Source organism: Macaca thibetana, chromosome 15 (genome assembly GCF_024542745.1).
Source record: "Macaca thibetana thibetana isolate TM-01 chromosome 15, ASM2454274v1, whole genome shotgun sequence".
NCBI lineage: Eukaryota > Metazoa > Chordata > Mammalia > Primates > Cercopithecidae > Macaca > Macaca thibetana.
The window spans coordinates 75,581,081-75,869,438 of NC_065592.1; the positions used below are offsets into that span (position 1 = coordinate 75,581,081).

At 38.2% G+C, this 288,358-nt stretch overlaps 2 protein-coding genes and 5 pseudogenes across 5 annotated transcripts; 4 read left to right on the forward strand and 3 right to left on the reverse strand.

Annotated features, from left to right (window-relative positions):
- Nucleotides 1–8,289: 8,289 nt before the first annotated feature.
- Nucleotides 8,290–34,432, forward strand: INSL6 (insulin like 6). Its single transcript, XM_050760676.1, has 2 exons — nt 8,290–8,650; nt 34,024–34,432. The coding sequence occupies exons 1-2, from the start codon at nt 8,362–8,364 to the stop codon at nt 34,380–34,382; spliced, it is 648 nt and encodes a 215-aa protein (XP_050616633.1). The 5' UTR covers nt 8,290–8,361; the 3' UTR covers nt 34,383–34,432.
- Nucleotides 34,433–77,710: 43,278 nt separating this feature from the next.
- Nucleotides 77,711–238,502, reverse strand: JAK2 (Janus kinase 2). 3 transcript variants are annotated; one of them, XM_050761094.1, is made up of 25 exons: nt 237,820–238,502; nt 237,422–237,504; nt 198,643–198,893; nt 181,720–181,843; nt 173,202–173,319; nt 166,417–166,562; nt 162,353–162,674; nt 161,439–161,558; nt 151,617–151,774; nt 149,883–149,994; nt 147,489–147,675; nt 146,640–146,767; nt 144,124–144,258; nt 142,968–143,055; nt 139,124–139,251; nt 138,247–138,385; nt 136,391–136,542; nt 136,088–136,238; nt 135,218–135,354; nt 127,236–127,425; nt 126,511–126,635; nt 126,170–126,342; nt 94,072–94,189; nt 84,383–84,496; nt 77,711–84,142 (listed from the first exon to the last, which is right to left on the reverse strand). In XM_050761094.1, the coding sequence occupies exons 3-25, from the start codon at nt 198,866–198,868 to the stop codon at nt 84,035–84,037; spliced, it is 3,399 nt and encodes a 1,132-aa protein (XP_050617051.1). In that variant the 5' UTR covers nt 198,869–198,893; nt 237,422–237,504; nt 237,820–238,502; the 3' UTR covers nt 77,711–84,034. The 3 variants fall into 3 exon arrangements, with proteins under 3 accessions (XP_050617051.1, XP_050617053.1, XP_050617052.1); XM_050761096.1 differs by lacking the exon at nt 237,820–238,502 and having other exon boundaries at nt 237,327–237,423; XM_050761095.1 differs by lacking the exons at nt 237,422–237,504; nt 237,820–238,502 and adding an exon at nt 237,297–237,401.
- LOC126937559 (transcription factor E2-alpha-like) lies at nt 99,632–106,357 on the reverse strand (annotated as a pseudogene).
- LOC126937566 (all trans-polyprenyl-diphosphate synthase PDSS1-like) lies at nt 130,996–132,209 on the forward strand (annotated as a pseudogene).
- LOC126937570 (uncharacterized) lies at nt 133,150–135,223 on the forward strand (annotated as a pseudogene).
- On the reverse strand, nt 173,334–180,068 carry LOC126937562 (casein kinase I-like; annotated as a pseudogene). Its single transcript, XR_007719776.1, has one exon. The product of XR_007719776.1 is annotated as a casein kinase I-like (transcript).
- A 41,838-nt stretch (nt 238,503–280,340) lies between the features above and the next one.
- Nucleotides 280,341–281,642, forward strand: LOC126937568 (heterogeneous nuclear ribonucleoprotein A1-like; annotated as a pseudogene).
- Nucleotides 281,643–288,358: the final 6,716 nt, after the last annotated feature.

Genomic DNA, 288,358 nt, shown 5'->3' on the forward strand with positions numbered 1-288,358 from the left:
TAAATATATATGCACCCAATACAGGAGCACCCAGATTCATAAAGCAAGTCCTTAGAGACTTACAAAGAGACTTAGACTCCCATACAATAATAATGGGAGACTTCAACACTCCACTGTCAACATTAGACAGATCAACGAGACAGAAAGTTAACAAGGATATCCAGGAATTGAACTCATCTCTGCAGCAAGCAGACCTAATAGACATCTATAGAACTCTCCACCCCAAATCAACAGAATATACATTCTTCTCAGCACCACATCATACTTACTCCAAAATTGACCACATAATTGGAAGTAAAGCACTCCTCAGCAAATGTACAAGAACAGAAATTATAACAAACTGTCTCTCAGACCACAGTGCAATCAAACTAGAACTCAGGACTAAGAAACTCACTCAAAACCGCTCAACTACATGGAAACTGAACAACCTGCTCCTGAATGACTACTGGGTACATAACGAAATGAAGGCAGAAATAAAGATGTTCTTTGAAACCAATGAGAACAAAGATACAACATACCAGAATCTCTGGTACACATTTAAAGCAGTGTGTAGAGGGAAATTTATAGCACTAAATGCCCACAAGAGAAAGCAGGAAAGATGTAAAATTGACACTCTAACATCGCAATTAAAAGAACTAGAGAAGCAAGAGCAAACACATTCGAAAGCTAGCAGAAGGCAAGAAATAACTAAGATCAGAGCAGAACTGAAAGAGATAGAGACACAAAAAACCCTCCAAAAAATCAATGAATCCAGGAGTTGGTTTTTTGAAAAGATCAACAAAATTGACAGACCACTAGCCAGACTAATAAAGAAGAAAAGAGAGAAGAATCAAATCGACGCAATTAAAAATGATCAAGGGGATATCACCACCAACCCCACAGAAATACAAACTACCATCAGAGAATACTATAAACACCTCTACGCAAATAAACTGGAAAATCTAGAAGAAATGGATAATTTCCTGGACACTTACACTCTTCCAAGACTAAACCAGGAAGAAGTTGAATCCCTGAATAGACCAATAGCAGGCTCTGAAATTGAGGCAACAATTAATAGCCTACCAACCAAAAAAAGTCCAGGACCAGATGGATTCACAGCTGAATTCTACCAGAGGTACAAAGAGGAGTTGGTACCATTCCTTCTGAAACTATTCCAATCAATAGAAAAAGAGGGAATCCTCCCTAACTCATTTTATGAGGCCAACATCATCCTGATACCAAAGCCTGGCAGAGACACAACAAAAAAAGAGAATTTTAGACCAATATCCCTGATGAACATCGATGCAAAAATCCTCAATAAAATACTGGCAAACCGGATTCAGCAACACATCAAAAAGCTTATCCACCATGATCAAGTGGGCTTCATCCCTGGGATGCAAGGCTGGTTCAACATTCGCAAATCAATAAACATAATCCAGCATATAAACAGAACCAAAGACAAGAACCACATGATTATCTCAATTGATGCAGAAAAGGCTTTTGACAAAATTCAACAGCCCTTCATGCTAAAAACGCTCAATAAATTCGGTATTGATGGAACGTACCTCAAAATAATAAGAGCTATTTATGACAAACCCACAGCCAATATCATACTGAATGGGCAACAACTGGAAAAATTCCCTTTGAAAACTGGCACAAGACAGGGATGCCCTCTCTCACCACTCCTATTCAACATAGTGTTGGAAGTTCTGGCTAGGGCAATCAGGCAAGAGAAAGAAATCAAGGGTATTCAGTTAGGAAAAGAAGAAGTCAAATTGTCCCTGTTTGCAGATGACATGATTGTATATTTAGAAAACCCCATTGTCTCAGCCCAAAATCTCCTTAAGCTGATAAGCAACTTCAGCAAAGTCTCAGGATACAAAATTAATGTGCAAAAATCACAAGCATTCTTATACACCAGTAACAGACAAACAGAGAGCCAAATCATGAATGAACTTCCATTCACAATTGCTTCAAAGAGAATAAAATACCTAGGAATCCAACTTACAAGGGATGTAAAGGACCTCTTCAAGGAGAACTACAAACCACTGCTCAGTGAAATAAAAGAGGACACAAACAAATGGAAGAACATACCATGCTCATGGATAGGAAGAATCAATATTGTGAAAATGGCCATACTGCCCAAGGTAATTTATAGATTCAATGCCATCCCCATCAAGCTACCAATGAGTTTCTTCACAGAATTGGAAAAAACTGCTTTAAAGTTCATATGGAACCAAAAAAGAGCCCGCATCTCCAAGACAATCCTAAGTCAAAAGAACAAAGCTGGAGGCATCACGCTACCTGACTTCAAACTATACTACAAGGCTACAGTAACCAAAACAGCATGGTACTGGTACCAAAACAGAGATATAGACCAATGGAACAGAACAGAGTCCTCAGAAATAATACCACACATCTACAGCCATCTGATCTTTGACAAACCTGAGAGAAACAAGAAATGGGGAAAGGATTCCCTATTTAATAAATGGTGCTGGAAAAATTGGCTAGCCATAAGTAGAAAGCTGAAACTGGATCCTTTCCTTACTCCTTATACGAAAATTAATTCAAGATGGATTAGAGACTTAAATGTTAGACCTAATACCATAAAAATCCTAGAGGAAAACCTAGGTAGTACCATTCAGGACATAGGCATGGGCAAAGATTTCATGTCTAAAACACCAAAAGCAACGGCAGCAAAAGCCAAAATTGACAAATGGGATCTCATTAAACTAAAGAGCTTCTGCACAGCAAAAGACACTACCATCAGAGTGAACAGGCAACCTACAGAATGGGAGAAAATTTTTGCAATCTACTCATCTGACAAAGGGCTAATATCCAGAACCTACAAAGAACTCAAACAAATTTACAAGAAAAAAACAAACAACCCCATCAAAAAGTGGGCAAAGGACATGAACAGACATTTCTCAAAAGAAGACATTCATACAGCCAACAGACACATGAAAAAATGCTCATCATCACTGGCCATCAGAGAAATGCAAATCAAAACCACAATGAGATACCATCTCACACCAGTTAGAATGGCAATCATTAAAAAGTCAGGAAACAACAGGTGCTGGAGAGGATGTGGAGAAATAGGAACACTTTTATACTGTTGGTGGGATTGTAAACCAGTTCAACCATTATGGAAAACAGTATGGCGATTCCTCAAGGATCTAGAACTAGATGTACCATATGACCCAGCCATCCCATTACTGGGTATATACCCAAAGGATTATAAATTATGCTGCTATAAAGACACATGCACACGTATGTTTATTGCAGCACTATTCACAATAGCAAAGACTTGGAATCAACCCAAATGTCCATCAGTGACAGATTGGATTAAGAAAATGTGGCACATATACACCATGGAATACTATGCAGCCATCAAAAAGGATGAGTTTGAGTCCTTTGTAGGGACTTGGATGCAGCTGGAATCCATCATTCTTAGCAAACTATCACAAGAACAGAAAACCAAACACCGCATGTTCTCACTCATAGGTGGGAACTGAACAATGAGATCACTCGGACTCAGGAAGGGGAACATCACACACCGGGGCCTATCATGGGGAGGGGGGGGGGGGGGGGAGGGATTGCATTGGGAGTTATACCTGATGTAAATGACGAGTTGATGGGTGCAGCACAGCAACGTGGCACAAGTATACATATGTAACAAACCTGCACGTTATGCACATGTACCCTACAACTTAAAGTATAATAATAATAAATCAATTAAAAAAAAAAAAAAACAATAAAAACAGCCAACTAGTGACAAATGCAATAAGCCACATGACTATCCAGAGAATCAGGCTGAGTTTTTTCAATAACTCCAGAAAGTTACATGCTGTATGATTTCATTTATAAAACATTCACAAAGTGACAAAATTTAAAAATGGAAAATCTCTTTTTCAAAATTTAAGGACTGGGTTAGGGAGCAGGTTGGAAGTTGGTATGACTTTAAGGAATCCTTATGGTGGTGGAACAGATTTATATCATGACTATTCAACTGTCAATATCCTCATTTTGATATATGCTGTAGTTTCATAGCTGTTACCTTTTGGCAAAACTGGAAAGGGTCTAGTAATTATTTATTATATTGGCATGTGTCAATCTGTAATTATCAAAAAATTTAAAATTTAATTTGTTAAAAATCAGAAACTTCAGTTTTAGAAGTTGTTAGGGATTGAATGTAAATTGTTTGCTGTTGTCAAGTCAGGCAAAACAGTGAGGAATTCACAGAAAATATGAAGTTGTTACTAAGAAATTAAAAGAGTGGCAGATATGATCTCAAATCAAAATGAGTTTATCTAAGAACCTCTGACTGGATGAAATGGAGACTGGAAGATGGTACAGATAGAAGGCTATGAGCAACAGAATACAAAAAAGAGCTTCAGAACCTCAGAGACCATCAGCTACCTGGGATAAAGCCAGTGAGAGTGCTGTCTGAAATACTGATTCTAATCCAAAAGGATGAGAACAATGCCCAGCAAAGTTAATGCTAGAACAAGACAAACATGCTGCCCTAGAAATAAAAGGCAGCTTCCTAGATCGAGCCTGTCCCTGGCCCATATCCCTCATCTCTTCCTCTGCAAAGTTATAATTCAAGATGATATTTGGGTGGGGACACAGAACCAAACCATATCAGCAGTATTAAGTAAGTGCACCTTAAGTAGGTAGAAAGAGAACAAGCCAGAAGAAGGAAGAAAAAAAAATGAAGATTACAATGGAGCTAAATAAAACAGAAGATAGGCAAATTCCTTGAATCCCGGAGCAGCCAAGATGGCGGAACAGAAACGGCTCCATTCTGCAGCTCTTACCTAGAAGGATGAAAATAGAGAGTGAATTCTGCATTGTCAATTGAGGTACCAAGGTTCTCTCACTGGGACTGGCTAGGTAGTTGGTGCGACCCACAGAGGGTGAGAAAAAGCAGGGTAGAGTGAGGGCCCACCTAGGAGCTGCATGGGGCGAAGGGAACTCCCTCCCCCAGCCATCTGGGGCAGTGATGGATTGTGCTACCCTACCCTGAAAACCACACTTTTCCCATGGATCAATGCAACCTGCAGATCAGGAGGTCCCCTTGTGAGTCCATGCCACGAGGGCTTTGGGTCACAAGCACAAAGCTGTACACACTCATGATGGTGGCTGGGGTGGGTGGCCAGTAGAGCAGGCACTGAGACACAGGAATATGTGCATACTTCAGCTTTGGAAACTCCCGTGATGCAGGAGATCCATCCACTCCCATTGGAAGGGAGCGGAAGCCAGGGAGCCAAAAGGTCTTGCTCCCACAGAACCCCACAAGCTAAAACCTGCTGGCTTGGAATCCTCTCTGGCCAGCATGGCAGGCTAGAGACTGCCTAAAAAGACTGAGTTCTTGGGGGTGCTGCCATCACTGTGGCTCCAGTCCACAGTTTTCCCATGCCACTGGTGCCAACGAGACTCAGCAGTCTGAATTGGGAGGGAATCCCCAGAGCACAGCACAGCAGCTGGGTCAGTTTGTAGCCAGACTGCTTCTTTAAGTAGGATCCTGATCCACTCCTCCTCACCAGGCAGGGACCCCCTGTGGGAATCTCAGCATCCCAGTCAGTGGTTCGTGGACAGAACTCTGATATCCCCGAGAGGAGCCCCTGGGAGGAGAAGTGGCTGTGGTATTGTGGATCAGCGATCTTAGTCTTTTCTGCCTGCTGGCTCTGAAGAGTAAGGGCAGCCCAGACGAGGGGGATTCCCACCAGTGCAGCACACCCACCCTGCCAAGGGGCAGTTAGATTGCTTATTTAAGTGGGTCCCTAATCCTGGTCATCTTTTCAAAGAACCAACTTTAGTTTTGTGAAACTTTTCTATTGTTTTGCTAGCCTCTATTTTTAAATTTTTTTGTCTGACTTTTGTTATTTCCTTCTTTCTGCTAAATTTGGGCTTACTTTGTTTTTCTAGTTCCTTGAAATACAATGTTAAGTTGTTGATTTGAGATCTTTTATGACATAGGTGCTTATTACTATAAACTTCTCTCTCAGCACTGTGTTTGCTGCATACCATAAATTTTGGTATGTTGTGTTTCCATTTTGGAGTTTTTGAGATGGAGTCTCACTCTGTCACCCAGGCTGGAGTGCAGTGATGCAATCTCAGCTCACTGCAACCTCCGCTTCCCAGGTTCAAGCGATTCTTCTGCCTCAACCTCCTGAGCTGCAGAGATTACAGGTGCCTGCCACCACACCTGACTAATTTTTTTGTATTTTTAGTAGAGACAGGGTTTCACCATGTTGGCCAGGCTGGTCTTGAGCTCTTGGCCTCAAGTGATCCACTCGCCTCAGCCTCCCAAAATGCTGGAATTACAGGCATGAGCCACTGAGCAGCCTGTCTCAAGATATTTTTTAAATTCCCTTTACATTTCTTCTTTGACCTATTGGTAGTTAGGAACATGTTCTTTAATTTCCACATATTTGTGAGTTTTCAAAAATTCCTTTTATTGATTTCTACTTTCATCCCATTGTGGTCAGAAAAGATATTTGATATTATTTTATTATCCTAAATTTATTAGGACTTGCTTTGTAGCATAACATATGATCTATTCTGGTGAATGTTCTGTGTGCATTTTAGAAGAATGTGTATTCTGTTGCTGTTGGATGGAATGTCCCATAAATATCTGTTAGCTCCACTTGTTCTAAAGTATAGTTCAGGTCCCTTGATGAGTCTCTTGTAGGCAGTATATAGTTGAGTCTTGTTTTTTAAATCCATTCAGCCCTGTTTTTTTAATCAAATAACATAATCCATTTACATTCAAAGTAGTTATTGATGGGTTAGAATTTACTACTGCCATTTTGCTAATTGTTTAGTGGTTATTTTGTAGATTCTTTGTTCTTTTCTTTTTCTCTTGCTCTCTTTGTGGTTAGATGATTTCCTGTAGTGGTATGCTTTGATTTCTTTTTTTTAAATCTTTTATATATCTACTATAGGTTTTGCCTTGTGTGCTTACATTTTTTACGTTTTGCCACTATAGTGGGCTTACATTCATCTCAGTATGATTAATATTTTCCTTTCTCAAAAACTTTACCTGATAAAGTTCTGACTAGGACTCATGGCCCACTATAGTTCGGACGTAAGTTGTTTTTCAAGGAAGGTGATTAAATTTTACTAATCTATATTATATCAACCATTTAAAAAATCCAATGGGCAGTTAATATAACAGCATTCATAGATGCCACTGGGAAGCAAGGAAAAGATGGGGAAATGGAAAATGAAGAAAAAGACAGAGTCAGAAGACAGAAAAGAAAGGGAGAAAAAAATAAAATTGTGTAGGGAAACGGTAAGATCACTGATAAGCTGGCACCTGTAGCTTCAGCATCCTGAAGCTTATTCCTGAGACAGCCCCCGAATGCCCTCTTGTGGCCGATAGTACATCCTTCCACGCCAACACACTAATAACGCAGAACTTCATTTAAAATGATAAAGCTACCTATGCCGATTGTGCTTCGCTTCCATGCCCCTTCCCTACTGAGCAAAATTATCTCACCTAAATGAGCATTTCATGCCGCATGCTGTTATTCTTACAAGGCAAATCCTCTAGGGGTACCTGTCACAAGTTAATTTGGTAACAGACAATCCTCTACGTTCTCTAACCGAAAGAACCACATTTCTATCCCAGGTACCTCAAGACAGCATCCCTACTTCTTTTTTCCGGAGATTGAGGCTAAGGCCTATGCCTCCCTGTGAACCAGTAGGATTTTTCTGAAGAAGCTTTGAACCTGACTAAATGCACATGCCCATATGCAACACACAAACGTTTCACCACATATTTGATTGCCAGCTAAATGCTAGCCCCCGGGGTACAGTGGAAAGCAAGAACAGACGCAGGCCCTGCCTTCATGAAGCGGGGGTCTCAGGAAAGAGGTCACACGCCCACAAATGGAAACAGGTCGATTAACACCGTGAAAGAGATGAGAGGGGGTTTCTGTGAGGGAGACGAAGCTTCATTAACAACCCGGCAAACAAGAACGGGAAACGCAATCCAGGTGGAGGGAGCAACACCTTTCAACCTACGTTATCAGGTCACAGGGGTCCTATGCTCTCTCGCTTGGTGAGGAATCTCCCATTGGGGAACGAAAGAAAAATGAATCAAACCGGAGGGCAGCGGGGTAGTGAGGGGATTTTGGCTTTCATTTTAGGAGCCAGGGCCTGCTACCTTCGACCACCTGAGACCCCTGGGAAGGCGGGAAAGCCTCGGCGCCGCCAGCGCGCGCCTTCCCTTGACGTTCTCGCGAGGCCCCCACGCGCTCGGAATTCCGCAGGGTTTGTGCGCGCGGCTCGGCCTGGCGCAGGCGCAGAGAGGGAGCAGGGTCAGGCTGACCGCCATTGCACAACGCGGAGGACTCGCCTGCGGTCACAGGAATGCTGAGGCGCTTCTGCTTGTGCATGCTGTGGCTTGGACTCTTGCTGGTTCGGTTTTCCCGTGAACTGAGCGACATCAGCAGTGCCAGGAAGCTGTGCGGCAGGTACTTGGTGAAAGAAATAGAAAAACTCTGCGGCCATGCCAACTGGAGCCAGTTCCATTTCGAGGAGGAAACCCCTTTCCCACGGTTGATTGCACAGGCCTCGGAAAAGGTCGAAGCCTTCAGCCCCTACCGGTTCGAAAGCCCGCAAACCGCTTTCCCGGCCCGGGGAAGAGGCACAAACCCAGGTAAAAATCTAAACCGAAGGCATGTTTGTTCACCTCTGTACATTTCTTATTCCTGTATTTGCTTTGCCAGAAGGTAAGCTTCCCCAGGAAGTGGAATTTGTGCCTAGTATACAGCTTTTTTTAAAAAATGTAAAAAACAGTGTATTGAAAATATACAAGACTTCAGCGAAGCGCTTTTTTTTGTTTTTTTAAACTTAGAGGAAATAAGTGTACACTTGTAAGTCTACAATTTATGTAAGAATGTTGTTCCTTTCAGGAGTGCCTGTCATCTGGCAAACTCCTTTTTGTCCTTCAAAGCCCAACTTAAGTATCATTTTCCCTGTGAAGTCATCATTGACCTTTTCATATCCAATAGCTCCATTGTCCTTTCTACCAAAGTATCTAGCACATAGTTCTATTTGACTGTCGTCACTGGCTACAGAATGAGCCAACCTTGTAGAAGATAAAAATGCAGATACCTTGTTCAAAAAAGCAGGAAAGGGCCATTAAAATAAAGGTGGTAAAATATAAAACTGTTTTGTTTACTTGTTCATATCCCCTGGTCACGCACCAGGAGATAGGCCTGGTTCATTCTATCAGGCTTCATTTAAAAGTTTACGTACTTGTATTTCATTCACTTACAGTTTCAAAGGTAAATTTATTGAGAATTTCTACTACAACAATGGAACATTTAAACCAAATGCAAGGCCTGTGTGACTACACAGGTTTCAGTCCCATGAAGTCAGCCTTATATTCCATACTATATTATAGAGACTATTTCATGCATATTTTTGTCTGAAATGCCTGGCAGATGGCCTAGCACGTAGCATGTGTTTAATATGTGTTGAATTTATACTTAATGCTTTCAAGCAGTCTGCAGGAAGAATATTCTTGTTTCAGATTCATTGGTATCATCTTACTATGTTTTTACATTTGTGACTTAACATATTTTAGTCCCAATATGATTTGCCATTTTAAAAGAAATTGCACTTTGTTTATAGTCTATCCATAGGAAGAAAATTACTGCCTTTTACAGTAATTCAGTTTATTTGATTCAGACAAAGGTTGCAAAAGTGAATATTTCTGAAATTTAGGAAACGAGTAAACTATCATGCCAAAGAGACCCTAATGTAGAGTACTGAAAAAAGTCAAACAGTGCACATTGTAGGCACTCATTAACTTTTCTGAAATAAATGAATACAATTTATAAAATCACTGTTGCTGAGAGAATGAAAACTTTTAAAGACAGAAACCATGAGACTGATTCTTGATCATTTTCAAACTGACCGTCAAACCCACATACAAACCTCACCTTGTCCTTCTGTTAGAATGAAGGAAGTGTCTCTCCCCAGTCTTCTACTTTTACTTTAGTTCAGTGACTCTCACGCTTTAATGTGCGTATGAATCATTTGGGAATCCTGTTAATTTACAGCCTCTGAGTTGGTAGGCCTGGGGTGGGGCCTGAGATTTTTCATTTTTAACTAGCTCCCAGGTGCTGCTTGTTGGTGGCCCACACTTTTGAGTAACAAGGTCCAGCTTACTCTCTCTCTCTCTTTTTTTTTTTTTTTAACTCCTCTTTCTTATTCTTTTCTCCCAGGAGTGCAAGAAGAGCCTTCCCTTTCTGCTTTATGTTGGGTGGGCATTTCTCTTACATCAAATACTGTGCTCTCGCTACCTGTGCTATAATACTGTAGTCAAAATTTTATTTTTAGACCTCCAAGCTTGAGGCTGTTATTTAAATAGAGGTTGGAATGCCTTTTCTCAACAAAGTGCTCTAAAGACAATTTTCTTAATAAAAATGTTCAACTTTAAAACTCAGCTTGTTAATGATCCCTTTGTTTTAGGTATTATTCACACTCCCCTGGAAGAATAAATGTCATTAACAATGAGCAGGGAGCTGCAATGAAACAAGACTTGTAGAAAATAAAAATGTGTCCGACAATATTTGAAAATTGTTATACACACAAAACCTGCTACTGTGGAAACTATGTAAAAGACAATTTGCTGAAGTGGAAATACGGTGTAGCAGTAAAACCACAGTTGTATTGAAATATGTAGAGGAAGGAAAAATGAGTTAGGTTATCAATATGAATTGTATTATTTTAAAAATTGTTAATCCATAAGGGAAGATGACATTTATTCTGTCCTGTTAATTTCTAGGAAATAATTTAGAAGTTGCAGAGATGTATGTGTTTCTAATATAGAATACATAATTATGCCGTCATTTTTATATATGAATGTGGCTGGAAAGTTGGTTACTTTTTATTTCGCTTTTACCAGCAGGACAAGTTGTGTTAAATCAAGTCAGTTGTCTGAAATTTTAATATTCTGATGATCTATTTGAGTCTGACACAGAAAAATATAATTTGCTACGCCGCTATTAAAAAATGCTTTTTTTCAAAGCTACTCATACATAACTTGAATCTGTAATTGTGTGCTTCTTGTTAATGAACCCTGAAGGTGGAGGCAGTATCTCCAAGACCTACCCATAATGTGGCACCATGAAGTTGACAACATATTTCTAAATTACGACTGAGTATTGTGCTTCCCAGATATTAGTGCCAGGTGAAATCATTAATGTTTCAAAATCAGCTTTTCATAATCTGTAACCTCTATTCCAGTTAGATTAATCATATTCTCATATTCTTGGTCTTCATGTCACATATTCTTGTTTTTTTTGTTTCTTTATGTTTCAGATATCACAACTAATCTGTAAATGGCCTTTCCCTTTATATATTAGTTTAACAAAATTTGAGTGCCTATTATGTGTTAGGCATTTTTCTTGGTGCTTGGGATGTTAAACAATGAAGGCTCCTACCCTCATGAAGCCTACAGAATAGTAAAGATAGACAATAAACATAAGTAAATTATAATTTACAGAAGATGATTGTCCTCTCTTAGCCCCTTTCTGCACTTCCATTCTCCTCCTGTCATTGACAGTTGTAATGTGTTCATTATATATTTTTTGTCTGTATAAGTTTTTGCAAATTATGCTTCTTTCCTGTGCGTATGTTTTTAAGATATATCTAAATGGCATTTAAGATCTACATCTTATTGTTGCCATGTGAACATTTAGTCCATTGCTTCTAACTACTGCGTAGTACTCATGTGCATTCCTCACATTTTACTGATTTATTCAATTATGAACACCTAATCTATATAGCCTTGAACTCCCTACCACTATAAATAACACTGCCATGAACATCATTGTATGTGTCCCCTTATGAACCTAGAAGTGTTTCTAGGATACACATCTAGAGTGGAATTACGGTGTCATGAAGTATGTGTATGTTTAATTTGCTTGAAGAGTGTCAGATTGCTCTTCAGAATGACTACATCAACGTATAGTTGTACCACTAATCCTATGTCCTCGTATCTATGTCAACAATGAGCATTATACAGTTATTAACTTTTACCAGTGTAATAGACATAAAATGACATTATATATCTATTTTAACTTGCTCTGGGTCTGAACATCTTTTCATATATATGTTAGCCTTTTGGATTTTCTCTTAAAATTTCCTGTTTATATATTTTGCCCAATTCTTGTTGGAATTGTTATCATTTTCCAGTTGATTTGTAGGAGTTAATCAAATCTAGATACAATAATAACTAGTTGTTGGTTTTAGATGTCACAAATGTGTTCTCCCATTTTGACATCTGTCTATTGCTTGACTGAAAGCCTTAACTTTTATATAATTAGGCAGTGTTTTGCCTTATGTATTAGAGGTCCTTTTCTGTCCTTCTGTTAACTTTTCAGTTTTACTTTTCACATTAAGTCCTTAATTATTAGGCCAGTTTTTAGTTCTGGTGTAGGTAGGAATATTACCTCAGTTTCTCAATAAGTCTTATTTTTCTCTACATAGGGAGCTAGTTTTCTGAACACTTTCTACTAATCAACTATTTTTCTCACTAATTTGTGGGATTACCATTATTGATAAGTTTGAGCTTCCTATTTTAATTGGTTATTTATTTGACCTTGTATCATTACTATTTTTGATACTGTGACTCTATAGGATGTGATTTATCTGGCAGGACAAGTCTTCAATGTTTATTTTTTCCCTTAGGATTGACTAAGCTAAATCTTCAACCTTTATTCTTTCATATATATTTAAAAGTATGCTTATTGAATTTCTTTTTAAAAAATCCACATGGTATTTTATTTGGGATGCATGGAATATTATCGGGGGAAACTGCCCCCAATATTTCAATGTAGGTTCTGTTTTCCGTAAGTGTTGGCCAGCTGAGAAATAAAGAGAGAGAGTACAAAAAGAGGAATTTTACAGCTGGGCCGCCAGGTGTGACATCACATATTGGTAGGACTGTGATGCCCGTCTGAGCCTCAAACCAGCAAGTGTTTTATTAAGGGTTTCAAAAGGGGAGGGGGTATAAGAACAGGGAGTAGATCACATGCTTCAAAGGGCAAAAAGCAGAACTACTAATAAGGGTCTAACAAAGATCACATGCTTCTGAGGGAACAGGACAAATGGCAAAAGCAGAACTACTGATAAGGGTCTATGTTCAGTGGTGCACGTATTGTCTTGATAAACATCTTAGATAACAGAAAGCAGGATTCGAGAGCAGAGAACCGGTCTGACCATAGATTTACCAGGGTGGAGTTTTTCCCCACCCTGGTAAGCCTGAGGGTACTGCAGGAGACCAGGGTGTGTCTCAGTCCTTATCTCAGCTACGTAAGACAGACATTCCCAGAGCAACCGTTTATAGACCTACCCCCAGGAATGCATTCCTTTCCCAGGGTATTAATATTAATATTCCTTGCTAGGAAAAGAATTGAACGATATCTTCCCTACTCGCACGTCCGTTTATAGGCTCTCTGCAAGAAGAAAAATATGGCTCTTTTTGCCTGACCCCGCAGGCAGTCAGACTTTATGGTTGCCTTCCCTTATTCCCTAAAAATTGTTTTATTCTGTTCTTTTTCAAGGCGACTGATTTCATATTTTCAAACACACATGTTTTACAATCAATTTGTACAGTTAACACAGTTATCACAGTGGTCCCGAGGTGACGTACATCCTCAGCTTATGAAGATAACAGGATTAAGAGATTAAAGACAGGCATAAGAAATTATAAAAGTATTATTTGGGAACTGATAAATGTCCGTATTAAAATGAAATCTTCACAATTTATGTTCCTCTGCCGTGGCTCCAGCCGGGGTCCCTGACTTCCCACGACATCTCTCCCTTTTTATATAAATGTGTCATGGTGATGAAGGCTTGTTCGTTCTCTCGGTTTTGACGCAGGATTCTTTGACTGATCCAGCACACTAAAAACAAGCTGATTAAACAGAGAAACATGATTCCAAAATTTACTATGATGGAGCCCCCAGTAGACTTAATCCAAGTTGTGGGGTTTAGTCCAGAAAGACTTTCTGCCACCCTATCTTAACGCCTCAGCTCCAGGCACAATGGATAAATGAGCTGAGAGGCTTCAAAAATTTGTTTCTTTAATTTAGTTAGTCCAAAGATAAATTATCTTCCCTACCTAGAAGGTGTCCTTTGACCATTTCCCATGAATGGTCAGTCTCATTGTAGGAATATGGTGTGATACAGAAATCAAAAGTATTCCAATTGCACTGCATTTGCTTGCAATGTTCGAGACTCATTAGCCAGTCTCCAAGCCAAATAACAGACTGTCTTAAATCATTAATTTGATTCGCTAATATTTGATCGATGCCCTGCTGAGAATTCCACATTTGGGTGGAATTGCCTTGCCATTCCTTAACAAAGTGAGCCATTTGAATAGATTGGTGTAATGCCACTCCGGCAGTGGTGGCCAGCGCAGTCACTAGGCCCATGATCACAGCAATTAAAGTGAAAACAAATCTCTTGATCTTTTGAGAATTTGTTGTAACACGTCATTAATTAAATTACTGAGGGGGAATATTCCTAAGGTCTGGGTAAAGTTACCAGTATCCAAATTCCTTCTTAAGCTTGAACCAACATTACAGTTTTCCTGAAGTCAAAATGGGAGTTAACACAAGTGTATGAATGACAATTAACGTATTGGACAGTTTGATTTTTCGTCCAAATTTTGATATTTCCCACTAACAGCATGTAAGGAGGCTTAACACAACTCTGTATAGGAGTGGTCAGGCTGGAGGTAAACAAAGCAGAATGTTTGAATCTACATTGATACTGAGGGAGAGGAGCGGCGGTGGCAACACCCAATGTTCTCCACCGTAAAGAAGCAATCCGAGGTGCCCGGGGATGCCAAAGAGGTAGAGGGGCATACCTGGGTCGAAAAGAATTATAAGGCCAATTGGAGTCCCATAAAGGAGGATCGGCATCAAAAAGAGGGTAAGAGTTCAAAGGGGATTTATCATGGGGTTCAGAATCACGTATGTGAGGGGCGATAGTTGGGACAACAGACAGAAAAGCTTCCAATTCCCATACTCGCAGTCCGGACATGGCAATAGCCAATTTCCACAGTTCTGGATGTTCTGGACTCAGAATGGGGAATATCATATGAGGCCTTGGCGGGGGTGGGGAGTGTGTGGGTAATGCCATTATCTTCCCGTTTTAAGGGAAAGAACGAGCTGAACCTTCTATGCAAAGTAGGATGATGATCCTTGTCCTCCCAATAAGAAATAAAATAAGTAGCCTCTAGGCATTCCTTTCAGCCAGAGGAGCAACTGTTTTTAAATAGCCCTTTAGTGCCCAGTCTATTACTAAACCATATGAATCATTTTTTAAATACTACTGCGTGTGAACTAACAGTCTTCACAAATTAAAGTTTTAGATAGGCTTTCAAAATTTTTAGAACATGGTTTTCCTACAGGTTTATATTGAAAATATGGGGATCTCCTATTACTCCCCTTTTCATTTGTCTTAAAGGAGAAAGGGAGAGGCCGGGGACCAAATGTCCCCATTCTCCTGTGGCTAATCTCTCTGGAAGGTAAGCAGCCCAGACTTGAGTTTCTAGATGGATACAACCAGGTGCATGTCTGAGGCACAGATGAGGGTATTTATAACCCACAGTAACATTAAATGCAGTGCCTTCTTCTCCTCGTTGAGCAGGGCAACGGTCATCTGTAGCTCCAGGCATCCACACACTATTGTTAGTATACCTTTCTGCAGGAGCATCCATCCAGGTGAGAGGTTGGATAAGTGGAGGAAAAGGCACATAAGCCCAATAAGAATAATTTTGTGTAGCAGGTAAATCAGTTTGAGGGAAAACTGGTGAGACAAAGTATAAGGAAGAGAATTATTAAGTAAAACCTATTGTAAGCGAGATCTAGTGCTGAAGGAGGAACAGAAGAACAGGGGGATATTATTTTCAGGCTAGTAGAAATGGTGAGATTTTTTAGGTTCGTAAGGAGAAAAAGGGAATTAGGAGAAGTGGGATTAGTTAGAGGGGTCTCTGTTGCCATTAGGGAGGATTGAACCAGACCCATTTTGATTTGGTGTGCCAGTTTATGAGGAGTTGGCACAGATCTCACCAGGTATGAGGGTGGTCTCTGATGCAGACGTCTCTTCCCTGTGGTTTTCATTGTCAGTATTCACACGAAGTTTAAGTCTTTTAGTGGGCACCCAGACAGGGGATTGATGATCTCCTGGTGAAACATAAGCATACCCTCTTCCCCACATTTTAATTGTTCCAGGTTCCCAGGTATTGGTTTGGGAGTTTTTCCATAACACTGGCTTGCCTTCATTTAGGGAGAATATTTTTGCCTGTATAATGGTGTTCAGCTGCAGTCAGAGTATTGTATCCAGGAACATTTAGAAAGTTTAAACAATGCTAAATGTAATTGAGGTAAATTTTGTCATTGGAAGCAACACATGGCCATTTTACACTCACAGTTCGCAATCTCAAAAGCTAAAATATGAAGGAGAAAACCTTGAGCGTGCTCATCAGAGACAGATTTTTCAACAGCATCTTGTAATTTAGCCAAAAAATCAGGGTATAATTCATTGTGACCCTATTTAACAGTGGTGAAAACAGGAGCTTGGCCGGAGGTGTGTAATTTATCCCAAGCTCTCATACACACCTTTGTTACTTGTTCTGTGGTGAGAGCATCAAAGCCTAATTGGGCAGTAGTGTCAGAGTAATAGCCAAGCCTGTGAGCTGAGCCTGAGTCATTGGAATGCCATCAGCCCGATTTAGCTGAGCCTGCAGATGGGCCTCCTCTGACCACCAGGTACAGAATTGTAAATGCTGAGATGAAGTTAGAACAGCTTTTGCCAAAAGGTCCTAGTCTAAAGGAAGCAAAGTGACCTCAGTACAAAGAGTCTGTAATACCATTTTAGCATATGGAGAAGTAGGACCATACTGAGTACAAGCATCCTTGAATTCTTTTAAAAAGGTAAGATTGGCACATATCAACACACTTGTGCTCCTTGAGCATTGGGAGGTTCCAGTGCGACGGGATAAGCCCATGCCTCTAATCCACTTGTTTCTTTGTTCTGGTGTAATAAGTGTTGCATGGTAGTTTCAAGAACAGGCACATGAGACAGAGTCGGCATAGAAGTGACAGGAAAAGTATATGTAGATAAGGGAAACTGAGGTTGAGGAGGTCAGACCGGTATGAGAGTGTGAGAAAGGGGCATTGGGGGAGAAGAGGCAGATGCATACTGATGATTATTGTCCCAATCCTGTGCAACCAGAATGGCAGGGGCATCCATGTGTGAAGAAGGGTAGAGGAGCAGGTTGAGTGGATGGCAAAGTGACCGGTTGAGGGACTGAAATGACAGGAGGGTGAGGGGCTGTGGACGATGGGGGAGGGCCTGCAGAATTACAGATAAATTGTAGTTTGGTCCCGGAGCCATTAGATGGCTCTGGAGGCAAAGGCTGCAAAGGTTTGAAGAGGGAAGAGTTAGCATAGTTATGGTCCCGGGCTGTCCAAGTCAGGGCCATGGGAGCCCTTATTTCTTTCTGAAAAGAAATAAGGTCATCAGGGGGTGACGTTAAGCCAAAGTCACCAGAGTTAGATATTGAATCCTCAATATCGTCAGGTCAGGGAGGAGTAGGTGAAGGGAGAGGCTGAGCACATAACGAAGGCCGAACGGGAGAGGAAACCTGAGAAAGAGGTAGAGGGTCACCAGATTCAGAAAATTGTAACTGCAGGGGATCATGGGATTGGTATGTCATTAGGATGGCACGTACCAAGGCCCAATCACTCCAAACAGTGACGGGAACATAATTCCCTGTTGGGACCAGTTCCCGGAATTTTGTACCAACACGATCCCATAGTTCCACATCTAATGTTCCCTTTTCAGGAAACCAAGGACAGTGTTCCTCCACCGCCCTGAATAGGGTGACCATATTTTCCATGGGCTCTTGAACTCCTGCCTGTTTTAACAGGAGGTTAATATAGCAGAGATAAGCTTAATGTTTAGACTCTTCATGACCCATAGTTACCCCGGACAATACACAGACAGCTCACCAATTGTCAGGGATCCAAACAAGCATTTCTGTGGACTGGACTGATGAATGTTTCTAGGCTCTCTGCAAGAAGAAAAATATGGCTCTTTTTGCCCAACCCCGCGGGCAGTCAGACCTTATGGTTGCCTTCCCTTGTTCCCTAAAAATCGCTATTTTTCTGTTCTTTTTCAAGGTGCACTGATTTCATATTGTTCAAACACATATGTCTTACAATCAATTTGTACAGTTAACACAATTATCACAGTGGTCCTGAGGTGACGTACATCCTCAGCTTACGAAGATAACAGGAAGATAAGAGATTAAAGACAGGCATAAGAAATTATAAAAGTATTATTTGGAAACTGATAAATGTCCACATTAAAATGAAATCTTCACAATTTATGTTCCTCTGCTGCGGCTCCAGCCAGTCCCTCTGTTCAGGGTCCCTGACTTCTGGCAACATAATGTATACACTAATTTGAAGAGGATTGACTTCTTTTTTTCCTTCACCTTTTAAGTTCAGGGGTACATGTGCAGGATGTGCAGGTTTGTTACATAGGTAAATGTGTACCATGGTGGTTTGCTGCACAGATCATCCTATCACCTAGGTATTAAGCCCAGCCTCTATTAGCTATTCCTCCTGATACTCTCCATTCCCCCAGGCCCCCTGTCAGGCAGGCCCCATTGTGTTGTTCCCCCGCATGTGTCCATGTGTTCTCATCATTCAGCTCACACTTACAAGTGAGAACATGTGGTGTTTGGTTTCCGTTTCTGCATTAGTTTGCTGAGGATGATGGTTTCCAACTCCATCCATGTCCCTGCAAAGGACATGATCTCATTCTTTTTTTATAGCTGCATAGTACTCCATGGTATATATGTATTGAGTTTTCTATATTCAGTCTATCATTGGTGGGCATTTAGGTTGATTCCATGTGTTTGCTGTTGTGAATAGTGCTGCAGTGAACATATGCTTGCATGTATCTTTATAATAGAATGATTTATATTCCTACACCCAATAATGGATTGCTGGGTCAAATGGTATTTCTGCCTCTAGGTCTTTGAGAAATCACCACACTGTCTTCCACAATGGTTGAACCCCACCAACAGTGTAAAAGTGTTCCTTTTTCTCCACAACCTTGCCAGCATCTGTTGTTTTTTAACTTTAATAATAGCCATTCTGACTGGCATGAGATGGTATCTCATTGTAATTTTGATTTGCATTTCTGTAATGATCAGTGATGTTGAGCTATTTTTCATGTTTGTTGGTCACGTATATGTCTTCTTTTGAGAACTCTCTGTTCATGTTGTTTGCCCACTTTTTAGTGGGGTGGTTTTTTTTCTTGTAAATTTGTTTAAGTTACTTATAGATGCTGGATATTAGAGCTTTGTCAGATGGATAGACTGCAGAAATTTTCTCCCATTCTATAGGTTGTCTGTTCACTCTCATGATAGTTTTTTTTTTTTTGCTGTGCAGAAGCTCTTCAGTTTAATTAAATCCCTTTGTCAATTTTTGCTTTTGTTGCAATTGCTTTTGGTGTTTTTGTCTTGAAATCTTTGCCTGTGCCTATGTCTTGAATGGTATTGCCTAGATTTTCTTCTAAGGTTTTTATGGTTTTGGATTTTACATAAGTCTTTAATCCATCTTGAGTTAATTTTTTTGTAGGGTGTAAGAAAGGGATCCAGTTTCAATTTTGAGCCTACAGCTAGCCAGTTCTTCCAGCACCATTTAATAAATAGGGAATTCTTCCTTCATTGCTTGTTTTTGTCAGGTTTGTCCAAGAGCCTATGGTTGTAGGTGTGCGGTGTGTGGTTTTGAGTTCTCTATTCTGTTCCATTGGTCTATGTGTCTGTTCTTGTACCAGTACCAAGCTGTTGTGGTTATTGTAGCATTGTGGTATAGTTTGAAGTTGGGTAGTGTGATGCAGAAAACCACAGAGATGGTGGCTGCCTCTCCCCACAGGAGCTTTGTCCCAGAGTGAGATCAGAGCTCTGTCTGTATAACCCTGGCCGGAGTGGCTGAAGCCTCCACATGGAGGTCCTGCCCAGTGAGGAGTAATGGATCGGTGTCCTGCTTAAAGAAGCAGTCTGGTCACAATCTGCCAAAGCAGCTGTACTGCCTTCTGGGGAACCCTTTCTCATGCCAACTGGCAGGCTGGAACAGCTGAGTAAAGGGAACTGCAGAGATGGTGGCAGCCCCTCCTCCCCAGGAGCTCAGTCCTAGGGAGAGATCACGTCTCTGTCCCTGTGCCCCTGGCTGGAGTGGCTGAAGCCCCCACAAAGAGGTCCCACCCAGGGAGGAGGAATGGATTGGGGTCTCACTTAAAGCAGCAATCTGAGCGTGGTGGCTCACGCCTGTAATCATGGCACTTTGGGAGGCCAAGGAGGGCAGATCACTTGACATCAGGAGTTCGAGACCAGCCTGGCCAACATGGCAAACTCTGTCTCTACTAAAAATACAAAAATTAGCTAGGCATGGTGTCACGTGCCTGTAATCCCAGCTACTCGGGAGGCTGAGGCAGGAGAACCGCTTGAACCTGGGAGGTAAAGGTTACAGTGAGCTGAGATCACACCACTGTACTCCAGCCTGGATGACAGAGTGAGACTCCATCTCAAAAAAGAAAAAAAAACCATTCTGGCCACAATCTGACACAGCAGCTGTGCTGAACTGTGAGGTACCTTCCTACTCTGGACTGTTTGGATTCTCCAAAGTCGGGAGGCTGAAAAGGCTGAGTTGACCTTTCCCAGAGATGGCGGCTGCCCCTCCTCCCAGGAACTCTGTCCCGTTTCAGCTTTTGCCTTGGCTGGCTGGAATTCCAAATCAGGTCTTAACTTGTGAGGTACTGTGGAAGTGGGACGTGCAGAACAATGGCTTGGCTCCCTGGATTCAGCCCCCTTCCTTGGGATATGCACTGTTGTATCTCCCGCCTTGCCGGGATGCCGGGGCCAGAGTCTGTAAAACTCCTGGGCCTCGGTGTGTGCCTGAGCGTCTGCTCTGCTGAGACTCCACACAGCTCTGTGTATCGAACCCAAGGCCCTAGTGGCATGGGCTCATGATGGGATCTCCTGATCTGCAAAGATCAGGGATCAAAGATGGGATTTCCTGATCTGGGTTTCAGAGATCTCTGGGAGAAACGTGGTTTCCCGGGCGGGGTGACGCAATCACTCACCACTTTCCTTGGCTGAGGGTGGGGTTTGGCTCCCTGCTGTTCCCTGGTGGGCCATTCATTGCTCCACCCTGTATTTCTTCATTCTTTTTGGGTCAAGTCATTTGCCTAGTCAGTCCCAGTGTGAGAACCTGGATCTTTCGGTTGAAGGTGCTGAATTCACTCTTTTATTCCGCTCCCTGAGTGCCACGGATCACAGCTGCATCTAATTGGTCATCTTGTTCCCCTCCCCGCTATTGATATCTTTATTACATAAAGTCATCCTAATCAAAGTCATGAAATTACTTATATTCTATTATTAGGATTTTAAAGTTTTCTTTATGGAAACTTTTATGGTATTGGGCAAGTTCATGCTTAATAATTTTTTTTTTTCAGCTATTGTAAATACCTGTGAATTATATTTGCTAGTTAGTGACTTGGCTAGAGAAATGCAATTTACTTTTATAGGTTGATCTTTATCCAGCAACCATGCTGAACTATCTTCATAGTTCTAATAGTTTGTTGATTCTGTAGTTTTTTTTTTATCATTTGAAAATGATAGTTATATCACTTTCTTTCTGAACTTATACCATTTTTTTGCTTCGATTTCTTGTGTTATTCCCAGGCTTAAAGGGCGTACATTAAAATATCTCCATTAGGTATGATGTTTGTAGGTTTATGCTATATAATCTTCACTAAGGTAAGGAAGCTTGCTAAGAGATTTTTTTTTAATCATTGTAAATAGGGCTGTACTTTATTAAGGTCTTCTTTTGGCATACTTTTGCATAGTCTTACGATTTTTTCTTTCATTAATTAAGCAAATACTCATTGGGTACCTACTAAGCACCCAGGCACAATTTTAGATTCTTGGGAATATATCAGTGGACAAAACAGACAAAGATCAAAGGCTTTATGGAGCGCTCTGAAGTAATAAACATAATAAGTAAATATTAGAATGTAGTAAGAGCTACAGAAAAATGAAAAAACAGTATAAGGGAGATAAACAGAGCAAGGAGTTGAAAAGTGGGGTATAGTATTAAACAGTATGGTAAGGGTAGACCAATTATTGAAAAGGTGAGATATGAGAAAAGAAGTGGTAAGGGAATTAGCCAAGCGGATATCTGAAGAAAGGACATTCACGCAGAGGAAACAGTGGAGCAGATACCGTTCTGCTTGATGTATACAGGGAATACCTAAGAGGCCAAGTGTGGTTGGAGCAGAGAAAGTGAGGAAAGTAGTAAAAGATAAGGTACAAGAGGTAATAGGCAGACATGATAAAATAGAGTATTTTAGGCCAGTAGTCCCCAACCTTTTTGGTACCGGGAACCAGTTTCATGGAAGACAGATTTTCCTTGGACCAGGAAGGGAATGATTTTCAGATGATCCAAGTGCATTACATTTATTGTGTACTTCTATTACTATTACATGATAATGTATAATGAAATAATTATACAACTTACCATAATGTAGAATCAGTGGGAGCCCTGAACTCGTTTTCCTGAAACTAGATGATCCCATCTGGGGGTGATGGGAGACAGTGATAGATAATCAGGCGTTAGATTCTCATAAGGAGCATGCAACCTAGATTCCTGGCATGCGCAGTTCACAATAGGGTTCACGCTCCTATAAGAATCTGATGCTGTCCCTTGTCTGACAGGAGGTGGAGCTCAGGTGATAATGCGAGCAATGGGGAGCAGCTGTAAATACAGATGAAGCTTTGCTCGCTCCCCTGCCCACTGTTCACCTCCTGCCATGTGGCCTGGTTCCTAACAGGCCATAGACCAGTTAAGTCCCCAGGGGTTGGGGACCCCTGTTTTAGATCATTTTAAAGACTTTGTTTTGGGGTGATGCAAGGAGTCATTAAGATTTTTTAGCAGAGAAGTGACATAATTGACATCTTAAATGGATCACTCTGGCTACTGTGTTGAGAATAGACTGTAGAAAGGCAAGAGTAGAAACAGACTTGTTAGGGAGGGTCTTAGATAAGCATGATAGAAGTGGAGGTAGTGAAAACTTAAATTCTGGTTATACATGGGCCATACTTGATGTGAGATATGAGGAAGATAAATCAAGAATGACTCCAAAACATTGTTGATTCTAAAATTTTGTATATGGAACACCTAGAAGGATAGGATTGTCATAAATGAGATAGGAAAGGCCTCAAAGTGGAACAGGTTTGGAAGACAGTATCAGTAGTTCAGTTTTGGACATGTTGAATTTCATGGCGTTTTTTAACAATGTTGAGTTTGAAACATTAATGTGGAGATGTTGAGTAGGAAGTAAGGTATATAAATCTGGAGTTTGAAAGAGTAGTCTTGTTTGCAGGTAGAAGTTCAGGAGTCATAGGTAGATACGTAATTTTTTGAGCCGTAAGACTAGAGGAGATCACCAGAAGAGTAAGTGTACATAGAAAATAGTACTAAGAACTGAGTCCTCAGAAACACCAACATTAAAAAGTTGGGGAGTGAGAATTGTAAAGGAGACAGAAAAGGGACAGCTACTTAGGTTGGAAGAAAAGAGAGTGTGGTGCTGTGGAAACCAAATGATGAAAGTATATCGGGAAGAGGTGTATTTGATAAATCAATTAAGATGTGAATGGCTGTTGAATTTAGCAATATGTTTGTGACCTTCATAAGAGAAGTTTCGGTAGAGTGATGAAACAAAAGCCTGATTAGAGTGGGTTTAAGACAGTGAGAGAAGAGGAACAAGTTAGTAAATGTAGAAAACTCTTATCAAGGAGTTTTGTCACAGAAAAGAGAAAATAAATACAATGGTAGCCGGCAGGGTAAGTGGGGCCAAGAGAAATATGTATGGGTTTGTGTGTGTGTGTTTTTGTAAGTGGGAGAAATAACAGGTTTTCTGATAAGAGTGATTCAATAGAAGTTAAAAACTGATGAAGAATACAGAGAAGGATTGCTGGAGTAGTGTCCTAGAGTGGGCAAGAGGAGATGAGATGTAATATGTAAGTGCAGAAATTGGCTTTAGAGTGTATAGTTCATCTGTAGAAATAGGTAGAAAGGGAGAGTATATGGGTGTACATGTTAAGAGATGAATTTAAAAATTTGGCAAAGGGAGTTGATGCAAGTTCTTTTTCAGATTGCTTCAATTTTCTCCTGAAGTAGAAAGCAAATCCAGCTGTGAGTGAGGATGGGAGTCTATTAACATGGTAAACTACATTGATAGATTTTGTGATCTTGACCTATCCTTGCATTTCTGGGATGAACCCTTTCATTCTTTTTTTTTTATTTTAATTTTATTTTTAAGTTCAGCGATACATGAGCGAGATATGCAGGTTCATTACATAGGTAAACGTGTGCCATGGTGGTTTGCTATGCCTATCAACCCATCACCTAGGCATTAAGCCTAGCATGCATTAGCTATTTTTCGTAAATGCTAGCCCTCCAACCCCACCCTCTGACAGGCCCCATTGTGTATTATTCCCCTCCCCATGTTCATGTGAGCTCATTGTTCACCTTCCACTTATAAGTGAGAACTTGCGGTATTTGGTTTTCTCTTACTGCCTTAGTTTGCTGAGGATGATGACTTCCGGTTCCATCCATTTCCCTGCAAAGGACATGATCTCATACCTTTTTATGGCTACATAGTATTCCATGGTGTATATGTACCACATTTTCTATATCCAGTCTATTATTGATGGGCATTTGGGTTGAATTCATGTCTTTGCTATTGTGAATAGTGTTGCAATGAACATACGCATCTTTGTAATATAATGATTTATATTCCTTTGGGTATATACCCAATAATGGTATTTCTGGGTCAAATGGTATTGCTGGTCAAATGGTATTTCTGGTTCTAGATCTTTGAGGAGTCACCACACTGTTTTCCACAATGATTGAACTAATTTACATTCCCACCAACAGTGGCAATTAGTTCCTATTTCTCTGCAACCTCAAAAGCATCTGTTGTTTCTTGACTTTGTAATAATCGCTATTCTGACTGTTGTGAGTTAGTATCTCATTGTAATTTTGATTTGCATTTCTCTAATGATCAGTGATGTTGAGCTTTTTTTCAAATGTCTGTTGGGCGCACGAATGCCTTCTTTTAAGAAATGTCATTTCATGTCCTTTGCCTGCTCTTTTTTTTCTATCTTTTGAGATGGAGTCTTGCTTTGTCGCCCAGGCTGGAGTGCAATGGCATGATCTCAGCTCACTGCAACCTCTGCCTCCTGGGTTCAAGCAGTTCTCCTGCCTCAGCCTCTCCAGTAGCTGGGACTACAGGCACACGCTACCATGCCTGGCTAATTTTTGTACTTTTAGAAGAGATGGGGTTTCACTACATTGGCTAGACTGGTCTCGAACTCCTGACCTCAGGTATCTGCCCACCTCGGCCTCCCAAAGTGCTGGGATTACAGGCGTGAGCCACTCACTGCACCCGGCCTGCCCACTCTTTAATGGAGTTGTTTGTTTTTTCTTGTAAATTTGTTTAAGTTCCTATGGATTCTGGATATTAGACCTTTGTTAAATGGATAGATTGCAAAATTTTTCTCCCACTCTGTAGGTTATCTGTTGACTCTGATGATAGTTTCTTTTGCTATGCAGAAGTTCTTTAGTTTAATTAGATCTCATTTGTCAATTTGGGCTTTTGTTGCAATTGCTTTTGGTGATTTTGTCATGAAATCTTTGCCCATGCCTATGTTGTGAATGGCATTGCCTAGATTTTCTTCTAGGGTTTTTATAGTTTTGGTTTTACATTTAAGTCTTTAATTCAGCTTGAGTTAATTTTTCTATAAAGTGTATGGAAGTGGTCCAGTTTCAGTGTTCAGCATATGGCTAGCCAGTTCTCCCAGCACCATTTATTAAATAGGGGATCCTTTGCCCATTGCTTGTTTTTGTCAGGTTTGTCCAAGATCAGATGGTCATAGATGTGCAGCCTTATTTCTGAATTCTGGAACAGAAATTCTATTGGTTTATGCTGTTTTGGTTACTGTACCCTTGTAGTGTAGTTAGAAGTCCAGTAGTGTGATGCCTCCCTTCAGCTTTGTTCTTTCTGCTTAGGATTGTCTTGGCTATTTGAGCTGTTTTGGTTCCATATGACTTTTTAAATAGTTTATTCTAATTCTGTGAAGAATGTCAATGGTAGTTTGATGGGAATAGCATTGAATCTATAAATTACTTTGGGCAGGATGGCCATTTTCACGATATTGATTCTTCCTATCTGTGAACATGGAATTTTTTTTGTTTGTGTCCTCTCTGATTTCCTTGAGCAGTGGTTTGTAGTTCTCGTTGAAGAGCTCCTTCACTTTCCTTGCTAACTGTAATCATAGGTGTATTCTCTTTGTAGCAATTGTGAATGGGAGTTCGTTCATAATTCAGCTCTCTGCTTTCTTGTTCTTGGTATGTAGAAATGCTGGTGACCTTTGCACATCGATTTTGTATCTTGAGACTTTGCTGAATTTGCTTATCAGCTTAAGAAGCTTTTGGGCTGAGACGATGGTGTGTTCTAGATGGGGTGTCTATGTTTGCATGTCATTTGCAAACAAAGACAATTTGGCTTCCTCTCTTCCTATTTGAATACCTTTCTTTCTTTCTCTTGCCTGATTGCCTTGGCCAGGACTTCAAATACTATGTTGAATAGGAGTGATGAGAGAAGGCCTCCTTATCTTGTGCCAGTTTTCAAGGGGAATATTTCCAGCTTTTGCCCATTCAGTATGATATTTCACTGTGGGTTTGTCATAAATGGCTATTATTTTGAGGTATGCTCCATCAACACCTGATTTATTGCCAGTTTTTAACATGAAGGGATGTTGAATTTTTTGGGAAACCTTTTCTGCATCTATTAAGATAATCACGTGGTTTTTGTCTTTAGATATGTTTATGTGATTAATTACATTTATTGATTTTGTGTATTATGAACCACCCTTGCACCCTGGAGATGAAGCCAACCTGATCATGGTAGATAAGCTTTTTGATGTGCTGCTGTATTTGGTTTGCCAGTATTTTATTGAGGATTTTTACATTGATATTATTCAAGAATATTGGCCTGAAGTTCTTTTTGTTGTTATATCTCTGTCAGGTTTTGGTATCAGGATGATGCTGGCCTCATAGAATGAGTTAGGGAGGAGTTCCTCCTTTTTGATTGTTTGAAATAGTTTCAAAAGAAAGAATATCAGCTCCTCTTTATACTTTTGGTAGAATTCAGCTGTGAATCCATCTGGTCCTGGGCTTTTCTTTGGTTTGTAGACTATTTATTACTGCCTCAATTTCAGAACTTTTTATTAGTCTATTCAGGAATTCAACTTCTTCCTGGTTTAGTCTTGCAGGGGTGCACGTGTTCAGGAATTTATCCATTTCTTTTAGATTTTCCAGTTTATTGGCATAGAGGTGTTTATAGTATTATCTGATGGTTATTTGTATTTCTGTGGAGTCAATGGTGATACCCCCTTTATCATTTTTATTGTGTCTATTTGATTCTTCTTTCATTTCTTTATTAGCCTAGCTAGTGGTCTATTTGATTAATTTTTCCAAAAAAAAAAAAAAAACCAGCTCCTGGACTCATTGATTGTTTGAAGGGTTTTTTGTGTCTCTGTCTCCTTCAGTTCTGCTCTGAGCTTGGTTTTTTCTTCTCTAGTTTTGGGGTTTGATTGCTCTTGGTTCTCTAGTTCCTTTAGTTGTGATGTTAGGGTGTCGATTTGAGATCTACCTTTTTGATGTGGGCAGTTAGTGCTATAAAGTTTCCTGTTAAGACTGCTTTAGCTATGTCCCAGAGATTCTGATATGTTGTCTCTTTGTTCTTTGGTTTCAAAGAACTTCTTGATTTCTGCCTTAATTTACTGTTTACCGAGGAGTCAATCAGGAGCAGGTTGTTGAATTTCCACGTACTTGTGTGGTTTTGAGTGAGTTTCTTAATCTTGAGTTCTAATTTGTTTGTGCTGTGGTCTTAGAGTCTGGTTGTTATGATTTCAGTTCTTTTGCATTTGCTGAAGAGTGTTTTACTTCCAATTATGTGATGTGCCATGTGGTGCCAAGAAGAATTTATATTCTCGTTTGGGGTTGGAGAGTTCTGTAGATATCTATCAGGTCCATTTGATCCAGAGTTGAATTCAAGTCTAAATATCTTTGTTAATTTTCTGTCTCAATGGTCAGTCTCGTGTTGACAGTGGAGTGTTAAAGTCTTCCACTATTATTATGCAGGAGTCTAAGTCTCTTCGTAGGTCTCTAAGAACTTGTTTTATGAATCTGGGTGCTCCTGCATGTTTGCATATATATTTAGGATAGTTAGCTCTTCTTATTGAATTGACCTGTTTACCATTATGTAATGCTCTTCTTTGTCTTTTTTGTCTTCGTTGGTTTAAAGTCTGTTTTGTCAGAAACTAAGATTGCAACCTGTGCTGTTTTCTGTTTTCCATTTGCTTGGTAAATTTTCCTTCATACTTTATTTTGAGTCTATGTGTGTCTTTGCATGTGAGATGAGTCTCTTGAATTCAGCACACCAATGGATCATGACTCTTTTTCCAGCTTGCCCTCTGTGTCTTTTAATTGGGGAAGTTAGCCCATTTACATTTAAGGTTATTATTGTTATGTGTGAATTTGATCCTGTCATCATGATGCTGGCTGGTTGTTTTGCAGTCTTGTTTATGTAGTTGCTTCATAGTGTCACTGGTCTGTGTACTTCAGTGTGTTTTTGTAGTGGCCGATAATAGTTTTTCCTTTCCATATTTACTGCTTCCTTCAGGAGCTCTTGCAAGGCAGGTCTGGTGGTGATTAATTCCCTCAGAATTTGCTTGTCTGAAAAATGTTTTATTTCTTCTTTGCTTATGAAGCTTAGTTTGACCAGATACAATATTCTAGGTTAGAAATTCTTTAAGAATATCAGCTTGGTGCAGTGGCTCATGCCTGTAATCCCAGCACTTTGGGAGGCCAAGGCAAGTGGATCACCTGAGGTCAGGAGTTTGAGATCAGCCTGGCCAACTTGGTGAAACCCTGTCTCTACTAAAAATACAAAATTAGCTGGGCATGGTGGCACATGCCTGTAATCCCATGGACTTGGGAGGGTGAGGCAGGAGAACTGCTTGAACCCTGGAGGCTGAGGTTGCAGTGAGCTGAGATGATGCCATTGTACTACAGCCTGGGTGACAAGAGTGAAACTCCATCTCAGAAAAAAAAAAAAAAAAGAAAAAATATCAAATAAATATTGGCCCCTAGTCTCTTCTGGCTTGTAGGGTTTCCACTGAGAGGCCTGCTGTTAGTGTGATGGGCTTCCCTTTATAGGTGACTCGACCTTTCTCTCCAGCTGCCCTTAATTTTTTTCCTTCATTTAGACCTTGGAGGACTGATAATTATATGTCATTGGGCTGATCCTCTCATGGAGTATCTTACTGGGGTTCTCTGGATTTCCTGAATTTGAATGTTGGCCTGTCTTGCTAGTTTGGGGAAATTCTCCTGCATGGTATCTTGTAGTGTGTTTTCCAACTTGTTTCTGTTCTCCCCATCTCTTTCAGGTACCCCTATCAGTTGTAGATTGTCTTTTAACATAATCCCATAGTTCTCAGAGGTTTTATTCATTCCTTTTCATTCTTTTTTCTCTAATCTTGCCTGCCTGCCTTATTTCAGCAAGATAGTCTTCAAGCTCTGATATTTTTTCTTCCACTTGGTTTGTTCAGTTGCAGACTTCAAACTTGCATTTGCATCATGAAGTTCACAGGTTGTATTTTTCAGCTCCTTCAGGTTATTTGTCTTCCTCTCTAAACTGGTCATTCTTGTTAAACAGCTCCTGTAATGTTTTATCATGGTTCTTAGCTTCTTTGCAGCAAGTTAGAACATATTCCTTTAGCTCAGGGATGTTTGTTATTATCCATCTTTTGAAGCCTACTTCTGTCAATTCACCTATCTCTGACTCAGCCCAGTTCTGTGCCCTTGCTGGAGTCATGTTACAGTCATTTGGAGAAGATTGAGTTTCCAGCATTTTTGCATTGATTATTTCTCATCTTCATGGGTTTATCTACCTTTGATCTTTGAGGCCAATGACTTTTGGATGGGGTTTTTGTGAGGTCTTTCTTGTTTATGTTGTTGTTGTTGCTCCCTGTTTGTTTTTCTTTTAGCAGTAGGGCCACTCTTCCATAGGGTTGCTGCAGTTTGCTGGGAGTCCATTCCAGACTTTATTCACCTTGGTTTCTTCTGTCCCTGGAGGTATCACCGTGGAGGCTGCAGACCAGCAAAGATGGCAGACTGCTCCTTCCTCTGAGAACTTTGTCCCAGAGGGGCACTGATCTGATGCCAGTGGAACACTCCTGTTGGGAGGTCTCACCCAGTTTGGAGGAATAGGATCAGGGACCCACTTAAATATAGCAGTTGGCTGCCCCTTGGTGGAGCGAGTGTGCTGTGCTGGGAGAAATCTCCCTCTCCAGAGCCAGTAGGCAGAAAAGACTAAGATGGCTGATCCATGATAGCACAGCCAACCCCCCTCCTAGACCCTCTTCTCAGGGATATCAGAGTTCTATCCATAAACCCTCCACTGGGGATGCCAAAATTCCCACAGGGAGGCCCTGCTCTGTGAGGGGGAATGGATTGGAGTCCCACCTAAAGAAGCAGTCTGGCCACAAACTGTCCCAGCTACTGTGTTGTGCTGGGGAACTGCACCCCATCCAAACTGCGCTGGCATCATGGTAAGGGAAAACAGTGAACTGGAGTGGAGACACAGTAATGGCAGCCGCCTCTTCCCCCCACCAGGAACTCGTGATCTCAGTGCCTGCCCACCCGAGCAGCCATTACCAGTCTGCACAGCTTAATGCTTGGAACCCAAAGCCCTGGTTCATGAGGGGAGCTCCTCATCCCCAGGTTGCAAGAATTCGTGGGAAAAGCATGGTTTTCAGGGAAGGGTAGCACAATCCCTCTCTGCCTCCCTTGGCTGGGGAGGGGAGCTCCCTTTGCCCAATGTGGCTCCCAAGTGGGCCCTTGCTCCACTCTGCTTTTCCTTGCTCTCTGTGAGTCACACCAACCTCCTAGTCAGTCCCAATGAAAGAACATTGGTAACTCAATTGAAGATGCAGAATCCACTTGCCATTTTCGTCCTTTTCAGTGGAAACTGCAGAGCAAAGGTGTTTCTATTCAGCCATCTTGGCTGCTCCCCCGAACCCTTTCTTAATATATTTGTAAAACATGTTTATGGATTCAGTTAACTAATATTTAGGAGTCTGAAATCAACATTTGAAAGTGAAATGAGTTTTTAAATATTTTAAAATCTCATATTGTTCTTATCTAGTTTTGGAATAAAGATTATGCCAACTTCATAAAATGAGCTGGGCAGCTTTTGCTCTTTTTCTGGAACAACTTGTATATGATTAGTATTTCCTATTTTTAAAAAATAGGTGGAACCATCCATATATGTGATTTTTTGAAGGTGATAACTGACTAACCCTTTTCATTTATTTGAATGTTGTTGGTACATTTAGGTTTTCTGTGTCATTGTGTACCAATTAAGGCATCTTGTATTTTTCTAGGAATTCATCCATTTAATCTTTATTTTTAAATGTATAAGCATTCATAATATTTATTTTAAAACTTTATTATGTTTTAAATTAAAACAATGTTTGTTTTAAAAATTTAAAAAACATTTGTTAAGATATTTGCTTTAAAACTGTATCTACTTATTTCTTTTTTTCTGCTGTATTTTGTTCATTTCCATCTTTTTTGTTCCTGATTAGTCTGGATAGAGTTCTTATTCTTTTAAACAAGCAACTTTTTAATTAAATAAAAAGTTATTAAAGAGTGCTCTAATAGGCCTCTAACTGCAAAGGACATAGATTCACCTAAATAACCTCAAGATAAAAGGGGATAGTAGTTATTACAAAAAAAAAAAAAAAAAAAAAAAAAAAAAAAAAAAAAAAAAAAAAAAAAAGGTATAGAAGTGAACCTAGAAAGACTTGGTAAAGCCTGGGGAATCATATTAGCTCTAAAAAACAAAAGCAAAAAACTTCTGCCTTCGTCTCTCTCTCTCTCTGAATCTTTTCTTTTCTATGTTCCTTTATGATTTTAGCTTGTCATGACAAACCTCGTAGAATCCTTTTAGCTTTGGTTCTCACTAACTCATTTTTTTATTGTTACTTATTCTAGTTTCAAACTGAGGAAATTTAATTGGGTCGATTCATGTTTTTCACATGACATGGCTTGCTAGCCATTGTGACAGATTGGTTTCTTTGGGGTCAGGTGCCAACCTCTAGTTGGTCAACTGTGGCTAGAGAATAGAGTCACATGGTTCAGAACATGGCTGCCTAAGAGCTGGCAGTACAGTAGAGGCTATTGGCAAATATATTCTCCTAGAAGGTACTGTATATGAGCAAGGGCCATAATGGAAGCACAGTAAGTCTTCAAATAATTACCTTCTGGAGTTATTTTGGTTTCCAGTATCCAGTATTGCTAAGGGAGTTAAGAGCAGCATAACAGTGACAATCAGTTCATTGTACCTAGAGCATATTACCACTTCTGTATTTCTTTATTAAAATAAAGAACAAAATGGTTTCTACTGCTCAGTTATAAGATGTGCATAAGAAGACAAATGATAAAATTTGAAAATGGGCAAAGGATTTGAACAGACATTTCTTCAAAGAGGATATATAATAAGCATATGAAAAGATGCTTAACATCATTAGCCATGAGGTAAATGCAAATCAAAACTACAGTGAGATACCACTGTGCATCCGTGGGGATAATTATAATCAAAAAATGGAAAATGTCAAGTTTTGATGGGGATGTGGAAAAATTGGAACTCTACTATATTGATGCTGGGATTGAAAACTTGTGCAGCTGCTGTGGAAAAGTTTGGCAGTTCCTCAAAACGTTAAACAAAATTATATCATGCAGTGCTCCTTCCATCCCTAGGTTACACCCCAAAGAATTCAAAACATTTGTTCACACAAAAACTTGTATGTGAAAGCTCATAGCAGCACTATTCTTTTTTTTTATTTTTTGAGACAGTCTTGCTCTGTCATCTAGACTGGAGTGCAGTGGCGCTATCTCAGCTCACTGCAACTTCTGCCTCCCGCGTTCAAGTGTTCCTCATGCCTCAGCCTCCCAAGTACCTGGGATTACAGGAGTGCACCACCACGCCTGGCTAATTTTTTGTGTGCTTGTAGTAGAGACAGTTTCACCATGTTGGTGAAGCTGGTAGTGAACTCCTGACCTCAAGTGATCCTGCTGCCTCGGCCTCCCAAATTGCTGGGATTACAGGCATGAGCCACCATGCTGGGCCATCAGCACTATTCATAATGACCAAAAGTGGAAACCACTCAAATGTCCATTGATAAATGAATAAATAACCAAAATGTGGAATATCCACACAATGGAAAATTATTCAGCCATAAAAAGATACATGCTACAATGTAGGTGAGCCTTGAAAATACTATGCTAAGTGAAAGAGACCAAGCACAAAAGGTCATGTATTGTATGCTTTCATTTATATGAAATATACGGAATAGGCAAATCCATAGAAACAGAAAGTAGATTGGTGATTGCCACGGAATAGTGGGAGAGTGAAATGGAAATGACTGCTAATGGGCATAGGGTTTCTTTTTGGATACAGATGTTCTGGAATTAGATATATAGTTTCACAACCCTGTGAATACACTAAAACCCACTGAATTGTATACTTTAAAATGACTAATTCTATGGCATGTGAATGATATCTCAACTTCATTTGTTAATACAAAATGTACAAACGCGTACAGCCTTTTTATAGGAAAACACTACACCTGCTTTAGTTAAAAATAAATATTGCTTTTGAATAACCATACTTTCCATTCTTTATTTAAAATGTGATTGTTTTTTAATAATTAGCTGATTTTACTGATCCAATATTAAATTTTCATCTAAAGGAAGATTTTAATAAAGGAGCATTTCTTTTCTTCTCTCTCAACAGTGTCTACTTCTGCCTCTTGGGAAGAAGCAGTAAACAATTGGGAAATGCAGTCACTACCTGAGTATCAGGATAAAAAGGCATATTCACCCCTTGATAAGGAAAGAGAATTTTCTTCATCACATAATATCAATCTATATATTCATGAGAATGCAAAATTTCAGAAGAAAAGTAGAAACAAAATTAAAACCTTAAGCAATTTGTTTTGGGGGAATCATCCGCAAAGAAAACGCAGAGGATATTCAGAAAAGTGTTGTCTTACAGGATGTACAAAAGAAGAACTTAGCATTGCATGTCTTCCATATATTGATTTTAAAAGGTTAAAGGAAAAAAGATCATCACTTGTAACTAAGATACACTAACCATTATAGAAATTTTTCTAACCTAATAAAAGCTTAATACATTAATTTTACTCTTTTTATTTTTTTGTAATTGTGCTTATAAGTGATATGCTGTGAACAGTGTCTGAATGCACTTGCAAGCACTTGACCATACCTTACAGTGGTAATAGGAATCTTAGTATTTTATTTGGTGACCCTGTTGTTTTCCTTAGTTTTCATATGCTTTTTGAAGATGTTTCTGGAGGTGGTTTGACCCATGCAGACATCTAAGACTTACCTGTTCACTTGTCATTATCATTGAAACTCTCTTAAACCGTATTTTAAGAAGGATTATGGAACCTTCTGCTTTCCATCTGTATGACATGCAAACTGATGCCCATGACAGTTAGGCCTACCCCAAAATGCTGACCCATCTGTCCCACCAACTTAAAAATAACGAATCAACTACCATTCCTGGTAGAAGCCCTCGTACTGTAATAGTAGTTACACTTCTGATTCCTTGAGTTTTATTATAGTAATTTCTCTTCACAATTTCTACTGAAGACTTAAAAGAGAGTTTTGTGAATCTAAACTAAAATCTCTCCAACATACCCTGTCTTTGCTTTGAATCAACGTATAAATCTCAATATTTGATTGAGAAATCTGTAGAAAAGGTTCTTAAAGTGTGGTCCCTGACCAAACTGGCAGCATCAGCATCACATGGGAACTTGTTAGAAATGCAGTTCTAAAGTCTCATCTCAAACCTACTGAATCAGAAACTCTAGTTATGGGGGCCAGCAATCTGTGTTTAATAAGCCTTCTAGGCTATTCTGAAGTAGGTTAAAGATCAAAAACCACTGGTAATAGAGTTAATGTATGCATATTGTTGAAGTCCTACTATTCAAGTGCTTGCATATCTCAAGTCAGTATACAAGTTATAATACTAAATTTTTGGTGTTTTTTTTTTCCTGTCCACACATGTAATAATTTTAGTACTGCAAATTAGAGCAAAACAGAGCCCAGTGAACCCAAAATGGAATTCCTACTTCATACCCATTAATTAGTTGATAAGCAGCATTTGAGATTGTTCTCTAGTTTCTTTCCCAAATATGTGCAATAATGTTCTTAAATTTTTTATTTCTATTTGGCTTTGTTAATTATTAGGACAAAGGTTCCACTTATATCTATGTCATACATACTTTGAATGCAATAATAAATATTTTTGGGAGGGAGCGCCCAAAATTGCCAAATAGGAACAGCTCCAGCCTCCAGCTCCCAGCATGAGCAACACAGAAGACGGGTGATCTCTGCATTTTCAACTGAGGTACCGGCTTTATCTCACTGGGCCATGTGAGACAGTTGGTGCTGGTCAGTGGGTACAGCCCAACCAGCAAGTGCTGAAGCAGGGCGAGGCATCACCTCCCTTGGGAAGTGCAAGAGGGAAGGGAATTCCTTTTCCTAGCCAAAGGAAACCGAGACACACAACACCTGGAAAATCGGGTAACTCCCACCCTAATACTGTGCTTTACCAAGGGTCTTAGCAAATGGCACACCAGGAGATTATATCCCACGCCCGGCCCGAAGGGTCCCACACCCACGGAACCTCCCTCATTGCTAGCACAGCAGTCTGAGATCTAACTGCAAGGTGACAGCGAGGCTGGAGGAGGGGTGCCTGCTATTGCAGAGGCTTAGTAGGTAAACAAAGCCACCGGGAAGCTTGAACTAAGTGGAGCACACCACAGCTCAAGGAGGCCTGCCTGCCTCTGTAAACTCCACCTCTGGGGACAGGGCATAGCTAAACAAAAAACAGCAGACCTCTGCAGATGTAAATGTCCCTGTCTGACAGCTTTGAAGAGAGCAATGGATCTTCCAGCATGGAGGTTGAGATCTGAGAATGGACAGACTGCTTGCTCAAGTGGGACCCTGACCCCTGAGTAGCCTAACTGGGAGACATCCCCCACTAGGTGCAGACTGACACCTCACACCTCACACGGCAGGGTACGCCTCTGAGATGAAGCTTCCAGAGCAAGAATCAGACAGCAACACTTGCTGTTCAGTAATACTCTATTTTCTGCAGCCTCCGCTGCTGATACCCAAGCAAACAGCATCTGGAGTGGACCTCAAGCAAACTCCAACAGACCTGCAGCTGAGGGTCTTGGCTGTTAGAAGGAAAACTAACAAACAGAAAGGACACGCACACCAAAACCCAATTGGTATGTTACCATCATCAAAGACCAAAGGCAGATAAAACCACAAAGGTGGGGAAAAAGCAGTGCAGAAAAGCTGGAAATTCAAAAAATCAGAGTGCATCTCCCCCTCCAAAGGAACGCAGCTCATCGCCAGCAACGGAAAAAAACTGGATGGAGAATGACTTTCACGAGTTGAGAGAAGAAAGTTTCACTTGATCAAGCTTCTCAGAGCTAAAGGAGGAACTATGTACCCAGCACAAAGAAACTAAAAACCTTGAAAAAAGAATGGAAGAATGCATAACTAGAATAATCAATGCACAGAAGGCCATAAACGAACTGATAGACATGAAAACCATGACACAAGAACTACGTGACAAATGTACAATCTTCTGTAACCAACTCAATCAACTGGAAGAAAGAGTATCAGTGATTGAAGATCAAATGAATGAAATGAAGCAAGAAGAGAAGTTTAGAGAAAAAAGAGTAAAAAAAATGAACAAAGCCTCGAAGCAATATGGGATTATGTGAAAAGACCAAATCTGTGTCTGATTGGTGTGCCTGAAAGTGACAGGGAGAATGGAACCAAGTTGGAAAGCACTCTGAAGGATATTATCCAGGAGAACTTCCCCAACCTAGCAAGGCAGGCCAGCATTCAAATTCAGGAAATACAGAGAACACCACAAAGATACTCCTCAAAAGAGCAATTCCAAGACATGTAATTGTCAGATTCACCAAAGTTGAAATGAAGGAAAAAATGTTAAGGGCAGCCAGAGAGAAAGGTCAGGTTACCCATAAAGGGAAGCCCATCAAACAGCAGATCTCTTGGCAGAAACTCTACAAGCCGGAAGAGAGTGGGGGCCAATATTCAACATTCTTAAAGAAAAGAATTTTAAACCCAGAATTTCATATCCAGCCAAACTAAGTTTCATAAGTGAAGAAGAAATAAAATCCTTTACAGACAAGCAAATGCTTAGAGATTTTGTCACCACCAGGCCTGCCCTACAAGGGATCCTGAACGAAGCACTAACACGGAAAGGAACAACAGGTACCAGCCATTGCAAAAACATGTCAAAATGTAAAGATCATGGATGCTAGGAAGAAACTGCATCAACTAACGAGCAAAATAACCAGCTAATATTATAATGACAGGATCAAGTTCACACATAATAATATTAACCTTAAATGTAAATGGACTAAATAGTCCTATTAAAAGACACAGACTGGCAAATTGGATGAAGAATCAAGACTGATCAGTTTGCTGTATTCAGGAGACCCATCTCACATGCTGAGACACAAATAGACTCAAATTTAAAGGATGGAGGAAGGTCTACCAAGCAAATGGAAAACAAAAAAAGGCAGGGGTTGCAATCCTAGTCTCTGATAAAACAGACTTTAAACCAACAAAGATCAAAAGAGACAAAAGAAGGCCATTACATAATGGTAAAGGGATCAATTCAACAAGAAGAGCTAACTATCCTAAATATATGAACCCAATACAGGAGCCCCCAGATTCATAAAGCAACTCCTTAGAGACTTACAAAGACACTTAGACTCCCATACAATAATAATTGGAGACTTGAACACCCCACTGTCAACATTAGACAGATCAACAAGACAGAAAGTTAACAAGGATATCCAGGAATTGAACGCAGCTCTGTACCAAGCAGATCTAATAGACATCTACAGAACTCTCCACCCCAAATCAACAGAATATGCATTCTTCTCAGCACCACATCACACTTATTCCAAAATTGACCACATAGTTGGAAGTAAAGCACTCCTCAGCAAATGTAAATGAACACAAATTATAACACACTGTCTCTCAGACCACAGCACAATCAAACTAGAACTCAGGACTAAGAAACTCAATCAAAACCGCTCAACTACATGGAAACTGAACAACCTGCTCCTGAATGACTACTGGGTACATAATGAAATGAAGGCAGAAATAAAGATGTTCTTTGAAACCAATGAGAACAAAGATACAACATACCAGAATCTCTGGTACACATTTAAAGCAGTGTGTAGAGGGAAATTTATAGCACTACATGCCCACAAGAGAAAGCAGGAAAGATCTAAAATTGCCACCCTAGCATCACAATTAAAAGAACTAGAGAAGCAAGAACAAACACATTCAAAAGCTAGCAGAAGGCAAGAAATAACTAAGATCAGAGCAGAACTGAAGGAGACAGAGACATATTCAAAAAATCAGTGAATCCAGCAGCTGGTTTTTTGAGAATATCAACAAAATTGATAGGCCACCTGCAAGACTAATAAAGAAGAAAAGACAGAAGAATCAAATAGACACAATAAAAAATGATAAAGGGGATATAACTACCAACCCCACAGAAATACAAACTACCATCAGAGAATACTATAAACACCTCTACACAAATAAATTAGAAAACCTAGAAGAAATGGATAATTTCCTGGACACTTACACTCTCCCAAGACTTATCCAAGAAGAAGTTGAATCCCTGAATAGACCAATAGCAGGCTGTGAAATTGAGACAATAATTAATGGCCTACGAACCAAAATAAGTCCAGGACCACACGGATTCACAGCCAAATTCTACCAGAGGTACAAGGAGGAGCTGGTGCCATTCCTTCTGAAACTATTCCAATCAATAGAAAAAGAGGGAATCCTCCCTAACTCATTTTACGAGGCCAACATCATCCTGATACCAAAGCCTGACAGAGACACAACAAAAAAGGAGAATTTTAGACCAATATCCCAGATGAACATCGATGCAAAAATCCTCAGTAAAATACTGGCAAACTGAATCCAACAGCACATCAAAAAGCTTGTCCACCATGATCAAGTGGGCTTCATCCCTGGGATGCAAGGCTGGCTCAACAAACACAAATCAATAAATGTAATCTAGCATATAAACAGAACCAAAGACAAAAACCACATAATTTCAATAGATGCAGAAAAGGTCTTTGACAAAACTCAACAGCCCTTCATGCTAAAAACTCTCAATAAAATTCGGTATTGATGGAACGTATCTCAAAATAATAAGAGCTATTTATGACAGACCCACAGCCAATATCATACTGAATGGGCAAACACTGGAAGCATTCCCTTTGAAAACGGGCACAAGACAGGGATGCCCTCTCTCACCACTCCTATTCAACATAGTGCTGGAAGTTCTGACCAGGGCAATCAGGAAGAGAAAGAAATAAAGAGTATTCAGTTAGGAAAAGAAGAAGTCAAATTGTCCCTGTTTGCAGATGACATAATTGTATATTTAGAAAACCCCATCGTCTCAGCCCAAAATCTCCTTAAGCTGGTAAGCAACTTCAGCAAAGTCTCAGGATACAAAATCAATGTGCAAAAATCACAAGCATTCTCATACACCAGTAACAGACAAACAGAGAGCCAAATCATGAATGACCTACCAATCACAGTAGCTTCAAAGAGAATATAATACCTAGGAATCCAACTTACAAGGGACGTAAAGGACCTCTTCAAGGAGAACTACAAACCACTGCTCAGTGAAATAAAAGAGGACACAAACAAATGGAAGAACATACCATGCTCATGGATAGGAAGAATCAATATAGTGAAAATGGCCATACTGCCCAAGGTAATTTATAGATTCAATGCCATCGCCATTAAGCTACCAATGACTTTCTTCACAGAATTGGAAAAAGCTGCTTTAAAGTTCATATGGAACCAAAAAAGACCCTACATTGCCAAGACAATCCTAAGCCAAAAGAACAAAGCTGGAGACATCACACTACCTGACTTCAAACTATACAACAAGGCTACAGTAACCAAAACAGCACGGTACTGGTACCAAAACAGAGATATAGACCAATGAAACAGAACAGAGCCCTCAGAAATAGTACCACACATCTACAGCCACCTGATGTTTGACAAACCTGACAAAAACAAGAAATGGGGAAAGGATTTCCTATTTAATAAATGGTGCTGGGAAAATGGGCTAGCCAGAAGTAGAAAGCTGAAACTGGATCCTTTCCTTACTCCTTATGTGAAAATTAATTCAAGATGGATTCGAGACTTAAATGTTAGACCTAAAACCATAAAAACCCTAGAAGAAAACCTAGGTAATACCATTCAGGATATAGGCATGGGCAAGGACTTCATGTCTAAAACACCAAAAGCAATGGCAACAAAAGCCAAAATTGACAAATGCGATCTAATTAAACTAAAGAGTTTCTGCACAGCAAAAGAAAGTACCATCAGAGTGAACAGGCCAAACACTGCACGTTCTCACTCATAGGTGGGAACTGAACAATGGAATCATTGGACACAGGAAGGGGAACATCACACACTGGGGCTAATGTGGGGAGGGGGGAGGGGGAAAGGATAGCGTTAGGAGATATACCTAATGTAAATGACGAGTTAATGCGTGCAGCACACCAACATGGCACATGTATACATATGTAACAAACCTGCACATTGTGCACATGTACCCTAGAACTTAAAGTATAATAAAAAAAATTTAAAAAATTTTTGAATGTTTTTAATCAGTTCCAGGGTACAGTCTGCATTCCGTTATCTGTAAATATAGGGAGCTCCCCATGTAGATATGAAAACAGATAATATTATGGTTCAGTGGTAGAGTAGGTCTGCTAAGCGTTAGATGAAAATGCTGCATGTTATCTATGTTTTGGCTAAAATACAGCCATGTACATGATTCAGTTTGAAATTGTGTGGTTCTGTACTTGTAGTTGAAGAATAAAGTTAGCTTACTTATATACACACATCAGAAGTCCCAACTAGAAAATTATATTAACCAAGTGTGTTATTTGCATAGCTATATACTTCCCTACACACTAATAATTTGTATTTTGGGTTCTATTTAATTTGCTTTTTGGTTTGACATCTGCCTTTTAATATTTAAAATTGCACTAATGATGTGGTACATTTTGATAGAATACTTACATTTATAGACTCCTTAGAGCAATCCCAAATTGAAAAAAAGAAATCTGAGATACCTTGATATTAAGCAACTTATTGAGGCTCCATGTTAAGTTACTTGTTAGTGGTAGAAGTGGATCAAGATTTTAATCCTAACAGGACTACTGCTCAGGACTACTGATGTCAATAAAATCTTAAGTAGAAATTATCCTTTTTTTTTTTTTTGATGCAGGATCTGTTGCGTAGGCTAGAATGCAGTAGTGTGATCACAGCTCACTACAGCCTCAACCTCCTGGGCTCAAGCGATCCTCCCACCTCAGCCTCCTGAGTAGCTAGGACTACAGGTTCATACCACTCCAATACCTGGCTAATTTTTTACATTTTTTTGTAGAGACAGAGTCTTGTTGTGTTGCCCAGGCTGGTCTGTGGGCTCCTGGCCTCCCACCTTTGCCTCCCAAAGTGCTGGGTTTACCTTCATAATTTCTTTTTCATATTGTTTGCTCTTGATATATAGAAATGGTAGTTATTTTTGTCTGTTGATTTTGTATCCTGCAAATTTACCGAATTTGTTTATGAGTTCTAATAGTTTTGTGTGTGTGTGTGTGTGTGTGTGTGTGTGTGTGTGTGTGTGTGTGGAGTCTTTAAGTTTTTCCCAATATAAAATCATGGCACCTGTAAATAAGGATGGTTTTACTCACTTCTTTCCAATTTGGATGTCCTTTGTTTCTTTCTCTTGTCTGATTGCTCTAGCTTGGACTTCCAGTACTATGTTGAATAACAGTGGTGAAAGTGGACAACCTTGTCAGGTTCCAGATATTCAAGGTTTTCAGTTTTTCCCTATTTCCTATTTCCTATTCAGTGCGATACTAGCTGTGGGTCTGTCATATATGGCTTTCATTATGTTGAGGTATGTTCTTTCTATACTCAATTTTTTGAGGGATTTTAGCATGAGAGGTTTTTATTTTTATCAAATGCTCTTTGTGCATCAGTTGAAATGGTCATATGGTTTTTGTCCTTCATTCTGTTGATATATCACGATGATTGATTTGCAGATGTTGAACCGTTCTTGCATTCCTGGAATAAATACTCCTTGGTCATGATGAATGATTTTTGAATGTGTTGTTGCATTTGGTTTACTAGTATTTTGTTGAGGATTTTTGCATCAGTGTTCATCAGAGATAATGGCCTATAGTTTACCTTTTTTAAATGTGCCTTTATTTGGTTTTGGTATCAGAGTAACATCGGTCTCATAGAATGAGTTTGAAAGTATTCCCTCCATGTCTACTTTTTGGATTAGTTTGAGTAGAGTTGGTATTAATTTTTCTTTAAATGTTAAAATTAGCAGTGAAACTATTGGTCCTGAGCTTTTCTTTGCTTGGAAAGTTTTTATAGTAGCTTCGATCTTATTACGTGTTACTGGTCTGTTCACAGATTTTGGATTTCTTCATGTTTTAATCTTGGTAAGTTGTATGTGTATAGGAATTTATCCATTTCTTGTAGGTCTTCCAGTTTGTTGGCATATAGTTGCTCATTGTGGCCTCTAATGATCCTTTTAATTTCTGCAGTATCAGTTGTAATTTCTCCTTTTTTATCTCTAATTTTATTTATTTGTGTCTTGTCACTTTTTATCTAAGTTAGTCTGGCTAAAGGTTTGTCAGTTTTGTTTGACTTTTAAAAACCAACTTTTTGTTTCATTGATCTTTTGTATTCATTTCAATTCCACTTATTTATGCTATTATGTTTATTATTTATTTATTTTCTTCTATTTAGGTTTGGCTTGCTGTTGCTTTTCTATTTGTTTAAGATGTATCATTAGGTTGTTTAAGTTTTGCCTTTTTGATGTAGGCACTTCACTTTTAGCTGTATTCTTCTCTCTTAGTACTGCTTTCACTATATAACATAGGTTTGGTATATTGGGTTTACATTATTTTTGTTTCTGGAAATTTTAAAATTTTGTTTTTAATCTCTTCGTTGACCCACTGGTCATTCAGGAGCATGTTGTTTATTTTCCATGTGTTTGTATAGTTTCCAAATTTCCTTTTGCTTTTGCTTTCTAGTTTTATTTTATTGTGGTCAGGGAAGATACATGATATAATTTCAGTTTTTTGGAATGTTTTAAGATTTGTTTTGTGGCCTAATTTTTTTTTTTTTTTTTTTTTTTTTGAGACAGAGTTTTACTCTTGCTGCCCAGGCTGGAGTGCCGTGGAGCGATCTCAGCTTACTGCAACCTCCACCCCCTGGGTTCAAGTGATTCTCCTGCCTCAGCCTCCTGAGTAGCTGGGATTACAGGCACCCACCACCACACCTAGCTAATTTTTGTATTTTTTGTAGAGACAGGGTTTCACCATGTTGACCAGGTTGGTCTCAAACTCCTGACCTCAGGTGATCCACCCGCCCTGGCCTCCCAAAGTGCTGGGATTACAGGCGTGAGCTACCACACCTGGCCACATGTGGTCTGTTCTTGAGGATGATCCACGTGCTGAGGAGAGGAATGTATTCTGTAGCTGTTGGATGAAGTGTTCTGTAAGTACCTATTAGGTCCATTTGTTCTATAGTGCAGATAAAGTCCAATGTTTCTTTGTTGATTTTCTGTCTGGATAATCTGTCCTGTTGATCTTCTGTCGGATGATCTGTCTAGTGCTGAAAGTGGGGTGTTGAAGTCTTGAAATTTTAATGTATTTGGGGGTCTCTCATTACCTCCAACAATGTTTGCTTTATACATCTGGGTGCTCCAGCGTTGGATGCATATGTGTTTACAATTGTTATATTTTCTTACTGAATTGACCCCTTTAATATTATATAATGATCTTCTCTCTTTTTATAGTTTTTATTTTGAAACCTAATTTGTCTGCTGTAAATATAGTCACTCCTGCTTGTTTTTGGTTTCCATTGGCATGGAAGATCTTTTTCTATCCCTTTATTTTGAGTCTATGTATGTCTGTGTACATGAAAGTGTGTTTCTAGTAGGCAAAAGATTTTTATATCCTTTAAAAAAAAATCCATTCTGACACTCCATGTCTTTTAAATGGGGAGTTTAGATTCACATTCTTTTTGTTTTTGTTATTGTTATCACATAATTTTGTTATTGATAAGTAGGGACTTACTCCTACCATTTTGTTGTATATTTTCTGGTTGTTTTGTGATCTTCTCTGCCTTTTCTTTCTTCCTATCTTCCTTTTAGTGAAGGAGATTTTCTTGGTTGGTATATTTTAATTTCTTGCATTTTAATTTTTTGTGTATCTGTTGTATGTTTTTAGATTTTAGGTTACCATGAGGCTTGCAAATAATATAATCCATTACTTTAAAGTCATGACAATGTAATACTGATGCATAAACAAACAAGCAAAAGGAAAACTAATAATTCTGCACTTTAACTTTGTGTACTCACTCATTTTTTGTTGTTTCTATTTATATCTTATCATACTGTCTGTGTCTTGAAAAGTTCTTGTCATTATTTTGATCATTTTATCTTTCATCTTTCTACATATGAGTAGTTTGTACACCATAGTAACAGTTATAATATTCTATTTTTTTCTGTGTACCTACTATTACCAATTAGTTTTGCATGTTCTTCTTGGTCATTAACATCCTTTTAGGTTGAAGAATTTTCTTATTTTTTGTGGGACAGATCTTGTACTGATGCAGCTCCTCAGCATTTTTTTTCTTCTTGTATTTTTTTTGGCTGGGAAAGTATTTCTCCTTCATGTTTCTAGACTATTTTGGCAGATATACTCTTATAGGGCAAAAGGTTTTCTTTCCTTCGACACTTTAAATATGTCATGCCACTCTCTCCTGGCCTGTAAGGTTTTCACTGAAAAGTCTGTTACCAGACATGTTGAAGTTCCATTGTATTAATATCTTGTTTGTTTCTTTTCTCTTGCTGCTTTTGAGACAGCGTGCTGGCAGCCCTCGCCAGCCCTCACCCGCTCTTGGTGCCTCCTCAGCCTCAGCGTCCACTCTGGCTGTGCTTTAGGAGCCCTTCAGCCTGGTGCTGCACTATGGGAGCCCCTCTCTGGGCTGGCCAAGGCTGGAGCCAGCTCCCTCTGCTTGTGGGGAGGTGTGGAGGGAGAGGCGCAAGTGGGAACCAGGGCTGGTGGGCCAGCGTGAGTTCCGGGTGGGCATGGGCTCGGCAGGCCCCCGCACTCGGAGCCACTGGCTGGCACTGCCAGCCCTGGGCAGTGAGGGGCTTAGCACCGGGACCAGCAGCTGCAGAGGGTGCACCGGGTCCCTCAGCAGTGCTGGCCTGCCAGCACTGTGCTCAAATTTTCCCTGGGCCTCAGCTGCCTCCCCACGGGGCAGGGCTCAGGACCTGCAGCTTGCCATGCCCGAGCCTCCCCCTCCCTCTGCTGTGGGCTCCTGGGCAGCCCGAGCCTCCCCGACAAGCACCGCCCCCTGCTTCACGACGCCTGATCCCATCAACTGCCCAAGGGCTGAGGAGTGCATGTGCACAGTGCAGGACTGGCGGGCAGCTCCACCTGTGGCCCTGGTGCGGGATCCACTAGGTGAAGCCAGCTGGGCTCCTGAGTCTAGTGGGAACTTGGAGAACCTTTATGTCTAGCTAAGGAATTGTAAATACACCAATCAGCACTCTGTGTCTAGCTCAAGATTTGTAAATACACCAGTCAGTACTCTGTATCTAGCTAGTCTAGTGAAGACTTGGAGAAGTTTTCTGTCTAGCACTCTGTGTCTAGCTAAAGGATTGTAAACACACCAGTCAGCCCTCTGTGCCTAGCTTAGGGATTATAAATGCACAAATCAGCACTCTGTCAAAACGGACCAATCAGCTCTCTGTAAAACAGACCTATCAGCTCTCTGTAAAATGGACCAATCAGCAGGATGCGGGTGCAGTCATACAAGGGAATAAAAGCAGGCTGCCCCAGCCAGCAGTGGCAACCTGCTCAGGTCCCCTTCCGTGCTGTGGAAGCTTTGTTCTTTCACTCTTTGTAATAAATCTTGCTGCTGCTCACTCTTTGGGTCTGCACTGCTTTTATGAGCTGTGACACTCACTGCAGAGGTCTGTAGCTTCACTCCTGAGGCCAGCAAGACCACGAACCCACCAGGAGGAATGAACAACTCCAGACGCACTGCCTTAAGAGCTGTAACACTCACCGCGAAGGTCTGCTGCTTCACTCCTGAAGCCAGTGAGACCACGAACCCACCAGAAGGAAGAAACTCTGAACCTGTCTGAACATCAGAAGAAACAAATTCCAGACACACTATCTTTAAGAAGTGTAACACTCACCGCGAGGGTATGCGGCTTCATTCTTGAAGTCAGTGAGACCAATAACTCACCAATTTTGGACACACTTTTAGGACCCTTTATCCTTGACCTTTGGGAGTTTGATTATTAAATACCTTGAGGCAATCTTCTTTGGTTTTAATATACTTAGTGTTCTGTAACCTTCTTGTACTTGAATACTGACCTCTTTCTATAGGTGTGGGAAGTTATCTGTTATCTCTTTGAAAAACATTCTACACTCCGCCCCCTCCTTTTAAGGCCAAGAACTTTTAGATTTGCCCTTTTCGGGCTATTTTCTAGAGCCTGTAGGCATGATTTATTTTTTTAAATTCATTTTTCTTTTGTCTTCTCTGACTCTGTATTTTCAGATAGCCTGTCTTCAATCACACTAATTCTTCTGCTTGATCAAGTCTGCTATTAAGAGACTGGCGCAATCTTCAGTATGTCAACTGCATTTTTCTACTCCAGAATTTCTGCTTTATTCTTTTTATTTCAATTTCTTTGTTAAATTTATCTGTTAGAATTCTGAATTTCTTTTCTGTTTTATTTTTAATTTACTTGAGTTTCCTCAAAACAGCTCTTTTGAATTCTCTATCTGAAAGGTCACATACTTCTGTCCCTCTGGGATTGGCCCCTGGTGCCTTATTTAGTTCCTTTGGTGAGCTCACGTGTTCCTGGGTAGTCTTGATGCTTGTGGATGTTCATTAGTATCTGAGCACTCAAGAGTTAGGTATTGTAGTCTTCGCAGTCTGGGTTTATTTGTACTAGTCCTTGGGAAGTCTTTCCAGTTATTTGAAGGAACTTGGGTGTTTCACTTTAAATTTTAGCTTATTACAAATTTCTTAAGATTTTCTCCCACATTTTTTTCTGGAAGTTTTATAATTTTAGCTTTTATGTTAGGTCTGTGATACATTTGAGTTCATTTTTCTGTATGGTGAAAATGGAAATCAGGGTCTTTTTTGTTTGTTTGTTTCCTACAAATTCTTAACCAGTAGTTCCAGTAAATTTATTATAAAGGCTATGCCTTACAAAAGTCGGTTGACAATATATGTGAGTGGGTTTATTTCTGACATTCTTTTGTTCATTAATCTTTACATTAATATTTATGCCAATACCACACGTTCTTGATTACTGTAGATTTATATTACATCTTTAAATAGTGTAAGTTCTCCAACCCTTTTCTTCTTTTCCAAAGTTGAATTGGCTATTCTTGGGCCTTTGTATTTTCATATAAATTTTAGAAACAGTTTGCTATTTTTTACAACACTTTTTGGGGATTTTGATAGGGATAGCATTGAATCTACAGATCAATTTGAGGAGAATTGAGCCTTGAGATCCATGAACATGGTATTATATATTTTCCATTTTTGCAGGTCTTTTTTTGGTTATTTCATATTTCCATGTTCTTCTCTATTTCTTTTATTTATATATATATTCATGTATTTATTTTATTATACTTTAAGTTCTAGGGTACATGTGCACAACGTGCAGGTTTGTTACCTATGTATACGTGAGCCATGTTGGTGTGCTGCACCCATTAACTCATAATTTACATTAGATATATCTCCTAATGCTATCCCTCCCCCCAACCCCCTCCCCACAATAGGACCTGGTGTGTGATGTTCCCCTTCCTGTGTCCAGGTGTTCAGTTCCCACCTATGAGTGAGAACATGTGGTATTTGGTTTTCTGTTCTTGCGAAAGTTTGCTGAGAATGATGGTTTCCAGTGTCATCCATGTCCCTACAAAGGACACGAACTCATCCTTTTTTATGGCTGCATAGTAGTCCATGGTGTATATGGGCCACATTCTCTTAATCCAGTCTGTCACTGATGGACATTTCGGTTGATTCCAAGTCTTTGCTATTGTGAATAGTGCCGCAATAAACATATGTGTGCATGTGTCTTTATAGCAGCATGACTTATAATCGTTTCGGTATATCCCCAGTAATGGGATGGCTGGGTCATATGGTATTTCTAGTTCTAGATCCTTGAGGAATCGCCATACTGTTTTCCACAATGGTTTACAATCCCACCAACAGCACCTGTAGTTTCCTGATTTTTTAATGATTGCCATTCTAACTGGTGTGAGATGGTATCTCATTGTGGTTTTGATTTGCATTTCTTTGATGGCAAGTGATGATAAGCATTTTTTCATGTGTTGTTGACTGTATGAATGTCTTCTTTTGAGAAATGTCTGTTCATATCCTTTGCCCACTTTTTGATGGTTTTTTTTTTTCTTGTAAATTTGATTGAGTTATTTACAGGTTCTGGATATTAGCTCTTTGTCAGATGAGTAGATTGCAAAAATGTTCTCCCATTCTGTAGGTTGCCTGTTCACTCTGATGGTAGTTTCTTTTGCTGTGCAGAAGCTCTTTAGTTTAATTAGATCTCATTTGTCAATTTTGGCTTTGTTGCCATTGCTTTTGGTGTTTTAGACATGAAGTCCTTGCCCATGCCTGTGTCCTGAATGGTATTACCTAGGTTTTCTTCTAGGGTTTTTATGGTTTTAGGTCTAACATTTAAGTCTCGAATCCATCTTGAATTAATTTTCACATAAGGAGTAAGGAAAGGATCCAGTTTCAGCTTTCTACTTCTGGCTAGCCCATTTTCCCAGCACCATTTATTAAATAGGAAATCCTTTCCCCATTTCTTGTTTTTGTCAGGTTTGTCAAACATCAGGTGGCTGTAGATGTGTGGTATTATTTCTGAGAGTTCTGTTTTGTTCCATTGGTGTGTCTCTCTGTTTTGGTACCAGTACCATGCTGTTTTGGTTACTGTAGCCTTGTTGTATAGTTTGAAGTCAGGTAGCTTGATGTCTCCAGCTTTGTTCTTTTGGCTTAGGATTGTCTTGGCAATGTAGGGTCTTTTTTGGTTCCATATGAACTTTAAAGCAGCTTTTTCCAATTCTGTGAAGAAAGTCATTGGTAGCTTAATGGTGATGGCATTGAATCTATAAATTACTTTGGGTAGTATGGCCATTTTCACAATATTGATTCTTCCTATCCATGAGCATGGTATGTTCTTCCATTTGTTTGTGTCCTCTTTTATTTCACTGAGCAGTGGTTTGTAGTTCTCCTTGAAGAGGTCCTTTACGTCCCTTGTAAGTTGGATTCCTAGGTATTATATTCTCTTTGAAGCTATTGTGATTGGTAGGTCATTCATGATTTGGCTCTCTGTTTGTCTGTTACTGGTGTATAAGAATGCTTGTGATTTTTGCACATTGAATTTGTATCCTGAGACTTTGCTGAAATTGCTTGTCAGCTTAAGGAGATTTTAGGGTGAGACGATGGAGTTTTCTAAATATACAATCATATCATCTGCAAAGAGGGACAATTTGACTTCTTCTTTTCCTAACTGAATACCCTTGATTTCTTTCTCTTGTCTGATTGCCCTAGTCAGAACTTCCAACACTATGTTGAATAGGAGTGGTGAGAGAGGGCATCCCTGTCTTGTGCCAGTTTTCAAAGGGAATGCTTCCAGTGTTTGCCCACTCAGTATGATATTGGCTGTGGGTTTGTCATAAATCATTCTTATTATTTTGAGATAGGTTCCATCAATACCAAATTTATTGAGAGTTTTTAGCATGAAGGGCTGTTGAATTTTGTTGAAGGTCTTTTCTGCATCGATTGAGATAATCATGTCTTTAGTTCTGTTTATATGCTGGATTACATTTATTTATTTGTGTATGTTGAACCAGCCTTGCATCCCAGGGATGAAGCCCACTTGATCATGGTGGATAAGCTTTTTGATGGGCTGCTGAATTCATTTTGCCAGTATTTTATTGAGGATTTTTGCATCGATTTTCATCAGGGATATTGGTCTAAAATTCTCTTTTTTTTGTTGTATCTCGCTTTGGTATCAGGATGATGTTGGCCTTGTAAAATGAGTTAGAGAGGATTCCCTCTTTTTCTATTGATTGGAATAGTTTCAGAAGGAATGGTACCAACGCCTCCTTGTACCTCTGGTAGAATTCGGCTGTGAATCCGTGTGGTCCTGGAGTTTTTTTGGTTGGTAGGCTATTAATTATTGCCTCAATTTCAGAGCCTGGTAATGGTCTACTCAGGGATTCAACTTCTTCCTGGATTAGTCTTGGGAGAGTGTAAGTGTCCACGAAATTATCCATTTCTTCTAGGTTTTCTAGTTTATTTGCATGGAGGTGTTTATAGTATTCTCTGATGGTAGTTTGTATTTCTGTGGGGTCGGTGGTGATATCCCCTCTATCATTTTTTATTGCATCTATTTGATTCTTCTGTCTTTCTTCTTTATTAGTCTTGCAGGTGGTCTATCAATTTTGTTGATCTTTTCCAAAATCCAGCTCCTCCTGGATTCATTGATTTTTTGGAGAGTTTTTTGTGTCTGTCTCCTTCAGTCCTGCTCTGATCTTAGTTATTTCTTGCCTTCTGCTAGCTTTTGAATGTGTTTGCTCTTGCTTCTCTAGTTCTTTTAATTGTGATGCTAGGGTGGCAATTTTAGATCTTTCCAGCTTTCTCTTGTGGGCATGTAGTGCTATAAATTTCCCTCTACACACTGCTTTAAATGTGTACCAGAGATTCTGGTATGTTGTATCTTTGTTCTCATTGGTTTCAAAGAACATCTTTATTTCTGCCTTCATTTCATTATGTACCCAGTAGTCTTTTAGGAGCAGGTTATTCAGTTTCCATGTAGTTGAGTGGTTTTGATTGAGTTTCTTAGTCCTGAGTTCTAGTTTGATTGCACTGTGGTCTGAGAGACAGTTTGTTATAATTTGTGTTCATTTACATTTGCTGAGGAGTGCTTTGCTTCCAAATATGTGGTCAATTTTGGAATAAGTGCGATGTGGTGCTGAGAAGAATGTATATTCTGTTGATTTGGGGTGGAGAGTTCTGTAGATGTCTATTAGGTCTGCTTGGTGCAGAGCTGCGTTCAATTCCTGGATATCCTTGTTAACTTTCTGTCTTGTTGATCTGTCTGATGTTGACAGTGGGGTGTTCAAGTCTCCCATTGTTATTGTATGGGAGTCTAAGTCTTTTTGTAAGTCTCTAAGGACTTGCTTTATGAATCTGGGTGCTCCTGTATTGGGTGCATATATGTTTAGGATAGTTAGCTCTTCCTGATGAATTGATCCCTTTCCCATTATGTAGTGGCCTTCTTTGTCTCTTTTGATCTTTGATGGTTTAAAGTCTGTTTTATCAGAGACTAGGATTGCAACCCCTGCCTTTTTTTTTTGTTCTCCATTTGCTTGGTAGATCTTCCTCCATCCCTTTATGTTGAGCCTATGTGTGTCTCTGCATGTGAGTCTCCTGAATACAGCAAACTGATGGGTCTTGACTCTTTATCCAATTTGCCCGTCTGTGTCTTTTAATTGGACCATTTATTCCATTTACATTGAAGGTTAATATTGTTTTGTGTGAATTTGATCCTAATTAGCTGGTTATTTTGCTCGCTAGTCGATGCAGTTTCTTCCTAGCATCGATCGACTTTACATTTTGACATGTTTTTGAAATGGTTCGTACCTGTTGTTCCTTTCCATGTTAGTGCTTCATTCAGGATCTCTTGTAGGGCAGGCCTGGTGGTGACAAAATCTCTAAGCATTTGCTTGTCTGTAAAGGATTTTATTTCTCTTTCACTTATGAACCTGATTTTAGGTGGATATGAAATTCTGGGTTTATAATTCTTTTCTTTAAGAATGTTGAATATTGGCTCCCACTCTCTTCTGGCTTGTGGAGTTTCTGTGGAGAGATCTGCTGTTAGTCTGATGGGCTTCCCTTTGTGTGTAACCCGACCTTTCTCTCTGGCTGCCCTTAACAAATTTTTCTTCATTTCATCTTTAGTGTATCTGAAAATTATGTATCTTGGAGTTGCTCTTCTCAAGGAGTATCTTTGTGGCATTCTCTGTATTTCCTGAATTTGAATGTTATCCTGCCTTACTAGGTTGGGGAAGTTCTCCTGGATGATATCCTGAAGAGTGTTTTTCAACTTGGTTCCATTTTCCCCGTCACTTTCAGACACATGAATCAGACGTAGATTTGGTCTTTTCACATAATCCCCTATTTCTTGGAGGCTTTGTTCATTTCTTTTTACTCTTTTTTCTCTAAACTTCTAGCTTCATTTCATTCATTTGATCTTCATTTGCTGATACTCTCTCTTCCAGATGATCGAGTTGGTTACTGAAGCTTGTATATTTGTCATGTAGTTCTCGTGTTATGGTTTTCATCTCTATCAGTTCTTTTAAGGACCTCTCTACATTGGTTATTCTAGTTAGCCATTCATCAAATCTTCTTTCAAGGTTTTTAGTTTCTTTGTGGTTATGTAGTTCTTCCTTTAGCTCTGAGAAGTCTGATCGACTGAAGCCTTCTTCTCTCGACTCGTCAAAGTCATTCTCCCTCCAGCTTTGTTCCATTGCTGGCGATGAGCTGCATTCCTTTTGAGGGGGAGATGCGCTCTGATTTTTTGATTTTCCAGCTTTTCTGCACTGCTTTTTCCCCATCTTTGTGGTTTTCTCTGCCTTTAGTCTCTGATGATGGTGATGTACTGATGGGGTTTTGTTGTGGGTGACCTTTTGGCTTGTTAGTTTTCCTTCTAACAATCAGGACCCTCAGCTGTACGTCTGTTGGAGTTTGCTTGAGGTTCACTCCAGACGCTCTTTGCCTGGGTATCAGCAGTGGAGGCTGCGGAAGATAGAATATTGCTGAACAGCGAGTGTTGCTGTCTGATTCTTGCTCTGGAAGCTTCGTCTCAGGGGTGTACCCAGTTGTGTGAGGTGTGAGGTTTCGGTCTGCACCTAGTGGGGGATGTCTCCCAGTTAGGCTACTCAGGGGTCAGGGACCCACTTGAGCAAGCAGTCTGTCCGTTCTCAGATCTCAACCTCCATGCTGGGAGATCCACTGCTCTCTTCAAAGGTGACAGACGGGCGCATTTATCTCTGCCAAGGTTTCCGCTGCTTTTTGTTTAGCTATGCCCTGTCCCCAGAGGAGGAGTCTACAGAGGCAGGCCAGCCCCTTGAGCTTTGGTGGGCTCCACCCAATTCGAGCTTCTGGGTGGCTTTGTTTACCTACTTAAGCCTCAGCAATGATGGGCGCCCCTCCGCCAGCCTCCCTGCCGCCTTGCAGTTAGATCTCAGACTGCTGTGCTAGCAATGAGGGAGGCTCCGTGGGCGTGGGACCCTCTGGTCCAGGTGTGGGATATCATCTCCTGGTGTGCCATTTGGTGAGACCCTTGGTAAAGTGCAGTATTAGCGTGGGAGTTACACCATTTTCCAGGTGTTGTATGTCTCAATTTCCTTTGGCTAGGAAAAGGAATTTCCTTCCCCCTTGCACTTCCCAGATGCAGAGGTGCCTTGCCCTGCTTCAGCTCTTGCTGAACGGGCTGCACCGGCGGACCAGCGCCAACTGTCCAACACGACCCAGTGAGATGAACCCGGTACCTCAGTTGAAAATGCAGAAATCACCTGTCTTCTCTGTTGCTCATGCTGGGAGCTGGAGGCTGGAGCTGTTCCTATTTGGCCATCTTGGGCACGCCTCTCTTGCAGGTCTTCTTTAATTTCAGCAATATTTTGTAGTTTAATGTACAATTTAATACATATGTTGTTAAATGTACCTCTAAGTATTTTATTATTTTACTTTATTTTTTCATTTTTTGAAACAGTCTTGTTCTGTCACCCAGGCTGGAGTGCAGTGTCGCAATCTCAATTCACTGCACCTTCTGCCTCTCAGGTGCCAGCAGTTCTCCTACCTTTAGGTATTTTATTTTTAATGCTACTATAAATGGTATTTTTAAAATGTAATGGTCTCATTGTTGCTGTTAGTACTTCTCTCCTGCAACATTGTAAATTCACTTATTCTTGTAACTTGTTAATATTTGATTAGATTGCTTGGGATTTTCTTTACAAACAGTCCTGTTATTGTAAGTAGATACTTTTATTTTTTCTTTTCCAATATAATGTCTTTAATCTCTTTTTATTACCTCATTGCATTGCCTACGACTTCCAGTGCAACATTGACTAGAGAATGCAATATTAACCAGGGAAAGTTTTGGGGTTTTTGTAGATACAGTTTCTCTGACTGAAAACATTTCCTTTTATTTTCTGTTTGCTAAGAATTTGTTTTTAACCATGAGTAGGTGTTGAGTGTTGTCCAATACTTTTTCTGCATATATGGAAATCTTTATATGGGCTTTCTTCTTTATTCTGATCATTTGAGGAATCCAGATATGTTTGCTAATAGGCATGGGGTTTTGCGTCAATATCCACCGAGATATTCATTTATAGTTTTATGTCTTTATCTGGTTCTGATATCAGAGTAATGGGGGACTCCTAATGTGAGTTGTGAAGTGTTGCCTGCTTTGTTTTCATAAATAATCTGTTTAGGATTATATGATTTCTTCCTTGTTTGCTAGAATTCACCAATAAAGTTATTTTGGCTTGCAGGTTTTAATTACAAATTCAATTTTTGAAAAGTTATAGGTCTGTTTAGATTTTCTGTATCTTAAGTTCATTTGGCCTTTTTTTCCTTTTAAGAAATTTGTCAATTGAATGAAAGTTCTTAGTCATATTTGTTGGCATAAAGTTTTTCATCATATTCCCTGACCATCCTTTAAATGTCTGTAGAATCTGTATAAATGCTAATGCTTCTTTTATTACTGATTTTGATAACATGTGGTTTTTCTTTTTCTCTTGATTATTCTAGCTGAAGTTTACAAATGTATTGGTCTTTTTTTTCTTTTTTTAAATTTACTTTAAGTTCTGGGGTACATGTGCAGAACACGCAGGCTTGTTCCATTGGTATACAGGTGCCATGGTGGTTTGCTGCACCCGTAAACCCATCATCTACATTAGGTATTTTTCCTAATGCAATCCCTCCCCTAGTCCCCCACCCCACAACAGGCCCCAGTGTATGATGTCCCACTCCCTGTGTCCATGTGTTCTCATTGTTCAACTCCCACTTATGAGTGAGAACACCCAGTGTTTGGTTTTTTGTTCTTGTGTTAGTTTGCTGAGAATGATGGTTTCCAGTGTCATCCATGTCCCTGCAAAGGACATGAAATCATCCTTTTTTATGGCTGCATAGTATTCCATGGTGTATATGTGCCACATTTTCTTTATCCAGTCTATCATTGGTAGGCATTTGGGTTGGATCCAAGTCTTTGTTATTGTGAACAGTGCTGCAATAAACATTCGTGTGCATGTGTCTTTATAAGAGAATGATTTACAATCCTTTGGGTATATACCCAGTAATGGGATTGCTAGTTCAAATGGTATTTCTAGTTCTAGATCCCTGAGGAATCACCAGTTGTCTTCTACAATGGTTGAACTAATTTACACTCCCACCAACAGTGTAAAAGCATTCCTATTTCTCTACATTCTTTCCATCATCTGTTGTTTCCTGACATTTTAATGATCGCCATTCTAACTGGCCTGAGGTGGTATCTCATGGTGGTTTTCATTTGGATTTCTCTAATGACCAGTAATGATATGCATTTTTTCATATATTTGTTGGCTGCATAAATGTCTTCTTTTGAGAAGTGTCTGTTCATATCCTTTGCCCACTTTTTGATGGGGTGGTTTTATCTTGTAAATCTGTTTACGTTCTTTGTAGATTCTGGATATTACCCCTTTGTCAAGTGGATAGATTGCAAAAACTTTTTCCCTTTATGTAGGTTGCCTGTTCACTCTGATGATAGTTTCTTTTGCTGTACAGAAGCTCTTTAATCAGATGCTATTTGTCAATTTTGGCTTTTGTTGCCATTGCTTTTGGTGTTTTAGTCATGAAGTCTTTGCCCATGCCTATGACCTGAATGGTATTGCCTAGGCTTTCTTCTAGAGTTTTTATGGTTTTAGATTTATGTTTAAGTCTTTCATCCATCTTGAGTTAATTTTTGTATAAGGTGTAAGGAAGGGATCCATTTTCAGCTTTCTGCATATGACTAGCCAGTTTTCCTAACACCATTTATTAAATAGGGAATCCTTTCCCCATTGCTTGTTTTTGTCAGGTTTGTCAAAGATCAGATGGTTGTAGATGTGTGGTGTTATTTCTGAGGCCTCTGTTCTGTTCCATTGGTCTATCTCTCCATTTTGGTAGCAGTACCATGCTGTTTCGGTTACTGTAAACTTGTAGTATAGTTTGAAGTTAGGTAGTGTGATGCCTCCAGCTTTGTTCTTTTTGCTTAGGATTGTCTTGGCTATGCAGGCTCTTTTTTGGTTCCACATGAAATTTAAAGTAGTTTTTTCCAATGCTCTGAAGAAAGTCAAAGGTAGCTTGATGGCAGTAGCATTGAATGTATAAATTACTTTGGGCAGTATGGCCATTTTGACGATATTGATTCTTTCTGTCCATGAGCATGGAATGTTTTTCCATTTGTTTGTGTCCTCTTATATTTCACTGAGCAGTGGTTTGTAGTTCTCCTTGAAGAGGTCCTCCACATCCCTCATACGTTGTATTCCTAGGTATTTTATTCTCTTTGTAGCAGTTGTGAATGGGAGTTCACTCATGATTTGGCTCTCTGTTTGTCTGTTATTGGTATATAGGAATGCTTGTGATTTTTGCACATTGATTTTGTATCCTGAGACTTTGCTGAAGTTGCTCATCAGCTTAAGGAAATTTGGGGCTGAGACAATGTGGTTTTCTAAATATACAATCATGTCATCTGCAAACAGAGACAATTTGACTTCCTCTTTTCCTGATTGAATACCTTTTATTTCTTTCTCTTGCCTGAGGCAGTCGGGCCACAGTGACCTTGCTGAGTTGGGTTGGCTCAACCCTGTTCAAACTTGCCCAGTGGCTTTGTTTACACTGCAAGGGTGAAACCACCTTCTCAAGCCTCAGCAATGGCAGATGATCCTCCCCCCACAAGGTTCAAGTGTCTCAGGTGGGGTTTAGACTGCTGTGCTGGTGCAATAATTTCAAGCCAGTGGATCTTAGCTTGTTGGGTTCTGTTGGGGTGGGACCCAGCAAGCCAGACTACTTGGCTCCCTGGTTTTAGCCCCCTTTTTGGGGCAGTGAACAGTTCTGTCTTGCTGACTTTCCAGGCGCCACTGGGGTATGAAAGGAAAAAACTCCTGCAGCTAGCTCAGTGTCTGCTCAAACAGCCACCCAGTTTTGTGCTGGAATCCCAGGGCCCTGGTGGTGTAGGCACTGGGAGGTATCTCCTGGTCTGTGGGTTGTGAGGACTGTGGGAAAAGCGCAGTATCTGGACTAAAGTGTATGCTACAGTTCCTAAGGGCTTCCCGTGGCTTGCAGAAGTTGTTTCCTGACCCCTTGCGCTTCCCAGGTGAGGCGACGCCCCACTCTGCTTCAGCTTGCCCTCCTTGGGCTTCACCCACTGTCCAGCCAGTCACAATGAGGTGAATATGGTACTTTAGTTGGAAATGCAGAAATCACCCACCTTCTGTGTCAATCTTGCTGGGAGTTGCTGACCGGAGCTGTTCCTATTTGGCCACCTCACCAGCAACTCTTGGTCTTTTCAAATCATCACCTTTTGCCTTTACTGATATTCTCCATTTTCTTTTTCTCATTTGCTGATTTATGCTTCTAGCTTTATTATTTCCTCCTGATTACCTCCGTAATAGTCTTATTAAGACCATTTTCTAGTTTCTTAAGGTATTGGTTTTATATCCTTTTTAAATAGAAGCATCTAAAGCTATAAATTTCACTACTCACAGCTTTAAGTTTAATGTTGTTTTTATTTTCATTCTTTTTTTTGTGATTTTTCTTGACTCATGGGTTATATAGGTTTGTTTTAAAATTGCTGTTTCAGTATTTACTAGATACCTTTCTTATGTTAATTTCTAATTTAATATTTTGACAGTGAATATTAATATTTTAAAATTTCTTGAGAATTGTTTTATAGTCCATAAATAATAATTTGTGGTAATTATTCCATGTGTGCATGAAACAAATGTGTATTCTGCTATTTTTTGATGGAATATTCTATAGATGTTAGGTCAAGTTGGTTGACAGTGTTATTCATTGTTCTGTGTCTTTACTGATCTTGCTTTCTTGTTCTCTCAGTGAGTGAGATATAAGTATTGAAATCTCTGTAATAATGGATTTGCCTATTTGCCTTCTCAGGTCATTTATATTTTTTTCATGCATTCATTCATAATGTATTTCAAAATTATTTTGCTAGCTACATATCTTTTTTTGGTAAGTTGATTCTTGTGTCATATCTCCTTTTATCACTGCTAATATTCAAGCTTTGTTATGATTAATGTTTCCATCATATATCATTTTCCCACTATTTATTTTTAACCTATATGTATCTTCATGTTTAAAATTAGTTTCTTGTAAACAACATGTCATTGGTTCTTGCTTTTTCATCAAGTTCACAGTATTTTTTTTATTGGAGTGTTTAATATTGTATTGATGTAATTATCAATATGATTTGTGTTTAAATATACAGTCTTGCTTTTTATGTGCTCCATCTGATCTGTTGCTTTTTGTCCTTTTTTGCATTCTATTGGGTTGAATTTTTTTTATAATTTCATTTCATTTTTTCTATTGGTTATTTATCTTAACTTTAAACTTTAGTTTTTAGTGATTGCTTCAGGGTTTACAATATACATCTTTATATCACAGACTACCTTCAAATAATGAGATATCACTTCACAGGCAGTTTAAGACTTTTACAATAGTATACTTCAATTTTCTTTCCGTCCCCACCCCCTGCTCATTTTTTTCTGGTGTTTGTGCCATACATTTTACTGCTGCATACATTATAAACCACATGAACATTTTTATTACTTTGTTTAAACCAGTTATCTTTTTATTTATATACTTTTAATGAGATTATTGCCATTGCACACATTTTCTTATTTTTCATTCTTCCAAATGAAAATACTTCTTCTACTAGTATCAAATTTATCCTGCAATGTCTTTTTCGTGCTTTTCTACTTATACAATCATTTTATTGTTAATATTGATTTAGGGGGTACAAGTGCAGATTTGTTACATGGATATATTGCATAGTGGTGAAGTCTGGACCTTTGGTATAACCATCACCTGAATAGTGTACACTGTACCCATTAGTTAATTTCTCATCGTCCACCTCCACCCCCCCCACTCTCTCACACTTCTGCATTTCCATTGTCTATCATTCTACACTTTACGACCATGTGTGTACGTTATTTAGGTCCCATTTTTAGGTGAGAACAGGCAGCATCTAACTTACTGTTTCTCAGTTATTTTACATAAGATAATAGCCTCCAGTTCCACCCATGTTGCTGCAAAATACATTTTATTCTTTTTATGTCTGGTAGTATTCCATGATGTGTTTGTGTGTGTGTGTGTGTGTGTGTGTGTGTGTGTGTGTGTGTCCTTTATCCAGTCATCTGTTGATGGATACTTAGGTTGATTTCCTATCTTTGTCTTTGTGAAGAGTGGTCCTATAAACATGCAAATGCAGGTATCTTTTTGCTATAATGATTTCCTTTAGGTAGACATGCAGTAGTGAGTTTGCTGGATTGAATGGTAGTTCTATTTTTAGCTTTCTGGGAAATCTCCATACTATATTACATAGAGGTTGTACTAACTTAGTAATAAGTAAGTGTTCGCTTTTCTCCACATCCTCATCAATATCTGTTATTTGTTGATGATTTAATAATGGCCATTCTGACTAGTGTAAGATATCATCTTATTGTAGTTTCAGTTTGTTTTTCTCTGAACATCAGTGATGTTGAGCATTTTTTCATATGCTTATTGACCATTAAAAATGTTCATGTCCTTTGTGCACTTTTTAACGGGATTATTTGTTTTATCCTTGTTGAATTGTTTGAGTTCCTTGTAAATTCTGGATATTAATCTTTTATCAGATTCATATTTTATTTTGCAAATATTTTTCCCATTCTGTAGGTTGTGTGTTTGTTGATTATCTCTTTTGCTGTGCAGAGGCTTTCTAGTTTAACTATGTCTCATTTGTATTTTGTTGTTTCTGCTGCATTTGCTTTCAAGGACTTTGTCATGAATTCTTTGATTAAACCTATGTCCAGGAAAGTTTTTCTGAGATTTTCTTCTAGAATGTTTATAGTTTCAGTTCTGACATTTAAATCTTTAATCTATCTTGAGTTAATTTTTGTATTTGGTGAGAGAGATGGGTCCAGACTGATTCTCCTGCACAGGGCTATCCAATTCTCCCAGCACCATTTTTAAACTAGAGTGATCTTTCCCCAGCCTATGCTTTTGTCAACCTTGTTAGAGATCAGTTGGCTGTAGGTATGTGGCTTTATTTCAGGGTTCTCTATTCTGTTCTGCTGATCTATGTGTTGTTTTTATATGAGTAGCATGTTGCTTTGGATATTATAGCCTTGTAATATAATTTAAAGTGACATAATGTAATACCTCCTGCTTTAAATTTTTTATTTTCTTGTTTGCTTAAGATTGCTTTGGCCACGTGGGCTCTTTCTGGTTCCTTGTGAATTTTAGGATTTTTTTCTAATTCTATGGAAAATGACATTGCTATTTTGATAGGAATTGTATTTAATCTGTAGATTGCTTTGAGCAATATGGTCATTTTAAAGATATTTCAGTCCACGAGCATTGGACGTTTTTCCATTTGTTGGTATCATCTATAATTTCTTTCACCACTGCATTATAGATTTCCTTATAGAGATCTTTCATATACTTAGTTAACTGTATTTGTAGGTATTTTTCTTTGTAGCTATTGCAAATAGGATCACCTTCTTGATTTGGTTTTCAGCTTGATTGTTACTCGTGTATAGAAATGCTGCTGAAATCATGGGGGGTAGGAGGGTAAGCAAAATGGCTGAGTAGATGCAGCTGGGAAAAGTAATTCACACAGAGACTACACCAACAAAATTTGAATAGATCTTCAGAAAGAAAACACTGAAGGTGAATAGAAAAAAGATACAGTTGCTGAGCCTGAAAACAAAGGGAGCTGGGAATCCCGTGTGGGTTGCCTAAATGCTATGGCTGATTCCTGGCCCCAAAGGGCACCCGAGGAAGGGGTGAGTCAAGGGACTGGGGGTCTGCTTACTCTCGCCATGTACCTCTAGGATCTTAGCTGCTACAGGGGACCCCACACTCCCACAGATGTGTGAGATGGCAGGGGGATCTCCCCAGAGATTTGACAGAGATGGAGTTAAAGCAAGCTCAGAGCCAGGGACCTTTGAGTTTGGGGCAGCTCTGGCAGAGACTGGCCATAAGTGCCTACTGCTCAAGGCTGCCTGTCTCCCTCTGAGAGACTCTGGCCTCAGCTAACTGCTGGGGAGAGAACAGGGCCTACTTCTCCACTGGACACAGCATGTCTGTTCTGCAGGCCAGCTTACCCACCAGCACCTCCCAGGGTCCCTGCCTAGCTGCCCTGTGGGAGTATGTAGTGTTCTCAGTGAAGCTCTGATGCACAGCCTGGTGGCTTGCTCTACCCGAATACATTCTGACAGCCTGGGAAACCTTTGGATCTCCCACCACACTGGGAACCCAACCCCAAATGTCTGGAAAAGGGAGCCAGGAGCAGGTCCTGGTGCCCCAGGGCTGTAGTCTGTAGCTCAGGAGTGCCAAGCCAGGAACTGCTGGACACTTGAATTGGGAAGGAGCCCACACTCTTAGAAAACGGAGAGATGAGTTGCACAGGTTTGCAGGCTGGTATGGGGCCTAGGCATGCCTCCCTCCACAGGGCTGGTCCTGTAAGGCTGTGGCCTATTTCCCTATCTGACCTCTCCCCACGGGAGCTCTGTGGCCCAAAAGACCTAATAATAATGACAGCAAAATTGTGAGCACAGTGCCAGTGATCAGAGGTGTCTCTCCCAAGGTCCATGAGCCGACCGGGTGAGGGGGGTCACCTTTCTCTCCCTAACAGGGCAGAATACAGCTGCAAAAGCCAGGAACTTTGTGACTAAGAACCTATTGCTTTCAAGCACCATCTCCTGGATCACAGCCAAAACAGTACACCAAAAATCATTAATTCTCCCCTCTACATAACTATGTGCAAAAATTCAAAGACCCTGTACAGACCCTTAGTCTTATGAAAACTTCCAGATATGTAGCCAGTGGACTATACTCAGTTTACACCACAATTAAAGGAATACCAGCTCTCCCAGATGAGAAAGAATCAGCATAAAAACTCTGGCCATTAAAAAAGAGTATCCCCTTAACCTCCAAAGGAGCCTGTTAGCTCACTAGCAGTTGGGTTCTTAACCAGTCTGAATTGTCTGAAATGACAGATGTGGAATTCAGAGTCTGGATGGCAAGGAAGCTCATCAAGATTGAGAAAATTGAAAATCCAAGGAAGCCAAGCCATCCAGTGAAACAGTTTAACAGCTGAAAGACAATACCCATTTTAAGAAAGACTCAAACTGAACTTCTTGAGGAGAAAAGTTCACTACAAGAATTTCATAATACAATCAGAAGTATTAATGGAAGAACAGACCAACCTGAGGAAAGAATCTGAGAGCTCAAAGACCAGTTTTTCAAATCAACACAGTCAAAAATAAAAAGGAAGTAAAAATGAACAAAACATCCAAGAAATATGGAATTATGTAAAGACACTAAATTTACAACTCATCAGCATTCCTGAGAGAGAAAGAGAGAATAAGAAACTTGGAAAATATATTTGAAGGTAGTCTATTAAAATTTCCCCAATCTCGTTAGAGAGATTGACATGTTAAGTACAAGAAATACAGACAAGTCCAGCAAGATACCCCATTCCGAAATCTCCTCACCAGGCAGGTCTTCCAGACCTGGACCTCTAGCTACCCCTTGCCAGAGTTATCAAGCCAGTAGCAACTTGGCAACTCCCTAGACAGAGCCTCCAGGGGCAACTGAAAATCTCTCTGCCATTGCCTCTGCAGCAGAACCTTCCTTGCTACCCTTGGAATAACAAAGGAGCAAAAACCCTAAGCACCTTATCCACACCTCCAGCAAGCTGCAGTCGACCCAAGGAGAGGAGTCTAGTCTGTCTCCTGTGGGCCCCACATATCCCCCACTGCTTGTCATCAAACAGGGAACCCCTGGTTTCGTTCCACAGCACAGACCCTCCATCTTGGACTGATTGCACTGAGGAATTGCTGACCCACGTCACTCTGGGGTAGAGCCCCCAGGAGACAAGCAAAGTGGTAGAGTAGCAGCCAACTGATGTGCTGCAGGAGCATCTGTAGCAGAATGTGGCCAGAGATGACCACCTCTCTAGGCTTGGCTTGCTCCCATAAGAGACGTTAGTTCTAGGGAAACTGTTGGACCTGATCTCTGAAGGGTGATACTGCAGATCAGATATGGCTGGTCCGACCTGAACACTCCTTGGTGTTGGCCTCTCCCGGGGCCCCATCCTGGTCATACCTGCTAACAGGGAAGTCTCAGGTGCCCTGGAGGCCCACACCATAGCTTCTGCACCAGTGGACCATGCCTGACTTGTGGACAGCTCCAATGAGGCAGTCCCTATGGCTGTGTACCAGCCCACACATTTCATCCCCATACATTAGCTTCCCCCAAACCCACACAACTGCCTGCATCACTTTGCTGGCCCATGTCTGCATGGGCAGGTTTTGCTTTACTTGCCCCACCAGCACACAGGAGTACAGTACTCCCCTCAACCTCTGATGACTGCCATTGCAGATGGAGCCTTGGCAGGCACAGAGCCAGCAAGCCCCACCCCCACCAGTGCTCCGCCCTTGTGTTAATGCTGCACAGAGAACAGGGTATCCTCTCACACCCTGAGTGATCACTCCTGCTATGGGGCACAGAGATGGCACCCACACCTGTGCTGTCCAGCACCCCACCTCAAACCAACACTACCTCCAGTGCAGCAGTGCACACAGTCTCCAGGAGGGGCCCCTTGCTCCCCACCAACACTTTGCTCCCACTACTGTGGTGAATGCCTGCAGGGAGGCAGGCACCCCTGAATCCACTAGCACTCTGATGCAGCTGCCACATGTTAGTCTACTTAACATAGTAGACTCCAAACGTTGAGGAGCCAGAGAACAATGTTGGGGCCCAATTCAAGTCCCTCAGACTTACAGCACACAGTCCAGGATTTGGGAGCTGAACACTGGCCCCCTAAAATCTTCCAGAAACAAGGCCAATTGGTTGAATTCACTTTATGCCACAATCAGACACTCAAAGTCATCAAATAGGATAAAAGAAAAAAACCCGAAAGGTTAACAACCTCAAAGATTGAAAGTAGATAAGCCCACAAAGATGAGAAAGAATCAGCACAAAAATGCTGAAAACTCAAAAAGCCAGAGTACCTTCTTTCTTCCAAATGACCACATCACCTCTCCAGCAAGGGTTAAGGACTGGATTGAGGCTGAGATGGCTGAAATGACAGAAGTAGAATTCAGAATATGGATAGGAATGAAGTTCACTGAGCCACAGGAGTACATTGTAACCCAATGCAAGGAAGCTAAAAATCATAATAAAAAGAGCTGAAAGACAAAATAGCCAGTTTAGAGAAGAATGTAACCATTCTGATAGAGCTGAAAAACACACTACAATAATTTCATAATGCAATCCCAACTATTAATAGACCAAGCAGAGGAAAGAACCTCAGAGCCTGAAGACTGCCTTTCTGAAGTAATGCAGGCAGACATGAATAGAGAAAAAAGAGTGAAAAGGAATAAACAAACCTTCCAAGAAATATGGGATTATGTAAAGAGACCTGACCTGCAACTGATTGGTGTACCTGAAAGAGCTGAGAGGAATGGAACCAACTTGGAAAACATATTTCAGGATATCACCCATGAGAACTTTCCCAACCTAGCAAGACAGGCCAACATTCAAATTCAGGAAATGCAGACAACCCCAGTAAGATACTCCACAAGAAGATCAACCCCAAGATGCTTAATCATCAGAATCTCCAAGATCAAAATGAAGGAAAAAAATATTAAGGCAGCTAGAGAGAAAGGCCAGGTCATCTACAAAGGAGAGTCTGTCTTACTAACAGTGGACCTCTCAGTGGAAACCCTTCAAGCCAGAGGAGATTGGGGGCCAATATTAAACATTCTAAAGAAAAGAAATTCCAACCCATAATTTCATATCTGGCCAAACTAAACTCCATAAGTGAAGGAGAAATAAGATCCTTTTCAGACAAGCAAATACTGAGGGATATTGTTACCACTAGACCTGCCTTACAAGAGCTCTTGAAGGAGGGACTAAATATGGAAAGGAAAGACCAGTACCAACCACTACAAAAACACATTGAAGAATACAGACCAGTAATACTATGAAGCAATCACATAAACAAGTCTACAAAATAACCAACTGGGATTATAATGACAGGATCAAATCCACACATAGCAATACTAACTTTAAATATAAATGGGCTAAATGCCCCCAAAGACACAGCATGGCAAGCTGGATAAAGAACCAACACTCATTGGTATGCTGCCTTCAAGAGATCCATCTCACATGCAAAGACACACATAGGCTCTAAATAAAGGGATGGAGAAAAATCTACCAAGGAAATGGAAAACAAAAATTAGAGGTTGCAATCTTAGTTACTGACAAAACAGACTTTAAACTAACAAAGATTTAAAAAGACAAGGGCATTACATAATGGTAAAGAGTTCTATTCAGGAAGAAAATGGAACTATCCTAAATATGTATGCACCCAATACAGGAACACCCTCATAAAGCAAATTCTTGGAGACTTTCAAAGAGACTTAGACACCACCCACCCCCCCACAACAATAGTAGGAGACTTTAACACCCTACTGACAATATTAAATCAAGACAGAAAATTAACAAAGATATACAAGACCTGAACTCAGCACTGGATCAAATGGATACTGATAGATACCCCAAAACAACAGAATATACATTCATCTCATCACCACTTGGCATACTCTAAAAGCAATCACATAATCAGAAATAAAACGCTCTTGAGCAAATACAAAAGAACTGAAATCATACAAATGGTCTCTTGGACCACAGTGCCATAAAATTTGAAATCACAACTAAGAAGTTCACTCAAAGCCATACAATTATGTGGAAATTGAATAACCTGCTCCTTAATGATTTTTGGGTAAATAATGAAATGAAGGGAGAAGTCAAGACATTCTTTGCAACTAGTGAGAACAAAGATACAACGTATCAGAATCTCTGGGACACAGCTAAGGCAGTATTAAAAGGGAAATTTGTAGCACTAAATGCCCACATCAAAAAGTTAGATCTCAAGTTAACAACCGAACATCACAACTAAAATAACTAGAGAACCAAAAGCAAACAAATTCCAAAGCTAGCAGAAGACAAGAAATAACCAAAATCAGAGCTGAACTGAAGGAGATACAGACAGGAAAAATGATTCAAAAGATCAACCAATTGGCCAGTGCAGTGGCTCATGCCTGTAATCCCAGCACTTCGGGAGGCTGAGGTGGGTGGATTAGCTGAGGTCAGGAGATCGAGACCAGCGTGGCCAACATGGTGAAACCCTGTCTGTATTAAAAATACAAAAAATTAGCTGGGCACAGGGGCAGGTGCCTGTAATCCCAGCTACTTGGAAGGCTGAGACAGGAGAATTGCTTGAACCCAGCAGGTGGAGGTTGTAGTGAGCTAAGATCATGCCACTGCACTCCAGCCTGGGCAACAGAGTGAGACTCCATCTCAAAAAATATAAATAAATAAATAAATAAATAAATAAATAAATAAATAAAGATTAACAAATCTGGGATCCAGGAGCTGTTTATTTGAAAAAACGAGTAAAATAGACCAGTAGCTAGACTAATAAAGAAGCAAAGAGAGAAGATTCAAATGCGCACTATCAGAAATGACAAGGGGGATATTACCACTGACCCCACAGAAATACAGAAAACCATCAGAGAATATTATGAACACCTCTGTGCAAATCAACTGGAAAACATAGAAGAAATGGATAAATTCCTGGATACATACCCCCTCCCAAGACTGAACAAGGAAGAAATTGAATCCCTGATCAGACCACTAACAAGCTCTGAAGTTGAGGCAGTAATAGCCTACCAACCAAAAAAAGCCCAGGACCAGACGGATTCACAGCTGAATTATACCAGATCTATAAAGAAGAGCTGGTACCATTTCTACTGAAACTATTCAAAAAAAAAATTGAGGAGGAGGAACTCCTCTGTAACGCCTTTTATGAGGTCAGTATCATCCTGATACCAAAACCTGGCAGAAATACAATAAAAAAAAAAAAAAAAACTTCAGGCCAGTATTCTTAATGAACATCAATAAAAAATCCTGAACAAAATACTGGCAAACAGAATCCAGCAGCACATCAAAAAGCTAACCAATCACAATTGAGTAGGCTTTATCCCTGGGATGAAAGGTTGGTTCAACATACACATACCAATAAATGTGATTGACCGCATAAACAGAGCTAAAGATAGAAACCACATGATTATCTCAATAGATGCAGAAAAGGCTTTCGAGAAAATTTAACACACATTCATGTTAAACTCTCAATAAACTAGGTATTGAAGGGAATATACCTCAAAATAACAAGAGCCATATATGACAAGCCCACAGCCAACATCATACTGAATAGGCAAAAGTTTGAAGCATTCTCCTTGAAAACTGGCACCAAACAAGGATGTCATCTGTCACCACTCCTATTCAACATAGTACTGGAAGTTCTGGCCAGGGTGATGAGGCAAGAGAAGGAAAGAGTATTCAAATAGGAAGAGAGAAAGTCAGATTATCTTTGCTTGTAGATGACACGATCCTATATCTAGAAAACCCCATAGTCTCAGCCCAAAAGCTTCTTAAACTGATAAACAGCTTCGGCAAAGTCTCAGGATACAAAATCAATGTGCAGAACATCACTAGCATTTCAATACACTAACAACACTGAAGTCAAGAGCCAAATCGGGAACAAACTCCCATTCACAGTTAGAATAAAATACCTAGAAATACAGTTAACTAAGAAGATGAAAGATCTCTGTAAGGAGAACTACGAACAACTGCTCAAAGAAATCAGAGATGACACGAACAAATGGAAAAACATTTTAGGCTCATGGATAGGAAGAATCAATATAATTAAAATGGCCCTGCTGCCCAAAGCAATTTATAGATTCAGTGTTATACCTGTTAAGCTGCCATTGACATTTTTCACAGAATTAGCAAAAACTTCTAAAATTCATATGGAACCAAAAAAGCCCTAAAAGCCAAGGCAATTCTAAGCAAACAGAACAAAGCTGGAGGCATCGTGCTACCCAATTTTAAACTGCACTAAAGGGCCATAGTAACCAAAATAATATGGTACTGGTATAAATACAGACACATAAACCAATGGAACAGAATAGAGAACAGAAATAAGACTTCACACCTACAATTATCTGATTTTTGATAAACTTGACAAAAACAAGCAGTGGGGATTACCTATTCAATAAATGCTCCTGGCATAACTTGCTAGCCATATGCAGATTAAAACTGGACCCCTTCCTTACACCACATACAAAAATTAATGCAAAATGGATTAAATACTTAAATATAAATCCCAAAACTATAAATACTCTGGGAGATAACCTAGGCAATACAGTTCAGGACATAGGCATGGGCAAAGATTTAATGGTGAAGATGACAAAACCAATTGCAACAAAAGTGAAAATTGATAATTGGGATCTAATTAAACTAAAGAGCTGCCCAGTAAAAGAAACTATCATCACAGTGAACAGACAGCCTACAGAATGGGGGAGAATTTTTGCAAACTATGCATCTGACAAAGGTCTAATATCCAGCATCTATAAGGAACTTAAATTTACAAGAAAAAAAACCATTAAATTTACAAGAAAAACATTAAAAGGTGGGCAAAGGACATGAACAGACACTTTTCAAAAGAAGACATACATGTGGCCAACAATCGTGAAAAAAAGCTCTACATCACTGATCATTAGAGAAATGGAAATCATAACTACAATGAGATACCATCTCATGCCAATAAGAGTGGCTATGATTAAAAAGTCAAAACACATGCTGGCGAGCTTGTGGAGAAAAAGGAACACTTTTACACTGTTGGTAGGAGTGTAAATTAGTTCAACCATTGTGGAAGTCAGGGTGGCTATTCCTCAAAGACCTAGAGGCGGAAATACCATTTGATCCAGCAATTCCATTACTGGGTATGTACACAAAGAAATATAAATCATTCTATTATAAAGACACATGCGTGCATATGTTCATTGCAACATATTCACAATAGCAAAGTCGTGGAATCAACCTAAATGTCCATCAGTGATAGACTGGATAAAAAATAAATGTGGTACATGTACACCATGGAATACTATGCAGCATAAAAAGGAATGAGATCACGTCCTTTGCGGGGACATGGATGGAGCTGGAGGCCATTATCTTTAGCAAACTAATGTAGAAACAGGAAACCAAATACCTCATGTTCTCAGTTATAAGTGGGAGCTAAATGATGAGAATACATGGACACAAAGAGGGGAACAACACACACTGGGGCCTATTAAAGGGTGGAGGGTGGGAGGAGGGAGAAGACCAGGAAAAATAACTAATGGGTACTAGGCTTAATACCTGGGTGACAAAATAATCTGTACAGCAAACCCCCATGGCACAAGTTTACCTGTGTAACAAACCTGCATATGTACCCTGAACTTAAGGCAAAAAAAAAAAAAAAAAAAAAAAAAAAAAGTCAAGCCCCGCCCCAGGTTTCCTTCCTATTGAAGTTAATATCTGGCCCTGCCACTGGTGACAGTCTGGGATGTTGGACTTTATCCTGTAGGAAATGGAGAACATTGGAAAACTTTTGAGCAAAAGAATGATATGGTTATAATAGTGCTATGGGAAGAATGACCTAACAGTGATGTGCAAGACTAATGAGAGAAGGTAGGAAGACTAATTAGAAGGTTATCATAATAATCACAACACAAAATTATGGGGGAGTGTAAAAGCAGAGACTGATGAAGCGTTGAAAGAGAATGGAAAGAAGGTGCAAGTAAAAAATGAGTCAAAAGTTTTTACTCAGGATTTCGGAGCTCTGATGACTAACAGAAGTGTGGTGTCATTATTATGATTAGGTACATTAGGGATGGAGGCTGTTTTTTGGAGAAAATATGATGAGTTCTGCCTGAGAGTTCTGATCTGATAGCTGTGAATGTTAGTTCTTATATATGGCTTTAGTTGGTGTCATTCTCTTTCATACAAAATGGTTTTGCAGTCTTGATTCTAGGTTAATATTTCCCAGGTTACTGATTTGACTTAAATAAATGTATTTGCTAAATGCATAACTGATGCTGCTTCAATTTTACCTGTCATTTTCTTCTGTAAATTCATCAGAAGAAACTTCTTTTTTGAAATGTACTATTTAATGTTCTGGGTTTTTTCCTAGTTATTTGCAAGTCACCTTTGTAATGCTTTCTAAAGATACATTTCAGTCTATTTTCAACTAAAAATCCCTTGAAAAGACATCTGAGCATCTTTGTTCACCAAAAGCATTTAGCAGTGCCATGTTCACTACAAGCTTTCAAAAAAGATTTGTTAAATGATTAAAGTTTGTGGTTTGTTTACAACCTAGGCTCATTTCTTTAAAAATAAAATAATTTAGCATGCTGTTGTATAAAGAGTACTAATCAGAATCAGAAGAGCTGGGCTCTAGCCTGCTGTGTTCCTGAGCAGATCTGTGATGTGAGCAAGTCAAGCTAACCTCTTTAGACTTAACTTCTTCAGCTAGCTTATAAATGGTTTCAACTAAATCTATGATTCTCTTCTACCACTCCAGTAGCACTCTTCTGGGTATATTTCATGTAGCAGATATGACACCTTTTAGAAAACATGGTTCCTTTCTTCAAGGAACCAGGGATGTGTCTAGACTTGAGAGTGTCTAATTTAAATAACACTTTTTTATTTTCACCTAATACTCTGAGGCAAAAGTCATCCAGTCCAAGCTTTTTAAAAATTCATTTACTTTCAACTTTCCTTGTCATCTAGCAAAAGGTAGTATTATCCCCTACATTGCTCCTTCTACAAAGACTGTCAACATTTTATCAAATTGCTGTGCAATTAATGTGTTTGATGGATAGGATGTAGTAATCCAACTATGAACAAATGGCCAATAAACTGCACGTGAAAAAATTGCTTATTAAAAAATATACTTCAAAACCACAATGTTATACTACTTCACGCCCATTAGAATGCCTCCAATGTTTGTAAAAGGTAGCTAGCATTTTTTAAGTCAAAGAAGAAGAGCACATTGTTTTCTGGGTAAATTTCATAGCAAATATATGACCTTTATTTGGCATTGTTAGTTTCCTATTTCTCAAAAAAGTTGTTTGAGGAAATTTTATTTTTACTTTAATACACGGCAATATAACATATGGTTTTAATAGTGAAAAGTACTTTATTATCTCCTTGAACAACCAAGAAATGTTTTTCAACATGCTGCATATTGTTAAAATCTGTTTTTTTAGAGATATATTTATTTTTTGTGACTATATAAAAACAACCTGACAGAACAGTACTTGGGGATGTATTTCAATTGAAAAAAGAGCCACTTTTGCATCTAGGAAGGAAATCTTTACATTCTAGAGACTGAAATTAGGTAACTATTTTTTTTTAGATATTAAAGCAGTGGGATTCAGTACTTTTATTTTTTATTATACTTTAAGTTCTGGAGTACATGTGCAGAACGTGCAAGTTTGTTAACATAGGTATATATGTGCCATGGTGGTTTGCTGCACCCATCAACCTGTCTTCTACGTTAGGTATTTCTCCTAATGCAATAGCTCCCCTAGTCCCCCACCCCTGACAAGCCCCAGTGTGTGATGTTCCCCTCCCTGTGCCCATGTGTTCTCATCGTTCAACTCCCACTTATGAGTGAGAACATGTGGTGTTTGGTTTTCTGTTCTTGTGTTAATTTGCTGAGAATGATGGTTTCCAGCGTCATCCATGTCCATGCAAAGGACATGAACTCATCCTTTTTTATGGCTGCATAGTATTCCATGGTGTATATGTGCCACATTTTCTTAATCAAGTCTATCATTGATGGACATTTGGGTTGGTTCCAAGTCTTTGCTACTGTGAACAGTGCCACAGTAAACATATGTGTGCATGTGTCTTTATAGCAGCATGATTTATAATCCTTTGGGTATATGCCCAGTAAGGGGATGGCTGGGTCAAATGGTATTTCTAGTTCTACATCCTTGAGGAATCACCACACTGTCTTCCACAATGGTTGAACTAGTTTACAGTCCCACCAACAGTGTAAAAGTGTTCCTATTTCTTCACATCCTCTCCAGCACCTGTTGTTTCCTGACTTTTTAATGATTGCCATTCTAACTGGTGTGAGATGGTATCTCATTGTGGTTTTTATTTGCATTTCTCTGATGGCCAGTCGGTGCCACATTTCTTTATCCAGTTTATCACTGATGGGCATTTGGGTTGGTTCCAAGTCTTTGCTATTGTGAACAGTGCCACAGTAAACATATATGTGCATGTATCTTTATAGTAGAATGATTTATAATCCTTCGGGTATATACCCAGTAATGGGATTACTGGGTCAAATGGTATTTCTAACTCTACGTCCTTGAGGAATTGCCACACTACTTCCACAACGGTCAAACTAATTTACACTCCCACCAACAGTGTAAAAGCATTCCTATTTCTCCAGATCCTCTCCAGCATCTGTTATTTCCTGACTTTTTAAATGATTGCCATTCTAACTGGCATGAGATATCTCATTGTGGTTTTGATTTGCATTTCTCTAATGACTAGTGATGATGAGCTTTTTTTCATATGTTTGTTGGCTGCATAAATGTCTTCTTTTGAAAAGTGTCTGTTCATATCCTTTACCTACTTTTTTGTGGGTTTTCTGTTTTGTTTTTTTTCTTGTAAATTTGTTTAAGTTCTTTGTAGATTCTGGATATTAGCCCTCTGTCAGATGGGTAGATTGCAAAAAGTTTTTCCCATTATATAGGTAGCCTGTTCACTCTGATGATAGTTTCTTTTGCTGTGCAGAAGCTCTTTAATTTAATTAGATCCCATTTGTCTATTTTAGCTTTTGTTGCCATTGTTTTTGGTGTTTTAGTCGTGAATTCTTTGCCATGCCTGTGTGCTGAATGGTATTGCCTAGGCTTTCTTCCAGGGTTTTTATGGATTTAGATCTTACATTTAAGTCTTTAATCCATCTCAAGTTAATTTTTGTATAAGGTGTAAGGAAGGAATCCAGTTTCAGCTTTCTGCTTATGGCTAGCCAGTTTTTCCAACACCATATATTAAATATGGTTTTTCAAAGATGATTTGATCAGATGCTTATAGATGTGTGGTGTTATTTCTGAGACCTCTGTTCTGTTCCATTCGTCTATACATCTGTTTTGATACCAGTACCATGCTGTTTTGTTACTGTAGCCTTATAATGTAGTTTGAAGTCACGTTGTGTGATGCCTCCAGGTTTGTTCTTTTTGCTTAGGATTGTCTTGGCTATGCAGGCTCTTTTTTTTTTTTTTTTTTTTTTTTTTTTTTTTTTTTTTTTTTTTTTTGTTCCATATGAAATTTGAGCCGTGGTTTGTAGTTCTCCTTGAAGAGGTCCTTTGCATCCCTTGTAAGTTGGATTCCTGGGTAGTTTAGTCTCTTTGTATCAATTGTGAATGGGATTTCACTCATGATTTGGCTCTCTGTTTGTTATTGGTGTATAGGAATTCTTGTGATTTTTGCACATTGATTTTGTATCCTGAGACTTTGCTGAAGTTGCTTATCAGCTTAAGGAGATTTTGGGCTGAGATGATGGAGTTTTCTAAATACACAGTCATGTCATCTGCAAACCGAGAGAATTTTACTTCCTCTTTTCCTAATTGAATACCCTTTATTTCTTTCTCTTGCCTGATTGCCCTGGCCAAACTTCCAATACTATGTTGAATAGGACTGGTGAGAGAGGGCATCCCTGTCTTGTGCCAGTTTTCAAAGGGAATGCTTCCAGTTTTTGCCCATTCAGTATGATATTGGCTGTGAGTTTGTCATAAATAGCTCTTATTATTTTGAGATATGTTCCATCAATATCAAATTTATTGAGAGTTTTTAGCATGAAGGGCTGTAGAATTTTGTCAAAGGCCTTTTGTGCATCTATTGAGATAATCATGTTGTTTTTGTTATTGGTTCTGTTTATGTGGTGGATTACATTTATTGATTTGAATATGTGGAACTAGCCTTGCATCCTGGGGATGAAGCCGACTTGATCATGGTGGATAAACTTTTTGATGTGCTGCTGGATTCAGTTTGCCAGTATTTTATTGAGGATTTTCGCATCAGTGTTCATCAGGGATATTGGCCTAAAATTCTCTTTTTTTGTTGTGTCTCTGCCAGGTTTTGGTGTCAGGATGATGCTGGCCTCATAAAATGAGTTAGGGAGGATTCCCTCTTTTTCTATTGTTTGGAATACTTTCAGAAGGAATGGTACCAGCTCCCCTTTGTATCTCTGGTAGAATTTGGCTGTGAATCCATCTGGTCCTGGACTTTTTTGGTTGGTAGGCTGTTAATTACTGCATCAATTTCAGAAGTTGTTACTGGTCTATTCAGGGATTTGACTTCTTCCTGGTTTAGTCTTGGGAGGGTGTATGTGTCCAGTAATTTATCCATTTCTTCTAGATTTTCTAGTTTATTTGCATAGAGGTGTTTATAGTATTCTCTGATGGTAGTTTGTATTTCTGTGGGGTCGGTGGTGATATCCCCTTTATCATTTTTTATTGAGGCTATTTGATTCTTCTCTCTTTTCTTGTTTATTAATCTGACTATCCGTATATCTATTTTGTTGTTTTTTCAAAATACCAGCTCCTGGATTCATTGATTTTTTTTTGAAAGGTTTTTTGTGTCTCTGTCTCCTTCAGTTCTGCTCTGATCTTAATTATTTCTCATCTTCTGCTAGCTTTTTAATTTGTTTGCTCTTGCTTCTCTAGTTCTTTCAATTGTGATGTTAGGGTGTCAATGTTAGCTCTTTCCTGCTTTCTCTTGTGGGCATTTAGTGCATAAATTTCCCTCTACACACTGCTTTAAATGTGTTCCAGAGATTCTGGTACATTGTTTCTTTGTTCTCATTGGTTTCAAAGAACATCTTTATTTCTGCCTTCATTTTGTTTTGTACCCAGTAGTCATTCAGGAGCAGGTTGCTCAGTTTCCATGCAGTTGTGTGGTTTTGAGTGAGTTTCTTAATCCTGAGTTCTAATTTGATTGCACTCTGGTCTGACAGACTGTTTTGATTTCTGTTCTTTTGCATTTGCTGAGGAGTGTTTTACTTCCAATTATGTGGTGCAGAGCTCTGTAGATGTCTATTAGGTCTGCTTGGTCCAGAGCTGAATTCAAGTCCTGGATATTAATTTTATGTCTCATTGATCTGTTTAATATTGACAGTGGGGTGTTAAAGTCTCCCACTGTTATTATGTGGGAGTGTAAGTCTCTTTATACATCTCTAAGAACTTGTTTTATGAATCTGGGTGCTCCTGTATTGGGTGCATATATATTTAGGATAGTTAGCTCTTCTTGTTGCATTGATTCTCTTTACCATTATATAGTGCCCTTGTTTGTCTCTTTTGATCTTTGTTGGTTTAAAGTCTGTTTTATCAGAGACTAGGATTGCAACCCCTGATTTTTCTTGCTTTCCATTTGCTTGGTAAATATTCCTCCATTCCTTTACTTTGAGCCTATATGTGTCTTTGCATGTGAGATGGGTCTCCTGAATACAGCACACTGATGGTTCTTCACTTATCCAATTTGCCAGTGTGTGTCTTTTAATTGAGGCATTTACCCCATTGACACTTAAGGTTAATATTGTTATGTGTGAATTTGATCCTGTCATTATGATGTTAGCTGATTATTTTGCCCATTAGTTGATGCAGTTTCTTCACAGTGTCGATGGTCTTTACAATTTGATATGTTTTTGCAGTGGCTGGTATCGGTTATTCCTTCCATGTTTAGTGCTTCCTTTAGTAGCTCTTGTAAGGCAGTCATGATGGTGACAAAATCTTTCAACATTTACTTGTTTGTAAAGGATTTTATTTCTCCTTCACTTATGAAGCTTTGACTGGATATGAAATTCTGGGTTGAAAATTCTTTTAAGAATGTTGAATATCGGCCCCCACTCTCTTCTGGCTTGTAGGGTTTCTGCAGAGAGATCTGCTCTTAGTCTGATGGGCTTCCCTTTGTGGGTAACCCGACCTTTCTCTCTGGCTGCCCTTAACATTTTTTTCCTTCATTTCAACCTTGGTGAATCTGACAATTATGTGTCTTGGGGTTGCTCTTCTCGAGGAGTATCTTTGTGATGTTCTCTGTATTTCCTGAATTTGAATGTTGGCCTGTCTTGCTAGGTTGGGGAAGTTCTCCTGGATAATATCCTGAAGAGTGTTTTCCAACTTGGTTCCATTCTCCCTGTCAACTTTCAGGTACACCAAACATAGATTTGGTCTTTTCACATAGTCTCATATTTCTTGGTGGCTTTGTTCATTTCTTTTCACTCTTTTTTCTCTAATCTTGTCTTCTCACTTTATTTCAGTAAGGTGATCTGCAATATCTGGTATCCTTTCTTCTGCCTGATTTGGCAGTGTATGCTTCACGAAGTTCTTGTGCTGTTTTTTTCAGCTCCATTATGTCATTCATGTTCTTCTCTAAACTGGTTATTGTAATTAGCAATTTGTCTAACCTTTCTTCAATGTTCTTAGCTTCCTTGCTTTGGGTTAGAACATGCTCCTTTAGCTCAGAGGAGTTTGTTATTACCCACCTTCTGAAGCCTACTTCTGTCAATTCATCAACCTCATTCTCTGTCCAGTTTTGTTCCCTTGCTAGCGAGGAGTTTTGATCCTTTGGAGAAAAGAGGCATTCTGGCTTTTGGAATTTTCAGCCTTTTAGTGCTGGTTTCTCCCCATCTTCATGGATTTATCTACCTTTGGTTCATATTGGTGACTTTTGGGTGGGGTCTCTGAGTGGACATCCTTTTTGTTGATGTTGATACTGTTCCTTTCTGTTTGTTAGTATTCCTTCTAACAGTCAGGCCCCTGTGCTGCAGGTCTGCTGGATTTTGCTGGAGGTCCACTTCAGTGCTGTTTGCCTGGGTATCACCAGCAGAGGCTGCAGAATAGCAAAGACTGCTGCCTGTTCCTTCCTCTGGAAGCTTCATCCCAGAGGGGCACGCACTAGATGCCAGCCAGATCTTTCCTGTATGAGTGAAATTAGGTAACTTTTTAAAAAGATTACATGTAAACTTTTTTTTTTTTTTTGGCTCAGTAACATTAAGTATTTATTTAAAGATCAAGTACTCTTAGCTTTTCTGACACTGTCATATCTGCCCTATCTTATTGAGGTTATTTCTGAGGTAGTGCTAGTTTGACCTGTGTCCATATGAGCACACTCTAAAGTAGTGTTTCTCAACTTTTTTTTTTGCATTAGCCTCCCCCAACTTCCCCACCAGGAACATTTTAGACATCTTTCCCTAATTTCCTCTACCATGACACTCTAATACCACTGCGTATCTGTTTTTGTACTGTATTTCTGTGCTTTATATGATTTTTTTCATCCTCCAACATCAATTTTCACACTCTTGGAGGTATAACACGTCTGCTGAAAAAATCATGCCCTACAGAGAATATATGAAATTCCAACTCTCACTACCCCAGGTCCAAGATAACCTTTCTCTGGGATCTTTATGGATGATGAGATTATTTGAGGCCACACCAAATTAGGCTCCCTGAAAACTATGATTAGGGCTCATATTCCCAGAGCTGCAGTAGAACTGAAAGTTGTAATCTTCTAATTTTGTCTGAATGTTTAACAGGGAATTCTAAATTGATACACCATCAGGATTCACCCTCAAGTAAGATTATCCAGGATTCCTTTGCTACATCCATAATTAGTTTATCTACTCTTCTTTATTATTAATATGTTGAACAAGATTTAGGACTTTATAAATATACTTTGGAGATCATACTTTCACTACTATACCCATTAATATGAGTTATCTGATGCAACCTGAAGTTGTACATAGCTTGCACTGTTAGTATTGATGGGTGAATGCATATGTAGAAAAGTCTGAAGTGGTATGCAATATGGATAGTCTTTTTTTTTAAGAAAGAGAAAAATGTTTTACTAAGAATCTGATTGTTAAATAGCTAAGTTGTTGGAGCAACTATGAGAGAATGGCCTAGACAATTACTAGAACCAAGGTATTTTTGGCATTTGATTGTGTTGTCCATACTCTCACCTTCTACATTTAGGACAGTAGTTTTAAAATAAGAGAAACTGAAGATGTTGGAAAAAAATTCCCATTAAATGTGAATGATCTTAGATGATAGAAACTGAAATTCTTTTTTCCTAGCACAATGTTCATCATTCTTTAGATTTCAGATTTCCAAACTATGTTTCAGAAAAGGATTGTCCTGTATAGTAAAGTCTCAATTTTTAGAATTTTCTTTCTCTGAAATAACTTTTAAAATGAATGATGCCTTATTAAGGAATAATGGTATGCTCAGTGTTCTAGGATTCAACTTCAACATTTTTCTAAGTCCTTCAATAAGAAGGTAAAACTCAGTTTCAAGTTTGTCAACAACCTTTACTCTTATTATCAAGAGTTTCTATTCAACAAACTGCAAAGCACTGTTATAAAAGTAATAAAGGTAAAAAAGTGGTACCATGAGATTCACACTGTCTTCAAAATTATTGATAGGAGTAAGGATTTATAACAGCTTTTAAAAAAACAATTCTGACAATTTATGGGAAATACTATTTTAATTTTTTTTTTTTTTTTTTGAGACGGAGTCTTGCTCTGCCGCCCAGGCTGGAATGCAGTGGCCGGATCTCAGCTCACTGTATTTTAATTTTTAAATGCCTCTTAACTGTAGTCAGTAAGTGCTAACAATCAACACAATCCAATTATTGTCATTTAGCTGTGGGCTCCCTACAACCTGCACATGATGGCTTATATACCTTGGTTATGCAGATTAAAATTGTTAACTGGGCTGGGTGCAGTGGCTCACACCTGCAATCCCGGCACTTTGGGAGGTCGAGGCAGTTGGATCACCTGAGGCCAGGAGTTCAAGACCAGACTGACCAACATGGTGAAACCCCGTCTCTACTAAAAATACAAAAAATTAGCCAGGCATGGTGGCGGGCACCTGTAATCCCAGCTATTCAGGAGGCTGAGGCAGGAGAATTGCTTGAACCCAGGAGGCGGAGGTTGCAGTGAGCCGAGATCGCACCATTGCCTGGACAACACGAGTAAAACTCTGTCTCAAAAAAAAAAAAAAAAATTGTTAACTCGTGGTGTTAGAGAATTCAGTTATTTTTTCTTAAAAATCAAGATGAAGTCTTTCATTCTGTAAATAACTTTTTTCTCTAATCAAAAATGAGGGGTCTTAAATGTTACTAAGGACATAATAATAAATTTTGTTCTAATATACTTAAAATTTAGGATAGCCAATAAAAGCCCATTGTAATAACAACCTTCAACAAAATTATTAAGCAGAGGAAGAAAGTATGATATGTATACTTCGAGTAGTATTCCACTAAGTATTTTCATTATTGAGTGCCTTGTTAGGTTATCTTTCCATTTGCTTTAGTATCTTTGATTTCTTTAACTTCATTGTTTTTCATTTCAGTAAATAAATTCCAACTCACAATCTTATATTACATGCTCCTAGAAAATTCATACCCTGAGTTTCCATAATACATACCTCAAGTATTTGAAGGACCTTAAACTTTTTTATTATTAAATACCATATATTTAATTATCTGTGTATGAAAAGCACCTAAACATTTTCATCTATGTATACAATTGTGCTTGAAAAGATAAATAACTGATCAATAGATTTTTCCATTTCACACTTTGGGTTTTTAGTGTTTGACAAGATCTTATCATCTGCAATGGATAATTTGCCTTCTTAGCTTCCTGTTGTCTCTATAATATGCCTGCTCTACCATTTTCCCATACCACCTTGATTTATTTGTTGTTATTTACCAATCATTCAGATCTAAAAGCTATGCTTCTGTCTGTTCACACTGCTCAAAGATGACTTTACCTCAATAAATAGCGTGTATATGCGTGCTTCTACTGCCATTATCTTCCTACTACTGGTATTAAAATTAAAACATTCACAGAAGCTTGTAATGCAAATAACTAGAACAGGGACTCTTAGAGCTCTTTTGAAGGTCTCATTTTAAAAATCTGTTACAGTTATATTAAAAATAAAATGTTAAGCAATTTGTTATATAAATAAAGGCCTTATAATAGATAATGACCATTAACAACTTTTAAAACCGTATTAGTAAGACTGGTGTTTCAGTTGGAGGTAAGGCTTTTCCTTAAAAATGTGAAAGAGTATAAAAAAGAATGAAACGTATTGAGAGCCTGCAGCAATTAAGCAATGCCATCTGGCATAAACACAATTGGAATTAATTTTTTAACCTAAGAAGAATTTTATTTATATTATAGTAAAATAAAAGGTAAGATTATAAAAGTAAATATTTTAATATTTAGGCATATAATGTGCATTTTACTAAGAATCTGATTAATGTAAAAAGTTAAAGGCTATATGACATACATACATGGATTTGACTAATGTAGTTTTTCCGTTCTCTTGGTGTCATTTTGAAATCTAATATCACTGTCAGACTTATGAAACATTTAGCAGCTAGTTATCTTGATATTAAATCCAACCAGCTACAATTTGAGAGTAAACACACAGTATTTCTGATATTCATACTTTGTTTTTTTCTTAAATCAAGCTTATCTCATAAAACCTAGTCTTTTGTTTGGATAATCCTGCTGACTTACTGTTATTATTTATTCTAATATACAGCAAACTGATTCTTAGTAAATTATTCCCCAAAATTAGAGAAACTTTCATTAGAAATATTAGAGAAACTTTCATGAGAAATAATTTGAATACAAGAATTAGGGTGGGATACAACAATGTTCATTAAAGACAGTACGGTGGTTGATAGCAGTTGTAGGAAGCATTTCTTAAAAACTGGAAGGTAAACTATCATAACATCCCTAAACCAACGTGTGTGGCCCGTTTCCTTGATTAGGTAAAAATGCAAAAGAAAATCACTTCTGAATATTTACTACATCACTATTTCAATTTAGGGGGAACATGGTAAAGAAATTAACATAGTCTCAATAAATTGAGCACATAATGCCACACCCACCATGGAGACTGGCTCTACAGATATAGAACTGTAGGTATTTTCTAACTAACTATTTTCTAGCTGTTTAAATAAAATTCAAATACTAGAAGTTACAGTTGTAATAAAAATTACACTTGACTGTAAAGTAGCAGTCTTAGGTTAAAAGAATGCTCTTTAACAGCAAATTACAGTGTTACTGGCAGCATGTATAAATAGCATGAAAAAGTGACTATTTTCCAAGCAAGTACCCATGGAAAAAGAAAATCATTTACAGAAAGATTGTATAACTTAATATACTGTAAAGTTACAGAATTACATAATTCTAAGAATACCTTTACCCTTGTTTCTGAAGAATATTAATGTGAAAAAATATTTTGGCATTAACTGCTACGATAATTACTTACCTGTTTCTTGTGCAAAACCAACTTAATAGCTACAGGGTTAGCTTATTTTTATGTGTAGTCAGAATCAAAATGGAAAACTTTACGAAGCTTCAATGAAAAGAAGTCTCTTGGAAACTTGGAATTTTATAATAAGGTAGTCATCCCATTTTAAAAACAAGAATGTACATGTGGGATTCTTTATATAAAACTAAAAGATGAAGCATTTTTAAAAAACTTTAAGAAAAGTTAGTTCACATCTTGTTTTAAAAAACAGAATGTTAGAGATCCTTGAGAAGAACCTACTTTTAAGTATGTACTTAAGTTTTAGTATAAAAATCTGAAATCAAGCATATTATATGATAGGCTATTTTTCACTTGCAAGGTAGTAAAATGGAAAATCTCTTAACTGTGTTGCATATACAAATCCTTCAGGAGTCTTTACAAATTAAATAAAAATTAAATTTTCAAAAAAATCTAAAATCTTTTTTAAAACCTAATTCACTGTCATTTTAGATTATTTCTGCATCCAGAACTATTAAAATGCTTTAAGTATAATGAATGTAAAAAACATTTCTTCCTTTTCCTTCCCTTCAACCCAAAATGAGAAGTCTTCAGTACAAGTTTTAAAAAAGTAGAACATACCACTAAAAATAAAGTAAGAAACTATTTTCTTTTTAATCAAAATAGCAAGTATTTTAAGTTTTGTATAAATAATCCACACACACACGAAAAACCCACCATATTTTATTTTAGGTATGGTGTCTAAAGTGGAGTAGCAATATAACAAATGACAACAACGAACAACCCCTTATACTTAATTGGAAAGATGTATGCTCTCATTTTTCTTAAAGATACACATTATGAATTTTCTACTGGCATTCTTGAATAAAATTAACAAGCATACTTTTTCACTTACCTCATTTTCCCTCTAAAAAGGAAATAAATCTCTTCTATGACTGCAACGCAAAGTTCTGAAACCCCTCAAATATACAATCTTTAGGAAAAAATTCTTAACCTGCTACACTTCTTAATGTGCTATCCATTTTAAAAACAATATATTTTATGGCTTATGCTTAAATTTAATTCATGAGCATAGATCTCAGAGATTGAAGAATCTTATTGGCAGTCAGCAGCTCAAAGGATGACAATGTTCCTCGCATTCTTAATCTCAACATTTTAAAAGAAAACTGTTCACAGTAGTCTTAGAAAAATTTGGAGATAGTTCCATTTAAAAAACACATTCACCACAAATAGATACAAGGGAAACCATAAGAAAATAGATTATATCTTTGTAAGCTTGTTTCATTTCAAAATGTATTCTTTAGGGTCAGGGAAATTTCCTATAGAAATAAAACTAGACATTTGTTCCCTTTACTTGAAAAATATTTACAGTACACAAGCTAAAAGTATACACCTGCTTATAATGCTAGCCAGTGATATAAGTGAACAAGGACACAAAGGTACTTATTCAATTATCTGAACATCTAATTTGTTTGTATAGTGAAGTAGTTATAGATAAACTATGGAAAAATTAGAAAACAGTATTAATGAACACCAGCCCTCATGTGTATAAAACATTACACAAGATGCCAAGATATTATACATCCACTGTGGTAAAAACTATACATACATATTCTGTGCATCTTTAACATCACAAAATTTACATAATAATTTTTTCACATCTCAAAAAGCTGAGTTGAAAAAGTCTTTTTCTTTTGCCAGACATGAGTGATGTTAACTGACAATGTTTAAGAAACTTCTTACAAAACTCCTTGCTAAGGAATTCTCATTAATGTCTTTTACTGGTGACCTCATGAAGAAAAACTTACTAAACTTTGAAAGTTTTGAGCAGATATTTTCACATCTTTGCTGGCTAGCATCATGATTTATATAATAATGATATATGTAATAATAGTCCACAGCAATGTGAAATAGAAAACTTTGTTCTATAAATATACTTTGTTCTCAGAATGAAGGACATTTCTTTCATCCAGCCATGTTATCCCTTATTTGATCCACTCGAAGAGCTAGATCTCTAAAGGAGGGGCGTAGATTTACATTATTGTTCCAGCATTCTGTCATGATCATATAAATCTGTAAAGGAGAAAATAAACCAAAATTACAAGGAACACTAAGGACCATCTTTTAATTGGTGGAAGACATTAATTTTCAATACAGGGTACATGTCATAACTATGCCTTGTTCCACAGTCATCTGATTATGCTGTTTATCTGGAAGCTCCGCAAATTAAATTTCAGAAAGTGAACTGAAGTCTTTGAGTAAAAAGTAAAATAAAATGCATGATTACCATGGATTAAAAAAAAAAAATGTTACCTCATCTGGGCATCCATCTGGTCTTGGTAATCTTCCATTATTCTTCAAAAGTTCTATCAAATGGAACACGATCATCTGTCCTTGTTTATCATTGCCAATCATACGCATAAATTCCTAAAACAAACCCATTTTCAATATTTTTTGTACATTTAATTTGTAGCAAAATTATTTCTCAATTTCCTCCAGTCAATGGGAAAAATTTAGTATATGTGTGCTTTTGTATGTTTTCAAACCTTTTCAAAAGAGGCTACTTTTAGGATCAAAAACATAAGGCTGTTAAATATGGAACTTCTATAATTTCCATTTCCATAGCTGTAATAAACACCACAAATCCACTGAGAAGGGCTCAAAACACATGAACTAAAAACATATTTCCTTTGAGTTTTTTGTTGTTAAAAAACTCACATTTTTATATTATATTTCAATTGAAATAAAAACGAATATAAAACAATATAAGAAAAAATGAATAAGTATAAATGCAACAGAAAACTTTCATATGTCAAAGTTTATAAAATTAAAATCTGAATTATAAGCTAGGAAAGGCTGGGCGCGGTGGCTCAAGCCTGTAATCCCAGCACTTTGGGAGGCCGAGACGGGCGGATCACGAGGTCAGGAGATCAAGACCATCCTGGCTAACACGGTGAAACCCCATCTCTACTAAAAAATACAAAAAACTAGGCGGGCGAGGTGGCGGGCGCCTGTAGTCCCAGCTACTTGGGAGGCTGAGACAGGAGAATGGCGTAAACCCGGGAGGCGGAGCTTGCAGTGAGCCCAGATCCAGCCACTGCACTCCAGCCTGGGTGACAGAGCAAGACTCCGTCTCAAAAAAAAAAAAAAAACTTAATCATTTACTTATTTTCAATATAGAGAGATCTTATAAATTGGTAAAAATATATATATATATATAAAAAGATAGGCAAATCACAGAAGACATACTTCACATATATACATACTCGCCCTAAACACCCAACAAATACATAGTCAATCACATTAATAAAAGAAATGGAAATTAAAATATATATAACCTCTCCCCTATCAACTTGGCAAAAGTACATAAAAATATAATGACCAATACTGGCAAATGATGAAATGTACATCCCTATGCATTGCTGCTGAGATATAATCTGGCACAGCTTTTCTAGAAAGCATTTTGGAATTAAAACCTTTAAAATAGTTCATAACTTTTATTTTTATTCTAAGATACTTACCAGAGATAAATATAAATATGCATGAGGATATTCACTATGTTCACTAAAGTGTTACTTAAATGACTGAAGAATGGAAAATGATTGTTCAGACATATATAGCCTTATGATGGAATGCTACTCAGCAATTAGAAAACACATTTGCAGTACATTTTCCTAATATAGTAAATTATCCATGCTGTAATACTTCATGAAACAGCAGGAGAGAAAACTGCACAGTATGACCTTAATTTTATAAAATAATATATATTTATATATAAAAGTGAACTTTTATAAAAGTTATAAAAGTTTCATATAATTTTTTGTATATACTTTTATACACAAAATAAAAAGAAGCCTGAAAGATAACATACTACAGTATTAAGGTGGTCTTCTCTGAGTAATTGCATTAGAGATGATTTTTATTTTTTCATACTTTTCCATATTAAAAAAATTCTATGATGACCCAGAGAAAAATTACTTTGGAAGGTTTATTTTAACTTATGCAATAATTCCTACAATGAATGAGCTAACTGGATTTAATAAAAATAATATTAAGAGACTATACTAAGTTTCCCAATACTCCCTTTTAAAAAAATTCAAGCTACTTTGTGAATAAGTTTGGGGTTATTTTGTTGGATATTGCCTTAAAAATAAGCAATAAGAGCTCTAAAATAAGTCCTAGGCTTACTGTTCTTTGGATAAATCCTTTCTTATGTTAAAAAACTTCAATGTGGCTGTCTAGGAAACCGCGGCATCGGCGGACAGGGGCTGGCGGCCAGAGCTGGGCAGGGGGCGGAGGTGGGGGCTTGGCTGTCTCCAGGGCTGCCACACAGAGCGCGGGCTTCGTGGCATGGACATACCTGTTTGTTTCTAATGTGGCTGTAGTTGGCATTCTATCCCATACCAAGATACCTTTTGTGATGAAGAAACCGAGGCACAGAGGGATTAAGTAGCCTGCTCAAGATCACACAGCTAACTAAAAGTGAATCAGAAAAATAAAGAACCAGCATCAAATTTGAAGTGGCCACAAATTCTATTAAAGCAGAATAAATAGTGTGAACCATAAAAGAGAACCAGTTTCCTCTCTACTCTGCAATTTAGAAGAAAAATTTTCATCCAAGGACAGATCAGAAGATGGCCGAATAGGAACAGCTCCAGCCTCCAGCTCCCAGCGTGAGCGACACAGAAGATGGGTGATTTCTGCATTTTCCACTGAGGTGTAGACCGACACCTAACACCTCACACGGCTGGGTACACCCCTGAGATGAAGATTCCAGAGCAAGAATCAGACAGCAGCACTCGCTGTTCAGCAATATTCTATCTTCTGCAGCCTCCGCTGCTGATACCCAGGCAAACAGGGTCTGGAGTGGACCTCAAGCAATCTCCAACAGATGTACAGCTGAGGGTCCTGACTGTTAGAAAGAAAACTAACAGAAAGGACACCCACACCAAAACTCCATCAGTACGTCACCAGCATAAAAGACCAAAGGCAGATAAAACCACAAAGATGGGGAAAAAGCAGGGCAGAAAAGCTGGATATTCAAAAAATCAGAGCGCATCTTCCCCTCCAAAGGAACGCAGCTCATTGCCAGCAACTGATCAAAGCTGGACGGAGAATGACTTCAACGAGTTGAGAGAAGGCTTCTGTGGATCAAATTTCGCAGAGCTAAAGGAGGAACTACGTAACCAGCGCAAAGAAACTAAAAATCTTGAAAAAAGAATGGAAGAATGGATAACTAGAATAATCAATGCAGAGAAGGCCATAAACGAACTGAGAGAGATAAAAACCATGACACGGGAAATACGTGACAAATGCACAAGCTTCACTAACCGACTCGATCAACTGGAAGAAAGAGTATCAATGACTGAAGATAAAATGAAGGAAATGAAACGAGAAGAGAAGTCTAGAGGAAAAAAAGGAAAAAGAAATTAACAAAGCCTCCAAGAAGTATGGGATTATGTGAAAAGACCAAATCTATGTCTGATTGGTGTGCCTGAAAGTGAGGGGGAAAATGGAACCAAGTTGGAAAACACTCTTCAGGATATCATCCAGGAGAACTTCTCCAACCTAGTAAGGCAGGCCAACATTCAAATTGAGGAAATACAAAGAACGCCACAAAGATATTCCTTGAGAAGAGCAACCCCAAGACACATAATTGTCAGATTCACCAAAGTTGAAATGAAGGAAAAAATGTTAAGGGCAGCCAGAGAGAAAGGTCAGGTTACCCACAAAGGGAAGCCCATAAGACTAACAGCAGATCTCTCGGCAGAAACTCTATAAGCCAGAAGAGTGGGGGCCGATATTCAACATTCTTAAAGAAAAGAATTTTAAACCCAGAATTTCATATCCAGCCAAACTAAGTTTCATAAGTGAAGGGGAAATAAAATCCTTTACAGACAAGCAAATGCTTAGAGATTTTGTCACCACCAGGCCTGCCCTACAAGAGACCCTGAAGGAAGCACTAAACATGGAAAGGAACAACCAGTACCAGCCATTGCAAAAACATGCCAAAATGTAAAGACCATTGATGCTAGGAAGAAACTGCATCAACTAATGAGCAAAATAACCAGCTAATATCACAATGACAGGATCAAGATCACACATAACAATATTAACCTTAAATGTAAATGAACCAAATGGTCCAATTGAAAGACACAGATGGGCAAATTGGATAAAGAGTCAAGACCCATCAGTTTGCTGTATTCAGGAGACTCACATGCAGAGACACACATAGGCTCAACATAAAGGGATGGAGGAAGATCTACCAAGCAAATGGAGAACAAAAAAAGCAGGGGTTGCAATCCTAGTCTCTGATAAAACAGACTTTAAACCATCAAAGATCAAAAGAGACAAAGAAGGCCATTACATAATGGTAAAGGGATCAATTCAACAGAAGAGCTAACTCCTAAATATATATGTGCCCAATACAGGAGCACCCAGATTCATAAACCATGTCCTTAGAGACTTACAAAAAGACTTAGACTCCCATACAATAACAATGGGAGACTTGAACACCCCACTGTCAACATTAGACAGATCAATGAGACAGAAAGTTAACAAGGATATCCAGGAATTGAACTCAACTCTCCACCAAGTGGACCTAATGGACATCTACAGAACTCTCCACCCCAAATCAACAGAATATACATTCTTCTCAGCACCACATCACACTTATTCCAAAATTGACCACATAGTTGGAAGTGAAGCACTCCTCAGCAAATGTAAATGAACACAAATTATAACAAACTGTCTCTCAGACCACAGTGCAATCGAACTAGAACTCAGGAGTAAGAAACTCAATAAAAACCGCTCAACTACATGGAAACTGAACAACCTGCTCCTGAATGACTACCAGGTACATAACGAAATGAAGGCAAAAATAAAGATGTTCTTTGATACCAATGAGAAAAAGATACAACATGCCAGAATCTCTGGTACACATTTAAAACAGTGTGTAGAGGGAAATTTATAGCACTACATGCCCACAAGAGAAAGCAGGAAAGATCTAAAATTGACACCCTAACATCACAATTAAAAGAACTAGAGAAGCAAGAGCAAACACATTCAAAAGCTAGCAGAAGGCAAGAAATAACTAAGATCAGAGCAGAACTGAAGGAGATAGAGACACAAAAAAACCCTCCAAAAAATCAATGATTCCAGGAGTTGGGTTTTTGAAAAGGTCAACAAAATTGATAGACCGCTAGCAAGACTAATAAAGAAGAGAGAAGAATCAAATAGACGCAATAAAAAATGATAGAGGGGATATCACCACCGACCCCACAGAAATACAAACTACTATCAGAGAATACTATAAACTCCTCTACGCAAATAAACTAGAAAACCTAGAAGAAATGGATAATTTCCTGGACACTTACACTCTCCCAAGACTAAACCAGGAAGAAGTTGAATCCCTGAATAGACCAATAGCAGGCTCTGAAATTGAGGCAATAATTAATAGCCTACCAACCAAAAAAAGTCCAGGACCAGATGGATTCACAGCCGAATTCTACTGGAGGTACAAGGAGGAGCTGGTACCATTCCTTCTGAAACTATTCCAATCAATAGAAAAAGAGGGAATCCTCCCTAACTCATTTTATGAGGCCAACATCATCCTGATACCAGAGCCTGGCAGAGACACAACAAAAAAAGAGAATTTTAGACCAATATCCCTGATGAACATCGATGCAAAAATCCTCAATAAAAATACTGGCAAACTGAATCCAGCAGCACATCAAACAGCTTATCCACCATGATCAAGTGGGCTTCATCCCTGGGATGCAAGGCTGGTTCACCATACGCAAATCAAAAAACGTAATCCAGCATATAAACAGAACCAAAGACAAAACCCACATGATTATCTTAATAGATGCAGAAAAAGCCTTTGACAAAATTCAACAGCCCTTCATGCTAAAAACGCTCAATAAATTTGATATTGATGGAACGTATCTCAAAATAATAAGAGCTATTTATGACAGACTCACAGCCAATATCATACTGAGTGGGCAAAAACTGGAAGCATTCCCTTTGAAAACTGGCACAAGACAGGGATGCCCTCTCTCACCACTCCTATTCAAAATAGTGTTGGAAGTTCTGGCTAGGGCAATCAGGCAAGAGAAAGAAATCAAGGGTATTCAGTTAGGAAAAGAAGAAGTCAAATTGTCCCTGTTTGCAGATGACATGATTGTATATATAGAAAACCCCATTGTCTCAGCCCAAAATCTCTTTAAGCTGATGAGCAACTTCAGCAAAGTCTCAGGATACAAAATTAATGTGCAAACATCACAAGCATTCTTATACACCAGTAACAGACAAACAGAGAGCCAAATCATGAATGAACTTCCATTCACAATTGCTTCAAAGAGAATAAAATACCTAGGAATCCAACTTACACGGGATGTAAAGGACCTCTTCAAGGAGAACTACAAACCACTGCTCAGTGAAATAAAAGAGGACACAAACAAATGGAAGAACATACCATGCTCATGGATAGGAAGAATCAACATTGTGAAAATGGCCATACTGCCTAAGGTAATTTATAGATTCAATGCCACTCGCATCAAGCTACCAATGACTTTCTTCACAGAATTGGAAAAAACTGCTTTAAAGTTCATATGGAATCAGAAAAGATCCCACATTGCCAAGACAATCCTAAGTCAAAAGAACAAAGCTGGAGGCATCACACTACCTGACTTCAAACTATACTACAAGGCTACAGTAACCAAAACAGCATGGTACTGGTACCAAAATGGAGATATAGTCCAATGGAACAGAAGAGAGCCCTCAGAAATAATACCACACATCTACAGCTATCTCATCTTTAACAAACCTGACAAAAACAAGAAATGGGGAAAGGATTCCCTATTTAATAAATGGTTCTGGGAAAATTGGCTAGCCATAAGCAGAAAGCTGAAACTGGATCCTTTCCTTACTCCTTATATGAAAATTAATTCAAGATGGATTAGAGACTTAAATGTTAGACCTAAAACCATAAAAACCCTACAAGAAAACCTAGGTAATATCATTCAGGACATAGGCATGGGCAAGGACTTCATGTCTAAAACACCAAAAGCAATGGCAACAAAAGCCAAAATTGACAAATGAGATCTAATTAAACTAAAGAGCTTCTGCACAGCAAAAGAAACTACCATCAGAGTGAACAGGCAACCTACAGAATGGGAGAACATTTTTGCAATCTACTCATCTGACAAAGGGCTAATATCCAGAATCTACAAAGAACTCAAACAAATTTACAAGAAAAAAACAACCCCATCAAAAAGTGGGCAAAGGATATTAACAGACATTTCTCAAAAGAAGACATGTATACAGCCAACAGGTACATAAAAAAATGCTCATCATCACTGTCCATCAGAGAAATGCAAATCAAAACCACAATGAGATACCATCTCACACCAGTTAGAATGGCAATCATTAAAAAGTCAGGAAACAACAGGTGCTGGAGAGAATGTGGAGAAATAGGAACACTTTTACACTGTTGGTGGGATTGTAAACTGGTTTAACCATTGTGGAAAACAGTATGGCGATTCCTCAAGGATCTAGAACTAGAAATACCATATGACCCAGACATCCCTTTACTGGGTATATACCCAAAGGATTATAAATAATGCTTCTATAAAGACACATGCACACGTATGTTTATTGCGGCACTATTCACAATAGCAAAGACTTGGAATCAACCCAAATGTCCATCAGTGACAGACTGGATTAAGAAAATGTGGCACATATATACCTTGGAACACTATGCAGCCATAAAAAAGGATGAGTTCGTGCCCTTTGTAGGGACATGGATGCAGCTGGAAACCATCATTCTCAGCAAACTATCACAAGAACAGAAAACCAAACACCGCATATTCTCACTCATAGGTGGGAATTGAACAATGAGATCACTTGGACTCTGGAAGGGGAACATCACACACTGGGGCCTATTATGGGAAGGGGGTAGGGGGGAGGGATGGCATTGGGAGTTATACCTGATGTATATGACGAGTTGATAGGTGCTGACGAGTTGATGGGTGCAGCACACCTACATGGCACAAGTATACATATGTAACAAACCTGCACATTGTGCACATGTACCCTAGAACTTAAAGTATAATAAAAAATAAATAAATAAAATAAATAAATAACGTGAATAGAATTAAAGTTTTAGGCTGAGCACGGTGACTCACGCCTGTAATCCCAGCACTTTGGGACGCCAAGGCTGGCGGATCAAGAGGTCAGGAGTTCAAGACCAGCCTGGCCAACATGGTGAAACTCCATCTGTACAAAAATACAAAAAAACAAAAATTAAAAAAAAAAAAATTCAATGTATGTTCTTGTCAATTTTGTCAAAGATCAATTGGCTATAAATATGTGGCTTTATTTCCGGGTTCTCTATTATGTTCCATTGGTTTATGTGTTTGTTTTTTACATGAGTACCATGATGCTTTTGTTACTGTAGCCTTATAATATAATTTGAAGTCAAGTAATGTGATGCTTCCAGCTTTGTTCTTTTTGCTTAGAATCGCTTTTGCTATTAGGGCTCTTTTTGGTTCCATGTGACTTTTAGGATTGTTTTTCCTAATTCTGTGGAAAAATGATATTGGCATTTTGATAGGAACTGCATTGAATCTGCAGATTGCTTTGGGCAGTATGGGAAAGGACACCCTTTTCAATAAATGGTGCTGGTAAATTGGATTGCCATATGCCGAAGAATGAAACTGGACCCATATTTATCACCATATACAAAAATTAACTCAAGATCGATTACAGACTTAACTGTAAGATCTGAAACTATAAAAATACTAGAAAAAAAAACGTAGGGAAAAACTTTTATGGAAATGGGTATAAACAAAGAATGGCAAAGACCTCAAAAGCGTAGGCAACAAAACCAAAAACAGACAAATGAGACTTTATCAAACTAAAAAATTTCAGCATAGCAAAATAAATAATCAACAGAATGAACAGAAAGCCTGCAGAATAGGAGAAAATATTTGCAAATTTTGTATCTGATAAGGAACTACCATTCAGAATTTATAAGGAACTCAAGGAATTCAACCAAAACCCCCTAGTAATCATGTTAAAAATTGGACAAAGGAGATCAGTAGACATTTTTCAAAAGAAGACACCCAAAAGGACAAGAGGCATATGAAAAAATGCTAATCACCAGAGAAATGCAAATTAAAATTACAATGAGATATGCCTTATTCCAGTCAGAATGACAAAAAAAAAAGAGAAAAAAATTACCACACTGAGATATGTCTTACTCCAGTCAGAATGGGAAGAAAAAAAAAAAAAGAGAGAGAGAGAAAATAACAGATGTTGGCAAGGGTGTGGAGAAAAGGGAACTCTTATACACTGTTGCTGGGAATGTACATTTATACAACCTCTATGGAAAACATAAAGATTCCTGAGATACCCAAAAGTAGAACTACCATTTGATCCAGCATTTCCACTATGGGGTATCTACCTGAAGGAAAAGAAATGACTGTATCAAAAAGATACCTCCACCTGTATGTTTATTGCAGCATTATTCACAAAAGCAAAGACATGGAATCAACCTAAGTGTCCATCAATAGATGACTGGATAAAGAAGATGTGGTATACATACCCAATGGAATACTACTCCGCCATAAAAACAAATGAAATTATGTCTTTGGTAGCAACATGGATGGAGGTAATTATCTTAAGTGAAACAAATCAGCCATAGAAAGACAAATACCACATGTTCTCACTTATAAGTGGGAGCTATATAATGTATACACATAGACGTAGAATGTGGAATGACAGACAATGGAGACTTGGAAGGGTGAGCCATTGGTGGGGTAGATGCTGAGAAATTATTTAAGGGTACAATGTATGTTATTAAGGTGGTAGATACCCTAAAAGCTCTGAGTTCACCACTATGCAACGTATGCATGTAGCAAAATTGTAATTGTACCCCATAATTTATAAAAATCAAACGAACAAACAAAAAACTGAAAGTAAATAAAAAGCACACTGACCGCTGGTGGACTTTTACTCTTCTCAATGTATGTGAAAAGTTCATACAGAACCACTCCAAAGCTCCAAACATCTGAGGCCACAGAAAACTTGCTCTCTGTCAGTGATTCTGGAGCATACCTGTAATATATGAAGAACACTTAAAAGACAGTTAATTTGATATGTGGACTCTTGATTTTACCTGCAAATCATTGTATAAATAAATTTTTAAAAAGCGTAGAGAAAAGAGTTATCACAGCAGGCCTGAGGCTTCTATGATTAAAAGGACCTTTTTGCCTGGCACCTGTGAGCTTAGATTTCAGGAGGGATTCAACAATTCCCTGAATAAGAGTGACTCACTATGCCTAGATTATTTGTGCAAATAATACGGTTTATACTAACATCTACTTTTCTTCTGGGAGTCTGTAAGTTTAGTATGTGCCAGGCAGAGAGTGCCTAATTTTGCTTTGTGTTATTTTCCTATAATGAATCATAACCATGAATATGGATATATGCTGAGTCCTGTGAGTCTTCCTAGCAAATTGTCAACCTGGGGGTGGTCTTGGGAACCTCTGACATAGAAAGATAACTAAAATCCAAAGAAATTTTTGTCTCTATAGACAGCACCAAGGTTAACTACAGGGTACCTTCTAAGAAGTGAAAATAAGCTGCCCTTTGCAAGTTAAGCTTTAAATGAATCCATATAAGTATCCTGCAGAAAAAAAAAAAAAAAAAAAAAATGGTTCCAAGGCAAGACTTAAAGCTGTAAAAGAAAAAACCTGTTAATCAGAAGAGGGGGTGACTATGAGAAGGAATACAGAAAGTGAAAAGTCACAGAAATGGTGCCATTGTTCACTCAAGCATTAACACTATCCAAGGGAAAGTTTTGGCCCAGTGGACTGGGAGTATCATGGTTCCATTGCTAAGTTTATCTTTATTATAGACACAGCTACAGAGATGTGTTTTGGACTGATGAGATTAAAAATGTGAATTACATAGGTTTAATCTCTCCTTCAAAATACCATTTAAGTTTCCTTATTTCCACAAATCCTTCCCTGCCTACTCCAGGTCTTATTGCCCTCAGGCCATAGGTTTCCTATAGTACTGGCTGTCCACACTACATAATTAAACACCCTAATGCTATATTCTTTTTATATTTAGTCTTTACAAATTTTACATATCTAGTTATGTTAGTATCAAATGTATGTTAATTTTATCTGACAAGGGGAAAGTAATGTTCTTGAAGACAGCACTATTCCCTCACTCCTTGTAAAATACGCTTTTCCTCTGGTTTTCATATAGCACTCATTGTAATTTCCCGCACATTTCCACAGCTGTTTTTTTCTGTCTGTTCTATCACATATGTAAGGGTAAATACAAATTTAAAAAGAAACAAAATTAATTCCCCCTGTTGAAAATAAGAAAAGAAAGACTCTTCCTTCTTTGTTCTTAGAGCATTCAGAAAACTTGCAAATTCTTTATCTTTTTGAAATGTATGTAAATCTTTTAAAAATCTCTTGCTTCAAAGCCTCTTGCCAGCTTTATGGCATGAATGACCCATGAATGTCTTTCTCAAGAACCTGTAACCATCTCTTGGGAATACAGTCATCAAGGAAGATAGCGCCCTTAATCCCAGTTTCTGTGGGAGTGTAGAAGCCTCACTTCAGCAGGAGCCTCCTTCCAAGCTGCAAAACTATCTCCTGTCATGAAGATATGAAAAGTGTTTTTTTACCTTTACATAAAACCAATTAGCAAAGTCACTCCAATTAGCAAGTGAATTTAGAATAAACTACGTATGCGACAAATAGTGCTGTCAAGTCTTACTTGAGGACTAGTTAATGTTTATCCTAAGAACTTCAATGAAAGGGATTGTTATATCAGGTTGGCTATATAAAAGGGTAAGATTTCCTTCTGTCTTTGCAATCTCTTAGGGGACTACTTGTGATACACATCACATCCTGCTCTAATGCTTACTCAATCATAAAATTGTTTTCCTTCTCTTCTATCTTTGTGGAAAGGTTTCCTGGGTTGGGAGATTTTGTTTTCCATTATACTTTTCCAACACTACTCTTTTCTGCCTCTTCTAATTTGAAGATTTCCCAAGGTCTCATCATCAAATTTATTCCTCTCTTGGTTAAAAGCTTTCCCTTAGATAGTACCATCCACCTATATACTAAAGTCTCCCAAATTTATAACCATATCTTTGAAATTTCTTTAGTGCTCCAGACTTTCAGAACATTTCCACATTAAAGATCTATAGGCAAACAGAATTCCAACCTCTTTCCAAAACTTGATTACTTTATGTTTCTTATGCAGTAAATAGCATCACAATCTATTTAACTGCTCAAGCTGAAAATCTTAATTATTTTTGACTCATCTTTCACTCCAGTGTCTAATGACCCACCAAGTCCCTTTAGAGTATAGCTTAGAAATATCTCAAATCAGTCTCCTAACCCATCGTTACAGTTTAGGTCACATCCTTATCTCATGACTAGTACAGAGGTCATCAAACAAGGTGAAGAATAATGTACGAAGATCATCCGATGGGTACTTCTGTAGTAAAAAGAGTATAAGGATCCTCTAGGAGTCCAAAATCCTGTTTCACCAAGTTTTTAAAACATTTAAGCAGAGGCACTGTTTTCCCCTAGTTATTAGCATCAACCCCTAGGACATGCCATAACATATTGTTAGCTTAAAACAAAAGAGCATTTTTGAACAAGAAAAACAATATAGATAACAAAGTTTCTTTTAAATGAAATTGAGTTTTTAAAAAAATGATATGATGGGCCAAATCCTGTGAATAAAAATTATGTGAGTTCTTTCAGACTTCAGATTTAGTGTTTGCTATGTGTCTCCTCCAAAATTCAGGGTGCCAATGTGATGGTATTAACAGGTGGGGCCTTTAAGAGATGATTAGGCCATGAGGGCTTCTCCCTCATGAATAAGATGAAGGCCCTTTTGAGAGGCTTCATGCAGCATTTGGCCCCTCTTGCCCTTCCACTTTTGTCCATGTGAGGACGTGGCGTTCCTCCTCTCTGAAGGATGCAGCAGCAAGGCTCAATCTTGGAAAGCAGAGAGCAGCTCTCACCAGACGCCTGAACCTGCCAGCACCTTTTTCATGGACTCCTAACCTCTAGAAGTGTGAGAAATAAATTTCTGTTCTTTATAAATTATCCATTGTCAGGTATTCTGTTATAGCAGCATAAAAGCACTAAGACAGTGTTTATTATTCACTAAGTTAGCTAAAACCTATTTTATTAACTCATATTCCAAAATATTTACACAAAATTTAATGAACTTCATTGCATTGTATAAAATATTTATTCTACTTGCAAATATAAAAATAAAACTATATGCTAATTGCCTGATTTGATTTTAGCAGTATATATTTTTTGTTTTCATTAAATACATAGGAAAATTTTGATCATGATGAAAAATAAGTTATTTCTGATTTTCATATAAGTTGCTTCTAATTATTCCCCAAAGTCATACATCAGTATTCACTTCCTACCTTCCCCTAACACATTTACTGAAGGAATAACCATGTCTTTTACCACATACCCTACACTTCATTTATAATCTTAGTCATATTTTACTCTGTATTATTTATTGCAAATTAATGAGAAATTATGTTTTCATAATATGAAATTAATTATGCCAGATATGTATCATCTTAAGCTTATCCTGACTGCCCTCATGATTTTTTCACATATATAGGCAGAGATACAGGTCCCAAAGCTTATATAATTTGAAGTCTTTTTTTTTCAGGCTTTCATTATGACAAATAATACAAAATTATACATGAAAGTACATAATTTTCTATGTAAAATTAGAAAGGAACCTTGGAAGGAAGGAGCTCTGGATATGCTTCACTGGCTTCATAATAAACATACCTCCATGCATTTGTTCTGTCATTTGTTTCTCAGGTTTTAAATCACATATTATTAATATAGTCAGTGACTTGAAAAATGAAGTCCGAGTTTTCCTGCCAGAAATTAAGTGTCATTTGTTTGATGCCTGGCATTACCAAATGGGTTGTATGAAGGACATTGTTCACAAAATCTACTCAACCTTTGAGGTAGCTCAGAGGTTTGCTATGTTTAAATCATATATTTAAAACATAAAATGTTAATAATAATGTATTAATAATATTCTATTTTTCCAAACTTTTCTGAATGTATTAGTTTAAACAAGATACCTCCACATGAAACTGTAACATATAGTTGGAATTAATTTTAAAAACTTTTTGGTACACTTTTCATAAATTGAGAAAACAGATGAACCTGATGACTGGTTAGTAAACTCATTTTTGAAAGTCAAGTGGTTTTAATTCTCTGCTTTTAATAAAATTGAAAAATAATGGATCTGATTGAATGAAACTGCCAAATAACATAATTTTAATGGTATATTACTGTACTTTTTTCCTACATATCTCAGAAGGAGTCATAGAAATGAATGATACTGTTATAACAAAACTCCTTCCATTCATGTCCACTTATTTACACAAACAAGTTTTCTCAGTGTTGACATCTGTAAAGTGCAAAATGAACGCAGATTTATGCTTAATCTTGTCCCATTATAGAAATAAATAATATTCACCCAAGGATATACAAACCAATTGGAGGGGAGGGATTGCTCTATTCACCAATAAAATTTTTAAAGCAATTATCCAAATGTGTTATTTACATTGCTTTGGAAAACTGTATCCTAGTAACTTCAATGATAACCCAGAAGAAAAATGTGAATAGTTACAAGTTTGTTGGTCACAGGAAAATTTTTAATTAATTTCAACTTATATACCTATTTTGGTTACAAAGAAAATAGGTGATCATAAGATTATCCAAATACAAAATGTAACACATTATGCAAAATTTGGAATGAGAAGGGAAATGGAAATACAATTTTAAAGAGAAAAAGGAATGATACAAAGTTTGTAAAAAAAAAAAAAAAAGAAGAAAAAAGTCTGTTCATATATATTTTTAAGTGGGTGATAAGTGGGTATCAAATTGATGCACAATTTATTTTGAGATGGAGTCTTGCTCTATCGCCCAGGCTAGAGGTGCAGTGGCGAGGTCTCGGCTCACTGTGAGCACCATTTAGATTCAGTTGGACACATTTAAAAGATTGACATAGCTGCTATTTAAATGTCAATATTTAAAATACATTATAACTACTTAAACTTAAAAAAAATTAGCTATCAATTTAAAAATGTATGAGGATGTGGTTTTTCAAAATTCTTTTAGTGAGTATATATACTTAAAAGGTTTGAAAACCAATGACCTAGATCCTTGTAAAATCTGTCTAATTAGCTGTTTCTCTACTATTAGCCTCTCCTTAATACAATGTCCCCTCTACGTCGGTAGTTCTCAAAGCTTTTGATCTCAGGCTTCCCTGTACACTCTTAAAAATTACTGAGGTTGCCAAAAAACTTTTGTTTCTGTGAGTTATATCTACCAGTATTTACCATATTAAATATTAAAGCTAATAAAATATAAAAGTGTTTATTAATTTATCTAAAAACCATTACCTGTTAACATAAATAATGTATTTTATGAAAAATAACTATTTCCAAAATAAACTTTGATAAGAGTCACATTGTTTTATATTTTTGCAAGTTTCTTTAATGTTTGGTTAAATAGAAAACATATCTTGTTGCCTCTGGAAGACTATACTTATGAAAAAATGAGTGAAAGGAGCAAATAACATCCATTATTATGAAAATACTTTTTACTTCACAGACATCCTAAAAGGGAGTCCCAGAGGTCCCCACACTTTCAGAACTGCTGTTCTATAATAAAAGTAGAGCTATCTTTCTAAAATGTGAATCTCACCATGTTATTCCACTGGATAAAGCCTCTGATTTCCCACCTTACACACTGTCTACTAAAGAACGTCTGAACTCATTAACGTGGTCTACTGGGTTTGTGGTAGTCCATGTACACTGCTATAACAGAGTACCTGACAATGGATAATTTATAAACAAATTTATTTCTCACAGTTCTGGAGGTTGGGAGTCCATGATAAAGGTGCTGGCAGGTTCAGGTGTGTGGTGAGGGCTGCTCTCTGCTTCCAAGGGGAGCCTTGTTGCCGCATCTTTCAGAGGAGAGGAACGCCGTGTCCTCACATGGACGAAAGTAGAGGTCAAGAGGGGCCAAATGCTGCATGAAGCCTCTTATAAGGGCCTTAATCCCATTCATGAGGGAGAGGCCAACTCAACCAATCATTGAAATGTCATCTTAGTTATCTTACATAAACCTCCAGCTGAATTACTTGTACTGTTATGTTTTCCCATTACCTTAATTATTGTACTTACACACTACATTGCAATGATTTGATTATACATTTGATTTTTCCTAATTATGAGCTCTTAAAGGGAAGGGGCTATGGGTAGTGGACCTGTCAGTTGAATTTGCCTATCACATCAAACTTTTCTTTTTAGTTCAGCCTTCCAACTAAGGGACAGTCCTTCTTTTCTGATGCGAATCCTATCTTCATATCCCTAGCTCCCTGTATAGTATTTGGAGCACAGTAGAGTCTTAATATGTATTAGCTTGTATTCGTTAAGTATACCCAAATCTCTGGATCTTCATATACAAATATTTCTTGATTGTCAGCTAATTTTAACCTCTTTAATTTTTCATTCTGAAAACAATAAAAAGAATTAAATTCATGTATCACTGGAGATATGGCCAAAAGAGATGATTATTTTTAGATGAGTCTTACTTTTTAGTTTCACTCATACTCTAAAAATAATTAGATGAAGGCAGTTCTCATGATTATGAGGACATTCCTCCAGAAGTATTTTTAATATTATGAAAAAATCTCAAACCTACACAAATTAGAGAACAATTAATGCCAGATTAAAGCATTATCATGGTTAGGAAGGCTTACAAGCATGAACTCTGGGATCAGACTTTTTGGGTTTGAATCCCAGTCCAATGATTTACTAGTCATGCCACCTTGGGTAAGCTATTCAGTTCTCCATGCTTAAAATAGAGATAATAATCATACATGTTCTCCAAGGGTTGTTATGAGGATTAAATGAGATTATCCATAAAATACATTGAGCCCAATGTAAGCCTACAATACATGTTCAGTGTTTTTTTGTTTTTTTTTTTTAAATTATACTTTAAGTTCTGGGATACATGTGCAGAATGTGCACGTTTGTTAACATAGGTATACACATGCCATGGTGGTTTGCTGCACCCATCAACCACATTAGGTATTTCTCTTAATGCTATCCCTCCCCTAGACCCCCACCCCTGGACAGGCCCTGGTGTGTGATATTCCCCTCCCTGTGTCCATGTGTTCTCACTGTTCAACTCCCACTTATGAGAACAAGAGGTGTATGGTTTTCTGTTCCTGTGTTAGTTTGCTGAGAATGATGGTTTCCAGCGTCATCCATGTCCCTGCAAAGGACATGAACTCATCCTTTTTTATGGCTGTATAGTATTCCATGGTGTATATGTGCCACAATTTTCTTTATCCAGTCTATCATTGATAGGCATTTGGGTTGGTTCCAAGTCTTTGCTATTGTGAGTAGTGCCACAATAAACATACATATGCATGTATCTTTATAGTAGAATGATTTATAATCCTTTGGGTATATACCCAGTAATGGAATTGCTGGGTCAAATGGTATTTCTAACTCTTGATCCTTGAGGAATTGCCACACTATCTTCCACAATGGTTGAACTAATTTACACTCCCATCAACAATGGAAAAGCATTCCTCTTTTTCCACATCCTCTCGAGCATCTGTTGTTTCCTGTTTAATGATCACCATTCTAACTGGCATGAGATGGTAACTCATTGTGGTTTTGATTTGCATTTCTCTGATGACCAGTGATGATGAGCTTTTTTTCATGTTTGTTGGCCACATAAATGTCTTCTTTTGAGAAGTGTCTGTTCATATCCTTCACCCATTTTTTGATGGGGTTGTTTTTTTCTTGTAAATTTGTTTGAGTTCTTTGTAGATTCTGGGTATTAGCCCTTTGTCAGATGGATAGATTGCAAAAATTTTCTCCCATTCTGTAGGTAGCCTGTTCACTCTGATCATAGTTTCTTTTACTATGTAGAAGCTCTTTAGTTTAATTAGATCCCATCTGTCTATTTTGGCTTTTGTTGCCATTGCCTTTGGTGTTTTAGTCATGAAGTATTTGTCCATGCCTATGTCCTGAATGGTATTGCTTAGGTTTTCTTCTAGGGTTTTTATGTTTGTTTGTTTGTTTGTTTCTGAGCAGGCACTGTTTATTGGGGGTGGCCTCCTGGGGTCGTTGCAACAGTGGACAGAAGGTCAGCTCTTCCTACCAACAGTGGCCAGCTCTTCCTACCACACAGCTGGACAAAGCCCTAGTGGGGAGGAAGGCAGGAGGACATTTAATGGGATTTACAGACACCAGCTTCTTGACGGTCTGTGAGCCAGTCACCATCTCATGGACCACAGGGCAGATGAACTCATTTTTCTGTTCCCATTTGGCCCTGGTCACCTCCAGGCAGCTGAAGACTAAGAAGCCAGAGCCCTTGGTTTTGCAGGGCTGCATCATGCTGTGCCAGGCGTCTGGGAGCTGCACCTTGTTGTGCAGCAACTGCACCAAGATGTCCTTGGGCTAGAAGTTCTGGATCAGGCAGGTGAGGGTGCGCTTGTCTGGGTTCCTCGGCTCTTCTAGCATTGCAAACCCGTAGACCTCTGGGGGAGCACAACGGTCGCTGATCTTGGTCATGGACTGCACAAGGGCCCTGGGCAGGTGGAGGTGGGTCACCCTGCACTGGTAGGTCTCCCCCTCGATCCAGTCTCTGGTGCCCACCAGCAGAGTGGACGTGATGATGAACGTGCCACTGCACTGCTTCTCTTGCCTTAGGAGGACCTGGGCCACGGACTTCCCACTGGCCCGGGACCAGGTCAGCTTCACGGTCCCCTTGCTAGGTGCCAGGTCCACCACCAGACAGGTGATTGTGGGCAACTTGCGGATGAACAGGTAGAAGGGGCTGGGCTAGCTCAGGTAGGCACTCACCCCTTGCGGGTTGGAATCTGCATGCTTCTTGGCACTGTCCTCAAAGGCATTACCTTGATAGGTGACCTGGCAGGTGTAGGTGTGGTCGGGCAGCCAAAGCTTCTGGGTGAGGGTGAGCTTGCTTTGTGTGGAGGCCAGCTCGCCCTCCAGCATGGGAGAGGCAATAGAGCAGTTCACATCCACGACCTGCCCATCCTCCAGCCAGGTGATGGCACCTGGGGTGTACCCGGAAATGAGGCACAGGAACTGGATGGTCGGGGGGAAGTGTCCACTGCCATCACAGGAGGACTGTAAGATCTTCATGGTGGGCAGGGCGAAGTCCCTAGAGTAGACGCTGAAGCCACTGACCTGGTCTGCAGACCACAGAGTGTGTACCACGCTACAGGTGAACATTTGCTTGGTCCATGCACCTGAGGTGGTCAGATGGCTGGTGGTGGCGTAGTGGCCAGAGGGTGTGAGGGTGGTGGCTGGGAAGGTCACAGCACTCCTGTTGAGGTAGCCTGTGTCCCAGGTCACAGTCACCGGCTTCAGGAACTAGCCTGTGGCCAGGCAGCCCAGGGTCATGGAGGTGGCATCGGAGGCAATGTCTTTGCAGGAGGGGAACAAGGGGAAGACAGATGGGCCCTGTCTGGAGGCAGGACAGTGAAGGTCAGCTGAGACTGGCCTACCAGGGGAGTAGCCCTCTGAAGTCCTCTAGGCCAATCTGGTCCAGCCTGGCCCAGGTCAGTCCAGCTTTTTTTTTTTTTTTCTTGATAACTAATGTTCTTTTCATTTTCCTTAAATTACGCCTAGGCACAATTTGCTGCTGGCTTTTGAAGAATAAGCCAAGTTTTCACAGCATCTCCCTCAAGTGATATGTTATGATGTCTCCACATTTTATAGTTAAGGCATTTTTTTTCTTTTCTGACAAACTGTATGTTCTGTTACTTGCTTTCAGATTTTGTTTACTGAAAAAAAAAAAAAGCTCCTGTCAGCCCAGACAACAGGGCTAAGACGCAGTTTCAGGATCCATGGGGCAGGTCACAGGGTGACATGGTGACTGAGATTTGGGGGCAAGGGGAGCAAGGCCAGTGGGAGGTGAGCCAGGGTCCCAGGGAGCTCCTGGACCCAGAGTCACCTTCCTTGCCCCCATCACTCCGAGCCTAATCAGGTCGATGTTGGCTCAATGCTGAGAACAGTTGTGTGAGGTGGGGATGTGGATGAAGCCCAGGGCCTCCAGTAGGCGTTCTGGGCCCAGCCCACCGGGCTGAGGGCCAGTGGCTTGTCCCACAGAGGCGTACCTTTCACATGTGCCCGGTGGGGTTGTGGGCTTTGCTCAGGCCCAGGTGCGCAGCTGAAAGCACCATCTGGGGGTCTCCGAACACGCCCGACACCTCACCATTTCAAACAGGCTGTTTTGGATTCACGTTCTGCTCTCGCACTTGCTGCTCCAAGTTCAGCATGACCGAGAGGGCCTCGTGCAGGATAAGCAGTTTGGTCTGGGGCTTCTCGCTGTTGAGTCCAGTTGCTACATGTGCCCCCAGCTCCTTAAGAGGCCTCTTAAGGGACCCGCAGTCGCTCCCTGGCGTTATTGGCCACCTGGCGCTCCTCGTGCTCGGCCTTCTGCTCTCGGGGGAGAAGGTCATCTTTGTCCTCGTCCTCGTCTGGGCTGGTCCGGACCTGGGGGTCCTTCAGCTCCTTCTCCTCGAGTGGTCAGCCGCCGATGTATTCTCCTCATCCTCCTCCTCTGGCTTGATTTTGCCAGTGGCCTGCTAGCCCTAGCCCACTGTAGGAGTCGGGAGGCCAAGAGAGGTCGGGGAGGGCGCCTGGCTAGCTGGAGAGGGCCACGTGGATGTGCATGAGGCTGGCGCTGCCCACAGGGCCGTCCTCAGGGTGTCAGCCTCTGACCAGGCCTGCATGCTGCCCCCACTAGCAGCATAGGGCCGGCGAAGCCTAAGCCAGCGCCCTGTGGCCGGGCAGCAGCGTGGGCCCGTTGCCGGCCGTGCCCACGGTGTGGCTGCAGAGCACGTGGATGGCCTTGTTCAGGTGGTCTTCTGTCTTACTCTGCACGCCATGGAAATCCCCGTTGTAGCTGGGTGATAAGGCACCGGGGACTCCTGTTCCGGGCCAGTGCGACGTCCCTCCCAGACCCTGGGGGTAGCCCACAGCAGTGGAGGAGCTGGATGAGAAGCTATTGCTTGAGTGATCCGGGGAGTAGATTGAGGACATGCCTGCCTGAGGGCGTCCCCGGAGCTGCCAGCTGTGGTCCCTCGCGAGCCCAGGAATATGTTGGCCCCGCTGACAGGTGGCCTGTGGCTGGAGACGCTCCAGCTCCAGGGGGCCAAGGAGAAAGTGGATGCAGCTGGGAGACCGCCGTTCACCTCTGCTCTGTGCAGCTGGTAGCCCATGCGCTCGTGCTGGTGCAGGCCACCAAATGTGCTGCTGCCTCTGCCACTGCCCACAGGGCAGCTGCTGGGCGGGAGAGGCGGGGGGGATGAGCCCCCACCCAGCATGGGGCCAAAGCCCGCCTGACCCGGGCAACTCCAGACCTCGGCTGAGGGGCTGAGGGGTGTATGCTGCCTGCCATCTGCCATGTAGAAGGGGGCGGGATAGGCCCTGCTGGGGGGTCTTGGCGGACAGGTAGGCGGCGGCATCCCTACCGTAGTCCTCACCTGAGCTGGGCAGGTACGCCGAGGATGGAAGACAGGCAGGACCTTCTGGACCTTTGTGGACTGCGTGTCCAGGCCGCCGTCCGCCTCTTTCCGCCGGAGCTGCCGGCGTAGGAGGGGTAGTACTGGGAGGTCGCCTTCATGCCCGAAGGGAACAGGGGTCCGGGGCTGCTGAGGGCCAGCTCGCCCGGCAGGAAGCCAGCCTGAGTCAGGCCGCCCACGCCTGCGTCTCTCCCAAAGGAGGCTTAGCCGTCCGGCAAGAGAGTCACAGTCTCAGGAATGTGGATGAAGAGAGGCTGCTATGCGACTCAGCAAGGTGAGCGCCTTCGCTGAAGGTCCAGCTGGGGTCAAAGGAGGAGCTGTTCTGGTCGCCACTGCCCCAGGAGCCTGAGCTGGGCCGGTCCTCAAGACCTGAACCTCTGAATTGCGACCCGGCCAGGGAGGCGGGCCGGCCCTTCCCGTTGGCGACGGGCAGCGGGAACATCATGCTGAAGTCCAGGAGGTTACTGAGCTTCTTGTCCGTGTCCACGGACGCCATCCTCTGCGGCTGGTTCATTCTCTTGGGGCCAGGGCGGGCACCTCAGACCTGGAAACCCTGCTGGGCAGGGCGGCATGAAGCGTCTCCCCCTGCCCCCAGAAAAAGGGGCTTTGCAGCAGGGCCCCCAAGCGTCGCGCGTGGGCGGCGGCGGCGGCCCGGGCGTGGCCCAGGCCCTTCCCACCCCCGCGTGGCCAGTCCTCGGAGCAAAAAAAATAACACGGGTACTATAGTCAGCTGTTAAGGAGGTGGCAGTAAGAGTAATAGAAGGGGCTCAGGCGTTGGTTGGTATATGACAGTATTTGCAGTTTCGATAATAAGGTCTTTGAAAGCCTGTGAGGAAAGGCATACCTGTAAGTGCAAGGCTATCAATAATAACGGAAGAGGAAGTGAAGGGTAAAGTCTTGAATAGTCCTATTTTTTTAATATCTTGTTCATCATTGAGATTGTGAATGATGGAGCCTGAGCATATAAATAATATAGCTTTTAAAAAGGCATGGGTGCAGATGTGAAGGAATGCTAGGTGTGGCTGATTAATGCCAGTTGTGACTATCATAAGGCCCAGCTGACTTGAGGTGGAGAATGCTATGGCTTTTTAAATATCACTTTGTGTTAGAGCACAGATTGCTGTAAATAAGGTGGTAATAGCCCCTAGAGATAATGTAAAGGTTTGGGTTCAGAGGTTATTTTCTATTAAAGGGTAGAAGCGGATGAGTAGGAAAATTCCTGCTACAACTATAGTGCTGGAGTGGAGCAGGGCTGAGACTGGGGCTGGGCCTTCTATGGCGGATGGAAGTCAGGGATGGAGGCCGAATTTAGCTGACTTTCCTGCTTCTGCTAAAAGAAGGCGAATTAATGGAAGGGTAGATTAGAGGTAGGGTTTAGAATGAATGCTTGTTGAATCTCTCATGTGTGGGAGGAAAAGAGGAATCATACTATAGCTAAATAAAGCCAGTATCACCCATGCGATTGTGCAGGACTGCTTGGAGAGCTGCTGTATTAGCATCTGCTCGGCCGTATAATCAGCCAGTTAATAAGAAAGACATGATTCCTACACCTTCTCATCCAATAAAAGAGTTGAAAGAAGTTGTTGGCGGTAACCAGAATATTGTAATGAGGAAAATATCTAAAAAACTGATTAATGTTAGGGTCTGAGTTTATATATCATATTGAGAATTCTACAATAGATCAGGTAACAAATAGTGCTACTGGGATAAATATTATGGAGAAGTAGTCTAAAGCTTAGTGAGACTTTGGATTGTCATTCAATGTCAGTCTGAGATAATGACTTCTTCGTCTGTATATATAAACGTTGTTGGGATGAGGCTAATAGTGAAGGCGCATGTGATGGCTATTTTTACGTAATTTGGGTATGAATCTTTTTTGCAGGGGCTGACTAAGGTAATAATAATTGGTGTGTTTAAGGGGATTAGGGCAATTATAGTAATGGAAAAATACATATTTGTTACTTTTATTTGGAATTGCACCAATGTTTTTGGTTCCTAAGACCAATGGATGACTCCAATCCTTTAAAAGTTAAGAAAGCCATGTTGTTAGGCATGGGAGCATGAGTTAGCAGTTCTTGCATACTTTCTCAGTAGATAAGAAGTTGCAGGCTTCTATTATTAGATCCACAATTTAATGGTTTGGTTAAACTATAGCTACAGCATGTAAAGCCCATAATAATTTTAGGATTTAGGATAATAGAAGAATAGGTGTAACATGTATAAATATTAATGTATTTTCTCATGTAAAGGAAGGTTTAATACTGTTAATGTAATATGTAAGTGTCCCTTGTTGTGTCGTGATTGGTATACATAGGGAGTAGAGGGCTGTAATTAGCATATTAAGTCCTGTAAGCATAATAGTGATGTTTGATCAGGAGAATGAAGCCATGATCACAGACTTCCTCTGCTAGATTTAATGGTAGTGGTAAGGCAAGGTTAGTGAGATTTGCCAGAAGTCATCATGAGGCTATCAGTGGAAGTAGTATTTGAAGGCCTCGGGTAAGTAATATGATTCCACTGTGGACTGGCTCATAGTTGGAATTTGCTAGGCAGAATAACAGGGATGAAGTGACTCCATGGGTAATCATAAGGGTGACTGCACCTGTAAAACTTCAAGGGGTTTGGATGAGGAGAGCTATGATGACAAGTGGTATATGGCTTATGGAGGAGTAGGCAATAAGTGATTTTAGATCCGTTTGTTGTAGACAAATGGAGCTTGTCATAACTATCCCTCATAGGGACAGTATGAGGAAGGGGTAGGCTATATATTCTGTTAGGGGGCTGAGGATAAGGGTAAGCCGTGTTATACCGCAACCGCCTAGTTTTAGGAGTACTGCTGCAAGTACTATTGAGCCGGCAATAGGGGCTTCTACATGGGCTTTAGGAAGTCACAGGTGAAGTCCGTATAGAGTTACTTTGACTATAAAGGCCATAATACATGCTAGTTATATAAGATTATTGGATCAGGAGGTCAATAGTTCTTGGTCAGTAAATATCATTACTAGCATATTTAGTGAACCTGAAGTATTTAAAGTGGTAGACAAGTGTAACAAGTAGAGGAAGGGACCCTACCAGTGTGTAAAATAGGAAATATGAGCTTGCATTGAGGCGTTCTGGTTGGTTCCCTCAGCAGGTAATAATAATTAGGGTAGCAATTAGTGTGGCTTCGAAGAAAATATAAAATATAATTAGTTCTGTGGCTGTGAATGCTATAATTTAAAAAAATCTGCAGGGAAATCAATATAGAAATATAGAGCTTTTTTCGTGGGGGTAATTCACTGAACAGATAATATTGGTTTGCTAGGATTCTAAGAGCTGTTAGAATTAGGAGGGGTAACATCAGCAGATCAGAAGAGAAAACTAGTGAGAAGTTGGATGAGTAATTGTTGAATTGGTTACAAACAATAGGGTGATGAGGCTGATGAGTAGGCTGTGGATGGTCGTGTTAATTCAGATTTTATAATTTTTAGAGAATCATATTAGTGGTAACAGTATAATTGTTGGAATAATTTTTAGCATTAAGGTAAATACAGATTTTGTGCATAATCTAGGCCGTATGTGTTGGACACTGACACTAATAAGGCAAGGCCCACTGCGGTTTCACAGGCAGCAAATACTAGGAGGATAATGGGTATTATAGATGCTAGAGTAAAATGCATATTTAAAGTTATAAGGGTAATTATGATAAATATTGACAGTATTATGCCTTCTAGGCATATAGGGATGATATTAGGTGGGATTCATAGATTAATATTCCCAGTAGTGATATGGTATATGCTAATATTGATGTAAATAGAGGGCATTTGGCAAATATGGTTTATCATAATCTAATGAGTCGAAATCATTTGTTTTGACTTAAACTATTTACCAATTCAATCTAACCCTTTTTGAGTTCATTTGTAATTAAGCCTAGGATTAAAATGATAACTAGTATAAGGCCTGTGGTGATTATTAGTATTAGGTAATTTGTTTGAACAGCTCATGGCAGGGGTAGTAGTAGAGCGATTTCTAAGTCGAAGAGGAGAAATATGATGGCTACCAGGAAGAATTTTATGGAAAAGGGGAGGCGGCTGGAGGTTATTGGGTCAAATCTGCCTTCATAGGGACTGGATTTATCTATATAAATATTAAGTTGTGGAAGTCAAAATGTAATTATTATTACTAGTAGGGTCAGTAAGGTGTTGGTTACTAAGGCTAGTGTCAGGTTAATCTGTTTCAGATATTATCGAAACTAGTTGATTGAAAGTCAATGGTGCTGTTTATACTAAAAGAGTAGGATCCTCATCAGTAGATAGAGACGTATAAGAATAGTCACACTACATCTACGAAGTGCCAATATCAGGCAGTGGCTTCAAAGCCAAAGTGGTGGTTGGATGTAAAGTTTATTTATATATATATATTAAATAAAATACTGTAAGTTCTAGGGTACATGTGCACAATGTGCAGGTTTGTTACATAGATATACATGTGCCATGTTGATTTGCTGCACCCATTAACTCATTTACATTTGTATTTCTCCTAATGCTATACCTCCCCCGGCCCCATTCCACGACAGGCCCCTTTGTGTGATATTCCCTGCCATGTGTCCAAGTATTCTCATTGTTCAATTCCCACCTATGAGTGAGAACATGAAGTGTTTGGTTTTCTGTCCTTATGATAGTTTGCTGAGAATGATGGTTTCCAGCTTCATCAATGTCCCTGCAAAGGACATGAACTCACCCTTTTTATGGCTGCATAGTATTCCATGGTATTTTTGTTCCACATTTTCTTATCCAGTCTATCACTGATGGATATTTGGGTTGGTTCCAAGTTTCTGCTATTGTGAATAGTGCTGCAATAAACATACATGTGCATATGTCTTTATAGCAGCATCATTTATAATCCTTCGGGTGTATACACAATAATGGGATCGCTGGGTCAGATGGTATTTCTAGTTCTAGATCCTTGAGGAATCACCACACTGTCTTCCACAATGGTTGAACTAGTTTACACTCCCACCAACAGTGTAACGTGTTCCTATTTCTCCATATCCTCTCCAGCATCTGTTGTTTCCTGCCTTTTTAATGATCACCATTCTAACTGGTGTGAGATGGTATCTCACTGTGGTTTTGATTTCCATTTCTCTGATAACCAGTGGTGATGAGCATTTTTTTCATGTGTCTGTTGGCTGCATAAATGTCTTCTTCTGAGAAGTATCTGTTCATATCCTTTGCTCACTTTTTGATGGGGTTTTTCTCTTGTAAATTTGTTTAAGTTCTTTGTAGATTTTGGATATTAGCCCTTTGTCTGATGGGTAGATTGCAAACATTTTCTCCCATTCTGTAGGTTGCCTATTCACTCTGATGGTAGTTTCTTTTGCTGTGCAGACGCTCTTTAGTTTAATTAGATCCCATCTGTCTATTTTGGCTTTTGTTGCCATTGTTTTTGGTGTTTTAGTCATGAAATCCTTGCCTATACCTATGTCCTGAATGGTATTGCCTAGGTTTTCTTCTGGGGTTTTTATGGTTTTAGGTCTAACATTTAAGTCTTTAATCCATCTTGAATTAATTTTTGTATAAGGAGTAAGGAAGGGATCCAGTTTCAGCTTTCTACATATGGCTAGCCAGTTTTCCCAGCATCGTTTATTAAATAGGGAATCCTTTCCCCATTGCCTGTTTTTGTCAGGTTTGTCAAAGATCAGATGGTTGTAGATGTGTGGTGTTATTCCTGAGGCCTCTGTTCCGTTCCATTGGTCTATCTCTCTGCTTGGGTAGCAGTACCACGCTGTTTTGGTTACTGTAACCTTGTAGTATAGTTTGCCTCCAGCTCTGTTCTTTTGGCTTAGGATTGTCTTGGCAATGTGGGCTCTTTTTTGGTTCCATATGAACTTTAAAGTAGTGTTTTTCAAATTCTGTGAAGAAAGTCATTGGTAGTTTGATAGGGATGGCACTGAATCTATAAATTACATTGGGCAGTATGGCTATTTTGACGATATTGATTATTCCTATCCATGAGCATCGAATGTTCTTCCATTTGTTTGTGTCCTCTTTTATTTCATTGAGCAGTGGTTTGTAGTTCTCCTTGAAGAGGTCCTTCACATCCCTTGTAAGTTGGATTCGTAGGTATTTTATTGTCTTTGTAGCAATTGTTAATGGAAGTTCACTCATGATTTGGCTCTCTGTTTGTCTGTTATTGGTGTATAGGAATGCCTGTGACTTTTGCACATTGATTTTGTATCCTGAGACTTTGCTGAAGTTGCTTATTAGCTTAAGGAGATTTTGGACTGAGGTGATGGAGTTTTCTAAATACACAGTCATGTCATCTGCAAACAGGGACAATTTTACTTCCTCTTTTCCTAATTGAATACCCTTTATTTCTTTCTCTTGCCTGCTTGCCCTGGACAGAACTTCCAACACTACATTGAATAGGAGTGGTGAGAGAGGACATCCCTGTCTTGTGCCAGTTTTCAAAGGGAATGCTTCCAGTTTTTGCCCATTCAGTATGATATTGGTTGTGAGTTTGTCATAAACAGTTCTCATTATTTTGAGATACGTTGCATCAGTACCTAGTTTATTGAGAGTTTTTAGCATGAAGGGCTGTAGAATTTTGTCAAAGTCCTTTTGTGCATCTATTGAGATAATCATGTTGTTTTTGTCATTGGTTCTGTTTATGTGATGGATTACATTCATTGATTTGCGAATGATCAACCAGCCTTGTATCCTAGGGATGAAGCCAACTTGATCGTGGTTGATAAGCTTTCGGATATGCTGCTGGATTTGGTTTGCCAGTATTTTATTGAGGATTTTTGCATCGATGCTCATCAGGGATATTGGTCTAAAATTCTCTCTTTTTGTTGTGTGTCTGCCAGGCTTTGGTATCAGGATGATGCTGGCCTCATAAAATGAGTTAGGGAGGATTTTCTCTTTTTCCATTGATTGGAATAGTTTCAGAGGGAATGGTACCAGCTCCTCTTTGTACCTCTAGTAGAATTCGGCTGTGAATCCATCTGGTCCTGGACTTTTTTTGGGTGGCAGGCTATTAATTACTGCATCAATTTCAGAAGTTGTTACTGGTCTAGTCAGGGATTTGACTTCTTCCTGGTTTAGTCTTGGAAGGGTGTATGTGTCCAGGAATTTATCCATTTATTCTGGATTTTCTAGTTTATTTGCATAGAGGTGTTTATAGTATTCTCTGATGGTAGTTTGTATTTCTGTGGAATCAGTGGTGATATCCCCGTTACCATTTTTTATTTAGTCTATTTGATTCTTCTCTCTTTTCTTCTTTATTAGTCTTGCTAGCAGTGTATTATTTTGTTGATCTTTTCCAAAAACCAGCTCCTGGATTCACTGATTTTTTGAAGGGTTTTTGTGCCTCTATCTCCTTCAGTTCTGCTTTGATCTTAGTTATTTCTTGCCTTCTGCTAGGTTTTGAATGTGTTTGCTCTTGCTTCTCTAGTTCTTTTAATTGTGATGTTAGGATGTCAATTTTAGATCTTTCCTGCTTTCTCTTGTGGGCATTTAGTGCTATAAATTTCCCTCTACACACTGCTTTAAATGTGTCCCAGAGATTCTGGTGTGTTGTGTCTTTGCTCTCATTGATTTCAAAGAACATCTTTATATCTGCCTTCATTTCTTATTTACCCAGTAGTCATTCAGGAGCAGGTTGTTCAATTTCCATGAAGTTGTGCAGTTTTGAGTGAGTTTCTTAGTCCTGAGTTCTAATTTGATTGCACTGTGGTCTGAGGGACAGTTTGTTGTGATTTCTGTTCTTTTACATTTGGTGAGAAGTGCTTTACTTCCAATTATGTGGTCGATTTTGGAATAAGTGCAATGTGGTGCTGAGAAGAATGTATATTCTGTTGATTTGGGGTGGAGGGTTCTGTAGATGTCTATTAGGTTCACTTGGTGCAGAGCTGAGTTCAAGTCCTGGATATCCTTGTTAACCTTCTGTCTCACTGATCTGTCTAATATTGACAGAGAGGTGTTAAAGTCTCCCATTATTATTGTGTGGGAGTCTAAGTCTCTTTGTAGGTCTTTAAGGACTTGCTTTATGAATCTGGGTGCTCCTGTATTGGAAGCATATACATTTAGGATAGTTAGCTCTTCTTGCTCAACTGATCCTTTTACCATTATGTAATGGCCTTGTCTCTTTTGATCTTTGTTGGTTTAAAGTCTGTTTTATCAGAGACTAGGATTGCAACCTTTGCTTTTTTTGCTTTCCATATGCTTGGTAGATCTTCCTCCATCCCTTTATTTTGAGCCTGTGTGTGTCTCTGCACATGAGATGTGTCTCCTGAATACAGCACACTGGTGGGTCTTGACTCTTTATCCAATTTGCCTGTCTGTGTCTTTCAATTTGGGCAGTCAGTCCATTTACATTTAAGGTTAATATTGTTATGTGTGAAGTTGATCCTGTCTTTATGATGTTATCTGTTTATTTTGCCCATTAATTGATGCAGTTTCTTCCTAGCATCGATGGTCTTTACAATTTGGCATGTTTTTGCAGTGGCTGGTACTGGTTGGTCCTTTCCATGTTTAATGCTTCCTTCAGGAGCTCCTGTAAGGCAGGCCTGGTAGTGACAAAATATCTCAGCATTTGCTTGTCTGTAAAGGATTTTGTTTCTCCTTCACTTATGAAGCTTAGCTTGGCTGGATATGAGATTCTGATTATTGAAAATTCTATTTGATGGTTGGAAATTCTTTAAGAATGTTGAATATTGGCCCTCCCTCTCTTCTGACTTGTAGAGTTTCTGCTGAGAGATCCGCTGTTAGTCTGACGGGCTTCCCTTTGTGGGTAACCCGACCTTTCTCACTGGCTGCCCTTAACATTTTTTCCTTCATTTCAACCTTGGTGAATCTGACAATTATATGTCTTGGGGTTGCTCTTCTCGAGGAGTATCTTTGTGGTGGTCTCTATATTTCCTGAATTTGAATATTGGCCTGCCTTGCTAGGTTGGGGAAGTTCTCCTGGATAATATCCTGCAGTGTTTTCCAACTTGGTTCCATTCTCCCCATCACTTTCAGGTACACCAGTCAAATGTAGATTTGGTCTTTTCACATAGTCCCATATTTCTTGTAGGCTTTGTTCATTTCTTTATACTCTTTTTTCTCTAAACTTCTCCTCTCACTTTATTTCATTAATTTGATCTTCAATCACAGATACCCTTTCTTCCACTTGATCAAGTCAGCTATTGAAGTTTGTGCATGTGTCACGTAGTTCTCGTGCCATGGTTTTCAGCTCCATCAGGCCATTTAAGGTCTTCTCTACACTGTTTATTCTAGTTAGCCATTCGTCTAATCATTTTTCAAGGTTTTTAGCTTCCTTGCGATGGGTTTGAACATCCTCCTTTAGCTTGGAGAAGTTTGTTATTACCGACCTTCTGAAGCCTACTTTTGTCAGCTCGTCAAAGTCATTCCCTGTCCAGCTTTGTTCTGTTGCTGGCAAGGAGCTGCGATCATTTGGAGGACAAAAGGCCCTCTGGTTTTTAGAATTTTCAGCTTTTCTGCTCTGGTTTTTCCCCATCTTTGTGGTTTTATCTACTTTTGGTCGTTGGTGCTGGCAACCTACAGATGGGGTTTTGGTGTGGATGTCCTTTTTGTTGATGTTGATGCTATTCCTTTCTGTTAGTTTTCCTTCTAACAGTCAGGTCCCTCAGCTGCAGGTCTGTTGGAGTTTGCTGGAGGTCCACTCCAGATCCTGTTTGCCTGGGTAACAGCAGTGGAGGCTGCAGAACAGCAAATATTGCAGAACAGCCAATATTGCTGGCTGATCCTTCCTCTGAAAGCTTCATCCCAGAGAGGCACCCACCTGTATGAGGTGTCAGTCGGCCCCTACCAGGAAGTGTCTCCCAGTTAGGCTATACAAGCATCAGGGACCCACTTTAGGAGGCAGTCTGTCCATTCTCAGAGATCAAACACCATTCTGGGAGAACCACTGCTCTCTTCAGAGCTGTCAGACAGGGACATTTAAGTCTGCAGAAGTTTCTGCTGCCTTTTTTTCAGCTATGCCCTGTCCCCAGAGGTGGGGTCTACAAAGGCAGCAGGCCTTGCAGAGCTGTGGTGGGCTCCACTCAGTTCGAACTTCCCTGGCCACTTTGTTTACTTATTCAAGCCTCAGCAATGGCAGATGCCCCTCCCCCTGCCAGGCTGCTGCCTCGAGGGTCAATCTCAGACTGCTGCACTAGCAGTGAGCAAGGCTCCATGGGCATAGGACCTGCGAAGCCAGGCATGGGATATAATCTCCTGGTGTGCTGTTTGCTAAGACCGTTGGAAAAGCACAGTATTTGGGCGAGAGTGTCCCGATTTTCCAGGTACAGTCTGTCATGGCTTCTCTTGGCTAGGAAAGGGAAATCCCCCAGCCCCTTGTGCTTCCCAGATGAGGTGATGTCCTGCCCTGCTTCAGCTCGCCCTCCGTGGGCTGCACCCACTGTCCAACCAGTCCCAATGAGATGAACCAGGTACCTCAGTTGGAAATGCAGAAATCACCGTCTTCTGTATCAATCATGCTGGGAGCTGTAGACCGGAGCTCTTCCTCGGCCATCTCGTAAAGTGATATTTTAATTGGTGGAGGAAGCAGATAGTGAGAAATGTTGATCCAGTAATAACATGAAATCCATGAAAGCCTGTGGCTAAAAAGATTGTTGAGCCGTAGATCCCATCAGAGATAGTAAAAGCGGCCTCAAAGTATTCTGAGATTTGTAGGAGGGTGAAGTAAATACCTAAGGTAATTCTGATGGATAGTGCTAGAATTATTTGCTTTCGATTACCTTCTATCAGGCTGTGATGAGCCCAAGTAACTGAAACTCCTGATGCAAGTAATACAGATGTATTCAAGAGGGGTACTTCTAAGGGGTTGAGGGGAAAAATGCCTGTTGGGGGTCACTGTCCTCCTAATTCTGGCATTAGGGCTAGACCAGAGTGATAGAATGCCCAGAAGAAACCAGCAAAGAAGAAACTTCTGAGATAATAAATAGAATTATTCCATATTGGAGGCCTTTTTGGACAACTGTTATATGGTGGCCTTGAAATTTACTTTCTCGGATAATATTGCATCATCATTGGTATACAGTTAGTGTGTTGATTAATAAGCCTAGGGTTAAAAGAGTAGTAGAATTAAAATGAAATCACATGGCCAGGCCAGATGTTGTTAGTAGAGCTGAGAGAGCTTCTGTTAGTGGTCAGGGGCTGGGTTTGACCATATAGCAAGCATGTGTTTGGTAGGTCATTATGTGTTGTCATATAGATAAAGGCTTACTAGTAGTGTGAAGACATAAGCCTAAATAAGGTCTACGGCGAATTCGAGAATAGTCAGTAGGATTAGAATAATGAAAGCAACTGAAGCTGTGAGAAAACTACAAGTTAATAGTACTAGTGTGGCTCCTGCAATTAAATGTGTTGCTAGATGACCAGCTGTAATGTTGGCTATTAATCGCACAGCTAATGCTATTGGTTGAATAAATAGGCTAATGGTTTCAATGATTACTAATATAGTGATAAGTGGCATAGGTGTGCCTTGTGGTAAAAAGTGAGCCAAGGAGGTTTTCATTTTAAAGCGGAAGCCTGTAATTACTGCGCCTGCTCACAAGGGGATTGCTAAACCTAGGTTTATTGATAATTGGATACTTGGTGTAAATGAATGGGGTAGAAGCCCAAGGAGGTTCGTTGAGGCAGTGATGATAATTAGGGATATTATTATAAGGGATCAGGTTCGTCCTTTAATGTTATAGGTAATTATTAATCTGTTTTAGTGCAGGTTGGATTAATTATTGTTGAATAGAAAATAATCGGTTACTAATTTGATGACTGGAGGTTGGAAATAGTGGGAAATAGAATGATTAATACTACTGCGAGTAGGCCTAGAATTGTAGGGGTAGCAAAAGAGGTGAATAGATTTTGTTCATTTTAATTCTCAGGGAGCCTTGTGTTTTTGTTTTGATTATTTTTGGTGTAGGGATAATATAAGTGTAATTTAATTTTAACTGAATAATGGAGAATAAAGTTATGATTATTGACAGGATAATAATGGATCATGTGGAAGTATCTAGTTGAGGCATTCACTGCAGAAAGGTGTAGACCCCCTCAATCTTTAACTTAAAAGGTTAATATTGAATAGCTTTACAGTGATATTACAATGTGGATGTGGATCAGGTGTTGAAATATTTTAAGGGGATTAGTTCTACGACATTAATATAAAACTGGTTAGATTCACAAATTTCTGAGCACTGTCCATAGTAAAGACCTGGTCATGTAGTGGTTAAGGTAGTTTGATTTAAGCATCTGGGGATTGCATCTGTTTTGAGGCCTAATGAGGGGATACGAGTGCAGGATGTTTTCAGACAGGATTAACGTATGGATGGGTATTTCTGCTGGGAGAATTGTTCGGTTATCAACTTCGACTCCTCGAAGTTCTCCTGGCTTTAAGTCTGGTGTTGGGGTTATATAAGAACTGAAGCTTAGGCCAGGTGCCGTGGCTCATGCCTGTAATCCCAGCACTTTGGGAGGCCGAGGCAGTCGGATCACGAGGTCAGGAGATGGAGACCATCCTGGCTAACACGGTGAAATCCCGTCTCTACTAAAAATACAAAAAAATTAGCCAGGCGTGGTGGTGGGTGCCTGTAGTCCCAGCTACTCAGAGGGCTGAGGCAGGAGAATGGTGTGAACCCGGGAGGCAGAGCTTGCAGTGAACCGAAATCACGCCACTGCACTCCAGCCTGGGTGACAGAGCAAGACTCCATCTCAAAAAAAGAAATAAAAAGAATTGAAGCTTAATTCTTCACAGTCTATATATTCATAGCTTCAATATCATTGATGACCAATGGCTTTGATGGTAAGAGAAGGATTATTAACTTCATCTGTTTTATATAGAATACGTAGGGATGGAAGGGCTTAAAATTAAGACAATGGCAGGTAAAATAGTTCCGACAGTCTCGATTTCTTGGGCATCTGTGGTGCTAATATGAGTTAATTTTGTTGTATTAGAGAAATAATGTATAGAACCAGGGAACTAATTAGGAAAATAATTATAAGAACGTGGTCATGGAAAGTGAGTGGTTCTTTTATGATAGGGGATGTAGCATCTTGAAGGCCTAATTGAACTGGATGAGCCATTAAGACATATAGGATTTAGCCTATAACTTAACTTTGACAAAGTTATGTAATGAGTTAACTAATATCTTATCGAGAAAGTCATAGAGGTTATTGATTGGCTTGAAACCAGTTTCTGAAGGTTCAATTCCTTCCTTTTTCATTTAAAGATTTAATGTAGGTTGGCTCTTCGAATGTGTGGTAAGATGGTGGACAGCCGTAAAGTCACTCTAAATTAGTAGATGGTTGTTCAGTTGTTATAGTTTTTCTTTTAGAAACAAAGGCTTCTCAGATTATAAAAATTGTTAGCATAACTGCTGTTAATGAGATAAATGAGCCTAAGAATGAGATAATATTTCATGCAGTATACGCATCAGGATGATGGGAATAACGTTGAGGCATACTGGATAGGCCAAGGAAGTGCTGTGGGAAAAAGGTTAAATTAACACCTATGAATATAATGGTGAACTGAATTTTAGTGTAGGTCTGATTAAGCGTATAACCTGAGAATAGGGGGAACCAGTGGTTAAAGCCTCCTACGATGGCGAACACCGCTCCTGTTGATAGGATGTAGTGGAAATGAGCTACAACATAGTGTGTATCGTGTAAAATAATATCTAGTGATGAATTAGCTAGTACAATGCCAGTGAGACCTCCTACTGTGAAAAGGAAGATGAATCCTAGGGTTCAGAACATTGCAGGAGATCATTTGATGCTACTGCTGTGCAGTGTAGCTAATCAGCTAAAGACCTTGACACCAGTAGGGATAGCAATAATTATGGTAGCAGAGGTGAAGTATGCTCATGTGTCTACGTCTGATCCTACTGTAAATATATGGTGTGCTCATACGATAAACCCTAAGAAGCCAATAGATATTATGGCTCATACTATGCCCATATACCCAAATGGCTCCTTTTATCCAGAGCAATACATCACGATATGGGAGATCATCCCAAATACTGATAGAATAAGGAAACAAACTTCAGGGTGACTAAAGAATCAGAATAAATGTTGATACACGATAGGATCACCCCCACCAGCAGGGTCAAAAAGTAGTGTTGAGGTTACGGTCAGTTAATAGTATGGTAATGCCAGCGGCTAGGACTGGGAGAGAAAGGAGTAGAAGTACTGCTGTAATGAGGACTGGTCGGACGAAAAGGGGTGTTTGATATTGGGATATGGCTGGGGCTTTATGTTAATAATTGTAGTAATAAAGTTAATGGCTCCTAAAATAGAATACTTGCCAAGTGAAGTGAGAAGATGGTAAGATCCACAAAGGATCTTGCATGTGTTAGGTTTCCTGCTAAAGGGGGATAAACTGTTCAGCTGGTTCCAGTGCCGGCTTCTACTATTGAGGATGCAACAGGAGTAGGAAAGAGTGGGGGAAAAGTCAGAAGCTCATATTATTTATCCGTGGAAATGCCATATCGGGGGCACCAATTATCAGAGGGACTAGTCAGTTGCCCAAACCCCCAATTATAATTGGTATGACCATAAAGAAGATTATGATGAATGCATGGGCAGTAACAATAACATTATAGATCTGGCATCTCCTAGCAGAGTTCCTGGCTGACCTAATTCTGCTTGAATTAGAAGGCTTAAGGTGGTACCTACTATCCCTGCTCATGCACCGAATAGCAGGTATAGTGTTCTGGTATCTTTGTGGTTGGTTGAAAACAATCAACAATTGATGAACATAAGTGGAAAAAAGGGTAAAATGGCTGAGTAAGCATTAGACTGTAAATCTAAAGACAGAGGTCAAGACCTCTTCTTAGCAGCCTTGAGATAATTTTTTATGTTGAATTGCAAATTCAAAGGAGCAGCTTCAATCCTGCCGGGGCTTCTCCTGCCTACCACCCTCCCCCCACTTGGAGTAGATTGAAGCTAGCTGATTAGGGTATTTAGCTGTTAACTAAATTTTTGTAGGTTTGAATTCCACCAATCTAGCAAGGGCTTAGCTTAATTAAAGTGGTTGATTTGCGTTCAACTGATGCAGAATAGAGTTTTGCAATCCTTGGGTTTGTTACAGAAATTAAGTATAATTCACTTACTAAGGGCTTTGAAGGTCCCTGGTCTTATTTAACCTAAACTTCTAAGTTATAACTAGAATCAGTGGAGAGATGGGTAAGAGGAAGGTAGAAGAAATAAGTGGAGGGAGGCGTAATATGGGTTTTGTGTTTTTGAATTGTCATTTTATTTTCGTATTACTGGATGTGGGGAATACTGTCACTGAGATGGAGTAAATTAGGCGTATATAAAAGTACAGGTTGAGTTGTGTTATGATAGCTATAATGGTTGGCGTAATAAGACTATTGTTTTTTGAAAATTCTTGAATGATGACTCATTTAGGCAGAAATCCTGTTAATGGAGGTAAACCTCCTAGGGATAGTAGAATTAGTGAAACTATAGGTGTTAATCATGTTAATTTGTTTCAAGTGTGAGACAGTGACAGGGTTGTAGTGCTTATACTTAGGCTAAGTGCTAGAAATGTGGTAATTGTTAAAATAAGGTAAATAAATCAGATTTATAATGGTAATGTTTGGATTATAAGTTAGTACTGGGGTCATTCAACCTATATGAGTACTTGAGGAGTAGGCCAAGATTTTGCAGAATTGTGTTTGATTAACTCCTCAACCACTTACTATAATGGATAGTATTGTAATAGATAGGAGACTGGTTGTGTTTATTGATGGGAAAATTTGAAATATAATCAAGATAGGGGCTAGTTTTTGTCATGTGAGGAGAAGTGTGCCAGACATTAGAGAAGTTCCTTGGGTTACTTCTGGGACTCAGAAGCGAAAGAGGGCTTTTCCTAGTTTTATTACTAGGGCTGTTATTATTAAGGATGAAAACTGATTAATAGTGTTTATTATTGTCCATTGCCCGGAGGACAGGTTATTGAAATGGATACCTATAATGAGAATTATAGATGCAGTTGCTTGTGTAAGAAAATATTTGGTGGCTGCTTCTGTAGAGGGGAGATTTATTTTTTTAATCAAGATTGGGGTAAGAACTAGTATATTTATTCCTAGGCCTGTTCAGGTAAGAAATCATTAGCATTGTGATAAGGGTTCCTGTGAAAACAGTAAGGGAGATAATAAGTTGAGCTAATGGATTAATTAGTATGGGAAGGGTATAACCAACACTTTCAGGGGTATGGGCCCAATAGCTTATTTAGCTGAACTTACTTTAGGATATGGTTTAATACATAGCACGGAGAATTTTGGAGTCTCAGGGATGGGTTCAATTCCTATAGTTCTAGAAATAAGAGGATTTTAACCTCTATTGTTTACTCTATCAAAGTAATTCTTTTGTCAGACTTATTTCCTATGTTTGGGGTGGAATGCTGGAAATTAGGACAGGCATTGAGACATATCATATGCAGAATGCTAATGTAAGTGGTTGGAAATTTTTTCATAAAAGGTATACAAGTTGATTGTAGCGGAATTGGAGGTATGCTGTTCGGATTCATAAAAACTGGGCAATTAAAAGGAGGGTCTTGTAATGAAATTTATGGTATCTAGTTCTGGTGAATACATAGTGTGTAGTGCTCCTAGAAAAATAGTAGTAGGGCATTTATTACGATAATATTCATATATTCTGCTATAAAGAAGAGGGCAAATGAACTTGCAGCATATTCGACACTGAAGCCTGAAACTAGTTCTAATTCTCTCTCTGTCAAATCAAAAGGGGTTCGGTTAGTTTTTGCTTGTGTGGAAATAAATCATATTATGGCTAAGGGTCATGATGGTAGGAGCAGTCAGAATAATTCTTGTGTTGTGATGAGTGCATATAAGTTGAATGAGCCACTTATTAGTAGTACTGATAGCAGGATAATGGCTAGGGTGACTTCATATGAAATTGTCTGGGCCACATCGTAATGTACCAATTAGTATGTAATTTGAATTGGATGCTCATCCTGATCATAGACTGGAATAGACGGCTAGGCTTGATGTGGCTAGAATAAATAGGAGGCCTATATTAAAATTAATTAGGGGATCGGGTATAGGTAGGGGAGTCCAGAAGAGGAGGGCGATAGAAAGGGCCAGGTTTAGGGCAATGATATAAAGCGTAATAGAAAACGTTGAGGGTCGTAAGGGTTCACTGAAAAGTTTTACTGGGTCAGCAAATGGTTGAAGCAGTCCATAGGGGCCTACAGTATTAGGTCCTTTGCATAACTGTATATAGCCTAAGATTTTTCACTCAGTGAGAGGAATGCTATAGCGATTAGAGTGGGAATAATAAATAGGAGAAGGTTAATTACAGGCATATTGTTAAGAAGAGAAGTTGAACCTCTGATTGTAAAGTTTAATGTTTTATGCTATTGCCAGGCTTTGCCATCTTAAGAAACCCTGTTCTTGGGTGGGGTATGTGGTGATTTCCTAGATTGAGATAGCATCATTTATGGGGGGAGGGTGCTTTATGAAGTTGGCCCTGTTTCTCTTGTCCTTTCATACTAGGAGAAATGTTAAATAGATAGAAACCGACCTGGATTACTCTGGTCTGAAATAGATCATGTAGGACTTCAATCGTTGAATAAACAAACCTTTAATAGTGGCTACACCATTAGGGTTTACGACCTCAATGTTGGATCAGGACATCCTATTATCGATATGATAGAATAGGATTGCACTGTTATCCCTAGGGTAACTTGTGCTGTTGATCAAATTATTAGGTCAATGTGTATTAACTCGCTTAGACTAGTGCGGTCTTAGTTTAGGTTGTTCAGAGGTTGAATATGCTATGAGGTCACCCCAACCAAAATTTTTAATGCAGAGATAGTAGATTAAGGCCTGTAGGCTCTTTGAGTTTTTATTTGCATTAATTAATTAAAGCTCCATGGGGTCTTCTCGTCTTATTTGCTTGTAACTGCCTCTTCACCAATAGGTCAATTTCACTGATTAAAAGTAAGAGATAGCTGAACCCTCATGTGGCCATTTGGTAAGTCCCTATTTAGGGAACAAGTGATTATGCTACCTTTGCATGGTCAAGGTACCGTTAAACATATGTCACTGGGCAAGCAGTGCCTCTAATACTGATAATGCTAGAGGTGATGTTTTTGGTAAACAGGCAGGGTTAGATTTGCTGAGTTCCTTTTACTTATTGTAATCTTTCCTTAGAGCATGCCTGTGTGGGATTAACAGTATAAATAATAGGGTGCTTATTGTAAAATATTTGGCTGTTAACTGTCAGTGGGTTATTCCGGTCTGATGTAAGCTTATGCAGTGGAGAATATTTTCATGTTATTTATATTAACATTATTGCTTCTATTAAATAACGGATGTTGGGTTTGAACGCTTTCTTAATTGTTGGCTGCTTTTGGGCCAACTATGGAGATATTATTTTGTACTCTCTGTAGGAAGGTTGATTCCTAGGACCTAAAGAGCTGTCCCTCTTTAGATTAACAGTTAAACTTACAGGGAGATTAAGTAATTCTGTGGGTAAATTTAAAGTTGAACTAAGATTCTCTCTGGACCACCGGCTATCACCAGGCTGGGTAGGCTTAGCACTGCTACTCATGAATCTTCCCACTATTTTGCCACATAGGTGAGTATGCTCTTTCAGCCATTCTTGTGTAGCTCGTTTAGTTTCGGGGGACTTGGCTGTGGTTCTCTGTGTAAAGTTATTTCTACTTAATACTTTATGCAGAAGGTATAAGGGCTTGTCTTTGCTTTTTAATGCTTGGCTCAGTTCTTTCATCTTTCCCTTACGGTACTGTATCTATTGTGCCAAGATAAGAATTTCTATTGCCTATACTTTTGTCTAAGGTTAATGGTTTAGGATGGTTTAATAATATTTTTAGTGGGGCTAGGGTTGGCTCAAAGTGATCAGGTTGTGATGAAATCTTCCAGGTGTAAGCTGGATGCTTTAGGTTAAACAAGACTTTGGTTTGTCCAAGTGCACTTTCCAGTACACTTACCATATTATGACTTATCTTCTCTATTCATGCGTAGAGAATTTAAATATTTCTAGAATGATATTTGAGGAGGGTGACGGGTGGTGTGTGCGTGCTTCATGGCCTTATTCAACCAAGCACTCTACTCTTGGTTTACTGCTAAATCCTCCTTGAGCTCTTAGATTTCATAAAGGTTGTCATGAAATTTTCTGGGGTAGAAAATGTAGCCCATTTCTTGCCACCTCAGGTGCTACACCTTGACCTAACGTTTTTATGTATTTACTTGTGCTTACTTTATAACCTTAGGGGATTATTATCATTAATAACAATCAGAGTTGTAAAACAAGGTTATCCTATTAGAGCACCTAATTAACTCAGTTAAGCACCTAGCAATCGGCAGTATCTTCACCAGATTCCTCATCACTAACAGTATTATTCCTACTTCATCTCCCAAACAGATATACCACTCCACCTAAAGCTCACAGCCCTAGGTGTAACCACCCTAGGTCTTTTACTAGCAATGGAGCTTAATTTCATAACTAATAACCTTAAAGTACCCATTATAGACATTTAATTTCTCCAATATACTAGGTTTTTATTCAGCTACAATTCACCATTCAACCTTCAGAAGCCAAAATCTAGCTTCACTTCTAGACCCAGTTTGACTAGAAAAGTCTATACCAAAAACCATTTCACGAACCCAAACTTCAGCCTCTGTTACTGTATCTGCCCAAAAAGGCCTAACCTCTACTATTAATTATCTAATCTATTACCCTGAGTAATTTCAATTGCAACAAAAATACTCACAATGATCAACCAGCAACCACCACTAACCAACACCCATAACTATACAAGGCAGCCGCACCTACAAAATCCTCATGAATCAACCCCTCCCCCTCAAAAATTAATCAACTCCCTACACTATTAAAATCAACTGTGATCACCACCCCATCATATTCAACTATTCACCAAACCAACATCAACTCTATTAATAATCCTAATAATAAAGCCTCTCAAATATCAGTACTTGACCTTCATGTTTCAGGATACTCCTCAATAGCTATCACCAGAGAATAACCAAAAACAACCATTATACCACCCAAGTAAATCAAAAAGACTATTAACCCCATGAAAGCCCCACCAAAATTCAACACATACCACAACCCACAGCACCACTAATAATTAGCCCTAAGCCTCCATAAATAGGAGACGGTTTTGAAGAAAAACCTACAATCCCTATAAACAAGAAAATACTTAATAAAAATAAAGCACATGCCATTATTCCCATGTGGACTATAACCATGACTATAAGACCTAAAACAAAAAGGTTAAATGTAAGACTTAAAAGACCTAAATGTTCACTGTTACTGTAAATACAGAAATGGCAAACTATTAAATAACAACAATAAAGTTTGAAGTCTGTGCTGTAAAATTTCATTTATCATACTGAAATATACTCACCAGAATATGGGACTTTCACCAGGTTCTTTTACTTTATAGTATTCTTTGTCTTGTGGCAAGACTTTGGTTAACCCAAAATCTCCAATTTTAACTCTGTTCTCATTCTCCACCAATATATTTCTTGTTGCCAGATCCCTGTGGATATACCTTTTTGTACCAAGATACTCCATACCCTATGGATAAAACATGTTTCTTTCAGCTAGTTTTATAAACATAAACAATTTAAATGGTCTTAACCCTATATATTCCCTTTATTATCTATGAAAAAGTCTAGATGATTTCCTAACATTTACTTCAATATGGTTGCTTCATCTACAGCAAATAATCAGGATATTAGGTACCTTGCATATCTGAGATGTGTACTGCAGAAGTTTTTTGTGATCTATCCGTTCTTTATGTTTTTGAAGATAGTCTCGTAAACTTCCATATGGTAAATATTCCATAATTAATTTTAGATTACGCCGACCTTTTAACATAAAGGTGGAAACAATATTTTACTCTGCCATATTATACTGATTAAATATTAGAAAACTATCATACATAAATGACTTAAACATATATAAAATCTAAGATGACAAAACTTTATTATACATTAAAGGTGATATAGTTGTTAAGAACATAGTCTTTTTGAATCAAAAACTTGAATAAATAACGAAAATAAATTTTGAATAAAAGCTTTGAAACTACTTGCGTTTCAGTTTTCTATAACTCTAGGCAAACCAAAATAAACTGATGAGAAAACTTCCTTTCTCCTCATTTATATCAAACAAAAAACATAAAATTCAAAAATATTTTTATAGAAAATGTAAGCAAAAACCATTTCTCTAAAAATGATGCTCTCTTGGTAAACTTAAGCAAGAGGTGAAAAGAATGTTTAAACAACTAGCCAAATACTTCCTATAGTTATAGTTTATAATCACCAAACACAATCTCCAGTCATTATAGACTAATGCCTGTCCCTCTGGGCATTGGCATAAGTCCAGATCATTAGACACCGTACGTTTCTATTACACAGGATGCCAAAGACATATCTTGAATTTCAAATAGGTTTCAATAGGCAGCTTACCAGCACTGTAGCACACTCCCTTGTACTTTACAATGTTGTCATGCTGTAGGGATTTCAGGATTTCAATTTCCCTTTCAAAGTCTCTCAGGTGCTCTTCAGTACTATGCTGAAGCTTTTTTACAGCCACCACCTCCCCAGTGTTGTCCTGTAGAGGGTCATACCGGCACATCTCCACACTCCCAAAGTTACCCTAAATGACACATCACATTAGGATGGAAATACCAAGTTTTCAAGGCAAATTACAAATAAATTATATAGAAAATTCTAGTAGCTGGAATTAGCAGACATATCTTTAAGCTTAGATTAAGGAACTCTTAGAACAAGAAAAGGAAATACTATCTCAACAGGTGCATAGTAAACCTATAAATTTAATTTCTTCAAAAGGAATTACAGGCTGAAATATAAATTACTTCAAAAAAGCATTTAAATAAATGATAAGCATTAATTATCAAGATAAGCCAAGGGACATGCTGAGGAATTCCTAAACTCTTGTCACTAACTTCCAGGAAGAATTTTCCTTTTTTACAAAATACCTTTTGATATCACTGTCAGTGATCTGGATGGAATGTGTCTGTTATGGGCTAAATGTCTGTGACCCCCACCCAAAATGTATATAATAAGCCTTAACCCCATTATGACTGTATTTGGAGATAGCGCCTTGTTAGGAGGTGATAAAAGTTAAATTAGGTTATAAGGGTGGAACCCTCATGTGACAAGGCTAGTGCCCTTATAAGAGGAAGAGACATTACAGCAATCTCTCCCATGTGAGGACACAGCAAGAAGACGGCCATGTGCAAGCCAAGAAGAAACCTCACCAGAAACCAACCCCTGCCAGAACTTTGAACTCAGACTTTCCAGGCCCTAGAATTGAGAGAAATAAATGTCTGATGTTTAAGCTACCCACTCTATGGTATTTTGTTATAGCAGCCGAAACAAATTAAGAAGTAAGAAACTTTTAGCCTATGGGATGACTCTACTCTTTTTTTTTTTTTTTTGAAGATGTCTTTAAAGAAATCCACTCTTTTACCTAAGACTCATTAACTACATAGAATTGGTAAGTTGCTATAACATTTAAATAAATTATAGGTTTTTGATATTAATCAAATTAGTGTATTTTGGATATTATTGCATTCTTACAGGATAAAACAATGTAGTTCTTGAGTTACAAGATTCTAAGTGACTATATTTTCACTTATATACTTGAAGTCAATTTTTAAAAAAACCTAGACCACGTAGGCTCAGAGTTAAATCTATAATTACACAGTTTAGAAGGCCACACAACAAGGTGGATAGACCCAGGACTCTCAAGTCAGATTGGAACTAGAATATTGATCCACAACTTGCTCTCTCTGTGACCATAGACAATTCACATCTCCCTAAAATGAGGCTTTTCTTCCTTAAAGTAGAGAATTATAAAATGTCTATCTCATGAGGCTGTTGTGAGAAATTATTCCAAAGCATATTTTAGAAAACAAAAGTAGGAAATGAGTTTTATCTTCTTTCCCTCTACTTAACAATGTGTTCATAAAATTTATTTTCCAGTGCCACTATATATTCCTTGAAATTAATGATTTTTAATTATTGTATATTGTCACATGAATGCACTAATTTTTAACATTGTAAACATAAATGTACACTAAGAAAATTTTTTAAATACAGTCATGTCATTGCAATAATATTCTTATAAATAAATATTTGTGTATATCTCTATTAAGGATACTTAAATAGCTGTTCAAAAGATAAGAACATTTCAAAGGGCCTTGATACACACTGCATTAGAAGCTCTCTGGCAGTGGTTACCATTTGATGTTCCAATAAGCAGTGGGAAAATGTGTATTTCATCACATCTCTGCCAACGATGGTCATTATACTTTTTATAAATCTTTATCACTTTGATAGGCAAAAATCAGTCTCACTTTTAACTTGGAATGCCTCTATTTTTCTTATGGAAGAAGGAGATGAAGAAAAATTCAGTGAAAAGAAAGATTTAAGATAGAAAACCAGAAGAGTTTGAGATAGGACCAGAAAAGAAATCAAATAAGGGAGAGTAAAAGAACTACCAGTGATATGGTTTGGCACTGTCCTCACCAATATCTCATTTTGAATTGTAAACCCCATAATCCCCACATGTCATTGGAGGGACCCGGTGGCAGGCAACTGAATCATGGGGGTGGTTTCCTCCATGCTGTTCTGGTGATAGTGAGTGAGTTCTCATGAGATCTGATGGTTTTGTAAGTGTCTGGCATTTCCCCTGCTGGCACTCATTCTCTCTCCTGCTGCCCTGTGAAGAGGTGCCTTCTGCCATGATTGTAAGTTTCCTGAGGCCTCCCCAGCCATGGGTAACTGTGAGTCAATTAAACCTCTTTCCTTTATAAATTACCCAGTCTCGGGTACGTCTTTATTAGCAGCATGAGAACAGACTAATACAACCAGTAAGAGTCTTAAGTGCCTAACCAATGTTGGAAATCAGTTTTCAATGAAAACAATCAAGATTTATATTTGATTTTTTTCTTACAGTGTTTGAGGGATGGAAGCACAATTTTAAAAATGCTAAGTTGTATTGTTCCCGTACTAGGAAAAGTGAAGCAGATAATCAAGGGAAGGGGGGGGTAATATAATTGTAGATACCAGTGAAAGTAGTTTAAAAGATATGAACATTTAAAGGCCCTTGATACAAACTGCTCTATGAGAAGCTCTCCAGAAAGGGTCACCAATTTACGTTCCAATAAGAAGAAAGCGTGAAAGACACTAGCAATACCAAAGATATCAAAAATAAGGCATTTATGTTGAAAAAAGCCAAAGGCTATAAATTTATAGTCAGACAGGGAGATTTCAGGATAGGAAATTTCCTAAGGTTATTACAGGGGATTATAGAATTCAAAATGAACTCATTTAATGTAATCATAAGTTTGGGGTAGAGAAGCCAAGGAATCTTTTTTTTTTTTAAGTATTGGAAGGGCATCCAATATAACGGCAGGAAGTAAGGTGACCAGAAAACAATGAGTACTGAAAGTATTCAAGGAATGTGGGCCAAGATGTTAGCTAGTGATGGGAAGAGAGGAAAATAAAAATCATATTCAGAGAAGATTAAGAGTGATGCTGATAATTTCAAAGTAGTCACACTAAGATCCTGATTTCTGAATCCCAGATCTGCACCATGGAGGAAAAAGGAATAAAGAGGATTTCAAAACAGCTGGGAGTGAAGTGAGAAGGTAAAGGATATAAAGAACATAAGAGGTTTCAGGCTCCAGGTCCCAGGAGGAGGATCACAGGCCAGAGGTGGAGCCGCCGTCTTGCCACGACTTTCAGACCATGGCCTGGCGCTGGTGGCGTAGCAGCGCGGGGCTGTTCCTGGGGCCAGCGGCGAGGAGACCTGGGCCCGGCTCCCCGAGCCTGGCGGGGCAGCCACTGCCGATGCCTAGTGCAGGCTCATAGGCGGAAGGGACTTGACTTGTCCTATTTTAATCTTGTGACGCATTTAACACCGGCCTGTCCAAATGTATATAGTATATCACGGTTTCATCACACAACCCCGTACACTAAAACACACAGTGGTGAGAAATACCGATCCTTTCAAACTCGGCTGGGGAGACTTGAAAGGTCTGTACGAGGACATTAGAAAGGAACTGCTCACAGGGCCGGGCGCCGTGGCTCACGCCTGTAATTCCAGCACTTTGGGAGGCCAAGGCGGGAGGATCAGGAGGTCAGGAGATCGAGACCATCCTGGCTAACACGGTGAAACCCCATCCCTACTAAAAATATAAAAAATTAGCCGGGCGTGGTGGCCGGCGCCTGTAGTCCCAGCTACTCAGGAGGCTGAGGCAGGAGAATGACGTGAACCCAGGAGGCGGAGCTTGCAGTGAGCTGAGATCTGACCAGTGCACTCCAGCCTGGGCGACAGAGCGAGACTCCCTCTCAAAAAAAAAAAAAAAAAAAAAAAAAGGAACTGCCTGTATCAACAACAGAACTTAAGGAAATGTCTGAGTACTACTCTGATGTAAAAGGAAAAGCCTTCCGACCAATTATTATGGTGCTAATGGCCCAAGCATGTAATAGTCATCATAATAACTTCTGACATATGCTAGCTAGCCAGCGCGCCACAGCCTTAATTGCAGAAATGATCCACACTGCTAGTCTGGTTCACGATGACGTTATTGATGATGCAAGTTCTCGAATAGAAAAACACACAGTAAGATCTGAGGTGAAAAGAAGGCTGTTCTTGCTGGAGATTTAATTCTTTCTGTAGTATCTATAGCTCTGGCACAAATTGGAAATACAACTGTTATATCTATTTTAACCCAAGTTATTGAAGATTTGGTGTGTGGTGAATTTCTTCAGCTTGGGTCAAAAGAAAATGAGAATGAAAGATTTGCACACTACCTTGAAAAGACCTTCAAGACGACTGCAAGCCTGATAGCCAACAGTTGTAAAGCAGTCTCTGTTCTACGATGCCCGGACCCAGTGGCGCATAAGATCTCCTATCAGTACCGAAGAAAATGTAGGAATAGCTTTTCAGCTAATAGATGATGTACTGGACTTCACCTCATGTTCTAACATGGGTAAACCAACATCAGCTGATCTGAATCTCGGGTTAGCCACTGGTCCTGTCGGGTTTGCCTGTCAGCAGTTCCCAGAAATGAATGCTATGATCATGAGATGGTTCAGTTTGCCGGGAGATAACAGACAGAGCTCCACAGTATGTATTACAGAGTGATGGTGTGCAACAAACAACCTACCTCACCCAGCAGTACTGCCGTGAAGCAGTAAGAGAGATCAGTAAACTTTGACCATCCCCAGAAAGAGATACCCTCATTCAACTTTCAGAAATTGTCCTCACAAGAGATAAATGACAACTCTTTCTGTTCTTTCTGGCAGCTATCTCACCAGACTGTGCCTAAAAAATCTGGAGAATACACTTTGTTTGCTTCATCTGCAGATAACCAAAAATCATTTTAACAGATATCAAACTTATTGATGGGCAATTTATTTTTTTATTGCAAAAGTTTTTTCAGAAAACTTTTAAAATGTAATTAAACCATCTGAATCTGTCATTCTAGTCCTATAAATTCTAATTGAGGTATCTTGATGGTTATATGTGGTACTGTTTACACTGTTAACATCCACATGTAAGGCTATTACACAAATAAATAATCCATGTTAAAATTAAAAAAAATAGAATATAAGCATGAGGAGAAAGGAAGAAAGCAAAAACAATCCAGATTTCAAGTAGCAAAAGAAAAGATTTCACAATAGTTTCTTGGCTCCTTTTACAAACAGTATGAAAATATTTTTTTAAAAGTAAAAAATATATACCATTATTTCTCTTGGCTTAAAAAATATGAAAATAATATTAAATATACATTCCTCTTTGGAATATTTTCACCATACCACTAATTGAAAAGGATAACTTAAAGGGATACAGTAGCTAATTTTTATAAAATGAAAAGGTGACATGCAATCATTTTTGTAGGAATGGCTTCAATAAGGCAATACAAATAGCTAGACAAACCATGGAACACATCAATTATTTCAAACAAACAAAAGATGAAAGTAAAATTATGATGTTAAATGCAGATAGGAAATATCCACATTAAAATATCTATGACTGACTAATGATTACACCATTTTCCTTTCATTTCCTACAAACTAAATTACTAAGAAATATATTTCATTGTACATATATTTTGAAAATCCCTTCTTAGACTCTCTTCAATTTACTTATGTTTAAAAGAATTTTAAGCTCACAGAAAAATTTTAAAAAGCAAAAGAAAATTAACTCAAAATTACAATAATGGGGAATGTTGTAAATAAATTATGGTGTATTCACTTTTAAAATTATGTCTCAAAAGAATATTAATGGGAAAATCTTGATATATGAAAAATAGCAAGTATAGAATTGTATATATAGAATGGTTTCACTATTGAAAGAAATTGTGTAGTTGTTCAGAGACTACAACAAATGGAATGTATCTTCATCGTAATATCTTCCAATTTCTCTAAAAGCAGTATCTATATCACTTTCATAACTCGAAAAAAATACTTGAAAAGATAACTTTATAATTTAGTCTGCTGTTTCCCTTTTGTTAATCTAAATTAGTGATCTTTTGATGTATTCTTTGTTATGTCTACTTCTTAAATACCAGTATGTATTCCATTGTTTTGACAATGTATGACAAAATTGTGTGCCTAGTAATCTGTTGGGATCTAAAGGAACTTTTTTTAAGTCAAGGAAAAAAAAGGCACGCAAACAAAAACCAAGATCTAATAAACAACAAAAGACTATGTGATTAAGTTGTATAGAAGAAACAATAAATGCTGTAAGTTCCCAGAAAAGAGGAAAATCAATGACATCTGGAGATATGTCAGGAAAATATGAATTTAGGAATAGCTGATAATAACAGACAACATTAATATGTACTTACTAGTGAGAACCTTATCCTAGCAAGCTTATGTGAAAAAGAGAGAGCTTACCGCTATGGTTGGACCTACTAAGAACTGAGCATTCCCTGGTATCTTACTTACAATATGTAGGTTATACATGACTGTATGACCTTTTAATAGACAGAGCCTCTGCTAGTGAATAGGGCACAGTCAAAATCCTAGACCCTAAGCAATAAGATTAATTCTCCCTGAGATGACTAAAGGCAGAAAGGCAGGTAGAAAAGCTTATGTATTCCTTTCTCTATTTCACTGAATCACTTACAATGAACTCCTGCTACCAAGAAACAGTCTCTTGGTCAAGTCAATTTGAGTAATACTGCCTAATTCATCATCCTCTTGAAGATGTTCCATGCACATTACATGTTAAAGCCTCTGAAAAGTTCTTCAGTTGTAGGGAAAAGAAAGAGAGATCAGAGTGTTACTGTCTATGTAGAAAAGGAAGACATAAGAAACTCCATTTTGACCTGTACCCTGAACAATTGCTTTGCCCTGAGATGCTGTTAATCTGTAACTTTGCCCCAACCTTAAGCTCACAAAAACACGTGTTGTATGGAATCAAGGTTTAAGGCTAGGGCTGTGCAGGATGTGCCTTGTTAACAAAATGTTTACAGGCAGCATGCTTGGTAAAAGTCATCGCTATTCTCCAGTCTCGATAAACCAGGGGCACAATGCACTGCGGAAAGCCGGAGGGACCTCTGCCCTGGAAAGCCGGGTATTGTCCAAGGTTTCTCCCCATGTGACAGTCTGAAATATGGCCTCATGGGATGGGAAAGACCTGACCATTCCCCAGCCTGACACCCCTGAAGGGTTTGTGCTGAGGAGGATTAGTAAAAGAGGAAGTCCTCTTGCAGTTAGACAGAGGAAGGCCACTGTCTCCTGCCTGCCCCTGGGAACTGAATGTATAAAACCCAATTGTACATTTGTTCAATTCTGAGATAGGAGAAAAACCACCCTGTGGCGGGAGGCGAGACATGTTGGCAGCAATACTGCTTTATTATTCTTTACTCCACTGAGATGTCTGGGTGGAGAGAAGCATAAATCTGGCCTACGTGCACATCCAGGTATAGTACCTTCCCTTGAACTTACTTGTGACACAGATTCCTTTGCTCACATGTTTTCTTGCTGACCTTCTCCCCACTATCACCCTGCTCTCCTGCCACATTCCTCTTGCTGAGATAGTGAAAATAGTAATTAATAAATACTGAGGAAACTCAGAGACCGCTGCCGGTGCGGGTCTTCCATATGCTGAGTGGTGGTCCCCCCGGCCCACTTTTCTTTCTGTATAATTTGTCTCTTATTTCTTTTCTCAGTCTCTCATCCCACCTGATGAGAATTACTCACAGGTGTGGAGGGGCTGGCCCCCTTCATTCAGTAAAGATAGCTGTTTATTTAACACAGCATTTCTCCAACATCTGACAACCAAACCTTTTTTTTTCTACAAGCACTCTTTAAAATGTTGTAGAAAGTGAACTTTAGAAACACTCTAAGTTTTTCCTAAATGAAAGGATTATACTCTATTTGAAAAACTTCTGACAATTTACCTTGCCAAGTTGCTGTAGAAATTTCAAATGTCTCTCTTCAAACTGTGTAGGATCCCTGTCTTCAAAGGCACCAGAAAACCCTAGGGCACCTATCCTCATATTTGGTAACATGTCATTTTCTGTTAATAGTTCATAATCTGGAGAAATAAAGAATATTACCACCTTAAGTTAGCAAATAAAATTCTCTGGACTCAACTGATATACATTCAAGTTGGCCAAAATAATCATGAGTTACAAATACTAAATGATACAGGGAAACTCAAATAATTTAGATTATATTAATGGGAGCCTTTAATCATTACCCATAATCTGAAAGGCTTTCAAGAGAGACTTTGCAAAGGATAAATATTTGTTTTCCAAAATAAGTAGTTTTCATATTCATAAAGTAAGGTAATATACTGATATTTATTGTGAGAAAGGTGAGTAGTACTAGGGTAGAAAGCACCTATAGGTCAAACACATGCATTTCAGCTCAGTATTTTGAAAAACGAGAGAACAAACCAAAACAAATACAGCTCATGTTTAGAAAATCAATCATTTATAAAATATGAGAAACGTTAAAAAGAATTGATTTTTTTAAAGTCAATTTAAGCAGAAAAAAAAAACACTATAATTTACAACTCATTAAATGGAAAACTAAAATTAGGTTACTGAAAGAGAAAAGGTCTTTTTTTAAAAAAGGAAATAATTCTCACTCAAGGAGATTAGAATATGTATAAAGCATGAAAAGCCATATGAACATAAGAAATTAAGAGGGCCTAAATGACATCAAGAAAATGTTTTAAAGGAATTAAAAATTAGTAATGATTCATTAAATACAATAAAGATAGAAAGCTGGAAAATCAATAAGATCACTCCATAAATACATACCTGGAGTAAACAAACTGTTAAGATCTCGTATGACGGCTCTGAAAGAAGGCCTGAAATCGGGTTCATAATCCATACAATTATTTATAAGGTTTGCTAATTCTGCCCACTTTGGTGCAGGAAGCTGGTGCCTATCTTCATAAAATTGCAGCTTCTATAATTAAAGAACCACAAAGAGAATAAATTGTGTAATGCCACACCAACCTTCTTTTAAAAATTAGATGGGCTAAAAAATACAAATCATGTGAAAGTAATATGAAAGTTCAGAGATAGAGTAATTCTAACTTAGTCTATATATAAACTTACTCTTTGAGAATCCAGGGCACTTAGAGGTTTATCTCCTCCACTGCAGATTTCCCACAAAGTGGTACCAAAACTCCATTTGTCTGTTGCCAAATTTAAATTTTTAGGATTTTCAATGCATTCAGGTGGTACCCATGGTATTCTCTCCTGAAGAACTTTTAAATGATAAGAACAGAGTAGGGTTAAATAATTCACAAGTAAACCAATCTTTTATATGTAAATAGCTTTAAAGTTCAAATCATTTGAATAATCAGGTCTATTTTCTGTATTTTGGAGGGGGTGGATGTGTAAGTGCACATGACTGCATAAGCTTAAGAGCCAGAAGGGACCTTCAAGGTCATCTAGTTCAATATCTCATCTTCAACGATGACAACATGGAGACACATGATTAAGTAATCTGCCCGAAGCCACACAATTTGTTAGCAGCAGAGACAGAATTAGAATCCTGTACAGTGAGTTCTGAATCAATTAATCTTTCCATTAAACCATAGTGTCTCAACTGGCATACCATTTTTCATTAGTTTTACCTTCAAAAAAAAAAATTTTTTTTTGAGACAGGGTGACACTCTGTCACCCAGGCTGGAGTGCAGTGGCACAATTGCAGCTCACTATGCTTTGACCTCTTGGGCTTAAGTGATAAAGCAATCAGTCTCCCAAAGGGTTGGAATTACAGGCATGAGCCACTGCGCCTGGCCAAATCTTTTTTTTTTAATATAGTTTATCCTAAAATTGTCCCATGATACTTTTTGGTATTTCTTCATAAGGTAATGTTACATCATTCAGAGATGTTCTACTGATTTAATAGCCTTGGCAATTCTCACTTGCAGATGATAAAAAAAACCAAGGACCAACAAGCGTTTATAGCTGAGGCATGGCTAAATTGCACCAAAATATTCTAGGTATATGGAATTGATACAGGTGGGCTCTGCTCAAATCGTGGAATTTCTCAAGCAAAGTTTCTGTGGTCTTTGATTCCACCAGAAGGACTGTATTCAAGAAAGGAAGCAGCAATATAACCCTACTTTCTAGTATTCTGACATAGACAGACAAATTGATTGATTGAAAACTACGTTCACCATATGAATACATTTTTTTCCATCTTCACTTCTGATTCCAAAGGATAAAATTTCCCAGAATACCAGATGTAAGACCCTGTAAGAATTTTGTGCCATACTCTTGTACTACTGCCCAGTTATCACTGTCTTCACTGTCAGATAAGTCATTATGTACTATTGGCTTAAATTGATCAATTTAGAATCTAAATTTGGAACATCCAATTAGACAAATTAGCTAAGATAACAAAATTCATTTATAATTATCTAGACCCCCCAAAAAACCCCTCTCAACTATCTGACTGAAATTTGTATTTTTAACCCACTGTGTTAAGTAGTAAAGATTAACAAACACAAATGAAAGTTTTTTAAGGTTTTAAAAAGTCAGAATTAGCTGGATAATTAAACTAATTTCTTCACAGAGGGTAGAAAAAAATCCTAAGATCTCAGGCTAGATAAATTTTTATTTAGTGATGAGAAGAAAAAAATATTTAGAAAATGTACTTGTGGCTCAAGGAATATTAGAAAACCTCATATTAAAAATAGATAAAATCCTATCCTTCATATATAGAGATTAAAACTGTTTTTAAAAAATCACCTCACAGTCCATAGTTATATGCTTATAAGAAAGAAAAATAGAGACTAAGATTTAACTAACAATTTAAATGGCTAAAAGTGATAGATACTTTTATTATTAATCAGGAACATATGAATTAAATGGAGTTCAAGGAAAATTAACAATATGCTCTTTACACCACTGCCCAAGTAAAGTTTAGTAACATTATATATAATCCCTCTAGAACTTACTGTCCTTTGGCAAAACTGTAATACTAATGCCAGGATCACTAAGTTTGATGAAGGGAGGATTTCCTGTCTTCCTGTCTTCTTCTCTGATAAGTAGAATATTTTTGGCGCACACATTCCCATGAATAAGGGTGTTTTCTTCCTATTAGAGTTAAACGCACATATATTCAAATATCAATCCACAAATATTTGAGCATTTAGTAGTTCAAGCCCCCAAAACAGATTTAAAGAAGAAAAATATATAAGATAGTATAATAAATATTAATTTGGAGGCATGCATTGAGAAAAAAGGAAATTTATGACTCCTAACTATGCTTCCTGTTTTACATTTTAAATAACACAATAATCTATGCTTGTGATGAAATGAATAAATTAAAACTACCCAATGCCACTTAATGTGAGTTCTAAGGCTGAGATGGTTTGTGTTTCTGGATGGGAGCTGACATTAAGAAACACTACTTCAGTTCTGCAGCAGAACATAGGTGGCACCCTGAGGGGTCTGATCACTGGCAGGCCCTCTGGTACTCTTCTCTGTCAACGCTGCTTTCTCATGGACCATAATGTACAATGGCCCAAAAATAGAGAAGCACATGTTGCTGCATAATTTTTGGTTGAATTTTCTAAATCCAAAAGACACAAAATACAGACTGTCTATTAGTAGTTCTAAGATATTGATGGGATGACAAAACTTTTTTTCAAAAGTGATTTTACATACATAAACATATGCCTAAAGTAATCTCTTTTATCACCTAACACAGACTGTTTTACATGAATTGGCATCCAATTACAGATTTATTTTTTGTTTCCAGGTAAAGATAATTTGTATATTGTTTTATAAAATAAAACAGTGTCTTTTTGATAAAATGGATATACTACTTACTAGAAAATGCATGGCCCATGCCAACTGTTTCGCAACTTCAAGTTTCCATAATATATTTATACAATTTTTATTCTTTTTCAGGTATGTATCTAGTGATCCAAATTTTACAAACTCCTGAACCAGAATATCTGCATTAAAATATAAGTAATAATAAGGCTTAAGTATAAATTTAATTAAATATATGTAATTTAAATCTTCATATACTTACATGTGACTATTATAGGTAAAGAAAGTAAATTAGGCAAAACTCAAAACTTCAAAGAAAACTTAGTGGATACACAGCATTATATTTTTGGTTTTTAGTTTACTTACAACAGCAAGAGTAGGAGTCTAAACAATTATATGTTATTTTTTATATATATATAACATAAATGTATAATATATAATATACCAGCACACCTTTATATATTAGTACTGAATTATGGCTGCTTTTTTTTAAAAAATGAAAATTTCTCACTTAATTATCATCCACATAACATTTTAGACATTCAAACCTTCCTGAAGTTCTTCTACACACAAAAATTACTAACAATGTCTATAGTATTATAGACATAAAGGAGAATTTGAGTTCTAGCTCCATTTAATCTTTTAATTTATTCTGCAAAAAATACAAAAATGTTTTGTGCTGCTTTATCTTTAAAACTTTTTTTAAAAAAAAAATATAAAACATATTTTTCCAGAAAAACAAGTGTTGGCTTCCAAAAACAATCCTGGACTCCTTCGTGGTCCACAGGAGCCTCTCAGATACCTCCATATAACAGGTTCCAAACCACTGCTTTTGAAAATACTATCAATTTTCAAAGATATGAAAAAATGTTATACAAGTGTAGATGTGGATTTAATCTGCATTACTAGTGGAAAATAGGGAATTATATAAACAATTTTCTTGAATGTAAACTTTGTGAGGCACTAAAATACAGGCATACCTCGAAGATATTACCAGTTTGGTTTTAGACTACCATAATAAAGCAAGTCATTAATTTCTTGGTATCCCAATACATATAAAACTTGTATTTACACTATAATGGAGTCTATTTAGTGTGCAACAGCATTATATCTTTAAAAAAAAAAAAAACAAAGAATATACGTTTAAAAAATACTTCATTGCCAAAAAAGGTGCTAATGATAATCTGAGCCTTCAGAAAGTTGTAATCTTTTTGCTTGCGGAGGATCTTGCCTTTTGATGTTAATGGCTGCTGACTGATCATGGTGGTGGCTGCTTAAAGTTCAGGTGGCTGCAGCAGTTTCTTAAAATAAGACAACAATGATATTCACTGCAGACTCTTCCTTTCATGAAAGACTTCTCTGTAGCATGCAATGCTGTTTCATAGCATTCTACCCACAGTAGAACTTTACAGGGTCAGTCCTCTCAAACCCTGCCACTGCTTTATCAACCAAGTTTATGTAATATTCTAAGCCTTTTGTTGTCATTTCACCATTTTCACAGCATCATCACTAGGAGTAGATTCCATCTTAAGAAACCACTTTCTTTGCTTATCCATAAGAAGCAACACCTCATTCTTTCAGGGTTTAATCATGAGATTGTAGCAACTGAGTCACATCTTCAAGCTCCACTTCTTAGTTCTCTTACTGTTTCCACCACCTCTGCAGTGACCTCCTTCATTAAAGTACCATATCCCTCAAAGTCATCCAGGAGGGTTAGAATGAACTTTTCCAAATTCCTATTAATGTTACCATTTTGATTTCCTTCCATGAACCATGAATGCTATTCCTGGCATCTAGAATGGTGAATCCTTTCCATAAGTTTTTCTACTTACTTTACCCAGATCCACCAGAGGAATCACTATCTATGGCAGCTTAGCCTTACAAAATGTATTTCTTAGATAATAAGACTTGAAAGTTGAAATTCCTCCTTGATCCATGGGCTATAGAATGGATGTTATGTCACCAAGCATGAAAATAACATGAATATCCTTGTACATCTCCATCAGAGTGCTTGGGTGACCAGGTACATTGTCAATGAGCAGTAATACTTTGAAAGCAATCTTTTTTTCTGAGCAGATCTCAACAATGGGCTTAAAATAGTCAGTAAACCATGCTATAAACAGACGTGCTGTCATCCAGGCTTTATTGTTCCATTTATAGAGCACAGGCAGAGTAGACTTAGCATAATTTGTAGAGCCCTGGGATTTTTGGAATGGTAAATGAGCACTGGTTTGAATTTCAAGTCACCAGTGGCATTAGCCCTTAGCAAGAGGGTCAGCCTGTCCTTTGAAGCTTTGAAGGCAAGCACTGACTTCTCCTCACTAGCTGTGGAAGTCCTAGATGGCATATTCTTCCAACAGAAGGCTGTTTTGTTTACATTTGAAAATCTGTTTGTTAGTGTCACCATCTTCATCAATGGTCCTTGCTAGATCTTCTGGATAACTATCTGTAGCTTCCACATCAGCATTTTCTGCTTCATCTTGCACTTATGCTGTGGACATGGCTTCTTTTCTTAAACCTCATGAACCAACCTCTTGTAGCTTCCAGCTTTTCTTCTGCAGCTTCCTCACCTCTCTCAGCCTTCATAGAACTGAAGATCAGTAAGGTCTTGCTCTAGATTGGGCTTTGGCTTAAGGGAATGTTGTGGCTGGTTTGATCTTCTATCTAGAACTTTCTCTGTATCATCAATAAGGCTGTTCACTTTCTTGTAATTTATGTGCTCACAGTAGTAGCACTTTCAATTTCCTTCAAGGACTTTTCCTTTGGATTCATAACTTGCCTTTTTAGTGCAAGAGGCCTAGCTTTCAGCCTGTCTTGGCTTTCAGCATGCCTTCCTCACTAAGCCATCTTCATCAGTGGTCTTTGCTACATCTTCTGGATAACTTGCTGCAGCTTCCACATCAACATTTGCTGCTTCATTTCTAGCTTTCGATTTAAAGTGAGAGATGGGTGAATATTCCTTTCACTTGAACATTTAAAGACCATTATGGGATTACTAAATGGCCTAATTTCAATATTGTTGTCTTGGGGAATAGGGAGGCCCCAGGAGAGGGAGAGAGACAGAGGAATGGCTCATTGATGTAGCAGTCAGAGCGCTCACTGCATTTATCTATGAAGTTTGCCTTCTTATATTCTCTCTGTTTGAAACACCCCAGAATAATTACAATACTAGCATTAAAGATTACTGATCACAGATCACCATATGGTTTTTTTTCAAGTTTGAAATGTTGCCAGAATTACCAAAATGTGACACAGAGACATGAAATGAGCACATGCTGTTGGAAAACTGTTGCCGACAGAGTTGCTAGACACTGGGTTGCCAAAAACCTTCAATATGTAAAAAATACAATATCTAAGAAGCACAATAAAGCAAGGTGCAATAAAATGAGGCATGCCTGTATACTATTAAAGCTTGGGGTATGATTTATACTTTTAGTAGTTTCTATGAACAACCTAAATTTAACCAAAAAATATATCTAGTATCATATCAACACAATATTTTCAGTCAGTTCCATTAAAAATTAAGTGTATCATTTATATGCTTTGTCTTCATAATTCCAGAGAAGTTTGTAATGAAAAGGCCAGTTATTCCAATGCTATGTTGAACCTGCCATAATCTCTTTTGCTGTCATGAACACAAAATGTTATAGACATTTGTTTCCTATAATACTCTATTGTTTGGGCATTGTAACCTTCTACTTTTAACTTTATTCATTGGTTTCCTTTTTCACAAGATATAACTGAACAGTCCTACAGTGTTTTCAGTTTCAAAAATATTTAATTCCTGTTAAATTATGGGTTACACTGACACCTAGCTGTGATCCTGAAACTGAATTTTCTATATAAACAAAAATAGATGATCTGAGAAAGGCATTAGAAAGCCTGTAGTTTTACTTACTCTCCTCTCCACAGACACATACTCCATAATTTAAAACCAAATGCTTGTGAGAAAGCTTGCTCATCATGCTTGCTGCTTCAAAGAAAGACTAAGGAAAAGAAAAACAAAAAGTACAAAGAATTGTTGTTTGACTGTTGTCCATAAGTACTCAGTTCAGAAAATTCTCTCTGCCATAATAAAGATGCACTTTCTCCTACTCTCAGCATGACTATAGATAAGGATACAATGTGCTTTGGTCCCTTTATATGGACCTGCAACGACCATCAACGTTCTGAGGAAACCCCTGTGTAAGTCTGGAATATGGAGATCAAAGTGAGAGACAGCAAGAGTGGTACAGGAATCATGAATGATGCCAGTCAAACAGGCTTGATGCTTAACACCTGAAATAGAGGACAGATGTACAACCAGAGGTAGACATCAGAGATAGATATAGGGAACTGAGTTGGATGGATGTAGCCTTTAAATAATACTTCCTAAAGAATTAAAAATGTGCAGATAAAATATCATGACATCTGTGTTAGGACACTAGCATAGTTTTAACATCACTCCAATTCCACTAGACATTGACTAGAAGCACTGGGTATGACTGTTTAGTGAATCACGATCACCAATACTGTGGTGTTCTGGATTAGAACAACTCTTTGGCTTGAACTTTTCACATCATCTTCCACTAACACCCTTTAAGATATTGTAAGTATCATATCTTGCTGTGTTCAGAGCTCTGGCAACTGGCCACAGGGTCTGCCAGCTAGCATCTCTGGATGATGCCCAGAGGCATCCAGATTTCACTAAGTATGTTCCTTAGTACAGTGCCTTTGAAACTTTTTTTTTTTTTTTAAATAAATGAAATTGTAGAAGAACCTCTGTGTAACCCATAAAGTTCTGGGGAGCCAAGTTTGAAAATCATGGCCACAGTATATGCAGAAATGTAATAACACTCCTAACATGCTAAACATAATTAGTTTGGAATTAATTTTTTGTAATCCTGTAATTTTCAAACCCTGTAATTCTATAGCCCCACAAGAATATATCCTCAGAGAAGTCCTTGATACATTTAAAACTTACAATTTTGAAAAGCTGCACACGAGTATGTTGTATGAATATGAGAGTACATCTTTAAACAGCATAAACTACATGAACTAAAGAACATACACACCTCTGAATAGTTTCTATGTGCTTTATCCAGAACTTTTAAAAGAACTTCTGTTTCATGAAGTTGACCATAGTCTCCTACTTCTCTTCGTATGCCTTTAAAAATCTTTGTGAAAGTGCCTTGGCCAAGGCTTTCATTCTTCAAGAGAAAAAGGTAAAAGTAACGAATGAGTAAAGATGGAGAACAAAGTAGGAACAAGAAAATACGTTCAATGAGGAAGAATTTTTTTTTAATCCATAAGCAAGTATTTTCCTTAGAGTCTAAATCCAGATTTGAGACTCCAAATTAATTCTTTTATTCTGCTTCCTTAAATATTAATGAGAGACAGAAAACAAGGATTAATGAATTAAGTGTATTTTGGCTCTACTTGGTTTTGAAATCTCCTGAATGGGCTATAATTATCACTTTTTAAAAACAGAGTCAGTGTTTACCTACATTTGCTTACATGAGAATCATTTTGTTTGCCTTTCCTACTAGTACAATAGAGAATGTGGTCTGCAGAGGCAGAATATCTGACTTTTTCTTATTACCACTTTTATGACCTTGTACAGGCTATTTAATCTCTGTGCTGCAGCTGTCTTGGTTTCTTCATCTGAAAAATGAGAAAAGTAACTATTTTCCCATAGGATTGTTATAAACAGTAAGTGAATAAATACAAAAAGCCCTTAGTACAGTCCATGACACATAGTAAATGTGCATTAAGTATTAGCTATTACTACTAATACTAGTATTTCTTGCATATCTTTACAAAGTAATTGTTGAAAGCCTGCACTCTGAAGTAACGCTGCTTGTGTTCAAATCCAAGGTCTACTATTTATTAGTTTTGTAATGTTAGTCAAGTTACCTGGCCACTCTGTTTCCTATTATTCACATGAGGACTTGTCTCCTTAAAGAGCTCAGATATCAGTTGTTCTTTCTCATTCTGCCTAACGCCCCTTAATCCCTCTTTCATATAACCCATTTCTTTCTCCCTAACCCCTACATTCTTAATAATTTCTTCAGATCTAGCTTGCAGTTCACATCTCTCTTCAGCTATAAGTAATTTCCTTTTCATCCTGTATATTCTGTTTTAATGTCAGTGACGATATTTATCATTTCTATGTTTTCCTGAAATCTTTTTTGTTTGTTAAAACAATGTCTTATTTCTCCATGGTTTCAATTCCTTTTCTATCTTTAAACATGTATATGTATTTTATAGTCTGTATCTGAAAATTCTGTGATAGGAAGTTCCTGGAGTTCTAATTTTGATGTTTGTTGGTCTACTGACTCTTACTTAATCCTGCATTATTTCCTTGTATGCTTCTAAATTTTCTATTAAAAGCTCATGTTTGGAATGGTTTTATCTGTGGGAATCATGGGTTGCCTAGGTTAAGAGTATTTTTTTGTTTCTTCTAAGCACCACACAATATTAGGAGAGGACCACATTTAATTTAGAGTTTCTCAGTCTATGTAGGTAGTATAATGAAACCCAAATTCAAAAGCTTGTGATGACAAATTCTTAGGAGAGACTGCTTTTCCTCACTAGAAACCCAATTAAAAATGACAAAATTCCTTTTCTTCTCTGCTTGCCAGTGGGTGAATTTTTCACATTCTATATATTGTTTTACTGAGGATGTATTTACTTAAGGGTCCTAGTTTTATTCAGGGATAGTCTCACTTTTAACTCCTTGCCTTGTGCAGGTCTGAGACCTGGCCCTTTTAAATTGCTTTTAAGTCTTAACCCCCTTGATAAATGTGGCTGATCACCAGTCTCACCACCTGGCAGCCAAATTATCAGATCTTATGGATTACAGTTGACTCTTGAACAGCATGGGTTTGGACTGCACAGGCCCATTTATGTGTGGATATTTTTTCAATAAATCCAGTGGGCCCTCTGTACTGGCAAAGCAGGTTCTGCATCTGCAAGGAAACTCAGATGGAAAATATAGTATTTCTGCACTCCAGCCTGGGCGACAGAGCAAGTCCTCCTCTAAAAAATAAATAATTTTTAAAAATAATTACTAGTTACTTTTTAAAAGAAATACAGTGTTCATAGGATGTAAAACCCGTGTATATGGAGGGCCAACTTTTCATACCCACAGGTTCCACTTAAGTATCCTCACATTTTGGTATCCATGGGTAGTCCTGGAACCAATCCCTCATGGACACTGAGAGATGGCTGGATTTTTGTCTCAGTTTCTTCTTTATTTTTAACCCCTTGAATTTCCCTTATTTTCTTGATAACTTGAGAGTAACAATATAGGTCTTTGTATATTTTTAATTTTTAATTTTTGTGAAGAATCATTTTTAAATTTCCAAAAAGAAAATTAAGATTCCATTCTTAGGATAATTAAGATAATTAATTTTGCTAACATCTAACACAAGGTTGGTATATCTTTCAAAGGAAAAATACTTAAATCACAACTAAATTTGTATATGTTAAAACAAAATAATTCCAAATGACACATGAATGTAAATCAAGAAAACAGATGTTGTTTTAAAAGGACAAAAAAGACAGTAATCAGTATCTAATGACTTACAAATATCAAATCTTCATTTCTGATTTTGTGAAACACCATTTGGTTCATATGAGTAGGCCTCTGTAATGTTGGTGAGGTTGGTACATCAGAAACACCATTCGTTCTGAAGACTAGAAGGTTTGATTTATCTGAAAAAATAAAATACATATATATCACATCAAAATACACTGAAAATATGAATTGCGCCAAGGAGGAGTAAAATGAAATGTGTTCTATATATAAGAAATGCTTAATAACTCCTCATTGTTCTTTTTTATAATAGAAAATTATTTTAGGGGTTAACTCATTGAACTTTGATGTATTATTCTTAGTTACTTCATATATTCAAAATTATAATCACTTTCTTAACTAATGTAATTTGAATTTTGATGTATTCCTGCCAGTTATTTCATTAATTCAAAATTATAGTAACTTCCTTAACTCATACAATTTTTCAGAAATTTTAATAATTTTTAATAGTAAGCCTCATTATTTCAAGGAATTTCCAACTTTACTATCTTTATTTTTAAAATACAGCAATTAAAATCCTCAAAGTATATGAAAATTTTTACTTAAAACAACATGAGAATTTAGTAGTGAGATCTTACTAGTTCAATAAATGACATCATACCACAAAATTATTATGTTTAAAATCTCATTTTAGAATAATTGAACTTCAAGTCACTTCTAGACCACCAAAACCAAAGTAAACAATCTTATTTGATGATGCTTGTACAACAGAATAAGATAAAATTAACTTTTAGAGCTGCTTCTTTCATATATCCTTTGAAATCAATGTACTAAAGATACTTCACACCACATACACAATCCATGACCAGTAATTTAAAAATAACTAGAAAATTATCTTACCTTTTGGCTTTGGGGGACAGCACTTAGTAAACTGGAAAATTATATTGTCTGAGCGAACGGTTTCCATCTGGTAACAATTCAAAAGATCTTTAAGACTGCTGAAGTTCTTCTTTGTCCCACTGAGGTTGTACTCTTCATTCTCATTTTTTGTAATCAAACAGTGTTTATATTCAATGACATTTTCTCGCTGTATAAGTTTAATTATAAAGAAAGGGAGGGATACTCACAATGGACATCATAGTGATTATTCTGACAAAATGATATCACAAGAACAAGCAACGGAATAAACATTTGAACCAAGAATCCAATGTAGTGCCAGTATAGTAATAGAAGTACTTAGTTCCTCAAAAGGGCAATTTACAATTTCTCAGCCTATAAAAGTGGTTTAAAAGTTGATTTTATGAAAACGTATGGAAGAAGGCAATGATAATTAATAGCAATAGTAATACCATCCTTAATAGCTTCCCATCATTTGTAAGATAAAGCCTAAAACAAATGTAGCATATAGAGCCTTCCATGAGCTGGTTTCTGCCTCCATCTCCAATCTCAGCTCCTGCCACTGCCAACATACAACCTATGTTCCAGCCATATTAAATGACTTAAATCACTTCAAGCAAATGCCATGCTGCTTCATGCCTTGATAACTCTTCATGCTATCTCTCTACCTAAGAATGTATACCCACTTCTTCTGAGCAGTGAACCTTTCTTTATTCATTCATCAAAACTCAGTTCAAGTACCACTTTTTCTAAGAGGTCCTCTCTCATGCTCACCTCATTGCACAAGCAAAGGTGAACATTCAGACATTCCACTGCACCACCATTGTATTTGTATAATTATCTTTAATATGACATTTTTAATATTTTGCAGTTTTTAAATATTTGTCTTATGCACTATATTATGAACTTGTTCATCTATTTTTTTAAGGTGCATTTTATAAACATATTCATTCTACTCAGAAACATTTATATAAAATCTACCAATACCTCAAGGTCAATCAAGTTCTTCCTATGCCAAATGACCTTTCTTGTTTTTGTTTTTTTTTTTCTGAGACAGTGTCTCACTCTGTTGCCAGGCTGGAATGCAGTGGGACAATTTTGGCTCACTGCAACCTCTGCCTCCCGGGTTCAAGCGATTCTCCTGCCTCAGCCTCCCAAGTAGCTGGGACTACAGGTGTGCACCACCATGCCCAGCTAATTTTTATAATTTTAGTAGAGACAGGGTTTCACCATTTCACCACGTTGGCCAGGATGGTCTCGATCTCTTGACCTCGTGATCCACCCGCCTTGGCCTCCCAAAGTGCTGGGATTACAGGCGTGAGCCAACACACCCAGCCAACCTTTCTTAATAATTGTAAACCTGTCTGTTACTGTCTATATTTGCCTATGCTAGATAATTACATGTTCGATTTAGAATTTTTTGTATACTTGAAAATTTTTGTTTGTCCAGTAGATAAGTTTCTTGAAGATAGGGCTGTAGCATAAACTCTCTAATATATAGCTCTCATATTAGGATTGGCACATACAGTGAACATAAAATATATATATATAGTTTTTGAATTGATACTTGAATATAATGTACTATTATCTGTTATAGTAAGAGGATACTTTGAAATTAGGATAGATTACCAGTTTTACACAAAGGTGAAGTGATGGTGTAACCTACTTTCTGTAATCTACCCTCTACATATGCCAAATATAAGTTGCATTTTATAAAAATTAAAATAATTGAATAACAAAATTCTTATTTTCTCTATTTTTAAAAATCAAGATAAATTTGGAAGCTTCTATAAATGTTCTTAGGATTTATACTATGAAATTGCCTCATAAGTGATAGTAAATAATCACAGATGAGATCCAAGATGATCTGTATTAACAGTGGGGTTTTACCTTTAAAACATGCATTGTAGACCACTATTCTTAATATTAGAAAATCACCAGTTAAAAGTGCTTCAATGTGTCTGTTTCTTTGTTATTGCCCTATTTTTCTCTAATTCTGTTTCCTGTAATTCTGTAACCACTGTTAATAAACAGAAAATTTGCTTCCAATTTATTTTGTTCTACATCATGTGCAGGGATTTCCAGTTTTGCAAAAAAAAAAAGAAACATCAAGACACTTGATGAAATACCTTTTGACACACTGGTAACACCACAACATCAGAAAATAAAATACATGCAAAATAAAAAGATAGACATAAATTATTTTATATTTTTATATAAACCCTGGGAATTGTATCTTATTTATTTGTACAGAATCTCTGAGGAAATTAAGCATTATACTAGTTATATCCTATATATAGCTATAATTCTGAGTATTAAAAAGGAAATATGGTAAATAATATGCAGAGGAAATTAAATGAACTAAAGTGTTACTATTAATAAGTGTGACATACTAACCTCGACAGCAAAAGTCAGAAAATATTTATTAAAGTCCTTAGGACTGCATCGAAGTACATACAGTCCAGTCTGATTACCTGCTTTCTTCAGTTTACTAATAGCAAAATCCATCCTAAAGGTAAAGAAGAAGCAATTTGAATGATAATATAGCAAGCACCATAACATTATGACCAAGTGTCATCTAAAAAAATCAAAAGTCAAATCTAAAACTGTCAGAACTGTCTCCTCTACTTTATATGTTTAGCAATAATCCTTCAAAGGAAAAAATCAAAGTACCAAGCTATTTTGCATAAGTTCAAACCATTTCAAGGGACAATTATATAGCTTTAAAAACCAATAAAAATAAGACAAAATCACAAAGAACAATTTGTTCATTTGATTTTTCTGCCTGCTGATTACAAAGTTAGTATTTTTAAAATCATATTCTCTGAAAACTTCATTTAACCATAAAGATAATATGTCAGAAAATATTTATATCTCTTCTACAATAGCAGTTACTGACATAGAAATCTGAATGCATGATTTTATTATTTAGTATGATAACAAAGTCTAAGAGAAGAACCATGGCAACTGACAAAGACAACTGATTTTTAAAATTTTCTGTTTTCTGAAGCTGCACACCTTGAAAGAAAAGCAAAATCTAATCTATACAAAAGCAAGAATCATTCTGTTTCACTTATCACCATATTTCTAATATATAAACCAATGCTTGCACATAGTAGTTACTCAGTAAATATAAATAAAAGAATGTTTGAATGAATTTATGGATACATGAATAAAGGCAAGGAGTTTTAAAAATATTTAACATGTAAATTACAGACGAAGTTCAAGTAGTACAACTTTTTCATAGCAACCATATTCATTACTAAAAAAATATTAAGCATAGACTAAATCAAGTCTTTATATTACCCAAGATGTATTTTCTCAAATACTTAGGGGTAGGTTAAATGCAAAGAACATAGTATGCTCACGATCCCAGATTTTCCCTTTGCTCAAGTTATTCAAATCTGCTGTCAATATAAACCACATCCCACCTAAGAGATCATTAGGACTTAAGCTAAATAGATGTTATGCATGTTATACATGATAGCTGGCTTTACCCAGTATTAAAATAAGGATCTACAACCATGTGAGCCAATATGATAGTTACTAGCCACATGTAGCTATTTAAATGTAAAGAAATTAAAATTCAGTTCCTCGGTTGCACTAGCCACATCTCAAATGCTAAACGGCCACATGTAGCTAGTGGCTACTGTGTTACACAGCACAGATACAGAATATTTTCATCACTGCAGAAAGTTCTACATAGCACTAGTCTAGAAATGTGGACATCATATACATCTTGTGTTTGAACCTTTCAGTAGGAGATGGACTATCCAAAAATAAAGCATTTTCAAATTTTGCACTGTGGCTTCCTTACAGTATTTTAAAATTAATAACACATAAATTGGAGGTCTTTTTTTACTAACATTCAGGAGCGAATCACACATAGGCATGATTAACAAATGTTAAATTTGTACAAGTTATAAATATTATAGATTCGGACACAGATGGTAAATTATATACTAAATAATTCTAATTATTATGTAATCTGATTGCAAATAGCCTTTTGTTTAAAAAAACTTGTCAAATTAATGTTTTTTCCTAAACATACATGTATCACTCTGTTAAATCTTCTTTGTAAATATATCATTTACTTTTCTAAAAATTTACTTTTAAGTCTGTATTACTCACGAAATTGGGCCATGACAGTTGCTTTGTATATTTTCAAGCACTGTTGGAGGTGCTACTTCTTTACAGAGGTAATGATGTGCATCTGCAGTTAATCTATAATATCCATCAATTAATGACACGAAAGACAAAGCTTCCCTTAATGAGCTAAGTTCAATTTCCTAAGCAGAGAAAAGAAAAAGAAACAGCACGTTTTAGAAAGTCAACTCCATGTTAAATATTGAAAAATTTTTTCATTCCACGTTTTTAGAGTAATTCACCTAAATACATTTTCTTCTAAATTGCTCACATGTCTTTTATGGCTCAGTACTCAATATGAATTACAAATTCTTATGTCTGATATTTAAGATCCTCCTAAATACAGATTATCATACCTTCCCAGTTATAGTTCATTCTATATCCATCGTTTTACTTTATTTTCCAATGTCCTTCTTAAACTAATATACCAGTTATCTCAGCTAGAAATCTATTTAATACAATATAAAAGTTGAGATTAGAAATCATGAGCATTTCTTTTCTTTTTTTTTTTTTTTTTTATTATACTTTAAGTTCTAGGGTACATGTGCACAACGTGCAGGTTTGTTACATATGTACACGTGCCATGTTGGTGTGCTGCACCCATTAACTCGTCATTTACATTAGGTATATCTCCTAATGCTATCCCTCCCCCACCACACACAATAGGACCCAGTGTGTGATGATTCCCTTCCTGTGTCCAAGTGTTCAATTCCCACCGATGTTCAATTGCTCATTGTTCAATTCCCACCGATGAGTGAGAACATGCGGTATTTTTGAGGGTCTTGCTCCATCGCCCAGGCTGAAGTGCACTGGCACAATCTTGGCTTACTGCAACCTCCACCTCCCAGGCTCAAGCAATCCTCCCACCTAACCCTCATGAGTAGCTGGGATTACAGGCGTGTGCCACCATGCCCAGCTAATTTTTGTATTTCTAGTAAACACAGGTTCTCGCCATGTTGGCCAGGCTGGTCTCCCAACTCCTGACCTCAAGTGATCCACCCACCTCGGTCTCCCAAAGTGTTGGGATTACAGGCGTGAGCCACAGACTACATACCAATTATATACTACTAAAGTTAAAGTATTCATGCTACAAACTAAAATGTTAGGAAATGTAGCTATGCTATGATTTTTTTTGTCCCCCCGCCCCCCGCCTCCCCATCAGAGTCTTGCTCCGTCGCCCAGGCTGGCGTGCAATGGCGCGATCTCGGCTCACTGCAACTTCTGCCTCCAGGGTTCAAGCAATTCTCCTGTCTCAGCCCCCCAAGATGCTGGGATTACAGGCACACGCCAAGACGCCCAGCTAATTTTTGTATTTTTAGCAGAGACAGGGTTCCAACATGTTGTCCAGGCTAGTCTCAAACTCCTGACCTCATGATCCACCCGCCTTGGCCTCCCAAAGTGCTGGGATTACAGGCGTGAGTCACCATGCCCGGCCTGATTGTATCTTAATACATATGTGAACATATAATCAGCCTAAAATGCAGCATGTTACTTAAATGCGAAAATATATGTACATATATAAAAATATTTATATTTTTACATGCAAAAAGTCAGTTATATAAAGAAAAAAGCCCCATTTGTAACAAAAAGGATGCAATATCAATAATTAACAAAAACTTCAAAACACTCTTATACAACTTTTTATTTAAATATACAGAAGATTAACCATGTTCTTGGTAGGAAAATCCAGTATGAGAAAAATGTAAAATTCCTCTCTAAATTAATTTTCTAATTTGTCTCAATCACATTAAAAATACCAACAGATACCAGAAGCTGTACCTAGAAAAACAGGGCAAACATGAGATTCAGAAAATCAGATCCAATATAAGATAGATGAAAACACAGTTACCAGGATGAGAAAGGAATGACCAAAAATTACAGCTGTACTAAATAATAGCTGTACCTAGAGAGCTTCCAGTCCACACTATAAAGTAAGACACTGTGATCGAAGAGGTACTTCTCCAGAAAAGAAGTAAAAACACTATCATATGTGACAGGTTTGATGACGTGAAATTTTGTATTGAGAAGTCCACTACTTTACAGAGTTCTTGTAGAAAATGAAAATAAAGCTAGATACAAAGGAAAAATCATAAAGCAATAATTAACCCCTGGAAAAAGTTATATAAGAATGAAAATGTGATTACAGCATATTTCTTGGCCCAGCCATGAACAATATTTACATAATTTAAAAAAATACAGAATAGAGTCCTAAATCAAAAATTATAATAAAGAGAAAAGCGTATGACATGTTTGAACGATAAAAGGTATTTAGTGGCCAGGCGTGGTGCCTCACACCTATAATCCCAGCACTTTGGGAGGCCAAGGCGGGTGGATCATGAGGTCAGGAGATCGAGACCATCCTGGCTAACATGGTGAAACCCCGTCTCTACTAAAAATATAAAAAATTAGCCAGGCATGGTGGCGGGCACCTGTAGTCCCAGCTACTCGGGAGGCTGAGGCAGGAGAATGACGTGAACCCGGGAGGGGGAGCTTGCAGTGAGCCAAGATCGCACCACAGCACTCCAGCCTGGATGACAGAGCGAGACTTCATCTCAAAAAAAAAAAAAAAAAAAAAAACCAGGTATTATAAAAGATATTCTAAACAAAATTAAAAGACTTGGAGGTTACAAACATGTACAACAAAGGAATATACCTAACATACATTGTGGGAATAAAACCTATAAAACAATTAAAAATAAAAAAAGAAAACTAGTCAAAGGATGTGAAAAGGCAGTCCACAGAAGAATAAATATTAAAGCTGACCTATAAACATGAGGTATTGCTCAATCTCAGGTTCTAATTAAGGAAATGAAATATAACAGGAGAGCATTATTTACCCATTGATTTGGCAGAAAAATTAAAAGATTGATAACATCCAATGTTGGCAAAGGGTACAAGAAAAGAGGCGTACAGATACATTGGAAACACCTTTTGAGAAGTATTTTAATAATCTATCAAAGTTGTAAATAGTCATACCCTTTGAACTAGCAGTTCACTAACTGGTATCCCTCTTATTGATATACAGGCACATTTTGTTTACTACACTTCCCTTTATTGCTCCTTGCAGATATGACTTTTTTTTTTTTTTTTTTTTCCACAAATTGAAGGTTTCTGACAAACTTATGTGGAGCAAGTACAAGTCTATCAGTGCAATTTTTCCAATAGCATATGCTTACTTCCTGTCTATGTGTCACGTTTTGGTAATTTTCACAAAATTTAAACTTTGTTATTATTATACCTGTTATGGTTATTTGTGATCAATGACCTTTGATGTAACTATTGTACAGTTGTCCCTCAGAATACAAGGGGAATTAGTTACAGGACCCCTGCATATACCAAAATCTGAACATATTCAAGTCCTGAAATCAGCCCTGCAGAACTCATATATGCAAAATGTCAGCCCTACATATATGCAAGTTTCGCATCCTGTGAATACTATATTTTCCATCAATGTTTGGCTGAAAAAATTGCATATAAGTGGACCCACACAGTTCAAACCTGTGATGTCCAAAGGTCAACTGTAATTGTTTTGGGGCACCACACACTGGGCCTATATAAGATGGTGAAGTTAAGTGATAAATTTCTATATGTTCTGATTGCTCCATCGAATAGCTATTTCCCTTTCTTTTTCCCTCTCCTCAGGCCTCCCTATTCCCTCAGATACAACAATAATGAAATTAGGCCAATTAATAATCCTATAGTGACCTCTAAGTATTCAAGTGAAAGGAAGATTCACCCATTTCTCACTTTAAATCAAAAGCTAGAAATGATTAAGCTTAGTGAGGAAGGCATGCTGAAAGCCAAGACAGGCTGAAAGCTAGGCCTCTTGCACTAAAAAGGCAAGTTATGAATCCAAAGGAAAAGTCCTTGAAGGAAATTGAAAGTGCTACTACTGTGAGCACATAAATTACAAGAAAGTGAACAGCCTTATTGATGATACAGAGAAAGTTCTAGATAGAAGATCAAACCAGCCACAACATTCCCTTAAGCCAAAGCCCAATCTAGAGCAAGACCTTACTGATCTTCAGTTCTATGAAGGCTGAGAGAGGTGAGGAAGCTGCAGAAGAAAAGCTGGAAGCTACAAGAGGTTGGTTCATGAGGTTTAAGAAAAGAAGCCATGTCCACAGCATAAATGCAAGATGAAGCAGAAAATGCTGATGTGGAAGCTACAGATAGTTATCCAGAAGATCTAGCAAGGACCATTGATGAAGATGGTGACACTAACAAACAGATTTTCAAATGTAAACAAAACAGCCTTCTGTTGGAAGAATATGCCATCTAGGACTTCCACAGCTAGTGAGGAGAAGTCAGTGCTTGCCTTCAAAACTTCAAAGGACAGGCTGACCCTCTTGCTAAGGGCTAATGCCACTGGTGACTTGAAATTCAAACCAGTGCTCATTTACCATTCCAAAAATCCCAGGGCTCTACAAATTATGCTAAGTCTACTCTGCCTGTGCTCTATAAATGGAACAATAAAGCCTGGATGACAGCACGTCTGTTTATAGCATGGTTTACTGACTATTTTAAGCCCATTGTTGAGATCTGCTCAGAAAAAAAGATTGCTTTCAAAGTATTACTGCTCATTGACAATGCACCTGGTCACCCAAGCACTATGATGGAGATGTACAAGGATATTCATATTATTTTCATGCCTGGTAACACAACATCCGTTCTGCAGCCCATGGATCAAGGAGTAATTTCAACTTTCAAGTCTTATTATCTAAGAAATACGTTTTGTAAGGCTAAGCTGCCATACATAGTGATTCCTCTGATGGAGCTGGGTAAATAGAAAAACTTATGGAAAAGATTCACCATTCTTGATGCCAGAAAGAATGCTAGTGATTCATGGAAGAAGGTCAAAGTGTTAACATTATCAGGAATGTGGAAGAAGTTGATTCCAACCCTCATGGATGACTTTGAGGGGTTCAAGACTTCAATGGAGGAAGTCACTAGGATGTGGTAGAAATAGCAAGAGAACTAGAATTAGAAGTAGAGCTGAAGATGTGACTGAATTGCTACAATCTTATGATAAAATTTGGACAGATAAGTTGCTTCTTATGCATGAGCATTAAAAGAATGGTTTCTTGAGATGGATCTAGTCCTGGTGAAGATGCCGTGAATGTTGTTGAAAATACAGCAAAGGATTTAGAATAAAGTTTAGTAGATAAAGCAGTGGCAGGGTTTGAGAGGACTGACTCATTTTGAAAGAAATTCTACAGTGGGTGAAATGTTACCAAACAATGTCACATGCAACAGAGACATCTTTAACGAAATGGAGGGTCTATTAATGCAGTAAATGTTGTCGTTATCTTAAGAAATTGCTTCAGCCAACCCAACCTTAAGCAACCACCACCCTGATCGGTCAGCGCCATCAACATCAAAGTAATACCCTCACAAGCAGAAAGATTATAACTCTCTGGAGGCTCAGATTATCGTTAGGATTTTTTAGCAATCAAGTGTTTTAAATTAATTTTTAAGACATAATGCAGTTGCACACTTAGTAGACTTGATTATAGTGTAAACATAACTTTTATATGACTGAGAAACCAAAAAATTTATGCAACTCACTTCATTGCAATATTTGCTTTATGGCAATGGTCCAGAACTGAACTAGCAATATCTGACATATGCCTATATACATTTTGCAAACATCCTACAAAAGACTTAGAATCTATAGAGACTCTACAAATTGATCAGAAAGGGACAAGCCAATGAAAAATGTGCAAAAGACTGTCACAGGCACTTTGTAAGAAGGATATTCAGATGAACAATAAGTAAGTGAAAAAGTACTCAACATCATTACTCATCAGGGCAATGAAAATAAAAACTACAATGAGCTACCAGTACACATCCACCAGACACACAAGACATTTTTAGACTGACAAAATTAAGAGTTGATGGGGATATGAGACAACTGTAATTATCATGCATTATTGAAGGAAGAGTGAACTGACAGAAGTACAAAAAATTGTTTGGCAGTATACTAAAGCTATCACTATGACTCAATAATCCCATCTCTAGGTATATATACACAAAAAAATGAGTGCATGAGTCCACCAAAAAATATGTAAAAGAATGTTCATAGTAAATTTATCCCTAAAAGCCCCAAACTGAAAGCAACCCAAATGTCCATCAACAGAATAAATTTAAAATTTGAGATATAGTCAAACAATTCAGTACTACCCAGCAATAAAAAGGAGTGAACTGACACATGTAACAACATAAATGAATCTTCAAACATTATACTAAGTAAAAGAATCTAGATTTTAAAAGAAAACATACAGTATCATTCCATTTATACAACCTTTGTTAATAGATAAAACTAAGTGATGGTAGATGACAGGTACCTTAAGTTAGGGGTGGAGGTGAATAAGTGGGAAGATGCATGTGGAAACCTTCTGGAAGTAAGAGAAGTATTCTGTTCTTTGAGGTGGGTATGGCTACAAAGATGTACAAATATGTAAAAATTCATTGAGCTATACACGTAAGATTAGTGTGCTTTACTGTGTTCATGTTATAGCTCAATAAAAAGTAAAAAGAAAAATAGGCAACAAAAGTTGAACTAGCTAAAACTACAAAACTACTGTGCATCAAAGGACACAAGCAACATAGTGAAAAGCAATCTATGGAATGGGAGAAAATATTTGCAAATCATATATTTGAAAAGGGATTAATATCCAGAATACACAAATAATTTCCATAATTCGGCCAAAAAACCTGATTTAAAAAATGAGCAAAGGACTTGAATATATATTTCTTCAAAGAAGATACACAAATGGCAATACATATATTAAAAGATGCTCAGTAACACTAATCATTAGGGAAATGTGAATGAAAATCGCAATGAGATACTGCTTCACACCCATCAGACGGCTACTATCAGAAAACAGAAGATAACAAGTTTTGATGAGCATAGGGAGAATGTACTCCTGGTAGGAATGTAAAATGGTGCAGCTACTGTGGAAAACAGCATGATGGTTCCCTAAAAAATTACAAGTAGAATTACCATATGACCCAGCAATTCTACTTCTAAGTATGACATGGTTTGGTTCTGCATCCCCACCCATCTCTCATCTCGAATTGTAATCCCCATGCGGCAAGGGAGGGACATGGTGGGAGGTGACTGAATCATGGGGATGGTTTCCCCCATGCTGTTCTCATGATAGTGAGGGAGTTCTCATGAGATCTGCTGATTTAAAAGTGGCACTTTCCCCTGCGTACTCTCTCTCTTCTGCTGCCATGTAAGACATGCCTTCCTTCCCCTTCACCTTCTGCCATGATTTTAAGTTTCCTGGGCCAGCTATGCAGAACTGACTCAATTAAACCCTCTTTTTAAATAAATTATCCAGTCTCAGGTAGTATCTTTATAGCAGTATGAGAACGGACTAGTAGAAGGTATATATCCAAAGGAATTGAATGCAAAGTCTTGAAGAGATATTTGTACACCCATGTTCACAGCGGCATTACTCACAATTGTCAAAAAGTAAAAAAGTGACCTGAATATTCACTGATGGATGAATGAATAAACAAGTGTGGTATATACATGACACAGAATACATGTATATATTAAAAATGAAGGAAATTCTGATACATGCTGTAATACAAATGAACCTTGAATATATTATACTAAGTGAAATAAGCCTGTCACAAAAAGACAGTATTGTTTGATCCTGCTTTTATGAGGTATCTAGAGTCGTCAAATACATAGAATAAGAAAGTAGAGGGCCTGGGCACAGTGGCTCACGCCTGTAATTCCAGCACTTTGGGAGGCTGAGGTGGGCAGATCACGAGGTCAGGAGTTCAAGACCAGCCTGGCCAACATGGTGAAACCCCGTCTCTACTAAAGATAAAAAAAAATTAGCCAGGCATGGTGGCATGCACCTGTAATCCCAACTACCCGGGAGGCTGAGGCAGGAGAATTGCCTGAACCCAGGAGGCGCAGGTTGCAGTGAGCCAAGATCGCAATGTTCCAGCCTGGATGACAGGGTGAGACTCCACCTCAAAAAAAATAAAGAAAGTAGAATGGTGGTTGCAAGGACTGGGAAGAGGGGGAAATGGTGAGTTTTTATTTAATGGGTATAGACTTCAATTTTGCAAGATAAAAGAGTTCTGGAAATTGGATGCACAACAATGTGAAAATACTTAACACTACTAAACTGTACACTTAAAAATAGTTAAGATGCTAAATTTTATATTATGTATATTTTACCAAAAATTATAAAAAGAAATAAATGCTAGAATGAAGAGGAAAACGATAGTAAAAACAAAATGTTACTAACACATAATACACTGGGAAAATGCAATAATAAGCAAAAATTATTTTCCTATATCCAAAAATAATTTGGTAGGAAAATACACAGAGAAAAAGTATTAATCTTAATAAACAACAGAAAAAGCAAAACATATGAATAAAATAAAAAGAAACATGATGTGTCAATATGAATAAAATGATCAAGAATTACTGAAAAACATAAAACAATACTTGGGTATAAGGAGAAATATAATATATCCCTAAAACAGAAAATTTAATATGAGACAGAAATGTCAGCTCTTCCCAATTTGTTGCACAATTCCAAAAAAATGTCAGTGTAATATTTTTAAGGAGCTTTACAGATACTCAGCAAAGAAGTTAGTGTCACACTTAAGAGCTTAGGTTTTCAAATCATGCATTTGAGTTTAAATAGCCCTACCACTTAACCAACACCGTGCCCTTGGAAAGTTACTTAACTTCTCTGTATTGCAGACTTAAAATTAAGCCAAGTCCAAATACAGTCCCATAGAGAAGTTCTTTAGGTTACTACAGTTTGTTCACATTAAGATCAATAAACTCTCCCAGAAACATTTATTATAGATCCACATTGAGGTTGAAAATTAATCATCCTTTCATGCATCCATAAAATATTTATCAAGCTTTTTCTAAACTAGGCCCTGAGTACACTGTGCAAGGTATAGGGGGTACAAACACACATAAAAATATGATCCTTACCTTCAAAAGGCTCACAGTCTACTACGCACTAGGTGTACTATCATATTTTTCTCTAAGAACAGAAAACTATGCTGAATTAAGTGAGTTGCAAATTAGTTATAATTTTGGTAATATAACCCTGGAACAGCCAGACAGGTAAGCCATATAAATACTTAAGATAAATGGATAAATAACATTAATAGGACTAGTTTAAGCCAGGAAGTGTCAAGAAGCATCTGAGTTAAAAAGAAGACAGAGCAGATAAATGAGAAACTTAAGAGCAAAGTATAAAATAATTCATTTCTTCCATTTATATTAAAAGAAATTCGATTTCTGAAGCTATTTAAAAAAGAGAAAGGGTTAATCTTTTAGAATCAACTATGTCTTATAGCTTGGGTGGGGCTGACCTGGGATTGATTTACATTTTGTTATATAAGTTCCAGACATCATTGTTTTATTTTTCTCCTTTAATTAGGCAGTATAACTGGCACATATACATCCCATTGATAAAATATTTTAGTCAGGGGTGAGCATTACATCAGAGAACTAGTATAATCTAGAGTAGAGATAGGGGAGAAAGTAACTGGTGCTTTGCTAATCATAAAAATGAGTAAAAAAAGTACAGTAATGTACAAGAAACTCTGTAGGAAGATGGTGTTGATAGTAATACAAAAAGCTAGATGTTATCAAAAAGTTTACTGAACTGATGTTTATGTTTAGAGTTATATTTAAAACTACAATCAAAATTCCTACCAGAAAATAATTTTGGTACTAAGATTCTAAAATACATATTTCTGAGAATTATAAAATGAAACCATTATTCAACCATAAAGCAAACTTACCAGATTTTTACCATCTTGCTTATGGATAGTTACAACTCGGCTTTCATCTGAACCCTCTTGGTTTGCTTGCTTAATACTGACATCAATAATATTAGGAAAATCGCAATATAACTGTAAATCCTATAATTTAAAAGCATGTAAAATTAAAAACGTAGAATTTATGGAGCCATTTTAAAACAAGACTTATGAAGAAGACAACATTCATTCCAAATTCTTTAAAATAAAAAAGGTATTGATAACAACAGATAAGCATTAAATATGATTTCCTCTATCAATCTAACCCTAAGACTATGCTGTATCTTGTTTGACTTAAAAATGAGAGCATTAAATGATGCCAGGAATCTAAAATGTGCTATGGCACTCTTCAATTCAATTAACATTAGTAGAAACCACTGCCAGAAGACTGGAAATGAGACTACCAAAGATGAAAAATTAAAAAATCATCCCTCTAAATCTCTAGTAACAATCTGTGAACAACATGGATACTAATAAATTTAAAACTTGCAATGCAAACCTAAAAAAAAATAATTAATTATTTAGCAGGTATATATTATCATAAAATCAATTAATATTAATCTTTTCTAGTTAACAGTTTTATAATTATGCCTTCTGTTATCACTAATAGTGAAAGAAAGGCAAAACTCCTTTAAAATCACTATTAGAATTGGATACCTTTCTGAAACTGTAATATAGTCATTGCTAATTATTTTGTCATAAAAAATTAAATGAAAAAACCATTTAAGAATAGCAGGCAAAGAATTATATGACCTTGATAGCTTCACACTATTAAAAACTTCCACTTCTATCAAATGGGAGAAGTGCAAGACCATGTTGCAAATGATTAAAATTACTTTGTTTTTATTTCCATTCTACTTAAAATAACAAAAGAACAAGAACATATCATTAAGGATTACCTGTTCTGTCAGTGTCTCACTTTCTTTATGTTTCCCTCTTGACCACTGAATTCCACCGTTTCCAGTTATTATAATGGTTGCAAAAATCTCCTCACCTGAAGGACCACTTCCAGGTTCTTTTACTTCAAATTTCTCTGTGTAGAAGGCAGACTGCAGGGTTTCCAGATTTATAAGATACTTAAGTTTCAAGTTTCTGGCAGTGGCTTTGCATTGGCTGAACTGCTGAATAAATCTGCGAAATCTGTACCTTATTCGCTTCCTTGTCAAAATATGATAGTCTTGGATCTTTGCTCGAATACATTCTGGTAAGAATGTCTTGTAGCTGCAGATAAAAAAGCACATACAGAAAAACAAAACAAAAATTAGAAGATAAATCTAAAAATTGAAAAAGAAGTTACCACCTTTTTCCATGGTTAAGTAGGCATTACAACACAGTGGCCAAGTGGAGTAAGTTGCCATAACCCCCATCCATACAGTATAAAACTTTAAGATTTTGTTTGATGATACAAATATATCCACACACTGAAGTTATCATCAATGTTTACAAAAGAAGATGTTAATCTTCTTGCCCTAATGAAATGAATCCTCAGTCTAGTTAGTGTCTCTAAAAATTCCTGTTCTTTATTTCACATACCAGAGTTAATGGTTGATAAGATAATATTTTGGCACATATTGAACTGTGCTACAAATATTTCCTATGATGCTGTGCTCCAAAATTTACCTGAATTTTGGAAATTGTTACATTCTGTTGGAAGCTATTTTCATTATGGAAACATACTTCTGTATATTATTTTGTTAGGCCAGCTTCAACTCCTAATAATTCCCTTGTGATCAAAACAATTCCATTTAGAAATGTTCTGACTTTTCTGTACATTCATCTCTGTGCAATATTCTAAAGAAGGTTATTTCTCTGCTTCTAAGGAACATTTTATTTCTAAAGTACCAATAAATAATTTTCCATGACTTAATATATGCTAATCTTTCTTCCAATCATCCATCTCCTATCTAGTTACCCATTCTACAAGGCTCAGCTCAAGCATCATCAAATCCAGGAAACCTTTCTGGACCTCATTCTATGACATATTAGATGTGGAATCCACAGATACAAAGGACTTGCTAAATTAATGTCCTTCCCATCTAAAATGTAAAACCTCTTAATCCCACATTTCCCTCTAGCCACAGCCTATCTGGCCTCTTTTTGAAAGAATGTACATAGCCATTTCCATTTTCTTGCCTTCCATTTATCCCTCAACTCATTCCAATTTGGCTCTGTTCCATTATTTCAAGAGAAACTGCTCTTGCTAAAACCAAGAAAGATACCCATGTTGCTAAAACCACATTTCCACATGGCACAAGACACAAAAGAAAAATCTGGCAAATTAGACTGCTTCAAAATTAAAACTTTTGTGCTACAAATGATACCTTCAGGAAAGTAAAACAACAATATACAGAATGGGAGGAAATAGTGGCAAATCATAAATATGATTATATGTGGAGACTTGTATTCAGAATATAAAAAGAATTTTTTAAACTCAACAATTAAAAGACAACTAACCCAATTAAAAAATTAGCAAGGAATTCAAATAGACGATTCGCTAATGAAGGCATACAAATGGCCAAAAAGTACATGAAAAGATGCCAAACATCAGTAGTCATCAGAGAAATGAACATCAAAACTAGAATGAGACAGCTCTTCCACCCACTAGGATGGATAAAATAAAGACAGACAGAAACAAGTGCTGAAAAAGTTGGAACTCTTCATGTACTGCTAGTGTGAATGTAATGTGGCACAGCTGCTTTTGAAAAGTTAAGCAGTTCCTCAAAAAGTTAGAGTTACCATATGTTCCAGGAATTCCACTCCTAAATGTATGCACAAGAAAAAATGAAAAAATACATCCACAAAATTACTCATATACAGCTGTTCATAGCCGCATTAGTCACAATAGCCAAAACATGGAAGCAGCCCACATTTTCATAAAGTGAAGAACAAATAAGCAAAATGTGGTATATCTATATAATGAAATATGATTCAGCAATAAAAAGAAATGAAGTACTGATACATTCTACAACATGAATGAACCTTGGAAACATCATACTAAGTGAAAGAAGTCAGACAAAAAAATGCCACACCACATTTTGCATGATTCTATTTATATGAAATGTTTGAGACAGGAAAATCCACACAAACATAAAGTGATTTCCAGAGGCTAGGGGAAAGTGGGATGAGGACTGAATGCTAATGGGCATGGGGTTTCTTTCAGAAAGAATGAAAATGTTCTAAAATTAGATTGTGGAAATCTTTATACAACCCTGTGAATATAATACAAAATATTAAATTGTACACTTTAAATGGGTGAGATTTATGATTTGTAAATTATCTCAATAAACTCTTAAAATATCACAGAATCTTATATAAGTGTTTAATATCTACACTATTTTTAAAGTAAAGCAGTAAAAAAGAATGATGCAGCATTTTGCATGGCTAAGAGCATGAGTTAAAAGAATCAGATAAATACAGTTACTAAATAGTCATCAGGTTTAGAACACTAGACTAAATAATGTAGGGAGAAGAGTAATAGATGACATGATTCTCGACCTGGAAGAAACTACAATCTACATAGAAAGATTGTGCCGAGACTTTGGATGACATCATGGTTTCCAAAGCAGAAATATTCCACGATAGCATAAGTCTAGAGATGGCTTCATATTTATAACATTCATCTTCAATGGGTCAAAGCTTCTGTTCTTCAACTGTGTTCCCCTCAATTCCTTTGGTTTCTATGTAACGACATCTAAGATACTCTTCCTGCGACTATGTTCTACTATAACCTGGCATACAGCAAGTATTCAATAAATAGCTACCAAATGAATGAATGAATGTGTTTTTTTTTTCCTTTGGGCTTTGGAATCTTTTAGATTCCTGAGTTCCTAAAATTATACCCTATGGCTTACACCGTTGAGTTAAGGCCAAATAGACATCTGAAAGTAAAACAAGAATATTTAAAACCAAAGAGAGAAATACAGAAATTGATACTCTGCAAACTGGGTATGTAACTGTTTTGACGACAGGGCAAAGAAATGACTAAAGCCAGTTATTGGGAGAACAATTTCAAAAAAGGAAGCTTTAAGCACATTCATGACATACCCAAATTTTTAATCTGGTAAAGTATGTAATATATAAAATACATATTTAGCCTTCAAACTTAAAAGTCAAACCATTCTTATATATAACTTTTTAAAAAGTAGTTTTATAGCCTGTAGAGTTTCAGAAAACTGTTATTAGCCATGATTGTCAAGTTCAATATGCAGAAGAATAATTTGAAGAATGCAGAGTTTGGATCACTTGTATAAGAATACCCTAGAGCACCTGTAAAAATTCACATTTGTGGGCTTCAACTCGGATTTACTGAATCCAAATCTCTTGGATTAGGACCCAGAAATCTTTGATTTTAACAGACACCCCCATGTGATTCTAATGCAAATAAAATAATACACCACCATTTGGGAAATACTTATTCAGGTCATTTATATAACCAGCTAGAGGATCTACTATCAAAAAGTATGCCTCCAGGTGTTTCTTCCATTCCTCTGAACTTACCTAGCCTTCTCAGAATAAATGAAATCAAATAATAGATATTTAATACCTATGATATTTCCTGTAATACAACTCTTTCAATAATTTCACCTTACAAAGTGTGTGTTACTCCCAAGATATAAAACTTACCCGTATGATTTTTTATTACAGGTTGACTATCCCTCTTGCAAATATCTGAAATCTGAAATGTTCCAAAACCCAGAACTTTTTGAATGTCAACATGATGTTCAAAGGAAATGCTCATTAGAGCATTTTGGATTAGGGTTGCTCAACTGTTAAGTTCAATGCCAATATTCCAAAATCTGGAAATATCCAAAATCTGAAACATTTCTGATTCCAAGCATTTTAGATAAGGGGTACTTAACCAGTATTACAAAATCAAAAGGCATGGGTAAACACAGAAAATATATAGGAATTATATAAAATCTCTACTCACACTTATGTGTAAGGATTTGCAAAAGAAAATTACCTGATAGAATTATAGATGGCCAGTGGGGTTTGATCATTTTCTTTGGCTATTCTCATCATATCTAACACTGCCATCCCAAGACATTCTTCCTGTGTTTCATGAGTCACAGGTACTTTTATCCATCCATGCACAAAATCATGCCGCCACTGAAACCAGAAATTTAGAAGGAAATATCTCATCATAAGTTTCATTAACATGTTTTAATCTATGATTGTATTTTAATCATAATTTTCAGAACATGTGCATTTACAAGCTACAAATTGGCCAGGCTCAGCAGCTCATGCCCATAATCCCAGAACTTTGGGAGGCCAAGGCATGAAGATCACTTGAGTCCAGGAGATTGAGACCAGCCTGGGCAACATAACAAGATCTCGTCTCTACAAAAAATTTAAAAATTAGTCAGGCATGGTGGCACAAACCTGCAGTCCCAGCTACTCGGGGGGCTGAGGTAGGAAGATCTCTTGAGCTATGATCACACCACTGCACCCCAGTCTGGGTGACAGACCAAGACCCAGTCTCTAAAATAATAAATAAATAAATTCCTCCTTTAATTTTCATTCATTTTGCAATACAATTTTAATAAAAGTTCATTTGCAAATGAAAACTGATTTACACTGGGTTCCCAATTACAAAGTACATACAACATTGGCCTATTTCATTGCATATATCTTCAATTTATATGTTCTACATAAAAATTACCTAAATTAAAATAGATATTACTGAATTAAATATATACTGAACTCCAATTATGTTGGAAGCATCATACTACAAATGGTGTTGGATACAAAGAAATAGCCATGTGCCCCATAACAATGTTTTGGTCAATGGCAGACCACATATATAATGATGGTTCCATAAGATTGTAATTCTGCATTTTTACTGTACCTTTTTTATGTTTGTATATGTTTAACTACACAAATACTTACCATTGTGTTACAATTCCCTACAATATTCAGTATAGCAACATGCTATATAGGTTTGTAGCCTAGAGCAATAATAGGCTATACCATATAGACTAGGCATATACTAGGCTATACCATATAGGTTTGTGTAAGTACAATACATGATAATCACAGAATAATAAAACTGCCTAATGACTTATTTCTCAGAATATATCCCCATAAGTAAGTGACACATGACTGTATAAGATGTGGTCTCAGTCATCAAGGGGACCAAAATTTAGCTTAGAAGCTAAACAGAAGCAAATAATTAAAATGCCAGACATGATATAGGAAGCACCACACAAAAGCTCCTTCAGGAACTTGGAGACGGTTAAGATTATATTCAGTTGGAGTAATCAAGGAGGGTTTCATGGAAGATTTGAAACTTCACAGTGTGTTTAAAAATAAAGAAATGTATGATGGACACAAAACAGGGTAAAGAAATAGAAGGAACAAGACACACAAAAAAGCACAAGGTATGTTCAGATGCATAAACTAATTTGATTAGGGACTGAAGTTTATGTGAAGAAATAATGTGGATTAAAACCTAGAAAAGTAAGTTGGGGTCAGACTGCAGGTGCCCTTGAATGACCTAATCCTAGAAACTATGGAGATCTATTTTCATCATGTCTCTTCCATTGGTAGAGTAGTAGCAATGACAGAAGTGCTTGAAGAAAATAAAGTGTATGCAGAGAGGCTCTTTAAGAGGCTGGTGTATGGCTCAGATATGAAATAATAAGGATCTGATCCAGGAAACATAAGATACTAAAAGATTCTGAAAAAGGCTGATACTTTATTAACTATATATTGTATAAAGAATGAAGAAGAGAGAAACACAGAGGTTCTAAGATTTTGACCTGAAGGATTTAGGAATGCAGATAAATCAGACTGAACATGTAATGGGAGAAAGAAAAAGAAAGCAAAAGTACAAATATTCTAAACATAATACCAATTTTCTTTGTAGAAAAAAGGTAAGAGCCGTATCACCTAAAATAACAATGTGAATCAAGGTTTTAAACTGGACAAGAGAAATATAGGTCCTTCTATATTCTACATCTGTATTTCCCTTCTTTTGATGTTGATAACTTGTCTCACGAACTTAAAGCTTTACTGGAACCTTTTTAAACTAATTTTATTAAAAGAAACATATATTCAAAAGTATATTTGCTTTTTTATTAATAAAATATAGAAGATATTTTCATATAAGAAAATAAACTATTAAGAAGCACACCATCATATAATCAGTATTAACCAAAACAAAGGCCTAAATGTTGCTAATACAAAATTAATTCAGGGTAGGAGACAGATTTTTGCTCAGTTTTAAACACTTATTTCACCACACTTTTGAGAACAGGCAAGTAAGTTATACTGTTTAAGTAGAAGATGATCAATGACTTGGTAGATTCTTTTTAATAGCTTGCCTTGGTTCCATATAGAACTAGTAGAGAGTCTGGACATGGTGGCTCACGCCTGTAATCCCAGCACTTTGGGAAGCCAAGGTGGGCAGATGACAAGGTCAGGAGTTCGAGACCAGCCTGGCCAACATAGTGAAACCCCGTCTCTACTAAAAATACAAAAAATTAGCTGGGTGTGGTGGCAGGCACCTGTAATCCCAGCTACTAGGGAGGCTGAGTCAGGAGAATCACTTGAACCCAGGAGGCAGAGGTTGCAGTGAGCCGAGATCACGCTATTGCCCTCCAGCCCGGGCAACAGTGGGAGACTCTCTTGTTGCGGGAAGTCAGAGACCCCAAACGGAGGGACCAGCTGAAGCCGCGGCAGAAGAACATAAATTGTGAAGATTTCATAGACATTTATTAGTTCCCCAAATTAATACTTTTATAATTTCTTATGCCTGTCTTTACTCTAATCTCTGAACATAAATTGTAAAGATTTCATGGACACTTATCACTTCCCCAGTCAATACCCTTGTGATTTCCTATGCCTGTCTTTACTTTAATGTCTTAATCCTGTTATCTTCATAATCTGAGGAGGATATATGTCACCTCAGGACCCTGTGATGATTGCGTCAACTGCACAAATTGTTTGTAGAGCATGTGTGTTTGAACAATATGAAATCTGGGCATCTTGAAAAAAGAACAGGATAACAGCAATGCTCAGGGAACACCAGAGATAAGACTTCTGGCCGCAAGTGAGCAGGACGGAACAGAGCCATATTTCTCCTCTTTCAAAAGCAAATAGGAGAAATATCGCTGAATTCTTTTTCTCTGCAAGGAACATCCCTGAGAAAGAGAATGTGCCCTGAGGGTAGGTTTGTAGACGGCCCCCTTAAGGTGTGCCGTCTTTTATGGTCCAAGCTGAAGGGATGAAAAAAGCCTCGGTCTCCTGTAGCGCTCCCAGACTTATTAGGACGAGGAAAATTCCCGCCTAATAAATTTTGGTCAGACAGGTTGTCTGCTCTCAATCCCTGTTTCCTGATAAGATGTTCTCAATGACAAATGTGTGCCCGAAACTTCATTAGCAATTTTAATTTCGCCCCATCCTGTGGTCCTGTGATCTCACCCTGCCTCCACTTTCTTTGTGATATTTTATTACCTTGTAAAGTATGTGATTTCTGTGACCCACACCCTATTTGTGCACTCCCTCTCCTTTTGAAAATCGCTAATAAAAATTTGCTGGTTTTACGGCTCTGGGAACATCACGGATCCTGCCAACATGTGATGTCTCCCCCGGACACCAAGCTTTAAATTTCTCTCTCTTATACTCTTTCCCTTTATTTCTCAAACCAGCCAAGACACCCAGGAAATAGAAAAGAACCCACGTAACCATCGGGAGCAGGTTCTCCTGATGCTCTGTCTCAAAAAAAAGAAAGAAAAGAACTGGTAGATAACAAATTCTGCTCATGTGGATATTCTGTGGAACTCATGACCAAAAGACAATAAATATATGAAAAATTAGTGATAGCAATACTAAAAACATAATCAACTATTCACTAGAGAAAAGTTACAAATAGAAGAGTCTCAAATGCCGAAACATAATACTATTCCTTAAATATTATAGTATGTACCATCAAAATTTTCATTTAATTAAAACTACTGAAAATTTCAGGCCAGGTGTGGTGGCTCACACCTGTAATCCCAGCACTTTGGGAGGCTGAGGTAGGAGGATCATTTGAAGCCAGGAGTTTAAAACCAGCCTGGACAATAGAGCGAGACCCCATCTCTACAAAAACAAAACTAAAAAAATTAGCCAGGCATAGTGGCACACACCTGTACCTAGCTACTCGGGAAGCTGTGAGGCTAAAGCAAGACAATCACTTGAGCCCAGGAATTCAAGGCTGCAGTGAGCTATCATCCTGCCAGCCTGGGCATCAAAGACCTCCATCTCTACAAAAAAAATAAGAAAGAAAACCTTCTCATCTGAGTAGCAGACAAAATTTGAGCTTAAGAAATTTACATTGCAGTATTAATGTTAGGCTAAAGTAGCTGAATGAATAGTTTGGGAAAACTTGGCTTATAAATGGGACTTAACTAGCCTGCCCCCAAAATAAACTAGCTCTGTAGGACAGGTGAATAATATACCCGTAAAAGCAACAGAAAGTTGTAACCTCATCATATCCTATTTTCAAAAGGCTATTCTCAGAAGCCTCTCTCCATCCCCCTCTCTTTTTATAATGGCTATAAAGATAAAGGAGCTGTATAAAAAAGTAAGTTGGTGGTCAAATGATTTTCAACAAAGGTGTCAAGACCATTCAATGGAGAAAAGACAGTCTTTCAACAAATGGTGCTAGGAAAACTGGATATTCACAAGCAAAAGAAGTTGGACCCTTACCTTACACGATAGACAAAAATTAACTCAAAATGGACCCAAGGCCTAAATGTAAGAGCTAAAACGATAAAACTCTTGCAAGAAAACAGAAAGAAAGCTTCATAACATTGGATTTGGCAATGATTTCTTGGATACGACACCAAAAACATAAGAAACAAAAAAGAATAGATAAATTAGAATACAGCCAAATTTAAAACTTTTGTCCACCAAAAGACAAGTAACAGAATGAAAAGACAACCTAGAGAATGGGAAAAACTATGTACAAATCATATATCTTATAAGGAGTTAAGATCCAGAATAATAATTTCTACAATACAACAACAACAAACAAACAACCTGATTTAAAAATGGACCAAGGACTTGAATAGACATCTCTGCAAAGAAGATAAACAAATGGCCAACAAGAGACATCTCTGCAAAGAAGACAAACAGATGGCCAACAAGCATATGAAAAGATGCTCATGATCACTAGTTGTTAGAGAAGTAATGCATCAAAATCACAATGATACCACCTCATACCCATAGGGATGGCTATTATCAAACAAAGCAAAGCATTGTTGAGGATGTTAAGAAATTGGAACACTTGTGCACTGCTGGTAGGACTGAAAAATAGTACAGCCACTACAGAAGACAATGTAGCAGTTCCTCAAAAAAATTATAAATTTACCATATGATCCAGCAATTCCACTTCTGGGTATGTATCCAAAAGAACTGAAAACGGACTCAAGGAAATATTTGTTTACCCATGTTCACAGCAGCAACCCACGTATCTATCGACAGATGAATAAGTACACATATGCAATGAAATATTGTTCAGCCTTAAAAAGGAAAGAAATTCTGGCACATGCTACAACATGGATGAACCTAGCAGACATTATGCTAAGTGAAATAAGCCAGTCAAAAAAGGACAAATGCTATATAATTCCATTTGTATGAGGAACCTAGAAAAGGCAGATTTATAGTCAAAAGTAGAATAGTGACTGCGAAAGGCCATTGGGAGTGGGAAATAGAGAGTTATTATTTAATGGGTATGAAATTTCCATTTGGGAATATGAAAAATGTTCTGGAGATGGATGGTGGTGATGGTTGTACAACAATGTGTTTGTATTTAATACAACTGAACTGCACACTTAAAATGGTCATTTTTATTATATATTTCTTAACAAAATAAAAATAAAGTTTGTTGGTCTCATACCCCAATAGAGAAATATTTTTCCTTTTGTTGTTCATAAACTGAACTAGCCTTACTAGGCTTCTTCTCGGAAATGCGAGCCATGAGGATTTGTGGGCTTATGTCCTACAATATTAGCAAATCGGATTTAGAACTCCTGATACCTTGGGGATACCAAGTGCATATTTCTACCCAAGAGCACTAATATATTTTCTTCCTTTAGTTTCTATTCATACTAGTCTAGCAGCACATAAAAACAAGTTATTTAATGACAAAATATTTTAATTACTGTTTAAATCAAGGTACTAGAGAAGAAAGCATTATGAAATACCAACACAATACCAAAATTTGACATAACTGTATTAGTGAACAAATAACTTGAATATAGCTCTTAGACTAAGTATCAACATCCAGTCACCTTCCTATAAACAGCTACACAAACTATCATAGCTTATTTTTTATGTAGCCTACTTCCTCTACAGTTCATTGTCCATTGTGTAAGCCTGAAATTATCCAAAAATTTTTTTAAAACCCTAAAGAAATGTTACTAATATTTTAGCCACATATGCCTATATGAATCATTCTGTAAATAAACCTCAGTCTATACCTTGTGAAATCCTTAAAATGATCTAAAGTCCTAAAAAAAAAAAAAAGAAATTCAAAAGGATCAATCCAAAAAAAACTTTATAAAAGAGATTCTATTATCCATAAACCATGGGATTAAAAACTAGTGATAAAAAGACTCAATTTTGTTACTTCTCTGCACCTGCTGTGCAAGACAGAACTGCAATTTTCCCATATGTGAAGTTTTTCCTGATTAAGTGACTTACTAAACAGCAAAATATTTATCATTTAATACATGTACAAGTAAGATAGTATAATCATACCTGAGCAAAGAGGTAAGACATGACAAAGTCATCAAGAAGAGGAGCTTCAGCACCTCGAGATATTCCATGCCGATAGGCTCTGTTGCTGCCGCTGCAATACCAACGAGGAAAGTAAAATCTACAAGACAATAAAAACATTTGGTCAGCTTCCAAACAGTTAATATACAAACACACTATCTATATATAGTCACCTACAGCATACTGAAAGGTATTATCCCATACTTAGAAAACACAGCTAACAGTATTAAATATAAATTCGAGACAAAAGGATATGTGGATAACACTAATATAGGCAGAAAGTACAAGAAATGTAAGTGTAAAATCAATATACAACCTCCTTCAGTGCACAAAATGTAGAAGCAATAAGAAACAAAAAATGTAGAAATAAAACCTTAACAAAAAGTAAAAACATAATTTAATCCAGTAACACCATTAGAGAATCTGAAAATGCTAATTTGGCATAAAAACAAATAATTGCTTCTTTGGAGAAATAGAAGTTAAAAACTTGTCCTTCAAAGAAACAAAGAATACTCTATATTGAGTCTTTTAGTAACACCTTTATTGAGATATAATTCACATGCCATAAAGTCCACCCACTTAAAGTGTAAAATTCAATGTTTTTAGTTTATTCATAGCATTATACAAATATCACCACACTCTAATTTTAGAACATGTGGCCTGTCTACCTTCTTTCACTCAGCATAATGTTTTCAGGGTTCATCCACATTAGAGCATGTATCATTACTTGATTCCCTTTTATTGCCAAATTAATATTTCATTGTATGAATATACCACTTTTTCCGTATCCATCGCCGGACAGACATTTGGGACTGTTTCTATTATTTTGCTATTGTGAATAATGCTGGTATGAAGAGTCATGTACAAGTTTTTGTGGATATATGTTTTCATTTCTATTGCATATATATCTAGAAGTAGAATTGCTGGGTCATATGGTAACTCTGTGTTTATCCTTTTGAGGAATGGCCAAACTGTTTTCCAAAGTAGCAGCACCACTTTACATTCCCAACAGCAATATATGGCTTCCAAACTAGTCCAAATCCTCTAACACTTGTTATTTTTGTCTTTCTGATTTTTGCCATCCTTGTAGATCTATGATTATCCCATTGTGGTTTTGATTGGCTTTTCTCTAATGACCAATGATGTTGGGCATCTTTTTTTTTGGGGGGGGGGTTCATTTTTCTTTTCTTTTCTTTTTAAAAAGCCCCTAAGTTGTATGGCTTCAAAAGAGCATCAGAGAAACGTAAATGCCATTTCTGTACACTTGGTAAAGCAAAAACCAGATTCACGGCCACCGCCCTGGGCACGGCCTCAAGCTGACCCGCTGGGGGACCGCCAGCCAGTCCTGAGCCGCCCCCAGGCCCCTGCACATACACCTACGGGGCTGAGCCGGGGGCTTTAAGGCATTTTGTCTGCGGCTGCTTGCCGGGTGGCAGAGCACAGAGACAGGAAGCCCCCTGCCCGCGCGCCCCCATGCAGCAGAGCCCAGGGGCCGAGCAGGGAGACGCCAGCCGGCCCACCCGCCTCAGGTTCTGAGGGTCGGAGCACAGCCTCCGGGAACAGGTGCCTCGAGAAGCACCCTCCTAGCAGGGCCCACCTGCCCCTCGCCGGGACGAGGCTGGGAAAGGCTGCAGTGGCCGTGACTGCGGCGCTTGAGCTTTGGTGCAGCATTTTGGGTGCGGAGCTGGCTTCAGCCGCGGCCCCACCCCTCCCTTCCCGTTTAGTTCTGGGGGAGCCTGGGGCACAGCCTCACCCCTGGCAGCAATGCCTGTGTACCTCCCAGGTGGGCCTGGGCAAGATGGCCCCACAGCACCACTCCAGGCCAGGCCTGCCCTCCCCTCCAGAAAACGGCCTTTGGATCGAGGGAGAGAAGCTAGACTTTATGAAGCTAACGGGGCGGATGGCGGGGCTGGGGCCGGGGCCGGGGCCAGAGCCAGGCCTCAGCCCTGAGGGCCTCCAGGATCGCACTACTCACTTCAGCAAAGAAATGGAGGGGCAGGGTTGGGGGTAGAAGGGGTCTTCCCCCCCAACTTTTTTCCTGGTTTTAAATAGTTAATGCTCTTGGAGGGGCGGACTAGACACAGGTATAGAAATTTTGGCCAGTTTTATGTGAAGGAAGTGACCCCTCGTCTACGGGATGGGGCCACCGGCCAAGACAGGCGCAGGCCCTTAAGTCTGCGTCCCGGCTTCCAGCCAGAGTCTGGCCCTGGGCTGCTGTGGGTGGGCCCCAAGGGCCTCACACAAGCTCACGCCCCAAGGGGCTGCACGAAGATTCAAGGGGAAGAAACAGCAGCATTTGGTTTCATCGCCCACCTCCATCTCTGCAGGCGCCGTAATAAGCGCGGGACTGGCCGGCCATGGGGTCGTCCACATTCAGCTCCCCATTGGTGGAGGTCAGCACCTGGTTTTTGCTGTGTGGCTGATCTTTGTCCCAAAGCTGAGGCTGGGAGAGTTGGTTGGTGTGGACGGTGCCGATGGGGGTCGCCAAGGGCTTCCTGGGCCAGTGGTACTCAAAGTCGAACACGAAGCCGCTTCGGTCAAAGAGGTCGGTGGAGAGGTCCACAGGTAGTCACAGTCGGGTTTCTCGAAGTCCAGGCGCCGCACGTAGTGCAGGTATGTGGCCATCTCCTCTGGAAAGTTCTAGCAGAGCACTTCGATGGGCGTGGTGCGCTTGGTGTTCCCGATATTCTGTACTGCTCATGATCGTGTCGGCCTTGAGCCCCTGCCAGGGGAGGCTGCAGCACAGGAAGTACATGAACATGTGGCCCAGCACCTCCAGGTCACTGCAGTGGCTCTGCTCCTTGCCCAGCTGCATGTTGATGTTCATGTAGCGCGCCCTGCCTGTCAAGCTCTTGTGCTCACGGTACGGGATGTGCTTCTTGGTCTCAAGGCCAATGTACCCCTTGGCCAGCCCAAAGTTGATAATGTGGATGGCGAGCTGCCGCTTGGTCCCCGGGCGCCACACCACGAAGTTCTCGGACTTCACGTCCTGGTAAATGAGGCTCTTGGTGTGCACATACTCCATGCGTGCGATCAGCTGGATGGCAATCGGGAGCACTGTCTTCAGCGTGAAGGTTGAACAGGTCCTTCAGGCTGGGCCCCAGCAGCTCCAGCACCATAGCGTTGTACTTCCAGCACAGGCCGAAGTAGTAGGTAGTAGACCTGAGGGGCGCCCTCAGTGGCACTGAGCCGCTTGTAGAACCAGTACCCCAGGTGCAGCTGTGGGGCCCGGGACTTCATCAGCTCCAATTTGACAGCACGTATTTGTTTGTATAGAGATCCTTTCCTTGGCTCTGCCATGGCCGGGCCGCAGGCAGTGTCTGGGCGGCCGGCTAGGCTTCAGCAGCGCGACGCGGATCCCCGCTCCAGCCCTTCTCCCACTTCCGCTTGGGCTCGGACGCCCACTGGGGCCCTGCTCCAGCTCCTGTGCCGCCTGGGCCAGCCTCCGTATGTTCCGGGCGGGAGGCGCCTGGCATGCCACACTCCCCTGAGCCCGCTCTGGGGCCCGCCTGTTGGGCATCTTTTTACATGCTTATTGGCCATTTGTATGTCTTATTTGGAAAAATGTCTATTCAAGTCCCTTGCCTACTTTTTAGATTAAGTTGTATTGTTGAGCTGTAAGAATTCTTTTATATTCTGGAGATAAGACAGTTATCAGAATGTATGATTCCCAAACATTTTCTTCCATTTTGTGGGTTGTCTTTTCACATTTTTGATAGTGTTCTTTGACGCACAAATGTTTTTAACTTTGATAAAGTCTAACTTAACTATTTTTCTTGTCACTTGAGCTTTTGGTGTCATATCTAAGAAACCACTGCCTAATCTAAGTACACAAAGACTTGTGTTTCTTCTTGGAGTTTTAATAAGTTTAGCTCTTATATATAGGCCTATGATCCACTTTAAGCTTTTTTTTTTTTTTTTGTATATAGTGTGAAGTAGATGTCTTACTTCATTATTTTACATGTGGATATCCAGTTGTCCCAGCACTATTATTTAAAAAGACTATTCTTTGCCCATGAATTGTCTTGGCACCCTGATCAAAAATCAGTTACCATCAATGTGAGAAATTATATTGAGACTGTCAATTCCTTTCCATTAATCTGTATATTCATCCTTAAGTTAGTACTACATTGTCTTGATTACTGTAGTTTTGTAATAAATTTTGAAATTAGGAAGTAAAGTCTTCAAACTTTGTTCTTTTTCAAGACTGTTTTAGCTATGCTAAGTCCCTTTGCTTTTATATAAATTTATGATTAACTTGTCAATTTCTGCAATAAAGAAAGCTAGGATTTCAGTAGGAATTGCACTGAACATACAGATCAATTAAGGAGTATTGCCATATTAAAAATATGAAGTCCTCTATATCTTTCCATTTATTTAGGTGTTTCCTTAATTTCATTCAATAATGTTTTATATTTCTCAGTGTATACATTTTACACTTTTTGTTAAGTTTATTCCTAAAAATGTGTTATGCTATTGTTAATGAAATTTTTTAAATTTCATTTTTGGATTGTTCGTCTGTGTATAGAAATACAACTGATTTTTATATATTGATCTTCTATTCTGCAACTGACCTGAGCTCATTTATTAGTTCTAATAGTTTTTTATTAATTCCTTGGGATTTTTAATATGCAAGGTCATGTAATCTGTGACTACACAATCATCCTTTGGTATCTATGCAGTACTAGTTCCAGAACTTCCCACACATACCAAAATCTGCAAATACTCATGTTCCTGATATACTATTTGCATACAACCTGTGCACATACTTCAGTATACTTTAAAATCTCTAGACTACTTATAATATCTAATACAATGTAAATGTTATGTAAATAATTGTTATACTGTATTCTTTAAGGAATAATGACAAGAAAAAGTCTGTACATGTTCAGTACAAGCACAACTTTTTTTCCATATATTTTCAATCTGCAGTTGGTTTAATCCATGGATGTGAAACCCATGGATACAGCGGGATGACTACAGTTTTACTTCTTATTTTCCAATATAAATCCCTTTTATTTCTTTTTCTTATTTCCCTACCCTGAATCTACAGTATAGTGTTAAATCAAAGTGGTAAGAGTAGCTATCCTCATCTCATTCCTGATCATAGAGAGAAGGCATTCAGTCTTTCACCATTAAGTACGACATTACTTTTGGATTTTTTTATAGATGCCCTTGAACAAATTGAGGAAGTTCCTTGCCATTCCTGTTGTGTTGAGATTTTTTATAATGATGGGATGCTGGATTTTATCAAATACTTTTTCTGTGTCTATTGGGATGATCATGTGGTTCTGGTCATTTATTCTATTAATGTGGTATATTACACTGATTGATTTTTGGAAGTTGCACTAACCTTGTATTTCCTGGGATAAATCCCACCTGGTCATGGTATTTAATATTTTTGTAAACACACTGAGCATTCCTAATCTGAAAATCTGAAACCTGAAATGCTCCAAAATCCAAAACCTTTAGAGCACTAACCTGATGTGCAAAAGAAATATTCATTAGAGCATTTCAGACTTTAGATTTTTAAATTAGGTATGTTCAACCAGTGTATACTCTGCAAATATTCTGAAAATCTGAAAAAAAAATCCAAAATCCAAAACATTTCTGGTCGCAAGCATTTCAGATAAGACATATTCAAGCTGTATTGCTGGATTCAATTTGCGAGTATTTTGTTGATTTTCTACCTACAACATTGGTCTGTAGTTTTCTTTTCTTCTAGACATCTTCGTCTGAATTTGTTATCAGGGTAATACTGAACTCACAGAAATAGTTGGGAAATCCTCCTTCCTTTGCTATTTTTTGTGAATAACTGGTAATAATTCTTTTAATGTGTGACAGAATTCCAAGTGAAGCCACTTGGGCCTGGGCTTTTATAAAAATTACTAATTTGATATCTTTACTTGTCATAGACCTATTCAAACTTTCTGTTCTTTCTTTTAGCAGTTCCCATAACTTGTGTCTTTCTAGGAATTTGTCCATTTCATCTTGATCCTCTAATTTGTTGGCATTAAAAACACTATCCATTAAACAATTACTTAACGTACATGAAGAAATATTCAACAAAAGAAGAACAAATCATTAATGGCGTTTTCAAAAAATTCTCAGCATCACTAGTTATGAGACCAACAAATAGTTGTAACTATGTGCATTATTCTCATAACTAGTGACACTATTTCTTCATGTACATTAAGTAATTGTTTAATGGATACTGTGTTTTTAATTTTATACTTATAAGAATACTAACCTTTTATCTGATTTGTTGAAACAGTCTTTACAGTTTGCCTTTTCATTTTAAGAGGAAACCTTCAGACATCTGAAAATTTTTATAGTCGACAATTGCAATCATTCCCATAAGATTTCTTCTGTTGTTTTGCAGCTTAAATGGTATTTTCCCAAGGACCTGAATTCAGTTCCAATTCAGACTTTTATAGTTTGATTTTCTTTACATTTCTATTTACATATCAATCTGATCTTTAATCAATCTATAATTTATCTGATATACATTATAAAGAAAGAAGCTAAAATTTTTCAAACAGCTAATCAACTATCCCATCCCCATTTATTGACTAATCTCTCCCTTTCACATTAACGTGAAAAGATTTCTTCATATATTATGTTTCTATATGTATGAAGGAGTACTTTCAAGATATACTGGCCCCAACATTCTCATTATTTAGGTTATGATTCTGAATTTAATTATGTGGCTTTAATAATAGATACCAGGCCGGGCGTGGTGGCTCAAGCCTGTAATCCCAGCACTTTGGGAGGCCGAGACGGGCGGATCACGAGGTCAGGAGATCGAGACCATCCTGGCTGACACGGTGAAACCCCGTCTCTACTAAAAAATACAAAAAACTAGCCGGGCGTGGTGGCAGGCGCCTGTAGTCCCAGCTACTCGGGAGGCTGAGGCAGGAGAATGGCGTGAACCCGGGAGGCGGAGCTTGCAGTGAGCTGAGATCTGGCCATTGCACTCCAGCCTGGGCGGCAGAGCGAGACTCCGTCTCAAAAAAATAAAAAATAAAAAAAATAAAATAATAGATACCATTTTGTAGTTTCATATAATGTGAAAATATCTCCTGGGACAAAATATTTTACAATTCCCAGATAAGTCTTCTTTCTCATGGCTATCTTAATAATTCTAAATTAACATAGTAATGTGTCCAATTCCCTAAAATGCCTTTTTTAGGATTTTAATTGGCTTAGAGCTAAGCACATAGTGTAAGAGAAATTGATCTTTGTCATATTCCATCTGCCCATTCCAGTATTATGTCCTAATTCTTCATATTCTTCAAATAAGTTTCTAATTTTCCTATACCATCTTGTGTTTTCTCTTATTAAAACCATTCCTGGTTAGTTAAGGGTTTTTGTAACTATATTGAATAGGATCTTCTTTATCTATTATATAAGTGGTTGCTTGCATATAATAATGCTATTGATTTTTGTACATCTATTATTTATTTGAACATTTATTGATTTTTTCACCGTCTTTTCAATAATTATTTCAAAAATAATTTTTTGAACTCAGTGCAAATTATACATTAGATATCAGTAAATGCAAACACATCCAATTGCATATTTGTATATAGAATAGAGGAAGGGAAAGAAGCAAAACAATACTAAAATTTACTGAGAGAGCACGAAGTGATAGGCACAATAATAAATACTATATATACATTATCTCTTTAATGAAGTACACATGAGGTGGTTAAGAGGCAAGCTTATGAAGCAAACTAGGCTTGGATTTGAACCTCACTCCCAATTCCTAGCTGTGTGACCATGAATAAATTTGAGTAATATTGTTTCTCAGTGCTCTAAATTCTTTATCTTTAATGTGGAAATCTTAATACCTCCTTAAGTTATGATGAATTTTATGTGTGTGTGTGTGTGTGTGTGTGTGTGTGTGTGTGTGTGTATATATATATAAATGCTTAGAAAAATCACAGGTATTTATGAGACACAAATCAAACATATCTTTGTTTCATCCTTTCGAGTAAAAAAATACTATTAGATTTCTCTAAATAGGCATTACACATTACCATAAATTATATAAATTAACTTACAATTTGAAGCTGCAAATACACACTGGGAAAAGTCTCTTTTCTTCACAACAACTTTTTAAAAAGTTCTTTATAAAGATAAGATGTGAAATTGAATTTTATTGCACAAAACATTGCACAAACCAGCAATATCCCAAACATTTAGGATTTTGTTAATAAAGCCCATTCTGATTTTTTTTTTTACTTATTTAATTATAATCATAAGGAGTTAAGTGGCATCCCACCAAAACAGCTTTATTCTCAGACTATTCTACTTAAACAACATGTATGAACAGTTTCTCTGATGGAGAAACAGAATCTTAAATGAAATCTTAAAATGAGTGCTAACTAATTCGTTCAGGTCTCTGGTATTAACTACCTTGCAATTTAAAAATATTTGATAATTTCTCCCATTTTGCCTTTCAGCACTAAGTAAGTTACTTTACTGAAGAAAGTACCTTATTCTGTAGAGTACATTATGCCTGGTTGACTCATCTATATGGAAGACATGGTTGGGTGGATACCAGATCCTTTCTGTTTCACTCATTAAAGCAAACATATTATGATACACAGGTGTGATACCTAGAAAAGAAGCAGAGAAAGGAATTATTAAAGATACACAACAGAACATTTACATAGCACCTATAATTTGTAATGAGGCTAAAGTAACAACTCTTAAAATCAGAATGAAATGCAGTAGCAGTCGAAATCTTTTGATATTCCACTCCCTACAACTGAAGTATTAATCACAATCTTTTTTTATACAAACATACTTCGTTTTAGTGCACTCTGCATTATTGTACTTTGCAGATATTGTGGGGTTTTTTTCTTTACAAAATAAGGATTTACAGCAACTGTGAATCTGGTAGGTCTGTCAGCACCATTTTTCCAACAGCGTGTGCTCACTTTGTGTCTCTATGACACATTTTGCTAATTCTTGCAATATTTCAAACTTTTTCATTATTATTATATCAGTTATGATGATCTGTGATCGGTGATCTTCGACATTACAATTGTAATCGTTTGGGGCCGCCATGAACCGTGCCCATATAAGATGACAAACATAAGCAATAAATGCTGTGTGTGTTCTGACTGCTCCAGCAATAGCCATTCCTGTCTCTCTCCCTCTCCTTAGGCCTCTCTATTCCCTGAGATACAACTGTATGGAAAATAGGCCAATTAATAATCCTACAATGGCCTCTAGGCATTCAAGTGAAAGGAGGAGTTTCATATATTGAAGAGTTTCATATCTCTCACTCTAAATCAAAAGCTACAAATGATTAAACTAAGTGAGGAAGGTATATCAAATGCCAAGATAGACTAAAAGCCAGGCCTCCTGCAACAGTCAATTAAGTTCTGAATGCAAAGAAAAGGTTTCTGAATGAAATTAAAAGTGCTACTGCAGTAAATACATAAATGATGAGAGCAAAACAGCTTTATTGATGATGTGACAAAAGTTTGAGTGGTCTAGATAGAAGATCAAACCAGCCACAATATTCCCTGAAGTCAAACCCTAAACCAGAGCAAGGCCCTAATTGTCTTCAAATCTGTGAAGGCTGAGAGGGGTGAGGAAACTGCAGAAGAAAAGTAGGAAGGTAGCAGAGGTTGGTTCATGAAGTTTAAGAAAAAAAAACCGAGGGGGCGCACCCAAGATGGCCGAATAGAAACAGCTCCAGCCTCCAGCTCCCAGCATGAGCGACACAGAAGATGGGTGATTTCTGCATTTTCAACTGAAGTACCAGGTTTATCTCACTGGGGCAGGTCGGACAGTTGGTGCTGATCCGCTGGTTGGAGTGCAGCCCAACCAGCAAGAGCTGAAGCAGGGCGAGGCATCGCCTCACCTGGGAAGCGCAAGAGGGAAGGAAATTCCTTTTCCTAGCCAAAGGAAATTGAGACACACAACACCTGGAAAATCGGGTAACGCTCACCTAATACTGTGCTTTACCAAGGGTCTTAGCAAACGGCATACTAGGAGATTATATCCCACACCTGGCCCAGAGGGTCCCAAGCCCACGGAGCCTCCCTCATTGCTACCACAGCAGTCTGAGATCTAACTGCAAGGTGGCAGCGAAGCTGGGGGAGGGGCGCCTGCCATTGCTGAGGCTTAAGTAGGTAAACAAAGCCACCCAGAAGCTCGAATTCGGTGGAGCCCACCACAGCTCAAGGAGGCCTGCCTGCCTCTGTAGACTCCACCTCTGGGGACAGGGCATAGCTAAACAAAAAGCAGCAGAAACCTCGGCAGAGGTAAATGTCCCTGTCTGACAGCTTTGAAGAGAGCAGTGGTTCTCCCAGCACAGAGGATGAGATCTGAGAATGGACAGACTGCCTGCTCAAGTGGGTCCCTGACCCCTGAGTAGCCTAACTGGGTGACATCCCCCACTAGGTGCAGACCGACACCTCACACATCACACGGCTGGGTACACCCCTGAGACGAAACTTCCAGAGCAATAATCAGACAGCAACACTCGTTGTTCAGCAATATTCTATCTTCTGCAGCCTCCGCTGCTGAAACCCAGGCACACAGGGTCGGGAGTGGACCTCAAGCAAACTCCAGCAGACCTGCAGCTGAGAGTCCTGACTGTTAGAAGGAAAACTAACAAACAGAAAGGACACCCATACCAAAACCCCATCAGTACATCACCATCATCAAAGACCAAAGGCAGAGAAAACCATAAAGATGGGGAAAAAGCAGTGCAGAAAAGCTGGAAATTCAAAAAATCAGAGCACATCTCCCCCTCCAAAGGAACGCAGCTCATTGCCAGCAATGGAACAAAGCTGCACGAAGAATGACTTTGACGAGTTGAGAGAAGAAGGCTTCAGTCGATCAAACTTCTCAGAGCTAAAGGAGGAACTACATAACCAGCGCAAAGAAACTAAAAACCTTGAAAAAAGATTTCACGAATGGCTAACTAAAATAACCAATGTAGAAAAGTCCTTAAAAGAGCTGACAGAGATGAAAATCATAACATGAGAACTATGTGACAAATGCACAAGCTTCAGTAACCGACTCGATCAACTAGAAGAAAGAGTATCAGCGATTGAAGATCAAATGAATGAAATGAAGCAAGAAGTCAAGAGAAAAAAGAGTAAAAAGAAATGAACAAAGCCTCCAAGAAATATGGAATTATGTGAAAAGACCAAATCTACATCTGATTGGTGTGCCTGAAAGTGACAGGGAAAATGGAAACAAGTTGGAAAACACTCTGCAGGATATCGTCCATGAGAACGTCCCCAACCTAGTAAGGCAGGCTAACATTCAAATTCAGGAAATACAGAGAACGCCAAAAAGATACTCCTCAAGAAGAGCAACTCCAAGACACATAATTGTCAGATTCACCAAAGTTGAAATGAAGGAAAAAAATCTTAAGGGCAGCCAGAGAGAAAGGTCGAAGTACCCACAAAGGGAAGCTCATTAGACTAACAGCACATCTCTCGGCAGAAACTCTACAAGCCAGAAAAGAGTGGGGGCCGATATTCAACATTCTGAAAGAAAAGAATTTTCAACCCAGAATTTCATATCCAGCCAAACTAAGTTTCATAAGTGAAGGAGAAATAAGACAAGCAAACGCTTAGAGAGGCCTGCCCTACCAGAGGTCCTGAAGGAAGCAATAAACATGGAAAGGAACAACAGGTACCAGTCATTGGTACCTGCCAAAGTGTAAAGTCCATCGATGCTAGGAAGAAACTGCATCAACTAACAAGCAAAATAACCAGCTAATATCATAATGACAGGATCAAGTTCACACATAACAATATTAACCTTAAATGTAAATGGACTAAATGGTCCAGTTAAAAAACAGACTGGCAAAATGGATAAAGTCAAGACCCATCAGTTTGCTGTATTCAGGAGACCCATCTCACATGCAGAGGCACACATAGGCTCAAAATAAAAGGATGGAGGAAGATCTACCAAGCAAATGGAAAACAAAAAAAGCAAGGGTTGCAATAGTAGTGTCTAATAAAACAGACTTTAAACCATCAAAGATCAAAACAGACAACGAAGGCCAACATATAATGGTAAAGGGATCAATTCATCAGGAAGAGCTAACTATCCTAAATATATATGCACCCAATACAGGAGCACCCAGATTCATAAAGCAAGTCCTTAGAGACTTACAAAGAGACTTAGACTCCCATACAATAATAATGGGAGACTTTAACACCCCACTGTCAACATTAGACGATCAACGAGACAGAAAGTTAACAAGGATATCCAGGAATTGAACTCAACTCTCCACCAAGCAGACCTAATAGACATCTACAGAACTCTCCACCCCAAATCAACAGAATATATATTCTTCTCAGTACCACATCACACTTATTCCAAAATTGACCACATAGTTGGAAGTGAAGCACTCCTCAGCAAATGTAAATAAACACAAATTATAACAAAATGTCTCTCAGACCATAGTGCAATCAAACTAGAACTCAGGACTAAGAAACTCAATCAAAACCGCTCAACTACATGGAAACTGAACAACCTGCTCCTGAATGACTACTGGGTACATAATGAAATGAAGGCAGAAATGAAGATGTTCTTTGAAACCAATGAGAACAAAGATACAACATACCAGAATCTCTGGGACACATTTAAAGCAGTGTGTAGAGGGAAATTTATAGCACTAAATGCCCACAAGAGAAAGCAGGAAAGATCTAAAATTGACACCCTAGCATCACAATTAAAAAAACTAGAGAAGAAAGAGCAAACACATTCAAAGGCTAGCAGAAGGCAACAAATAACTAAGATCAGAGCAGAATTGAAGGAGACAGAGACACAAAAAACCCTCCAAAAAATCAATGAATCCAGCAGCTGGTTTTTTGAAAAGATCAGCAAAATTGATAGACCATTAGCAAGACTAATAAAGAAGAAAAGAGAAGAATCAAATAGACACAATAAAAAATGATAAAAGGGGTATCACCAACAACCCCACAGAAATACAAACTACCATCAGAGAATACTATAAACACCTCTATGCAAATAAACTAGAAAACCTAGAAGAAGTGGATAATTTCCTGGACACTTACACTCTCCCAAGACTAAACCAGGAAGAAGTTGAATCCCTGAATAGACCAATAGCAGGCTCTGAAATTGAGGCAATAATTAATAGCCTACCAACCAAAAAAAAACTCCAGGACCAGACAGATACACAGCTGAATTCTACCAGAGGTACAAGGAGGAGTTGGTACCATTCCTTCTGAAACTATTCCAATCAATAGAAAAAGAGGGAATCCTCCCTAACTAATTTTACGAGGCCAACATCATCCTGATACCAAAGCCTGGCAGAGATACAACAAAAAAAAGAGAATTTTAGACCAATATCCCTGATGAACATCGATGCAAAAATCCTCAATAAAATACTGGCAAACCGAATCCAGCAGCACATCAAAAAGTTTATCCACCATGATCAAGTGGGCTTCATCCCTGGGATGCAAGGCTGGTTCAACATATGCAAATCAATAAACGTAATCCAACACATAAACAGAACCAAAGACAAGAACCACATGATTATCTCAATAGATGAAGAAAAGGCCTTTGACAAAATTCAACAGCCCTTCATGCTAAAAACTCTCAATAAATTCGGTATTGATGGAACGTATCTCAAAATAATAAGAGCTATTTATGACAGACCCACAGCCAATATCATACTGAATGGGCAAAAACTGGAAGCATTCCCTTTGAAAACTGGCACAAGACATGGATGCCCTCTCTCACCATTCCCATTCAACATAGTGTTGGAAGTTCTGGCTAGGGCAATCAGGCAAGAGAAATAAAGGGTATTCAGTTAGGAAAAGAAGAAGTCGAATTGTCCCTGTTTGCAGATGACATGATTGTATATTTAGAAAACCCCACTGTCTCAGCCCAAAATCTCCTTAAGCTGATAAGAAACTTCAGCAAAGTCTCAGGATACAAAATCAGTGTACAAAAATCACAAGCATTCTTATATACCAGTAACAGATAAACAGAGAGCCAAATCATGAGTAAACTCCCATTCACAATAGCTTCAAATAGAATAAAATATCTAGGAATCCACCTTACAAGGGATGTAAAGGACCTCTTCAAGGAGAACTACAAACCACTGCTCAGTGAAATAAAATAGGACACAAACAAATGGAAGAACATACCATGCTCATGGATAGGAAGAATCAATATTGTGAAAATGGCCATACTGCCCAAGGTAATTTATAGATTCAATACCATCCCCATTAAGCTACCAATGACTTTTTTCACAGAATTGGAAAAAACTGCTTTAAAGTTCATATGGAACCAAAAAGACCCCACATTGCCAAGACAATCCTAAGCCAAAAGAACAAAGCTGGAGGCATCACACTACCTGACTTCAAACTATACTAACAAGGCTACAGTAACCAAAACAGCAGGGTACTGGTACCAAAACAGAGACATAGACCAATGGAACAGAACAGAACCCTCAAAAATAATACCACACATCTACAGCCACCTGATCTTTGACAAACCTGACAAAAACAAGAAATAGGGGAAGGATTCCCTATTTAATAAATGGTGCAGGGAGAATTGGCTAGCCAGAAGTAGAAAGCTGAAATGGATCCCTTCCTTACTCCTTATACGAAAATTAAACAAGATGGATTAGAGACTTAAATGTTAGACCTAAAACCATAAAAACCCTAGAAGAAAACCTAGGTAATACCATTCATGAAGGACATAGGCATGGGCAAGCACTTCATGTCTGAAACACCAAAAGCAACGGCAACAAAAACCAAAATTGACAAATGGGATCTAATTAAACTAAAGAGCTTCTGCACAGCAAAAGAAACTACCATCAGAGTGAACAGGCAACCTACAGAATGGGAGAACATTTTTGCAATCTACTTATCTGACAAAGGGCTAATATCCAGAATCTACAAAGAACTCAAACAAATTTACAAGAAAAAAACAAACAACCCCATCAAAAAGTGGGCAAAGGATATGAACAGACACTTCTCAAAAGAAGACATTCATACAGCCAACAGACACATGAAAAAATGCTCATCATCACTCGCCATCAGAGAAATGCAAATCAAAACCACAATGAGATACCATCTCACACCAGTTAGAATGGCAATCATTAAAAAAATCTGGAAACAACAGGTGCTGGAGAGGATGTGGAGAAACAGGAACACTTTTACACTATTGGTGGGACTGTAAACTAGTTCAACCATTGTGGAAAGCAGTGTGGTAATTCCTCAAGGATCTAGAACTAGAAATACCATTTGACCTGGCCATCCCATTACTGGGTATATACCCAAAGGATTGTAAGTCATGCTGCTACAAAGACACATGCACACGTATGCTTATTGCGACGCTATTCACAATAGCAAAGACTTGGAATCAACCGAAATGTCCATCTGTGACAGACTGTATTAAGAAAATGTGGCACATATACACCATGGAATACTATGCAGCCATAAAAAAGGATGAGTTCGTGTCCTTTGTAGGGACATGGATGCAGCTGGAAACCATCATTCTCAGCAAACTATTGCAGGGACAGAAAACCAAACACCACATGTTCTCACTCCTAGGTGGGAACTGAACAATGAGATCACTTGGACACAGGAAGGGGAACATCACACACCGGGTCCTATTGTGGGGAGGGGGTAGGAGGGAGGGATAGAATTAGGAGATATACCTAATGTAAATGACGAGTTAATGGGTGCAGCACACCAACATGGCACATGTATACATAGGTAACAAACCTGCACGTTGTGCACATGTACCCTAGAACTTAAAGTATAATTTAAAAAAAAAAGAAAAAGAAACCATGTCCCTAACATAAAAGTGAGAGGTAAAGCAGCAAGTGTTGATGGAGAGGATGCAGCAAGTTATCCAAAGATCTAAGAACGATCACTGATAAACAATAGATTTTCAGTGCAGACAAAACAGCCTTCTGTTGGAAGAAGATGCCATCTAGGAGTAGTTTCATAGTTAGAGAGAAGTCAATGCTTGCCTTCAAAGTTTCAAAGAACTGAATGACTCTCTGCTGAGGAGCTAATGCAGCAAGTGACTTTTAGTTGAAGCCAATGCTTATTGACCATTCTGAAAATCTATGGGCCTTAAGAACTATGCTCAATTACCCTGCCTGTGCTCTATAAATGGAATGACAAAATCTAGAAGACAGCACATCTGTATACAGCATGGTTTACTGAATATTTTAAGCCACCGTTGAGACCTAAAGCTCAGAAAAAAAGATTCCTGTCAAAGTACTATTACTCCTTGACAATACACCTGGTCACCCAAGAGCTCTGATGAAGATGTACATTGAATTTCATGTTGTTTTCATGCCTGCTAACATAACATCCATTCTGCAGCCCATGAATCAAGGAGCAATTTGACTTTCAAATCTTAGTATTTGGGAAACACATTTTGTAAGGTTATGGCTGTCACAGTGTTTCCTCTCACGGATCTAAGCAAAGTAAATAAAAAAACTTATGGAACGAATTCACCATTCTAGACGTCATGAAAAACATTTGTAGTTCATGAGAAGAGGTCAAAATGTCAGCATTAACAGGAGTTTGAAAGAAGCTGATTCTGACTCTCGTGGATCTCTGACGGATTTAATCTTCAGTGGAGGAAGTCACTGCAGATGTGGTAGAAGTAGCAAGAGAACTAAAATTAGAAGTGGAGCTTGAAGACGTGACTGAATTGCTGTAATCTCGTGATAAAACTTGGACAGATAAGGAATTGCTTTTTATGGATGAGCAAATAAAGTGGTTTCTTGAGATGGAATCTATTCCTGGTGAAGATGCTGTGAATATTGTTGAAATGACAACAAAAGATTTATAATATTATATCAGCTTAGTCAAAGCAGTGGCAGGGTTTGAGTGAATCAATTTCCCATTTTCAAAGAAGTTCTATTGCAGGTAAAATGCTATCAAATAGCATTGCATACTACAGAGACATCTTTCATGAAAGGAAGAGTCCATTGATGCAGCAACCTTCATTGTCTCATTTTAAGAAATTGCCATAGCCACCCAACCTCTAGCAGTCACCATCCTGGTCAGTCAGTAGCCATCAACATCAAGGCAAGACTCTCCACCAACAAAAAGATTACGACTCACTGAAGGCTCGGATGATTGTGAGTGCTTTATGACAATAAAGTATTTTTCAATTAAGGTATGTACTTTTTTGGACATAATGTTATTGCATACTTAACAGACTACAGAATAATTTAAACATAACTTTTATTTGCACTGGGAAACCTAAAACTTCATGTGATTTGCTTTATTGCAATATTTGCTTTACTGCGATAGTCTGGAACCAAACCCACAATGTCTCTGAGGTATGTCAATATTTTAAAATATAACTGCTGAGACTCTTTCAAGCAGATATATTTTTTTTAATTTCATCTGTTTTTTCAGTTGTCCTCTGCAGAAAGGTTGGTTCAAATTTTCAAGTTTCCCTGAACTGGAGGTATAATAAAAATCCATGCTTGTATGTGGTTGTGGGGAGGGAGTTGTTTTAATTAATAGGTATCAAATTACAAAAATATTTAGAAGTCATGAATACTCTTAAAAGAACAATGTGTCAAGTTTTACACAATACACTAATAATTATATCCTTTGCGCTATTTTAATTTACAATGAAAGATTTTTAATGTCAACTTAAAATGTGAGTGCATACATAATTTCTTAAAAGATATTTTTAGAAGGTACATTCACAAATGGTTGAAAGCCACTGAACTAAAAAACCAAGAGAATACCTATACCACACAAGTAAATAATACAAGCTATTTTCAAGCATATATAGAACATTCACACATATGCATACATGTACAGACACAAGCACAAACACAACAATCATGTGAGCTCAAGTCTTTAGAAGTTCCACAGAATAACCATACATACCAAGTTCTCTGACCATACTTCAATTAAATCAAAAATGAATATGTAAAAAAAAAAATTTTAATCCTATATATTCAAAACATAATGCTCACAGAACACAGAAGTATTTTATCCTAGCTACGTTTTCACTATTTCCCCTGTAGACAGAAATGACACAAATAACAAACTGACAACAAAGACTTAAATTCTGAATTTAAATTATTAACACGACCGTCTACTTACAGATGGGTAATATTTCAACAAGTTATTTATAATAACATTATTTAGTGGCAACTTTTAAACAGTATACTTGTATTCATTCTTTTATTTACAAATAACTTCCAAATAACTGAGAAGTCAAAGGAAAATACATTAAGAAGCATTTATAATGAATAATGATTACCAATATCATGTATTAAAAATCATGGAATACAACTAAAGTGAAACTCAAGAGGAAACATTGTAGCTTTTAGAAAATAAGAGCAAATGATCTAAGTATCTACTCAATATAGTAGAAGACAATAGAGTAATCCCAAAGAAAGGTTACAGATGGACATGATGAAAATCCAATAGGGAGAAGTGACAAAATAAAAGATGATTATTTGCAAAATAGATCTTTGTCAAGGATAATAAGAAAAAAACAGGCACAGATAAACACTAAGAACTTTAAAAAAACATAATTATAAGTTATGAAGACAAAGAGTGCTAGAACAACATTATGCCAATAAACTTGAAAATACAGACAGATGGACAATTTTTGTAAAAATATAACTTTAAAAAGATTAATAAATTTAAAACTTCAATAGAACTATAACCATTAAAGAAACAGATTCTGGTTGGGTGCAGTGGCTCACGCACTTTGAGAGGCCGAGGCAGGTAGATCACCTGAAGTCAGGGGTTTGCGACCAGCTTGGCCAACATGGCAAAACACTGTCTCTACCAAAAATACAAAAATTAGCTGGGTGTGGTGGCGGGTGCCTGTAGTCCAGCTAGTCAGGAGGCTGAGGTAGATGAATCACTTGAACCCTGAAGGCGGAGGCTGCAGTGAGCCATGATCATGCCACTGCACTCCAGCCTGGGAAACAGAGCAAGACTCAGTCTCAGCACCACATCACACTTATTCCAAAATTGATCACATAGTTGGAAGTAAAGCACTCCTCAGCAAATGTAAAAGAACAGAAATTATAACAAACTGTCTCTCAGACCACAGTGCATCAAACTAGAACTCAGGATTAAGAAACTCAATGAAAATCGCCCAACTACAAGGAAACTGAACAACCTGCTCCTGAATGACTACTGGGTACATAACGAAATGAAGGCAGAAATAAAGATGTTCTTTGAAACCAATGAGACAAACACACAACATACCAGAATCTCTGGGACACATTTAAAGCAGTGTATAGAGGGAAATGTGTAGCACTAAGTGCCCACAAGAGAAAGCAGGAAAGATCTAAAATTGAAACACTACATCACAATTAAAAGAACTAGAGAAGCAAGAGCAAACACATTCAAAAGCTAGCAGAAGGCAAGAAATAAGATCCGAGCAGAACTGAAGGAGACAGAGACACAAAAAACCCTTCAAAAAATTAATGAATCCAGGAGCTGGTTTTTTGAAAAGATCAACAAATATGATAGGCCGCTAGCAAGACTAATAAAAAAGAAAAGAGAGACGAGTCAAATAGACGCAATAAAAAATGATAAAGGGGATATCACCACCGATTCCACAGAAAAGCAAACTACCATCACAGAATACTATAAACACCTCTACACAAATAAACTAGAAAATCTAGAGGAAATAGATAAATTCCTGAACACAAACACCCTCCCAAGACTAAACCAGGAAGAAGTCAAATCCCTGAATAGACCAGTAACAACTTCTGAAATTGATGCAGTAATTAAAAGCCTACCAATCAGAAAAAGTTCAGGACCAGAGGGATTCACAGCCCAATTCTACCAGAGGTACAAGGAGGAGATGGTACCATTCCTTTGGAAACTATTCCGATCAATAGAAAAAGAGGGATTCCTCCCTAACTCATTTTACGAGGCCAACATCATCCTGATACCAAAACCTGGCAGAGATACAACAAAAAAAGAGAATTTTAGACCAATATCCCTGATGAACATCGATGCAAAAATCCTCAATAAAATACTGGCAAAACGAATCCAGCAGCACATCAAAAAGTTTATCCACCATGATCAAGTGGGCTTCATCCCTGGGATGCAAGGCTGGTTCAACATATGCAAATCAATAAATGTAATATAGCATATAAACAGAACCAAAGACAAGAACCACATGATTATCTCAATAGATGCAGAAAAGGCCTTTGACAAAATTCAACAGCCCTTCATGCTAAAAACGCTCAATCAATTAGGTATTGATGGGATGTATCTCAAAATAATAAGAGTTATTTATGACAAACCCACAGCTAATATCATACTGAATGGACAAAAACTGGAAGCATTCCCTTTGAAAACTGACACAAGAGAGGGATGCCCTCTCTCACCACTGCTATTCAACATAGTGTTGGAAGTTCTGGGCAGGGCAATCATGCAGGAGAAAGAAATAAGGGGTGTTCAATTAGGAAAAGACGAAGTCAAATTGTCCCTGTTTGTAGATAACATGATTGTATATTTAGAAAACCCCATCATCTCAGCCCAAAATCTCCTTAAGCTGGTAAGCAACTTCAGCAAAGTCTCAGGATACAAAATCAATGTGCAAAAATCACAAGCATTCTTATATACCAATAACAGACAGCCGAATCATGAGTGAACTCCCACTCACAATTGTTTTGAAGATAATAAATACCTAGGAATCCACCTTACAAGGGATGTGAAGGACCTCTTCAAGGAGAACTACAAACCACTGCTCAACGGAATAAAAGAAGACACAAAATAATGGAAGAACACTCCATGCTGATGGATAGAAAGAATCAATATCGTGAAAATAGCCATAATGCCCAAGGTAATTTATAGATTCAGTGCCATTCCCATCAAGCAACCAATGACTTATCTTCACAGTACTGGAAAAAACTACTTTAAAGTTCATATGGAACCAAAAAAGAGCTCGCATTGCCATGACAATCCTAAGCCAAAGAACAAAGCTGGAGGCATCACGCTACCTTACTTCAAATTATGCTAAAGCCTACAGTAACCAAAACAGCATGGTACTGGTACCAAACAGAGATATAGACCAATGGAACAGAACAGAGCCCTCAGAATTAATACCACACATCTACAACCATCTGATCTTTGATAAATCTGACAAAAACAAGAAATGGGGAAAGGATTCCCTATTTAATAAATGGTGCAGGGAAAATTGGCTAGCCATAAGTAGAAAGCTGAAACTGGATCCCTTCCTTACACCTTATACAAAAATTAATTCAAGACAGATTACACACTTAAATGTTAGACTTAAAACCATAAAAACCCTAGAAGAAAACCTAGGTAATACCATTCAGGACATAGGCATGGGCAAGGACTTCATGTCTAAAACACCAAAAGCAACGGCAACAAAAGCCAAAATTGACAAATGGGATCTAATTAAAGAGCTTCTGCACAGCAAAAGAAACTACCCATCAGAGTGAACAGGCAACCTACAGAATGGGAGAACATTTTTGCAATCTACTTATCTGACAAAGGGCTAATATTCAGAATCTACAAAGAACTTAAACAAATTTACAAGAAAAAAACAAACGACCCCATCAAAAAGTGGGCAAAGGATATGAACAGACACTTCTCAAAAGAAGACATTTGTGCAGCCAACAGACACATGAAAAAATGATCATCATCTCTGGCCATCAGAGAAATGCAAATCAAAACCACAATGAGATACCATCTCACACCAGTTAGAATGGCAATCATTAAAAAGTCAGGAAACAACAGGTGCTGGAGAGAATGTGGAGAAACAGGAACACTTTTATACTGTTGGTGGGACTGTAAGCTAGTTCAACCATTGTGGAAGACAGTGTGGTGATTCCTCAAGGATCTAGAACTAGAAATACCATTTGACCCAGCCATTCCATTACTGGGTATATACCCAAAGGATTATAAATCATGCTGCTATAAAGACACATGCACACATATGTTTATTGTGGCACTATTCACAATAGCAAAGACTTGGAACCAACCCAAATGTCCGTCAATGATAGACTGGATTAAGAAAATGTGGCACATATACACCATGGAATACTATGCAGCCACATAAAAGGATGAGTTCGTTTCCTTTGTAGGGACATGGATGCAGCTGGAAACCATCATTCTCAGCAAACTATCGCAAGGACAAAAAACCAGACACCACATGTTCTCACTTATAGGTGGGAACTGAACAATGAGAACACTTGGACACAGGAAGGGGAACATCCCACTCTGGGGACTGTCGTGGGGTGGGAGGAAGGGGGAGGGATAGCATTAGGAGATATACCTAATGTAAATGACAAGTTAATAGGTGCAGCACACCAACAGGGCTCATGTATACATAGGTAACAAACCTGCACGTTGAGCACATGTAGCCTATAACTTAAAGTATAATAATAATTTTTAAAAATACCCATTAAAAAAAGGGAACAGACTCTATCCACTTAAACAAAAGAAGAAAAGAAAGAAGGAGCAGGAAAGAGACAGAAGAAGGGAAGGAAGAAGCATAACAAAGAAGAAAGAAAAACCACCATCAGGCCCAGACAAGATTTATATTTGAGTTCAATCAAACATGAAAGACAATTCCATCTTAAGTATACTATCACAGAGAATAGACCAAGAAGGAACAGAGAAATTGACACATTTTGTAAATTTAGTTTGACGACGATACCAAGGGTAATCTCAACAATATAGATAGAAAAATCTTAAACTTTACTTCCATGATTATAGAAGTAAAAGAGTAACATCAGTGAAAATGGTGGAGTAGGTAGTTCCAAGGGCCTATCCTTCTCCACAGCAATAGGGGGGAAAAATGAGTAAAAACCGTCAGAATGAACTTCATATAAACTATAGAAAATAGGCAAAGATATGCAGCAATCAGATAAATGCTGAATCAAGAAAACAGCAACTAAAAATGGCAGGAAAGTTGTGCAGCATTTTTACTTTCCCTTAACCACCCACTACCCCCACATCCTGCCTAGCAACCCCTGCTTCACTCCCCCTAGTTAACCCTAGTTAAGCAAAGTCTTGAAGATGGCAATTGGTGTTCCCCGTGTGAAACTCTGGTCCCTGGCTCTGGAGTGAACAGAGCTGACCTTAATCTCAAAAAACCGTTTTTCTCTCTTTTGACCTGACTGGGGACTGACTGAAGAAATGATGCAAAGAGCACACCTATGTTCCACTTAATTCAGGACTTTCTCGGGGCAGAAAAGCAGCTACACAGAAGACATTCATTGAAAACATTGCAAATGAACAACCTGGGACAGAGGCCTAAAGTTGAGGCAAACAATAAACACACTGAAAACCAAAAAAGACACAAGAGAGGAGAGTTTCTTTGGGAAATGACGGCACTGAAAAGCATCACTATGTATTGGAGAGTAGAAAAGCCACATGCATGCCCAAGGAATGGCACTTAGAAGAAAAGACCCTAAGCTTTCACCTCAAGCTGTTCTTTAGAGTCAGCACAAGCAGGAAGGGAAGGCTAAGGCAGAGTTGTAAATGGACTAGGTAAACACTGAATGAGTGCCCCAACATAGAGCCAATCTGCAAAGACTGAAAGAGTTGTTCTTTTCTATTATTTTCTTTTGGCTCTAGGAATTCAATAAAATCTGTCAAAAAAAAATCTTACAAGCTAAAAATCTTACAAACTAAAATCTCACAAGCTAAAATCTGACTAGCTAAAAAAAATCTTACAAGCTGAAAAATCTTACAAGCTAAAAAAATCTTACAAGCTAAAATCTTACTACAAGCTAAAGGATCAGAGATTTCAGAGACTACACACAACAAAAAATACAGACTTTACAATATAGTCAAGATCACTAACTAGAGGTCTCTCATATCCACTTCCCCCACTAAAAACTAAAACCATGAGTATATAATCACACTTTGAGTAGATTATCCAAGAGGAACACTGGTATTCAATAGAAAAGCAAGGAAGGAGACAGAACAAGACAGCCTGCTCTGCCGGGAGTGGCAAGAAGCTGGAAGAGACTCCACATACGGAAAGGGTGAGAGATGCCCAATGGTCCACATTCCTACTGTGAACCCCTGCAATTTTAGTCACAGGAAAGACCCTAGACCCTTGCAGGACAAAAAATTAACATAGAGGGCTGCCCAGAGACAGCACAAAAGCATTTCCTATTCCAGTGAGGAAGTTCACTCTGGGTCCCACACTCCCCCTGAGTCCTAAGCAGCTACAGCAAGGTGATATTTTGGAAGCCCAGCTCACAACAGAATGCGTACTCCCCTGGGGCCCAATGGCACCATAAAAAAGAATGTAATCATGTCATTCACAGCAACATGGATGGAACTGAAGGTCATTATGTCAAGTGAAATAACCCAGGAACTGAAAGACAAATATCACAAGTTCTCATTCATGTGTGGGAGCTTAAAAAGTTGATCACATGAAGGTAGAGTGGATTGGTAGCAGGGACTGGCAAGGTTATATAGGTGGGAAGGGGGAAATGAAGAGACGTTGGTTAATGGGCACAAAAATACAGACAGAAGGAACAAGTTCAAATATTTGACAGAAGAGTAGGGTGACTATAGTTAACAACAATGTATTGTATTTTTCAAAATAGCTACAAAGAACTTGAAATGTACCTAGCTTCCTCCAACTTACAGTTAATGGCTATTCTGACCTATACTGATCTTAAATTAAACAGAATAAATTGATGTCATCATACATTCTTATAAATACTATATTAGACATTTAATTTACCTCTACAAATAAAATCATATTACAATTCTTCAAAACAAAGCTTATGCGTCAACTAGTCTTTCTATTAAAAGAACATTTAAAAATGAGATACCATGATATTAGGCTCTATAGTAACCTCAGTGGTCTAGTAAAATGTGTTAGCTCTACAGAAAGAGTTCTCTGGTTCATAGTTTTGGTCCACAGATAATACAATCAGGTCTCAAGAGTAAAAATGATTTCAAGATACACCAAAGATGTGAGAAATATATATATATATGAGGAAAGACTGGCAAAGGTCTTCAGAAGCTAACTAGAAGAAAATGATGGTTTGTCAACCATTTAATCAAGATTTTAAATCAAATACATATTTCAAAACATTAATTCTTTGCTTTCATGTTGCTCTCAGGATCTAGCTTTAATATTAACTTATGTCATGAGATAGCCCATGACAGGATGTAATTATATATGTAATTATAAAGAATACTCAGCAAACATTTATGGCCATCAAGTTTGTTTTGACACCTAGCCCAAAGCAGATTCACCATAAGTTGTACTCCAGTAACACTTTCATTGTCTATGCATGTGAAAACACACATGCCAGACATACAAGCATTAAAAAATATATATATATTATGCATGTACCTAATATTAGCATAGCATAATTAAAACAATAATACATGGATTAAAAAGGAAAAGGCTGTTTTTTAATACTTACCACAAGCTTTAGAAGCAGCAATACAGATTTCTTCTGCAACATACTCCCCAGATGGAAAGGTCAGATAATCTGCCTCAGATTTCCCAAGGGAATGGTAAAGATACACCTGAAGGACTGGATCTATTTGCTTCATAGAATTGGCATTTCCAGAAATATCACCATTCTGATATATAGAAGATGTGGATGTTCCCTCCATTTCTGTCATAGTAAGGCAGGCCATTCCCATGCAGAGTCTTTTTCAGAATATTTGCCTGTAAGAGAAAACAATAAAGTTACAAATGGGCTGGGCGCAGTGTCTTACACCTGTAATCCTAGCACTTTGCGGGGCGGAGGTGGGCAGATAGCTTAAGCCCGTATGTTGGAGACAAGCCTCAGCAACATGGTGAAACCTCATCTCTACAAAAAAAATAAAAAAAAATAAAAAAAATTAGCTGGGCGTGGCAGCACGCACTTGTAGTCCTAGCTACTCTCCGAGCGGAGCAGAAGAATCACTTGAGCCTGGGAGGTTGAGGCTGCAGTGAGCCTCCACACTCCATCACACTCCAGTCTGGGTGACACAGCGAGACTCTGTCTCAAAAATGAATGAATGAATGAATGAATGAATGAATGAATGAATAAATAAATAAATAAAGTTACAAATGTAAATAATATTGATAAGGCATCCTTCATATACAAAGAAGGACTGCTCCTTGACAGCAATGGCTGTCAAATCCATTAGCTGGATAAATAGCGTGTACTACTACATACAAAGCACAATGCAAGAAATCACACATTTTAAACTTCCTGTGGACAAAGATTATAAAATTCCAGTTAACAACCTAATTGAGGAAGATGATATAAATTCCTAACATGAACAAACAAGCATTAAACTTAGTTACAGACAACAGAAGAAGAGATCTCAAATTGAGGGAAGAGGGGTCCAGAAGGCTGACTAGAAGTATCTGGTACTAGCCTCCTCCACAAAGAAGAACCGAAGTAGCGAGCAGATAATCACACTTCGAATAGGTCGTCTAAGAGAGAACACTGAAATTCAACAGAGAAGTGACAGAAAACACCTAAAGCAAGGAAGGAGAGAGAAGTGGGGCAGCCTGCTCGGCCAGGATCAGCCGGAAGCCTAGAGAGCCTGCACAGTGTGGGGAAAGAGTTAAGTGAGAGACTCCCAGTGGCACACATTTTCACCACAAATTCCTGCAATCCCAGACACAAGAGAGTCCTTCAACTTTCATGGGCCCTGGGAGTAACATAGGAGCTGCCTGGAGACTGCACAATGACAATGCCTTAGAGAGGGAGCTTACGCTGATCCAACATACCCCCGATTCCTAAGCAGCTACAGCACAGTGACATTTTTAAAGCCCAACCCCCCACCAGAATGCATCCTACCCTGGAGTTCAATAGCCCCCACATATCCACACCCCTAGAGCCCCACTGACATCCTCCACCCACAGTTACCTCCACTGCTGGCTGCTGCCTATGGGACCAAAGCACAAGCCATTGGCAGTAACCCCACTGCTCCCAGCAGAAGGGCTGCCATACATTTGTATGTGCCCTGAGGACAAGCTCTACCACCTACAGCTGCCACCATTGCAGGCTGCTGCCGCTAGTGTCAAAATACATGCACCCTGAGTATAGCTTCATCACATCTGCAGACTCCACCTGCAGCTGCAGTGCACACTCCCCAGCCAGCTCCCTACAACTGCTCCCACTGAGAGCAACCCCACCCCTCCCCAGCATCAGGGCACAGCACAGCCACTGCCGCCCCCACCTGTACATTCCACCAGGAAATTGGAAATCATCCTGCTCCTGCCCACCATAAACAGCACCTGCTCCCAATACTGGAGGACCTGAGGATACTCTCATCCTGCTCAGTTCAGCACCCCACTGCCAAGTACCCAAGCATGTTATCTGGGGGCCTTGGTATCGCACCAGTTTGTCCACATCCAGTGTCAACTGAGCATTCCACCTGGGGGTCTGAGGATGTGACCCACCCAACCTGCCACTACCACTACAGCTGGTTCCCACTCACACTTGCCACCTGCAGGTTTTGGGACTTGCCTACCCAGCCTATCGCTGTCACCGCCAACATAAGCACAGACAATTGGAGAGCCAGAGGTTGTCCTACCATTGCTACTGACATGGCCTATGCCATGCTCACTGCCCAGGGGCCTGTGGACCCACTCAGCTGCCCAGCCCATCACTGCCACTGCTGGTACCCAAACAAGTTACCTGGAGACCCAAAAATTGGACTGCCTGGACCCACTAATACCATTACTAATGTAAGCCACCCTGGGGCTAATGTACATGGCTGTCCAACTGCTGCCACCACTGAGGACTGAGGATCGGTCCAGCTGGTGTCACCATCCCCAGCAAAAGTTCACCACAGCCTTCACAACCACACACTATGCCACTGAGGAAATCACAGACACCACTGATGCTGTTTACAGAGGAAAAAAAATCTTACAGAGACTACATTACTGCATGCACTCAGATTCAAACCCAAAGTGCCCTGGCCAACCAACACCCCAAACAAATCTTCAGGAAAAAGTCCTACCCTATGAAAGCAAATACAAAAAAATAGAAGTGACTATTACACCAGATGTGTAAGGTCACAAGAAACATGGAAACAAGAGGAAATATGACATCTCCAAAGGATCACAATAATTTTCTACCAAAAGATTCCAATCCAAAAGAAATTCATGAGATGCCAGAAAAAGAATTTAAAAAATGATATTAAAGCAGCTCAGGGAGATACAAAAGCATACAGATAAACAATACGAAGAAACCAGAAAAAAAACTCAGGATATGAATGAGAAATTTACCAGAGAGAGATATCATTTAAAAAGAAAACAAGAAACCCTGAAACTGAAGAATTCATTTAATGAAATAAAAAATACATTCTAGAGCATCTATAATAGACTAAATTGAGCAGAAGAAAATTTCTGAACTTGAAGACAGGTCTCCTGAAATAACACAGACAAAACTAAAAAAAAAAGAATGAACAAAGCCTGCATGACGTATGGGATACCATAAAGCAACCTAATATTAGAATTTTCAGTATTCTGGAAGACAATGAAAATACAAAAGGAATAGAAAACCTGGTAAATGAAATAATAGCTGAAAACTACCCAAGTATAGCAAGAGATTTAGACATCCAGATACAGAAGGTCAGAGAGCCCCAAAAAGAAAATTCCAACAGGTTCTCCACAACACATTAGAGTCAAACTGTCAACAGTCTAAGACAAAGAGAGAATTCTAAAAACAGCAAGAAAAAAGTGTCTAGTCACTTCTAAGGCAAGCTCCATCAGACTAACAGCAGATTTCTCAGCAGAATCATTACAGGCCAGGAGAGAATGGAACAACAAACCTGACAAAAACAAGAAATGGGGAAAGGATTCCCTATTTAATAAATGGTACAGGGAAAATTGGCTAGCCATAAGCAGAAAGCTGAAACTGGATCCTGTCCTTACTCCTTATACGAAAATTAATTCAAGAAGGATTAGAGACTTAAATGTTAGACCTAAAACCATAAAAACCCTAGAAGAAAAACTAGGCAATATCATTCAGGACATAGGCATGGAAAGGACTTCATGTCTAAAAACACCAAAAGCAACGGCAACAAAAGCCAAAACTGACAAATGGAATCTAATTAAACTAAAGAGCTTCTGCACAGCAAAAGAAACTACCATCAGAGTGAACAGGCAACCTACAGAATGGGAGAACATTTTTGCGATATACTCATCTAACAAAGGGCTAATATCCAGAACCTACAAAGAACTCAAACAAATTTACAAGAAAAAAAAAAAAAAAAAAAAAACAACCCCATCAAAAAGTGGGCAAAGGATATGAACAGACACTTCTCAAAAGAAGACATTTATGCAGCCAACAGACACATGAAAAAATGCTCATCATCACTGGCCATCAGAGAAATGCAAATCAAAACCACAATGAGATACCATCTCACACCAGTTAGAATGGCAATCATTAAAAAGTCAGGAAACAACAGGTGCTGGAGAGGATGTGGAGAAACAGGAACACTTTTACACTATTGGTGGGACTGTAAACTAGTTCAACCATTGTGGAAGACAGTGTGGTGATTCCTCAAGGATCTAGAACTAGAAATACCATTTGACCTGGCCATTCCATTACTGGGTATATACCCAAAGGATTATAAGTCATGCTGCTATAAAGACACATGCACACATATGTTTATTGTGGCACTATTCACAATAGCAAAGATTTGGAATCAACCCAAATGTCCATCAGTGACAGACTGGATTAAGAAAATGTGGCACATATACACCATGGAATAGTATGCAGTCATAAAACAGGATGAGTTCATGTCCTTTGTAGGGACATGGATGCAGCTGGAAACCATCATTCTCAGCAAACTATCGCAAGGACAAAAAACCAAACACCACATGTTCTCACTCCTAGGTGGGAATTGAACAATGAAATCACCTGGACACAGGAAGGGGAACATCACACACCAGGTCCTATTGTGGGGAGGGGGTAGCGGGGAGGGATAGAATTAGGAGATATACCTAATGTAAATGACGAGTGAATGGGTGCAGCACACCAACATGGCACATGTATACATATGTAACAAACCTGCATGTTGTGCACATGTACCCTAGAACTTAAAGTATAATAAAATAAAGAAATCAAAAAAAAAAAAGTGCTGAAAGAAAAAAAACCTGCAAGTCAAGGATACTATAGCCAGCAAAATTATCCTTCATTAAGCAAAGGAGAAAGTTTTTCTGAAGCAAGCAAAAGCTGAGGGAATTCAACACTACTAGATCAGACCTACAAGAAATGCTTGAGGGAGTTCTACATTTGGAAGTCAAAGAACAATGTCAGGGCCAGGCACAGTGGCTCCGGCCTATAATCCTAGCACTTTGGAAGGCTGAGCCAGGCAGACTGCTTGAGCCCAGGAGTTCAAGACTAGCCTGGACAACATGGTAAAACCACATCTCTACAAAAAAAAATACAAAAGAATTAGCCAGGCATGGTGGCAGGCTTCTGTAGTCCCAGCTACCTGAGAGGCTGAGGCAGGAGGATCACGTGAGACCATGGAGGTCAAGGCTGCAATGAACCATGATCACACCACTGCACTCCAGCCTGGAGGACAGAACGAGAGCAAAACCCTGTCTCAAAAAAGAAACAAACAAACAAACAAAAAAGGACAATTACTACCATTATGAAAAACAGATGACGAAAGTATCAAACCCACTGGTAAAGCAAACACACACAGACAAGGATTCAAATGTTATCACTATAGAAAACCAACAAACCACAATGCTAAACAATATGAGAGAAAGAAAAGAACAAAGGACCTACAAAACAACCAGAAATCAATTAATAAAATGACACTAATAAGCCTTCACATATCAAGAATAAACTTGAATGTAAACAGATTAAACTTTCCACTTAAAAGATAGAGAATGGCTGACTGTATTAAAAAACATGACCCAACTATATGCTACTTATAAAACCTTGTCTCACCTTTAAAGATACACATAGACTGAAAGTAAAGGGAGAGAAAAAGATATTCCATGCAAAGGTATATCAGATACAACAGACTTTAAGTCACAAACAGTAAAGAGACAAAGAAGGTGATTCTATAATGATAAAGGGATTAATTCATCAAGAGGATATAACAATTCTAGAACTTCTAATATATCAAAACAACAAAACCTTGCAATTACTGTAACAGATATAAAACTACAAGAGTTTTGAAGTTCATCTGCGATTGGATATGCAACTTTAAAGAATTAATTTGTTCAAAAATACATAATTCCTTGAAATCTATTACATCATATCTTATAATAGTCAATATTAAATGCAGCAAAAGCAGTTATAAGAGGGAAGTTTATAGCAATAAATACCTACATCAAAAAGGAGGAAAGATGTCAAACAACATAACATTACACCTCAAGGAACTAGAAAAAGAAGAACAAAGCCGAAAGTTAACAGAAGGAAGGAAATAATGAAGTTCAGAGCAGAAATAAACGAAATAGAGACTGTAAAAATGATGGAAAAGATCAACAAATCTAAGAATTGGTTTTCTGAAAAGATAGAAAGTTAATTAAAATGAAGTTCTTAGTAGTAAGGAGTAAATTTGCTAGAATTTTATCAATTTGTGCTCACCATTGACTTTGGATTGTTTTGTGCTCACCATCGTTTTTGGTCTTCCTTCTGGACTCACTTTTTCCTGCTGAAATGTATCTTTTAGTAGAAATTTCAGTGAGGCTCTGTGGGTTTTTAAGTTGTAGTCTTTGAAAAAAAATTTGTTGCCCTCACTCTCAATATCCTCTTTATAATTTTCTTACCCCAGAACTTTAAAGATATTTCTGCATTGTTTTGTGGTATCTATTAACATAAATATTGAAGTCTGCTATCACTCCTACATGTCATGGCTTTACCTCAAGTAGTTTAAAACTTGTTTGCATTAGCAGCAATGTTCTGCAATATTTTTGGAAAGGTGTTGATGTTGATTTTTCTTGATCAAAAGTGACAATATACTTTTAATCTAAAGATTCATGTCTTTTTTTTATTCTAGGAAATTCTCAGCTACTGTGAAGTCAAATGCTACTTCTTTGTTATTTCCTCTAAATTATTTTACCTGAACTGTTCACTGACCATGGAAGCCTCTCAAGCTCACTTCCATATCCCTCCATTTCTTTCTCATGGTGAAAAAGTTAGGATAATGGTTAGCTTGGCAGGGTTGGGATAGTGGGAGGGCATGGAGAATAACTGGCATGAGGCACAGGGAGACCTCTGGGGTGCCTTCTGCCAGTAATTCTGGTGATATTCTATTTCTTGATCTAAGTAGTGGTTAACAAAGGTGTGTTCACTTTATGAAAATTTGTTAAGCTGTGCATTTATGAGTAGCATACTTTCCTGTTTGTGTGTTACATTTCAATTAGGGGTTTACTTACATTTTTAAATTCTATCAGGAAAAAATTCATTTTTCAATTTTTAATTTTGTTGACTATCTTTCTTAGCACTGCGTTTCTTCATATATTTTGCAATTTGGTTTGCAGGCTTACTGCACCATTCCTCACCTTACCCTCAACACACACACATACACAGTCTGTGGTCACCCTACTCATCTAACAATTTGTGGCTGCCACAACTTAGCCTGCCTGGGCTATCTATATATATAGAACCAGGTCTTATAACAGCAGGTTAAAATTCCTGCCTCGAAGAGGTATCCGATACGATGCAGATCCAGTCAGTCACAAGGCAGGAGATACTTCGCTTTATCCTGGAGTTCCTAAATCATGTCATTTCATCTTCCTAAGCTTGCAACTTATCCAAAGCTATAGCAATAGGCAGCATTTGGCGGGAGGTTCCCCTTCCAATAGTCTATTTGGAGGGAAGCAATGGCTGGCAGTAAAAGTAACATCCTGGACCTGCCTCTAGTCGTCCATGTTGTACCACAAGAGTAAAACTGTCTCCAGTGCCTACTTCTGTACAGGAAAGCCAGCAAGCATGGCATAGGCTTTAACCACACTCATTATTTTGCACTTATAATCTATATGTATGTACAGCTTGATCTATTTTTATTCAGGATACTTTTTTCTCTTTTTATATTTTAATACGATGCAATCATGTGTTTAGAACAGAAAGGATGTTAACTGGAAATCACACTGCCTTAAACATACACACATATCCCAGAATTCCATAGGCACTCAGTAAATGTTTCCTGAATTTTAATGAATTTAGTCATTTAGAAAATGCACTGATGCTTTTCTACGAAAAAAAATCAAAAGAATTAAGTGACTCAAATTGGCTTTTTTCTTTTCCTGGAAGTACATGACAAGAAAGAAAACAACAGGATCACTTGAGCCCAGGAGGTCGAGGCTGCAGTAAGCAGTGATTGTGCTCATGCCACTGCACTGCACTCCAACCTGAGTAACAAAGTCAGAACTTGTCTCAAAAAAAAAAAAAAAGAATACAATGATCACAACTACAGCCAGCATTACTGCTTTGATTTGTGCTAAGGTGCCAGCAGTTTCACTCACTATTACTTCTATACCATTTGTGTATATGTCAACTCAATGAAAAAGACATTTAACATCTTGGCATTATGATGAAAATCATTTTAATTTCATTAAACCCTGAATAGGTTTTTAGGATACCCAGGTATCCTCTAGAGACCATGTTCTGAGAACTGCTACAATTCTTCATCTAGTCACAAACCTCATGCATATTTACACCAAGAAACACATTACAAGAATATCCATTGCACCTCAGCTTCCAATGGCAAAAACTGCAAACAACCCAAACTATCAGGAAAATAGGTAAATACTTTTGTGAATTTATACTATAGAATCTGTTCATTAAAATAAATGAACTATAGCTTTATGCAACATGGGTAAATCTTAAAAATACAATGTTGTAAAAGCAGTAAGTTACAGAAAACTGCAAGCTGTAAAATACCGTTTTTCTAAATTTCAAAAACAAGCAAAACTGAATAGTACATTGTTTAGGCATATACATGTGTTAAACCTACCCCCAGCAAAAAAAAAAAAAAAAAAAATCAAGGAAATGTTAATCCCAAAATACTCCTGCAAGATAGACAGGAGGATAGCTAGGGAGAAACATGTATGTAGGTGCAAATTGCTGGCAATGTTCTAGTTCCTGGGGTGGGTGGTAGTTTCATGGGTGTTTAACATATTGTCCTTTATAACTCTCATATAAGTTACATCTATTCTAGTTTTACAGGATTTTTCCCTCCTAAATACAATCAAATGCACAAATCTTAGGTGTACCAGTCAATAGGTTTGGACACTGCATATACCTATGTAACCCAAAGCCCTAAGAAATTATCAGCATCCCAAAAAGTTCTTTCGTGCCCCTTCTCCATCAGTTCCTGCTCCAACCACTCAAGTGGCCACAGCTGTTCTGATGTTTTCCCACCATAGATTAGATTATGATTGTGCTCACTGTCTCATACCACTTGAATGAAAGTTTCCTGAAGGTAAGAACCTTAATGTATTATTTACTACTGCATTCAGTGCCCAGGATACTCTCTGACACATGCAAGTTGTTGAATAAATGAAGAGTATATAAAAGCTATAATTAAGTTTCATCAACATGTGTTGATAAGTAAATCTGTTGAATAAAGAGTAAATAAAAGGCTGGGTACAGTGGCTCACACCTGTAATCCCAGCACTCTGGGAAGCCAAGGTGAGAGGATCACTTGAGCCCAGGAGTTCAAGTCCAGCCTGGGCAACATAGTGAGAGCCTGTCTCTACCAAAAAAAAAAAAAAAAAAAAAAAAAAAAGAAAGAGTAAATACAAGTTATAATAAATTTCAGTCAATCTGTACACATACACTCAAAAACCAGTACCTCAAATATCACATTTTAAAAGTTCTTATTTTCAAACTTTACTCATATACTACATAATTCTAAGAGACACAGCTTTTCAGATCAATAAATATACATGAAGAAGTAATGCAGTAGATTAGAAAAATTACTAACCTGGGAGCCAACAGACCCAAAAATAAGTTTCACCCTTTCTTATTGCAAACTAGTTACATGACAAATGAATCTCATCTTCCTCACTTGTATAATAAAATTAATTAAATTTCCACTGTTCTTCCTAACTCTTAAAAATCTATGATTTATAGTAAATTATATGTTATCTAAGTACAAAATAAATTTTAAAAATTGAGTGCTACAAAACGACAAGAAGAAAATGATCATAATTACTAAAAACAAAGAAAGGTTTTAGAAGTTTCACACAATAATTAAAACATAGGCTGAACCTTAAAAGAAAAATAGAATTTTGACAAGTAATGAAAAACAGGGCATTATTGGCAGGGAGAAAAGCATGCAAAACATGGAAAGAGGAATGTACACAGCATGTTCCTGGAACAAAGTAGAGACAAGTTTGGCTGGATTGGAAGGTTCAGATAGGTCAGTGCTTCTCAACTTTTCCACAGAAATGTCCCAAAAGGCAATGGAGTGGTCTGAAGAAGAAGCCAAGAATATAAAATACATTTGAAGTATGTTTACCTTTAATATCCGTGTGATTCTGCATTCTATTGCAAGATATAACCATTTTGATTTACTTTTTTTTAGTATACCAAAATTTTATAGTCTAAGTAGATAAACTATGTTTTTCCTACAATTATTCTTATACTACTTTGGTAAAAGTAAATATGGTGAGGTAAAATGTAAAAGAATTTTGTATTGTACCCTAAAGACCACTCATATGTTTTTATTATAAAAGAAGAAGATACGAGTTATTAGAAAAAAGTGCTTTGGGTTGTTTTCTTACTGAGCAAGAAAGAAAATACAAACAGAAAAGAGGTCTTAACAAGCTTTCATACTTTGAGACAAAAAAGAATTTGGTCAACCTTTATTCTTCTCTTTCTTTCACCCCTATATCCAATCCATCAATATGTACTGATAGTTTTACTTCCAAACTATATTTCAAATCCATCCATTGGCTTTTTTCTCCACAACTACCATCATACACTAAACAGCTATTATTTATTTCCTGAACTATTGCAATGTCCTCCTAACTATTTTCTCTAAGTCTGCTTTGCCTCCCAGTAACCTAATCTCCACACAGGAGCCACCCACATATTTTACGAATGTTTAGACTAAAATTTCATTATCTGTTTGCTGCCTACCTCTCCAACCTCATCATACAACTCTTGCTATGTGCTCTTTCCACTACTAAATTATAGGCTTCAATACCTTATAATAACTCAACAAAGAACCTCATCTGCCTTGTTGAACAATATAGTCTTAGCAGGTAGAAAAGTCCTGAGATACAAATCTTACTAAATATTTAATTTATTAATGCTATGCTCATAAAAATAACAAAATAATTATTTTATTACACATACAATATAACTTCAGGATCTCCAGACCAAGGCTGGGTTGCCTCCCTTAATGAGAAGTTCAGAAAAATCATGTGCATTCTCTTCTTCCCCAAACACCAAGGAAATGATAAATAATAACAATTTTAAGTAATTTTTAACATATAGATTTTTGATAATGAGAGAGTAGTTTATACTAATGTTCCTGATGATAACAATGATAAACTTTTTAAAAATATATATTTATAAAAACACCATTTGAAGGCATTGTCAAGGAAACAAAAGCAGATACAAATCAGGGGGGATATGACCCTTGAAAGAAGGGGAATATACTGAATGAAGCCCACACTTACTCTTCTTCCATCCTGAGACAACTACACACACATTCTGTTGTGTACAGGCAGGGGCCAGAGGAGGGGACAGAGCTCTTGTAAAAAGCTGCAGTCTTACTGGGTGAAAGTATCAGAGAATGAAGTTTGAAGCTGCTAGAAAAGCTAAAAATTGAGGACAGAAATCTCAGGAAAATAGGAGTCAGTGGGGCCTGACTTCTGAATCCCCATCCATAGGATGAAAATCCAAGCCCAGGGAGAGGTAATAGCTAGAAATCTGAAAGAACTGGGAAGAGATTTCAACAGCTATCTGGTCCTGGAGAGTCAGGGTTTAGTGTTAGAGGGAACTGGTAAATATCTCAGGCTTTCCACTGAAACTCCAGAAAAGCCACACTGGAAGAATAACAGCCACTTACCAGAACTAATGGCAAAACTGAAATAGACCTGTCCCAACAAAGCCTAAAACCAAGCCTCCCCAGGATCAAGTTGATCTGCTAGTAATTTAACTGCCTGCTAGAACAAAACTCATTACTTCAGAGAAAGACTGAAATCCACACCATCTGGAGTTTCTACACTATCACCCACAATGTACAATAGTCAGTTGAAACTTATTAAACATGAAAAGAAAAATGGAAGAGTTAAAAGAAAAATATATATATAATAGAAATGGACCCACAGCAGACCCAAATGTTAGAATTTAAAGACTTTGTTTACTATGATACATATGTAATAGAATTTACAGTAAAAAATTAATATAATGCATGAAGGTAAAGAAGCCATATATAAACTCTACAATATCAAGAAATCTAAGCCAGGAGTCATGGCTCATGCCTTTAATCCCAACATTTTGGGAGGCCAAGGCAGGAGGATTGCTTGAGTCCAGGAGTTCAAGACTAGCCCTGGCAACATAGCAAGACCCCTTCTCTATGAAAAAAAAATTTTTTTTTAATTAGCTGGGCATGGTGCTGTGTGCCCATAGTCCCAGCTACTTGGGAGGCTGAGGTAGGAGGATTACTTGCACTCAGGAGTTTGAGGCTGCAGAAAGCCATGACCACACCACTGAACAACAACAAGAGCAAGAAAGTCTGATACATATAAGTGGAACAGAGGACATACTTGAAAAAATACTGGCTAAATGTTTTCCAAGTTTGTTTTAAAAAAATCAAACCACCAATCCAAAAAGTTCATCTGAATCCAATCTATATAAATCCATACTTACTCACATTATAGCCAAACTGCTAAAAACCAAAGACAAAAAGAAAATCTTAAAAGCAGTCACATACATACAGGAGAACCAAGACAAGAAACAGAACTGACATCTCTTCAGAACTAATGGAGGCCAGAAGACAAAGTACTCATAGGGAGTGGGGGAAAGCTGTCAACCTAGAATTCTATAATCCTGAAAAATAATTCTCATACTACTGGATCTGTTGTATTATAAAAAATAAGAATTTTCAAAATTCAAGGCAAAACAAATATGTTTTCAGATAAATGGATGCTAAGAGAATCACCAACAAACTCACATTACAAGAACTGGTAAAGAAAATCATTTGGATTAAAGGAAATATTACATGTAAACTCAGGTTTACAGAAAGGAATGAAGAGCTCAAAAATAGTAAATATGTGAGGAATTAAAATATTATTATTCTTCCATTTCTTAAATGTATTAAAAGACAATTGACAGTCAGACATGGTGGCCCACATATGTAATCCCAGTATTTGGGAGGCTGACGCAGGTGGATCACCTGAGGTCAGGAGTTCGAGACCAGCCTGGCCAACATGGTGAAACCCGGTCTGTACTAAAAATACAAAACTTAGCCGGGCATGGTGGTACACGCCTGTAATCCCAGCTACTCAGGAGGCTGAGGCAGAATTGCCAACCCTGGAGGCAGAGGTTGCAACGGAGGTCATGCCACTGCACTCCAGCCTGGGTGACAGAGCGAGACTCCGTCTAAAAAAAAAAAAAAGACAATTGACAATTGTTTAAAGCATGAATAATAACAGTGTATGGTAGGGCTTAAAATAAATATAAAAGTAAAACAGGTAACAACAATAGGTAAAAGGAGTAAAATTAACAGTTTATATAAACAAATTCATGACAGCTCTGACAAATAAGAAAAGGTGCTATCAGCAAATCAGAAATTTAAAGGGAAGATCAAAAGTAGATAGGATTAGAATGACAGAGTAGAGGAAACAGACTCTATTTAAAACATACATAGGCTAGGTGCTGTGGTTTACGCCTCCAATCCCAGCAATTTGGAAGTCCAAGGCAAGAGGATCGCCTGAGCCTAGAGTTCAAGACTAGCCCCAGCAACATTACGAGAACCTGCCTCTACAAAAAAGAAATCTAAAAATTAGCCAGCATGTAGTGTGCACCTGTAGTACTAGCTACTTGGGAGGCTGAAGTGAGAGGATGGCTTAAGCCCACGAGTTTGTGCCTGCAGTGAGCTAGGATGGTGCCACTTCACTGCAGCCTGGGCAACAGGGCAAGACTATGACTGTAAAAAAATTCTTTTAACTGAAGAAAAAAAATGTACAGAAGAAGGCATCTATAAGCATAAAAACAGTTGTCTGCACACACATAAAAAGCATAAATATGCAATGATAATCAAACATTATTATACAGTTAGGATGGAGATGGGGCAGGGGTGGTAGGCATAAAAGAGTAAGACCAAAATGGACCAGAAAACAACTGACCCCAGAAGAAACAGATAATGCAGGGAAGAGAACTTGGTTTAAAATCTTTCTTGGTATTCTCAGAGAGATTTAAGAATATTTTAAAAACATAAAGCATCACTAGATTATGAAAAAGGAGCAGAGAATAAAAAAAGTTTACAAAATTTTTTTTAAAGTCCTGACTAGTAATGAAGAGAGCCTGGGCATTTCATAGTGTTCCTGTGCTGCTCTATCCTGGTTCTGTTTCCATTCTATATCAGATGTACCCACTATACACAATTTTGTGGATATTCTTTATGGCTTAATTCTTTATCATGAAGCAGTATTTTTCTTAATTTTGCCTCTTTTGCACTTCCTATAGAAAAAAATAAATGGATCGTTCTCTCTTTCCTTTCCCACAGGTGTTTAACACCTGCTGATGTCTGAGCCTTGGGCCACCCAATTTGCTCATTCATTCCAGTTATTTTAAGATTTGTGTTGTTCCAACTTATGTGCTACTGTTATAGAAAATGCTGCTCTAATCATGCTTGTTAAAGTTTGCAAGTGGCTATGCATAATACATTCTCTATACATTAAAGAAAAAAAGAGGCCGGGCACGGTGGCTCAAGCCTGTAATCCCAGCACTTTGGGAGGCCGAGACAGGCGGATCACGAGGTCAGGAGATCGAGACCATCCTGGCTAACACGGTGAAACCCCGTTTCTACTAAAAAATACAAAAAAAACTAGCCGGGCGAGGTGGCGGGCGCCTGTAGTCCCAGCTACTTGGAAGGCTGAGGCAGGAGAAGGGCATAAACCTGGGAGGCGGAGTTTGCAGTAAGCTGAGATCCGGCCACTGCACTCCAGCCTGGGTGACAGAGCAAGACTCCGTCTCAAAAAAAAAAAAAAAAAGAAAAAAGAAAAAAAGATAGATGACAATTCAGTGAAAGAGTTGAATAATACAACTCAAAGGACTAAATTAGTAATTTGGAAGACAGTCAAGACAAACTCCCAGTTCCTAGACTCAGAAAGAGACAAAGACAGAAAGAAAAAAATATGATGAGCATAAAAGTAAGAAATATGAGGATCAATCCAGGGAGTACAATTCTAAAGAGAAGCTCTAGATGCAGGAAGAATGAGAACACAGGGAAGAAAAATAATAGGAGAAATTTTATTGGTGTTAAAGATGCCTGGGTTCATACTAAAAAGATCTGCTGAGAGAAGGTAACATTTAATTTTTTAAAAACTACTGACACAAATCAAAGCTAAGGGTCCAAACACCAAAGATAACAAAGAAACTCTAAAAGAGTTCAATTTATCTCTGTCTACTCAGAGCTTCACCCACACATATAAAACTCACTGATGAAAACACATGCATTCAGATTGGTCCCTCTTTAGATTCATACCCAAATGGGCCCTTAGTGCTGCTCAACTATCATTTTATATTTCTTTAGATCATTTACTCTCCCACTATCCGTGACAACTATCTCATACTTTCTCCTCCTTGATCACCAAAACTGCCAGCCCTTTTCTTAAGCTCCACTTCCTACATTTGACTGAGAAATACAAGCAATCAAAAGCAAATACCAAACAACTGAATAATGCATAACCTTTTCAAATGAAGCTGGAATATTTTAGAAAGTAGACCACATGTTAGGCCATAGAATTATCAACCAATTCTTAATGAAATCATACAAAATATAATTTGTACTCAAAACATAAACAATGGAACAAGCAAACATTTTATATATTTGGGACCCATAATATTGACTCAATGTTGCACAGACCATAAAAAATTTATATAATTCTTAAAAGTATTGAACAAATAGGAACACTGAAGAATATTGCATAAAAATGTGAAACTCAGCTTCACCATTACCCATTCATTTTATTCTGTGTAAACAGTTTGATAAGAATTCTCATTATTAGGGCCAAGCATGGTGGCTCATGCCTGTAATCCCAGCACTTTGGGAGGCTGAGGCGAGCGGATCATTTGAAGTTAGGAATTCCAGGCCAGCCAGGCCAATGTGGTGAGACCCTGTTCTCTACTGAAAATATAAAAATTAGCCGGGCTTGGTGGCGCACGCCTGTAATCCCAGCTACTTGGGAGGCTGAGGTAGGAGAACTGCTTGAACCTGGGAGGCAGAAGTTGCAAGAGCCAATACCACACCACTGCAGTTCGGCCTGAGCTACAGAGTGAGACTCCACTTCAAAAAAAAAAAAAAAAGGCAATATAATAATAATAATAATTCTCATTATTAGGCTGGTGCAAAAGTAATTGTGGTTTTTGCCATTAAAGTATGAGCAAAAATGCAATTACTTTACTTCCAACCTAATAAAAAGTATATTAAGTTGCAAAATAGGACATATTTTGCATTCAATGATTACTTAATATTTTATAAATTTATGCTATTATTAATACCGCAACAACAAAAAAAAACTCATGTATGCATTGAAAAATGTGAAGTTCTGCATCTGAGTTAATGGAAATTTGCCAATGGCACCTAAATTAAAAATCTCTCATGGAAAATATAACCACTAACAAAAGTATCACAGCATATACAGAAAAAAAAAAAACTAGAAACCCCGATATATTTGTAAATTAATCAATATACTTTCATAGAACCCATGGTACAAAGAATAACTTAAAAAATATTTTGAATCAATAATGAAAATGAGTAAAATGCAGTAAAAGTGTATACTAAGATATTCATAATCTTAAATTCATACACAAGAAGAGAAGAAAGGCTGAACAATGTTATTAAATAAATTTTCATTTCAAGAAGTTGTGAATGGAACAACAAATTAAGTCAAAAATCATAAAAATGAAAATACTTAAGAGCAGAAATCAGAGAAAAATAAAAAGAAAATAAAAGCAAAGTAAAAAGTTGGCTTTTTAAAAGCATTAAAATTGATAAAACACTAGCACTGATCAAGAAAAAAAGAAGATAAAACATAAATTAACAATATCGGGAATTAAAAAGTAGATATTACCAGAGCTTACAATATTGAAACATATAAAAGACAATAGGAATATTCTCCAATTTAAAAACAAATGAAGTTTCTTTTAAAACAATTTACTAAAACTAGCACAAGGAGAAATATAAAATTTCAAAAATTTTATATATAATTGATATGGTTTGGCTCTGTGTCCCCACCCAAATCTCACATTGAATTATGATCTTCAGTGTTAGAGGAGTGGCCTGGTGAGAGGTGACTGGGTCATGGGGTAGATTTCCCCTTTACTAGTCTCATGATAGTGAGTGAGTTCGCATGAGATCTGTTTATTTAAATTTTTGCAGCATGTCATCCTTTGCTGTCTCTTTCCTGTTGCTATATGAAGATGTACTTGCTTCCCCTTCACCTTCTACCATGATTGTAAATTTCCTGAGGCCTTCACAGCCACGCCTTTTATACAGCCTGTGGAACTGTGAGTCAATTAAACATCTTTTCTTTAAAAACTATCCAGTCTCAGATAGTTCTTTAGAGCAATATGAGAACAAACGAATACAGTAATTTAAAAATTGAATATACCATTTAAAACTTTTCCACAAAGAAAATTTAATGCCCAGTGACTTTGCTGGTAAATTTTTCCAAATGTCTGAGGAAGAAACATTGTGCTTATACAAACTCTCTCAGAAAATAGAAAATAAAAAACACTTCCCCACATTCTTAAGAGGAGAGTACAAACATGATACCAAAATATATAAGGACATGAAAAAGGAAAAAAATTACACTGGAATCTCTCTCATAAACATATTTGGGGGAAAAATGCTAAACAAAATACTAGCAAATTAAATCCAATAATATTTTAAAAGAATAAGTCTTGACCAAATGAATTTACCCCCAGAAGTGCAAAGTTAACATTTAAAAATCCATCATTATACCAGATTTAAAAACATGTGCACAGCAAGGGAAACAATTAACACAGTAAAGGGACAACCTATGAAACAGGAGAAAATATTTTCAAGCCATCCATATGATAAGGATATGATAAGGATAAATAGATAAGAAATGCAAACAACTCAAAAGCAAGAAAACAAGTAACTGATTAAAAAATGGACCTGAACAGATATTCCTCGAAGGAGAATACAGGCCGGGTGCAGTGGCTTAACCCTGTAATCCCAAAACTTTGGGAGGCCAAGGTGGGAGGATCACTTGAGCCCAGGAGTTCAAGACCAGCCTGGGCAACATAGTGAGACCCTGTATCTAAAAAAAAAAAAAAAAATTAGCCAGGCATGCTGGCACATGCCTGTAGTCCCAACTACCCAGGAGGCTGAAGGAGGAGGATCACTTGAGCTTGGGAGGTCAAGGCTGCAGTGAGCTATGATCACACCACTACACTCCAGCCTGGGCAACAGAGCAAGACTCTGTCTCCAAAAAAAAAAAAAAAAAAAAAAAAAAAAGACAATATGTAAATGGACAACATGTTCATGAAAAAATGTTCAACATCACTGAAAGCAAATTAAAACCACAATGAGGTCTCACCTCATGCCTGTTAGAATGATATTTATCAAAAAGATGTAAGGATAACAAGCATTGGTGAGTATGTGGAGGAAAAGAAACCCTTGTATACTCTTGGTGGGAAAATGTAAATTTTTATAGTCACTATGGAAAATGAATGGAGGTTCCTCAAAAAATTAAAAATGGAGGACTACCATATGATTTAGCAATCCCACTTCTGGGTATTGGAACTAAAAATAATGTCAAAGCAATATCTACACTCACATGCTCTTTGCAGCATTATTCATAATAGCCAAGATAAAGAACCTAAGTGTCCATCAACAGATGAACTGATAAATAAAATACAGTATATGTACACAATGGAATATAATTCAGCCTTAAAAAAAAGAAGAAAATCCTGTCTTTGGAACAACATGGATGAACCTGGAGGACATTATATTAAGTGAAATAAGCTAGGCACAGAAAGACAAAACTGTATGATCTAACTGATCCACAGAATCTAAAAAAGTAGAACTCATAGAAGCAGAGAGCAAGTAGAATAGCAGTCAGCAGAGGCTGAGGGTCCCATTAGGAAGAGCGGGAGATGTTGGTCAAAGGATATGAAATTTCTGCTAGATAGGAGGAGTAAACTGAAGAGATCTATTGTACATCATGGTCATTACTGCTAATAACAATATATCATATCCTTGAAAATTGCTAAGAGTAGATTTTAAGTGTTCTCACCACAAAAAAAATAAGTATGTGAGGTGATACATATGTTAGACTGATTTTGCCATTCTGCAATGTACACATATAACGAAATGTCATGTTGTACACCACATATACAATTTCTATGTAATTTAGAAAAAAATTTTTTTTTTTTTTTAAGACAGAGTCTCGCTCTGTCGCCCAGGTTGGAGTGCAGTGGCGTGATCTCGGTTCACTGCAAGCTCCGCCTCCTGGGTTCACGCCATTCTCCTGCCTCAGCCTCCTGAGTAGCTGGGACTACAGGCGCCCGCCACCATGTCCAGCTAATTTTTTGTATTTTTAGTAGAGGGGGTTTCACTGTGTTAGCCAGGATGGTCTCGATCTCCGGACCTCGTGATCCGCCCACCTTGGCCTCCCAAAGTGCTGGGATTACAGGCGTGAGCCACCGCACCCAACCACAAGAAAAAAATTTTTAATAGTCAATATATTTTACATTAGAACTATGAGAAAACACAACATATGATCATTTCAATAGATGCAGAAACTACCTCTAATAAAATTTAACCAATGTTCATGTTTTTAAAATCTCAACAAACTAGGAATTCAAGCAAACTTCCTCACTCTGATAAAGGGTAAGAGTAAAAAAACTTAATATACTTAATGGTAAAATATTGATCTTGTTCTTCTAGAGTTCAAAAACTTAACAAGCATGTCCAAAATCATGATTTCTATTCAACACCATAGTGGAAATTGTGGCTAGTGCAATAAGGCAAGAAAACTAAATCAAAGGTATAATGATTAGAAAGGATAAGTAAAATTGTCAGTATTCATAGATGACATGTCTGTCTATGTAGGAAATTTACAAGAATCTACCAATCAGTAAGTGAATTTAGCAAAGTCACAAGATACAAGACCAATATATAAAAATCAACTGTATTTCAGTATATCAGAAGCAAGCAATTTTTTAAATGAACATTTAAAAAGAGTATCATTTATAATAATAACAAAACATCGAATACTTAGGAATACATCTATTGAAATATCTGTAAAAACTCTGCAATAAAAACTATAAAACATTTCTTCAAAAAATAAATGCTAGCTAAATAAGAGAGGGATAGACCATGCTGATATAAGAATATAGAAAAACTCAGTACGGTTCAGATGTCAATTCTTTTCCAAATTAATCTATAGATTCAACCTACTTCCAATTAAAATCCTAGCAGTTTTTGTGGAAATTTACAAGTTGATCCTAAGTCTGAAAAACAAAGGATTTATAATAGCCAAAACAATCTTGAAGAGTAAACTAAGGATTTATATTATCAGACATCAAGATTTATATTAAAGATAGAACAAGTAGATTGGTATTAGCACAAAAATGAACAAATAGACAAATGGAACAGAATAGAGTTCAAAAAAATATACTCACATACAGTTAGCTAATTTGGAATAGATGTGCCATTGCATTTCAGTGAAGAAATATTGGTCACTTCAAAACATGTTGCTTAGTCAATTGGCTATTCATATGGGGCAAAAAAATAACCTTAACCTCTACTTCATACCATACACAAATATTAATTTAAGATGGAAAACAGACCAATGTGACCGCTCTTAAGCAGGATATAAAAACACTAACCATCAAAGATTTATTTATAAATTAGACTTCTTAAATATATATGCACACAATAATAGTTTCCAATTACATGAATCAAAAATGTAAAGAGGGAAATAAAACAACTATTACACTAAAAATTTTTTTTTTTTTTTTTTTTGAGACGGAGTCTCGCTCTGTCGCCCGGGCTGGAGTGCAGTGGCCGGATCTCAGCTCACTGCAAGCTCCACCTCCCAGGTTTACGCCATTCTCCTGCCTCAGCCTCCCGAGTAGCTGGGACTACAGGCGCCCGCCACCTCGCCCAGCTAGTTTTTTGTATTTTTTAGTAGAGACGGGGTTTCACGGTGTTAGCCAGGATGGTCTCGATCTCCTGACCTCGTGATCCGCCCGTCTCGGCCTCCCAAAGTGCTGGGATTACAGGCTTGAGCCATTGCGCCCGGCCTACACTAAAAATTTTAATACTCATTTCTCAGCAATTAACAAAATAATTTTTTTAAATCAGTAAAAATAATGAAGACCTAAACATCAACCAACCAAACATAAATGACATTCGCAGAACACAGTGCCCAACAACTGCAGAATATACACCCTTTTCAAGTGTTCACAGAACATTCACTAAGTTATACCATAGGTTAGTCCATAAACCAAGTCTCAATAAATTTGAGAAGATTGAATTCATATGAATTATATTCTTGGCCACAGCAAAACTGAATTAGAAATAAATATTTAAAAAAATCTAGAAAATCTCCCAGTATTGCAAAATTAACATAGTTCTAAATAATCCCAGATTCAAAGAAGAAATTAAAAGGGAAATCAGAAATTATTTTCACCTGAATGATAATGAAGAAACAATAAAATTTGGGGGAATACAGCTAAAATAGTGGTTAGAGAGAATGTACAGCTATAAATGCTTATGTTGGAAAAGAAGAAAGATATGAAATTAATTATGTAAGCTTTCTAGGTAGCTAGAAAACAAAACCAGAGAATGAAGAAATAATAAAGAACAAAAATTACTAATACATAAAACAATAAAGAAAAATCAAAAAAACCACAACTTTGTTTTTAGAAAAGATTAAGAAAATTGATAAACCTCTAAGATGATGAATTTACAAACAGAAAAGAACACATATTACCAATAACAGAAATAAAAGCAGGACATCAGTACAGATTTTATAAACAGTAAGTGGATATAAAAGGATAGGAGCAACTTCATGCCAATGACTTTAACAAGTTAGATTTGATGAACAAATTCCTTGAAAGACAGAAATTACCAAAACTGACATAGGAAGAAACAGAAACCTTGAATAGTATCATATCTCTTCAATAAATGGAATTCTTCATTAAAAACATACTCACAAAGAAAATTCTTGGCCAAAGTGACATCCCTGGGAAAGTCTGTCAACTATTTAAGGAAAAAACAGTACTGATTCTGTATAAACTCTTACAGAAAACAGGGGCAGAAATAATTTCCAAATCATTTTGTGTGGCCACAATTATCCTAATACCAAAACCTGGCAAAAGCATATCACACACACACACACACACACACACACACACACACACACACACACACAAATTACAGGCAAATGTTTCTCATGAACATAACAAAATAATAGAACATAGAACCAGCAGCATATAAAAAGGTCAGAACTCCATCACCAAGTGGGGTTTATTCCAGTAGTACTGGTTGCTTTGACATTTAAAAATGAATCAATGTAATTTACCTTATTAACAGAATAATGGAGCAAAACCATAAGATCATCTCAATTGTTGCATGAAAAGCATTTGACAAAAGTCAACACCAATTCATGATAAAATTTCTGGAAATGAATTAGAAAAAGAAGGGAATTTCCTCAATAAAATAAAGATCATCTACAGACAACCTTCCATTACTTAATGATTACATATTGAATGCTTTCTCCATAAAATCAAGAACAAGGAAAGGACACTCACCACCACCATTTCTATTCAGCACTGGAGATTCCACCCAATGCAATTGGGTAAGAAAATTAAATAAAAGACATAGAGATTGAAAAGAAAGAAATAAAACTTTTTATTTGCAGACATGATTGTATGTATTGAAAATGCTGATGATTCTACCAAAAAATTACTGGAACTTATAAGTGAATTTACCAGTATCACAAGATACATCACAAAATAAACAAAACCAATTGTATTTCTACATACTGTACTAAGCATGTCTTTTTATTCTGTATTTTTGATGCTTTGACATCTTGGGAATTTGCTGACCAATTCCTAGAAACAGGAAAGAACCTGACAGTGAGGGCATCTTTTCATATGCAAACCAACCAATACCTTATCAAGTTCTTACCTGATATTTATACATATCCCAACCACCTCCTTTATCCAGTTCTTACTTAATACCTATATAAATATATCAAACAAGATGGTCTCTCCAATACACAAAGAGCTCCACTAACTAATTTTTTTAAAGCCACTGGAGAAATTACAGACATATTAAAACCTTCCACTAAAAAAATGTTTTGAACATATATGGAAAATTTATAAAAATTGGCCATGATGAAACATAAGCTCAAAAATTTTAAAAAGAAAACTCCTAAAAGTTGGCATAACAGAGCCTAAAAATAATTTCAAAGTTGGTATAACTGTTACTAGAAAACCATCTCCACGATGACACTATATATGTCTTTATTTCATTTTTATGTTATGCTTCTCTTTATATTTGAATCAGTCCTTTAAACTACATAAACATTTTCAAGTGTTTGTAAATACCCTTTTAAAAATTACTGCTGTTAGCTGTTCTTTATGCTTTTCTTACTGGTCCCCTTACACATTCGAAATTGGACATTTCTGACTATTTCTTTGGTATGTTTTATATCTAACTATGTCGGTTATTTCTATACCAGAAACTCTGTCAGATTGTGTACCTCCTTTCTAAACCCAATATCTAAGTGAAAAATGACAGAGGAAATAAAAGATGCATAAATTTGACTGCATATTATAAACACTATAATCAAAACTAAAAAAAAACAGAAAAATATATACTACAAAGGTTTAATATATTTATACAAGTAACTCTTACAAATTAATATGACAATGAACATAAATAGGTATTTCAAAAAAGAAATGAAAACATGGTCAACATAATGACGAATCAGAGAAGAGTACATAAAAATGAGATATTGTTTCCTCCTTAGCTGACTGGTAAACAAGAAGAATGCCAATACCCAGTGTTGGCAAAGATATGAGAAAAACAAGAATATCTAATAATTGTCCTTTCAAAAATACAAAAATTAGCCGGGTGTGGTGGCGGGTGCCTATAATCCCAGATACTTGGGAGGCTGAGGCAGGAGAATCGCTTGAACCGGGGGAGGGGGCAAAGGTTGCAGTGAACCAAGATCGCACCACTTCACTCCAGCCTGGGTGGAAGAGCGAAACTCTTTCTTAAAAAACAATAAATGTTTTTAAAAAATGATGTATGTTGGCTTACATTATACTCTTAGTACTATATTCTCTGCATAGCACAATATGGACACTGAATATTTGTTGAATAATTGATAATTAATAATTTATTTAATGAAAGATTGATTAAAGACTGATCTGTTGAGTAAGTGGGTGAGTGATTCACTGGGAGAGAGTGTGACTGACTGATAGACCAACCAACCAAAATGCTGAGTGAGCAAGTGACCAATTAAGAGAGCAACCAACCAAATGAGTTGTGACCCTCTGAGAGAGTCACAGAATAAATAACTCTTCAAATGACTGAGTGACTAACAAAATAAATGAGCTGATGAGTAATCATGTTATGAGTCAGTGAGTGATCGATGACTGAGTGCTTGACGAATGAAAAAAAGGAATGAATGAATTTTTATCAATGAATTGGAAAGATCTCCACAATACACTGTTGAGTTAAAATGGCTCAATTTAGAATGAACAGGATGATGCTAGTGTTATAAAACCGTATCTCAATTTGTCACTATGCAGACATTCCGAATGATACTAAAACTTGTTAAGTGGCCAGGCGCAGTGGTTCACACCTGAAATCCCAACACTTTGGGAGGCCAAGGTGAGCAGATCACTTGAACTCAGGAGTTCAAGACCAACCTGGACAACATGGCGAAACCCCATCTCTACTAAAACTACAAAAATTAGCCAGGTGTGGTGGCTTGCGCCTGTGGTCCCAACTACTCAGGAGGCTGAGGGTTGAGCCCAGGAGGCAGAGATTGCAGTGAGCGAAGATTATGCCACTGCACGCAGCCTGGGTGACAGAGTGGGACCCTGTCTCAAAAAAAGAAAAACTTGTTAAGCATGATGGTTAATACTGTGTGTCAACTTGATTGGATTGAAGAATACAAAGTACTGATCCTGGGAGTATCTGTGAGGGTGTTGCCAAAGGAGATTAACATTTGATTTAGCGGGCTGGGAAAGGCAGACCATTGAGTGGGCACAATCTAATCAGCTGCCAGCAAATATAAAGGAGGCAGAAAAAACATGAAAAGGAGAGACTGGCCTAGCCTCCCAGCCTACATCTTTCTCCCGTGCTGGACGCTTCCTGCCCTTGAACATCAGACTCCAAGTTCTTCGGTTTTGAGATGCAGCCTGGCTCTCCTTGCTCCTCAAGCTTGCCAACAGCCTATTGTGGGACCTTGTGATCATTTAAGCTTATACTTTATAAACTCATATATATATCCTATTAGTTCTGTCCTTCTAGAGAACCCTAATACATTAAGCAAGTTCTGTCAATCACAAGAAGCATTTGTAATCTTTTTTGCCCCTTTGATTAACGTCATTTTTAAATAACTTTTTATTCACTTGAATTTTTTATATGAAGAGACATTTGGCCAAAGCTTGTATAGTACTATTGCCTATTAAAACGGCATATAAAATGCATGCAAATAAGATATTTTAACACAATGTCATGATTCTTTCACTTAAGAAACAAGAAATCTAAGATGAATACTAATTCAACTTTTAGACTTTAGAAGAGAAAAGATTAAGAACAGCCATACATTTAAGGGCTACCGAAGTCAAATGTAATCATTTTACCTTGGGCCAGTGTCAGAAGTACATACATGACAGGCAAAAGCTTAAAAGACCTCCTGAGGAGCGGGGGTTGGCTCACGCCTGTAATCCCAGCACTTTGGGAGGCCGAGGCGGGCGGATCACGAGGTCAGGAGATCGAAACCATCCTGGCTAACACAGTGAAAACCCGTCTCTACTAAAAATACAAAAAAATTAGCCAGGCGTGATGGCGGGCGCCTTGTAGTCCCAGCTACTCGGGAGGCTGAGGCAGGAGAATGGCATGAACCCGGGAGGCAGAGCTTGCAGATCACGCCACTGCACTACAGCCTATATGACAGAGGGAGACTCCATCTCAAAAAAAAAAAAACCTCCTGAGAAAACTGATGCCAAGAATAGAAGAAAATATAAATTATTCTGCAAAATGTATCCCTTTTCTGGTTTTGGTTTTTGGGGTTTTTTGTTTTGTTTTTTGTGGGTTTTGGTCTTAGGAGTAGATTTTGAGCTACTTCTTAGAATCATGCTTAATGATGACTACATAGGAAAAGCCAGATTTATAATTCATAACACACATAAAGAAAAAGTGTGAACAAAGATGGGAGAGGTGCTTTAAATAGGCTTTAAAAGTTGGGAGTTTTTGGCCGGGCATGGTGGCTCATGCCTGTAATCCCAGCACTTTGGGAGGCCAAGGTGGGCAGATCGCGAGGTCAGGAGTTTGAGACCAGCCTGACCAACATGGTGAAACCCCGTCTCTACTAAAAATACAAAAATTAGTTGGGTGTGGTGGTGCACGCCTGTAATCCCAGTTACTCGGGAGGCTGAAGGAGGAGAATCGCTTGAATCTGGAGGCGGAAGTTGCAGTGAGCTGAGATCATGCCACTGCAGTCCAGCCTGGGTGACAGAGCAAGACTCCGTCTCAAAAAAAAAAAGTTGGAGTTTTTTTTCCCTTAAGATCTCATTTCAAAATCATCATATTCCAAGCCTGTATTACCAAGACATTTTTTAAAGATTTTAAGCAGTGATGAGTTTGTCTATAAAAAATAAAATTGCACAGGAAATTTAATTAATTCTGCTGGTGAAATATTTAACACTACCCTCTGCTATTGATATTCAAAAAAATCTAGAAGTTGTTTAAATCAGTATGAATTTAAGTTCATAATGATTTTTAAAATACTGCCATGCTAGAAGAACACTGAATATTTCAGATATTCTGAAATAATTAAAGATTATCATAATGCATTCAGATAAAAAATAAAATTAGGCATCTATGGATAAACCAGGAAAGAATAAGGAATACATAAATATGGAAATGAAACAATTCTGCAGACACTGAGGCATTATGTTTGGAAGGTTTTCCAGTTACTCATCAATCAGATAGACTTATACTATCATGCACTATTTTCTTCTCTGAGTCATTCCCCAAGTCCTAAAATCCACTCCTGATGAATCCTTCCATATCAAACCTTTATAAAACCAATATATTCAATTCTTGCCTATAAAATGAGGCTGAGGGATACAGCAAGGTTGATACAGTTTGGATGCTGTCCCCTTTAAATTTCATGTGTTGCACTGTAATCCCCAGTGTTGGAGGTGAGGCCTGGTGGGAGGTGACTGGATCATGGGGGTGGATTTCTCATGAATGGTTTAGCAACATCCCCCTTGGTGCTGTCCTGAAGATACTGAGTTCTTGCAAGATCTGGCTATTTAAATGTGTGTGGCATCTTCCCCCACATTCTCTTTTGCTCCAGCTCTTGAAATGTGATATTCCTGCTCCCTCTTAGCTTTCGCCAAGAGTAAAAGCTCCCGGAGGACTCCCCAGAAGCTGAGTAAATGTCAGCCCCATGCTTGTAGGCCTGCAGAACCATGAGCCAATTAAACTTCTTTTCTTTATAAATTACTCAGCCTCAGGTATTTCTTTACAGCAATGCAAGAACAGACTAACAGGCCATGTGCAGTGGCTCCAGAACCATAATCCCAGCACTTTGGGAGGATGATGCGGAAAGATCACTAGAGCTCAGGAGTTCAAGACCAGACTGAGCAACACGGTGAAACCCCATCTCTACAAAAAAAAATACAAAAATTAGCCAGGCATAGTGGCACTCGCCTGCAGTGCCAGCTACTCGGAAGGCTGAGGTAGGAGGATCGCTGGACCCCAGGGAAGGCAAGGCTGCAGTGAGCCATGATTGGGCCACTGTCCTCCAGTCTGAGGACAGAGTGAAACCGTCTCAGAAAAAAATAATCAACAAACTAACAGAAGAGTAAAAGGACAGAACTCCCATCATGAAGACTGTTCCTAATACAGTGTTACTTTTACAGACCACCATAACCAGAGGCACTGTGAATCAAACTTACTACAATGAAGGTGTATGTCATTCTACTTCTAATAATTTTAAAATTTCATAATTGTAAATATAATCCAATTATTGCAGAATACTTACCTTTAAAAGTCTGTGGCAGGGAGGGGTAGGGGCGAAAGCAAGGATAATGTTTTTTTAACAAGACAAGGTCCTAAATGTAGGATTCCAGCAATATCATTACAACTGAAGATCTGATGCAATGAAAACTGTATTTCCCATCACCTCTGCCCCTCCTCAAAATAAACCAAAAAATATACAATACCTCATGTATTTAAAAAAATAAATTATGCATATAAATAAGTATAAATAAAATAATCAGAATAGTATTTCTATATATTTATTTATTTATCTATTTTATTTATTTATTTTTTTGAGACAGAGCTTCGCTCTTGTCGCCCAGGCTGGAGTGCAATGACACGATCTCAGCTCACCGCAACCTCCGCCTCCCAGGTACAAGCAATTCTCCTGTCTCAGCCTCCCAAGTAGCTCATATTACAGGCATGCGCCACCACACTTATTTTTTTTTGTATTTAGTAGAAACAGGGTTTCACCATGTTAGTCAGGCTGGTCGTGAACTCCTGACCTCAGGTGATATGCATGCTTCTACTTAAAAAGCTTAAAAATATAATTCTAAATTTGACCTTCTAAAATAATAAGTTGTAAAATCCAGACTTACCTGTAATTCTGTCTTCTCTAAACTGGCCAATTAACTACAGATCTAATAATTCCATGTTGAATGAACTTATCCTTAATGGTTCCAATCTCAAATGACCTGACCTAGCCTATGGATTGCCATTATGAAATGACAAGCTTCCCTCAGTATGCAAATTTGATACAAATAAAACTATATTGTGAATTTTTAACAATTTAAGGCCAAAAATAGATTAATAAGAGCAGACTCATAAGTCAGCAAATGCCCAGTAAGTACAAAAAATAACTTAATACTTCAAAATAAAGTTTTAAAAAAGGTAACATTAAAATGGAAAACCAAGGTTAAATTCAAGTTTAAAATCAGAAATAAACAGAGAAATTAAATAGAAGTAATAACTAAATTGAAAAACTGGCAAAAAGAACTGCTTCTATTCCTAAACGCTTGATTTATTCATTTTATTTTCAAGTACTTGAATGCCTCCCATATGCTAATAAATATTATACAGGACTTGGAAACAAATAAATTAATGGAAATGTTCACTATCCAATAACTCACAATATAGTTTCACAGGAGCCATTGTTAGAATGAAACAAAGTCCAGAAATAGATCCAACTACATACACAATTTAAAACACCAGCATTTCATAGTAGCAGAGAAAAGGATTATCTGACAAATAGTATTGAAACTGGACAACCATCTAGGGGAAAAAAGTTGCATTCCATCTTATATCTTGCATCAGTATAAATTCCAGATGGATCAAGAAAACAAGGGAGAGTCTCAAAATACAATTTCAGGGTTGAGAAGGGACCTACCTAGATGCACAACAACAACAACAAAATCACACTATCTACAGAATCAAAAAGATAAAAAGACAACCTAGGGAAAACAACTCATTTCACAAACGCAAAGCTATCTTCCTTAGTATAAGAGCTCCCACAAAGCAAAGTGAAAGGACCACAAATCCAATAGAAAGTGGGCCGAGATATGAGTGAAGAGTTCCCCAAAAAAGGAGAATAAAAAGCAAATTAAAATTATAATGAGATTCTATTTTTCATGTCTCAAGTTGGCAAAGATCAAGTCATCTGAAACCACAATGTTAGTAAAGGTGTAGAAAAGCATAAATTGGTATTTCTATGTCAATTTGGCAATATTTGTTGAACTTAGTAACATATACCACTTTTGAATCAGCAATTACTCATCTACTTAATCTTTAGTTATGGTCACACACACACACGCCCTGACAAATGTACAAAGATATTTACTACTTTTTGAATTCTAAGACATTTAAATGTGTTCAAAAAATAGATAATTTTTTTAAAGAAAGAATAAAGAGACAAATACAGACAACTCTCAAAGAGTTTTGTTCCAAAGAGGAGTGAAAAATGGGGCGATAGCTTGAAGAGATGTGGAGTCAAGTAATGATTTAAATTGGGAATTGGCAGAGCACAGTTCACACATACCATATTTAGCCAGTTGCCTGTTTTGTAAATAAAGCTTTATGAGAACACAGCCATGAGCCATGTCTGTTCATTTATGTATTGTCTATAACTGCTTTTGCACTACAAAGGTGGAGTTGAGTATGTGCAAGAGAAACAATCTTGCCCACAAAGTCTAAAATATTTTCTTTATGATCCTTAATAGAAAAATCTTGCCAATCCCTGGTTTAAATCAGTAATTCTCACAATCTAGGCCCCAGATCAACATTATCAGATCACCTGGGAACTCACAGATGCAAATCTTCAAGTCTCACTCCAAAGCTAATGAAACAAACTCTGGGGTGGGGCCCAGCAATTTGTGTTTCAACAAGCCCTTTAGGTAATTCTAATAAGAACCACTGAGTTAGGAAACAGTTCTAGTACAGTTAATCCTCACTGTCTTCAACAGGTTCTTGGAAACTGTGATTTTAAGTCAAACAATGTGTAACAAAATCCATTTTTCCATAGGCTAATTGAGATAAGCAAGTTCCTATGGCATATTTATGGCCACAAAAACATCATCAAACTTCTAAATAAAGACCCCAAACACTGTGATTATTAAACACTAAAATAAATGTGAGCTATACACACATTTAGGAAAGACTAACAAAAACAAGTAAGATAATTATTTACCCAATTCAGTTCAGTCACAAGTGGCTACAGCCTATTCTAGCAGCTCAAGGCACAAGGTGGGAACCAACCCTGGACAGGACACCATCCACTGCAAGACACACTCATACATACATGATCACTCAGACTGAGACCATTTAGACACACCGATCCGCCAACATACACATCTTTAGGATGTGGGAGGGAATTGGGGCACCCAGAAAAACCCACACAGACATGGGGAGAATGTTCAAACTCCACACAAACAGTGGCCCCAGCCAGGAATCAATTTTTTTTTCTTATCAACATTACGAACAAACAACAGTTATTCAAGGACCTGCTGTATAGCCAGGAACAGATAAGGACGCTTTATGTTCACACATTTAAAGGGTCTTGAGGAAACTTCATGGGAGCCTAAGAGCCCTCAAGCAGACTGTCAGTGAGAACTTCAAGGAAAGTGACAGAAATGATAGTGAAAGCTGAATAAGAGGAGACCCTTGTTACATACTAGGGCAAAGTTTAACAAAACTATCACCTACATTAACATGTTAAATAAAATACATACCTGACCTAATGAATTAAGGACATTCTCCACAAGAACTTAAAGCAATTTGGCTTCTTCTAGCTGCCCTTATAATTGAGAGAACAGAGAGATGAACTAAAGAATGAGCTATTCACTTTTTGAGTAGAATTTCAAGGAGAGGTAATGGACTCAGAACAATCTTTTCGGCCAGCAGAGTGTCAAATAAAAAGGGCCTCAGAGCAAAGATCCAATCTAGAGTGTGACTATAAGATCCTTTCTCAAGGTCTAAATCAGTACCTCATAGATCCTTTCAGACGAAATATTATCTAAGGATCTTAAGGGTGTTGTTCCACAGCAGCCTCACACAGAGCTTAGGGGAGGAAAGAGTTCCTCTCAAGAGACTTGTGGGTATGGCGGTACAGATTATAAACTTATACACAGGAAGTCCACAAAGTTTTTAAAGGAGTTGTATTAGCTTGGAATGAAAGGGACACGTGCTATATTTTAAAAGAGGGCCTTTGGACCCTGAAGCACTACAGGCAGGAAGCAAGCTCAGGAAGTTACTCTTACAAATACAAAGCACTTTATATGGGTGGGATGTGGGGGTAGGGGAGATAAATAATTCAGAAGATAAACCCAAAAAAAGAAGAAGCCTATGTCCCATTTAGAACAACTTCCAGGAAGCAGGACTGAGACCTAATCAAGGAACTGGTAACATGTGCCCAGTGGGGTTGCAGAATTGCTATAGATTGTGCCTACCTTGTGCGCTTCTTGAGGAGGAATGTCTACTGCAAATAACCCGTGCCTTTTCAATCTTGTAAAGTATGTGGGGGACATATAAACTGTCTCTTCATGGGTCCTCAGTTCAAGAAGAACCATATCCAATTAACCATACCCAAGAAAATTATTCTGTACCTGGACCGGATTTATATGATGAGATGCTGGACTCTGAGTTACTGTCGTGATGGGATGTGAATTAGGGACCTTTGAGGAGAAGCTTAGTGTATTTTGCATGTATTTCAGATACAGGAGGGATATGAAGTTTGGCAAAATGGCAAGCTGTGGCAATAGTATTAATAATTGTCCAGAGATGGCCATTACAATATTTCCCATCTCACATGTTTTTCTTCTACAGTGTGAACTTGCCACTCCCCCATCAAATCTGGACAGACTTCTGACACTTACAACCAGTAGAACATGGCAGAAGTTATACTGTGCAACTACCAAGGCTAAATCATAAAGATTTATGCTGAGACACACTGACACACTCACTTTCAATTCTCTACTCACCACTATGAAAGGTGACCACCCTGAAGCCACCATATTGTGAGGAAATCCAGGCCACATGTACATGCTCCAGTTAACAGCCCAGCTAACATCCCAGTCAAGAACGAGCATCAACTACCCATCATGTGAGTGAAGACACCTCCAGATGATTCCAGTCCTTTGCCTTCAAGTCACCCCTGGCTGGCAATTCTTCCCAACTCATGTCCTAGTAGCCACTGTGGAGCAAAAACAAAGTCATCCCTGGGTGTGCCCTGTCTCAATTATTGATCCATGGTATCTGTGAGCCTAATAAAGTAGTTGTTTAAAATCACTAAGTTTTGGGGAGTTTCTGTTACACAGCAATAGCAATCACTGATGGAAATAATCCAGTAGAGGGAAGAACTGAGAAGGCAAGAAAAAGAGGAAAGAAATATAATGGTAAAGCCTTTGAAGGCAAAGGGGATGACCTCTTCTACACAACTGAATGGAGAGGCTTTAGAAGGGATGCTAAAACATTCATTGTAGAGGGGAAAAGGGCAATGTACAGAGGACAGGTGGTTGCCTGGTGAACAGGAATCAGAGACTAGAAAAGGAGATGTGGGGGGGTGGTAGGAAAGAGTTTGCTGGTTTTTGTCATAAACATTGGTAAACCATTTCTTTTTTAAACTTTATACACATTTTACCATGTGATCCCATCTTTTTAAATTCTCTAAAAAAGATTTAGTCCATTCCCTCAATAGACAAGACTCACTGATTATGTGAGTTGCTTGAAATCGTATACCATGTTGACAGCAGGGTCAGTCCTTTATCCCCTGATTTCCAAAACAGTGCACTTACTCACATCACATGGCCCTTTATATTATAAAAATATTACCTAATAGCATTATATTTCATAATCATAATTTATTAAACTAAAATCACTTAGTAAGAACTAATGAGTACTCTGTTTCCAGTAACATACCAACAAGATGAGCAGAAGAATGTTCTTGGGAAGATCAAAATAAACATGCAAGCAAAGTAAACGGCCCATGGACCATTCTAACCTAGTTAACCCCTTGTAGCTATACAGAAAGGCTTCAAAATAGATAATGCTTCTCTTTGTTCTTTCCAGTACCCCTAATTTCATCAATCATTCAACCCTCAGAGTTATAAGTTACCTACCAAGAATTTATCCTTCCTTTTAGAAATAAATATTTTATCACTTTATTCAAATTTTACCAGCACAGAAGCACCCAGAGATGGCTTGTCTAACCTCCTATCATTCAGATAAAACACAGAACCAATGCACATAGAAAGAATAGTACCTAGATAGTGTGATATGTAAGAGGATACAAACAAATGACAATCTGTTGAAAAATACCTCCCAGGTTTTATTATGCCTAAAATTCTCATCCTTAGTCCTAGTGATGGAGAGCTTTGGAAAAGTCTTCACTGATATCCAACTGTCAAATCCAAAGGTCTTTGGTTAAACCAAAGAGAACAAAATATTAACAGTGGTTATTTCCACATAGGGAAAGTATAAGCAATTTTCTTCTGTTTTTATAGATTTCATATTAGCAAAAACACTAGTACAAATTTTTAAGACCATTTATTGGATCTGATTCTTCTCATTTCTTGCCAATGACCAACAGGTTGATCATTCCACCTCCTAACCTATCCACTAATTTGCCTCTCTCATACTAACTGTTTTTTCTTTGTCTCCTTTACCCATTTCTCTCCTTTCACCCACCTGCTAATTATGCACAATCCCCAAGGCTCAATCTCAGGTCCACTACTCTTTTCTCTTAAGTACCACAGCACCAGCCTTAATTTCGCTAACAAATTCTAGTCATATGTCCCACTGTAGGCTATCAATTTTCACTTGCCCATCCCACGGCCACCGCAAACTCAACATATCCACAATATAGGCTCAACTGTCTACATCCCCTCTACCAGCTACTAATACTGCCATAACTATTTTTGTTACTAACTGCCATTAATCAAATGGCAGTTTCTTTGTCATTAACTGAGTAACTTTGGACACATTTTAAGTCTCTCTGGTCTGAGTCCTAATATACAAAGTATATAGACTGACTTAGATGTTCTAAGCTGTCTTGGAGTTCCAACACTCTTTGATTTCCTCTGTCACTGAAGAGCAAACCTTCAAGGTAAGGTAATCTTTAATCACTCTTCTCCCGTCCATTCTCCCTTTTTATTCAATCCATAATAATGTCTTGTGACATCTCTGCAATCTGACTTATTTCTACTAAGTCCAAGTCCTCATTACTTCAGGGCTCAATTATTTTCCTACCTCTCTCTACCACTTCTCTTTCCAATTCATGTGAGATCTAGCACTGGTGCTGCTTTGATTTTCCTAAAATATTTATTTCAGCAAACTCTTTCTCAATTCAAAACTTTTAAAGCTTCTCCGTATCTACAGGTCAAAGTACATTCTTCTCATCCTAGCATTTAAAGACATCCATAATCAAATTCCAACTACATTTTTAACACAATTTCTTACTACTCTTTCACACAAACCTTCATTTCAGTCAAGTTGTTTATGTACTGCTCTCTGAACATATCATACATATATACATATTTTGCCTTTGCTTACCCCCTCTACCAGTTCCTTCCTATTATACAAAATCTCTGCTCAACTCGAAGTGGTCTCAAATATCTGTAACTTTTATTATTTAGCTTATCTGCCCAATTATACTGTAAGTCCTTAGGGAAAGGAACCTCTTTTGTATTTCTTTGTTTCTCTTTTGGATACAGCCAAGTACCTTTTACATTGCAAATATTAACAAATATTTGTTTGGTGACTACAGTTCCTTATCACACAATCAACATGTATTATTTCTTGAATGCTGCCCACGTGCTCTCCATTGTGTGTGTGTGTGTGTTTTTTTTTTTAATCTAAGGTACTGTTCCTCAAAGAATACACAATCAACTTGAAAAGATATGGCTAACACTAGGGAAATAACTATCATAAACAACTAAAGCATGGCATATAATTAAACCATGTGAAGATGTTCTAAGACTAAAGAGCTACAGAAATAGAGGAAAAAAAGAGGGATGGAGAACATAAGCAAAAATTAAAGGATAGAAGAAACATATAGCTTGTTACTAGAAAGTGTGGAAATCAGCTTATAAGCTGAAGGATTAGAGATCCTTAGACAAAAGACTAAATAAATAGGGCAGGGATTGATAATAGACTATCTTAAAAGACAGGAAAATTTAATAAGTAGAAAATGGTAAGCCACTGAAGATTTTGGGGCAAGGGAATACTATAATAAGGAGTATTAGAGTGGAATCTCTATTGAGGATAAACGAAAGAGACACTGAATTCTCATAAGTTCAAATGACTTTCAATATTCGAGGCTCAGGAAATGTGTCCTGGGATTCACACAGTAAAGGAGGGAAAGCAGAGATACGAGAAAGAAAGGAAATATGGACATTTTGAATGGGAATAAGACGTAAATGAAAAAAGTAGTTTAAAGATGATGCCTAATTTAAAGCCTACATGATTAGAAGAAAATTAAGAGGTAGAAAATGGTAACTTTCACTTTGGGCATTCTGAGTTTAAGGAGATGAACAGAAATAGAAGCAGAAGACCAGTACAGGAAAAATCAGGAAGTGACTAGTACAACAAGTTAGCAATAGGATTAGTTTTAAAATCAAAGAACCGGGCAGAAGTTATAAACATATTACACAGGAGATGAAATATATTAAGCCATGATCAGCTGATACTAGCTTTATATCAATAATTTTATCAGAAAAGCAAACTAAAAGCTAAGGCAGAGGTTTCCAAACCCATTCAGGGAGCCCTGAGTCTTAGCAAATTTTTCATGACACCTCTAGGCCAAAAGAAATAGGTTCGAACAACTTACTTAGTAGTTATGTCCTTACAATTTAGTGTCTCTTGAGCACTGTAGAACTTATCAAACCTTAGAATCAAATTGGACAATACCACACAGTCATTTCCTGTTCTACATTCATTTTCATGTACTAGTTGCTTTTTATCAGAGCAACCTCTGAAAATACATCTTTCCAAAGACATGACACTGTGGAAACGGATGTAGGTAGCTAATGTTGAAACCATGAACTACCTCAAAACAAAAGTTCAAGCCTAAGGCGCTCTGGGCACCTTGGCACACAGTTTGGGAAACTGGTAGCTAAGAGGAGGGGTCTAAAAGGGAGTGGGGAAGGGTGAGAAATGTAATGGGGGAGGAGCAAAAGAAAGTTCTTAGCACAGTTAACCACAAGGGGGCAGCACAATAATTGCTAGGGGCAACACAATGGGGGTTTAAGCAGAGAGACAAAAGTCAAACCTTTCCATACAAAGGCTACAATACCCCCTCACCAGCTTAAGACCTTAAAGTCCTTTATCTCTTTATACTAGAAAGGAAGAAACAAGAAACACTAGTTACTGGCAGATCACCTTATGCAGTCATTCTGGCCTTCTCTGAATCTCCTTTGCCTCCCAGCCACGATAGTAGCCAAGACTTTTATGAGAGCCAAGCAATTTACCACTTGGCATGTGTCTTACCCAGTTCTCACAACAATCTGATAAGAAAGTGCAGCTAAAAGAGTAATACAACTCTTTTTTTCTTTCTTTCTTTTTCTTTTAGACAGAGTCTCACTCTGTTGCCCAGGCTGGAGTGCAGTGGTGCCATCTCGGCTCACTGCAACCACCAACTCTCAGGTTCAAGCAATTCTCCTGTCTCAGCCCCCCGAGTAGCTGGGATTACAGGTGTGCACCATCACGCCTGGCTAATTTTTGTATTTTTAGTAGAGATGGGCTTTCACCATGTTGGCCAGGCTGGTCTCGAGCTCCCGACCTCAAGTGATCCTCCTTCCTCAGCCTCCCAAAGTGCTGGGATTACAGGCGTGAGCCACCATGCCCGGCCGCAAATAATACAACTCTTAAGTGGCAAGAACACCAGGATTCAAATCCAGATCTCACTCCAAAGCCAATGCACTTTTCTATTCTGCCTCAAAAGCATCCCACCTTTCAGCAATAGCCAGGTGAAGCAAAGAAACAATGTCATATTCTTTTCCCGTATCTGAGACACCTGTCTCAAATCACCAAAGGCACACACACAAAAAAAACCCTAATGAGTCCCTAAAACATGCTATAAATTGCAAATACAGGATATTCAGTCAGAGCAAAAACAAGCATGGTGTGCTCTTCTAGCCAGCAAGTACTGCAGTTTTCCTATTCAGGTAAATATATGTACTATTAAGGCAAGTGCCGGATACATCCAATCTGTACATACATTACACACCAACAGACAAATGCATGTACAAGCAAATAATTCTCACACTTAAAGTGGTAGGCGGTGAGGCGGATGGGGGAAGGGAGGCCAAAAATTGATTATTCATCTTCAAATGTTCTGGGTGTTATATCAAAATACAGGTTGAACATCCCTAATCTGAAAAGCTCCAAAATCTGAAACATTTTGAGCACCAACATGATGCCACAAGGGGAAAATTCCCTGCATAAGTACTTAATACAAACTTTGTTTCATGCACAGATGTAAAAATATTGCAAATGACTTAGTGGCTGTGTGAATAAGGTGTATATGAAACATGAATTTCGTATTTACAGTTGGGTCCCATCCTTGACATAGCTCATTTTGTATATGCAAACATTCCAAAATTTAAAAAAAAAAAAATCCAAAACACTTCTGGTCCCAAGCATTCTGGAGAAGGGATACAAAATATTTATTTGCAGTAGCCCAACTCACTGTAAAAACTTATTATGAAACCAAGAGCAATCATCTCCCTTATTCCCACTTCTAGTTTCCTTCTCCATACTAAGCCGCTACTATCCTTTCATTCAGAGAAATGGAGTTTCTCCTGACAGATTAGTATTTACCGGAAAACAAACTGGGTAAATTCAACCGACACAACAAGCTTAGGCAGATAAAACCATCACGAAGCATTCAGTGTGGTAGCAGAAACCCCAGCAAGAATAGCTAACGTGTTCTCACAAAAGCTATCTCTTATTGGTTGGAAATATTCCTCTTTGAAGGATTAAGAACCTCTGGCTGTTTAAGAAGAAAGGGTAATGGACAACGTTTTACATTTCTCTGCAAAGTCACGTTATGTGTAAAGCCAACAAAAAAAAATGTTTCTTAAAGGATCCAAGACGAACAAAACACCCCAAAATTACTCTCGCATATCAACATTAAAAGTTTAGCACTGACATTTTCAGAGTAAGCAAAAATGAGCCCTGCCTGTCTTCACACGCTTCCAGCCTTCCTACGCACGCACTCCCAGCTCGCGACACCTTCTTCGCCTTTACTGCAGCGATAAAGGACAGCACACCCACCGTCGCGGGAGGAGGAGGAAGAGCCTCTTTTTCTGCAGAAGAGAAACAGCTCACATCTTGTTCCTGTTGCCTTCTTCTGAAACCTAAAAAAAACAAAAAAGCAGCAGTTACTACTACCACATAAGTCCAGGAGAAACAGATGCTTTCTCTAGGCTGTTTAAGTGTCTAGAAAATTTTAAAAAGGAATAAGGAGGTGGGGGGTGCGGGAATTATAAGACACAAATGGAAGCAAATATCACTAGCAAGACTCGTTCTAGGTGTCGTCTTAAAGAGGAAGATTTTTTCTGGCTCAGAAGTTTGCTGCCACTAGCAGGGGGGAGGCGGGATCAGAAGGTAAGAAGGGGGTGGAGAGACAACTGCTGCCCCCCACCCAGAAGCCAGGCAGAGATAACACCCACCGGTTACACAGATGGGGCGACCAGAGTGCGCCCTTGAGCCCGCAGGGGCGGCTCCTACCCGGCGGGCCAAGGTCTGCGAAGCCCCGAGGCGGGCACGGCTCTGAGCGACCTCCAGGCTGGGCCCTCGGGGGCCCTCCAGGGTGGGCTCAGCTCCCACTCACATCCCTCCGCGGCGAGGACCAGGCCTCTCCCTGAGCCGCGGCAGCCCTCAGCCCCGACGCGCGCCGCAAGCCCGGGCCGAGGGGCCCGAGCGGCCGAGAGGCCGAAGTGACGACGAGAACACCCGAGCGAGCCGAGAGCCGGCCCAGCCTGTCAGCGCCCAGGGAGGCCGTTAGAGGCGTCCGCTGCTGCCCCCTTCTGCTCCTCTTCCTCTCTCCTTCCTGCAGCCCCACACCACTCCCACTTCGGGCAGCCGGGAAGCCCGTCACAGTTGTCTCCACCCTCTCCTGGGCCAAACCGTCTTCTCAACGCCGCGGGCGACACTGACTTGGTCGCCCTATTAGCTTCGAACTCAGCCTCCAGGTTGGCCTGCAGTCTCCCCGACTGGCAGGAGACTGGGCCGGATAGACGCTGGGGGAGAGCCGGACGCGTGTTCCGCAGTGCGCGTGCGCCCCTCGGTGCTGGCCGCGGAACCTGCGGGCGCGGGCCACGCAGGGCGGCGGCTTCTCGGGAAGCCGGCGGGCGCGCGTGGAGATTCCTGGGACTGCCCCTGGGCGTGAGCGCGCAACGAAGTTAAGGCGGCGGCGCCGCCTCGCAAAACACTGGTGCCTGGCTGGAGCTAGGTGCCAGCGCTGGGCCCGGGCTTCACTAGATGGGCGGGTGTGTGTGTGTGGCCGCCGCCCGCCAGGGAAGCGGCCGGGAGTGAGTCAGCCTGACTGGCGCCCGCCCATCCAGAACACAGCCCGCACCGGAGGAGGCCGGGCTGCCTCCGCACGGAGACTCCCCTCCCGCACACTTGTCCGCTTTCTGCTTTTCCTTCCACTTCCCGGGTACAGCAGACCTGTACTTCCCCAGTCCAGGCTGCTAGGCGGAGGGGAAGTGGCGCCGGGGGCCGGGGACAACAAGCTTACACGGGCTGTTTCGTGGCAATGCGACCTCCAGCGCCTGACTCCGATCAGGCACCTGGCTGGAAAGGGGTGAAGGTGGGATGAAGCGCCCAGCTGTCTGCGGGTTGGCGACAAGGCCTAGCGAATGTTTCTCCTAGAGGAGAAATAACTTTACCGGCGTAGCCTGGTGTAGCCCAGGAGAGGGTGGAGACAATGGCTGTGACGGGCTTCCCGGCTGCCAAAGGACCTTATTCATTTATTCAGATATTTACCGAGTGTCTACTAGGTGCCAGGCTGTAAGTCCCCAAAGATACTAAGTGAACACTACCCCACACACTCCTTGCCCTACTGGATTGTATTCTGATGGAAGCGACAAAATAACGCTTTAAATGCATAATGTGCGGGGTGTGTGTAATTGCCACTAAGAAAATGCGTAATTTTCTGCTGCCATATACATAATAACAAAGAAAAGGAGTAGAAAGTGAAGCGGGGCTGTGCTGTTTCATGGTGGCCAGGAATGATTTCCTAGAATAAATGACATTTGAGCAGAGATCTAAAGGATGAGAATGAACCAGTCCCATGACTATCTGGGAAAACAATTTCAGGCAGAGGGACTCCTGAAAGCAAAGACCTTGAGAAGGGAATGTGTTTGGCAGGTTCAAGGATCAGGAAAGAGATCACTGTGGCTGGAGGACACTGAAGGAGGGGGCAGTGGTAAGAAGTGAGGCCAAAGAAGTAGCCTGGCAACAGATCGTGTAGGGCTTTTTTCAAGTATTAGCCCTCTTTCTGTCAACCTAAATGAAGTGACGCATTCATAGCTCCTGTTTCCCCATACACAAGTGATGCTGCTATTCAGGTCTGTCTTGTACTTACTGGTTTCTTTAAACCTCACCAAAGCAACTCCTGCATTTCTTCTTACATAAGACCCATTGCAAAAGGTCTTTAAGCAAATGATAGCAGCATAGGAAATGACTTGAATTCACCCTGACTCTTTTAAAGTAAATAATGAACTAGAGCTGTGTAAGAGGGAGGGATTTACAGGAAAATTGCATTCCTACGGCAACTGCTTCATAGGCAATATATGGGCAAAGTTAATTAGAATTTCTAATTATTAATTGTGACTCAGTGGCTTAGAATATCAAGGCTGCAATTACAAACAAAGACTACCAAAAGAGTTCTTTTTATTTTCCTGCAAACAAAAACTGTTACCGGGGTAAAAGCTAGAACACAGACCCACACAAGGAAGGAGAGCTGAAGATGACCTTAATGTCATGGTTAAATGAAAAGCATCAGAACTGTAGAAATGGAAATGTGATCTTTTGTGAGGGGAAAAAAATGCTTGTTTTAGAACTCTGAAACAGTATTATTTCCATTATAAGTGATGTTTCTATATTTTGCAGTGATATGCTTATGTAACTAGGCATGGTATCTGTTACTATCCACAGCCTGTTTGCAGGGAGAAGCCATTTAGAATTGGTGAATATTGAGGATATTTTTGTGGGGGAGCAGAGTATTTTCTTAATATTACAGATGTGGGTATGGAAGACAAGGTGGACAAGGGTATATTATTCATAAGCCTATAGAATTGAGAAATCTTCTGTCTACCCACAGAGAAAGATGAAGCAACTTGCCTTCTGTCATTCAGAAAGTGAAAGCCTCCCTCATCACTAAGACATGATTTTAAGTCAATGCTACCCTGGAATGTTGAGCTTTTTTCACTCTGGGTATTAACAGAACTTTTGAGCTCTTTATGTGATTCCTGGTAGTGGCATCACTAGAAATTTGCTCCTCAAGGCAAACATTTCAGGAAATTTCCCCTATTCTTTGATAATGATGGAAAGAATTCCAAGGAATTTGACCAAGTCTTTCAGAACATTCACACAATATGAAGAAACAAGAAATATGAGCTGTAAGGTAACACATTTAGATTCAAAACTTTGTGGCAAGATCCAATGGGAAAAATTAACAGCTAGCTGTTGACTATGGGGCTGTGTGTAGTGTCTTGAGCTTTTGTCTTTCCAGTGTTGGCCAGCATGGCAGCGGTGATTCTTGACTGCTATGCCCAAACCCGCCCCCAACCACAACGAGACTGCCTCAGTAAGTGTGAGATGGCACATTGGCTTCTATATCTTTTTAACATTTTTAGGTGGTTTGACATAAAGCCACAGTTGAAAATCCATGGCCAAGAGTTTAAGAACTTACGCTTTAGAGTCCAGACCACCCAGGTTTCTTTCAATCACAGCTTTTGCCAGGAAAGTTTATTTAGATTTTCTAAGCCTCTGTTTCCTCATCAGTAAAATGAGGATAATAATCTCCCCTGTAGAGAGATTTTGAAGATTAGGTGAAAAAGTATTTTAAAACCCTTAGCACAGTTATCAAATGCCTATTATATCTGTGGCAGGACCAATTAACAGATATAACCAAGCTGGGAGGTGTAAGAAATTTGTTTAATTTTATTAGGAAGATTGAAGTATGTGTCACAGTTTATTGCACTACACAGGAAAGTGTGGGCTGGTAGGATAAGGGCTGAGTTGTAATAGAGATGAAGATCTCCATCTGAATTTTAAAAAATAGAACTATATCATTAAATAATGAGATTGTGAAAACATATTCTTAAGGGGGGACATAAATTGAGCATACAAAAAAAAGATGCAGGAAAGTCCTTGGAAAGGGAAACAGGCTCAAAACCAAAGGGCTGGGGAGAGGCCAGGAGTTAGTTTCTTTCCAAAACAGGGAAGGTGTACTTTTCTGAAGGCAGAAAGGAATAAACTATGGAGAGAGGCTTATTTATTCCAAATGTAGGATTATAAACCAAAAGACAAAGGCAAGGGGTATTAATCAAGTAGACAGACATGCAAGCAATGTTTTTTACTACAAATCATCCAGATATTTTAGTACCATTTATTCCAAAATTTGGTTGGCTATGGCAAAGGAATTTTCCAAAACCTCCTTTGTACTTCAGCGTATCCTTGTCTCTTACCCTTCCTTTCAATCACAAAAAGGAAAGGAAAAAAAAAAAAAAAAAAAAAACTATATTCCTAGTGAACAGATCCCTCATTCCCTTGAGATAACTGGATGTATTAAACTTTGGTGCTTGAAAACCAAAACAGTTTTCCCTTTGTAAGCCAAGAATTAATAACCTCTTTCAAGTGAGGATAATTATTTGGCAAAATATGTAAAATGTCAATTATAACTATGCCCTACTTTAAAAAAATAAAACCAGTAGACATATAGTTGCCTATTCACTAAAAACATTTTTTGTGTGTGTGAAAGGATTTATACCAACATTCACTCTTAAAAACAAAATTTCGGCCAGGCGCAGTGGCTCACGCCTGTAATCCCAGCACTTTGGGAGGCTGAGGCAGGTGGATCACAAGGTCAGGAGATCGAGACCGTCCTGGCTAACATGGTGAAACCCTGTCTCTACTAAAAATACAAAAAAATTAGCCAGGCATGGTGGCATGTGCCTGTAGTCCCAGATACTCAGGAGGCTGCAGCAGGAGATTCACTTGAACCTGGGAGGCGGAGGTTGCAGTGAGCTGAGATCACGCTACTGCACTCCAGCCTGGGCAACAGAGCAAGACTCCATCTCCAAAAAAATTAAAAAAAAAAAAAAAAAAAAACCCTAGCATAATTGTTAGTTTACAGAGACTCAGAGACTTAATTCCTGAGTCCTAATTTAGATTAAGGATTCTGTCCTCTTTGCTGAGAACGGTCCTCTTCACCCAGAGTAGCCAGCCTCTGGCACCTATGTTCTAGTTTGTGACCCTGCTTCCCACACCCCTTGACTGGACCAAGCTGAGCCATCAGAGTCTCGCTCCTGGGGAATTTGGAGTTGGGATTCAAAAACAGCAAATCAGACTTTTCTGTTCACTTGAAATGAGGTTACCCATGCTGTAAAGTTAATGCTGCCACTATGAGGTTACCATCTTCATTCTTGCACAGAAAGCTGATTTGCTGTAGGAGAAAAGAATGCCACAGAAGAAAAGAGAGAGAGTGTGTGCAAACTATGGGTCCCCATAGCTTTTCAGTTCCCTCTTCCTTATAAGGCCCAGCAAAACTTCCTGCATTTGCTATCTTGAAAATACTTCCTTATGACAAATTTCTCCTTTTGACTTAAGCTAGATCTAGTAGCGTCAGCATACTGGCAAATGAAATAACCAGGAGTAAGAGAGACATCATAGAAAGCTGATGAGAAGATAAAAACACTCTGTCAAATTACAACAGGGAAAATGTATGTTGTTTTTTTTTTAAAAAAAAAAAAAAAAGTATGATTCACCCACAAAGTGTGGAAGTCTATTTTCAATCATAAAGCCAAGCAGAACTATACAAGTCTGAGTCACAATCTGAGATATTATATATAACCCATAGGTTAGCAGAAGATAAGCTCTCTTTGATTATGATGGATATTTACTACAGTGAAATTTTTCCCACCCACACCTCCTTCTCCCAACCAGCACACTTTTCACCCCTGTTCTGTTTTCTTTTCTCACTTGCTTCACTCTAATTTCCCTGTAACTTAACACTTTTGTCAATTTTCTGGGCTGTGGCTATAGGAATTGCTGTGTTCATTCCACTCTAGCTATGCTATTAACCAAAGGAAAATCTGATTTGATATTAAAGTATTATACCGATGTGGTGGAATATTGTGTATTTCCATTTCAACTACAAAATACACAACTGGACCAGAGAATCTGCAAGAAACAGTTTTCCATTTTAACTTCTACTCCTGCTTGGCCATATACCTCCAAATGTCCATAATTTGTCCTTAACTAGACATTTCTCTTCTCCTTCCCCCTTTTTTTCCCCTTAATGCCTTATCTTTCTGAGGTTTGAGGCTGTACCTCTTTATCTCTATATCATGAGAGTTGGTCAGAGGGAAAGCAGGTGTTTTCCTCCTAGAAAAGGCAGCTGGTATTAAGGGAGCATCCTTATTAGGGTGGTCTTACTTTATCCACATAGTTTTAGGTTTCCCATCCACATCTAATAGTGTCTCCCACTGAACACTGATATAACTGTCCATTTGGAGGGGAAAAACAGTTCTTTGCTTTCTCCTTTTGTGTAATGGTGCTTTGTTTGTCTACTGTCACCTCCACCTGTTATAGATCAAGCATAAAATGATGTCACAGTGCTAAGGCAAGCTCTTTTGGCTGAGCAGTCTAATGCTACAAGAATTTTAGTATCATGTGCTTTCCACTCAGATGCTAATTTAGCTCTTTTACTACTCATAGGAAATATTCTGGGAATCAACAGCACTACAAGTAATAACATTTTAGTAACGATGACTTTGGAGGTTTCTGAAAACAAGTGCTTATTACCAGAATAGATATGTTTCAATGCTCATGAAAACTTACTGTTGTACATATTAACATCTATTATACTTATTAAAGGGCTTTTAAGTATATTTGCTGAGCAAACTACTTTTTTTCATTTTTAATTTCACAAGTAAACATAAATACATAGTAATTGTGGAAAATCCAAACAATATAGAAGATAAAATGTACAAAGTAGAAATTTCTCTTGACCGTCTTTCCCAGCCCTCTTCAATTTCCAGAGGCTACCATTAATAACTGTCCGAGATTTACTCTTTCAAACTTTTTCCAATGCATTTTCTTATATATTTCCTATATAGTTTTGAGCTTAGTAAATAAATAAAATGGATTATTCTACACGTTTTTCTGTTACCATTTTTTTCACTAAGAATATCTTCGAGATACTTCATGTCAATATATATTGCTTTCTCATTCATTTTAACTCTTATACTGTGTCAGTAAAATAGGTGCTAATAATTTATTAAATTATTTATGAACATTTAGGTTTCTAATTTTTCCCAATTACACAGTGTTAAATTTGAACGGCATCGAACCTGCATTTCATGGGCAAAAATGTATTTCCTGGGATAGACACTTAGACTCTCTGTACCAAAGGAAATACAAATTTAAAATTTGTTGACTACTATCAAATCAACTTCCAAAAGTTCCATAGTAGTATATCAATGCTCATTTCTCTATAATCTCACTAACTCAATATTATGAATCTTTAAGTTTAAGTAATTTGAGTTCCAAAAGATATTCATCCCAATTGTTTGACTAGTATTTATTAAACATCTATTATGTAATGGTACTCTGTAAATGCTAGATACTCATTAGTGTGTTACACAACCACTCTTTTACCCATCCTTGCCTCCATTATTTGCCTTGATTACATTTTAAAGTAGACATAATAATACTGACTATAAAATTCATCAACCATACTGATCAAGTAATTATCTAATTACCTCCAAATATACTTTTGAATTGTACAGATTTCCTGAGCCATTTTTCTTACAGGAGGAAATGATTCCTTTGGGAAAATGCTGGTAAAATACAAAGACCAGAGATTGTTACTAGCTGGGAGATTTTAATCTGTTATTCAATTTTTCTAAACTTCTGTTTCCTAGTCTCTACAATGAGAATAATAGGGGCACTTGCATTTAGGATTGATTTGAGGTTATAATGAGATAACATGTAGAAAACACTCAACAAACTCCTGATAACAATAATAGGTAACATCGGAGTTCATACAACGTATCAGGCATCTTCAAGAGTTTTATACGTATCAAATCATTTGAGCCTCACCACAAGGCTATGAGGTGGTTACTTGCATTGTCCTCATCTCAAAAGAAAGTGAGGAACAAAAGGCTAAACGTCTTTCAAGTGTCTCTCAGAAATCCTGCTGGGCTAAGACTGAACCCAAAAGGGCCTGGCTGCACAACTAACTCCTCTAACAATCACACTCTACTATCTCCTAAACAGACAAGCAAGCAATAAATATTATTTCCTTTACTCTTCTTGCTTTTAGCTGAGGCTATCCAAGTATACACCCCAACCCACAGAATTTTAAACATGGTGATGGAAGATGATTCATTAAATTCATAAACTTCATATTAACATATAGGCAATCAGATAACAATATTTATGCATAATATATAGCAAAGGCTTCTATCCATGGATAGATTTCTTATTTGTTGGAATGTCTCCCAGATGCTATACTGTAGAGCAGTGGGTCTCAAAATGTGGTCCATGGACAGGCAGCATCAGCATTACATGTTAGAAATGTACATTTTTGAGCCCCAACCCAGACTTCCTATATCAGAAACTCTGGAAGTAGGGTCCAGCCGTTTGTGTTTTAACAGGCCTTCCAGACAATTCTGAGGCATACTAAAGTTCAAGAACCACTGTTGTAGAGAATCCTTGAAATGGGTAAAGTAAAAGAAAATAAATAAGCCAAAGAACTTAGGTTGTCTTTCATAACAGGTGATATGGTGGGGAGGGGGTGGGGAATAAAATATAAGTGAGGCACAGATGCAGCACCTTGACTTGAAGAATGAACAAAAAGAAGAGATCTTTTTTTCAAGTTGCTGTAGTATGTAGATGGGACTAAGAAGTGGATAGCAATAGAAAATTGAAACATTTTGCTTTAAGTTATAAAGTGGACCTACTTTCATGCCCTTTATATAAAACCTTAAATTTTTACTTCAATTATTCTTGACTATAACGCTTGTGTTTTTAATGCAGTTACTGTATATGCCAGACCACATGGGACCCAGTTTTATCAGGGCTACATTAAGTTGCAATGCAACAAATTTAAGTCAACTAGCATTGAGTACACTTATTACAAATCAATCAAATTCTAAAATCACAAATGTTGCTGCTGAAAGACCTTACAAATCATAGAGATAATTGATTAGATACAATCATCAGACATAAATACATGTACAACAAGTTATGGAGTGTGCAAAGATGAGGCAGCCCAAGAAATATACCTATGTGTTATCTGGTAGGGTAGGCGGAAGAAGAGTGTATTTTATAAGAGTCCAAAGAAACCCTTGTAGACCATGAGGGTAGAACTATATTTGTTTTATTCCCTATTGTATACCCAGTGTCAATCCAAGTTTGACACATAGTATGTGCTAATTAAGTGCCATTGTATAAATGAATTAATGAATAAGAACAATGACAGGACAAAATGAGGATCAGTGGCCAAATCATCTGTATTAATAATCTCTCTAAGCTATCAGGAAACAGGTTACCACTTAACTCCCTGGGCAGAGGTCTGGCTATAGAAAAAATTCACCTTAAGGGAGGAATTTGAGGTGCAGAACTTAGCCTGGATAAAATGACTGGGTATTAGGAGGTATGATGAGTGATAACTGAGTTCAACATAAGATGGTATTGCTCAAGATTGCCTTCCAGCCTAGCCATCCACTACCTTCCAGCAGCCAGAAGGGGAATGGGGAGAGAGGGCTATAATTAAGAGCATACCAAATAAAATACAGATATATCTAGAACCTTTATAAGAAAATAAGAGCTCAAGACAGGGCTCTTCGTGTCTCAGTTATAGAATGCAAAGAGGAAGGCACTCGACTGGGACACCTTGGTCTGAAATTGTAGAAGGACACAGTTGGTGTTTCAGGGAAGCCGACATGCATAATTACAAGAGATATGGCAGTAATCACAGCTGCAGCCAGGAATCAGAACAGTGACTCTCCCTGGCCCCTCTCCCACATCCCACATCCCCATGGCTCACTTCATCACCTCCTTAGGTGAGATGCAATTGTAATTGAAATTTCAATGCCTCTCCATCCTCAACACTCCCTACACCAAACACTTAATTTGTTTATTTCCATTGCACTTATTACCACTTCACATACAATATATTTCATTTATTCATTTGTCTGATTCTTTCAAGGAGAGGGTGAGTTCCAGCTCTATTTTATTCATTCCCATATACCTAACACTTAGGGCAGTGCCTAGTACAATAAATATTGAAATGACTGAAATTTTTATTATTTGGTTTTATACCTATTAGATAAGTTTTATTATCTCTATTTTACAGAAAATAAAGTACAGAAATTGCCTGAATTTCATTTCAAACCCAAACTGACATAACCTCTAATATTAAAGTTGCTATTTGAATCTAGATCTGTCTCCCCACAAAGTATGTTCGCTTAAAGTAGATGTCATTTGAGTTTTAAAAATGAATAGTGCCAGGCACAGTGGCTCACACCTGTAATCCTAGCACTTTGGGAGGCCAAGGTGGGTGGATCACTTGAGGCCGGGAGTTTGAGACCAGCCTGGCCAACATGGCGAAACCCCGTCTCTACTAAAATACAAAAAAACTAGCCAGGTGTGGTGCATGCTTGTAGTCCCAGCTACCTGGGAGGCTGAGGCACAAGAATTGCTTGAACCCAGGAGGTGGAGATTGCAGTGAGCAGAGATCATGTGTCACTGCACTCCAGCCTGGGTGACAGAGTAAGACTCTGCCTCAAAAAAATACAAATAAATAAATATAAACAGAATAATATTGGGGCTACTTTTGTAAATTACATCATTTCTAAAAACTTGCATTCTGTTCTGCAGCTATAATCTCCACATTTATTTTATTCTTAGTCCTGTAAGATAAGACATTCAACATTCATAAGTCATTTTGCTATAGTTTCTCTGTTCATCTTTCAGTTCATCCTTTAATAGTTTATTCAAGAAGGGTTCAGGAGAACTAATCTCTAATTGGTGCATGCATGTTTGGAAATGTTTTTCTGTTTCCTTTCTACTTAAGTTTAGCTACATGTAAATTTCTTGATTATGCTTCTTCTCCTTGAGAACTTTGAAGGTACAGTAGTCCCCACCTTATCCGCAGGGGATATATTCCAAGAACCACAGTGGATACCTGAAACCTTGAATAGTACTGAATCCCATATATACTATGTTTTTTCCTATACATATGTACTTATGATAAAGTTTAATTTATAAATTAGGCACAGTAAGAGATTAGTAATAACTAAAAATAAAAGAGAACAATTATAAAAATATGCCAGCATCACTCCTCTTGAGCTTTAGGGCCATTACTAAATAAAACAAAGGTTACTTGAACACACACACTGTGATATTACAACACTCTGATAACCAAAACAGCTATTAAGGGACTAACAGGCAGGTAGCATGTACAGCATGGATATGCTGGACAAAGGGATAATTCACTTCCTGCACAGGTCAAGGTGGGACAGTGGGGGGGACTGAGTAGAGATTTCATCATGCTACTCAGAACAGCACACAATTTAAAACTTAATAATTGTTTATTTCTGGAATTTTTAATTTAATATTTTCAGACCAAGGTAACTGAAATCATAGAAAGTGAAACTGCAGGTAAGGGGGGACTACTGTATTTCCCTAATCTCTTCTATTATCAATAATAGTATTAAGCCCTCCTCAACCTATCATTCACCTTCATAGCTATCAACATTTTGCCAATCTTGTTTATTATGCTTCCACAAAAATTTTTGCAGACCCCTGATATCGTGATTTTTTTCCTATAAATGCTTTAGTATGTATGTCTAACTACATGCATTTAAAACTAATAAGCACTTATTAAAAACATAATTACCATAAATTATCACAGCCCCCAAAATTAACAATAATTTCTTTTTATCTATAGGGACCAAGACTATAGGGACAAAGAGTAGCAACAAGACCAATGCGGGGCCTGTTGAAATAGCTAGTTGGAAAATACTTTGGATTGGACCTGGGTGATGTCCTTGGATGCAGTGAGAAGTAACAGGATTTAGAGTATATTCCAAAGATGGTCAGCAGTATTTGCTAATGGATTGGATCTAGGGTGTGAGGGAACTAAAATAGTCAAAGATGACTCAACTCTGAGGTTTTGACCCAAGCTACTGTAAAGATAAAGTTGTCTTTAACTGAGATAAAGAAGACTGGATAAGAAGCAAGTTTAAGAGCTTAGTTTGGACAAAATAAGTATAAGAAGCTTATTAGGTATGCAAGAGGAGAAATCAGATAAGCAGTCAAATATATGAGACTGGAGTTCAAGAGAGATGACTGAGTTAGAGATATAAAACTGGCAGTCATCAGCATAAAAATAGATACTTAAAACCATGGAATGGGGTGAAGTCACCAAGAGACTGAGTGTAGATATAGATAGAAAGAGAAGAGATCCAACGACAAAAACCTGCGATAGTCCAATGTTCAGAGTTTGGAGGCGTTAGAAGGAATCAGCAAATGAGATTGATGAGGAGCCAGTATGCTAGGGAAAAAAATCAATAATATTGTCATCTGAAGGCCAAGTTTTTTATTTTATTTTATTTTATTTTTAGCCAACACGCAGAAGGCGAAATATTTTAAAGAGGAGGGGAATTGACTGCATCAAATATTGCTGTGTCAAATAAGATAAGAATCGTCTATTGTGTTGAACCGTTGACAAAAGCAATTATAAACTAGTGGGTCAAGATATTGAGTAAATACAGAGTGTAGATAACTATTAGGGAGAAGTTTTTATTAAAGGAGAAGAGAGAAATGTGGAAAGTGCTGGAAAAGGAAGTGGAGCCAAGAGAAAAATTGTTCAATGAATTAAACAATTCTGAGAAATAACATGTAAGTTATATAATGATCCACTGGAAAAGTAACAATTAATGATGAGGCAAGGAGAAGAGGAATTGCTGGAGCAATTCCTGAGTAGGAAAAGGTGATCTAGGCCTTAGATGGGAGCACAGAGTATTCATCCAGGATGTGTAAGTGTGGGTGCTATGAGAAGCAGATGTCAGGATGGAATTACATGTGCAAGAGATTTTGGGAGAAACACCTGTGAAGAATAAATAGAAAAGAGAGCAGGTGTAGGTTGGGGAGATCCTTCACACTATGATGTATGTCTGAGACTTGTAAATGAAGAAAGGGAATAAAGAGGACTGGGTAGCACTTCCAAATGTTAAACATACAGTTGTCATGTGAACCAACAATTCCACCCCTCAGTATACACCCAAAGAAATGAAAACAAATATCCACACAAAAACCGGTACACAAATGTTCACTGCAGTATTATTCATAATAGCCCCAAAGTAGAAACAATCCAAATGTCCATCAACTGACAAATGCATAAATAAAATGTGATATAGCCATACAATGGAATATTATTCATCAATAAAAGGCACAAAGTACAGATATATTCTGCAACATGGATGAACCTTGAAAACATCACGCTAACTGAAAGAAGCCACTCACAAAAGACCACCTATTGTATGATTCCTTTATATGAATTATCCAGAAGGAACAGATTTATAAAGACAGAAAGTAGATTAGTGGATGTCTGGGGCCATAAGGGTTTAGAGCATGGAAAGCGGGGAATTGGTTAGTGACAGCTAAAGAGTATGGGTTTCTTTTTTGGGTGATAAAAATATTCTGAGATTGATTGTGGTGATGGTTGCATAACTCTGATTATAGTAAAAACTAGTATTGTACACTGTAAATAGGTGAATTGTGTGATATGTGAATTAAATCTCAATAAGGCTTAAAGAATGAAAATGGAGAAGAAAGACTGGATAGGAAGAGACTTAGACCATAGTGCCACTGTGGGAAAGTCTTTATCAAATCAATAAGAAACAGCAGAACAGAGGTTGCCTGTTAGGAGAATCACATGTGAGGCAAAAATTACCCAGCTCTAGTATTCTGACTGGTAGGGGCTTGAGAGTAATGTGGGAAGAGGAAGAAAGAGCTTTGAGTATAAACCCTGAAAAGAGCTTTGAGTGTAAAACCACAGGTTCATCAGCGGGAGGCTGTCAGCCAGCTACACACCTCATAGCACATTCTCTGAAGCAGAGCACCTCCGTGGCTGCCAAAGAGTAAGAGAAGATAGGTCACAAGGTACAAGACTGACATCTCATTCTTCCACTTGTTGATAGATTCTCTTTTTCTATATATATGAAGCAAGTTCATCAACTGACAGTAAATTTTGGGGGGCTTGAGGACAATAGGTAGAGTCGTTGGAGTGTAAAGGTAAAAGTGAAAACCTGAAGTCATTAGAAGAGCAGGAGGTGAAAGGACCAAGAATATGTACTCTGATTACCAAGCAGCATTCAGAGCCCACCAGATGCCTCAGCAGCACGGTTGAGACACAGCAGCACGGTTGTGGGGTTTTCTCCACCCACATTCACCTGCACAAGTCAAAGCTCAGAATCTAAGATAAAGCAGGGTTGGAATTTTCCCTGGTGAGTAAGAAGAAGTGAAAAAAGGGTAAGGAAATTAAGAATGTATGCAAATAACTGATAAAATAATTGATCAAGAAATTTAAACTGGGTAAACCAGAAAGGTGATATGAGGTGGGTGAGGGCAACCAGAAGAGAATGAATGGTTTGTTCCAGAAGGGGGTGGTTAGAAGGATTCTTGGAGTCAGGGTACTTAAGAGAGTGACCTAGAAATAGTGGAGATAAAACTGCAGAAGACAGTGAGGTTGTAGAAAAGTTTCTGCTGCCAGCTTGCCCACCATATTTCTATCATTCCAAACACGTTGTTGCCTCTCAAATCGAGGTGTGCCTCCTACTTTGGAGAACTATACTCTGCTGGCTTAATCTAGACTCTGCAGCCGTGAGGATTCTTCTCTCCCATAGTCCCTCCTTGTATTTTGTGGTTCATAATTATAGTTATCTCCTAGATTTATCAAAAATGGCATTTACTTTTTTTTTTTTTTCAGACAGAGTCTTGCTCTGTCACCCAGGCTGGAATGCAGTGGCACAATCTTGACTCACAGAAACCGCTGCTTCCCAGGTTCAAGTGATTCTCATGCCTCAGCCTCCCAAGTAGCTGTGATTACCGGTGTGCACCACTACACTCAGCTAATTTTTTGCCTTTTTTAGCAGAAACAGGGTTTTACCATGTTGGCCAGGCTGGTCTCAAATCCCTAGCCTCAAGTGATCTGCCTGCCTTGGCCTCCCAAGGTGCTGGTATTACAGGCATGAGCCACCAGCGGAGCCAGAATTTGCATTTTTTGTTTCTCATTTTCCTTGTTGTGTTTGAATGATTATCAAGGACAAGGGTGGACTTTGGTCTTTCTTCCACCACCTTTTTTAAATGGAAGGTAGTATTTCAATATGTATTCTCTTTACACTGTAATATTCCTTTAAGATTTAAGAAAGCAGCTTCTTGTATGGATGTTATTGTCTGGAATGTTTAGTCTTGTCTGAAGGATGTTGATGGGAGAGAGGCCAGGAAAAAAGAAGCCTAATTCATCCCCATTTTCTTGTGAGCTTTGACAATGAATGTACTAAAAGGAGTGGAGTTGGTCAATCTAAGTGGATTGGAAGGAAAATCACTTTTAGTTATTAGTATGTGTGAAAAGAATGACGATAAAAAACCTCAAGAGAATAATGGAGGTGTGAGAAACAGTAAAACAAAGTTTTTGATTGTTTGCCCAATCTCACACAGGTTAGTCAAATTTATCCTTCCAGACTGGCAGTGATGGCTCATGGAAGGGGTCTAAAAGTGACAATCTAGTTGGAAGGGCAGTGCCAGTCCCACAAGGGAATTTATACTGAAGCAACATTGTTTAGCAAGCACTCTGTTTTTACTTGAACGAAGTATTTATTGGGGTACCTTTTACTTGAACAAAATATTTATTGGGATGCCTGATACAGTTTACTGGGAGGCTAAAGCCGCCACCACCACCTCTAAGCTACCATGTAGCAATGCACTAGGATCAGGCTAATCTAAAATTTGAGGTCTACGACATATGATTGAGTAAAAGCAGCAGGTTGCAGAGCAACACACATGGTATCATCTCACTTAAAAAAAAGAGAAATGAAAGAAGAAAAAATGAAAGGAAAAAATGTGTACGTATATATGAAGAAAATCTAGAAGTATATTTCTATTAAAAGATATTAACAGTGGTTATTTCTGAGGGATTACATTATAGGTAACTTAGTTTCTACATTGTGCATTTTGTGTAATTTTCTGAATTTTTCCATAATTAGCATAAATTTCAATTTAAGGATAAAAAAGTTATTTCTTCTGTCAATTTTGAATAGATCTTCCCATTGTTATTTTCATTTCCTAGAACTATGACTGACTTATAATAAGTCAACAATGAAAGTTTTTTAATGAATTATGAATGACTACATTAACCTTTTGACCACAAGCCATATCATGTAAATGAAGATTTCATATTTAAACTTAACGTAAGCCTAATTGAATTCTCAGGATAGATTTCTTATATTCTCCATACATTGAATCACAGGGTTGCAGCCCATTCTCTGAGGGACAAGAGGTTGTGTAGAAATAGTTCAGGGTTTCCAGAAACAAGGACATATTCTCCCATCAAACAGATACATATATACATATATATACATACATATGGAAAAATATGTGCCTGTTTTGTAAGTAAAATGGGATGGATCTGATAATTAAATTTGTTTTAATAAAAAGAGGTCCGATATTGCCAAAAATTTAAAAACACTGCTCTAGTACATGGAACTAGTCAATGCTTCAATCTTTTAAAATTCTTTCTGACACATGGTTCTATCTGATACATTGCAGGATTATCTGGGACTACACAATCTCCTTAATTGTCTTATTAAATTACCTAAATAAAATATGATCTCTTGGGCTGGGCATGGTGGATCATGCCTATAATCCCAGTATTTGGGGAGGCCAAGGCAGGTGGATCATTTGAGGTCAGGAATTTGAGACCAGCCTGACTAACATGGTGAAACCCTGTCTCTATTAAAAATACGAAAAATTATCCAGGCATGGTGGTATTCGCCTGTAATCCAGTTACTCGGGAAGCTGAGGGAAGAGAATAGCTTGAACCCAGGAGACAGAGGTTGCAGTGAAAACAAGATTGCATCACTGCAATCCAGCCTGGGAGACAGAGAAAGACTCTATCTCAAAAAAATAAAAATAAAATAAAATAAGATCTCTTACCAGAAATCTAAGTGCAGGCTAATCCAATATAATTAACTATTTTTAACTGTGGGTCTCTATATGAACTCCTATATTCCATTTTTTTTAAATTATTAATTTTTTTAAAAGGTTCATTCAGATGCCATTTTTCAGTGGCAAAACTCATTGCTAATCAAAGTGTGGTCACTTAGCCAGCAGCATCGGCATCACCTGGGAACTTGTTAGAAATGCAGACTCTCAGTGACATCCCTCTTGAATCAGAATCTGCATTGAAACAAGATCCCAAAGTAATCATATGAACATTTATGTTTGAGAAGCACTGACATAATTCACTCGTGGCCAGGGGCATATTTGTATTAGGTGTGAACTATTACATGGAGCGAAAGGATGCTCACCAATGGTTCTCAAACGTGTCCCCATATTGTGATTGTCTGGGGGGTGTTAAAAATTACTGATTTAGTTGAAAAAAATGCTCCGCCACAAAAAAAAAAAAAAAAGAAGGAAAAAAGCCTGATGTCTGAGCCTCAACCCCCATAGATTCTGATTCTTAATTGGACTGGGGCACAGGCTGGATATCAGGATATTTTTAAATTCCCAAGTGGGTCTAATGTGCAGCTGAGTTTGAGAACCACTGCTCTACATTAAAGGTTCCTAGTCTGTGGTTGTGTATGAGAATCACTTGAGGAACTTTTTAAAAATCTCAGCACTTTAGCCTTACCCCTAGGGACTGTGATTCAATTGACCTGGGGAGGAGGCAAAGCGTTGTTTTATAAAAAGTTTCCGAGTTGATTCCAGTGTACAGATATATTGAAAGACACAAATCTACATGATGCTGACAAACCTACCATCAAATGAAGGAGAAATTCATAAGATTGGACTGGAATTGATAAACTATCCTCATCAGCCCTTGCCCTGTAAGGTATAGGCATCCAGCAGGCATAAAAAGACACTTATGAACACTCATGTTTAATCTCGGGGGCCCTGCATAAACAGAAATGTCTGCTGTATAGAGGTCTGTAACGGTGGCATATATTTAGTGTGGAGACTGGTTCATTCACCAGTTTTTGAAAGACTTGAGATTCACACGGAGTCCACCTGGTTAGTTTAAAAAGAGCCACACAGCTCAGAAAATTATTCACCAGAACTTACTCTGATGAAGCCTCCACCCTTTTCCTTAACAATTCTCAGCACCTTGCCTGCCTCACTACAGGAGTCCCCGGCACCCCTCACTGTGAAGGTCCAGGTCTACAAGGCAAAAATCAGGGGTTCTTGGAAGAGCATTCAGAGTAAATAAAGGTATATAAAGGCAGGAAGAAGAAACTAAAACCTTCTGCGGAATGATTGACTGAATAAAAAGAAATAGAGCAAAAACATTCTCACCTCCATTTATCTTGCAAGTATTAAGGATAAATTGTACTAAATGAAACTTGAAGCCACCAATGCCTATACCAGCAAATTAAACTACTTTTAGGGTATGACTCTTAATATTGACATGACTCTTCAAATTAGGCCTAGATGAAGTTATTTAGAATTACTCACATGTTTAAAATACTTGATATTAAAACTTAACACTGGGTGGCTGTGTGTTTGTATGTGTGTGTCAATTTTATGTTTATTAAAAAGGGCCATGATTAACCGAGCACTAGTGGCGCACACCTGTAATCTCAGGAGACTGAGACAGAAGAATCACTTGAACCCCAGGGGGTGGAGGTTGCAGTGGGCAGAGATCACGCTGTTGCACACTGCCCTCCAGCCTGGGCGACAGAGCGAGACTCCATCTCAAAAAAAAAAAAAAAAGAAGGACCATAAGTTACCGGCTGAGAAACGTCACTCGAGAATCTGTCCTCACCATTTCAACACAGTGGTAAGTCAATTATAAAAACATTGAGCATCTGAAGATAGCTCTAAATAAAAAATTTGACATTTGTTTGTGTAATCAATAAAAATTGGCCTGAAAATGGTGGCATTCAATTTTTTTCACTTTACGATGTCTAATGCTTCCTATAAGCCTCAACCTAAAACAACTTGCAGAACCCCAAAAGGTGGACTATCACAACTATTTGTGTGCCACATTTCCCTCTGAAAAAGATTATGTGGTAATTATTTCACAGTTAAAATAATTTGGAAACAACTGAATGGTAAGGACTTTTTATCTTATAGTTGTAGTTATCAAAATGCCTAGAACAAAAAAATGCTCCCTCAATAAATACTTATGAATTGACTTGAGACATAGACCAAATGGTGTGTCCAGGTCTTCCATAGGGAAAGAGAGAGTTCTTTCATGCCACTCTTCTAGAATTCCTGTCATAGATAACAATAAAGGTAGTTTCTCTATTATATTAATGATGATAATGTATAAATAAATTATAGTATCCAATGATATAAACTTAAAATAATTCTTACAGTATTTTATCCTTTGTTTTCCAGGACACAAAATAGATGACTAAATTTGCTACTTACCTTGATTAGATATCAACCAAATATCAAGAAATTTGAATTTGCTTAGAATAACAGTAATATTTAAAATTGGCCTAATGAAAAATAAAGGTATCGGTGAACATCTGTTTAACATAAAAAAGACATTTTTAGACATATTTGTATACTATGTAATATTTCTACAGAGAAATTCATGATACCAAGACACTTATGCATTTGAATGAAAAAACTGAATATGTTGCCTGCCTAGATAAAAGATTGTCATTAACACTAATTTTAATATCAAAGTTCAAGCCTCAGTACACTTCTTAGAGAGAGGAACTCTCTACACTGGGTATTTTAGTCAAAAGCCCAGGCAGTATCTCTAGTTTTTCTTTCTCTTTTAGCCTCCATTCATAACAATAACAAGCTTGTGTTCTTTTCTTGATCTTTGATCTAATTTAGACAACTGTGGGAGATTACTTTATTTGGAAAAAAAAAATTAATGAGGTTTTTCAAACTTGCTTTCTTTTAAAACTCAGGAAGGGTTTTCCTACTTCATTCTTTGCTGCAGTTTAAACCTCAAACCTTGCCACTCACAGTGTGATCTACAGACCAGCAGTATCAGAATGCCTTGGGAGCTTATTAGCAATATAGTGTTTTAGGCTCTACCCGAGATGCTCTGAATTGGGTTCTACTTTACAACAAGATCCTGAGATAATCGTTATGCACATGGCAGTTTGAGAAGCATTTCTTTAAAACATTAAAAGGAAGTTAAAATATGTATCACTTCTCACAGACTTTTGCCAGTGACAAAACTATTTCAGAAAAATTCTAAGTTTAAGATTACTCATGAGGCTGAAATAAAAATCAGTACAATCTTTTTGACAATTTGATCATAATATCAGGAATTTTAAAATGATCATATTCTCAGACCTAGTAACTATATTTCTGGGAATGCATCCTAAAGAATCTGGTGAAATGGTAAAAGCTATATATAGAAAGATTTTCATTGTAGCCTTATCTAAAAAAGCAAAAAATTGGGGGCGGAGCAAGATGGCCAAATAGGAACAGCTCCAGTCTCCAACTCCCAGTGTGAGCAACACAGAAGACAGCCTCTGCTGCTGATACCCAGGAAAACAGGGTCTGGAGTGGACCTCAAGCAATCTCCAACAGACCTACAGCTGAGGGTCCTGACTGTTAGAAGGAAAACTAACAAACAGGAAGGACACCCACACCAAAACCCCATCAGTACGTCACCATCATCAAAGACCAGAGGCAGATAAAACCACAAAGATGGGGAAAAAGCAGGGCAGAGAAGTTGGAAATTCAAAAAATAAGAGTGCATCACCCCCTGCAAAGGAATGCAGCTCATTGCCAGCAACGGATCAAAGCTGGATGGAGAATGACTTTGACGAGATGAGAGAAGAAGCCTTCAGTCCATCAAACTTCGCAGAGCTAAAGGAGGAATTACGTACCCAGCGCAAAGAAACTAACAATCTTGAAAAAAAAAGTGGAAGAATTGATAACTAGAATAATTAATGCAGAGAAGGCCATGAACGAATGGACAGAGATGAAAACCATGACACAAGAAATACGTGACAAATGCACAAGCTTCAGTAACCGACTCGATCAACTGGAAGAAAGAGTATCAGCGATTGAGGATCAAATGAATGAAATGAAGCGAGAAGAGAAACCTAAAGAAAAAAGAAGAAAAAGAAATGAACAAAGCCTGCAAGAAGTATGGGATTATGTAAAAAGGCCAAATCTACGTCTGATTGGGGTGCCTGAAAGTGAGGGGGAAAATGGAACCAAGTTGGAAAACACTCTTCAGGATATATTCCAGGAGAACCTCCCCAACCTAGTAGGGCAGGCCAACATCAAATTCAGGAAATACAGAGAACGCCACAAAGATACTCCTTGAGAAGAGCAACTCCAAGACACATAATTGCCAGATTCACCAAAGTTGAAATGAAGGAAAAAATCTTAAGGGCAGCCAGAGAGAAAGGTCAGGTGACCCACAAAGGGAAGCCCATCAGACTAACAGCAGATCTCTCGGCAGAAACTCTACAAGCCAGAAGAGAATGGGGGCCAATATTCAACATTCTTAAAGAAAAGAATTTTAAACCCAGAATTTCATATCCAGCCAAACTAAGTCTCATAGGTGAAGGAGAAATAAAATCCTTTACAGATAAGCAAATGCTTAGAGATTTTGTCACCACCAGGCCTGCCTTACAAGAGACCCTGAAGGAAGCACTAAACATGGAAAGGAACAAACGGTACCAGCCATTGCAAAAATAGGCCAAAATGTAAAGACCATCAAGGCTAGGAAGAAACTGCATCAACTAACGAGCAAAATAACCAGTTAATACCATAATGGCAGGATCAAGTTCACACATAACAATATTAACCTTAAATGTAAATGGACTAAATGCTCCAATTAAAAGACACAGACTGGAAACTGGATAAAGAGTCAAGACCCATCAGTTTGCTGCATTCAGGAGACCCATCTCACATGCAGAGACATACATAGACTCAAAATAAAAGGATGGAGGAAGATCTACCAAGCAAATGGAGAACAAAAGAAAAGCAGAGGTTGCAATCCTAGTCTCTGATAAAACAGACTTTAAACCATCAAAGATCAAAAGAGACAAAGAAGGCCATTACATAATGGTAAAGGGATCAATTCATCAGGAAGGGCTAACTATCCTAAATATATATGCACCAATACAGGAGCACCCAGATTCATAAAGCAAGTCCTTAAAGACTTACAAAGAGACTTAGATTCCCATACAATAATAATAGGAGACTTGAACACCCCACTGTCAACATTAGACAGATCAACGAGACAGAAAGTTAACAAGGATATCCAGGAATTGAACTCATCTCTGCAGCAAGCAGACCTAATAGACATCTATAGAACTCTCCACCCCAAATCAACAGAATATACATTCTACTCAGCACCACATCACACTTATTCCAAAATTGACCACATAATTGGAAGTAAAGCACTCCTCAGCAAATGTACAAGAACAGAAATTATAACAAACTGTCTCTCAGACCACAGCACAATCAAACTAGAACTCAGGACTAAGAAACTCAATCAAAACCACTCAACTACATGGAAACTGAATAACCTGCTCCTGAATGACTACTGGGTACATAACGAAATGAAGGCAGAAATAAAGATGTTCTTTGAAACCAATGAGAACAAAGATACAACATACCAGAATCTCTGGGACGCATTTAAAGCAGTGAAATTTATAGCAGGGAAATTTATAGCACTAAATGCACACAAGAAAAAGCTGGAAAGATCTAAAATTGACACTCTAACATCACAATTAAAAGAACTAGAGAAGCAAGAACAAACACATTCAAAAGCTAGCAGAAGGCAAGAAATAACTAAGATCAGAGCAGAATGGAAGGAGATAGAGACACAGAAAACCCTCCAAAAAATCAATGAATCCAGGAGTTGGTTTTTTGAAAAGATCACCAAAATTGATAGACCGCTAGCAAGACTAATAGAGAAGAAAAGAGAGAAGAATCAAATAGACGCAATAAAAAATGATAAAGCGGATATCACCACCGACCCCACAGAAATACAAACTACCATCAGAGAATACTATAAACACCTCTATGCAAATAAACTAGAAAATCTAGAAGAAATGGATAATTTCCTGGACACTTACACTCTCCCAAGACTAAACCAGGAAGAAGCTGAATTCCTAAATAGACCAATAGCAGGCTCTGAAATTGAGGCAATAATTAGTAGCTTACCAATGAAAAAAAGTCCAGGACCAGATGGATTCGCAGCTGAATTCTACCAGAGGTACAAGGAGGAGCTGGTACCATTCCTTCTGAAACTATTCCAATCAATAAAAAAAGAGGGAATCCTCCCTAACTCATTTTATGAGGCCAACATCATCCTGATACCAAAGCCTGGCAGAGACACAACAAAAAAAGAGAATTTTAGACCAATATCCCTGATGAACATCGATGCAAAAATCCTCAATAAAAATACTGGCAAACTGAATCCAGCAGCACATCAAACAGCTTATCCACCATGATCAAGTGGGCTTCATCCCTGGGATGCAAGGCTGGTTCACCATACGCAAATCAAAAAACGTAATCCAGCATATAAACAGAACCAAAGACAAAACCCACATGATTATCTCAATAGATGCAGAAAAAGCCTTTGACAAAATTCAACAGCCCTTCATGCTAAAAACGCTCAATAAATTTGATATTGATGGAACATATCTCAAAATAATAAGAGCTATTTATGACAGACTCAAAGCCAATATCATACTGAGTGGGCAAAAACTGGAAGCATTCCCTTGAAAACTGGCACAAGACAGGGATGCCCTCTCTCACCACTCCTATTCAAAATAGTGTTGGAAGTTCTGGCTAGGGCAATCAGGCAAGAGAAAGAAATCAAGGGTATTCAGTTAGGAAAAGAAGAAGTCAAATTGTCCCTGTTTGCAGATGACATGATTGTATATTTAGAAAACCCCATTGTCTCAGCCCAAAATCTCTTTAAGCTGATGAGCAACTTCAGCAAAGTCTCAGGATACAAAATTAATGTGCAAACATCACAAGCATTCTTATACACCAGTAACAGACAAACAGAGAGCCAAATCATGAATGAACTTCCATTCACAATTGCTTCAAAGAGAATAAAATACCTAGGAATCCAACTTACAAGGGATGTAAAGGACCTCTTCAAGGAGAACTACAAACCACTGCTCAGTGAAATAAAAGAGGACACAAACAAATGGAAGAACATACCATGCTCATGGATAGGAAGAATCGATATCATGAAAATGGCCATACTGCCCAAGGTTATTTATAGATTCAATGCCATCCCCATCAAGCTACCAATGAATTTCTTCACAGAAATGGAAAAAACTGCTTTAAAGTTCATATGGAACCAAAAAAGAGCCCGCATTGCCAAGACAATCCTAAGTCAAAGGAACAAAGCTGGAGGCATCACGCTACCTGACTTCAAACTATACTACAAGGCTACAGTAACCAAAACAGCATGGTACTGGTACCAAAACAGAGATATAAACCAATGGAACAGAACAGAGTCCTCAGAAATAATACCACACATCTACAGTCATCTGATCTTTGACAAACCTCAGAAAAACAAGAAATGGGGAAAGGATTCCCTATTTAATAAATGGTGCTGGGAAAATTGGCTAGCCATAAGTAGAAAGCTGAAACTGGATCCTTTCCTTACTCCTTATACGAACATTAATTCAAGATGGATTAGAGACTTAAATGTTAGACCTAAAACCATAAAAACACTAGAAGAAAACCTAGGTAATACCATTCAGGACATAGGCATGGGCAAGGACTTCATGTCTAAAACACCAAAAGCAACAGCAACAAAAGCCAAAATTGACAAATGGGATCTAATTAAACTAAAGAGCTTCTGCACAGCAAAAGAAACTACCATCAGAGTGAACAGGCAACCTACAGAATGGGAGAACATTTTTGCAATCTACTTATCTGACAAAGGGCTAATATCCAGAACCTACAAAGAGCTCAAATAAATTTACAAGAAAAAAACAAACAACCCCATCAAAAAGTGGGCAAAGGATATGAACAGACACCTCTCAAAAGTAGACATTCATACAGCCAACAGACACATGAAAAAATGCTCATCATCACTAGTTATCAGAGAAATGCAAATCAAAACCACAATGAGATACCATCTCACACCAGTTAGAATGGCAATCATTAAAAAGTCAGGAAACAACAGGTGCTGGAGAGGATGTGGAGAAATAGGAACACTTTTACACTGTTGGTGGGATTGTAAACTAGTTCAACCATTATGGAAAACAGTATGGCGATTCCTCAAGGATCTAGAACTAGAAGTACCATTTGACCCAGCCATCCCATTACTGGGTATATACCCAAAGGATTATAAATCATGCTGCTATAAAGACACATGCACATGTATGTTTATTGCGGCACTATTCACAATAGCAAAGACTTGGAATCAACCCAAATGTCCATCAGTGACACACTGGATTAAGAAAATGTGGCACATATACACCATGGAATACTATGCAGCCATAAAAAAGGATGAGTTTGTGTCCTTTGTAGGGATATGGATGCAGCTGGAAACCATCATTCTCAGCAAACTATCGCAAGAACAGAAAACCAAACACTGCATGTTCTCACTCATAGGTGGGAACTGAACAATGAGATCACTTGGACTTGGGAAGGGGAACATCACACACCAGGGCCTATCACGGGGAGAGGGGAGGGAGGAGGGATTGCGTTGGGAGTTATACCTGATGTAAATGACAAGTTGATGGGTGCTGACGAGTTGATGGGTGCAGCACACCAACATGGCACAGGTATACATATGTAACAAACCTGCACGTTATCCACATGTACCCTAGAACTTAAAGTATAATAAAAAAATAATAATAATAAAAAATAAAAAATTTAAAAAATTTTTTTAAAAAAGGAAAAAATTAGAAACAAACTGAATGTTCAACATTAGAAAAATGATAAATAAATTATGGTATCTCTACTAGTTAGAATGTTATTCAACAACCAAAATTATTTCCACTACAATGCATAACATGGGCTGAAAATAGCAAAGTAGAGAACTCCAGGGTTCTGTCTATCTGCAAAAGCAGCTAATGAACTAGCTAAAACTGTTTTGTCTGACTCACAGTGTTCTCAGGGCTGGAGCAGCACCCCAGGAGGCTTTTGTTGATACTATTTAAAGACACATGTATTGGACACAGCAACCTGGGACAAGGGACAATACTTTGAACAAGAAATAGAGAAACCTGGAAAGAAACACATTGGGAAAGAGATATGTGGGAGAATATAAATTTTAAAATACAGAGAAATCAAAAGGCCATGACCATATCCAGGGCAAGAAACATGCTTTAAGAAGGCCTGGGAAGACCCTAAGCATCTGCATGCAATTGGTCTGCAGACTCTGCACAGCGAAAGTTAAGGCTAAGACAGAGTTGGCAATGGCCTGACATGGCACACAGAACCAATCTACAAAGACTAGTAGAGGATTTTGGCCCTCCTTTTTGACTTTCTTGGCTCCAGGTACTTAAGGCAACTCTGTTAAAACACCACTAACAGATAGCTAACTGAACGTAGACTTCAGAGGCCACACATTAAAAAAAAACAACAACAAAAAACACTGTAGAAAAATAGTTCAGAAAAGTCACTAAACAAGCAAACAACAACCTTGTAACAAAGAACAAGAAACCATGGAGAGGGGGCAGAATCATATTTTCAGAGTTGCTACATTGTAATATTTAAATGTCCAGCTTACATGAGGCATGTAAGAAACAAATAAGTATGGCCTACCCAAGAAAAAAAAATTAACAGACAGAAAATGTCCATCAGGAAACTCAGGCATTGGACTTACTAGAAAAAGACTGTAAAACAACAGTCATAATGTGTTCAAACAACTAAGGAAAACCAAAAGAATAATTTCTCACCAGAGACTATCAAGAAAAATATAGAAACTACAAAAAGGAACTAAATAAAAATAAGTATTCCAGAGCTGAAAACTAGAATAACTGAAGTAAAAAATTCACTGAAGGGGCCAACAGCATATTTGAGCTGGTAGAAGAATTATTAGTGAATTTAAATATAAATCAACTGAAATTATCCATTCTGAGGAGCAGAAAGAGAAGAGAATGAAGAAAAATGAACAGAGACTAAGAGACTTCTTAGACATCATCAAGCATAACAACATGCATATAATATGAGTCCCAGAGGGAGAAGAGAAGAGGGGTCAGAAACAATGTTTGAAAAAAATGATGGCCAAAAACATCCCAAATTGATTCAAGAAATGAATCTATACATCTAAAAAACTCAGTGACTCAAAGAAAGATAAAGTAAAAGACATCCACATGAAGACATATTATAGTCAAATTGTCAAAGGCCAAAAGCAGAGAATCTTGAAAGTAGCAAGAAAGAAGCAACTCATCACATACAAGGGATCCAAAATAAGATTATAATCTAAAATCCATCCACAAACAATGAAACCATAACATGGTAGGATGACATATGGAAAGTGCTGAGAGAAAAACTGTCAACTAAAAATTCGATATCTGGCAAACTGATTCTTAACAAAAATGAAGAAAAACTTTCCATTTCTAGAACATGAAGTTGTCACTTCATCCTAACAATAAGTTAAAAGCTGGGCAAACTGAAAAATTAATAATTCTACTTAGATGTATAAGAGAAGTGAGATTATAAGGTAAATCACTGCCCTAAAAATTAAAGACAGAAAGAGAAAGAGACAGAAGGAGAGAGAGAGAGGGAGAGAAAGGCAAATACAGAGAATAATGACTTCCTGGAGTGGAAACACATAAGCAGAAACCTCCACCAGGATCAGTGCTAAGGTAGGAAAATCTAAACTGTAACTGACAAATTGCTGGAGGCTCAGTGTGAACAAGGCTGAGATATAAAAACTTCAAAGGGACTCAGTCATTATGTTGGGAGGAGTACACTTTTGTGAGTTTTAACTCTAGGAGCTCAACCAGGTTCCATAGTGAAAATTTGTGAGAAATCATTGAATGCTGCTGGCAGAGGAGAGGAAAAGTAATCTTTTAGAAATATGCCAGAACATCCTGTTCTAAACAAGGCCTGACCTTGAGAGAAAATAGTCTACCATAACCTAAATTACTGAGGTTTTATCAGAGTGTAACCCACCTAAGAGAAAGGAAATACCCAATTCAAGCCACCTCTAGTCTTCTATGTAGGAGAAAGAAAATACCAGACTCTAGCTACCTGTAGCGATTCTGTGTGACCTAACAAAGGAGATAGGAGGAAAATTGAAAAATGTTTATGAAGTTCGTAGTCCAGAGGAAAAAACTCACTAAAAGATTGAGAACTAATTATAGGACTATAGAATGCTTCCCCTGCCCCAACAGCTTGTCACTTCAAAAACAGAGGTCTATTTTTGGAGATTCTTTTACTCAGTATATCATGTTTAGCTTTTAATTAAAAATCACAAGACATATTAAAAAGAAAACAAACAAACAAACAAACAAACAAAAAATGTAATTTGAAGAGACAGAGCAAGCATCAAAACCAAACTCAGATATGGCAGGAATGTTGAAATTATCAGACTAGGAATGCAAAACAACTATGATTAATATGCCAAGGGGTCTAATGGATAAAGTACACAATATGCCAGAACAAGTAGGCAATGTAAACAGAGAGATGGAAATTCTAAGAAATAATAAAAAAATAAATGCTAGAGATCAAAAATTCTGTAACAGAAATGAAGAATGCTCATTACTAGACTGGACATGGCTGAAAAAAGGCTTGCTTGAGGATATGCCAAAAGAAATTTTCAAAATGGAAAAAGCAAAGAGAAAAAAGCCTGAAAAAAACAGAACAGAATATCCACAATCTGTGGGACAACTACAAAAAGTGAAACATATATGTAATGAAAATATCAAATAGAGAAGAGAGAAATGAACAGAAGAAATATTTGAAGCAACAACGACTGATAATTTCCCCAAGTTAATATCTAATATTAAACTACAGATCCAAAAAACTCAGAGACACCAAGCAAAATGAACTTTAAAAAAGGTATACCTAGACATATCATATTCTAACTGCAGAAAATAAAGGATAAAGAAAAAAAAACTTTAAAGGAAAAAAAAACCCTTCCAAGATGCCAGAGGAAAAAATATCTTAATTATAGAGGAAGAAAAATGGGAATTGCATCTGACTTGTTGTCGGAACCAAGCAAGCTGGAAAAGAAAAAAGTAAAATCTTTGGTGTTGAGAGGAAAAAACAAAAAACAAACAAACAAAAAACAAACACCAACTTAGAATTCTGTACCCTACAAAATTATCCTTCAAAAGTGAAGGAGAAATAAAGACTTTCTCAGACACAAAAACTAAGGGGATTTGTTGCCAGTAGACCTGCCTTGAAGAAATTTTAAAAGAAGTTCTTCAGAATAAAGGAAAATTATATAGGTCAGAAATTCAGATCTACACAAAGAAAGGAAGAGCATCAGAAAAGGAATAAGTCAGGTAAAATTTAAAAATTTATTTTTCAGGCTGGGTGTGGTGGCTCACTCCTGTAATCCCAGCTTGACCTTTGAGGTCAAAATAGCAACAAAGTATTTAATTATGTATGTTTATATACATATAGATATATTCTATGTATACTTATGTAAAAGTGAAATGAATGACTGTAATGATGCAAGGTATTGGAGGGAGAAATTAGAATTATTCTGTTGTTATACAGTACTGGTACTATCCATGAAGCAGTATAACATTATTTGAGATTTGGATTAGCTATAAATGTATATTGCAAATGCTAAGGGAACCACTGAAAAAAAAGCATTTAAAAAAGTATAATAGTATGCTAAGAAAGGAGAGAAAATGAAATGATGTAAAATGTTCAATTAATACCATAAAAGGTAGAGAAAGAATGGCAGACAAAAATAGGAACAAAACAAATGCAAAAAATGGGTAACAGTAACAAATACGATAGAAATTGATCCAACTATATTAATAATCACTAATCAATGGTCTAAATACACCAACTAAAAGCCAACTAAATTACCAGCGTGGATTAAAAGATCCTAGGCTGTGCACAGTAGCTCATGCCTATAATCCTAATGCTTAGGAAGGCCAGGATGGGAGGATTGCTTTAGACCAGAAGTTCAAGACCAGCCTAGGTAACATAGCGAGCTCCCATCTCTACACAAAATTTAGAAATTAGCTGTGTGTGGTGGCACTTGCCTGTAGTCCTAGCAACTTGGGAGACTGAGGCAGGAGGGTCGCTTGAGCCCAGGAGTTGGAGGCTGCAGTGAGGTATGATCACACCACTACACTCCAGTCTAGAAAACAGAGTGAGACCTTGTCCCCCATCAAAAGAAAGGAAAAAGGGAAGGGAAGGGAAGGGGAGGGGACGGAAGGGGAGGGGAGGGGAGGGGAGGGGAGGGGAGGGGAGGGAAAAGGAAAGGAAAGGAAGGGAAAGGAAGGGAAAGGAGAGAGAAAGAGCCCAAATATATGTTGTCTACAAAATTAAAAAAGCACTTTAAATACAAAGATTCACTAGGAATTGCAAATTAAAACAGTAAGATACTACTACCTACCTATAAGAATGACCAAACTCCAAAACACTCACAGCACCAAATGCTGGGAAGGATGTAGAGTAACAGGAACTCATTGATTGGTGGTAGGAATGCAAAATGGTCACTACTAGTATTAAAAACAAAGCCTTTTTTGGGGGGGGTGGCGGGGGGATGCAGTCTCTCGTTCTGTTGCCCAGACTGGAGTGCAGTGGCAGAATCTTGGCTCACTGCAACCTATGCCTCCCAGGTTCAAGGCATTCTCGTGCCTCAGCCACCAGAGTAGAAAACAAAGCCCATTTTTAATGGAGAAATAAAATATATTCATAATATAAAATAAAAATTGAGAGAGTTTGTCACTAGTCGAACTGCCCTACAATAAATGTTAAAGGGACTCCTCCAGGATGAAAGGGAGGGACACTAAGAACAAGGGTAAAGGTAGCTACATAAGTAAACATAAAGGACAATAGTATCGCCTATATGGTTTATAACTCTTTTCTATATGATTTAAATGACAAATGAATAAAACAATTATTAAAATGCTATGTTAATGTGCATTCAGTGCATAACGATATAATTGTGACAGTAACAACAGAAAAGGGAAAAGGATGGGGCTGGAAAGGAGTACAGTATTTACATCCTATTGAAAATAGGGTATTGGTATTAATTTAAACTTTATTGATATAAAGTTAAGATATTAATTGTAATCTCCAGATAACCACTAAGGAAAAAACTTTATAATATACAGAAAAAGAAATGAGAAGGAAATCAAAACAAGAAATGTTGATCTAAGAGCAAGTTATCAGAATAGAAGATCTCTGGCTCCAGTCTACCTCACAGAAATCCAACTAGCAACTATCCCCGGACAAGAATTCCTTTGTGAATACCTCAAAACTTGAAAGTGAGACTGAGACACCCTCTGGGGCAGGAGAATGGAAAAAAACTGCATTCAAATGGTAAGAGGAATGGCTTCAATTTGACTGCAAAGTATTCTTCCCCCAAGCCTGCACAGCACCACACAGAGAGGATTCTCCTAAGTCCACAGTTTCCACTGGGGGAAAAGAGAGTTGGAGGCAAACATTCAGCTTCCTCACCAGTCTGGAGCCCTTTGAAGACAGATCACTCTTGTCTTGCCCCATGGGGAACATGGGGCAGGGGTGGTGGTGGTATAAACAGGGATAGGCCACCTGGGTTGGGGCTCATAGTGGCTGACATGCACATTTTGGTGGTGGCTCTGCATTCTGGCCAACAGAAGCACTTCAGAGATATCGGCCAACAGAATTGCTCCTAACACAAAGAAATAATAAATGCTTGAGGTGATGGATACCCCAATTATACTGATCAAAACATTATATGCCCATATCAAAACATCACTTGTACCCTGTAAATATGCACAGCTATTTTGTAACCATAATAATTAAAAATTAAAACATTTTTTAAAAGAATTGCTCTTGAAGTACAGTCAAAACGTCTGCCAGGCTTAGGTATCTAGCAGGCTTCCCCACTTAGTACCAGCGCTGTGCTTTAATGTTCCCTGGGCAAGGAGGAAAGTGCAGGTTCATGAATATCTGCAGATGGGAGCATCTGCCTCCCCACCCCACCCACCCCACCAACCACAGAGTCTTAAAGGTGACCCCACAAAGCCTTACTGCTCTGCTTAAGATTTCCTCAGACTGGAAATCAAGCCCACATCCACACGTATTTCTGGGGCATGGTTTCTGGTTCTGCCCCTCAGGAGTGGATGAGCAGCAACTCCAGAAACTTTGCCCAACCTCAGAGCCCAGAACAAGATTCTGCCCAACCTCAGATTTCAAACAGCAGTACTTCCCTGTAAAGAAAGTCAGTATGCAACCCTGCCTGATCAGAGGTCACTGGAGAGCCCATTCAACAGCTCTAGCTAATCATGGAATCCAGCCAGTGATGTCACTGGACAACAGAGAATAGCCAGCAGTTCCACTCAACCTCAGAGCACAGGTAATGGCCCAGCCCAACTATAATATGACAGCACAGTCTGCCTGTCTGGGGTTGTTATCAGCTGCCTCATTCAGAATCCAGAGTTAGATTAATATTGAAAGCTTATCACTTCCAAGGGATATCTTCAATGGCCGGAAGAAATAGTTGCTTCCTCAAAAGGTACAGACATCAATACAAGGACAAAAGGATAATGAAGAATCATGAAGATATGACACCACAAAAAGAAACTAATAAAGCTTCAATAATGGACCATGAAACAAATGGAGATCAATGAAATTATGGACAAGAAATTCAAAATAATCCACTTAAATAAGTTCAAGGAACTACAAGAACATACATACAGAAAATTAAATGAAATTTAGATCTGGCCCGGCACACTGGCTTATACCTGTAATCCCAGCACTTTGGGAGGCCAAGGTGGGCAGATCACTTGAGGTCAGGAATTTGAAACCAGCCTGGCCAAAATGGTAAAACCCTGTCTCTACAAAAATACAAAAATTAGCCAGGCATGATGGTAGGCACCTATAGTCCCAGCTACTCAGGAGGCTGAGGCAGGAGGATTGATTGAACCTGGGAGGCAGAGGTTGCAGTGAGCCAAGATCATGCCACTGCACTCCAGCCTGGGCAACAGAGAGAGACTCTGTCAAAAAAGAAAAGAAAATTTAGCTCTTCTACAGGGGGCTACCAAAAACAAAAAGTAGAAAAAAAAAAGAGTAAAATGAAAAGCTTTAGAAAGAAATAGAAACAACTTTTTAAAAACAAACAGAAGTCCTAGAGATAAAGACTATAATAACTGAACTAAAAATGTTAATAGAATGCTTCAACAGCATACTTGCTCAAACAGAAGAAAATATCAATAAGCTCGAAGACAAGATATTTGAAATTGCATAGTCAGAGCAGGAAAAAAAAAATAGAAAAGACAAAGAAGGACTACAGGAATTACGGGACACCATCCAGAGATCTAATCTTCACATAATAGGAGTTCAAGATAATGAATATAGAGAAAAAAACCCAGAAATCATATTTAAGAAAATAACAGCTGAAAATTTCTCAAATCTAGGGAGAGATAACATGCAGGTACAGGAATCTCAGAGGTTTCCACGCAAATTCAGCCCAAAGATGAATTCACCAAGATATATCCTAAAGAAACTATCAAAACTGAAAGACAAAAGAATGAATTCTGAAAGCAGCAAAAGATAAGAAACATCACATTCAAGTGAATCCCAATATGGCTATCAGCAGATTTCTCAGCAGAAACCCTGCAAGCAACGAGAGAGTGGGACTGTATATTCAAAGTGCTAAAGGGGGAAAAAAACTGCTAACAAAGAATACTTTACTATAACCAGCTAAGCTGTTCTTCAGGAATAAGGGATAAACGAAAACTTTCCCAGACAAACAAATGCTAAAGGAGTCCACCACCACTAGGTTTGCCTTACAAGAACTGCTACAGAAATTCGCTAAGCTGAAATAAAAAGCTGCTAGTTAATAATATTAAACATATGAAAGATAAAAAACTCAAGGGTATAAATAAAATATAGTCATACTCAGAATACTCTAATATTGTAAGTGTGGTGTATAGAGCAATTTTATTTCTATATGAGGGTTAAAAGATAAAACTATTAAAAGCAACTATAGCTACAATGTTAGGGGATACAAATTGTTAGGGGATGTAAAATTTGACATCAGTATCACAAGAGATGAAAGGAAGGGAGTGAAATTACAGTTTTTATATGTAATTTAAGTTATCAGCTTAAAGTAGCCTATTATAAGTATAAAATATTTTACAGAAGGCTCATGATAACCACAAAGAAAAATCTATAGTAGTTGCACAAAATGTAAAAAGAAAAGATTCAAAGCACACCACCACAGAAAACCATCAACCACAAATGAAACAGCAAGAGAAGGAAGAAACAAAGGATCTACAAAACAGTCAGGGGGAAAACAAAAACAAAAACAAAAAAAACCACTTTTAATGGCAAGTCCTTACCTATCAATCATTACCTAACATGTAAGTGGATTAAATTTCCCAGTCAAAAGACAGAGTGGCAGAATGATGTCAGCAAGAAGACTGACTAGAAGCCCTTAGCACTCACCCCCAACAAAGACAGCCAGAACAATGAACCAACAACTACATTTTGATGAAAATAATTAAAAGAGTGCGCTGGAGTATATCAAAGGAGTAGCAGGAACCCTGTAGAGTGCAGAAATCCAGCACAGTCACATGGAGAATAAAAATAAATGTATCATCTCTGCCATACTTTCCTATAGTTGAGATCAACTTTGAATCAGGAAGAACTCCTCCCTGCAGAGAAAAGGTAAGCAAGAGGATCCCAGAAACCCTCTTGACCCCTTGGAAACCTACAGTCCTCACTACTGGTAACTCCTAACGTATTCACAGGCACTAAGCCTAGATAAGAAAGCTGCCTAAAGTCCATACAGCTATGTTTCCCCAAGAGAAGCAGCTGACACTGTGCCCCACCTTCCATAGGCTGCATCACTGCTGTGCTATGCCATCTTGGAACTAGAATCACTGCCGGAGTGTGTCCTCTTCTGGGGGCAAGTAGCCATAGCATCCTTCTGATACTGAGGCTTTGTCACTACTAAACCACTCCTGCCTAATGACCTGCCATCCTTAAGTGAAGAAATTGCTATGCTTTGCCCTGTGGGACCAAGCTGCCATAGACCTGTTCCAGCTACCCCTCCCAGTCACTGCTGCACACTATCCTCCTGTGCCTGAGTTGAGGAAGTGACTTGCCTCCCAAGAAAATAGTGCCTTGGCTGCCAAAGCAGTCATATTTCATGGTGCTAGAGCTAAAGTGGCACCCTGCTTTTCAAGGCCAGTGCCTTGGCCACCCAGAACAGCCACACACCTTGGGCATAACCTGAAGCAGTGCATTGCCTCCCAGTGTCTTGCACAAGCCAAGCAGCCATGCCTCCTAGAACAGAGCTGATGTAGTACATTCTTTCCAAGGGACGTAGGGCTGAGACACTCCAATCTCAGTTGAATAACTATAGTACCTTACATCCCTAGAACTGACTTGTCCCCTAAAGACTGATTTGTTGATCAGTCTTCAAGGAGTGGAGTCATTGTTGTGCTTATCTCTGAACCCTGAAGTCCAAGCAACAGCTGTGCTTAGCCATACTGGTGTCCTTGTTGCAACTACACTTGACCTCACGGAGTCTGGGATACTGCTGTGTTTCACCATCCTGGTGTCCAGAGTTACCACTATCGGTAACTCATCCCTCAGGGACTAGTTGGCATTATGCCCTGTTGGCTCTGGTGACTGAATTGTAGCTGTACCTTGCTCTCCAGGCAAAGGCAACCCTTCTTGCCAGCGGCCAGGACAGCACTGTGCCCAGCCTCCCAGGGTCAGGGTCACAGCTAAAACTCGGGGTTCTGGGCCAAAGCTACTCGGGGTGGGAGGGGGTGCTTTAGAGTCACAAACTACAGTTCTGTGGGAAATCTCCATCCAACTCTACCTGAGAGAATGAACCTGTACCCCAAGACCCAGGTGCCACAATATATTAGTGAGTCCCTGATGCCAGGACCCTAGCTTCATAGCCACTCTCAACACCAGAATCCTGGAACCCAGAGCTACTACAGCTGCTTGTGATCCATGTCAGACCTGACACCAAGGGAATACACTTGGCTGAGTCTCCCCATTTTGGGGAAAATGTAAAATGGAGGACCACAGAAGCTTTATCAATGAGTACCCTTACAACTTATGTTACCATTGCTGATGCCACAAACTGTTATAGCCTAGGTCACCAAAATACATACAATCTCGGCTGATGTTTATCATAGCTGAAGAATCTACACAGAGCCTATAATATTGAATTGACTCAGAATCAGAGCCAGCACGACCTTCCTTCATATCACACTAAGACCCATCTTCAGGTGAAAATATTTCTCTACAAAACCTACTCTAAAGTGCTTGGAAGAAGTAACTATTCCACCAGATGCAATGACATCAATGCAGGGACACAAGAAACATGAAAACTAAGGAAGCATGACACCAGCAAAGGAGCACAATAATTCTTCACTAAATGATCCCAAAGGAAAGGATATTTATAAATCACCCAAAAAGAAATAAGATATAATAATTTTAAGGAAAGCAAGTGACATAAAAGACAAAATAAACAAATCAACAAAATAAGGAAAATAATTTATGATCTGAATGAGAAAATCATTCAGAGAAAATGGTTTATTATAAAGATCAAAACAGAAATCTTGGAGCTAAATAATTCAATGAATGAAATTAAAAATACAACAAAGAGCCTCAATAGCAGAGTAGATCAAGAAGAACAAATCTCAGAACTTGAAGATAAGTCATTTGAAATTAGTCAGAAGTAAAAAGAATGAAAAAGACTAAAGACAACCTATGAGATTTAAGAGACACCATTAAGAGAATAAACTTGAATTGGCTGGGTGCAGTGGCTCAAGCCCATAATCCCAGCACTTTGAGAGGCTGAGGCAGATGGATCACGAGGTCAGGAGTTCAAGACCAGCCTGGCCAACATGGTGAAACTGCATCTCTACTAATAATACAAAAATTAGCTGGGCATGGTGGTGCACGCCTGTAGTCCCAGCTACTTGGGAGACTGATGCAGGAGAATCACTTGAACTCGGGAGGCAGAGGTTGCAGTGAGCCGAGATAGCACCACTGCACTCCAGCCTGGGTGACAGAGCAAGGCTCCATCAAAAAAGAAAGAAAGAAAGAAAGAAAAGAGAATAAACTTGAATTATGTGAATTTTAGAAAGAGAAGAGACAAAAGACATGGACAGAAAGCCTATTTAATGATATGCTGAAAACATTTGAAGTTTTGAAAGGCATATAAACAACCATATCCATGAAGCTCAAAAGTCCCCAAATTCAACCTAAAGAAATCTTCTTTAACTAATATTGTAATTAACTGTCAAAAGTCAAAGACAAAGAGAATTTGAAAAGCAGCAAGAGAAAAGCATCAAGTCAAATATAAGGGAATCTTCATTAGGCTCTCAGCAGATTTCTTAGCAAAAGCTCTGTTGGTCAGGAGAGAATAGAATGGTATATTCAAAGTGGTAAAAGAGAAAGAAAACTACCATCCAAGAATACCTTACCCAGTAAATCTACCCTTCAGAAATGAAGGAGAAATAAAGTATTTCCCAGACAAGCAAAGTTGAGGGAATTCATCACCACTAGACCTGCCTTACAAGAAATGCTTAAGAAAGTTCCTCAAAATGAAACAAAGGGATGCTAGTTACTAATATGAAAATGAATGAAAGTATGAAATTCATTTGTAAAGGTAAATACATATTTAAAACCAGGATACTCCAATACTGTTATGGTGGTCTGTTAATCATATATACCTTTAGTATAAAGGGTAAAAGTCAAAGCAGTCAGAAATAATGATAGCTCAAATAAGTTGATAGGACATGCATAATATTAAAAGATGTAAATTGCAACATGAAAAATATAAATCCTGAGGGAGGAGGGAAAAATTCTAGGGTTTTGTATGTGACTGAGGTTAAGCTGGTATCCATATAAAATAGTCTATTGTAACTATAAAATGCCTTGTGGTAACCACAAAGCAAAAAACTATAGCAGATACATTAATGATAAGGAGAAATGAATCAGAAGGCACTACAGAAAATCACCAAATAACAACTATAAACAAGAATAAAAGAAACGAACAAAGAATCTACCTAACAACCAGAAAACAATTAATAAAATGGCAAGTCAATTCTTACCTATCAATTACTATCTTGAATATAAATGCATTAAATTCTACAATCTAAAGACATAATGCACCTGAATGAGTTTAAAAAAAAAAAAAAAAAGCATATCCAACTATATGCAGCCTACAAGGGACCCACTTTAACCTTAAGGACACAAATAGGCTGAAAGTGAAGAAGTCGAAGAAGATATCCCATGTAAATGGTAAGCAAAAAACAGTAGGGGTGGCTATACAATATCAGAGAAAATAGACTGTAAGTCAAAAACTGTCACAAGAGACTTTGAAGGTACTTATTTAATGATAAAAATCATCAAAAGGGTTTAACAATTATAAATATATATGCACTAAACATTGAAGCACCTAAACATATAAATAAAATATTATTGGATATAAAGGGAGAAATAGGTAGCAATACAGTAACAGCAGGAGACTTTATAATATCCCACTTTGACTAATACACAGATCAACAGACAGAAAATAAATAAGGAAATACTAGAATTGAACTGCACGTTGGACAAAATGAACCTAACAGATATATACAGAACCTTCCATCCAATAGCAGCAGAATATACATTCTTCTCCAGTGCACATGGAACATTCTCCAGGATAGATCATATGGTAGAACACACAAAAAAACTTAACATATTTTAAAAAGTCAAAAGCATATCAAGTATTGTTTCTAACTACAATGGTATGGAACTATAAATCAATAATAGGAGCAATTTTGAAAAATTCACAAATATATGGATATTAAACAAATGTTCCCGAACAACCAATGATTCGAAGGAGAAATCACAAGGGAAATTCAAAAATATCTTGAGACAAATGACAACTAAAACACAATACCAAAACCTACAGGTGCAGCAAAAGCAGTTTTAAAAGGGAAATTTATAGCAATAAGTGACTACATTAAAAAGAAAAAAGCAAATAAATAGCCTAACATTATACCTCCAGGAACTAGAAAAAAAAAGGCAAAAGTTAGCAGAAGGAAAGAAATCATAAAGAACAAAACAGAAATAAATCTGATGGATAGAAAAAGCATAGAAAAGTCAATAAAACTAAGAGTTGTTTTTTTTTTTTTTTTTTTTGAGTTAGGGGTCTCACTGTGTTGACTAGGCTGGTGTCAAACTCCCAGCCTCAAGCATTCCCCCTACCTCAGACACCCAAGTAGCTGGGATTACAGGTGTGAGCCACAGCACTTGGACAGAGTTGGGTTTTTGAACAAATAAAATAGACAAAACCTTTAGCTAGACTAAGAAAAAAAGAGAAGAGACTCAAATACATAAATCTGAGATGAAAGTGGAGACATTACAACAGATGCCTCAAAATGAAAAGAATAATAAAGGACTATTATGAATAATTATATGCTGACAAATTTGGTAACCTAAAGAAAATGCATACATGCCTAAAAAAAGAAAAACAAAAAACAAACAAAACAAAACAAAACAAAAAAAACCCCCTACCAAGCACAAGGTTTAATAAGGAAGAAACAGAAATCCTAAACAGACCAATAACAAAAACATTCTAGTTAAAAACCTCCTAACAAAGAAAATCACAGGACCAGATGGCTTTACAACTGAATTTTACCGAATGTTCACAAAACTAATATCCATGTCATTTTTAATGGACAACTAATAACTGTACATATTTATAGAGTATTGCGTTCCCATATATGTATACAATGAGTAGTGATCAAATCAGGATAATTAGCATTTCCATCACCTCAAACATCCATCATTTCTTTGTGTCGAGAAAATTAAAAATCTGCTGTTCTAGCTCTTTGGAAATAAACAATAAGTTGTTGTTTGTTATAGTCACCCTATAACAAACAAATGGGAGGCATATGTTCTACTGTTCTATAGTCTAAGTGCTATAGAACAGTATTCTAAATATGTTCTAAATAAGTGCTATAGAACAGTAGAACATATTCCTCCCACTAGCTGTACTTTGTATCCATTGACCAAGCTCTGGTTCTTCCCCTTTTTCCTCTACCCTTCCCAGTATCTAGTAACCACTAGATGCTCTGATATCAACATTTTTAATCTTCCATATATGAGTGAGAATATGTAATATTTATCTTTCTGTGCCTGGCTTATTTCATTTAACATAATATCCTCCAAGCTAATCCATATTGCTGCAAATGACAGAATTTCATTCTATTTTATTGCATATACACCATATTTTCTTTATCCATTCATCGTTTATGGAAAATTAAGTTGATTCCACATCTTAGCTGTTGTGAATAATGCTGCAGTAAACATGAGAGTGCAGTAAAAAACAGGGGTGGGGGGGGAAATATACTGATTTCCTTTCTTCTGGCTATATACCCAGTAGTGAGATTGCTGGATGGTATGGTAGTTCTATTTTCAGTTTTATGAGAAACTACCAGTCTGTAAGCACTCCCCTTCCTCCACATCCTCACCAACATGTGTTACTTTTGTCTTTTTGGTAATAGCCATTCTAACTGGGGGAAAATGATATTTCACTGTAGTTTTGATTTGCATTTCCCTGATGATTAGTAATATTAAGCTTTTTTAAAATATATTCAGCCATTTATATGTCTCACTGCAGCCCCGACCTCTCTGGCTCAAGCAACCCTCCTGCCTTGGCCTCCTAAAGTGCTGGGATTACAGGCATGAGCCATAGCACCTGACCAGAATTTTGGGGCACATGTCTGCCAGCACAAGCTTGACAACCTTTCAATACATAAGACTTTTCTGATGAGATTGGTGGTGCTATTAATGAATGTTGTTTTGATTTTGTATAATGAAATGTGTCAATACTTGAAAGATTTGCATAACTGGATAAGCCAATATTCTGCACCAAAAGACAGTGCTAAGAAAGTGAATGGGTAAGCCACAGGCTGGGAAAAAGTTGCAAATATATATATTTGAGAAAGGACTATTATCCAAAATAAAAATACGACTCAATAATAAAGAGACATCAGGGTGCAGTGGCTCACACCAGTAATCTCAGGACCTGGGAGTCTAGGGCGGGATGATAGCGTGAGCCCAGCAGTTTGAGCTGCAGTGAGCTATGATGGTGCCACTGCACACTAACCTGGGTGGCAAAATAATATCCCAACTCAAAAATAGAGGAAAGAAAAAAAGACAACACAGTTTAAAATGGGCAAAAGATTTAAACCAATATTTCATAAAGATATGAGAATGCTATGAACACACAAATAAATGCTCAAAATCATTAGTCAAAGATATATTACTATAAATATATCGGAATGTCTAAAATAAAAAGATTGGCAACACCAATGTCAGTGAGGTGATGGAACACTGAAACTCTTACACACTGTACTATACTAAGCTATGTTGAAAAATGTGAGAGTAGTGGTTGCCTTTTGAGGGATGGATAGGTGGAGACTTTCTGGGAAGGAATGAGAGTGAACTTTCTGGGAAAATATAAATATTCTGTATCTTGACAGGAGTTTGGATTATATAAGTTTATGCATTTGTCAAAATTCACTGAATGGTATACTTAAGATTGTGCCTCGAGGCTGGGCATGGTGGCTCATGCCAGTAATCTAAGCTACTTGGGAGGCTAAGGTGGGAGGATAACTTGAGGCCAGGAGTTTGAGACCAGCCTGGGCAAAATTGTGAGACCCTGTCTCTACAAAAAATTTTTTAAGAATTAGCTAGGCCTAGTGGCCTGCACCTATAGACACAGCTACTTGGGAGGCTGAGGTGGGAAGATTACTTCAGCCTGGGAAGTTGAGGCTTCATTGAGCCATGATAGCACCACTGCACTCTAGCCTGGGTGACAGAGATCTGTCTCCAAAAATAAATAAATAAATAAATAAATAAATGAAATAGAGATTGTGCATCTACTATATGTAAAATCTTACCAAGAAAAACTCATATACAGGACATTAAACTCTAAAAAATGATATGCATGCTGAAGTATTGAATGAAGTATGTTGATGTCTACAACTTGCCTTGAAATGCTTCAAAAAAAAAAAAGATGGATTAATGGATGGACAGAGGGATCAAAAAACAGGTGGCTGAATAAATGTATAATAAAGCAAATTAATTGCTGATTGTAGAATCTAGATGGTGGTGGCTGGGTGTGGTGGCTCACGCCTGTAATCCCAGCACTTTGAGAGGCCAAGGTGGGCAGATCACATGACGCCAGGAGTTCAAGATCAGCCTGGCCAACATGGTGAAACTCCATCTCTACTAAAAATACAAAAATTAGCTGGATGTGGTGGTGCACTGTGCACATAATCTCAGTTAGGCGGAAGGCTGAAGCATGAGAATCGGTTGAACCCAAGAGACAGAGGTTTACAGTGAGCTGAGATCCCCCCATTGCTCTCCAGCCTGGGCAACAGAGGGAAACTCTGTCTCAAAAAAAAAAAAACAATAAGATAGTGGATATATGCAAATGTGTTGTTTCTGATTATTTCAATTATTCAGTATATTTAATAATATTTATAATAAAATGTTGGGAAAACTATTCACCAAAAAACTAAACTAAAGAAACCTACCTGCCCGTGGACGCCACAAAGGAAGCATCCTCAAAGTCTCTCTTCTCCCTGCCTTTATGTCTAAGTTAGAGTCTCCTAAAGAGCTCAAACAACTGAGGAAGATCTTCATTGGAGGGTTGAGCTTTGAAACAACCAGTGAGAGCCTGAGGAGCCATTTTGAGCAATGGGGAACGCTCACCGACTGGGCGGTAATGAGAGATCCAAACACCAAGCGCTACAGGGCCTGTGGGTTTGTCATGTATGCCACTCTGGAGGTGGATGCAGCCATGAATGCAAGGCCACACAACGTAGATGGAAGAGTTGTAGAACCTCAGGCCTGTAATCCCAGCACTTTGGGAGGCCGAGGCAGGCGGACCAGGAGGTCAGGAGATGGAGACCATCCTGGCTAACACGGTGAAACCCCGTCTCTATGAAAAATACAAAAAATTAGCTGGGCGTGGTGGCAGGCGCCTGTACTTGCAGCTACTCGGGAGGCTGAGGCAGGAGAATGGTGTGAACCCGGGAGGCGGAGTTTGCAGTGAGCTAAGATTGTACCACTGCACTCCAGCCTGGGGGACAGAGTGAGACTCCATCTCAAAAAAAAAAAAAGAGTTGTAGAACCAAAGAGAGTTGCCTCAAGAGAAGATTCTCAAAGACCAGGTGCCCACTTAACTGTGAAAAATATATTTGTTGGTGGCATTAAAGAAGATACTAAAGAACATCACCTAAGAGATCATTTTGAACAGTGTGGAAAAAATTGAAGTGATTGAAATCATGACTGACAGAGGCATTGGCAAAGAAGGGGGCTTTGCCTTTGTAACCTTTGACAACCATGACTCTGTGGATAAGATTGTCATTCAGAAATAGCATACTGTGAATGGCCACAACTGTGAAGCTAGGAAAACCCTGTCAAAGCAAGAGTGATTCTGGAAACTTTGGTGGTGGTCTTGGAGGTGGTTTCAGCGGGCATGACAACTTTGGTCATGGAGGAAACGTCCACGGTCGTGGTGACTTTGGTGGCAGTCATGGTGGTGGTGAATACGGTGGCAGTGGGGATGACTACAGTGGATTTAGTAATGATGGAAGCAATTTTGGAGGTGGTGGAAGCTACAGTGATTTTGACAATTACAACAATTAGTCTCCAAATTTTGGACCCCTGAAGGGAGGAAACTTTGGAGGCAGAAGCTCTGTCCCCTGTGGTGGTGGAGGCCAGTACTTTGCCAAACCACAAAACCAAGGTGGCTATGGTGGTTCCAGTTGCAGCAGTAGCTATGGCAGTGGCAGAAGATTTTAATTAGGAAACAAAGCTTAGCAGAAGAGGAGAGCCACAGAAGTGACAGGAAAGCTACAGGTTACAACAGATTTGTGAACTCAGCCAAGCACAGCTGGCCAAGCAGCCCAGCTGCTACAAAGCAGACATGTTTTAGACAAACACTCATGTATATGGGCAAAAAACTCGAGGACTGCATTTGTGACTAATTGTGTAACAGGTTATTTTAGTTTCTGTTCTGTGGAAAGTGTAAACCATTCCAACAAAGGGTTTTAATGTAGATTTTTTTTTCACCCATGCTGTTGATTGCTAAATATAATAGCCTGATTGGGATGCTGAATAAATGTCTTTTTTTTTTTTTTTTTTTTTTTTTAATGTGCTGTGTAAAGTTGGTCTGCTCTGAAACCATCTTGGTAAATTTCTCCAACAGTGTGAAGTTAGAGTTCCTTCAGGGTCATGCCAGGTTCTGTTTGGAATTTATATACAACCTGCTTGGGTGGAGAAACCATTGTCTTTAGAAACCCTGGTGTGGTTGAACTGATAGTTACTGTTGTGACCTGAAGTTCACCATTAAAAGGGATTACCAAAGCAAAATCATGGAATTGTTGGTTATTAAAATGATTGTTGGCACATCCTATGCAATACATCTAAATTGAATAATGGTACCAGATAAAATTACAGATGGGAATGAAGCTTGTGTATCATCCATTATCATGTGTAATCAATAAATGATGTAATACCTGAAAAGAAACATACAATTGACTTCAGGTGTTGACAATTTGGAAGATTTTTCAAGTTACTTATAGTGACAAATACTAATGTTATGAAGAAAAATGCACTTTTTATTTTAAAACTCTACCATTTCTATGAAGAAGAAACAAACAGGATTTTTTAAAATCTTATCGGTAGAGTATAGCTTTCCAACTAAACAATGAAATCATCTTAAATGGTAAATTTTATATTAAAGATATGAAGAAATGAACATGATTGTCCCGTAGTTAAATCATTTTACTGCAGATAAATTGCCTGAAGCACATTTTCTTTGAGTGTTCGTCGGAATTTATATTTTTAAACAGGTTGAAGTTTAGATGCCCTCAAGAGTGTCACGGTCTAATTATATCATAGGTACGAAGTAGTTGTGTGACTGTATTTAGAAAGCATAACCTTTCTGTTAGTGATATCTCTAAAATGTCTGACACTTTATAGAATACTATGAAATGAAATACCAACTCTGCTGAGATGGTATTGAAACATTTTGCTGTTAGTCCATGGTGAATACTGGCCTTTAGAAAAGCATAAATACTACTTTATGCATCTACCAAAGAATTAATTGGATCTGTTGCAGTCTTTTTGATTGTAAAAAAATGATTGCTACAACTTGTTTAATTATCCTAATTATTTTTTTTCTTAACTAGAAAAAAAATAATTGGATATAGGAACCTTGTGGATATAGGAACCTTGCCTTGCTTGATTGCATACAGAGTGTCAGGTAGTGATACTACTGAAAACTTGTGCTTCCATTCCTTAATTAGAGATAATTGCTGGTTAATAGAATGGGCAATTTTCTTTCTCTTTGGTGAAAGGATCTAGATACTGTACTTCAAACTGATTGTTCTGTTTCAAGCAGAAGTCCTCTAAGCTGGGACATGAAATGCCAAACTCTTATGCTTCAAATGTCTCCATTTATCCATTTAGGCAAAGTTAGATAAATTTTCTGAAATGGAAATTACCTCAGCATCTTTCTCTGATATTGTCTAATTCCCACATCTCCTGTATCTATCCAAATTTAACCTGCATCTTAAAAACAAACATTTTGGAGAGAGGCCACTACTAATTTAAAAATTAAACAAACAAAATTCCCCAACCAACTTTACTGGAACCCATTACTTGCTTTATCTTCTGAGCTATCAGCACTTCTTTCCTGGAGTTTAAAACTGTTGTTCCAATGTAAACAAATATATCTAGCTTGAACTTAGACTTTAGTTATCCCTTACTTTTGCTTTCTACACTAAAACAAAGAAATACAAAATTTTGCTGAGAAGTGTTCTCGTTTTGAAAAATTTAAAGCAGTAATATTAAGCTAAAAGCTTTTGCCTTACATCAGAGAAGAAGAAGAAGAGGAGGAGGAGGACGAGAAGGAGGAAGAAGAAGGAGACAAGCATATTTTTGTAGGGACCCATAGCATAATAAAGTTTAAAACCACAAGGAACTTCTTTTCTTGAGTCACCTCTTCTTACCAAATAGTGGTTCCTATCGAGTGATTTCCTTTCAGAGTACATTTTACTCCCTACTTACAAACTCCTATAAACAAATGTGTGTGTGTAACCCAAAGCCAGAAATCCACCTACAGGCCAGAAGCAGTGGCTCATGCCTGTAATCCCAGCACTTTGAGAGGCCAAGGCAGGTGGATCACTTGGGGTCAGGAATTCAAGACCAACCTGGCCAACATGGTGAAACCCCATCTCTACTAAAAACACACACAAAAAAAATAAAAAAATAGTTGGGTGTGGTGGCACACACCTGTAGTCCCAGCGACTGGGAAGGCTGAGGCACAAGAATCTCTTCAACCCCAGAGGCAGAAGTTGCAGTGAGCCAAGATCGCACCACTGCACTCCAGCCTGGGTGACCAAGCGAGACTCTGTCCCCAAGAAAAAACAACAACAACAAAATCCACTTACAACTGGACCAGTTTCTACTTGGCTAAACACCCAGAATACTCAAAACCAGTAACTGTCCTGAAAATATGTTGATATTGCGTATTCTTTAAAAGAAGTATATGGTAACAACTATTTTATTAAGTTTTCATTAGTCTAATTGAAAAATAGGATATTTTTCATACATGAAGATAATGCTACCTATTCTGCAAGTCAGTAGGTATTTCTTTTGAATTATTTAAATTAATCTGTTTATACATTGTCCCTGTGGAAGACTAGATCATTACTCTCAATTCTTTACCCCTTCCTTCTGTCAGGTGAACTTCTAATGGGAGTTATTTCCCTCTCTCATTGATGTTGGGCATGATTACATATGTGACTTGCTTTGGTCAATTAAATGATAGCACTCATGAGCATAGACCTTAAGTAGTTTGACTTGGCCTCTTTTTTTTTTTTTCTTTGTCTACACAGGGTCTCACTCTGTCACCCAGGCTGGAGTGCAGTGGCACAATCTCGGCTTACTGCAGTCTCTGCCTCCTGGGTTCAAGCAATTCTCCTGACTTGGCCTCTTGCCTTTCATAATCCACCAGGAGAAGAATGTGCCTGAGATAGCTAATGGGATTTGGGAACATGTGAAGCAGGCCTGATCCCAGCTTGAGGCTTTGATATAAGCCCAGCTATCCTGCAAAAGAAGCAGAGCATCCCAGATCATCCACAGGCCCACGAACAAGGAAAATAAAGGCTTGTTTTTAAGAGCCACTGAGCTTTGGAGCTGTTTATTACTCAGCATTGTAACAATAGCTGACTAATATATCCCATATTTCATGTTTAGTGATATACATATGTGTGAAAATTGATTGATAGAATCATATCCTTATATTAACACTCAGTCCCGCAATATCCAATGACGAGGAGGTTTGAAGACTCAAATAATCAAGCACAACCCAATGACCAGTGTTTCTTGCTAATATCAATGGGGACCCCAGACAAATTATACACACTAAATAATATTCCATAATGAAGTTGGAGGAGAAGAAAATAGAGTACAAGAATCAACAAAAATGTAAGAAAATATAAAACCGTAAGAGCCTTGTAAAAATAGCCGGAGTGGGCAAGAATGTGTGAGTTTAACCAAGCCATCTGCCTTCTGCTTCACTGCCAAACAATTCAGTTATACAGTCCAGCTCTTGATTAAATATAAAAACACTTCTCCCACCCTATTAATGTCATAAGAATAATTTTGGTACATTTCTTGGTATACATTTTTTGTATATACTGCAAGAATTTTTCATGTGGCTAAAAACTACTGTCTTAACAGTTTTCTGATTCACTACCATTGGCTTACTCCACTAGGGCAATACACATAACATATAGTGTTTTTTTCATAATCATTATTTGAAATGGCTGTATAATCTTCCATTGAGTGGATACAGCATAATCTAGTTAACCATTTCCTGTTGTTAGATTTTAGGCTGTGACTAATTTTTCACTATTATGAATAATTTCCCTGTAAGAAGTACAAACCTTAGGCATATATTTTTTTAATCTCTGGATTATTTCCTTAGTACAAATATCCAGGAGATTCTACTAGGTGAAAGGATGTGAATATTTTAAAATCTCCTGATAGCCAGGTGCAGTGGCTTACACCTGTCATTCCAGCTACTAGGGAGACTGAAGCAAAAGGATCGCTTAAGCTCAGGAGTTCAAGAACAGCTTGGGCAACATAGCAAGACCCTGCCTCTAAAAATTACTAATAAATGAAACTAAAAGATCTCAATGCATACAGTTAAATCGATTTCTAAAAGACATTTCTAATTCTACTGGTAATGTATAATAGTACTAACAAATATTAAATATTATTATAAATGTTGCTATGCTTAGTAGCCAAATGAATGGAATGGGTATCTTGTTATCATTTTACTTTTTACTTTTTAAAATTAAAAGTGAGGTGGAACATTTTTCCATGTCTGTTAACTAGATGATCTCCTCGTCTCAATATCTATTTACTTTATTATACCACGAAGGACTTGAAGAGCTTTCAAGTAGTGTTGATCAATAAGAAAACATACACTTTTTGATTCTTTTTTATGTAGGTGTTTTATGTGGGTCATTCCATGGATTCGTATGTGAACCTACTCCCACAAAATGAATCTACTGGGAACATTCTTTAAAAAAACAAACAAAAGGAACAGAGGAATAGCAAAATCTTTCTTAAAAAGAAATTGCTGGCACATTTTACCAGCATTTACCTTGATCCAAAAGCATTGAATTTAGAGAGATATCTAATCAATTTAGCAAGTCAGCCAAAAACAACAATACATGACAGATGAAATTCCACTGGAACAAATACCACACAGACTGGGCAATTCCAGAGGGCAGATATAAGACAAATGAGGGGAAGATGAAGGGAGATAAGATAGTTGGCTGATAGAAAGGAATTTCTAACAATTAATTCAAACCCCAAATAGACATGGGCTGTCCTGTGAAGGAGCAACGAAGATGCAAAGATGGTCAGGAGGAGTTTGGAGGATTCATGCAGGAGGGTGTGGGAGGCCTTGCGGTGAGTAGAGTGGATAGGACCTCTAAAGTCTCTTCCAACCCTGTTTTCCCAAGAGTGGCCCTTGGACCTGAACTTCCTGGTCCTGGGAATAGGAGACTGCTTTGTACAGGAGAGAAAAAGAGGAAGAACCTGTCCCTCTCTTCTTGAGGGTGGGGCTGACCATAGTCAGAATTTTGAAATAGAGTTTATCTTTGGCATCTTCTCACTTCCCTTTCTGTACTTTTGCTTACCAGCTGCCCAGTATTCCGATGGGGGTGTTAGCCTCTAAGCAGTGCCACTCCTGCATTACTTCTTTCTCTTTAACCACTTCAAAACTCCCATTGTTTTAACATGGCTAACCTCAGCTAGCTATTGAGAGGAAAGAAATCTGTTTGAACCATTTCACTCTAAAGCATGACCGACTGACAGGATCATGATCTTCCCAAACAGATATGAATTTTCAAAACAAGATGTTTCTAAAGCCAATGGCATCTTTAACAACATGTGGTAAATTAAAGTCCACTTAATAGCCCTTCTGAAGTTCAAGTTCCAGCTACATTAATTACTGTCCCTCAATATTGAGGAAATTGCTTGGCCATCCTGTGTTTCAATATTATCAGAAAATGAGGAAGAAATACAACTAAACCATATAATTTATATAAGCTGCCTGGCATAATGCTTGACACATGGGTCTTACTGTTAGTTATTACTGTCCTCTCCGCAGTTCTCTATGCGAGGTGTAATCATGTATTTCTTACTCTCATAACGCATATTCCTTGGGCTGGGAGGTGAGTCTCCAAGTCAGAGTCTGGGCAGCTGACATCCTTGTTGTGTAAAAAGAGGATTTCCTCAAGTTCAGCAGCCTCTATTATCCTTTTCTATCACATTATTTCCTGCCATTACATTTTTTCCCTTCTCTTTACTTTCTGTTTTATTTATTTGTTTTACTTTTTTGTTTAATTGATTATTGAATTGGGAAGTTAAATTTTGATTTGAAAGTTTGGTTAATTTATTTTCCATGTCTCTTCTTTTCTGACATGAAACTGAAAGCTATAGGTTTCCCTCCAAATAACATGTTGACTATACCCCACAGATTTTGTAGAGTAATGCTTCTGTGCCCATTCATCTTTATGTGATTTATAACTTCCATTTGATTTTGTCCTTAGCCCAAGAGTTATTTTATTATTAATTTGTGATTCATAAAGTCTTATTATCTCTATATTCTTATAATAAATAAATATAGCACTTTAGATATTAGAGGGCTAGCAAGCATTTGGGGGCTACAGAACCTCTTCTCTTCATCTTTATAAATGATCACTCTCAAAAATTTCCATTAAGTACAGGTACACTTTAAATGAAAATATGCTTCATTAAACATATTTTTAAAATAATACAGTTTTGTACTTTCAGTAAACCACAGCAATAGGTATCCATTTAAATGATATTCTTCAACAACAAACCAACTTTGTTCTGTTAACATGGTGAAAAACGATAAAACCTATAATTAAAATAGTAGTATGCAAAGCCAGAAAAATTAAAATTGTGTTGTGTGTGTGTCTGTGTGTGCATGTGTGTGTGTAAGAGAGAGAGAGAATGGGTGAGAGAGATTTATCTTCAACAATAAGCTAAAAT

Bases quoted from the DNA above. Each gene is read 5' to 3' on its own strand.
- JAK2 (XM_050761094.1), bottom strand. From the start codon at position 198,868: ATGGGAATGGCCTGCCTTACTATGACAGAAATGGAGGGAACATCCACA. The intron at 173,320-181,719 runs GTACTTTCTTCA...ATTGTCTTGTAG, and splicing joins AATGTACTCTACAGAATAAG to ATTTTACTTTCCTCGTTGGT. The intron at 151,775-161,438 runs GTAAGTTTGCTT...TTCTCTGCTTAG, and splicing joins AGCAAGATGGTAAAAATCTG to GAAATTGAACTTAGCTCATT.
- INSL6 (XM_050760676.1), top strand. From the start codon at position 8,362: ATGCTGAGGCGCTTCTGCTTGTGCATGCTGTGGCTTGGACTCTTGCTG. The intron at 8,651-34,023 runs GTAAAAATCTAA...CTCTCTCAACAG, and splicing joins GGGAAGAGGCACAAACCCAG to TGTCTACTTCTGCCTCTTGG.